This window comes from Balaenoptera ricei, chromosome 20 (genome assembly GCF_028023285.1).
Source record: "Balaenoptera ricei isolate mBalRic1 chromosome 20, mBalRic1.hap2, whole genome shotgun sequence".
Classification (NCBI taxonomy): domain Eukaryota; kingdom Metazoa; phylum Chordata; class Mammalia; order Artiodactyla; family Balaenopteridae; genus Balaenoptera; species Balaenoptera ricei.
The window spans coordinates 16,128,287-16,394,124 of NC_082658.1; the positions used below are offsets into that span (position 1 = coordinate 16,128,287).

Consider the following 265,838-nt stretch of genomic DNA (forward strand, 5'->3'; position numbering starts at 1 on the left):
CCAGTTACCTAACCTTTCAAGTTTCGCCAACCTCATCTGTGAAGGAGTTTGGACTAGAGGATAATAAGATAATAATAAGGCTATGATTCCATTTTTTGAGCTAATTTTTTTTTTTTGGCCACACCATGCGGCATGGGAGATCTTAGTTCCCCCGACCAGTTCCCGACCACGGGATCAAACCCGTTCCCCCTGCATTGGGAGCACGGAGTCTTAACCACTGGACCACTTGGGGAAGTCCCTGAGGTAATTATTTTTTAAAAAATAAAAGTAGTTACTGAAATACAGGAAAAGATGAGATTTTTAGTTTCACTTTGCCTAGTGCGTTTTCCTCTGCATGTCAAAGAACTTACACTGCCATAGGTCTGTTCACAGCCCCACTCCACATTTAACACTCATCCCAACAGGAATTGCTCATAGGAATTTAATGAATTTGCTTACCACAAAAATGAGCTGCTTCTGTTTATAAGCATCGTATAAATGAAAATATCAAATATCAACAGTAAGGAAAAAGAACAATGGGTGGATAATTTCAAAATAAGCTCTGTTGTTGTCAGATGGTTCTCACAATGTGATTTAACCTTGGGTTCATGAACCAACTTGTTTAAAGTGTGTTTACTGGGACTTCCCTGGCAGTTCAGTGGTTAAGACTGTTTCCAATGCAGGGGGCTCGGGTTCAATCCCTGGTCGGGGAACTAAGATCCCACATGCCCCGTGGCCAGAAATAAATTTATTAATTGTGTTTGCTCACAGGGCAACTTTGTGAGACTCAACTTGTCATAGACTGGCAAATGGTGACACTCCCCATGCAAAGGCCCAATTCCCATCAGCTTCAGAAGGCTCAAACATGGATTCATCTAGATGTGCACGTTGATCATCTGGTCCTTCCTGCCTTCAGTGTGTGACAAGTCCTCCAGGTTCATGTTCATAGTCACAGAGAGGACCAGGGCGCTGGTGTTCCCCAAGCTGTGCTCTGCACATCTCGATAGGTTAAATGCTTTAAAGGGAGTAGATGTACATTGGATCTCGGGAAACTCTAGGTTAAAGTTAAGTGGAATCCTTTATTTCAGTACTACTTAGAGCCTAAAAGGTAGGCATATGACAATCTCCAGTGGGGGGATCAGGGTATTCAGTGGTTTCCTATTTGATGTTTGGAACCACCACCCTGGTTTTTTGCTGGCTGGTTGGTGGTTTCAGGTACTCATGGGAGAGGTGTTTTGAGAAAGACACTGGGGAAAACTAAAGTAGTTCTAGCACTCTTTTGCCCTTTCACCTGTACCACACTAATGAATGTCCAGCATCTTCTTAAATGTTTCATAATGTCCACCATCTGGCATATATTACTGAGCAGGGGACCTTACGTGCACCTTTTCTAGAAGGGGCCTGCAGTGTGGTGGCTAAGAGGACAAATTTCCTAGTCAAGGGCCCTGGTTTTCATCTTGGCCCTGCCTCTTACCAGCTGTGTGGCCTTAGGCAAGATATTTAACTTCTCTAAGCCTCAGTTTCTTTATCCATCAAATGGTGTTAAAAACCTCACAGGACTGTTGGAGGATGAAATGAGATAATGTGTATGCCTGACTGAGTAATCCCTAAATAAATGGTCCCCAAACCACATTTCTACCAAGGATGTAGACATTTGTCATTAGATTGGTTAGCAGCACACAGTTTAACTTCGGAAACCAGGCTGCCAATGTACTGAGTTGTTTGTGGGGCTGTTTTCTTCATAACAGAAAAAGGACTTGATGTCCCTTTAAAGAAAGCATTACAAAAAAAAAAAACAGCATTACATTTTATTTGGGTGGGGGTAAGTAGAGAAAAATGTAAAAGTCATCTGGTCTGTTTATGTTCTTCCCCCATCCTGGAGAATTTAGGGTTTCTAATGGTGAGAAGAAATAACAAATTTTGTGAAGGCAATATTTCCACTATAAATTCTGGTAGGCAGGGCAATGTAGAACGTCAGGGCACTGGTGGTTGGAAAGAACTAGGTCCTAACCCCGTCTCTTCACCTGTCAGGTTCCTCATCTGAAAACTGTGGCCAGCACACCTAATCCCATGAGTGGCTTTAATTAAAGTTGAAATAGTGATAGGAAATGCCTTGTAACTGTGCCTGACATACAGTAGGCATTTGGTCAGTGTTATTACCTCCCTTCTCCCCATTCCTAACAAAGTGGAAAAGCATCTGGTTGCCATGAAAGTGCACTATAGATGAAAGAAATTCAGATCTCAGCCTGCCTAAGATTCTCTGCCAATCTCTCCCCTATCTCTATGTTTTTCATACCCTCCTTTTGCCCAGCTTGCTTCAGAAAGCCTTCCTGAGCAAGTCTCCTTGACACAGTTTACTTTCTTTATCGTCATGCGTTCTTCCCCACAGCCCAGTGATGCTGGAACAATATTCTTATTCTCCTGGAGAGTACCTCCCTTCTTTAATGTCCTCTTTCAACTCCCTCCCCAAATGTTACTTTTTAATACTTGTCTTCCCTGAATTGTGTGTTCCTTCTTCCCAGCAGCTGAAATGTAAAATAGACAAGTAGAGGAGCAAAGAGAATAAATGCCCCTGAAAAGTAACAAGCCCCCTCCCCTGAGCTTTTGAATCTTCCATTTTGGTCTTTCTCAGAAAACATCAAGATAGGGAACAACTGCAAACACACTGCATTTGTGGAAGCTGGCAAAGTGTATTTTATAAATCTTAGTTCTTCCATTGACCTTTCATATTAGGCTTAAGTAATCAACCTTCAGACACAGTGACACAGCTCATGAGGGAAAGGGGGCCCAAGCCCACAGAGAAGAAAGAAGGGGATCATTCGGCTAGTGGCCTTGGGCATGGTCAGCCCAGAAAGGCAAGTCAGAAGATGGACGTTGTATAGCCTCTAAGTTAAGAATGAGTTTTATTTTTAATGGCTGAAAGAAAATCAAAAGAAGAATAGCATTTTGTGACGTGAAAATTACATAAACTAATTTTGGTGTCCATTAATAAAGTTTCATTAGAACACAGCCACACTAATTCCTTTATATACAGTCTGTGGCTGATTTTGCGCTACAAATGGCAGAATTGAGTAGTTGTGACAGGCAGGCAAAGCCTAAAATGTTTACTATCTGGTCCTTTACAGAAAAAGTTAGTCAACCCCTGCTCTAGGCCAGGGCTTCGCAAGTTGGACCAAGCATACGTATCCCTTGGGCATCTTGCCAAAATGCATCTGGGATAGGGCCTGAGAGTCTGCATTTCTGACAGCCCCAGGTAATGCTGTTGCTGCGGGTCTGCAGCCCACACTGGATTTCAAGGCTCTGAAGGCTTGTCTGTTACATTAGTGAATGATCTATGTGAATGCTTTGTAAGTACAGTGAGCAAATCTTTAAAAATATGAAAAATTGGAGTGTAACCCATGATAATAACCTCAATAGAATCTTCCACATTTCATTCCACTGTTCTGGCATCATGTGACAGCCTGAATAGCCGTGGAAATGGATTTGCCAGCCACCTTGCTGAGGCCAAAGGGATGGCAGCCCCAGCCCTCTTGTGATGTGGTGCTTCCTTTTATTGGCCCTAAACGTACCAGTCCAAATACAGAAGGGCCTTCTGTGTCCTGGTATTGCAGAATTTGGAAAGGAGATCTGAGTTCACCTTATGCAAAATACTCGACTCTTCCAACTGCAGGCAAGTAGTCCTCTCCCAGCTCTTTCTTCAGTGAGCAGTGCTTCTCAGGGTGACAAACCCTTGCAGAAGCAGCTTGGATTCAAATCCCAGCCCTTCTACATACATGTTCTGAGACCCAAGGACACATGACTTCTGGAGCCTCAATTTCCTTATCCGTGCAGTGGAGATAATGTATGTAAAGCACCTGGCTTATTGCCGGATTCCTGCCAGGTGCTTCCAACCTGAAAGCATCATAAAACTTACATCCAAAACCTGCTCCTCCCCCTACCTAACTCATGTTAGAAAATGTCATTTCCATTCTTTCATTACTTATGTCAAAAACCCTGGAATCATCCTCTCTTACACCCTTATCCCCAGCACCTCCACTCCAGCCTCACTGGCCTCAGGGCCTTTGCACCTACTATCCCTCTACCTGGAACACTTTCACCAGACACTTAGCAGGTGTGGCCACATGTTACTGCATTGCACGGAATGTGTCCTATCTTGCGTATGTGTGATAATGATACGGAGCTGGCAAGTGGCTGCCTTTCCATGATAGAGTGAGAAGAACCTCCAGGCCGTTTCAAGAGACAACCATGCTAGGCTTTTGAGTAGAAATAAGTGAGGAGGGCAGTTTGAAAAGAAAGACCATTTCATCACAAGAAAAACAATTTTTGGGGCTTCCTTGGTGGCGCAGTGGTTAAGAATCTGCCTGCCAATGCAGGGGACATGGGTTCGAGCCCTGGTCTGGGAAGATCCCACATGCCGCGGAGCAACTAGGCCCGTGAGCCATAACTACTGAGCCTGCGCGTCTGGAGCCTGTGCCCCGCAACAAGAGAGGCCGCGATAGTGAGAGGCCCGCGCACCGCGATGAAGAGTGGCCCCCGCTCGCCGCAACTAGAGAAAGCCCTCGCACAGAGATGAAGACCCAGAGCAGCCAAAAATAAATAAATTAATTAATTTTTAAAAAACCCAAAAAAACAAACCTCACCGTCACACAGGATCTGGTTCTCAGGTCTTCGGGTCTCCCTGGCCCCAGAGTTAATCCAATTTGGGAAGAACCTCATCAAAATGCTGAGAATGGTACACAACCCTGTGTGCCAACTCGTTCACAACCCTGGATGCCAACTCGTTCATTTCAAAAGGGGAATGTTACTGCCAAGCGGCAACATTTGACCCACAGACGCTGATCCCAGGATAGCTGCTCGGAAGGCTCCTCGGTGAGCAAGGGCAAGGGGATGGCCTTAATGGCGCCACCGCGCACAGCTGTGTTCAGCTGCCGTTCCCAATTCCTCGAAATAGTGCCCTGTCTGCTAGAGGGACAGGACGCTGGGTCTGTCCCTCTCATGAAATTACACCAGAGCCCTGCTTTTTAGACTCCCCTCTCTTGGACTCTCCTCTTCTGAAACCACAATGTATATATAGGCTTACATTTTCTTGGAAATTTGGATAACCCATTTTTAGCCAAAGCTGCTGCTTTGTAGGTAGTTGATCTCCTCCATCCCCGTGGAGTCTTCCAAGTTTTGTTCTCTGGTTTTGCAGGTATCTTGGTGAGGCCTCATGTTTGAGACTCTGCTTTAATATTCATTAGCATAAGACTTTCAGAAAGTTACTTCAACTTCCTCCTCTATCAAACCGAGAACTAACACCTGTTCTCCTCCCAGGGTTGCTCTAAGGATTAAGTCAGTTAACACAATAAAGTCTTCTGAAATTTAGGGGGAAAAAAAAGTGTCATGTAAATGCAAAACAGAATTATTCTTTCAAGGCAAGTTTTCCCTAAAACAATAGTTTAAGCAACAGGGAAAGACGGTGACAGTACAGCTGGCCCTGCACACGATCTGCAGCCTACACTGCCCATTCACGCAGCAGCCCAGCAGCCCTTGTCAATGGGAGTGTGGTTCCATCAGGTCCAAGAACCACTGCCCTAATAAATACTACCTCAATGTGAAGCCATCCACAGACTCTGGCTATTGTGTTTCCCTGGTCTCCCTGTGCTTTGTCCAGATTTAGTTTTTAGTTGCAGAGTAAATGTGACGCTCTGAAAGGAATATAAGACACAGAGTCACAAGCCCTGCGTTCAAAACTCAGCTCTGTCGCGCATGCTGGGTGACACTCAGCCAAGTGTCCCCCCCTCCACCTGAACCCCCCGCCCCCCCGTAAAATGGGGCTGCTCACACGACCTGCCCCTTAGAGCTGATGTGAGGATGGGATGAGGTAACCGAGGTCCAGAAAGATTAGTGTGGTGTCTGGCATGCAGAGGACTCTCCAATGACGCTTGTTGAAAATAATTAAATGTCATTGATTTGTTTGACGAGAGAGAAAGCAGTTTATCACTAGTCTTCTCCTCAAAATGCTTGCTTTCTTCAGAGGTTTTAACTTTTGCCTGACAAACCAAGCTCTTTTGTCTGTTAAGAAGGTTTTTTATCTTCCTATTCTAACAAAATATTTGGAAGCCAAAATAGATACTGCATATGTGCGTGGGGGACAGACTTTCTTGGTCACTGTTTTAGCCACCCAGACAGTGGTGTTTTAGCTCCCACGTTTCTTCAATGGTAGCAGGGCAAGATTTTACTTTTGCTGTTTCAATCACCGGCATCGATGTTGCAATATCACATAGTAACAGGTTCCCCAATCTGATTACTGGCTTAGCATCTTATTGACCAGCTGGTCCGTTCCACTCCTGTATCAGAGCAGGAAATATCCTGATAGGTTCTTTTCTTCTCCCACAGATACAAGACTCACCTAAGTTACCAAGTCCTTCTTCCCTGGGGCGCCCCTTATACATACCTCCACACTGACAATTCAGGAGCGGGACAGAAGGACCTGTGGGATTGGAATGTGGGGAAGGGGCTGCACTGGGAGGCCTTTGGTGGGCACACTGCCCAGAGGCTGCATCCCACCTGGCACTGATTCAGCATTTGCATGCTCCCACCTGCCCCATTTGGCTAGAACACGTGAGAGCTGGTCCTGTGTCCTTGTGGGTCCAACATCTCCTGCCCTCCCCTCGCCATGCTCCCCATAGGATTGGACACCCCCAGGATGTAGGCCTGGGTTGGGTTCTCCAGCCCCTGGTGACTCATCTCCCCACTGGAAAAAGTATGAAAATTGTGCTTGTTACGTTAACAGATTCCTGAGAGCTGCCCCCGTTGTCCACTGAGGGAGTTTCCATCCTATAATTGGGAAAACAGAGGTGGTAGGTGTGAGGCAGAGAGCCTGAGCTGGGAGCAAAGCTGACCCAGGGTCCAGTCCAAGCTCTCCTCTCCTGGGCTCCGTGAACTTGAGCTGGTTACTTCATCTTCCCAACCTCACCTTCCACATCTGTAAAAGGGGGATACAATGCCCATCTTAGAGGGTGGAGTTAGGCCATTACAGCATCAAGCACAGCACTGAGCACAACAGCGAGTCAGTAACCGGGGGCTTCTTTATATATTTTTCACACTTAAAATTGACTGTTCAGTGTTTTCAGTAAGTCCCCAGACTAGAGCTGGGTCCCAGCACTGAGCTGACTGAAGCACGACTGCAGAGGCCCTAGCAGCGCCGGCCACAGAAGGGGGATTCAGGTGTCTCCACCCCCCTCCTTGGGGGCAGCAATTCCCCCATCGCCCACCCCACATAACGCCCAGACAGTAAATTATTTTAGGTTTTGCAGGCCATGTTGTCTCTGTTACGAGTCTCACCCCGCCAGCACGGCAGGAAGATAGCCACAGATGACACGTAATTGAATGACTGTGGCCGTGTTCCAGTTAAAGTTTATTTGCAAAAATAGGCAGTTTGCCAGCCCCTTCATGACTCTCAAATTTTGGCTCACACCAGAATCGCCTGGGGGGTGTCTTCCAACACACCTTGCTGGGCCTCACCCCCGGTGCTTCTGACTCTGTGGGTCTGGGCTGGGCCTGCATTTGCGTTTCTAACAACTTCTGGGTGACACTCCTGCTGCAGGCCTGGGAACCATTTTGAGAACCACCAAAGCTTTTCCCTCTCCCTTCTTTCTCTGTGCAGCTGAAACACTTTATTCCTACTGCAAAAGAGCATTTATTGTGTTTTACTATGGTTAGTGGTTTGTGTGTGGGTCTCTGGGATCCGTTCTTAATCATCTTCCTACCCCAGTGCCCGACAGTAGCCGCTGCTCATCATGAGCACTGAACTCAAGGGAGGTTACGGCCACGGGAGCCCTGGGTTCAGCTCTGCTCCTTGGTGGACATTTCTCTCTGGAGCTCTGTGCGATCCCCCGTCACGGAGAAGAGGAAAAGGGACTTTGCCCCCCTGCCTGTCCAGAAACAGATCAGGAGAGGAGACATTCCCTGCTCAGACTAGACCTTGAACCTGGACTGTTTTCCAAGGAAATGAAATGAGGGTTGGGGTTTGGTTTGTTTTAATTTTGTTATTTTTTGCTTTGTGATGTATGAGTGTGGGGGGTTGAATCCAGACATCTGACTGATGTGGAAAACCACTATTTCTGAGTTGCAGAGACTAAGAAGGCATTTAAAATGACCTGCAGTCAGGGTTTTTTCCTCAGATCAGGCAGAATCCAGTTTGGTCCTGATAAAAATAAATAATATTTGATGGGCTTCCCTGGTGGCGCAGTGGTTGAGAATCCGCCTGCCAATGCAGGGGACACGGGTTCGAGCCCTGGTCCGGGAAGATCCCACATGCCGCGGAGCAACTAAGCCCATGCGCCACAAATGCTGAGCCTGCGCTCTAGAGCCTGCGCACCACAACTACTGAGCCCGTGAGCCACAACTAAGGAAGCCCATGCGCCTAGAGCCCGTGCTCCGCAACAAGAGAATCCACTGCAATGAGAAGCCCGAGCACCACAACAAAGAGTAGCCCCCGCTCGCCGCAACTAGAGAAAGCCCGCGCACAGCAACAAAGACCCAACGCAGCCAAAAATAAATAAAAATAATAAATTTGTTTTTAAAAATAAAAATAAATAAATAATATTTGAGACCTTCCCTATCTTGAGTGGCATGAGCAACAACTCCTGGGTCCAACTCCCTCTTTTGGAACTTAGTGCCTTACTCGTGGTTTTTATCCTGAGGACGCTGCAAGTAGATAGACCCAGGTGTGGACCCACGTGTGCTTTCCCGCCTCTTCTTGCTGGTGGGCACGGAGGAGGCCCCGCAGGAGCTCGCCAGAGACAGGGAGCCACTTAATCCTGGGCTGGTGTAACAATGACTTTCCTCTTCCCAATTCCCAGGCCTCTCCGATGCAAGCTTACATGGGAATTCCTTTTGATCTGTGAAGTTTCAAGACCATCCACACCTAACCTTCCGTGCCTCACTCTCTCCTTTCCAAACTAACAAACAGGGAGAAAGGACTCCTTCCCCTCCCCATCCTGATGTGCTCTGTGAACACTGTCCAAGGTCCAGACATTTGCTGCTCATCTAGACTGTGGTGCGGAAAGCTATGAGCTACGAGCCAGTAACCTGGAGCACGTGAAGTTAGCACGGCAAGGGAGCAGGAGTGACCCGAGTGGCTTAGAACTCCTGATATTCCCTGTCCCTGCCACCTCATTACCCCTGCCTGCCAATCAGTTTTGCATCAATAAACTTTATGTTCCGGGCTTTGCCAGATGAATGAAAGGCGAACAGCTAAAGACTGATCTCTGACCTCAGCGCGTAAACAGCCTACAGATTGGACTTGACAGTTAATAAAGGAAAGGCCTAGCAATTCTCTGATGCCTTTTTGCCTTAATTAGATTGAGCATTCATAAGCTTTGGGGAAATCTTCAATTTGAAGAGGAAGACCCCACAAGACAGGAATTCACATCTCTACTCATTCATCCGTTCTATACTCACTGACACTGGTGCCACCCTATTACCTGTGCTCAGCGCTGTGCTAACGGCTCTCGAGCACAGGGGCTGTAAGAATTCCACAAGTCCGCACCATACTCTCCTGGAAGACAGCGTCCGGCTCGGCAGTCAAGCACATGCTTCGCTTCAGACAAATCTAAGCTTGAATCCTGATTCTGCCGGGTGACCTTTGGCAAGTTATTTAACCTGTCTGCCCTCAGTTTCCTCTTGGGGTTAATAATACCAACTGCCAAGGGTTGTCATCAGGACTAAGTGAGACCATCTGTGTGAGGCTTGCAGCACAGAGCCTGGTGCTTAGCAGGCACGCCAGACGTGCAAGTCCCAGCGCAGCGCTCGTGGCTCGCTGGGCCGGCTCTCAGGGCCTGAGAGGCTCCTCCCCTTGCCCTGGCCACTGGGGAGCCAGTGATGATACGCGTGGTCTCTGCCTTCAGCAGCCTGAGAGGCCTACTGTTGACAATGCTTTTAGTTTCTTCATCTATAAAATGGGGTAGTGGTGATAATCCTCCTTGGAGGATCAGGGAAGAGCCTAGCACAGAAGCCTGCAAATGCACTTTGCCGAAGGAAACGACTCTGGGAATATTAGATGCCGGTAGCAGCCTCTGGCTTGTCATCGGATGCCACGGCCCCTGCAGGCTGTCTTTAATAATAGATATTTTAAAATTCCTGAACCCGCTTCAAGCTATATTTGCTCACACACGGAGGTTTATTCAGTGTTAATCACATTAATGTGCTGTTTCATTTCACGCTGTGCAATGCCAGCTTCAGCGAGAGCCCAGAGACAGCAGAATTTACGCTCAAAGGGACCTCGTACTGCGTTTACCCAAGCGTCGTCAAGGCATCTCAGCACCCCAGCAACCTCCGGGCCACCCCCCTGCTCCCCCAGGGGTGTCCTCAAGCCTTAAGCAGTCTTCCTTTCAAGTGTCTCTCTGTATCTCTTGGTTTTTTACCCTCAATTAGAAACCTCTTAGGCAAGTGTCCAATTTTTACTAGGCATCTTTAATCCTTTAACAACCCAAACACGTGCTATTCAGTAAAAGCTCTCCATCAGGTATCATAAGGGACCCTGAGTGAACAGGAGTTTGCAGGGTCCTTTGAGAGCCCCTAGTTCAATCCCCTCATGTTACAGATGGAAAAACTGAGTAGCAGAGGGGTAAGGACTTAAATCTCTCCCCTGTTGGCTCTTCCCCTAAGCTGATGAGTAATCGCCATTCAGATCTTAAACACCAAACAAATTTGCCAGCTTTTCTTTGGCTCTGTGCCTCAATCTGCTTGAAATAACCACTTGCCCTCCTGACTCTTGTCAGCTGAGAGCCTCAGATCCTACTTCCTGAGGGGTTGCCCCCCCGCACTGACCCCAGGGCCTGGCGCAGCACCTCAGTGCGGTGTCCCCTCCAAGCTCGGGGCCACCCGCCGGCCAGCCTTCCTAAGGACTTTACCCGGCACCTCTCACCCCTTTCTTACAACATCAATTTCTCCCTTTGCACGGGAACATTCCTGTCAACATACACGCTTGCTCTCATTTTAAACATTTTTGTGTAAAACCCTCCCTTGACCTCACGATCCCCTCCAGGTACTATACCATTTCTCTCCCTGAAAACTTGGCTGTTTCCACTTCCTCTACAGCCGCCGTTAACTTCTTTTTTTTTAGAGTAAACGGTGTTTATTTTTTGTTGAATTTTTTCAATCAAATGGAATTGCTTAATTTTAAAAAACTTCTCTCTTTTCTCTTTAAATACTACAGACAATTTCATTTTACCTCAGCAGACACCTAGAAGCAAAACACTGGACCCACCAGAGAAAACAGGGCAATAAAAGCATCAGAAATTCAAGTCAACTATGGAAGACCTACTGTTAGCTGGCAGCTCTCAATTCTAAACAGAAGTGTCCCAGAACCTATCGGGTTTGACAAAAGTTTCCTAGAACTTGGGATTTGGGAAAGTTGGACTCCAACTGAATTCTATTCCAAAGAGGGAAATTAAGGTCGATGCATCCAGTGAACACCCAAAGAAACATTTAAAAAACGTGTTTGAAAAAAAAAAACGTGTTTGAGGGACTTCCCTGGCAGTCCAGTGGTTAAGACTCTGTGATTCCACTGCAGGGTACATGGGTTTGATCCCTGGTCGGGTAACTAAGATCCCACATGCTGTGCGGCCAAAAAAAATAAAATAAAATAAATTTTAACAAGTGTTTGACTAATAGTATGTGAGATTATTAAGTAATAACGTGTCCTCCTAGTTACTTTGTCCTGGAGTATATATAGGTTATTTGTAGCCACCACTGCTACAATATTTTCTGAAAGATGCCAAGCTGTATGCAAGATCTTTTTGCTAAAGTCCAGACTGTCGACACTGATCTCATCTTTTCTCTGCTTGCCCCTCACGCACACTGCTCAGTTTTAGGATAGCTTGGGGTTTGCTGTTTTCCCTCGAGGCCTCAAGAGTAACATCACACTTGCTATTTCGGTCAAACATCCTGAAGAAGTTGTTGTAGGAGCCCGTCATGATGACACTGTCTGACCCATTCCACACACACTCAAATTTATCAAAAATGCAGTCATTTTTGTAGAGGGAGCACAGCTTGCTGCGGAGGTAGCTGTGAACCAGGTAAGTCTCAGTGGGGCGGTTTTCCATGTTGAGATCCCAAACTTTGATGGTCAGATAGTCTCTGGTCATGATATACCTCCCACTGTGGCTGAACTTCACATCCGAAACCGGAGAGATAATTTCAGAGAATAACGACCTGTTGCTTGGATCTTCCGGCTCTTCAAAAACTGGTCATGGAGGGTCTCCGGGGAGGCAGGGGGTGTGGGGGGCAGCTGTGGCTCACTGTGCGGACAAGGACACTGGTGGCAGAGGTACTGGGGACCAGTCATCTGCGTGAGCTCTCTTGGAGGCCGCCACCCCCGTACCACCCAACAGCCTGCAGGCTACAGTGCTGGGACACCTCAAGCCAAACAACAAACAGGGTGGGAACACAGCCCTGCCAGTTCACTCTTTCTAATTTTTTCTCCTTTTTTTTAATTTTAATTTTTAAAATTTATTTATTTTATTTTTGGCTGCCTTGGGTCTTCGCTGCTGCACGCGGGCTTTCTCTAGCTGCGGCGAGCAGGGGCTACTCTTCGTTGCGGTGAGTGGCTTTCTCATTGCGGTGGCTTCTCTTGTTGAGGAGCACGGGCTCTAGGTGTGCAGGCTCAGTAGTTGTGGCGCACAGGCTTAGTTGCTCCGCGGCATGTTGGATCTTCCCGGAGCGGGGCTCGAACCCGTGTCCCCTGCACTGGCAGGCAGATTCTTAACCACTGCACCACCAGGGCTTCTGCAGTGGAAGTGTAGAGTCTTAACCATCCGACGGCCAGGGAAGGCCCTAGGAAAAATTTAAGCCTACAGGAAAGTTGAAAAAGTGTTAAAACAGCCCCCCACCTAGATTTTCCAGTTAGCATTTTGCCACATATGCTATATCTCTCTCTCTCTAATAGATAACGTGCCTATATATAAATATATATACCTATATATAACATAAATACTACATATATTATATGTAATATATACAGATATATGTGTATAGTTTGTTATTGTTGAACCACTGGAAAAGTTTCAGGCATCTTGCTCCCTCACCCCTAAATACTACAATACTACAACGTGTGTCTCCTAAGAACCAGACCTCTCTCACGTAACTGAAACTGCACAACTCAGATGGGACTCGAACCCACTGTCTTTTAATTGAGATCACACACCTGGTCTCAGGACTTAATGAAGCTCAGATTCTTTACGTCTCAGCGCAGAAGTAATTCAGCAAGAGGCAAAGTGATAGGTAAGAAGTGGATTTATTTAGAGAGATACACATTCCATAGACAGAATGCAGTCTGCCTCAAAAGGCGAGAGTGAACCCAAAATATGGGGTGGTTAGTTTAGCTTTTTTTTTTTTTTTTTGCAGTGTGGCTTGCGGGATCTTAGTTCCGCGACCCGGTATTGAACCCAGGCCAAGACAGTGAAAGCGTGGAGTCCTAACCACTGGACTGCCAGGGAATTCCCTGGGGTGGTTAGTTTTATGGGCTGGGTAATTACATAGGCTAATTATGCAATTACCCAGCCCATAAAAAGTGGGAGGATTATTCCAACTATTTGGCGGGGGAGGGCAGGGGTTTCCAAGAATTGGGCCACTGCCCACTTTTTGGCCTTTTATGGTTAGCCTCAGAACGATCATGGTGCCCATGAGTGTGCCATTTAGATGCTAATGTATTACAATGAGCGTATAATGAGGCTCAAGGTCTACTGGAAGTGGAATCTTCCACCATCTTGGGCCTAATCAGTTCTAACCAGTTTTTGTGGGATCTTCAACACCTATGTCATTCTTTTAAAGATTGTGCCCCGCCCTCTTCCCTCCTGTTTCTTTTTTTTGGCCGCGCCACATGACATGTGGAATCTTAGTTCCCCCACCAGGGAATGAAACCCCGCCCCCTGCACTGGAAGTGTGGAGTCTTAACCACTGGATCGCCAGGGAAGCCCCTTCCCCCTGTTTCATAACCACAGACCATTATCACACCCAAGAAATTAAATGCTGATACAATAATCTAATATAAAGTCCATTTTCATATTTCTTCATTTGCCCCCAAAAGGTCCTCCATAGCTACTTTTTAATCCAGCTTTCATTCAGGGAAGAGGCCCACCCCAATTTAACTTTCAGATCCACCACTCCACCCAGAGTGTTCAAAGTCAGGGTGACTTCTTTACCAAATCTAAAAAGCCCTCTCTGACCTTGGCAGGGGGGTAACCCAGGGCAGTCTCCAATGTGAGCTTCTGGGTCAAAACACATTCAGTTTCCTCCCTCCTTCCTTGCTCTGTCCCCTCTACCAGTCCTGTGAATGTTAGGGGACCTCAGACCTTTGTGCTGGGCCCCTCCTCTCCAGTTCCCAGGTGGTCTCATCTAGGCTGGTGGCTTTAACACCAGCTGCATGCTGATGCCACCCATATTTCCAGCATCCAAGCTCTGACATCCCCCAACTCCAGACTGATGTACCCCACTGCTTTCTTCTCAGCACCTCCCCTGAGACGGGCCATCAACACCTCAAACTTAACATGCCCAAACTGAGGTCTTAACGTCTTCCCTTCTTTCCCATCTCAATAACAGCATCCCCCTCACCTATCATCTGCCCTGATGCCACCCTTCCCTCACCAGCCCCCCAACCACTGGGTCTTGTCTGGACCCCTGCTCCCTGCATCTTCCCCGCCGCCTCTGACGTCTGGTCCACCCTCAGGGGTCTGCATAGCGCCGGAGCCTCCAAACTGCTCCTTACCATTGCCCCCCACCCCCTCCAGCACATTTTCCAGCATTGCTAATCTTTTAAAATTGTAATTCAGGTCGGACCAATCCCTCTTTTAAACCTCTCCAACAGCTTCTCCTTGTAATAAGAAAACTCCCAACTCAGCAGGGTTTCTGAGGCCCCTGGTGGTCTTAGTCCTGGCTTTGTCCAACCTCCTCCACCATTCTTTCTGGTGACCCTGCCCTGGCTTCCATTTAGTTCCTTAAATGCCCAGGCTTTACCCCCTTGGGTCTTTTGTTTCTACAGGCTCTCGCCTCTGGCTCCTACGCCCTTACCCTGGGTCTCAAGATCGGCCTGCCTGGCGTATAGCGGCCCCGGCTCTGAGCTCACGCTGCCCTCTTCAGGCAACCTCCTGGGGAGGGCTCTGATTGGCTTAGCTGGTGTCACATGAACACCCCTGTCCAATCATCTGTGGCCAAGAACAGGTCACGGGGAAGAAAACATGGCTGCCAGGAGTTGCACTGGTTCCCTTGGGGGTTGGAGGGTTGGGGCGGGGGAGCGGTTTTGGGGGAAGAAGGTGGGCAATGTCTCTAAGTCTCTGCTCAGCCTTCAGTGCTCTCGGCCTCTCAGCAGCGCTTAACCTATTGGGAACTACCCCTTTTATTTTTCCAATAAAATGTCTATTTTAGCCAAAAAGGGCAATATATACTTACTGATAAAAGAGTTAAAAAATACAGAAAATAGGGACTTCCCTGGTGGCACAGTGGTTAAGAATCCACCTGCCAATTCAGGGGACACGGGTTCGATCCCTGGTCCAGGAAGATCCCACATGCCACGGAGCAACTAAGCCCGTGTGCCACAACTACTGAAGCCTGTGTGCCTAGAGCCCATGCTCCACAATAAGAGAAGCCACCGCAATGAGAAGCCCGCACACCACAACGAAGAGAAGCCTCTGCTCGCCACAACTAGAGAAAGCCCATGTGCAGCAATGAAGACCCAACACAGCCAAAAATAAATAAATAAGTTAATTAATTAATTTTTAAAAATAAAAAAAAATAAATTAAAAAAAAAAAATACAGAAAATAACAAGGGGAAAAAAAAACAGGATTACACCAGCTGAGGACAACCACCGTTAGCCTCCATCGGCTCTGTTGTCGCCTCCCTGGTCAATCTCCAACCATGAACCTTGAATGGATCCTCACCTTCCACCGCTTCTGCTTTTTCATTGTATATCTGGATTCTTTCTCCCATTTTTTTTTTTTTCGGTTCTCACTGCAATATCACCCACTGCAATGGCTTCAACCAACCACCACATTTATGCTGGTGATTCCCTAACTGAAATCCTTTCCTACCAATTTCTTGGTTTCAGATTTGTATCTGGCTGCTGGATGGCCCCACAGGATGGCCGTGCGTGGCTCAAACTGGGAGGCTCTCCTTCCATACCCTGAAATCTCTTCCTTCTTCTCTGGATTGAAGCCCTAATTATGGCATTGATGAAGTAAAATTCATATTCTATGGCAAGACGAGAAAAATTTAAACAAAATTTTTCTTTGCCTATTTGGGCCTCCTCTCTCCCCTTTAGTGTGTAGTGCGCATCTGCATTAACCAGACCTTCTTAAGCAATAACCTTCCTTCTTAATCTTGTGAGGGGCCACAATGACCCATGACCCACTACTCACTTTGCATGTGTAGATCTGGATTGTGTCAACTATCAATAATACATCATTTGATGTAGGACCCTTTGTCTCAAAAACTTATATACTGTGCTTTGACCTCTAACTTATGGAACAGTCCTCAGAGTTTTCTGAAAGACTGTCTCCTGGGTTATAATCCTCAGGTTAGCGCCAATAAAATTTTCCATTTCTTTCTCAGAGAACTGTCCCATGTACCATCCTTCCAGAACAGCCATGATCCTGTCCATTTGCTGCTCTTCCCCCATAAATGGGTCTTTGTGAAATTCCATTTCTTTGGCTGGACACCATCATCCCATACCCATTCATTTGGTAAACTCTTCATCTTCCAAGACCCTGCCCAAGGGTTACCTGCTCTGTAACATCCTCCCAAGAAGTCCTGCTCTTCTGTGCTCCAGGAAAATGCCATTTGTGGAAATCATTTCTGTACGAATAAATGTAAAAAGCCTGGATTTTGTTCCTCGATGCCACGGATGCCACCATTCCAAATTCCTGACCCACTGAGACTTTGCTCAAACAGTTAGACTGCCCTACATGCATACAGAAATGCTAAAGACTTTACACAACAATTCTCTCCACAAATGTTTCCCTGAGACAGTGTGGGTTGGGCAGAGGGGGAAGGTAGAGTGAGGGGTTCAGCCACATCTACCTCCATCAACTCTGCCCCTCCATCTGGGAGGCTGATGCCACCTGAGGGGCCTAGTCACATTGTGACTTTCATGGGCCCTGGGGACTTTTGATTTCATGAGCCCTTTCCTCCATTCATTAAAAATTTTTTTTTTTATAAATGTACTGGTATAAAAACAAACATAACCTAGGCTGCCTTCATTATCATATATTCATTACCAACTATTCATTTTTTCCTTCTGGTTTTTTTTTTAATTTATTAAAATTTTTTTTTTTTTTTTTAATCTTTGGCTGCACCAGGCGGCTTGTGGGCTTGTGGGATCTTAGTTCCCCGACCAGGGATTGAACCTGGGCCCTTGGCAGTAAAAGTGCAAAGTCCTAACCACTGGAAAACCAGGGAATTCCCCTCTTCTGGTTTTAAAATAAATCAAATTAAAACGTTTTCAAGGGCCCCTAAAAGTACTGTGGGCCGAAGTCACTGCACTGTAAAGGAGATTGTGCCCTGTGCCTCATGAAGAAGCTGACTCTGGCTGAGGGCAACAACCTGAAACTCACTGGAAGCTCAAAGGTTTTATCTCCTCTTCACTGTTCTTTGAGACTTTAGAGAAGAAATGTAGATTAGTGCTTCTTGCTACAATCTTAACAAGACTCAGGAACACATGGTTATTCTCTCCAGGCAAAAGTTGCCAAGGGACATACCATCTATATAACTGCTAAATACACAACATATGATAAAGTGTGCCTTACGCAAACTAGCCTTATAAATACATAATAGCCCACAGAGGTTGGCTTTCAGTGCTGTCCCCTCAAGGAGTTAGGATGGAGTTATGGGGGCCGCTAGGGCTGCTGGATTATTATTGTTCATACCTGATCGACAGTTGAGGAAACTGAGAATTAGAGGAATCCGGTAACTGAGCCAAGATGATGCAGAGAACAAATGAATTAGTGACTCCAGGATTTCAATCCTGGTCTGTGCTCTTATGAGTTGCTTTGGACAGACAGACAGAGTTTGAGGTGCCTGAGGGCCTTCTAGGGGAGAGAGACATCAGGAGGTATTTAGATAAACTAGTTCAAGGCTCAAGTGAGATCCTTAGCTCGTGCCATAGATCTGGGAATTATCCAAGTGTTGGTGGCATTTAAAGATTCAAAGTGGATCAGCTTGTTCACTCTGTTGCAATCTCTGTACCATGAAACCACCCTGAGTGGGCCCCCTCCCTTGGGGAGCTGAGCAGCTTTGCTCTCTTGTGGGCTCTTACTCCCTACTCTTTCCCAGGTATGCCTGGCTCCTGAGACACATTTACCGGGCAACTTCTGTCCACAGGCCCTGGGCTAACAGCTTGGGCTTCCATCTCGGGCTTCCATCTCCAGCCCCATTATTTCCTGCTGGATTAGATGCCAGAACTTGACTTTCCTCACTTTGATGCCTGATCTCTCTGTGGAACCAGCACCTCTGTGCACTCACCTACACAGTAAGTATTTATTGAGCACCAACTATGTGCAGGACTCCATTGTAGGTACTGAGGATACAACTGTGAACAAAGTAGACAAAGTCTCTTGAACCCAAGGAGCTTATAGTCTAGAGGCAGGAGGCAGACAATAAACAAATAAGAATAGTTCCAGGTGTCAGGAATACGATAAAGCCTCATAATGTGGCGTGAGTGAGGGCACGGGAGGGCTCTGAGGAGTGGCGGTGACACTGGTCAAGGCTGTTGGTGGGAAAGGAGTCTCAGAGGGGGGATGTTGCAGCTGAGCCCTGAATGAGGAGATGGTAGCGGCTATGAGGAGATAGGGTGCGTACAGGGCCCTTCCAGCAGGAGCAGTGAACTGTGGGGGTCCAGGCTCAGCATGTCTGGAAGGCCCTCCTGATGGGGGGAGGGGCTTGGAAAGGCAGAAAGAGCCAAGGCAGGCAGGGGGTCCTGCCCTGGGTGAAAGGCCCAACCCAGGGCCACCAAGGACCAGCTGATGAGATGGGAAGAGAAGACCCCTTTTTCCTGGGGAAGGAGGAAGAGGGAGGAAGAAGCAGCAAGGAAGCAGCAGCAGCAGCAGGATTGAGGCCCTTGTTAAAAAATTGTTAAGAATTTCAAGATGGTGACAGCAGAGCACTGAACCTGGCGAGGGCCCTTCTGAGCACTGAGCATGGGTGCCACTCAACAGGACACGGTCCATGACACTGGCCCCAGCCCAGTGGAGACCCTTGGGAAGATGAGGCACGAATCCAGGTCCTCCTTTCACCCCAGGCTGAGCCTCACCTCGCAGGCAGGGCCACAGGGTAAAGGTGGTGGGTTAAAATTTTCTATTTTGATGAAAATGTTGCAAACTGTACAATGTTGCAAAACCAACATAATTTATGTAGCTGATTTCATGGACTTTTGATTACACTTCTGACAGCTGCAGTGTTCTTCTTTCCCTTGGGAGATTTGGGGCAGATGGGGCCCAGGAATCTCTCCTCCTCACAACAGGGTTAACCTCTGAGCAGGTGTGACATGTTCCCGGGCAGGCACAGTTGGTTGGAGCCAAGAATGTTTAAGCCCCTATATTATGTCAAATATCATTTATAACAAACCACCCCTCCTTAATCTTAGGCTAATTACCTTATGATTAACACTAGTCCTCTGACCTTGGTAAACCATTTATTCTCCCTGAACTTCAGATTTCCTCATCTGTAAAAAGGAGATAATTATACTTCACAGGGGTGCTGTGAGGATTAAACATATGAAAAGCCTTTTTAGAGTATCAAGGTCTAAACAAATGCCAGGTAGTGTTACCACAGATCTCCTCAGTGGTTGCCTCACCCGCGCAGACCGGGGATTCGGGACAGCCTCGGCTTGACAGAAGCCTCTCTTTGTGCCACTGACTCTGAGACTCTGGTGTATTCTTAGCAATCAACTTCTGATCTTCAGTTTCTCAAGCAGCTTCCTTTCCTGGGGAGATCCCCTTGGCTTGTCAGGTATGCCTCAGATCACAGATCAATAATCCTGGTTTATATAACAGACTCTCGTGAGCTGGGCTGCCTTCATAATTTTAATAGTCCCTAAATGAACCGAGAAGAATCCAGATTCTGGACCTGAGGGTCTGAAGGAGACAAGTAATCATTCTCGCTAATTTCTTAGTGCATTTGGGTAATACTCTTATTAATTAGTTTTTTAAATTAATCGGTAGTTGTGGCATGCGGGGCTCTCTAGTTGTGGCGCACGGGCTGTAGAGCACGCAGGCTTAGTTGCCCCGCGGCATGTGTGATCTTAGTTCCCCGACCAGGGATCGAACCTGAGTCCCCTGCATTGGAAGGTGGAGTTTTAACCACTGGACCACCAGCAAACTCCCAGTAATATGCTTATTAAAAGGTGCTAAAGGCAGATACTTTTATTACAAGAGTGAGCAACGGTCCCCTAAGCTTCTATTTGAGATGCAGTGTTGCCCATGCCGTGGGGTGGAGTCTACCAAGATCCTTAGGCCTTTGCAGTGGCCGTTCCTTCTGCCTTGAAGGCTCTGCCCCCACGCATCCCATGAAAAATGTCACCTCCTCCAGATCTTCTCTGCCCACTCCATCTCAGAGGGCCCTTTCCCCTGCTCCCTGTCACCTCTCTATCCTCCCTACCCTGCTCGATTCTTCCTGGCATATGCCCACCTGACTCATGTTTTATGGGTTTATTGTTGGAATCCCCCCATTTAAGTGTGAGCTCCGGGACAGCTGTGACTCTGCTCTGTTCACTGCGGTGTTTCCAGGCCTGGGGCTCAGAGCTTTTGACCAGCAATGGGATCCAGATAGAACTTGTATTATTCTCTTGTTTTCATTGTATTTCTTTTTAAAAAATACTTTTGTTCAGGACAAATGATACTTATTTTACATTTATCACAGTGATATAGTTTCCTTTAAAAATAAATTTAAGAATGTAAGTAATTTAAAAAGATCAAGTAAATAACGGTGGTGCCCAGATGTCACATAAAGGGTGCTCTGTGGATGCCTTTTGGGGACTCTGCTTGGTCTGTAAACCCATTCTGGCAACTGCTTACTCCTAAATGTGTGTGTGCACACACACACACAAACACACTCATATTACAGAGACATCAAGCCTTAGGGTTGATGGTCGCCTCCTACAAGTGGACCAAGGAGCAGGGAAGGTCCTTGGCCAGACTGGGGAGTGCTGGTGAGTACACACTTCCCAGGGCTCCTGAGGCCCCTCTACCTTTCTGCCTGGGCGTCCATGAGACCCTCTGTGTCCCCCTACCTTCTGTTTTCTCCCTTAAGCCAGCTTGAGCTGCTGATACTTGCAACCACAGTCCTGTACACTACGGTCTTCTGAAGTTAAATACAAACTGTGTGCCAATGCATGTCTGTTGTCGGGGGTGGGGGCATGGCAGGAAGAAGCTATTTAGTCATTCAGTCCTCATGCATCGTGCACGACTGTGGGCCAGGTGCTTGCTACTCAGCTAAGTGCTGAGAATACAAAGTTCCCCCAAGGAATTCATCATTTCCTGAGCTCCACTGAGTGTCAGCCTTAATCACCCAATAAATGTTCAGCAATGGGAAGCAAGGCTGAGCAGGGCGTGGGGGGCTCACTGGCAGCCCCGTATGTGAGGGCTTTCTCCAGTCCTGCTCCTCGCCGTGGAAGTGTTTAAAGTGTGGCTCCTTCTAAGGATAGTTTATTTATTTATTTTTTGCTGTGCCATGGGCTTAGTTCCCCAACTAGGGATTGAACCTGGGACCTCAGCAGTGAAAGCGTGGAGTCCTAACCACTGGACCACCAGGGAATTCCTGGATATTTTGTTTTTGTTTTTGTTTTTTTTTACAATGAATCAGTGGTTCTTCTTATTTATGGCTGTGTTGGATCTTCGTTTCTGTGCCAGGGCTTTCTCTAGTTGCGGCAAGTGGGGGCCACTCTTCATTGCGGTGCGCGGGCCTCTCACTATCGCGGCCTCTCCTGTTGCGGAGCACAGGCTCCAGACGCGCAGGCTTAGTAGTTGTGGCTCACGGGCCCAGTTACTCCGCGGCATGTGGGATCCTCCCAGACCAGGGCTCGAACCCATGTCCCCTGCATTGGCAGGCAGATTCTCAACCACTGTGCCACCAGGGAAGCCCTGGATATTTTAAGTTTTAATGGAGAAAGGAAGGTGGGGGATGAATGAATGCATGCAATTTGGGGCTTACCTCAGGGTGAAGATGCCAAGTTTGAGCCCTTGGTCAAGGTTACTGGCTGCTGTGTCTCAGGGCCCCCACTGGAGCATGGAATCTGACTGTGGCTGTCTGTCCTGTAACTTGGTCATGTAGTACATTCCACTGACTACAGTCAAGAGACAATCGATATCCAATCTTGCACCTAGAAATTCACTGGAGTAAAGTGAGGTGGCTGTGACACACCATTTTGGTGTTTTTACTTGCAAAATTCTTCACCAGCACTCCTCCCACCTCTCAACCCAGGCTCCCAAATCAACCTGCACACCGAATTAAGAAGCATATAAAAACGTGCAACGCATCGATGCAGCCCGGCGCTGAAAATAGCAGCTGCAGCCACAAACCAAAAAAAAGGCCTTTGTGAACAGAGTGAAAGAAGCTGCTTGTCCTCAGTTCATCTTTTAAGCCACGGATAGAACCCCCTACTATTACTAAAGTAACGTCTTTAATCAAAGATAGGAATCAATTAGAGGAAAGTAGGATGTCTTAGTACGTTAGATTTTCCTTTTCCTACTAAGTTTCCAAGGCCCTAATTTCCTAGTCAGAGCCCAAGAGAGTATGAACTCACATGAAGGCAGGTAGTGGACCCATTGCAAAGCATAGATTTGATGTCATTAGCAGAGGCCAGGTTCAAGATGAAGCACACAAAATCAGGAGATGAATCACTTCTGAGGCGTAAGAACCCATGGTCTCCAGGTGACAGTGTTACACCCTGACCCTGGGCACCACCTTCAGGAACACAGCTTCTCTCTAATAGCTCTGGTGCACCTGTCTCAAATTAAACTGTCCCTCATGTTTCAAACAATGCTGAATTTATCTCCTCAGCCAAATTAACACCACTTAGGAAGATCAGTTTCAGAAACACTTCGCTACTAGACTCAATCTAAACCACACAACTTCCTGAGCAGTTTCACATGTGGAGCTACCTTTCCAGCCAACACAGCATTTTTCTTGCTTTAAGAGTATTGAGTCAGACAGACGTAGAGAACGTATGGACACCAAGGGGGGAAAGTGGCTGGGGGGGTGGGGTGGGGGGTAGCGGCATGAATTGGGAGATTGGGATTGACATGTATACACTAATATGTGTAAAACAGATAACTAATAAGAACCTGCTGTATAAAAAAGTATATAAAATAAAATTCAAAACAAAAAAGAGTACCAAGTCAGACTGGAGTCAGACTTACAGTCCAGGCAGCCTGTATTTTTTTGAGTGGCACTAAGGTCATACTTTAATCTACCCTGACCATGTTTAATTGTCCTCTGCACCCCATTAGTGATTCCAAGGCTGAAAAATTATGCAAAGTCCCTTACAGAGTTCAAGTTAGCTTGAGAGTCAGAGAGCTTGGCAGATGGCAGAGAGGTATAGGGAGCGGGAGAGGGGGAGGAAAAGGCTCAACTTTTATATCTAAGCCCAAAGCACAAGGCAGGTGCTAGGATGATGGAATAAAAATTGTTCCTGTTGCTTTGAAATGCTTCAGCGATGCCAAAGGAAGGTTTTCTTGTTCTGTTTTTGAAAGCTACAAATCATTATTCATCAAATGAAGCCAATGATCAGGTGTACCAAATTAAGTGTCCCCAAACTATAATTTTTCTCGTGAGGAAAGCTGCCTTTACTGGAGTGAGCAGACCAAAAGATAGAAAAGCCTTTTTGTGACTAGTTGAAACTTATAGAAACCCCACCAATTTTTTCATCTCCTGGCACATGGGATATGCTAATTCTTTGGCTTTTGCTGACCCACCTTGTAAAACCTTCTCTAAGTGGTCCTTGTTCATCTTCAGTTTTTCAATTTCACTCTTAATTGAAGCAAATTTCTCAATCACAGCATCTGCCACCATCAGCATGTAGCGAGCGGTGCTGATGCCAGCACTGAGGCAGACCACCTCCTCCACTGGGAGTCCCGTTACTGCTGCATGGATGGAGACCTTGTTGGAGGTGCCGCCTCAGCTGGCCGGGTGTAGATGACCTCTGAGGTGAAGTCTATCACAGCCTTGCAGACTTCTGCAAGGAAGGTCTTTAGTGGATCATTTAACATAGCTGTTCTTCATTTCAAAAGACAAATGAAATACATTCCAGTGACTCAGTGTTTTCATTTTATTTTATTTTTTAAATTTATTTATTTTTGGCTGCACTGGGTCTTCATTGCTGCACACGGGCTTTCTCTAGTTGCGGCGAGCAGGGGCTACTATTCGTTGTGGTGCACAGGCTTCTCATTGCAGTGGCTTCTCTTGTTGAGGAGCACGGGCTCTAGGCACACGGGCTTCAATAGTTGTAGCACGTGGGCTCAGTAGTTGTGGCTCACGGGCTCTAGAGCGCAGGCTCAGTAGTTGTGGTGCATGGGCTTAGCTGCTCCACAACATGTGGGATCTTCCCGGACCAGGGCTTGAACCCGTGTCCCCTGCATTGGCAGGCGGATTCCTAACCACTGCGCCACCAGGGAAGCCCCCGTGTTTTCATATTAAATAAATTCATTACAATGGAAAAGATGGGAGCTCCTTTCCTCCTATCTTTTAAAACTCAACAGGTGAAACCAAGCAAGGTAGGTGTTAGTGCAGGTGCAGAGGGGTGGTGGCGGCTCTGTGGGGTGCTGAATCCAGGGCAGGAGGGTGTCTGGGTGAGGAGGGTGTCTAGGTGAGGTAATGATGGAAACAGTGGCTTGGAGAGGGTGTCAGAGCCCAAGAGGTGAGAGGGCATCCATGTGTGGTGACAAAAGAATGGTTATATATGACTGGATTATCCCAGTATGCTGAGGATTGTGGGCATTTGGGATTGTTGGAAAAGAGAACAAGTACAGAGAGAAAGAATAAAAACTAGAATAAATCCTGTGGTGTTGGACTGGAATCAAAGGTACTGGTTTGAACTGGTTTTCAATATATATTTAAGTACAGAAATATAGATGTAAGTATGTACACATACATATATCCCTGAACTCCATCCACTGAGGGGGCCTGGGAATAGGCACCACAATAGCAATGAGCACCCTTGGCTTGGTTTCTAAATACCTTGCTCTGTTAAAAGAAACTAGAACTCCTTGGGGGAAATAGCTGGTTCAGACTGGGGCAGAGAAAGTACAAGGTGAGCCTGGAACAACTTGTGCTTGAAGTGCTGGAATGGTATTTCATTTGTCCTTTGAAATGAAGAACAGATATATTAAATGATACACTAAAGACCTTCCCTCAGCATCTTTAATGCATTCATAACAGGAACAGTTTTTATTCCATCTTCCCAGCACCTACCTTGTGCTTTGCACGTAGGTATAAAACCCGAGTCTTGGGACTTCCCTGGTGGCGCAGTGGTTAAGAATCTGCCTGCCAATGCAGGGTAAATGGGTTCGAGCCCTGGTCCAGGAAGATCCCACACGCCGCAGAGCAACTAAGCCCATGCGCCATAACTACCGAGCCTGCGCTCTAGAGCCCGCGAGCCACAACTACTGAAGCCTGTGCACCTAGAGCCCATGCTCCGCAACAAAGAGAAACCACCGCAATGAGTAGCCCGCACGCAGCAACAAAGACCCAACGCAGCCAAAAAATAAATGAATAAAAATTAAAAAAAAAAAAAAAAAAAGCGGAGTCTTTTCCTGCTTCCTGCACATGTCAAAAGGTCACAGAAGCATTTGAAGGGGCTCCCACTGGCCAAATCTGGGACAATATGAGCATCAATATCATAATCAAAGTATCAAAATGATAGTAATATATAATAATCATTGAGTAAAACAGAAACCCATGAGTCCATAAGCAAATGAATAGAGAAAAGGAAGCCTTCCTTATGGTAGAATGCCAACCAATTAAGTGTAGGAGGAATGTGGGATTCAAAAACATTACTTGGCTGCCATCATAGTAGTAATTCAGCCAAGAAACAGCAATAGATGCTGAAACTAAGGGGTAGAGTTTAATGAGTAATGGGATATTTAGTCTCAAAGCACCACCCTACAAAATAGTTATTAGGAAGTTTTCAGTGGAGAAACCAAGCAGGCACCACCCCAATTAAGTGATCAAAGTTAACACCACCACCACCAGGGTTCATCAAAATCATGGACCACAATAGCATCACTTGATATTCCTGCCCAAAATACGTACTTGAACCAAATCATGAGGCATTAACAAACCCAATTTGAGGGCAGTCTGCAAAATAGCCTGTAATCTTCAAATGTCAAGGTCACGAAAACAAACCTCAAGGATTGTTCCAGACTGAAAGAGACTGAGAAATGACTACTACATGCAACAGAAGGCCTTTTTTTTTTTTTGATGATAAAGGATATTATTGGGACCATTGAGAAAACTTGGTTATCTGTGGATAGTAGGATTTCCATGTTAATTTCTACTTCCATGTTAATTATCCACTTCTGATGGATATATTTGGTGATATAGGATAACATCTTCAGTTACACGAATTACACAGTATAAAATATGCAGCAGTGTTGGGCTATCACCTTGCAACTTACTCTTAAAAATGATTCAAGGGGACTTCCCTGGTGGCACAGTGGTTAAGAATCTGCTTGCCAATGCAGGGGACACGGGTTCCAGCCCTGGTCCGGAAAGATCCCACATGCCGCGGAGCAACTGAGCCCGTGCACCACAAATGCTGAGCCTGTGCTCTAGAGCCCGCGAACCACAACTGCTGAGCCTGGGTGCTGCAACTACTGAAGCCCACGCACCTAGAGCCTGTGCTCCACAAGAGAAGCCACTACAGTGAGAAGCCCGCGCACCGCAATGAAGAGTAGCCCCCGCTTGCTGCAACTAGAGAAAGCCCGCACGCAGCAACGAACCAACACAGCCCCACAACACAGCCAAAAATAACTAAAATTAAATCTTTAAAAAAAAAAAAATGATTCAAGGGACTTCCCTGGCGGTCCAGTGGTTAAGACTCCGCGCTTCCACTGCAGGGTTCACGGGTTTGATTCCTGGTCAGGGAAGTAAGATCCCGCATGCCATGCAGTGTGGCCAAAAAAAAAAAAAAAAGATAAAAAGATTCAGAAAAAAGTTGACTATTCTCACAGTATTTCTGGTACTGTACTTCTCTATAAGTTTGGAATTATTAAAATAAATGCTTATGACATATTTTTATAAATAAAATAAACGATTATGAGAATATTAAAGTTTGAGTTAAAAACCCAAAATGTAGGAATGAAGAATTGAAAATTCTTAATTCGGTAAAATGAAGAACACATCATATAGTTTGTGGACCATCAACGGGGGCGATCACATTAAAAAAGTAACAGGGATGAAAGGATCACATTCAGAAGTGAAATGGCTAAAATGTCTCTCAGTCAAACATTTAAGGGCACACACAGAAAGACAATTTCCTAAAAGTGAAGATCCTTTTAATTTTTTTACATGCAGGTTACTTAGATGGGGAAACAGTACTTAAAATTCCATGGAAGTAACGTCAAGCGGAGACCATGACCAAATACTTAACAAGGACACCATATTTTGATGCTCTTTTTTTGAGTCAGGAAAATATCCAAAGACAGGTGATTCTTCCTAATTTGCGTCCCTGATGACCACTGAATGAGACCTTTAGTCATCTTTGTATCAGTTTCTTAGTCCAGGCATTTGAATCCTCAACTAATTTAATGCAACTCAGTCATTCACTTCACCATATATAATACTTACACATGGAAATAAATTCTTTGATTCCCATGAATAACATTTCAACTATTAAGTTACAAAATGGCAAGAAAGATTCTTTGAGATCTCCAAGTAAGAAAAAATCTTGAGAAAAGTATATATCACAGGGCTTCACAAATATGAAGCAAAAATGGTTAGAATCTTTTTTTGTTGTTGTTGTTTTTAAAACATCTTTATTGGAGTATAATTGCTTTACAATGGTGTGTTAGTTTCTGCTTTATAAAAAATGGTTAGCATCTTGATATAAAATAATTCTTCCTAGGTTCAAATCTGTTGGAACCCTTGCATGGTTTAATATCTACAAGACACCATTTGTGGACGTTCTTTTTAAAAAGCCCCAATGACCTCGCCTGTCAGGAGCAGGTGCCTCTCAGCTGGTGCTGGACAGAAGAGGCTTACGATATTTGCACTGAATCCACACTCGGTACATTGTCAGTTGTTTCCCTCGATTCACTTGCAACCGGCGATCCACCAGGTTCTGAACCTTTTCCAGTCCAGCAGTAGTGAAAAGTGTGTCCAGTTCATCTAGTTTGGAAAGAGATGTTTACATATTTTCCCCTGAAGAAAAAGCACTGTGCCTACCACTTCCCATGTTAAATGGCACTCTGTGAGATTGCTGTCCTTATTTATAGATTTTAAGTGGCTTGAGCAGTATTATTTAGTTACACATGCAGTAGCGGCTTGGTAGCAGCAAGTCCACATTTAGGTAGGGGAAGGCAAACCATGTGTGAAGGGCAGCCTGGAATCCACAGGGAGAACCCCTCTAAGAGTTAGCTGATGGGAAAGAATTTTCTAGGGTTCTATGTACACCTTACAATTATATGCAAAAATTGATATATATGGCATGTCAAAGCCATTTTTTTTTTTTTAGGAGAGAGGTTCCATCACTAACTAAAGGCTCAAAAAAGTATGTGACCTGAAAAACGGCCCAGGAATGAAGCATTCATAAGGCACTGGAGGAGGAGGAAACCAGCAGCAGGACAAGCAGCAGAGGAGAGCAGTTCTGAGTTATACCTGGAACCCAGGGGGCCATGAGTTCACTGTAACTCAGGTGCACCTAAGGTACCACCCAGCTTAGAGGCTGAAACGGCTACAGTGGAGTCCTGCAAAATGGGCAGGTTCCTGTTTTGGACAAAGTGATAGAGAGGAAGAGCAGCCAGCAGAAGAGCAAAGGAGGGACAGAAGGCTCCGACAAGCTGAGCCTACTTGGAGAACAGTGAGTGGTTCAAGGTGGCTGAAGGTAGGCTGAGAGGTGGGGAAGGGCAGAGAAGAGGCTGCAAAAGATAGAAGGGGCCAGATGATTTCACTTCTGAAAGCACACGGAGGAACATGTAATCTGGCCCTGTGGGGGCTGTCAGCATAAAGACGAGTGCTTTCATACCTTGTGTGAAGAAGTACACTCTGGTGCCATCGCCTCTCACATAGAAATTTTCAGACAGACACTGACCTGCAGAGTGATGTGGTAAAGACCAGAGAAACTTTAAAGCACTTCTTTCAATTTCATTGCCAATCAAATGTGCATCAAGATATCAATTTCTTGGGCCAAGAACGGATCCTTTTCTTGGTTACACTGGTACTTTGCAGGAATCTGCAATTTCTCTCCTACAAAGGAATGGTGCTTTGGAGAAGAGCAGCCCAAGCGGAATAATCAAACTTCAGTGTTAGCTAACACATGCAATTCTCAGCCCCCTGTTCTACAGTTCTGTTTCATGATGAAAATAGCTTGTTTCCCCCTCCCTCCCCGATTAAATAATAGCGCATACACTTTGTTTAAAAACAGAAACAACTTTCTAAACAGCCTTCTGCCCCTCTAAAAACATGTTTAAAAAAACCTCAAGGAATATAGCTAAGTTTAAGGAAATTTGAGACAGCCACTATTCCTGTTTTAGTGACTGTCTTTTTGCATGTCTCTCCACGTATCCACATGCACATTCATAAATATGATCACATATATACTGTTTTTAGCAAGGACACACACTTCCCCTCCTGCTGCTAAACCCCCTGACCTTGTCAATTTAACAACCTGACATGTAATCAATCCTTCTATACCTTTTGAATGTCAAAATAATCTTATTTTTCCCCAGTTACTGTTATCCATGGGATTAAGTTTAAAATACCCATGTGCACACTGCTTTTCTCACTTGGTAATATAGCATGGAAACCCCCCCAAGACCAGTGGTATGGGGTCTACCTCATGTGATATGCACAACATTCCCCTATCCAGAGGCAGTCACTTTGTTTCCAAGATTTTGCTTATTATACACATATTATGTGCTGGTTCTTGAATAAATCCCAAAAGGACTGTTGGATTGGATAGATAACACTAGAATGTTTAAAGAAAACCCGTAACCATTCCTATTTCTACCAATAATGGAACAGTGTATCTCTTTCTCTGAATCAGCCAGCAATAGGTATCTCATTGTTATTTTTATCTTCTTGAAGTTTTGGTTTCGGCCATTTGGATCTGCTCTTTAGTAAATCAACTCTAAAACATTTCTTGTCTGTTTTTTGGTGGGTCACTGATCTTTTCCCTTATCAGTTTGGCAACAGCCCTGCTTGAAGAGCACTGACATTGTCTTTATCTGTTCCTTTAACTCAAAATATTTGTCCTCAATCTGTCATTTGTCTTTTAACTTTTTAATGGCATCTTTTGCCATACCACAATTAAAACTATTTATGTAATCAAATGCCTTTTTCTAAAAAAGACCTCCCTAATACCTAGATTATACAAGTCTTCAAAAACATACCACCCTTATCATGTATTAAATGGCTTTATGTATGGAACTATATAATTCGAGAGTCTCTATTTTATTCCACTGATTTGTATGACTATTCTTATGGCAAAGCCATTGTTGTGATTATAGTGGGAAAATACCTTTTTTAAACCGAAGCTGAGCCATGTCATAGCGGCCATAATCTCGCAGAAGCATCATCCCTCCAGGCTTCAGAAGCCTGCTTAGCCTGTTGATAGCCTTTTGCATCCTGTGGGACAGCAGGGAATGAAGATCAGATCTCTTTAAGAATAGGGTTCCTCTCCCCTGTAGCATATCCCGAAAAGTCCTGAAATCTCCTCTGCTCTTGTTTCAGTTATAACCTGAGCACACGCCCAAACCTCTCATGTGCCTTCTGCTGCCTGCTCACAACTGTGCCTTCGATCCACTGCCTTCAGTATGAAGAGGTCTGACGAGGCCTGCTTCTTCAGCAGAGGTCCACCGCGGGGGAAGTTACGTGCTCTCTGCCTGATTCACTTCCCACTCCTCATGGGGAAGCCAATCCTACACCAGGTTCCCACGGATCTCTGAGAGGACCCCTGACCACCCGGTGTGGAGACTGCTAGTTGACCCATCTGCCTGCCCCACTAGGCCCAAGCTCTTTGAATGCAGCCTGCATCTTTCCATCTGTTAAATGAAGACTGAACCTCAAGAACTTACAATTTACATGGTGATACAGTCTGTATGCAAATGAGAACTCTGGGCAGAGTGCTTTACACTTCTGACTGCACTTTCCATATACAGAGTCTCAGTGCAGGTTTCAGCTTTAACCACTGCAAAAGTATAAATGCTTCAAACTTGCGAAAACCATTTGAAAGTCTATTTAAATATTGAATAATGAATTTTTAATTTTAATGTTTTGTTTCAGTCCATATCAGTTTTTAAAAGTGTACACCATGTAAGCTTTTGCAATTAATGTTTAAAACCATGCCAAGCTGTTTGGGCCATCCTCCACCTGCCTTTATTTCTCACTCACAATATCCCTGTCAGGTCAGATGACACAATGCTACCCTAGAGGAAATGTGGGCTAGAGAGAGTCAGTCACCCCCCACCCCCCACAACTGCCCCGAATGCTACTGCCTCCTTGAGACAGTATTTCATCTTTGTTGGGACAACTGGCTGCCTGTCTAGGAGACTTTAATGGTATCTTTTAGGGTAAACCAACTGACTTTCCTTTTATCTAATCGTGATTTTACGGAATTCTCCTGTACTATAGTTTTCCGAAGAACTTATACAGAGAACACCTGAGTTAAACTTCACTGTAAATTTTGTGCTGTTAATAAGCTTTTTTTATTGAAAGCATTTAAAAGGCCAATAATGGGATGTTCTCTAATAGCTGTGGCATCCACAGTTCTAAGACATCATGCTACGTGATCGTCAATAGGAAATTTCCACACACCCACTAAGACAGCCCCTTCACTCTCTGGGGATGTTAAACCATAATCATAAGAAGAACCGACCACCGCAGTCAACAAGCAGAGGTTTAGATGCTAAACCAGAAGTTGGACTCCAAGACAAATTTAGAAAAATATTTGAGAAGCTCCTATTGCTCCTAGGATGGAGGAGCTTCTTCCTGCCTATCAGAACATTCATAAAATCCTTCTTATTTAGGTTCCAACTCTGATATCCAGGTCCCTGACCAAAGCTTTGTTTTTGCTATGCTACTGGCTAAGGGATCTAAAACTTACTTGTCTGGAATGATTGCTGAGAGAACAAATATGAGGATGATGACATCAAGACTATCCCCAGGCACTGGGTAACTCTTATCTTCATCACACAGGTCGTGAACAAAGGCAAAACACCGAGAAGGATCATATGCTGAATTTGTCTGCAGACAGATGGAAGAGAGGACACAGGCTAGAAACTGTTCACATAGCCTCAAGAAAAGCTATCTTGCTTTAAACGTAATCACCGCCTCTTCCCACTGAGGAGATAGTTCTTGCCATTACGGCAAACATTCTTACTCTTAGGGTAAGAATCAGGAACAACTCTAGGACCCTGTGGAATCTAATTGGTATGTTTAAAATGGAACATTCCCAACTCCTCTAATTTTAGTCTTTATTCTGATGCGGAGTCAGATCTGAGGACTGGAAAATGACCAGGAAGGTAAGTGACCAAAAGGGCAAAGAGAAACCTCATAAGGAGGAAAACAAAACGTACTGAAAAAGCATGATTTAAACTCCTACTACAGCATATTACACAGATCATAGAATTCTCCAGGAAAATCTCTCTCTCTAGATGTGGAAGATTTAACCTACAATTTATTATCATTAAATTAACTAAGGATAAGCCTCAACATTCGTCTGGTATAGGTTTGCAAGAATAGTTCCAGAATTGGGAATTCCCTGGCGGTCCAGTTAGGGAATGCTTTCACTGTTAGGGGCCTGGGTTCGATCCCTGGTCAGGGAACTTAGATCCTGCAAGCCAAGCAGTGAAGCAAAAAAAAAAAAAAAAAAAAAATCTGGAATTATTACCAATTCCTGAGCTCCTACGCTAGGAGCATCATACATTATTGTAATACGCACATTTTTAGGGTAACTTCCCTATTGACATCTCTCTTCTCCAAAAATGTGATTTTGTTCCTCATTAGCCACAGCTAATTGAAACAGGGCAAGTAGACTGTCAGCTGGGTTGAGTCAATCAGACATTCTGGGGACTTTGGAATCAAGACACTGTCATTCAGGGGAGGTTCTGGGAACACCTAAAGAGGGGAGACTTGTAAGGGACTGGGAGGGGCAAGTACGTTGAGGCCAAGGCCACATGCAAAACCAGGAAAAACCTATTAGAGAAAGCTGGTCTGCAAAGAAAAAACAAAACAAAAGGCAAATGGGCAATGAGAGATAAGACACTGTGAACTTGAGGGAGGTGTTGTGATAGGAGGGGGTGGCAACATCTCACCAGCCAGCCAGTTTGCCTTTGGTACCTGACACCTTTTCAGGGCTGAGTTTTAGTCCTGGCTACACTTTACGCCCTTGAGTTCTATGACATTCCCTTTAGCTGAGTTTGTCTAGAAGTTTCTGTAACTTGTAACTCAAAGAATCCTGAATGAAATAATCATATCATTTTAATCCTTAAAACATGAGTTTGGGTAGGTCAAGAGACCCGCCCCAAGTTTCACAGCAGGCAAGCAACAGATTCTGTATTCACATTTGGCCCTTTCCTCTACTCCATGCTGTTTCAGTACATCTTTTACTTTCAGACCACAGTACAATAAGAAAATAGCTAGAGACCTTGATTTTTAGCAGACCCTTTCCCCCTTAAGTCAGTGAAAATTAGTGATAGGAGCACTGCACTTACCTGGATCAGCTCTACAGCTGTGGAAGAAAAATCACAACAGTAAACAAAGAGTCTTGGGTCACTGAAATGGGCAGAAAAAACAGCACAACAATTAGATTACAAACTGTACTATGTCTATTCTCTTTCCTATGTAGCCGAGTTAAAATATGAAGGCACCATATATTAACAACGTAACAGGTTTAATACCCACTAATTTCCCTGATGACAAAGATAACTTATAAATAAAATTAAGTCAAAACAATCCGTAAATGGATAATGTAGACATCTAATCTCCTATAACCCACAGTTCCCAACAACCACTATTACCACTTGGATGCAGTAAGACTTCTAAGAAACAACAACCCCTCACTTTTCTCTTCTTTGCTGTCATGTAGTTAAACTTTACAACAAACTTACTTGTTAGTCTGTAAAATTGGAAAGACTGTGTTTCCCACACCACAACCAACCTGTAGACAGAAATGAACTATTAATCACAGAACTTTCCAAAGAATTAATTCCCTAAAGCTAGATAAATAATCAACAATGGATAATCCTGCGTAATTGTATTAGGGAAGGTGTAGTGACCAGAGCTAAACAGTACCCATGACATTCCCTGCCCTTGACCTCAGGAACCCTTAAAGAGGTAGCCATAAAAGATGAGAGCATGGGCTTTCATTAGCGGGAGGGAGATGGTCTGGAAAAAAGGGCATGGGCTGCTTTTACTTTCTGAGTTTTGGCAAACAGTCCTGTAAACAAAACATTTTCTTACTGAGCTCCACTATACCATTATTGGAAAAATGTTTCTAGCAGACTGGGTTGAAAAATTCATGAAAGGAGGACCACGGCAACACCGTCCTAAATTCAGTGCTGGGTGTGGTAATAATAAAAACAGCACCATTTACTAAGGGCTTACTGTGTGCCAGACACTATTCTCAGTCATTTTACATACCTTATCTCAATTAACCCCCGTAACAACTATGAGGCAGAGAGAGGCAGAAGTCCCATTCTGCTGGGTAAGGGACGAGCACAAAGTCATGCCAGAGGACTCAGTCCCAAAACTAGTCAGCTTCCGGTGGAGTGTGTAGTCACTTCTGTGAATATTCGTTACAGTGCCCACCCTAGACACCTTTTCAGGTCTAGCCTAGCCTCTGCCACACATCCAAACTGAGAAGACAAGAACTCTCCCACAATTGAGAGTAGGCACCACCCCAATTAACCTCTCCATCCCACAACTATCTTAGAAGTAACAAAAGTTATCTTCTGACCTGGGACTCTTTACTAGATGGCAGGTACAGCAGGATGCTACAACTTTTGGATGCAATATAATGCTCCCAGATAGCAGGTGATCTGTCTTTGTTTGCCATGACCACCAGGTATCTGGTGTGCATCTAGGGCATTTCATTAGTTCAAAAATGGAGGTGTTTCCAGGCCAACATATGGGTCCAGTCTAGTCAAGTTCATCAGTCAGAAGTTACTTTGGTGGTCAGCCTCTCTACTGCCACCCTATGTGCATAAAAAAACAGCCTCACTAACGCCACTACCAGGACAATAAAGGGAGGTTACCTCCAGTATTCGGTAGGTGGCTGAGGATCCAGGAAACTCATCAGCACAGATTTCCAGGTGACGGAGTTTCTGAGTTACATTCTCTTCCACGGGAGGTGGCTGTGTTTTATGTCCAAGGCTGACTGAAGAACAACTGTGCTGTTCTTCTATTATTAAACCAGATCCATCCTCACTGCTTCTACATGCAGGTACTTCACTTGCCTTGTTCTCTGAGAGCAAATCCTTCAAGTCATTTTGGTTTTGGCTAGGTGCCAGCTCTGGGAATTCAGTAAAAAGCCAATGTCTATCCTTGAAAAACCCATTTTCGTGGATTTTGTAGAAGTCATTCCAATATTTGTTGGCATTGATCTCATAATCAACTGTAAATATTTAAGAAAGAATTTTAAGAACCATCTCTCAATATTTTATCTGTACATAGTGTAAATCACCATCCTGCTTCACCAAAATTTGTACTAAAAGTTATACTCAAGTAGAGCCACAGTCTCAGAGCTGGTGGTCATTTAGTCCTACCACCTATCACACTTGAATTTGCTGTGTATCTTGTCCTTCCAGGAAATTCAACTTCTGCCAGAGAACTTACTACCTATCAAATCTCCCCCCACATCCTTGGATGGCTCTTAACTACTAGAAAATCCTAATATTAAGCAAAAAAATCTGTCTAATCATTTCTGATCAAAAGGTCCTACTATTTCTCAGGGCCAAAGAGAACAACTCTTTTGTATTTGAGGGCAGTTATTTCCCCTTCTAAATCCTCTTTTACAAGCTAAATGTCCCAGGTTCTTCAGTTATTCCCCATGTGAAATCAATGGTTATGATACAGGTAGCTCTTTACATTATGTTCCTCTGTCAGTGATTCTTTAGTGTGGAGCCCAGAAATGAATTCTCTACTAATAGATACTAAAAATGGAAATAGAAAATGCTGACAAGAGGGGAAAATGTCTTCAGATGAGAAGAGATTTGATGATAGAGTACAGGAGAGACTAAGATATGGACTATTTAAAAGAAAGCTGCTGTTTAAGGTGACTGAAGCAGTCCTAGATTTCAGTTTTTCCTTTTTATTAATTTATTTTTTTGCGATAACATTGGTTTATAACTAGATTTCAGTTTTCTGCTCTTTGCCAATACAGGGCCTTGACTAGTGTAGTAGGAGAATAAAAACCCGAGAAACTGGATTTCAATTCCACCACTACTAACTGCTTACCTCTGGGCAAGGCACTTAATGTCCTGAGGTCCAAGATTCTTTAACTGTAAAAAGAGGATATTGGACTACATGATTCTCAAAATCCCTTTAAACCTTAACTTGCTTTGATCTAGTCTTTGTCAAATTATGTAGGGTGAATATTTTGCAACCGGAATCTTCTAACTGTTGTTCAGAACTCTTTCAGTGGGTACTACTCTCCCATTCCTAGTGCTACCTTCAATTGTCACTTAGGACACAGGCCCAACCAGTCCTAGTTTTAGTATCTAGGGATATGTTGCAGTGAAATCATCCACCTCTGCAGAAGGGGCCTCCTTTTCTTTGGCCAGACTTATTTCCACTCTGCTTCATCCATCTTTTCTTGGCAGAAGCCCTAAATCCTCATAGCCATCACACAAAGAAAAGGCACATAATTCACTACTCATTAGCCATCCCCCCAACAATATTTAGAATCTGACCACTTGAATCTAGCTTTAATGGCAACATTTCCTCAAGCGAAGTGTAATGATGTAGAAAGTATCGATACACCCTCTAAGACAATCATGTGACCACACGGTTGCCACATCCCAGCCATATTAACAGGGATCTAGTCAACATAACTAAAGACTTAAATCACTAGAAAATACTATCAAGATGGTTATCCTCTTCCAAACAAAAAACCAAAACCAAAACCAAAACCAAAACACGCTCTACGCCCTAACAAGATTTTAACGCGCAGCCCTTTCCCATCCTTGCCCATCCCCTCCCACTCCCGTTCTAACCTCGAGTTCTGTATCAGTCCACTAACAAAGACCCGGCGGCCTCGGTTCTCTGGCCTCTCCGGGAGAGCACGTCCAGCAGTACGCTGGCTGTCTATACCACTGTGGGCCCACCTGGGCGCACCTTGCTTCTCCTGGCACACCCGCTGGGTACTGTTCTCCTGGACTTTCCTCTCCGCCGCCGCGGCCTGCTCTTCCGACCACTCCACACTGTCCCTGAGAAAATCAAACGGGCAGCTTAGGGGCCTCAGGTTCCCGCTGCGGGTAGGTGAGTCGCTGGCCCCGGAGCGCCTCTCCCGTCGGAGGAGAGCGCCTCGAGCAGGGCAGCGGGACTCTGGCCGGCGGTCAAGGGTTTCTCGGAACGCTCCGCGGCGCCGGGACAGAGGGCGAACCGCAGGCCGGGCGAGGGGCAGGGTGGTTACCAGGCATTGTGGTGGAAGACGCGCGCCGGGTCGCTCAGAAACCGGTTCCCGAACTGCTGCCTCTTCCCGCAGACCCCAGCATCTGCACCTTCAGAATAGGAGGCGTCCATGACACCGGAGCCGGAAATCCCTACCTTTCTCTAACGCGAGAACTTCCTGCGAGGTCACGCCCCCTTCCGGAAGGCGAGAGGTCTGGGCGGGAAAAGACGGAGGCGGGGCAAGGCGGGGCGAGGCGGGGCGGGGCGGGAAAAGACGGAGGCGGGGCGGGAAAAGACGGAGGCGGGGCGGGGCGGCCCTGGAGGCGGGGCGGCCAAGCGGCGCTCGGGGTCTGTCGGGTGGCGCGGGGCTCCTTGGGGAAGGAGAGCTGGCGGGGTGTCGCCCCAGAGTCGTTTGTCCCTGAAGAGGCCGGCGAAAAAGTGGGAGACGTTCTACTTGAGCCTCTTTTCAATGCTGGGATCCTCTAACAGGGTCCCTAGTTTCCCTTAAGTTGTAAGGCTGGAAAAATTTAGAATCACTTTAAGAATTAAGGGTACCTAGTTCCACTGTAGAGCTAATGACCAAGATAATTGAGGAAGGTAGCAAGCAGGGTGACGAAATAGGGCAGTTTTCCAGCTTCTATAGTCATATTATCATAGTGTGAAAAAGGAAAAAAAAATGTGTATACATGTATATTAAAAAAGTATATATATAATAGTGTGGGACTATATATATTTTTTTCTGGGGGAGGATATGAAGTGAATTCTGAGAACACGAGGTTTATTCGTCAAATGAAATCGAATATCCAAGGACAAGTTTAAAAATATTTTATAACTACCTTTTTGGATTATCCGTATGAGAGCTTATTTGCACAATCAGAATTGTAATACATAAATTGTAATACATACATATATGTAGTTATATTAATGCATTTTCAGCCTTACATTTCTATTTTGATAATTACTACAAACTGATTCTTAAAAGAAGAAAGTGTGCTGTCAACATAAGGTAAGGTTAATTGAGAAGACTTCCAGGAGAAGAGTGATGACTACCATTTGTAAGAAGAGAAGGGAAGAGTTAGTTATTTAAGTAATGTAGTACTAGGTTTAGCATACTGGTAACCAGTGATAGTTTAACTCCACTGCTTAGTCTTTCCATAGGCAAAACCAAGGGGAGCAATGAAAGATTCTATACCTTTCCCACCAAAGAAATGGGAACAAGCTCTAAACGCTCTGTAATCACAAAGAAAAATACAGGAGTGAATCAAAAAGATAAGATAGTAAAGAACTTGTACTACTTTATTTGAAGACAAAATACTTTTGCCATTCTCAAGGTCTTCTGAAACATTTTGAACAAAAGCTCCTTTCCAAAAAACAAGTACAAGGATTTTTATCTTTTCTCAAGGCCTGCTGTTTGCAGATAAGGTGGTTGGTTTATATTTATTTTTGGCATCTTGTTCCCTCATCTACAGGCTTTTTTTCTCCCCACACCAAAAGCTGTTTGTGGTCCCAGTCAACAGTCCCACTGCATATCTTCTTGCAGATAGCTCACTCTCTGTCTTCACTTGAAGTTACTTGCTATATTAGTTCCAATAATTAGAGCCATTTAAAGTGTCAAGCAACTTGGGCCTTTTAATAAAATGTGATAGAGTATCCTAAACTTAACTTTTTTTTTCTTAATTTTTATTTATTTATTTATTTATTTATGGCTGTGTTGGGTCTTCGTTTCTGTGCGAGGGCTTTCTCTAGTTGTGGCAAGCAGGGGCCATTCTTCATCGCGGTGCGCGGGCCTCTCACTATCGCGGCCTCTCTTGTTGCGGAGCACAGGCTCCAGACGCGCAGGCTCAGTAATTGTGGCTCATGGGCCCAGCTGCTCTGCGGCATGTGGGATCTTCCCAGACCAGGGCTCGAACCCGTGTCCCCTGCATTGGCAGGCAGATTCTCAACCACTGCGCCACCAGAGAAGCCCCTAAACTTAACTTTTATACAATTATCTTTGGTTGACCTGTACAACTCATTTTTCTCCATCTTTTTATTTTTATTTTTAATATTTATTTATTTAGTCGCACCGGGTCTTAGTTGTGGCATGCAAGCTCTTAGTTTCGGCATGCATGTGGTACCTAGTTCCCTGACCAGGGATCGAACCGGGACCCCTGCATTGGGAGCATGGAGTCTTATTCACTGCGCCACCCGGGAAGTCCCTTTTCTCCATCTTTTGAAGCACCTAAAATAATATTTCGGAAGGAATTTGGAAGACATGTCTGTGAGTCCTCCGTGGTATCAACTGGACTGTAGTGTCAGCAAGCACTACCCTTTCAGAGGAGCTAAGGGTCCCTCTGCTGGTGAGTGTTGAGAACTCTTTCAGCTCAGTGGGTGGCATCGGTTCAAAGCATGGAAAGGTTAAGAGCTCTCAGTCTGGATTATTGCTTTGAGTGTTAACCCTAGACAGGGGTAGTTAATTGTTTCAGGCTTTCTTTCAATTCCAGTCAGTGGAAGTTCTGGGCTGTGTAAGCATGTGCTCTGGAACTGAAGGACTGGTGAAGGTATCCTAGTGTCCTAATTTGCTCTCCTTAACAGTTTCATAGAACCTGGACAGCCTTCGTAGCAGCCCTAGATATTGAATAAGCTGGTTTAACAACGTTAATTTTAAAGCAGCTTTTGTGGTTTTTTCCTTATTGCAAAATACATATATGTTTATTGTAGAACATTTAGAAGATATAGATAAGACAAAAAAAAATATCCCATCCCACCTTTAATTTAATCCATTAGACACTTTGGTTTATATCCTTCCAGTGTTTTTTTCTAATTTATTTATAGAAATAATTTTTAAGTTAAACAATTTCAGAACAAACTGCTTTGTGCCCTTCTTTTTTTACAGTTTCATTGAAGTATAATTTACATACAATTAAATTCATCCATTTAAAATGGACAGTTTGATGAGTTTTCATAAAAATCTGTATTTGTGCAACCACCATCATAGTTAAGTTTTAGAACAACCCCATAACGTTCTCTCATGCCTTTTAGCAGTTGTAGTCTGCCTTGTAATTGTGAATATTATTCTTTTGTTTGAAATATGCTTTTTTAAAAAAATTATTTAATTAATTTATTTTTTATTTTTGGCTGCATTGGGTCTTCGTTGCTGCGTATGGGCTTTCTCTAGTTGTGGCGAGCAGGGGCTACTCTTCATTGCAGTGCGAGGGCTTCTCATCAGAGTGTCTTGTTGCGGAACACGGGCTCTAGGAGCGCGGGCTTCAGTAGTTGCAGCACACGGGCTCAGTAGTTGTGGCTCGTGGGCTCTAGAGTGCAGGCTCAGTAGTTGTGGTGCATGGGCTTAGTTGCTCCGCGGCATGTGGGATTCTTCCTGGACCAGGGCTCGAACCTGTGTCCCCTGCATTGGCAGGCAGATTCTTAACCACTGCGCCACCAGGGAAGCCCTGAAATATGCTTTTACAACATAATTTTAATGACCCTCGTATTGTTTTGTATAGCTGTATCATAATGTATTGGGCAATTAGGCTACTTTAAGTTTCTTACTATTAAAAATTCACCATGAGAAAAATCCTTATAACTAAATCATTTTGTACATTCATAATTCTTTCTTTTTTTTTAAACATCTTTATTGGAGTATAATTGCTTTACAATGGTGTGTTAGTTTCTGCTTTATAACAAAGTGAATCAGTTATACATATACATATGTCCTCATATCTCTTCCCTCTTGTGTCTCCCTCCCTCCCACCCTCATGATTATTTCTTTAGGATTAATTTCTAGAAGTGGAAGTGCTGAGTGAATGGTTATAATTAGCTCCGTTACTAAGCTCTGGGAGGTCAGAGCATTTTGTCTGTTTGCTCACTGTTAGATATCCAGGTCTGAGAACAGGGTCCACCACACAGTTTGCAACTCAGGAAATAATTGGTGAATAAATGGCTAAGTACCTGTTGCTATACTGTATTCCATCAGAGAGAGGCCAAGTTATGCTGTCATCAACAGTGTGATAATTTAATAGAATGTATTACTGCACATTTAAAATACAGATCTGTCTCCAAGACAGATCTACTTAAAAATATTCTGTCCTGCTATCACATTGATCCAAGGAAATATTCCAGGAATTCTAATATTTTGGCATCCAAGTTAAATCTCTTAGGTTGCCTGTTATACTCACAGGCATACCAAAAAAAAAAAAAAACTCTTGTCAAACCATAAATTTTGTCATTTATTTAGAAAACGTAGTCACTTATCTATAATGTTATCTATTTTTGTCCCAATCATAACATTATAAAGACTGGCAAATATACTTCGTTTTGAATATTCAAGGTAACACAAAATTACTTCAAGGTTATTTCATTAAACAGTTTTGGGATCCTTCACTATCTTGTTTCTTCCTGGCATGTTATAATTTTACATTATAAGCCACTGTCTCCATCAATATGGAACATGTATTTTCCTTTTTCTAAAAGGAAAAAAAAAGTAATGGATGATATACACTTAAATATGATAAAATAATAAATTTTATATTATCTATATTTTTCCACAATAAAAAATTGCAACCCCTCAAACTTGTAATACAGTTATACATGATGTGCTCCTTTATTAAATGCATTAAAGAACAACAACAAGTATAATGGATGAGGCCACCTTTAAAAAAATTTTTTTTGGTAAATACCTAGGAGTGGGACGGCTGCTTTTCTTGTTTATAAAATTCCTATCTAGCTATCCTTCATTCTGGGAATTTTTCTCCAGGCATACATAGCACTGATCAAAAAGAACACTACTTTTGTTTAGCAATGGCCAGAAGTCTGGTCTGGAACCTTTTTTTTGAGTGATAAAACTTGAAAAGAATATTCTTTCCAACCAAAATCCATCTTTAATCACAACTACTACAAAACTGTTACTCCCTGGACCTTAACAGTAAAGAGGGAGTGAAATCAGCTATTCTTCAGGGTAATCCAAGAGATCAGTCTGAAAGTGTGTGGCTAAGGAGGCTTAGGAAAACCCAAATCTAATCAAGGTTCCTTGGGGGATTGCGAAATTATTCCCTGAAACTGAAGGGTCATTGTTATCTGCTGCCTCTGGCTTCTTTCACAAACGATAAAAAAACTAATGCCACTTAAGTCACATAAACTCAGATGCTTATTGCTGAGAGGGCTGTTAGGAGGTCAGAAGGGCAGGCCTGTGCTGAGGTAAGTGCCAGCTGTGCTTTTCTCCTTCCTGCTGAGGCCCAGGCAGTTTTGAACCAGGTAGGGGCAGCGCAGTGCAGCTGGTTGCTAGGGAAATAACCGCAAGGCATCTATCTACTAGCAAGAATTAGGAAAGGGAAACCATACTATGACTTAAACTTTTTTACTGGTCAGAGTTCAAAAGATGTCAACATTTCCAGCTGCTAAGAATGTATTAGACAAAAGCAAGAATAATTTTGATATCTATGAAAAAGTAGTTTGCAATGAGCTGTTTAGAAAATGTAGAATTTCATTGTCGAAACCCTTTGAAGCCTTTCCGTTTTCTTTTTCTTCCTGTGTCACACTCACTAATATCCGAAGAGGAAGAGAATGCAGAGTTGTGGAAGGAATTTCTATTCACATAGGCATCATATAACCTTAAGTCCTTTGGGGAAAGTAATTCTTGGCAGACATTCCAGGACCATGTATAAGTAGAAAAGGTGTCATAAAAGGACTCATTTTTACTGTCTATCCCAATCAAATCCCCTCGGATCTTCTGCCAGAGGTTTAGCATTTGTTTCCGGTGCTCAAGGGCAATTCCCAAGTTATAGGTATCTGTAGCTCTCTTTACCTGCAGTGAGAGAGCAGAAGTTTACAGTAGTTACCTTAAAATGTCTTTGGTTTGTGGACCACAATTCTAGATATCCCAAGAGTTATGTTCCCAGGTTACTTGAAAGTCACTGAATTTATATATTGGGTAGTGCCTCTTGAGGACATGTGAGTTAGGAGTTGATGGACAATGAAAATGTATTACTTGGGAATAATGAGATTTTAAGAAATTTTATAAGAATTTAAAAACACAGTAGACTAAAACAGGAGGAAATGTGGGATGGAGATAGGCTCTGGATATAATAGGAGTGCCAAGGATGGCACTCAGTCCAGCCGAGGGCAGTGAGGGAGAAGATGCTGAGCTGAGTAGGTCCTCAAGGATTTGATTAAATCGAGGGACTGGGTGGTGATGGGAAGGTGTTCCAGGGAGAGGGAACAGCATAAACAACGGCTCAAAGGCAATGCATCCTGGAGCTGGTAGGGGGAGTCCAGGCACTTTGGTATTGCTAAAGTGTCAAATTTGAGGAGAGGCAGGCCAGGTGTTGTTGCTGTAATCAGGCCCTGAGACTTGTTCTCAGTGAGGTTGGGGAGAGCCCTTTCATCAGTGAAAATCATGCTATAGTGAGACACTTATCTGTTGGAAGTGAGATAAATCCCTCAGTTGTATGGAGTGAAAAATATAGTTGAAAAACCCTGGCATCTCTGAGAGGGAAACATTCATTTCTCAAGCAGGACAGTGACAGGCTGGATCTTCTTTGGATTCATTCTTCACAGCCGCTGTGTGGGGAATGGGTGGTGCTCCGAGGAAGGGATAACCGTTGGAGGTTGTTGGCCAGGTAAAGCCTAATGAGGATGTCAGTTGAGGCAGTAGTAACAGGATGGAATAAAGGGGACAGATGTGAAAAATCTTTGGGAGAATGAGAGTAGCCAGATTTGGTGTTTGGTGGATGTGAGGAGTGAGGAAAAAGTATAAATTAAGGATGGCTCCTGGCCTTCTAGTTTCAGTGCCTGGGTAGACGGTAGTATCAACAACTGAGATATGGAATCCTCAAGAAAGAGCCAGTTTGATATAGAAGATGATGATTTCGGTTTTGGACATGTCCAGTTTGATATGTGGTGAGACAGCAGGGTAGAGATGTTCATCAGGCAATCAGTGAGATGAGGAAGAAGTACTGGAAACAAGTCTAGGCTAGTGACAGTTAAGAGTTATCAGGTATATAGGTGGCAGCTGAAACAAGGAGGGTAGATTGAGATAGCTCAAAGAATACTCACCCTAGCTGTTCCTTTGCTTAATGCAGAGATCCCCAATGTTCTGTTGCAACTGGGTTATAGGGATGCCAAATTATTGGTCTTCTCAAGTTTCCTAGCCCTTGAGGCAGCTAGCACCTCAGGGCTGGAGCCCTTTGGCTATAAGCGACCTCCATTTACGCCAGTGTGAATTTATGCCATGATGAGACAGAGTTGGGAGTCCACTCCTTTGCATTCTTGTGGCATGCTGTACTGACCTGCTGTAGTTCCATTTATCCCAATGTATTGTTACTGCTCCTTTCCTTCTCCGTGTCTCCCACCTTACTGCTAGCTCATTGAGGGTAGGAACTGTGTTTTTTATTCTGTGGTATCTCATAATCTCAGAACTTGTTAACACTGGATAAATATTTACTGAACAAATGAATGTATATAATAAGAAGAGCAGTAGGATGAGACTAGAAAACTAGGAACCATCAGGACTTAAGGAGGGACATCCCTGGTGGCCCAGTGGTTGACAATCCGCCTGCCAATGCAGGGGACACAGATTTGATCCGTGGTCCAGGAAGATCCCACATGCCGCAGAGCAACTAAGCCTGTGCGCCACAACTACTGAAGCCCGCGCGCCTAGAGCCCGTGCTCCGCAACAAGAGGAGCCACCACAATGAGAAGCCCATGCACCGCAACGAAGAGCAGCCCCCGCTCACTGCAACTACAGAAGGCCTGCGCGCAGCAACAAAGACCCAACACAGCCAAAAAAAAAAAGACTTAAGGAACCTAAATGTCCATCGACAGACGAATGGATAAAGAAGATGTGGTTTATATATATACAATGGGATACTAATCAACCATGAAAAAGAATGAAATAATGCCATTTGCAGCAACATGGATGGACCTAGAGATTATCATACTGAGTGAAGTAAGTCAGACAGAGAAAGACAAATATCATATGATATCACTTATATGTGGAATCTAAAAAAAGATACCAATGAACTTATTTACAAAATAGGAATAGACTCACAGATATAGAAAACAAACTATGGTTACCAAAGTTTGAAAGAGGAAAGGGGGGAGGGATAAATTAGGAATTTGGGATTAACAGATACATGCTACTATATATAAAATAAACAACAAGGACCTACTTTACAGCACAGGGAAATGGAAAAGAATCTGAAAAAGAATATATTTATATGTGTATGTATAGCTGAATCACTTTGCTGTACACCTTTAACACTGTAAATCAACTATACTTCAACTATAGTTAAAAAAAAAAAAGACCTAAGGGATGAACCTTCAGGAAAGAGAAGAGAGAGGAAAGGACACAGAGCTTCAAGGAGAATTAAAGATGCAGTATTGTAAATGTTAAGGAAGTAGCAAGTGTCTAGGAGAGCCTGATCATTAGTGTCAAATGCAGAAGGGAGGTGGCATAAAATAAATACACCCCAGTCTGTCTCTAGAGGACAAAAGTTGCTAAGAAGTCAGGGCACAAAAGTAGACAGGTGGCACACAGTTGTGGTTAATCCACAGTTGTGGATTCTGAAGCCAAGCTACCCATGCTTATAATTCTGGCCCTATTACTTCCTAGCTGTGTGCCTTTGGGCAAGTCACTTAACCTCTCTGTGCATATGTGTAAAATGACAAGGAGTAACAGTGCCTACCTCAAAGATTTGTTGTGATAAGTAAATGAATTAGTACCTGTAGAGCACTTGTAGAGTACTTATAGAGCACAGTGCCTGACACCTAGGAAGCATACTTAAACTACTATTATTACAATTATTCTTTTAGTTGCCATAATAAAGATGCATTCACTCATCACAATTCGCTGATTACACCACTCACTGTGACCGCTGGTTTACTACCTTAATTAGTTGCTATTTCTAGCATGAAACAAATGAATGTCCCAGAAATGATGCTGGGTATGACTCCATAGGTGATTAGCAGGATGAATTATAACAGTTAACATTTGAATGCATTTGATTATAGAGCAAGAAATATCATTACAATGGATGAAAATAAGAAATGATCTGGTCTTATTTTAAAGACATAGTTGTCAATGGTTTCTCTGAAGGTGTTCAACAAGTGAATACTCACGTGCTGTTTAATAGCAGCTGCATCAGCCACTGTCCAATTCTGCTTTCTCTTGAGTATTTGGTCAATGGCGAGGATGTCAGTTGGGTAGCCTGAGGTAGGGTCGATAGGCTTTGTATTTGCTGCCTTTATGAACATTTAAAAAGGAAGGTTAGTATTATATTTTAGTTGAATTATATAACAAAGACAAAAATACACGGAAGCATATTGTATTATGAAAGGGTGTGTATATGATTTACAAAGTTATTTCTACAGCACTTGTCAGTTGTTTTGGGGTACCTGGTATAGTGCCATGTGTAAATGGGCATCTAGCAAACTCTCTTTCTTAATAGTGAAGCTTACTCAAAAGAGGAGTATAGACCACAGGATGGTTTATGTTTGGGATGGATGTGGAGGGTAGAGAGGAGTCAACTCCATCCTCACCCAAACTTCCAAAGCACTAAAAATGAATGTGCCCTCCACAGAGCACAACCTATACTACTCCCAAACTTCTCACAGGGAACCAGCCATCTGTTTTTTCTCCTGTTCCTGGGCTACTGAACAATGTTGGTGGAAATCATGTAAATATGCAGATTGCTTTCTTTGAAAATGCGTGTGACCCAGTGTCATCCAGGCCCTCAGTACTGCTTGACATTACTTTTCTTCATTTGCTGTAAACTCTCTTACAGTCCTCATAGCGGCTGCTGGAAAACCAGACCTTCAAACTCCCTTAGCTGCGCTGCGACGGCTTGTGGGATCTTAGTTCCCCGACCAGGGGTGGAGCCCAGGCCCTCGGCAGTTGAAAGCGCAGCGTCCTAACTACTGGACCGCCAGAGAATTCCCCTAATATGAATTCTTTCAGCTCTTCTTTCCACCTTATGATTTCTCCATCCTTTAAACCATTTTTTTTCCTCCTTCCCTCTTATATCTGAGAGTTTTTCTTAATTTCCAAGGTCTCCTCCTGTACCTTATCCCTTCAATTTTCCTCTTTCCAGGGCTGGCTTCATGGATGTGTGATCTGTACAGTTACACAGGACCTTATACTTAGAAGGGCCCTAAGTTTGGTTTAATGTTTTTTGTTTTTTTCTGTTTTGTTTTGTTTTTTGGTTTAATGTTTTATCGTTGCTGTCTTTATTTTTTAAAAAAAAATACTTATTTATTTATTTGGCTGCACTGGGTCTTAGTTGTGGCATGCGGGATCTTTATTTGCAGCATGCAGACTCTTAGTTGCAGCATGTGGGATCTAGTTCCCTGACCAGGGATTGAACCTGGGCCCCCTGCATTGGGAGAGTGGAGTCTTAAGACACTGGACCACCAGGGAAGTCCCTGTTGCTGTCTTTAAATTCTTAATTATTTCTGGACAAGGGGCACTGCATTTTCATTTTGCACTGGGCCTAGCAAGTTATGTAGCCAGTCTTGCCCTTCTCCTACATCTTCAAACATCTTTAGTTTCTCTTCTCTTTGAGCAGTGGTTTTCAGCTTTGGCTGCATGTTGGAACTTTAAAAAATACTGAGGCCTGGGCCCCGTTCCCAGAGATCTGATTTAACTGGACAGGGTTGTGGCCTGGGCACCAGGATTTTAAAAGCTCTCCCTGGTGGTTCTGTTTTGCAGCCAAGATTGAGAACCGGAGTTCTAAGTGTTCTTCCTCCTGGCTACAAATTGTGCTCATCTCTTAGGTCCTGAAACAACTTTTTCTAGACTCTGATTCTACATCAAGCTATAGTTTCATGTTTCTGTTAAACTTAAATTTTTGTAAGAAGATTTGATCCCCCCAACCGCTCCTTTGCATTATCAGTTTCTGAAGATGCATAAAAATCTCCCACTGTACTTATGGATTTGCTTATTCATTTAGTATTTATTTTTACCATGTATAATGCCTTAAAAAGTCTAAAGCCAATCCTTATTATTCTGTTAATTATCACCTTATTTGTTAATTTGCTAGGTGTGTACAGATTCAGAATAGTTATATCTTCCTCATGATTTAAAATTTTTTTTCCAAAAAGAAAAGGGACTCCCCTGGTGGTCCAGTGGTTAAGGATCCGTGCTTCCACTGCAGGGGGCATGGGTTGGATCCCTGGTTGGGGAGATAAGATCCTGCATGCTGCATAGTGCAGCCAAAAAAAAAATAAAATAAAAAAGTTGAAAAATAATAAAAATTTAAAAATACGTATTTTTATTTTATTAAAAAAATTTTTAAATTGAAGTATAGTTGACTTACAATATTATATTAGTTTCAAGTGTACAAACAGTAATTCAATATTTTAATAGATTACACTCCATACAAAGTTATTATAAAATATTAACTATATTCCCTGTATTATACATTACATCCTTGTAAGTTATTTATTTTATATCTGGTAGGTTGTACCTCTTAATCCCCTTCACCTATTTTGCCCCTGTCCTCATCCTTCTCCCCTCTGGTAACCACTAGTTTGTTCTATGTGAATCTGTGTCTGTTTTATTTGTTTCTTTTATTGTTAAGATTCTCCTGATGATTTTTAAAAATCATTAAACAGCATCTTTATCTTTAGTTATATTTTCCTTAAATTTTCTTTTCCCCACACTAATGTATGGATAACAACTTATTTTGATTTGTATTTGCCTGATATATCTGCTTCTGTCCCTTTAAAGTTTCTGTGTAATAATTTAGGTGTGTCTCCCTTAAAGAATATATATCTTAAAATTAGTTTTTAAAAAATCAGAATCTTTTTTTTTTAACTTGAAAATGATCCTTTCTTCCTTCCTCCCTCCCTCCCTTCCTTCCTTCCCCTTTATTTTTTTAAACTGGTGTGTTTAATCTTTTACTGTGATTACTGATATATTTGGATTTTTCTGCCTATTTTGTTTTGCAGTTTTTATTTTCTCATGTTCTCTCTTTTCTTATTTTTTTCTTCCTCTACTGTTTTGGCAATTATTCATTTTAGTTTTTAGTGATTGTCTTCACATTTTTAATACTTAAAATTAATGTAACAAATTATAGATTTAATCAATATCATAAGCCTCTCCCCAAATAATAAAAGGAATTTAGAAAGCTTTAATTCTGGGCACTGCCCTCCTCATCTTCCATGTTACCATGGTGTACTATTTTAGTTCTTATTGTCTAATACTCTTCAAACCAGTACTTCTTTCTTATTTCAGTTTTTCTAGAGGGTAAAACATGCACATGGTTCAAAATTCTGAAAGTATGGTGAGTATACACTGCGATCTCCCTGGCACTTTTCTCTCCCAACCCCCTCGTTTCCCTTTCTACAGGCAACCAATGTCATAATTTCTTGTGTTTCCTTCCAGGCCATCTTACAAGAAAAAAATGTCCATATTTCATATTGACTTTTCTTCCTTTTACACAAATAGTTGTGTACTATTCATACTGCCTTGCATCTTGCTTTTTCCATTTGGAGATCTTTCACATCATTGCACAAAGAGTTTCTTAGTCATTAACATGGCTGCAGAACATTTCACTGTGTGTTTGGAGCCTAACTTAACTAGTCCCTATTAATGGTTATTTAGTCTCCCCCCCCCACCCCCCACCAATCTTTTGCTAGCAGAAATGACCCTGTAATGAATTACCCTCTTATGGGTGGCATTTGGAATATGTGCAAGGATATCTGTGTATCTTAGGTGGTGTCCCAGGAGTGGAATTGCCAGGTCATGAAGGTGACGGAATATGCCACCCCCAAATACGCCACTTTGGCATAAGGATTATTTTGAGCTAAAGGCACTTGAAGAACACCAGGTGTAAGAAGGGTACACTGAGTTCTCCTTTTTTTTCCCTAAATACAGGAGATAAACCCCCCATATGGAAGATGTCCTCCCTGTACCAGGAGGAAAGTAACATTCATATCATTAGGGACAAGGAGTCAAGGCAAAGAGAAACCTGTACAAGCAAATTTTGTTTTTTATTTTATTCTTTTTTTTATGATTTTTTATATTCTTATTTATTTTTTGGCCACACTGTGCAGCTTGTGGGATGTGGGATATTAGTCCCCCAACCAGGGATTGAACCCAGACCCTCAGCAGTGAGAGCATGGAGTCCTAACCACTGGACTGCCAGGGAATTTTTTATGATTTTAGAAAAGTATTTTATTCTTATGCAGTTATTCTTAACATACCTTATTAAACTAACCTTTATCTTCCTATTCACTTCTTCACCCACTTAACTACCCTAGCCCAAGCCTCTTTGTCTGGACACTTTTTCACAATTTACTACTCTGTCCATTTCAGTACATAAGTGTTCAATTCTAATTGCTTCTTTGGGTCTTCATTCCCCCAGGTACATGTAAAATTTAATAAAATGTGTTTGCTTTTCTCCATTTTAACTGTCTTATGTCAATTTAATTCTCAGGCCCTGCCAAAAACCTTAAGAGAGTAGAGGAGAAACTGTACCTCCCCTATAGTCAAAAGGAACGAGGTCTGTCATTTTGGTAAATATTACCAAATTTCCTCTGTAGAGGCTGAATCAATTTAAACTCGTATCTACAATTTAGGAGTGCCCCATATGTTTTTCAGCTTTTTGGTCTTGGGCAATCTAATATGGAAAGACAATATCTCAGGGTAGGTTTAATTTGGATCTTTTATGAAGAGTGAGATTGAATATCTTTTCATGTTTCTGAAAACTGTTCATATCCTTTGCTCATTTTTATATAGGTTAGTTTTTTCTAATCAATTTGAAGCTCTTTGATGTATTAGAGAAGTTAGCTCTTTGTGTTATGTGTTGCAAATGTGACTTTTTTGGCCATGTAGGGATTTTTGATCTTGAAGTACTTGAATTAATATCTTTTAAAAATTACTTTTGTGTCATTGTTAGGAAGGCCTTCCCAGAGTTTCAGTATTTTAAAGATTTCTTTTATTCTCTTCCTCTTTCCATTTTTTCCTTTTACCTATATATCTTTGATCCATTTGCAATTTGTGGAAGGTGTAAGTTATGCATCTCAATTTTTTTTCTCAGATGGCTACCTAGTACACTGTTTATTGAACAATCTATCTTTTCCATGGTGTATTGAAATGTCACTTTTTTTTCTTTGATTTGATTTGTTTATTTATTTTTGGCTGCGTTGGGTCTTCGTTGCTGCGCACGGGCTTTCTCTAGTTGCAGTGAGCAGGGGCTACTCTTCATTGCGGTGCGTGGGCTTCTCATTGCGGTAGCTTCTCTTGTTGTGGAGCATGGGCTCTAGGCGCACGGGCTTCAGTAGTTGTGGCACGCAGGCTCAGTAGTTGTGGCTCGTGGGCTATAGAGCGCAGGCTCAGTAGTTGTGGCGCACGGGCTTAGTTGCTCCGTGGCATGTGGGATCTTCCCCAACCAGGGCACGAACCTGTGTCCCCTGCATTGGCAGGCAGATTCTTAACCACTGTGCTACCAGGGGAGTCCCAGAAATGTCACATTTTTTTAAAATTAAAATTCTCTGTATATTTTTATCTATTTTTGGATTTTGTATTTTGTTCTTTGGATCTATTAATTTGACAATCGCTCCACTATTTTAATTATTGAGACTTTTAAATATGCCTTAATATTTAGTAAAGTTACTCCCTGTGTTCATTAAGTTTTTCTTCCAGATTACTCTGACTGTTCTTATTTTTTGTGTATGAACCAGATTATTTAGTTATAAAAATCCTTTGGGTAAATTAAAAAAATCACATTAAAGTTATAGATCAAGGGCTTCCCTGGTGGCGCAGTGGTTGAGAATCTGCCTGCTAATGCAGGGGACACGGGTTCGAGCCCTGGTCTGGGAGGATCCCACATGCCACGGAGCAGCTGGGCCCGTGAGCCACAACTACTGAGCCTGCGCGTCTGGAGCCTGTGCCCCGCAACGGGAGGGGCCGCGATAGTGAAAGGCCCGCGCACCGCGATGAAGAGCGGTCCCCGCACCGCGATGAAGAGTGGCCCCCACTTGCCTCAACTAGAGAAAGCCCTCGCACGAACCGAAGACCCAGCACAGCCAAAAATAAATAAATAAATAAATAAAAATAAAAGTAGCTATAAAAATTAAAAAAAAAAAAAAAAAAGCAGTCTGCCTTCCAGAAAGTACTAGTTTCTGATTTCTTAAAAAAAAAAAAAAAAAAAAAAAAAAAAAAAAGTTATAGATCAAGCAAGAAAGAACAACATCTTTATGATGTCAAACATTTTAAATTGAGAACATGGTCTGCCTTTCTGTTTGTTCACATTTTCTTCTGGGTCCGTTAGGAGCATCTTAACCATTTCTTTACATAGATATTTTATATTTCCTAAATAATCTCTAGGAGTTTTATCTCTTCTGTTACTATTTTAAATGAGGTCATTTTATCTTCTTATGTCTTCTAACTGGTTCTAACTGGTGGTTGTTTGTGTTGCGCCAGGAGACTCCTCCTTTCACTAAAAGGGCAGCCCTTTCAGATTCCGGTTTTGTAGAGGTTTCAGTCCTAGCTGCTCACCTACAGGGTCCATATCTCCTGACCCTGAACAGTCATCAAAACCCCAACCCCTTAGGGAGGGTGGGAGGGAGGGAGACGCAAGAGGGAAGAGATATGGGGACATATGTATATGTATAACTGATTCACTGTTATAAAGCAGAAACTAACACACCATTGTAAACCAGTTATACTCCAATAAAGATGTTAAAAAAAAAAAAGACAGGAAAAAAATTTTTTAAATAAATAAATAAATATTCATTCCCACTGGGGAAAAAAAACAAAACAAAACCCCAACCCCTAGCCATCAGGGCCTAGATCCATATGAAGGATCCAGATCCATGTGAAGCCCCATGAGGGCTTCACCTCTCACCTCTCCCTCAGCCACTCACAGGGTCATTTATGAACATACCATTCTAGCCTTAGGTTCTCTCTTCTTTCTGAAACAAAGGGATCCTTTTCTTTTGAATGCATTTTTATATGTCACTTTATTTCATTTGGTATTTTTATGTGGTCACATGAGTCTGTGTGATGGGTTGGGCATGGTGAGTGAGTAGATTGGTGGGGTAGTGTTCATGTTAGCTCGGTTACTTTCATTCTGAAACTTGAAAGTTCCATTTCTTGGTTTCTAATTGACATTTATTGTATATTAGGTTAGATGTTGTAATGGACTAGATTAGAATGATAATATTATGTATTTTCAGTAAGTTTAACTATTTGTTGAAATTAAATGAAATATTTATACCTGGGCTTTAAATTTAGGAACATGGCTATGGAATCTGGTTTGAAATATCATGACTGAAAATATTTGTCATTAAAAAGCACATTACTAGTTCTGTTAAGTTAGAACTTAAAAACCTAAGTATTTAACTGATATGACATAATCTAAGTCTCACCTGTGTTTTCCAGTCTTTTTTATGGAAAAAATAGTTCTCAAAGAAATTCAGAGGCTCCTTTCTCCTTAGCATTTTTAATTTCTGTATGTCTTTGAATGGCTTTCCCATCACCACCCCATCCACATTAGGAACCAGTGGAAAGATGGGTATTTTTGAATATGGGCTATCTGAAGGAGGACTGCATCCTAAGAAGATAAAAACTGGTATCACAAATAATGTAAGAAGAAATTCACATAAAAGACATACATGTGGTACCTATTTTGCTCTTTGTCTATTCATCTCCTCAGGGGCCATGCCTCCCCTTCTTCACTCTCCTGCTCCTACCACCCACGCATCCACAGACTTTCAGCTTCATCAGGTGTCTGGGGATTCAGGTACATTTGCTTTCAAATGATATCTGTGTGACAGAGACCAGACACTCAGAATAGGCTGTGGCCCTACTCTTAAAGCACTTGGCATCTAGTATTTATTTCTGACCAGTAATATACAAATAAATCCTTTACAACAGTGGGGAGAGGACAAATGGCTCTTACTCTTGAGCTCTTCAAGAAATTTAAATACATCCTTTTCTTTCATTATTGCAATCCGGGCAGCATTAGCAAAGGCGGCTGTGCTTGAGCTTGGAGGTATGCATATGTCTGGCTTAAATCTCCTTTTTCCATAACCCATAGCATAAGGGCTCCACACCATTTCCGAGGTGGTTTCCTGGAATTTTCTTTGGAAATAGCTAGGAAAAAAAAAAAGTAATTCACAGGTGGTTAAAAAATGCTACAGTCCTACTGAAAAAAAGTGCCATAGTCCTACTGAAAAAAAGTGCCTGAGTGTTGGACAGAAAGAAAAAAAAGTCAAGTTGCAAGTTATATATGCTGAACGCATTCATTTTAAATTTAATTTGTATATTCATTCAATATTATTTATTGAGGGCTTGTTTCTGTGACATTTATAGAACATTTACTGATATTTTCCACAGGCCATTTAATTACTTTATATATGCAGTCCCTGGGCTTTGCCTTCCTTCCTCTTCCCCAAGACTTCCCAGTCTTGTCTAGAAAAATACCTATCGATTATGATCCATGTTAGGTTGCTTCTATGTCTTGGCTATTGTAAATAGCGCTGCAATGAACACTGGGGTGCATGTATCTTTTTGAACCATGTTTTTCTCCGGATACATGCCCAGGAGTGGGATTGCTGGGTCTTATGGTAGCTCTGTTTTTAGTTTCTTTAGGAACCTCCATACTGTCCTCCATAGTGGCTGTATCAGTTTACATTCCCACCAGCAGTGTAGGAGGGTTCCTTTTTCCCCACACCCTCTCCAGCATTTATTGTTTGTAGACTTTTTGATGATGGCCATTCTGACCGGTGTGAGGTGATAATTTACTGTAGTTTTGATTTGCATTTCTCTAATAATTAGCGATGTTGAGCATCTTTTCATGTGCCTCTTGGCCATCTGTATGTCTTCTTTGGAGAAATGTCTATTTAGGTCTTCTGCCCATTTTTGATTGGGTTGTTTGTTTGTTTGTTTTGATATTGAGCCACAAACTAGGGTCCTTCCCTAGCCTTGAACCCATCCACTCACAATGTTCTCACTCGCCTCTGAATATAGAATAATAGTCGTTTCTCTCAGTGTAATTTACTTCCTACTAGGTTCTTTAAGGCTCACCTTTCCTTTCCTTCAGAGTATTCTCTTTAGACTCTATGGCTCTGGGTGTGGTCCTCAAATCAGCAGCAGCAGCAGCACTGGGAACTTGTTAGAAATACAAATTCTTGGGTCTCACACAAAACTCCTGAATCAGAAACCCTGGGGCTCAGCGATGTGTTTTGACAATCGCTCCAGGTGATAATGATGAGTGCCCAAGTTAGAAAACTGCTGGCGTGGTATAGAGTCTCTCCCTTCCCTGAGACTCTAATCTTTGTTTGATGATTATATACCAGGTTATATTTATAACTGTTTTCTTTCCTCCCTCCCTCCCTTCCTTTCCTCCTGTTTTAATCTTTCTTTAGTAACACAGGTTTTCCTTAAATATCTCTTGATCCTTGGATGTCTATTCATACTTAAGAGTGAGAGTAAACACTTTTTTTTGAATTTTTGAATTTTACTTTATTTTTTATACAGCAGGTTCTTATTAGTTATCTATTTTATACATATTAGTGTATGTATGTCAATTCCAATCTCCCAATTCATCCCACCACCCCCTCCCCCCCCCCGCCACTTTCCCCCCTTGGTGTCCATACGTTTGTTCTCTACATCTGTGTCTCTATTTCTGCAGTGCAAACCGGTTCATCTGTGCCATTTTTCTATATTCCACATATATGCATTAATATACGATATTTGTTTTTCTCTTTCTGTCTTCAATCTGTATGACAGTCTCTAGATCCATCCATGTCTCTACAAGTGACCCAATTTCGTTTCTTTTTATGGCTGAGTAATACTCCATTGTGTATATGTACCACATCTTCTTTATCCATTCATCTGTCTATGGGCATTTAGGTTGCTTCCATGACCTGGTGATGCAATGAACATTGGGGTGCATGTGTCTTTTTGAATTACGGTTTTCTCTGGGTATATGCCCAGTAGTGGGATTGCTGGGTCATATGGTAATTCTATTTTTAGTTTTTGTTTTTGTTTTTTAAAATTATTTATTTATTTTTGGCTGTGTTGGGTCTTCGTTTCTGTGCGAGGGCTTTCTCTAGTTGTGGCAAGCGGGGGCCACTCTTCATCGTGGTGCGCGGGCCTCTCTTGTTGCTGAGCACAGGCTCCAGACGCACAGGCTCAGTAGTTGTGGCTCACGGGCCTAGTTGCTCCGTGGCATGTGGGATCTTCCCAGACCAGGGCTCGAACCCATGTCCCCTGCATTGGCAGGCGGATTCTCAACCATTGTGCCACCAGGGAAGCCCCTATTTTTAGTTTTTTAAGGAACCTCCATACTGTTCTCCATAGTGGTTGTATCAATTTACATTCCCACCAATAGTGCAAGAGGGTTACTTTTTCTCCACACCCTCTCCAGAATTTTTTTTTAAACTTTCTTAACATCTTTATTGGAGTATAATTGCTCTGCAATGGTGTGTTAGTTTCTGCTCTATAACAAAGTTTCAGCATTTGTTGTTTGTAGATTTTCTGATGATGCCCATCCTAACTGGTGTGAGGTGATACCTCATTGTAGTTTTGATTTGCATTTCTCTAATGATTAGCGATGTTGAGCAGCTTTTCATGTGCTTCTTGGCCATCTGTATGTCTTCTTTGGAAAAATGTCTATTTAGCTCTTCTGCCCATGTTTTCATTGGGTTGTTTGTTTTTTTTAATATTGAGCTGCATGAACTGTTTATATATTTTGGAGATTAATCCTTTGTCCATTGATTCATTTGCAAATATTTTCTCCCATTCTGAGGGTTGTCTTTTCATCTTGTTTGTAGTTTCCTTTGCTGTTCAAAAGCTTTTAAGTTTCATTAGGTCCCATTTGTTCATTTTTGTTCTTATTTCCATTACTCTAGGAGTTGGGTCAAAAAAGATCTTGCTGTGATTTATGTAATACAGTGTTCTGAATATGTTTTCCTCCAAGAGTTTTATAGTGTCTGGTCTTACGCTTAGGTCTTTATTCCATTTTGAGTTTATTTTTGTGTATGGTGTTAGGGAGTGTTCTAATTTCATTCTTTTACATGTAGCTGTCCAGTTTTCCCAGCACCACTTATTGAAGAGACTGTCTTTTCTCCATTGCATATCCTTGCCTCCTTTGTCATAGATTCATTGACCATAGGTGTGTGGGTTTATCTCTGGGCTTTCTATCCTGTTCCATTGATCTATATTTCTGTTTTTGTGCCAGTACCATATCATCTTGATTACTGTAGCTTTGTAGTATAGTCTGAAGTCAGCCAGTCTGATTCCTCCAGCTCCATTTTTTTCCCTCAAGATTGCTTTGGCTATTCGGGGTCTTTTGTGTCTCCATACAAATTTTAAGAGTTTTATTCTAGTTCTGTAAAAAATGCCACTGGTAATTTGACAGGGATTGCATTGAATCTATAGACTGCTTTGGGTAGTATAGTCATTTTCATAATATTGATTCTTCCAATCCAAGAACATGGTATATCTCTCCATCTGTTTGTGTCATCTTTAATTTCTTTCATCAGTGTCTTATAGTTTTCTGAGTACAGGTCTTTTACCTCCTTAGGTAGGTTTATTGCTAGGTATTTTATTCTTTTTGTTGCAATGGTGAATAGGATTGTTTCCTTAATTTCTCTTTCTGATCTTTTGTTGTTAGCGTATAGGAATGCAAGAGATTTCTGTGCATTAATTTTGCATCCTGCAACTTTACCAAAATCATTGATTAGCTCTAGTAGTTTTCTGGTGGCATCTTTAGGATTCTCTATGTATTGTATCATGTCATCTGCAAACAGTGACAGTTTTACTTCTTCTTTCCCAATTTGTATTCCTTTTATTTCTTTTTCTTCTCTGATTGCCATGGCTAGGACTTCCAAAACTATGTTGAATAATAGTGGTGAGAGTGGACATCCTTGTCTTGTTCCTGATCTTAGAGGAAATGCTTTCAGTTTTTCACCATTGAGAATGATGTTTGCTGTGGGTTTGTCATATATGGCCTTTATGATGTTGAGGTAGGTTCCCTCTATGCCCACTTTCTGGAGAGTTTTTATCATAAATGGGTGTTGAAATTTGTCAAAAGATTTTTCTGCATCTATTGAGATGATCATATGATTTTTATTCTTCACTTTGTTAATATGGTGTATCACATTGATTGATTTGCGTATATTGAAGAATCCTTGCATCCCTGGGATAAATCCCACTTGATCGTGGTGTATGATCCTTTTAATGTGTTGCTGGATTCTGTTTTCTAGTATTTTGTTGAGGATTTTTGCATCTATATTCATCAGTGATATTGGTCTGTGATTTTCTTTTTTTGTAGTATCTCTGTCTGGTTTTGGTATCAGGGTGATGGTGGCCTTGTAGAATGAGTTTGGGAGTGTTCCTTCCTCTGCAGTGTTTTGGAAGAGTTTGAGAAGGATGGGTGTTAGCTCTTCTCTAAGTGTTTGATAGAATTCACCTCTGAAGCCATCTAGTCCTGGACTTTTGTTTGTTGGAAGATTTTTTTTTTAATTAATTAATTAATTATTTATTTGGCTGTGTTGGGTCTCTGTTGTTGCATACGGGCCTTCTCTAGTTGCAGCGAGTGGGGGCTACTCTTCGTTGCGATGCGTGGGCTTCTCATTGAGGTGGCTTCTCTCTTTGTGGAGCACAGGCTCTAGGTACGCGGGCTTCAGTAGTTGCAGCTTGTGGGCTCTAGAGCGCAGGCTCAGTAGTTGTGGTGCACGGGCTTAGTTGCTCCACGGCATGTGGGATCTTCCTGGACCAGGGATCGAACCTGTGTCCCCTGCATTGGCAGGAGGATCCTTAACCACTGTGCCACCAGGGAAGTCCCTTCTTTCCATTTATATTTTAAGCTCCTTAAATGCAAATGCCACCTGTTAAATACTTCTGCCTGATCTCCTCAGGAACCAGGTATATGATAAGTAACTACCATAACCATAATAACAATAAAAACACCAACATCTGCTAACATTTCCTGAGCACTTACTGGATATAAGCAGCAATACAAGGAGGTGGAAAAGAGCATGGTTTCTGGAACCAGACAGTTTGTGCTAAAATCTAGGCACCCCTACCCCTTTGGGCAGGTTACTTAACTGACCTGTGCTTTAGCTTTTTTAATCTGTAAAGTGGGGATGATAGGGCATATCAGTAGGTGAGGATTAATAATAAATAATGTGTGTATTCTATACTTATTCTAGTTACTTTCACATAATAATACTAGCTAACATTTATTGAGCTCCTATGATGTGCTGAGCACTTTACCTGCATTATCACATATCCTCACAATTTCCCTATAATTGTGTTATGGGTATTATTATTCTCATTTTATAGATGAGGAAACTGAGGCTGAATGGTTAAGGAATGTGCCAAATTTGTGTACCAACAGCAGGCATTTAATACATGTATTTGACTTGGAATGAAGTGTAGAATGTTGTGCACCCTCTGTTCCACATCTGACCTAGGTGTAGGATAGTGTAAAGAGATTACCTGTTGAGGAGCAGAAAGATATTTTACATTGTTGGTGGCATTCTGTATTTTTAAGTCTCTCTAAGTGGGATAGTAGAATGCTTTGAGAGAGTAAGAGTTGAAAAGACTGATAACAGAAACATTTAATTTTTGTAATACAATGATAGACATAGATTGAGGAAATGTATCTTTAGTGATATTTGCTGGAATAAACACATTTGGGTGTGAGAATGTTTCCTTATCCTCTATTCTCAAGTCTAATTCTGGCTCTGCTCCAGTCCAAAGACTACTTTGGGAAGTATGAAATTGCTGTACCTCATCCCAAAGGACCTTTTGACAGCCCCTGGTAGATCCAGTGTGAATGGGAGTATCTTGTATTCAAACTAGATTTCCAAGCTCACCCAAAATCATTCCTGGAAAAGTCTCGTTCCTCTGGGATTCTCTAGCCTAGGGTAGGAGAAGCTGAACTTTTTTGGCTGTCTTAGGCTTTCATGGGGCACTGAGATCGTCTGAATCAACCTTGCAATTTCAGAACTAGGCAGTGCAGTGAGGATGAACGAATACGGTCTCATGTTGTGGCACATGACTATTTATTTGCCTATACACCTTCTCCTTTGTTTTGGAGCAGATCCATGGAGTAGGATGTTAGGGAGAGGTGGCTGCCTTGTTAATATCCTCATAAATGCTGCCGAGAAGGTCGTTTTTGTTCTTTCTTTGCCACCTACCTTACTATTTCCATTATAGCCTTTCTGGGTAAGGCTGAAGTCTCTACAAGCTTTGATAGGATTTCAAACAATAGGATCCCTGGGTTGCCAGCTAAATCTAAACAGTTCTCCGTTTCTGGAACTGTGGAGGGAAAAAAAAATTCAAAATGCCTTCTGAAAAAAACTCTATCATAAAAAGGATTAAAGTGACAGTTGTATTACTGTATATACAATATTAATACCAAGTCAAGAACAGAGAATTATAGAAAAACATCCGAAGTCTGTTCTATTTGGTAAAAAGGTCATTTTGATTACTGAACAGACAAAATAATCATGGAATTTTAAATGAAATACTTTTAGTTCAGTGACTTCTAAGTAAATACAGTAATACATTTAACATAAACATGAATTATGTGTTAAGGACTATTGTTCTGTTCTTCTATGTAAAGGAATTGTTGATTAACATACTTCTGGTGTGCAGGCAAACCCTTGTTACTATAGTGATACTTGAAACAGTAACTTCTGTTTATACTAAAACAGTTCATAGCTTATGAAAGGATGTATTTTTCAAAACTGTATACAATATTTGGAATTTGGAATGCATTCATCCTAGAAGACAAGATATGAATAGGGTTAGATTTTCCAAGGCAGCTTGTTAAATTCATAAACAAACTGTTAGAGGACTAACAGCAATAATTTGAGTACCTCCACTTCATTATACCCTTGTGTGAGAACATGCTCTCGAACCTCCAGCAGACTGTCCAGCCCTCACACCGAGGAAAGAGGCTTCACCAGGGTGAGGAAGATATTTTTCAGGAAGAGTGAATTATCTATACCCAAATCTGCCTGAGAGAGAGAGAGCATTTTTCTTTTTCTAAAAAGATATTTTTTCTTCTGTAGGAGGAGTACCTCCCAAAGTAGCACAGGTACTGGTAAAGAATTAAAGTACTATAAAAGGTGACCAAAATTTTCTATACCACTGCCTGAGTGTTCTCATTGGAGTCCAAAAAGCAGTATCTTCTGCAGAAGGACTTGATGCATTTAAGTTAAAATTCTAAAACTGTATCAATTTCCCTAGCAAATTTTGTTTTAGAGAAGCAGTACAAAAGTAAATCACATCCCAGACTACACCTTCCTGATTGGAGACCTAAATGAATAATCTTTACAGTGCCATGAATTGCAACTAACCATCTGCTATCTATTAAGCAATATCTCTACTCACCCACAGCCTTAAGGAAGCGGTTGTTATCTGTTAGCACCTTTATAAAGTCTGAGAAATTCACCTTCCCATCTCCTGCAACAGAAATCTAAAGCTCAGAACAAGGATATATTTACCTTCCCACTTCACTCCCACCTCTATATTTCTATTATTAGAATATGCCAGAGTTTTACCCTGTTTCCTCTAAAATTAAAGGATAGCGAGTGCTATTAGAGTGTTTATGTTTCAATGAAAGAATAAAAATTTGGGTAGAGTTCGTGGAAACAAGTGACACTTTAATTAAATGGTGACTGACACACATGGGATGCTGCTGATTGAATGGGGCACTGGCAGGTGGGTGAGGAGAAGTGAGATGAGGTACTGTGCTGAATATATATTCCACACAACATACCAGCTTGGGCTACTAGTCACTAAATCAGTATATTCAAAGAACACATTACCTATATGCTTTAAAAATATCAATAAAAATGCTGTGGCATTTAAGAGTCAATATAGGTGGGCTCTAATGATGGAAGGAAGATTTGTACTAAAATGATTCAAACAGAAACAAAGGGCTTGGATTTCCTTGGCAATGTAGGCAGATAGGGTAGGGGGTCCCAGAGGAAGAAAACTAGGCATAACTTTCTTGACATAAGAGAAGCCATTTTAGGCCTAAGCCATTTTGTCATCTAAGCCTGGCCATAGTGCTTGTCCTTGCAGAAGAATACGCCTCATAGTTAATGATTTTAAAGGAACAAAGAATGTAAGAACAAACTGGTATTACCAGGCCAGGAAAATAACTTAACCATATTGGAAATAATATATCAGTTGTAAAGACTCCCAGTTCTGTTTTGAAGTTGAGATTAGCCTGAAGCACATTCTTGAGCTGTTTTGCAGGATCCAAACCGCCTTGAGCACTCAACCTTTACCAGAATACCTAGAGCCTAAGGAATGATGCTGCTGACCTTTGCTGACCCTCATAACCTCAATCAACTAGAGCCTGGATCTGTCGACCTTTGCCCCAATTCTATGCTTAATTCTCCTCTGCTCCAGCCCCTTCATGAATATGCATGTACCCTTGGCTTAAAACCTTCCCATTTTTGCTGTTTGGGGAGACACTGCTTTGGGAAAGATCCCCAGCGTTCTCCTTACTTGTTGCAAGTAATAAATCCTTCCTTCTGCTCTTTGGCTTGGTTGTGTCTTTTCGCTCAACACCCACCAAGAGGCGAAGCCAGTTTTTGGGTAACAGTAACAGGTTATTTTTGAAATTGTCAATGCCTTTGTATCTGTTATTTCAAGGCACCCTCCAAAATGTACATTAGGACAAGTAATCTGAATTTGATATTAAATATGACAGTCACTTTTCGTTTCCACACAGGCTTTTTCAAAGACTAGCCCATTTTGTAGCATTAATTTGATTTCATAACTTGTACACCGATAACTTTAAAGAGAAACACATATATGTGCTTTTGGCAAATGAATGAGGTTTACTTCTCATGTTTATGTAGTCTGAGAAAAAATATATATTTATAAAAATTTTTTATGAAAAAAATAATGACAAGTCAAAGTACTCACGATCAATATCAGCACATCTTAGTTCATTATAGACATCATGCTTGGTTAGATTCATTCCCAACTTAGCTAAAGTGCACATCATTCCATGTAAATCAATACAGCCAGTTTTATCCTTGTTAAAGAAGTTGTAGGCATCTTGGAAGGCTGGGGAAATGGAATTAGGTTAGGACAGTTATTTAAGAATAAATACATATTCTTATGGAACTAGAACAGATATTACCATTGATTGGAGGTCATGTTCTGAAAAACTATTTAGAGAAATTTGAGTATTTAGTAGACATTTCTTATAAAGGACAGTGTCCTTCCATGAGATTTGAACTAGAATAAACTAATTGGTGGAAAAGCAAATATGTAGGCAAAATGGCTCTTGAAGGATGTTCATACCCTAATTCCTGGAACCTGTGAATGTATTACTTTACATGACAAAGGGGATTTTGCAGATGTAATTAAGGTAGATTACCCTGGATTATCTGAATGAGTCCCTTATGAAGCAAGAGAGATGTGGCAGATGAAGTGAGAGATTCAAAGCAGGAGAAGGACTTGACTCATTGTTGCTGGTTTGAAGATGGAGAGGGCATGTGATGTGGAATGCAGGCAGCCTTAAAGGTCTGAGAGAGGCTCCCGGCTGACAGCCAGCAAGGAAGTGGGACCTCAGCCCTATACTACAAGGAACTGCATTCTGCCAAAAATTTGAACAAGCTCAGAAGCAGATTCTCCTCCAGAGCCTCCAGATAAAAGGCCAAGCTGGTCAACACCTTCATTTCAGCCTTGTAAGACCCAGAGACGAGGGACCAGGTGAGCCCACCTGACTTCTGACTATCCATCTGTGAGGTCTGAATGTTTTGTACAGACTCAAAGTTTTTTGTTTTGTTTTGTTTTAAATTTTATTATTTATTTATTTATTTATTTAATTTTTGGCTGTGTTGGGTCTTCGTTTCTGTGCGAGGGCTTTCTCTGGTTGAGGCAAGTGGGGGCCACTCTTCATCGCGGTGCGCGGGCCTCTCACTATCGCGGCCTTTCTTGTTGCAGAGCACAGGCTCCAGACGCACAGGCTCAGTAGTTGTGGCTCACGGGCCTAGTTGCTCTGCGGCATGTGGGATCCTCCCAGACCAGGGCTCAAACCCGTGTCCCCTGCATTGGCAGGCAGATTCTCAACCACTGCACCACCAGGGAAGCCCTCAAAGTTTTTTTAAAGAAATACTCAAGGCATTAACTGGAGCCAAAGTTAGACATGTATTTTCTAAAATTAGTAAATGAAGAGGTGAATCCAGAACAAGGTATTCTCCCAAATGGTACCAGTATAAAACATTTCGTATCACATTCAAATTTTAGCATCTCTGTGTATAAGAATGATTAATTCTATAGAAATAAGATACCTGCCTTATATTTGTGTGAAAAGTTAACATCCTTCTCCCTTGATATAAGGCTGTCTTCTCTAGGGCTGGAACTATCTCTGACGTGTTTCTTTTTTTCTCCCAGTATTTCTGGCTATGTAGTAGGCATTCATGCAGCTTAATCAACAAATTTTTATTGCACGCCTTGTATGTGCCAGGTGCTGCTGTAAGTGCCTAGGATACATTAGTGCACTAAACAGACAAAAATTCTGCCCTTATATAAATGTAATAAATAGGTAAGACAGAGAGCATGTTAGAAGGTTAGAAGGTGGTAAGTGCTATGGAAAAAGAGAAAAAGTAATACAGGGTTGGGGGGGGTTGGGATTTCTAGGAATTGAAGGATAGGTTGCTTGTATTAAAATGTAAGATTTGAGCAAAAACTTGAAAGGTGAGAGAGTGGATATCTGGAAGAAGAGAGGACTAGGCAGAGGGAAGAGCTAGAGCACAAAGGCCGTAAGGGGAATGGGCCCGGCATACTCCAGGAACAGCAAGGATGCTAGCGTGGCTGGAGCAGAGTGAGCAAGAGGAAAGGAGTAGGAGAGGTCAGAGAGGTAATATGTGCGTGGTTATGTTTTAAATTTTATTTTAAATTTTATTTCAGATTGGTTTTAGATGTAGTTGCAAAGATAGAACAGAGAGTTCCCTCACCCAGTTTCCCATAACATTAACATTTTACATTACTAAGGTACATTTGTCACATCAAAGAAGCCAACATTGGTGTAGTACTATTAACTAAACGGCAGACATTATTCGGATTTTACTGTATTCCCTACACCCTTTTTCTGTCCAAGATCCCATCCAGGACACCATATTACAATTAGTCATCATGTTTTTTTAACCTCTTCTGTATAACAGTTTATCTGACTTTCCTTTTTTTCTGATACCCTTACTAGTTTTTGTTTGTTTTTTGGGGGTTTTTTGGCTGCGTTGGGTCTTCGTTGCTGCGCGCGTGCTTTCTCTAGTTGCAGCGAACAGGGCCTACTCTTCCTTGAGGTGTGCGGGCTTCTCATTGTGGTGGCTTCTCTTGTTGCGGAGCACGGGCTCTAGGCGCGTGGGCTTCAGTAGTAGTGGTGCGCGGGCTCAGTAGTTATGGCTTGCGGGCTTAGTTGCTCCATGGCATGTGGGATCTTTCCAGACCAGGGATCTAACCTGTGTTCCCTGCATTGGCAGGAGGATGCTTAGCCACTGCGCCACCAGGGAAGTCCCGCCCTTGTCAGTTTTGAGGAGTGTTGTTCAGGTACTTTGTAGAAGTCCTTCAATTTGGGTTTTTCTGATGTTCTTCTCATGGTTAGCCTGAGATTATGGGTTTTGGGGAGGAAGACCACAGAACTGAAGTGGTGTTATCATCATTATATTAAGGCTATCAACATGACTTATCACTGGTGATGGCAACCTTGATTAACTGGCTGAGGTAGTGTTTGTCAGATTTTTCCACTGTGAACTTCCTTCCTTCCTTTTTCATATTCTACTCTTTGGAAGCAAGTTGCTAAGGGTAGTCCAGACTCAAGGGACAGAGGGCTCAGGGGAATGGGGAATTAAGCTCTACCTCCTGAAAGAGGTAATATCTACATACATTATTTGGAATTCTCTTGTAAGAGAGATTTGTCTCTTCTTCTTTTAAAAAATTCAATCATGGGACTTCCCTGGTGGCGCAGTGGTTAAGAATCCGCCTGCCAATGCAGGGCACACGGGTTCGAGCCCTGGTCCAGGAAGATCCCACATGCCATGGAGCAGCTAAGCCCGTGCTCCACAATTACTGAGCCTACGTGCCACAACTACTGAAGCCCGTGCGCCTAGAGCCCAAGCTCCACAACAAGAGAAGCCACCGCAATGAAAAGCCCGTGCACCGCAACAAATAGTAGCCCCTGCTTGATACAATTGGAGAAAGCCCGCATGCAGCAACGAAGACCCAACACAGCCAAAAAAAAAAAAAAAATTTAATCATTTATTTCTATCACTAGGGACTTATCGATATTTATTTTATACTTTGAGTTATAATCCAATACTATTCTATTTATTTTTGTTGTTCAAATTATTCCAGCTTTGGCTGTTGTGAGCTCTTTCAGGTTCATTTCTGTATGTCTTTGACATGCTCTTGTCCTTTTGTATTTTGAGCATCTCCTTACTTTCTGGCACTGCAAAATATTCCAGGTTCATTTTGTATATTCTCTGCCAAAGCCCTAGAATCAGCCATTTATCCAAGGAACTCTGATTCTTTGATAGGAGACTGACATTGGAAGTCAAGATCTGGGGGTGTCAGTGCTTTTAAGTCCTCTCAGCAAACAGAGCTAGGAAATATATGCACATATACTAACCCATGTATACACACATATCATATTATTTCTTGATCTACCATCTGCATCCATATTAAGTTAAACATGAGTTCACACTGATGTCTCACTCTAATCCAGTTCCACTGCTTCACTTTAGCCTTCTCCCCTTGTTTATCTGAAACTTCCTACTCCAACAGAGAGAAACCTGGCTCCCACCATCCACCATTGAGTCACTTATTTATTCAATCGTCGTATACATGTACAACAGTTTCAGAATTGTTAATCTATACCCCTATGAGAAACAACTTTACTAATTAGAGTATATTGTGTGTTGTTTATGTATAGCTCCTTTTGTGTTCAGTCTTACAGTTTCTAGTCAAAATGTCGTTTTCAGAGTTACATAGGTCAGCGCCTCCCTCTCCCCGACCTGACATATTTTAACAGGATCACTGTGGCTATTGTTAGAACAGACTTTTGTAAGGATTTGGGTAGAAGCAGGGAGACTAGCCTCAGGTAGGAGGCTATCGTGGGTGAGCAATAACAGTGCTTTAGACCAGGGTTGTAGCAGTAGAGGTCGTATAAATCTCGATATATTTTAAAGGTAGAGCCAATGAGATTTCCTGATGGATTTATTTTATTTATTTATTTTTTAAAATACACATTTCTTCATTTATCTATTTATTTATTTATTTTTATTTTTGGCTGCATTGGGTCTTTGTTGCTGCACGCAGGCTTTCTCTAGTTGCTGCGAGAGGGGGCTACTCTTCGTTGTGGTGGGCGGGCTTCTCATTCTGGTGGCTTCTCTTGCTGTGGAGCACGGGCTCTAGGCATGTGGGCTTCAGTAATTGTGGCACGCGGGCTCAGTAGTTGTGGCTTGCAGGCTCTAGAGCGCAGTCTCAGTAGTTGTGGCGCACGGGCTTAGTTGCTCCACAGCATGTGGGATCTTCCCTGACCACGGCTCGAACCTGTGTCCCCTGAGTTGGCAGGCGGATTGTTAACCACTGTGCCACCAGAGAAGTCCCTCCTGATGGATTTAGAGGTAGGGTGAGAACGAAGAGTCAAGGATGACTCCAGAGTTTTTCCAGAACAAGTGGAAGGATGAAATACCATTATCTGAGATGGGGAAAGCTATGGGTAGGTCAAATTTTAGAAGAGGCTGAGGGGAGGAGAGGATGGGGAGTTACTGGTTAATGGGTCTGGAGGTTCAGTTTGGGATGATGAAAAAGTTCTGGAGGTGGATGGTAGTGATGGTTAGAGGACAATGTGAACATATTTAATGCCACTGATCTGTGTGAACTCTTAAAAATGGTTAAAATTGTAATTTTTATGTTATGTATACTTTACTACAATAAAAAAAAAAGAGTAAGAGGAACATATTAGGAGTTCAGTTTTTTTTTTTTTGGCCACGCCATGTGGCTTGCAGAATCTTAGTTCCCTGAACCTGGGCCCCTGGCAGCAGCAGCGTGGAGTCCTAACCACTGGACTGCCAGGGAATTTCCCAGGAGTTCAGTTTTTGACATGTTGAGTTTGAGGTGTCTATTAGACATACAATTGGAGATGTCAGGTAGGCAGTTAGATATGAGTCTGGAGCTGGGGAGAGAGACCTGGCTGGACATATACATTTGGGAATTGTTGGCATATAGGTATTTAAAGCCTAAGACTAGATGAGATCACCACATGTGTGAGTGGGATGAAGAAGAGAAGAGGATCAAGGACTGAGCTCTGGGGTGGTCTAACATTAAGAGGAATCAGGAGAAAGGGAGAAACTAGCAAAAGAGACTGAGGAGTGACCAGTGAGGTAGGAAGAAAACAAGAATGTGTAAATATCTAGGAATGGGAAAAATAGTTTTGGAGACAATGAGTATAGACACCTCTTTCGGGGAATTTTTCTGCAAAGAGGAGCAAAGAAATTGTGTAGTAGCTGGAGGAGGAAATGAGGTCACAGTATATTTCTTAGGGGAAATAATAGTAAATTTGTATGATAATAGGAATGATATAATAGAGAGTGAAAAAAATTGGTGTTGAAGCGGGGGACACAGTTTCTTTGGTCATATCTTTGAATTTGAGAGAGGAGATGTGATCTAGTCCACAATGGAAGGATTACTTTAGATAAAAGTATAAAGTTCATTTGTGGAAGAGGGAGGAGGGCAGAGTTTGTGGGTACAGATGCTGGTGGGGGTAGATATGGAAGTGGGAGTCTGTGGAAGTTCTATTCTGATTGCAGAATCAGAATTCTCTGATTATAAAGGGGTAGGAAGCAAGGGTATCAACTGAGAGTGAGGATGGTAGCAGATGCTGGGGATTTGGAGGTGTTCAATAAATATTTGTAAAATGAACAAATTAACCTCTCATAGTGCTTAATCCTCATGACAACCATATTTTCTAGTTTCTGTATTTGATGCTTTGATATCTGGGGCCTTGCTGATCCTGGAGGGCCTGCCCCTCCCATAACTAGCCAGTTCCTAGAGATAGTAAAAGACTTGCCTGTGAGCATGTTCTTCATATACAAACCAACCAATCCAGAGACCATATCCCCAGTCACCAACTATCTTAGGCTCTTAAACTCTGGGCTACTGTTCCTCTGTCCTAATCACTGCAGGGCCAGGTATCAGACAACTAGGGACAGCCCTGAAACCCACAGCTCACTGAAATAATTTAACTAGCCAATCCTAAACCTGCTTATCCTGCCTTGTCTATTCCTTCCTGCAGAAACCAAACTAAGGCTCTTGCCCACTTCCCTCTGCCCTTTGCCTTTTGACTGACTCTGGTGCTTCCCTGTTTGCCTCTTCATGGTGTGCTGTGTCTCTTATTTTTAGGGATCTCTGAGAATAAAATACTTCTTCCAGGACAGTTGTTTCTATGTCTGTATGTATAACAATACCTGATTAAAACAAATAGTGGGTACCCTTAAAGCACTAATGTATATTAATGTACTTCAGAAACCTTGAAGTTTTATAAAGCCATAAATTGTTATTATCAAGGCATTTAGTTCAGTTTTACAGTGAAAAATGAAGTGCTGATCCTGACAATCTTTTGTGGTTCCCAAACCAGCTTTCCCAGCAATAAAGGTGTTTTTTTGATTCCTGTCTCTTGGAGGAATTTCTTAGTTGGTTCCAGACTTGGAGGGGTGAAGCATTAACCTTCTCAGAACCCAAACACAGCCATGCTTGATTTTTTTTTTTAGTTTTTCTAGTGTGTCATGTTTTCCCTTTTCTCTGGGCCTTTGCAGATTCCACTCTTTCTACCCAGAACACTCCCTTCTGTGCTCTTTGTCTGATTTACTCATTATTTAGCCTTCTCTGGGACTTCCCTCCTATCCTTACTGAGACTAAGTTAGGACACTTTCTTTTATGCTCCTTTATCTCTATACTTTCCCTATCATAACTTGTGTCATGTTGTAATTTAAATGGTTCAATCAACAAATTCATGGTTTAACTGTCTTCCCTGTAAGACTTCCTATTAGGGCAGGGAACATGTCTGACCTGTGTTTTGCCTAGTACACTGTTGGCTTTAAGTAAGTATTTGTTGTTTGGATGAATGAACTGTAGCGAGGGTAGCTCATTTTATCATTATAATTTTTTTCTATGAGAAATCCTGGGACTTTAGTTGTGTTGATACTGCTTTGTTACTTAATTTCTATTTGACCTTGTATTTTTTCTTCTCCACACCACAAGTTCTCCTTTGAATAAAAATATTTGGCCAGGACTGTCTAAATTCTTGAAGATGTCTATTTGAAAGTAATCCCCCAGGACTTCCCTGGTGGTCCAGTGGGTAAGACTCCACGCTCCCAATGCAGGGGGCCCAGGTTCGATCCCTGGTCGGAGAACTAGTTCCCGCATGCATGTGGCAACTAAGGGTCCTCATGCTGCAACTAAGAAGTCTGCATGCCACAACTAAAGATCCCACATGCTGCAACTAAAGATCCCGCCTGCCGCAATGAAGATCCCACGTGCCGCAACTAAGACTTGGCACAGCCAATAAATAAATAAATAAATATTAAAAAAACTAATCCACCTTCCTTCCCACAAATTAGACATTGTTATCATAAAATATAGATTTTTTTTGCTTTTAAATAACAGAGTTCTGTAGACAACCCTTGAAATCCCAGATCTCCCTTAGAGAAAAAAAATGATCAGATATATTAAGGGGCTTTTGTTTATGCTTTCATTTTGGGATGGGTCTCATTACCTCGCATTTGTGAAGGGCTCAACTTCCTTTCTTTGTGCTGTAATTGGCTTGGCAGTGGTCCTGGTAAATCTTTATCCCTGAGAAAAGAGATACTTATTGAAACCAGTAAATATTAGTTCCCTTCATCAGTTTCTGCTGACTGGAGTGACTGTAAGCATCAAAATACATCCAGAGTCACACCACCTAAGGGCCCTGTTACTGTCAATTGCCAATAGCTACAGGATGGACAGTGATGTTGGCCACAGAGGTCCACCTCTCCCCTATACTTGCCCATCAACCTTACCCCGTTAAAAAATCTGATTTCTCCTATGTTACAAAAGAGGAAACTGAGGCTCAGAGGGATTAAATAACTTTTCCTGAGTCACACAGCTAATAACTGGAAGCCCTGGGATTCAAATCCAGGTTTATTTGTTGCCAAAGTTGAAGATAATAAGCCTCACACTATTCCTATTGTTAGAAATATAAGTTGTTTCAAATTTTTAACTAGTTTAAATAATCTTATGGTGAATATACTTATAGTGAAATTTTGTATTCACATTTATTTTACAACTTTGCCAAATCGTATTTTTACCTGCATATGAGAGAGAGAGAGAGCGGTAGATCGATCTCTTTCTCTCTCTCTCCCTCTCTCTCTCTCTCTGTCTCGATGTCTCTATATCAACCATATCTATCTATCTCTCATCAAGAGAGAAAAGTTCTGGAAAGTTTGGAACCCTAGGTGACCTTTTATTTCCTCAGGAAAGTAAAATCTGGAAAAAGAGGAAAATATTAATACTTTGGGGATATTTTGTATATATCTGCAGCAATTTTTTAGTTTAGGAACATAAAAATGTATTATGCAAAACTGGGTTTACTTATAATATGGTAATTTAATAGTAAATTTATAATGATGTAATTTTATGGATTAATTTTATTTAAAATACATTTAGTTTTGATACTAGTAGAACTAAAAGTTTTAAGAAATGTCATCTCTTAGTTTTTGTGCTTTTACAAGGAGCAATTAAAAAAGTAAAACTATAAGAAATACTAAACATGGTAGTTAAATAAAAAAATTATAGTTTATGAATTTAGTATCCTCTACAGTGTCTACTAGATTCAGCCCATTTTTAAAGAGGACCTGGTAAAATAGGAGGTGAAATGCACCATTCTCAATTTTTCTGACACGGAATTTGATCTAATTAGTCTTATTTTTCTCAGCTTTTACTAACATTGATATCTTCTAGTGTTTGCTTTTCATTACCAACTTGATGCCTTTACTCAGATTGGTTATTTTATATTTGTTGTATTTTTAAATATAAACAGATTTCTTTTTCATGATATAAAAGATACAGTGGATGGAGAAATATGAAGTTCTCAAGAAGCAAGAAGAAAGTAGAAGCCCAGGCAATGTAAGTTCTTTATTAGCTACGTTTAAAAAATCATACTCCTGGCAGAATTTCAAATCTTATCTTGGATCAAACATGGGAATAGTTTTTTTATTTTACAGTGTTTCAAAGGTTCAGAGAACTTTAGATTTGGAATGAACCCAGTCTAGCCTCTCATCTCATGTAGGAATTCCCTCTACATGTGGTATTATCTAGTCTTTGCTTGACTACTTTCAGTGACAAGGAAGTCACTACTTCAAAAGATAGTTCGTGATGAAGGGTAAGGGAACAATGAGATCAAGGGATTTGGCTGCTATAAGGTTGTCTTACCCACAACCTGATAAAAAAGTCCGTAATATATTCCTGTAGAATGGCATAGTCAAGGACACTAGGAGAAATACTCTCAAAGTGGCAAAGAAAATGGATAATTGTGAGAGAAGAGAGAGGCTTTTCTTCTTATGATCTGATAAAATTTACATCAGGCTTTCATTTTCAGTCATTAGTGGCTACTATTTATTGGAATTTGTAGTTATCAGATTGAGAAAAAGCTATTGTTAATGTCACAGGCAAACCTCCCTTCCCAATTTTAGCTCAAGGTTAGTCATAGCTAATTTATCAGATTTCATTTTACTGGCCATTTTTGAGCTACATACTCTTTCTCTATATTCTGACGCTTAGGGGTTTATGATCCTCTAAGTTTATTCTCCTTTAAACTGGCACTTGAAATGTCTTAATGTGTAACTGACAACTCCTTTAGCCTTCTGACAACCTTCTTCATCTGGGGTATTCTGTCCCCTCACACAAAAATAGCCTCTCATTTGGGAGAATAGGAAGGAGAGCTCTTTGTTTCTCTAATCAAAAAGTATATATATATATCTTTCTTTTCATAAAAAAATCTTTATCTTCAATTCAGATGTTTTGTTTTATAATTAACTTTATCACACAATAGATATTTGAAGAACATTCTAACTTGTTTCATTATAGCCTTTATGAGTATTTAATATATTCATCACCTTAATAATTCTTTATCTTAATATATTGATCACCTTAATAAATTCATTACTTACCTCTTGCCATGGAAGTTGGGTACTTTTGTTGAAGGATTCAGTTTAAGTTTTGCTTTAATATCAGAAACTGCCATGTGGCCAGTAACTCTGTCTGGAATTCAGAAGATACAGTTAAGGATCAAATGACAGATTAATTTGTTTATATTCTTTTACAACTTTCCCAGCTCTGAGACCTGGAGTTTGAAGTGCAGGGCCTCATGGAATGGAAATATGTGCAAATGCAAGTTAGAGGTATGTGCAAAGTTAGAAGGCCATGTGGGCGGGTCCCTTTACTATCCCAAGATCTCTAAGCGAAACTTCTTGCCATTGCTCCTCCTGCAAATAGATCATTCTGATCCTATATAAAAATAAATGGTAAAGCATTCTGCAAATATGTAGAAAAAGTTATTTAAAGACAAAATTTATTTTTAAAAAGTGTTTTTCATCTCATAATTGACAGAGAATAAAATGTTATAGCATTTGCAAAATATTTACCTAATTGTTTATATCTTGGATAGCTGCCTGGTAGTAAGTAGATTTTCCCAGGGTTTCCTTCTGGGAGGTCCACCCCTGCCCTATCAGTTCTTATGAACCCACTGGTCTTTTTTAAAAATAAGAATAGGGGTGGGATATAATGCTGTTTTGCTACCTTAAATCTCCCTGAATGGACTATTAACCACTAAGGACTCCCTAGTCCTTCCTTTCTACTTCTACATAGTTTAAGAATCAGAACCTATGGACCAGAAGCTGGGTTGGTAGGGCTTCTCCCTTTTATTGTTGGTCTTATCTCTCTAATTATCTTTTTTAATATAAATTTATTTATTTATATATATTTATTTATTTTTGGCTGCATTGGGTCTTCGTTGCTGCACGCGGGCTTTCTCTAGTTGCGGCGAGCGGGGGCTACTCTTTGTTGCGGTGCGCGGGCTTCTCATGGTGGTGGCTTCTCTTTGTTGTGGAGCACAGGCTCTAAGCACATGGGCTTAAGCAGTTGTGGCGCACTGGCTCAGTAGTTATGGTGCGCGAGCTCAGTAGTTGTGGCTCGTGGGCTCTAGAGCGCAGGCTCAGTAGTTGTGGCGCATGGGCTCAGTAGTTATGGCACGTGGGCTCAGTAGTTATGGCACGTGGGCTCAGTAGTTGTGGCTCACGGGCTCTAGAGCACAGGCTCAGTAGTTGTGGCACACGGGCTTAGTTGCTCTGCAGCATGTGGGATCTTCCCGGCCTAGGGCTCGAACCCGTGTCTCCTGCACTGGCAGGTGGGTTCTTAACCACTGTGCCACGAGGGAAGTCCTCTAATTATCTTTTTAATATATAGAGTGTATTAAGTAGTTCACTGACAAGAAAACTGGGTTGCTGACTTAGGAACAGCAGACAATCATACACTATTAAACCATGAAGAAAAAGTCTCTGAATGTTTGGTTAGAGTTCAGTCAATTTTCCTAAGTCTTTACCTCAGACTCTGGAAAACTGTTGCTTCTAAACAACTCAATTACATGTGCTCAAAATCTGGAAACCTACCACAGAGCTGGGAACTCCGGAGAGGCTCAACAATGTAGGCAGTTGAAAGGTGCTGTGAAATCATCCTCATGGCTCAAAATAATCATTACTTTAAAAAAGTACCTTCAATCTCTCACTGAGATGATAGATTAAAAAAAAAAGGACTCCTTGTAGATTCCTACAAAATCTGGATATTTACCTACTTCTAAGTGGTGCTACTTTACAACTTCTGGGCTTCAGTCAGATCAAGAATCCAATAAAGGGTTTGTTCCATCACACAACTGTGACCTCATTCACTTCTCAGGCTCAGGTCCAGGTAAGAATGACCCACAAGCTCCTTCCAGCTTTAGAGTAACTGTGATTTCAATGTGGTTCATTCGGCACCCTCAGGGTATGTGTGGGTATGAGTTACAGAATCAGAATATTTTGACACTGATTGGATTTCGGGGAAGGGGAAGTTTTAAAAAAAATTCTGTATTAATATATTTTCATGTTAAACATTGGTGAATTGAAAGTTGTTGAAGTAAAAAATTTTACCCAGTTCCCTTGGTTGAATGCTGATTAGGAACCATTTCATTGTTTACATCCAGAAAGAGGGAAAAATCAAACTCTCACAGGTTTTAGTCTATAGTGTTATCGAAAAGAGTGATTTTAAAAGAGCAATTAAGGAAAGTATTATAATTGTTTTAATCAGAAATTTTCAAGATCTGACAGGTCTCACAGTATTTAAATCATCTAAGCACAGAAGTTAGGAGTGTCTCTAGTCTTCATGATGGCTAAGCACAGATACCTCTGGCAGCAAAGGCTTAGCTTGAGCCCCCCCAAGTTGTTTCAGGCTTCACTTGTTAGCTGCAATTCTAGAGATTTTCTATTCCTGCTCTGGGGTTTTTATTTATTATGTGCATAATTTGACTTTTCCCTAGTCTGTCCAAACTTGGTCTATTACCTTTCATTCTGGCTAGGGATATAGAGGAAAGAAAGGGAAGGTTTAATTTACAAATTAGACAAATATTTAATTAGGGCCTACTATGTTAGGGGCTACCAAGACTTAAAATGAAGTTAATGACCACCATTCTACCTTCTGTTTCTATGAATTTGACTACTCTAGGAACCTCATATAAGTAGAATCATACAGTATTTGTGACTTGAATATTTCACTTAGCATAGTATCCTCAAGGTTCATCCATGTTGTATCATGTATCAGAATTTCCTTCCTTTTTAAGGATGAATAATATTGCATTATATGTACCACATTTTACTTATTTATCTGTTGATGGACACTTGGGTTGCTTCCACCTTTTGGCTATCATAAATAATGTTGCTGTGACACACTGGTGTACAAATATCTCTTCAAGACCCTGCTTTCAATCTTTTGAATATACACCAGAAGTGGAATTGCTGGATCACATGGTAATTCTATTTTTAATGTTTTGAAGAAATATTGTTTTCCATAGTGGCCACCATTTTACATTCCAACCAACAGTGCATAAGAGTTCTAATTTCTCCACATCCTTACCAATACTTGTTGTTTTCTGTTTGATAGTAGCCACCCTGATGGGTATGAGGTGATATATCATTGTGGTTTTGATTTGCGTTTTCCTAATGATTAGTGATTTTGAGTGTCTTTTTATAAGCTTGTTGGTTATTGTAATATCTACTGTAGAAACATGTCTGTTCAAGCCTTTTGCCCACTTTCTATCATTTGTTGTTGTTGTTGTTATTGAGTTATGGGAGTTCTTTATATATTCTGGATATTAATCCCTTATTAGATATGTGATTTGCAAATGTTTTCTTTCTGTAAATTGCCTTTTCAGTCTGTTGATTGTGTTCTTTGTTGCCTATGCTTTTGGTGTCATTTCCAAGAAATCATTGCCAAACCCAATGTCATGAAGCTTTTCTCCTATGTTTTCTTCTAAGAGTTTTAGGTTTTGTGTGTAGGGAGAAGTAGAATTTTAACACGTAGCACGTAGCTCCTAGGGAAGAGTAGTCTAGAGTGAAAGAAGAGCAAAAGCACGTAGAGTAATCATGGGAGCTTAGGAGACAAGGAACTGTTCAAGACTTCATGAAGTGAGATAATGGGAGCAAAAAAGATTAGGTATTTGGGCTAGGGTTGGTTATTAGAACAGAGATTGCAAATTTGATCCCCATACAAGTTTTATTTGGCTTAAGTAACATTAAAATTTTTTTTGAATTTCATAAATGAAAACATGGGTAATTTAAAAGTTATCAGTTTATGACTTCTGAAAAGCCCAAAGATCAGAGAACACATGGCCCACATTCCTGCTTAGCAATAATTGGCAGGAGCAGAAAAACTGTCATCCCTTTAACTGGAACCCAAGGTTTCCTGATTGCCACAGTCCCCCTCATTTTTTCTAGTCTCTTATACCCAGCATGTCACTCACTTAATATGTTTTTTTTAAAAAATAAACTTATTTATTTATTTATTTATTGGCTGTGTTGGGTCTTCGTTGCTGCGCACGGGCTCTCTCTAGTTGCAGTGAGCGGGGGCTACTCTTTGTTGTGGTGAGTGGGCTTCTCATTGTCGTGGCTTCTCTGTTGCGGAGCACGGGCTCTAGGTGCGCAGGCTTTGGTAGTTGTGGCACGTGGGCTCAGTACTTGTGGCTTGCGGGCTCTAGAGCTCAGGCTCAGTAGTTCTGGCGCATGGGCTTAGCTGCTCCGTGGCATGTGGGATCTTCCCCGGCCAGGGCTCAAACCCATGTCCCCTGCATTGGCAGGCAGATTCTCAACCATTGCACCACCAGGGAAGCCCTTAACATGGTTTCTGTGGATACATGTACATCTTGATTGTTAAGCTAAGGGAGTCTAGGCTTTATTAGCATTGGGGAATTCTGAAGATATTTAAGTAGGGATGTTGCATAAATATAGCTGTTTTCTATAGGAATTAATTCAACCATATCAATCTAAGAATTGCCTAGGCTCATATTCCCTTCTGATTTTATGAAGAATAAAAAGGAAGTGACTATTAGATGAGGGAGAACATCTAGTATTAGGCTTCTTCCTATGTAGTACTGTTCACCAAAGGAGAAAGGAGCTTTATGGGAAAAGGTTGTGTCTCAATGTGATTTATAATTTGTGGACTCTGAAAACCTAACATTTCAGGGTAATGTCTAATTCATCCTGTATGGTTAAAGATATATGAGCCTTAAGGAGAAGAGAATCTCACCAGTTACTTCAGTTACCAGACCAACGGGAACTGGATTTTTCAGGGGGAAAAAAAAGTAGCTACCTCCCTCTTAGAGATGCTGCCCCTGTAGGCGAATCAGGCTTTACAGGCAGATGCCCTTCACTTCTCTCCCTGGCTCTTTTGCTTTCACTAAGTGTGTAAGTACCTTGAGGTCAGAAGCTTAATATTCTATTTTCCCAACATTGGCTCTGGCCATTGAACATAGGTAGTCAATGAATGACTAGGGAAAGGCAAGATGTTCCTTCCTTTTGGGGCAGAGATTTTGTGCTTCACCATTTCTCCCTCCTCTTAGGCTTTCCTCAACCTCCATCACCCAGAAATCATCAGGGTATGGCAGCATGAAGGAACTGACTATTATTTCCCACTTCAAGTCTGGTAACCTGGGTAGACAAAATTCTCTGGGTTGGCCTAACCCTGATGAGCCCCAGTTCCTCTCTTGCTCCCTCCTGACTAGTTTAGATTAATGATGGAGATATTTGCAGAAATTAGAAGGCTTACTCCTGGGACTTCCCTGGTGGTCCAGTGGGTAAGACTCCACGCTCCCAACGCAGGGGGCCTGGGTTCGATCCCTGGTCGGGGAATGAGATCCTGCATGCATGCTGCAACTAAGAGTCTGCATGCCACAACTAAGAGTCCACATGCTTCAATTAAGAAGTCCGCATGCCACAACGAAGATCCCATGTGCCGCAATAAGACCCGGTGCAGTCAAAAATAAATAAATAAATAATAAATAAATAAATTTTAAAAAAGAAGGCTTACTCTTCTTTACGCAATACCATTTAAGTTATTATGCATGCAAACCAACTAGTTATAAGTTTTAAATTTAGTGTACACCAACATGGATGGTTTTTGGAGCAGCAAATATGTAAATGTACAGCAAAAAACCCTTACTCCCATACCACCCAACCAAGTCAGGGAGAGCAAGGATGTGAGAGGGCTTACAAAATCACATATAGAAGCAATAAGAGGAAAAGATAGAGAAATATGTGGCAACCACTTGCTCATCCTTGTTGATTTTTTCTTGAGAGTCAATCCAGAATGTCAGAAAATTTTCCTAGCACCAACTTAATAGCAAGTTATAATAATAGATTGCTTAACCCATGTTCTGCAGATCACTAAATACTCGGATTTTTAATATCTCCTCTTTATATATATTTGAATCCATATGGATTTCATTTAGTTTCTTCACTAGTTCAACAAATATAATAGCATTTAACCAGTCTCTTATTCATTCATCTGTTCATCTCAGGAAATGATAATTCCATCTTTCCAGGCCTATGCTCCATCCTTTGTTGAAGCCAAAACGCTTGGAATATGCTTCAATCCTCTTCTTTTGTGTTCTACATCTAATCCAATTCATCCATTTCATAAGTACATTTTTAGTGCCTATTATGTTCTCAGCCCTGGGATATCTATCAGGAAATACTGTTGATTCCATCTTCAAAATATATAAGTAACTCAACCACTCTCACCACCTCCACCTCTACTTCCTGCTCTGGATTACTGCAAAGACCTCCAAACTGGTCTCCCTGCTTCTGCTCTTGCTGTATCCACCCCTGCCAAGTCTCTTCTACACAGGCACCAGGACAGTCCTTTAAAAACTTAAGTCAGATCATGTCCTATCTCTGTTCAAATCCTCATTTTCCTGTGTTACTCAGGAAAAAACCCCAATCTTTACAATAGCCTTCAGGGTTTATATGATCAGCTACTTCCCACACCTGCACCACCCCCTTCCCCCAAAAGGAACTTCTCATTGCACAGTCCTGGACTTGTACAGTGCATAGCTTATGTGGCTCAATGTGGTGGTCCCGTCCCCTACCTCTGTGACCTTACCTCTTCCTACATTGCCCTCGCTCACTCTGTTCAGCCACAGTGGCCTCTTTACTCTTTCTCAAATATTACGAGCATGCTCTTGTATAAGGGCTTTTGCACGTGCTCTTCCCTCTGCGTGGAGTGCTCTTGCTCCAGACTTCTGCTCCCTGGTCTCCTTAGCTTTTTGCTTAAATGCCCTTTATCAGTGAGTCTTTTCTTGATTAACTTCCTCCACTTACAGTATCCCCTATACCCATTTTCTTTGCTTTATTTTCTCTGTAATCTCTGTCATACTATTATTTGTTTATTGTGTATATCTCTTCACTAGAAAGTAAGCTCCATGAGAGTAGTGAGCTTTGTCCCAAGCATGTACAATAATACTTGGCACACGGTAGACTATGATTGTTAAGTGAATGGATACACGCATCCCTTCATTGCTTCAGCAGACACCTACTAACTGCAGGTACAGAGAATAAAAAGACTTACAAGATGTCTGGGTAGGGGATTAAGAGGTACAAACTACTGTGTATAAAATAATTAAGGATACATTATACAGTACACGGAATATAGCCAATACTTTATAATAACTATAAATGGAGTATAATCTATAACAAATTTGAATCACTGTGCTGTGCACTTGAAACTAATATAATATTGTAAATCAACTATACCTCAAAAAAAAAAAAAAAAAAAGATGGTATGCCTACCCTAAAGTAGCTGACAGGGAAGTGGGACAAGTTCACCCAAATTCAGGTTTCTATAATCTGTGAGTGAATAGTGGTGACAGAAATCATCAAAATTAATAGGGTAGAATACATAAGGAACTAAACTATCCTGGGGAGTAGGTATGTATTATAATTTAGCTACATCAGTACTCATCTATTCAGAACCAAATGGGATGAAGGGCTGAATTCACTTAATTTACTGGTGGGCATATCCTAGGTAGTTTAGAATTGGTGGACTGGTATGATACTTATCTGTAGGGCTGATGGTCCCAGGACATAAGCTGGGTTCCACAGCTTGGTGCACTGGATAGATGGAAGGTGCTTTGGGGTTAGGACTTAAGTTTGGGGCCAGCCTGTTGTTTATTATTTCCACTCACAGAGCTTGACAAGCAAACGGGCATGGATTCTGAGTCCTTGTGCTTTTCTTTTCTTTTTTTTTTAGCAGATATGTTTTTGGGTCAGTCCTGCAATTAAAAAAAATTAAAATCTAATTCACATAACATAAAATTTACACTTTTGAAAGTGTACAATTCAGTGGTTTTTAGTATATTTACAAAGTTGTATAACCATTACCACTATCTAATTCCAGAACAGTCCCATCACCCAAAAACAAACCCTGTACCCATTAGCTTCTACTCCCCATTCTCCCTTCCCACAGTGGCTATCTCCTGGCAACCACTAATCTATCTTTTGACTGTATGACTTTGCCTATTCTGGACATTTAATAAAAGTAGAATTTTGCAATTTGTAGCCTTTTGTGTCTGGCTTCTTTCTCTTAGCATGATGTCTTCAAAGTGCATCTATGTTGTGGCATGTATCAGTACTTCATTCCTTTTTATGGCTGAATAATATTCCATTGTATGGGTATACCATATTTTGTTTATCCATTCATCATTTGATGGACATTTGGATTGTCTTTGCTTTTTGACTATTATGAATCATGCTGCTATGAACATTTTTGTATAAGTTCTTATGTGGACATATGTTTTCATTTCTCTTTGGTATATCCCTAGGAGTGGAATTGCTTGGTCATATGGTAACTATGTTTCACATTTTGGGGACTACCAAACTCTTTCCCACAGCAGCTGCACCATTTTATATTCCCACCAGCACTGCATGAGGACTCCAATTTCTCCATATCCTTATCAACATTTGTTACTGTCTTTTTCAAATTATAATCATCCTAGTGGGTGTGAAGTAATATCTCATGGTTTTGATTTTCATTTCTCTAATGATTAATGGTGTTGAACATCTTTTTATGTGCTTACTAGTCATTTTTATATCTTCTTTTGAGAAATTTCTATTTAGATCTTTTGCCCATTATTAAAATTGGGTTACTTGTCTTTTTCTTGTTGAGTTAACAAGCTTTCTTTATATGTTTTAGATACTAGATCCTTAACAGATATATCATTTACAAATATTTTCTCCTATGCTGTGGGTTGTTTTTTCACTTTCTTGACAGTGAAGACCTTTCAGCCACAAAAGTTAGTCCTAGAATTTTAAAGCTGAAAGAGAACTGATAGATCATCCATCTAATTCACTTTTTTCATTTTATTGATAAGGACACTAAAGCCCAATGAGTTGAATTAATTTCTTTAGTGGCAGAGTTAGGAACAACTGCTTTGTATAACTGCACTGTAAATTGCACCAAATAGGTTACAATGTAGGGATGAAAACAATTCATCACAGTTGAAACCATTGGAAAACAATATGAAATACCTAATAATCACATGTGATGCAGCATGATGTGTACTATAAAGGCAAAAGGAACTCAGAAAAACAATCAGAGAGATAATGGTGTTCAAACACATGTCAACAAGTAGATAGAGGGTAGTAACTGATAAAACAATTAGGGAAAATAACTATGGGATTAAGAAACATAAGTCAAAGTATTAAATCCCATCATTACAATGCCTTCACATCAGGCTTCACTCACCTTTAGTATCATCTGTGATTTTCATCAACTTCTGTAGAAGCACCATTCCTTTTGATTAAAGACAAGATTCAGAATCAAAATTATATAAATTTCTTAAGTTATGAAAAGTAGAATAGGAGGATGTAATTTTATATTAATTTTTCCTTAGATGAGTGGGAAACTGAAGAAAATGTTAGTTATATCTGATATACATCTTAATTAAAATTGCTTCTTTTCATGCCTTACTGTCTCAAACTCCAAAAAACATTTTTTTGAAAAGCATTATAGAGTCAGCATTGAAGTCAAGAGTATTCATTTATCATCTTTTAGGATGTGAGGAAGTGAAGTAACTTTGGAAACCTGTTGACTCAAGAGCAGGATGCTCTGCTACCCATTTCATTTTCATTAGTGCGTTGGTTATGAACTGTTGACTAATTACATACCTTTTAATGATACAGGTATTTCTTTCTAGTGGATTCTCCTGTGAAATGTGTGGGTACAATATATGTCATAATATTAACTGTAGAATCTCCTCCCCTCAGTCCACTCCATCCCACAGCCAGAAAAACAACAGCCAAACAAATACCTTAAAAGTACTAACTCAACTCTTTTCTCAAAACATGGGGTAGTTTGGTTTTCTAAATGTGAGGAGATTAACTCTCAGAAAAAAAATTGCTCAGTTACCGAGGTTTGGTTTAGTTTGGTTAGATAAAGCCAATAATGTACTGTTTTAATACCAGGAAAGGTCAGTGGCAGGTTATGGAAACCTGGAAAATTCTGTGGTAACTTTAGGCTGTGAAGGTGGTACAGGGCAACATATCATGCAGAAAGCAGTACACATAAAGTATATATATTTTCTTTATGGGAGGGGAGATAGTAATATTAATATAAAACACATAATGTGTAGAATTAAGAAAAACTGATCAAACTCCTTTTATTTCTTCTCCCTCCTTCCTCCCCTACCCCATTCTCTCTCTCATTCTCTCATTCTTTTCTTCTTTATTGCTCGGCTCTTCTCCCTGCCTAGACATTAGTTTGCTAAAGGCATCCTATGCCATTTTTGGATATTGTATGGGGCACCACTCTGCCCAACTCTGGTTGGGAATGTGACTTGGAAGATATCTGTTCCTGACAAGAAGCAGAATTTATTTTTATACAGTATTTTTTTTTTCTAAATATGTAGTAGAGTTTCTCTACATTCCTAATGAGTGTGATTTTTAAAATTCTCAGATAGAACCCCACAACCCAAGCACAGCTGAAGGTCAGAGTGGAATTTTGAATGTTCACCATCAAATGACATAAATATTAGCAGGTCTTGAAGTTGTTCATATAAATGTGTCATTTTCATGTTTGTGCCTAGGTAACTGAAATCTACCTTTATTCCTTAGAAAAACAGAAATGGTGAAATAGGAATTGGGGAAAAAGATTTTTGTGTGAAAAATGTTACTGTCTAAAAAGTGACTGTCTAGTCATCTGAAATTTGAGTGTGAAAACTTAAATCACAGTAGTACATGTTTGAATGCACACAAAAGTCAATATAGTATTCAGAAATAAAATCTGTTCCCTTAATACCTATATCTACACAGAAAATTTAATAAGTGGAAATTGAGTATTATTTGGTGAGTTTGTGGAATAGACACTACTATTTGTAATTTCTAAAATTATAAAATATACTTTTAAATGTCTAAATTTTCTTTAATGCACTGTAGATTTCACAGAATAAAATATATTTTGGTGTCAGCAAGTGGAACGGGGCTTTTACAGTGATGAAAGCAAGAGGGTGAGCAGGGTGGGCATGTGAAATGTGTATGTTTGATAGAGACTTAGAAGGAAAAGAAACAAACAAAAAAGCAACACCACTAGGAAAACCAGGGAAGCAGGAGTGAAAGAAAAATAATCTATTAATAGAGACATGGAAAAGTTAAGAAAAATAGGGAAAAAGAAGAAATGGAAGAGGAGAAAGAAGAGTGATGGAAAGGTAAGCAGGCAAGACTGTGAAGTTGTGCTTTCTCAGCTTTGTAAATGGTTTTTTAACAATTGATTCTGATTTGGGTGACTCACTTAGGACTCACATAACTGTTTCTTCTGAGTGGCCCGGATTGGGAGGGTTATCTTAAGAATGACCTCAATACAGCTGCTTGGGTTAGTGAATGTTTAATTATGTGAAAGCAGGAAACTAGAACCTCTAATAGTCAGTCAATCAATAAGCATTTATTGAGCATATACTATGTATTCAAAAACTAAGCCTTGCTGAAAAGCAGGAACTTTGTTTGTCTCTTTTTCATCTTTGAACTTTCTTTTTTTACACTGCTTGAGTACTCAGTAAACGCTTATTAATGAACTCAGATCTTATACATGACCACGAAGGATTACTTCCAGTATCCCTAAATTCAGCAGCATGGTTTTAAATGCTGGGGTTAAAGCCTACCAAAGAGACATTTCTGAAAGTTTTCTGGCACCGGCAACAGAAGCAGCAGTAGATGAGATAGAATGGACCTATTCAACGAGATCTTTTTCCTTTTACAAATAATAAAATAAAACAGCACTCACTTGGAAAGGTTAAGTGTGGGTACCCAGAATTTAAATTTATTTTCTCTTACCAAGATTCATTTTGTAGATACTTGCACAAAGTACCTTAAGTTATTTTTAAATTCTTGTTTTTGAAACACAATCAGGCTTTCAGAGACACATCAATTTTTTTTTTTATCATACTCACTGAAAAACACTGGTGCAGAGAGCAAATTAAAATTACTTAAGAATGAAGTACAGACTGAGGTTGTATGTGTGCTGAGGGAAAGAGGGCAGAAGACAAGTTTTACTTGCCTCTACTGATCAATTTCACATTATAATTTTCAAACCTTCCATTCATTCTTTTCTATGTAAGTACAGAACATAGTATTCTGGCCCTGGGAAAATTATTTTAGACATAAATGTGATAAGAGGCCTGCAAACAAAAAGTACTGAGATTATGTATTAAATTTTAGAAGCATCCAAAAAAGAAATTTTAGGTCATTAGACATACTTATCAACAGGTAAGATTTTAATATTAATAAGAAAATGGGAAAGTACATTGCAAGTGGGACTTTAAAGCTAAATGCACAAAAATTGTGTATGCATAAGGAAAAAAATTGGGGGTGATGAAATTACAGATTATCACTGGTGATAGAAGTAAGGATTATTCAAATTTTTTTCGTTCTTTCATTTTGTGAATATAGAAATTTTCTGTAATGAATATGTATTACTTTTATAACCAAGAAAACACATATAAAATATGTTTTTAAAAAGAATTTTAAAATAAAATATAAAAATAAGTGCATAGCATCAGATTATCAATTTTATATTATATAAAAAATTTCTACTCACGTTTAAACTTCTTCAGGCCCTCCATTATTGGATGCACTTTAACCTTCCCATGTTCTATAAAACATTTTGAATCAGATACAGAAGAAGTCATATAAAAACTCATAAAAGCAGATAAAAGTTATGAAATTATTAAAATAACATGGCAGGCTGGAACTTCTTCCATGAGTTAGAAGAACTAGAGATAATATACTGGTTTGCTTTGGAATTGGATTAATTTTTCTCTCAGGTGAGTATGATGGAAAAAAGTATAAATCAATGACAGAACTATCTCAGCTTCTTTAATGCAGTTTTTCTCTTCTGTGTTTCAAGGTATTACACTTCAAAGGTGATACATGGGAAAGGGATATTACACAAAGCACCAGGGCTTGAGTCTGGCAGCATCTTTTCCAAACTCAGATAGATGACATTTTAAAAAAAGATATGAAGAGACTTTGTTGGTAAATGCTCAGAGTTGGAATAGGGAGAGAAGGACTTGCTGTTTTTTTGTTCTGACAGGTTTTTCTTGAGAATCAACCCATTTGAGATGGCATGTTTGTCACCACTGTGTATAGAGTATGCTTCTCTGACTGGAATGATCTTCTCACACTTGTTCAACTTCGGGTCTTCTCCAGGAAACCCCAGTCTTGACTAAACGCTCCTTTAGCACCTTCTGCATACATTTATCACATTATATTGAAATTATTTTATGTGCCTATCTCTTCTGTTGGACCATAAGCTCTTTGAGGACAAGGGCTGTGACTCATTCACCTTGGTACTTTGCACAGAGCCTAGCACATGGGATCCCTTCCTTTAACGACTTAACAATCGTTGGGAGATAGTATAAGTTTGACCTAAGGAAGAGCACTAAGGGGGATCAGTCTGAGTACTGGAGAACACTGATGGGGAGGTGGAGGCGAACAGGACCAGAAAAAATAGGAAGAGAGTGGTTGATACCTGAGAAGTTAATGTGAATGCATGAGAAACCCAGAGATTTAAATACTGTATCTAGGACAGAATAGCACTTGCAGGAGAAAAGACTAAAGAGTAGCCTAGAAGAAGAGCAGCTGTGAGACAAGTGGGACTGAATGTTTCTTCCATGATGCCACCCAGTAAGAGAAGGGGCAGAAAGGAACCCTGGGTGGCACCTTCAAGAATTCTGATAAAGAAGTAATTTTTTGGGTCTATAAAATGTCACACACTCTTGTTTCAAGACTAACAGCATACATCTCTTTCTCCCTTCCTCTCTCCAAAACTCTGAATATATTTCTAATGTTTCCTCCTCAGCAATGAAATGGGAGGCTGGAACTTGAAGAACAGAAACAAAAATGAAAATTCCCCTAAAGTAGGAATAGTGGCAGAATCTATGAGAATAAGGACATCTATTATTTAATTTTAAGCAGTTTCAGTAAAATAAGCTACCAACCCAGCCTTGAGTTGAGAAATGATGGAATTAGGCAGCGTCCAGGGGAGTAACAGAATAAAAAAAGACAACAGCATAGTAGAGGAATGCAAAGCAGAGAATTCAAAGTAGAAAGTCAGAACCATTGGTGAGTAGGAGAAATATATGTCTCCCCTAACCTACCCAAGAGTCCCTAGATATTGGAGAGTTGCTGGATTTCGTCTATACATGATAGTATGACAAATCAGTTCAGTGTTGGGAAATTTGTTTGCCATGTGGAAAAAAAATCCAAGTGGGATCCCTGTCTTACCATATGCAGAGGTGGTATACAGATGAATTAAAGACCTAAATGTGAAAGGTAAAATTATATAGTTAGTAGAAGTAGTAAAGAACAAGAAAATGAAGTGTTGGCAAATCTGGTGTTCATTACTGGGGCAGTGGATAGGTAAATTATGGTCATTGTATTGAAGGGATATTATGCAGCAGCCAGAATTAGACTGATTTATAGAAACATGGGTAAGTCTAAAAAATATAGTGTTGATTCACATCCACTAGGATGGCTAGAATTAAAAAGTCAGATAATAACAAGTGTTGATGTGGGAGTGGAGGAATCAGAACCTTTATACATTGCTGGTGGGAATGCAAAATGATGCAGCCACTTCGGAAAACAGTCTGGCAGTTCCTCAAATGGTTAAATGTAGAGTTACCTTATGACCCAGCAATCTCACTCCTAGGTATATACCCAAGAGAAATGAAATATGTCCACATGAAAAGTTGCACACAAATGTTTATAGCAGCATTATTCATAACAGGCAAAAGGTGGAAACAATCCTAATATCCATCAACTGATGAGTGGATAAATGAAATGAGATATATCCATACAATAGAATATTATTTGGCCATTAAAAGGAATGAAGTACTGATACATGCTACAACATGGACGAATTTTGAAAACATGTTAAGTGAAAGAAGCCAGTCACAAAAGACCACATATTTTATGATTCCATTTATATGAAGTGTCCAGAAAAGGCAAATCTATAGACATAGAATGTAGATTAATGATTGCTTAGGGGTGGGAGGATAGGGAGTGAAAGCTAAAGTGTACAGTGCTTCTTTTTCAGGTGATGAAGATGTTTGAGAATGACTGTGGTGATAATTGCACATATCTGTGAATATTAAAAACCATTGAATTGTACACTTTTAGTGAATGAGTTGTCTGGTATGTGAACTATATCTCAATAAAGCTATTAAAAATAATGTTGAGTGAAAAGAAATAGGGGTTTTATAGCACAATACCATTTAAGTAAATTAAATACCACACACACTGAATTTTTAAAGGGACATGTGTATATCTAAATAAACATGAGGAAGGTAGGTTGGAAGGACAAATATTAGATATAATAGAGAATGGACTTATGATGGGGGAAAGGAAATAGGAGTGGAAATAGGAGGTAAAGAGGAAAAATACAGTAAGTCCTCTAAATATGAACCTTCAAGTTGCGAACGTGCATTCACATGCCCAGTCACATAAGTTAGTTTACGTGCCTGGTGTACATTGTCATGTGTGTGCATCCTCAACAAGTGGTTGTGCTTTTGTGTACTTTACTGTACAGTAGTGTATAGAGTACAGTAGTACAGTATCTTTATTACAAGCCTAGGATGTCTGGAAGCAAGTGTAAAAGCAGTGGTGATGTGACTGGTACTGTACTGTACTTTTCAAGGTACTGTACTGTAAGAATAAAAATGTTTTCTTTAGTTTTTGTGTTTGTTTTTTATGTATTATTTGTGTGAAAAGTATTATAAACCTATTACAGTACAGTACTATATAGCCGATTGTGTTAGTTGGGTACCTAGGCTAACTTTATTGGACTTATGAACAAATTGGACTTACAAATGCGCTCTTGGAATGGAACTTGTTCGTATGTAGGGGACTTACTGTAATAAAATAAAACACAAAGGGTCCTTGCATGGACCAATGGTGATAGTGTGCCATACTGATGAGTTTGATTAACTCAACTGTGTGCATCTGATATTTAAGAAAAAGTTCACCCTTCCCCTGCAAAAGAAGTTTAACGTGCTGGTGAGATATGAAGGGAGAAGTATCTAGCAGGCAGCTAGAAACACAGTAGTGACAACAAATAATCCAGAGAGCAAAGGTTCTCAAACATTTTTGTCTCAGGACCTCTTTATATTCTTAAAAAATTTTGAGGACCTCCAAGAGTTGCAACTATGGATAATTACCCTATTAGATAATAAAACTGAGGAATAAAAAAATAATAATTCATTTTAAAATAGTAATAATAAATCCAGTATATGGTAACATACTTTTTAATGAAAAACATGTATCAATTGAAAATGAAAAATATAAATAAATTTCCCAAAAAGTTTAGTGGGAAAGGTAGTGCTATTGACTGAATATTTGTGTCCCCCCATCCCCCCAATAAAATCCTATTCCCAATGTGATGGTATTAGGAGGTGGGCCTTTGGGAGGTACTAGGATTAGATGAGATCTTGAGGATGGAGCCCTCGTAAGTGGGATTAGCGCCTTATGAGTCAGAAGAGAGCTTGCTGCCTGCTGCTCTCTGCCATGTGATGATATGAGAAGTTGGCAATCTGCAACCCAGAAGAGGACTTTCACCAGAACTCAACCATGCTAGCACCCTGATCTCTGACTTCTAGTCTCCAGAACTGTGAGAAATAAATTTCTGTCATTTACAAGCCACCCAGTTTACAGTATTTTTGTAATAATAGCCCAAGCTAAGACAGCATTGTTTTACATTTTTTAAAAAATTTTATTTATTTATTTTTGGTTGTGTTGGGTCTTCGTTTCTGTGTGAGGGCTTTCTCTAGTTGCGGCAAGCGGGCGCCACTCCTCATCGCGGTGCGCGGGCCTCTCACTATCGCGGCCTCTCTTGTTGCGGAGCACAGGCTCCAGACGCACAGGCTCAGTAGTTGTGGCTCACGGGCCCAGCTGCTCCGTGGCATGTGGGATCTTCCCAGACCAAGGCTCGAACCCATGTCCCCTGCATTGGTAGGCAGACTCTCAACCACTGCGCCACCAGGGAAGCTCTGTTTTACATTTTTGTAAATCTCTTTAATGTTTGGCTTAACAGAAGACAGCTGGGATTCTCAGTCTGTTTCTGCATTTGATTTACTGTGATATGGTCACAGAGTTATGTAGTTGGAAAAGAAATATTTTAATAGCTTTTTCAGATATATCATGGGTGGGGGGTATGTCATGTAGCTTATGAAAAATGCTACTGTACACTTGTGAGTGAATGAAAGTGATAAAGGCAAATAATGTCTTTGTGTTAAATGTCTTTGTGTTAAAATAGTGTTATTTTAAAAATAGTTTTGCAAATATTTTCAACGGACAAGGGATTAATCTCCAAAATATACAAACAGCTCATGCAGCTCAATATCAAAAAAACAAAGAACCCAATCAAAAATGGGTGGAAGACCTAAATAGACATTTCTCCAAAGAAGACATACAGTTGGCCAAGAAGCACATGAAAAGATGCTCAACATCACTAATTACTAGAGAAATGCAAATCGAAACTACAATGAGGTATCACCTCACGTTGGTCAGAATTGCCATCATCAAAAAATCTACAAACAATAAATGTTGGAGAGGGTGTGGAGAAAAGGGAACCCTCTTGCACTGTTGGTGGGAATGTAAATTGATACAGCCACTATGGAGAACAGTAGGGAGGTTCCTTAAAAAACTAAAAATAGAATTACCAAATGACCCAGCAATCCCACTACTGGGAGTATATCCTGAGAAAACCATAATTCAAAAAGACACATGCACCCCAATGTTCATTGCAGCATTCTTTACAATAGCCAGGTCATGGAAGCAACATAAATGCCCATTGACAGATGAATGGATAAAGAAGATGTGGTACATATACACAATGGAATATTACTTAGCCATGAAAAGGAACGAATTGGGTTATTTGTAGAGATGTGGATGGACCTAGAGACTGTCATACAGAGTGAAGTAAGCCAGAAAGAGAAAAACAAATATCATATATTGACTCACATATGTGGAATCTAGAAAAATAGTACAGATGAACCTGCTTGCAAGGTAGAAATAGAGACATAGACATACAGAACAAATGCATGGACACCAAGGGGGGGAAAGGAGGGGTGGGATAAATTGGGAGATTGGGATTGACATATATACACCAATATGTATAAAATACATAACTAATGAGAACCTGCTGTATAGCTCTGGGAACTCTACTCAGTGCTCTTGGTGACCTAAATGGGAAAGAAATCCAAAAAAGAGGGGATATATGTATACATACAGCTGATTCACTTCGCTCTACAGTAGAAACTAATGCAACATTGTAAAACAACTATACCCCAGTAAAAAAAATAGTTTTGATCTCACAGACCTCCTGCAAGAGAGGGGTGTTCCTGGACCATGATTTGAGAACTGCTACCCTAGAGAGTTGATAGCTCAAGCAGTGATCAGGAAGTAATATGATTAAGGGAGGGAAGGAATTAAAACTGAGAAGACTGAGAAGTAAACCCTGGATTGTTTCTACATTAGGAAATTAGAATAAGTGGAGCTGGCAAAGGAAATTATTGGTGATTTCTGATTCTGAGAGCTATTTCAGTAGAGTTGGGGAGTACGTGAGTGGGAAAGCCAATTGCAAGGATTCAAAGAGAGAATGTAAAGTGAGGAAGCTGAAGCAGCACCTAAAGACCAATTAAAAAGTGGGCTGAAAGAAATGAGGGATGAATGATCATAATTATAAGACAGAAGAACCAAGTCAATGTTAGTTTTTAAAAGGAATGGGGGAGTATATGCTACTTTATAGGCAGAGTAGAGAGAAATAGGTGAAATTGAATGTGTTGAATTATGAAATAACTTTTATACAAATATTGAATCATTATGTTGTACACCTGAAACTAATACAATATATCAATTATCCCTCAATAAAAAATATTTTTTGAAGAAGTGGGAGATGATCAGGTCAAGAGGAATGGATTTGGAAGGGTGAAAAGAACCTCTTCTACTGAAGAGAGGAGAGGGACATAGTATATCTTCCTGAATAAGAAGAAATGATTAACTGGAGAAAACAGAAAATGGAGATGTTTGCAATGAATAGGTTCAAATTTGTTAAAACCATGATTTGAGAACATAATGGTTGTGTTTTATTTCCTACTTTCTGTTGGGTTTAGCAGAGAAAGTCAAGTATGTATTCCCTTCTTCATCCCTTAGTATAGTTCCTGGACATATTCAGTGATCAGTAAATATTTGTTGTTTGAATAAATCAATATACAATCTTTCCTTTCAAGGCCAGAGCTGTACAGAAGCGTTCTAGAAACATCATTATAATAAGAAATGCTAATCCTCAAATGCTCCTAGATCATCTTTTTTTGTATCAGAACAACAAAGAGAGTAATAGAAATAAAAAGACGAGTCTAAAGTAGTTACATAACACAAGAGCCAGCAGATAAGTCATGTAACTGGACTCAATAAGCGATAATAAAAATCTCAATAAGCAAACAAATCAATCAATCAATCCCTAACTCCTTCTGCTTCCCCTGTGTGTCTCTCCCTAATGCTCATTTTTATTTGCTAATTTTAATTACTCTAATATTTTTCCTTCTTATTTTGGGGATGGAATCATGCCCTCAGGCACATAATATATTGGTTGTACTTGTGACTTAAGAAATGAAAGGCCAGGCACAATCTTAATATATCATTTCTTCATCTTTTAGGTCTTAGATAGGCAAAGTGTGGACCTTGGACCAGCAGCATTGCCACCATCTGGAAACTTGTTAGAAATGCAGAATTTCTTAGGCTGTACTCCAGACCTGAATCATAATCTGCATTTTAACAAGATGCCCAGGTGATTCATACGCACATTCAAGTTTGAGAAGCATTGTTCTAGGTGACACAAAAAAGATATGGATCATTTCTGAGAAGCTTATATACAAGATAACAAAGGTAACTTCTAGGAAGACAACAGAATTTAAAAAAAAACTCACCATTGAATGTCAAATGAGGCATTAGTTTCTTCATTTCTTCTTCTGTGAGCTCAACCCCCTCATTTGCTAGAAAGTTGTCTAAGTCCTGGATATCAATCACCTCTCCTTAGAAAAGGCGAGAAATAAATTGCAGAAATATTATATAACTGTCTACAAAGGATGAAAAACTATTTGTGCTTATATATAACATTACCCATGTATACCCAGAATTAACAGAAGGATCAGAAAAAAATCCTCTGTTTCAAATTCTGGTTCAGAAAAGCAGAAAATGGCTACAAAAAAAAATAATTCACTGGTGGGTTATTGCAAATAGCAAATTAAGCTACATATAGGTATTTGGCTTTATTTTTCTCTCTTCCTCCTACCCCACTGGAAAATTCAGTTTTTTCTATAGACCAGTTTTTGAAATTTTATTTTTATTTATTTAAAAAAAATGTTTGCCTAGTTTGCTTCTCTGAGCACTATGCATTCCAAGAATTTCATTCATCTCAACACAGTCAGAAGTAATTTTTCCTCATTCATTGTAAAAATAATATAACAACATTTAAGATTATTACAAAGTGGGAAAAATATAATTCTACCACCCTACCACAAAAACCATTTTTAGGTTTTCATATTCCAGTTTTCCATTATGAAAGCTGTACTTTCATAATGTAGAAATCTAATATACATACAATTTTGTATTCTGCTTTTCCAACCTAATATAATTACTTCATAAACTTGTTTCCAAGTTGCTACATAATTTTTACAGTTAACATTTCAACAGATGATATCCCATAAGCCTGACTTACCATGATTTATGTGGTATTCCCATACTGTTAGATATTTAGGCTGTTTCAAATTTCCCTGAAGGTCTTTAGGAAGAGATTTTTTTCTTTTATTCAATTAAATTATTTCCAGAGGATAAATTTCTAGGATTGGGGTTAATGGGGAAAATGAATAGTTCTGTGGCTCTTGAGATCTGTAACTATGTTGAAGAATTCTTTTGGGGAAAACGTCAGAGAATATTATGGGTATTGATATATAAGTACAGATTAATTACTGTTTACCCAATTTCAGTAGCATCCACAACAATGGAACATATATGAAAGAATTTAAACATTTATAAGGGGATATATTTTTCTCCACCAATTGCAAAATATTAAGACGCTATTTATAACATCTTTTCATCATAGCTTGCAACTCACCCTTGATATAACTGATAGCATCCATCAAATCATTCAGACCAATTGTATTATCACCTGTAAGGAAAGGGAAATAAACCTCAGAATCAGATAAGCAAATATTACTGAGACTCACAAAATTTAGGACGCATAAGGTTCTGAAATTATGAAGACCATAGAATTCATTAATTTTTTTCTAATTTTTCTTAGAATTTTATGATCTTATCCTTAGAGATAACAGTATTATCTTAGAAACAAAGCTTTCAATCTGTAATGAATCATTCCTGTATCTTCCTTTTTTCTTTGCTTTTATAGACTACTAGAATAAGATTAAATTAAGAAGTGATTGGTTACAGGTAAGTGTAGGGAGACAGGACAAATAAACCTGACCCTGAGTATTTTTATTTAGTAATTAATCAGCAAATACTTAGGAGTACCTTCTATGTGCCCGGCACTTCGCTAGGCTTTGGGGATACAAAAGTAAATATGCTGGCAGAGTTCTTGCTATTAAGGAGTGTACAATCTGGTAGAGGGAAACAGACAACGAGCATGTAAACAAATGAGCAAAAAGGTACTGTTGTTTTGAGGTATTGTTAAGATGCTATCAAAGATGAAATAGGGCAATATAATAAAGAGTAATAGTGGGTGGGATTTCTTCAGACAGGGAGCTGAGGGAAGGCCTCTCTGAAGTGGCTCTATTTGGGTTGAGGTCTGAATGATGACGAGAGCCATGTAAAGAACTGAGAGAAGAACATTCCAAGTAGAAAAATAGCATGTGTGATAGGCCTAAAATGGGAATGAATTTGACGTGACTGAGAGATAGAGAAAAGGCCAGTGTGAAAGGGGCCAAATTATGCAGGGCCTTGTAGGCCACGATGATAAAGTTTGGATATTATTCTGGTTGCAGTGGAATGTCACTGGAGGTCTTGAAGAAGGGAGTAACTTGACTTGATTTCAGCTTTCAAAAGATCACTCTGGCTGGTGATCTCATCTACGCAGGATGGGGAAATTGGAGGAATGAGGACTAGATAGTAGACTGTTTCAGTGGCCCAGGAAAGAGATGATGGTGGCTAGGGCTATGGGTACAGCAGTGGAGATAGTGATAATGGATGGATTCGGGACCTATTTTTCAAGTAGAGCCTAGATTTGAATGTGGGATATGAGGGAAAGAAGAAATGAAATCTAGTCTCTTCTCCCCACCCTCCCCCTCAAAACCCCCAACAGGGTAGAGGGGATGCCATTACTGAGATGGGGAGGGCTTGAGACATTTTAGAGAATTAAATCAATAATTCCATTAAATTTGTGATGCCTTTTGGACATTCAAGTGGAGATACCAAATAACTAGTTCAATATACCATTCTTGACTTAGGGAGGTTGCCCTGGAGATACAAATTTGCTTTTACCAACTCAAAGACAGAACCTGGCCCAATGAAACTGGATGCAATCTCATAAAAAGAGGATGTAGATTTAAGAAAAAAGACAGCTAAGGGTCTAGCCCTGGGGCGCTTCATTATTCAGAGATCTTGATGGGAGGAAGAGTCAGAAAAGGAAACTGAGAAGAAGCTGTGAGGGAAAAAAGAAGAAAATCAGATGGCTATGGAGCTTCAAAAGTCTGAAGAAAAATATGTTTCAATACACAACATTGTAAAGCAGCTATACTCCAATAAAAATTTATAAAAAAGTTTCAATAAAGAGGGGATAGTCACTATGTCAAATGCTGCTGAGATATCAAGTAAAATAAGAACAGAGAATTGATCATGAAGTTTGGCAAGAGATAGACCACTGATGATTGAGAGCTGGTTCAGTTCCATGGCAGGGAAGCAAGCACTGAAGAGTGAATGGGAGGTTAGGAAGTAGAGACAATGAGTAATGACAACTTTTTGAGAGGTTCTTCTGTGAAGAGGAACTGATCGAGTAGTAGCTGGCAGGGGACAAGGGGAATAGAAGACATATAGCTGCTTGTCAATGGAATATATACAGAGATACAGAAGAAAGGGAGAAATCGAAGATGCAGGAGAGAAAGAGGAAAATTAAGAGGAAAGAGAAAGAGTTAAATCTTTGAAAAGGCAAGTGGAAATGAGATTCAGGGCACAAGTGGAAGGGCTGGCCCACAATGGGAGCAGAGATTCCTTTATGACAAGATGAGAGGCAGGGTATATGGGCATAAGTATTGGTAGGTTCATAGAAATTAAGGAGGAAAAGGAGGTTAGTCTTATCTAATTGCATCTTTTTTTTTTTCTATGAAATCTGAGATGAGGAAGTGTTGGAAATTTGAAGAGAGAAGGTGTGAAATTGTCTCTGAGAGTGAGAAACTGAATTTATTTGGAAAAGGTAGTAGGCACTTTGGCCGCATTAAGGGCTGCCCAGAGAAAACCATAATTCAAAAAGACACAGGCACCCCAATGTTCATTGCAGCACTATTTACAATAGCCAGGTCATGGAAGCAACCTAAATGCCCATCGACAGACGAATGGATAAAGTAGTTGTGGTACATATATACAGTGGAATATTACTCAGCCATAAAAAGGAACGAAATTGAGTCATTTGTTGAGACGTGGATGGATCTAGAGACTGTCATACAGAGTGAAGTAAGTCAGAAAGAGAAAAACAAATATTGTATATTAACACATGTATGTGGAGCCTAGAAAAATGGTACAGATGAACTGGTTTGCAGGGCAGAAGTTGAGACACAGATGTAGAGAACAAACGTATGGACACCAAGGGGGGAAAACCACGGTGGGGAGGGGATGGTGGTGTGCTGAATTGGGCGATTGGGATTGACATGTATACACTTATGTGTATAAAACTGATGACTAATAAGAACCTGCTGTATAAAAATATAAAGTAAAATTCAAAAATTAAAAAAATAAATAAAAATAAAAAGAAGTGTTGGCAAGGATTAAAGAAATTATGCATTGCTAGTGGGAATGTAAAATAGTGCAGCTACACTGGAAAACACTTGGTCAGTTCCTCAAAAAGTTAAACATAAAGTTGCCATATGATCCAGCAATCCATTCCTAGATATATACCCAAGAAAAATGAAAATATATGTCCACACAAAAACTTGTACTCAAAAAACTATTCATAACAGCAAATAGTCATAACAGTATTATTCATAACAGCTAAAAAATGGAAATAACTCAAATATCTATGAACTGATAAATGTCTAAACAAAATGTGGCATATCCATATAATAGAATAATATTCCATCACAAAAAAAGGAATGAAGTACTGATTCATGCTATAATACAGATGAACCTTGAAAATAATATGCTAAATCAAAGAAGTCAGGCACAAAAGGCCACATATTGTATGATTCCATTATATAAAATGTTCAAAAAAGGCAAATCCACACAAGCAGAAAGTAGATTAGTGGGTGTCACTGGCTGGGAAGAGGTGGGAATGGGGAATAACTGCTAAAGGGTATGGGGTTTCATTTTGAGGTGATTAGAATGTCCTGGAGTTAGAGTGGTGATGGCTGGACAGCTTGTGAATATACTAAAAACCACTGAATTGTACACTTTAAGAGAATAAATTTTATGGTATGTGAACTATATCTCAATAAAATATGTACATTGATAAAAAGTGTCATAGATTATAAAGGCATTCCAATTTAAAAATATTAAATGTGGAAAAAAAGACATTTATTTCACCAAAGCATTTAGAGATACGTCATTGATAGGAATATCTGCATCTATGAAGAGTCGGGGGTTAGGAAAAGATGCTGGTGTTGAAATGGTCTCCCTAGTTTCAAGGAGGATAAGAGGAACCTCAGTGACAGAGACCAAGCAATAGTATTCAATTAGCAGGGGCAAAATGATGTGCTTATACAACAGAGATAGTATGGTAATAAGAATGATACAGGGATTAATACTGTAGGATTTAGGGGAATGGATTCCTTGAAGTTAAGACTTCTATAAATGAAATAGATGCGCAGTCCAGTTGGGTATACCTGAAAACTCCAGAGGCCTGACTTGAAATGGTACAACAAAAAGCAGTGGTCTCTCACCCAGTTTTCAGATCTGATATAATTCACATTAAGAACCACTTGAATGAAGGAAAACTTAACTCCTCTTGAGGAAGGACTCTGTAGTAATAGCAAAGACATTTACTATGAATCTTCTTAAACCCTGTCTTATTTTTTTCCCTTTGTTATAACTTTTCCCCATTTTCCTCACTTATTTTTTATATTCTTGTATTATTTATATTTCATAAGCTGCTTGAAATCCTTTTTGAAACTATAGAGACTAAAAATTAAAAACTTAACATTCATTTAGTGATTTTTAAATGTCATTTCATTATTTTTATTTTACACTTACTTTTCTTTGAACTAGAAGTATTCACTTACCTATAGACTCTTTGAAATGTGGACTTTTAAAACTTTCCTTTAAGAAATCTTTTAAATCTACCACATTATCTGGAAGGTCAAAATCAAGCATACTGGCATTAAAAACCTGATTCCGAATTGGCACATGAAATAAAGGCTCTGATTTACAATGGTTAGCTAAAATTCCATTCTAGCTCATTTTCTGTCTCAAAAGATTGAAACTATTTCAATAGAACTTTTCATACTTTTAGGAACCACACCATTGAACAGTTAATGATATTAATAGCTAACATTTTTTGAGTTCTTACTTAAAAGTAAGAACTTATATAACTTTTGAGTTCCTTACGTATATTAGGCATCCTTTATGGTGCTTTACACATATTAATTCTGCAATCTTCACAATAATTCTATGACAAAGGTACCCTTAATATGCCTATTTTTAAAAGATAAAAGCAAAGAGAAATTAAATGACCTGCCCAGATCACAAAGCTAAGAAGTGCTAGCGGTTATATTTGAACTGAGGCACTCTAAGGCCAGAAGTGACAAGGTTAACTATTAGGATATACACACACACACACACACTCACACACACGAAGTAAGATGCAATAATATAATCGCTGCAGAAAATCTAAGGCTATAACTACATTAAGGAGACTTCAATTTATAACAAAATGTCAGACTGGGTAGCACAGAAATCACCCCACTACAAATCACCAGCGATGTCGTGTGAAAGACAGTATTCTATGAATCCATGACCAAGTCATATGAAAAGGAAATAATAAAATGTTAAGTGGGCACTGAGATCCAGAATGGAAACCAGTGAATACTAGGCCTACAGCTATCTTGGGAATACATATCAGACCCAGAAATGGCTAGGTGCTTGATTTAAAGGCTCATGCAGAATCATAAAAGAGGACTTGGATCCATGCTAAATGGAGAGTTTGGATTTAGATACCAAATAAACCTGGGATGCTTAAAGGATTTCAATCCAGTGAAAAGGAGATTAAAACATCACATTCACTGGCCTAGGTAAACAACAGGGAGACTTAAATCTTTATAATTAAGAGAGGCAGTAGGAAAAACGTCTCCTGGGACAAACCGAAAGCCCAGCCTGCATCTAATGTGGGTTTGGAATCTAAATTTATACCACGTTCATGACATGAGGAAAGAGCAGGTCGAAATGTAAAAACTGATCCAGGTCAATACTAATATGGAGTATCTGGAAGAAGCAATAACCAAACTGTGCTGGGGAGGCATTCTCAAGCCTAGGACTCAAGGGATTCCCATAGAAAAAATAAACTGGATAAGATGAGCCCAAAACAAAAGGTCACCTAAAATGAATGAAACTCAGCAGCTTCTAGAAGTATTCCCACATGATTCGACTTCTTAAGAGTATGTATAGGAAAGGAGATCAAATACATATTATATGAAGTCAAAGACGGAAAACAAAGGTAAATTTGCGCCTGCTGGGAAACAATGACCAAAACTAAATAACTGTTCTTTTAAAAATGTAGTGAGCCTTTGGGTATTACCTTTGGTTAAAAAACAAAATGGGACAAGTACTATAAATGGACAAATGAAGGTAGATCTCCTCTGGAGAAAGATTACATAACAAAATGAAGCTGCTGGTGCCATGTCTTTGTTTTATTTCATAATATATGGTATTTTCCCACCCATGCTTATAACTAATGGATGATAATTATCTAAATCAGCATATATAGTATCTAAATAAGCATATAGTATCAATAGATGAGAACAGTTAGATATGGTCAACAGATATTTAAATTAGTAGACTATTTTGGCTCTAATTTGTATCAATCTAAGTCTCTACTACAACTCCCTTTAGTGTCTTAACCTTATGTATATACTCTAAGACTGATTCCCATTAATAGAAAAAAATGAAAAACTCTCAAGCCAAAAGAAAAATGCTCACTGCTGGTGTCACAACATTTAACAGCTTCACTGAAGTCCTCCTCAGTTAAATTAACATTCAGACTTTTCAGGGCACACTGCAAGTTAGGTATACCAATCTTGCCATTATCAACATGTGACAAGATGTGAGCAGCTTCTTTAATCTCTACAAAGATAAGTACATACAAGATATTATATTTTTAATGCAAAATAAATTTCCTGAAGTCCACACTATAGGTAAACTCTCAAATTATTTATTTTAACCAAAATCTCTGCAGGAAAAATACTAATATTTTCTATTTATAACAGATAACCCATTTATTTCAAGTAGCATTTGAAACCAAAAAATTTAATGGCAAAGAGAATACGGTGGGTTATCTGAATCCATTCACCCATTAAATACTGAATAAGCTGTAAGCCTTTCTTATAATTAGTTATGTCCTCTACATGTAGGTCTAAAGATTTCTATCAACTGATAAGGCAAACAAAGGCTAAAATTTGAGATTTGAAGTTTTTTTTTTAAACTTAACAATTATATTTATTTATTTATTTATTTTAAAGATTTGAAGTTCTTGATCCCCAGGGCCACTGTTAGTCCATCTCATATTTCTAAGGATGTGTTGAGATGCTTTAGCAGTTCACTTGGTCATTCTACCCACTTTGGTCAGAGAAACTCAACTTTTATGTTTTATACATTGGGGTACTCCACAAGATTTCATTTGGAACAAAAGGATTCTACTGCTTTAACAGCACCAAATATAAACAAAAAAAACAAAAACAAAAATAACAAATTTCAAAACTTTGCAAACCACCACATTAAAATAAGAACTAAGTCACTTTGTGCAGAAGGCTTAATGCTAAAAGAAGAAATAGTATGACAGATGGGGTGCCCATACAGTTTTTAGTATCACGTATATATTTGGATTTGGATGGTAAAATAATCTACATTTTACACACTGTATTTTTGCTTCACAAGTATACAATAATGAATAGGATACAATATATGGGGTTTTATTATCACAAAAAGTAATTTTATTGATAGCTGAGTTATTTTTATAACTCATAAAATATTTTATTGGTCTGATTAAAATAAATGCTATATAATACTTTCTCTGATACATGTTGCCTACAACTTCCACTCACTGTATCAAAAGAACCTGAAGCTTTGCCACAGAGGAAAAGAGAGGGGGTAAAAATCCCTATTACCAGGTAATTAATACCCTTCTGTTTTCATCAACCCTTCTCACCTCAAATATCCCAATAAGGAAAACAATCAACATACTTAAAGTCCAAAATTACCAGCCTCAATTAAACAGGAGCTTAGCAGAGAAAAGGGGGTAACAACTCTCACAGAGAAAGACAGTTCTTTGACAAAGACCCTGGACAGCACGCTCATGTTACTAGGCTAGTCCTGCATAAACATTCCATACAAAAGAGTATAAAAGTACATTTGTAACTTCAAGGTACTAAGAATACGAGAGAGTAGAAATGATCACATGTAGCTGTGGACTCTTTCTTTCCTACATGCAGAATATCAGCAGTAAATAATGGAGTATTTATTTTTAAAATTTTAATCTATGGTCTTTGTTTTACAGTACTTTTGTGAACTTTATTTTTTTGTTTCGTTTGAATCATTTTTTACTTGCTAACTAAGTAGAGGTGGTAGCCACCAGCAGGTGTGTTTTCCTAGCAAATTAAATAAAAGCTTATTTCAACAAAATAGTTGACTATCCCAAGTAGTGTTAATATAAAACTGGAATATAAAACATTTCCTAACAACCCCCTCTGCGTTCTGTTGTTCACGGGGATATACTGTTTTCCAGTAACATGTTACACAACTTGAAAGTAGTCATGTAACCAAGCAGGACCCTGTGGGGCCTTCCACCTTCCCAGGACAGAACCCCCCACCCCCACCCCTCCCACTGTCCTCCACCTGCCTCTTTTTTTTTTTTTTTAAATTAATTAATTAATTAATTTATGGATGTGTTGGGTCTTCGTTTCTGTGCGAGGGCTTTCTCTAGTTGCGGCAAGTGGGGGCCACTCTTCATCGCGGTGTGCGGGCCTCTCACTGTTGCAGCCTCTTGTTGTGGAGCACAGGCTCCAGACATGCAGGCTCAGTAGTTGTGGCTCACGGGCCCAGTTGCTCCGCGGCATGTGGGATCTTCCCAGACCAGGGCTCGAACCCGTGTCCCCTGCATTGGCAGGCAGATTCTCAACCACTGCGCCACCAGGGAAGCCCCCACCTGCCTCTTATATGTAGAAAAGCTTTACTCTCCCAGGCTTCCCCGGAGTCTCAAAAGGCTGGCTCAAGAGTTAATGACTATGAGGAGGACCTTCAAGATGGCGGAGGAGTAAGATGTGGAGATCACCTTCCTCCCCACAAATACATCAAAAATACATCTACATGTGGAACACCTCCTACAGAACACCTACTGAATGCTGGCAGAAGACCTCAAACTTCCTAAAAGGCAAGAAACTCCCCATGTACCTGGGTAGGGTAAAAGAAAAAAGAAAAAACAGAGACAAAAGACTAGGGACAGGACCTGCACCTCTGGGAGGGAGCTGTGAAGGAGGAAAAGTTTCCACACACTAGGAAGCCCCTTCACTGGCAGAGACAAGGGGTGGGCGGGGTGGGGGGAAGCTTCGGAGCCACAGAGGAGAGCACAGCAACAGGGGTGCAGAGGGCAAAGCAGAGAGATTCCCGCACAGAGGATCGGTGCCGACCAGCACTCACCAGGCTGAGAGGCTTGTCTGCTCACCTGCCGGGGCGGGTGGGGGCTGGGAGCTGAGGCTCGGGCTTTGGAGGTCAGATCCCAGGGAGAGGACCCAGGGAGAGGAGGGGTTGGTTGTGTGAACACAGCCTGAAGGGGGCTAATGCACCACAGCTAAATGAGAGGGAGTTGGGAAAAAGTCTGGAACTGCTTAAGAGTCAAGAGACCATTGTTTTGGGGTGTGCAAGGTAAGGGGATTCCTTCCCTGTCTGCCCACAGAAGGCAGAGCACCACCTAAACAAGCTCCAGAGACGGGCATGAGCTGCAGCTATCAGTGCGGGCACGAGAAATGGGCAGGAAATGCTAATGCTGCTGCTGCAGCCACCAAGAATCCTGTGTGCGAGCCCAGGTCACTATCCACACCTCCCCTCCCGGGAGCCTGTGCAGCCCGCCACTGCCAGGGTCCCGTGATCCAGGGACAACTTCTCCAGCAGAACACACCGCATGCCTCAAGCTATTGCAACATCATGCTGGCCTCTGCTGCCGCAGGCTACCGCCCCCGCATTCTGTACCCCTCCCTCCCCCCAGCCTGAGTGAGCCAGAGCCCCCTAACAGCCACTCCTTCAACCCCCTCCTGTCTGGGAGAAGAACAGATGCGAGAGGGCGACCCACATGCAGAGGCAGGGCCAAATCCAAAGCTGAACCCCAGGAGCTGTGCAAACAAAGAAGAGAAAGAGAAATTTCTCCGTGCAGCCTCAGAAGCAGTGGATTAAATCTCCACAATCAACTTGATGTACCCTGCATCTGTGGAATACCTGAATAGATAAAGAATCATCCCAAAATAGAGGAAGTGGACTTTGGGAGCAACTGTAGACTTGGAGTTTGCTGTATGCAACTAACCAGTTTCTGATTTTTATGTTTATCTTAGTTTAGTTGTTAGCACTTACTAGCATTGGTGGATTTGCTTATGGGTTTGGTTGCTCTTTTCTTTTTTTTTCCTTTTTTTATTACTTGTTAAAATTTTCTTATTTTAATATTTAAAAAAAATTTTTATTTTAATAATGTTTTATTTTATTTTATTTTTCTTTCTTTCTTTTTTTTCTTCCTTTTCTTCTGAGCTGTGTGGCTGAGAGGGTCTTGGTGCTCCAGCTGGCTGTCAGGCCTGAGCCTCTGAGGTGAGAGAGCCGAATTCAGGACATTGGACCACCAGAGACCAACTGGCCCCACGTAATATCAATCGGCGAGAGCTCTCCCAGAGATCTCCGTCTCAACACTAAGACCCAGCTCTACTCAACAACCAGCAAGCTCCAGTGCGGGACACCCCATGCCAAACAACTAGCAAGACAGGAACACAAACCCACCCAATAGGAGAGAGGCTGCCTAAAATCATAATAAGCTCAAGGACACCCCAAAACACACCACCAGACGTGGTTCTGCTCAACAAAAAGACAAGATCCAGACTCATCCAGCAGAACACAGTCACCAGTCCCCTCCACCAGGAAGCCTACACAACCTACTGAACCAACATTACCCACTGGGGGCAGACACCAAAAACAAGGGGAACTATGACCCTGCAGCCTGCAAAAAGCAGACCCCAAACACAGTAAGTTAAGCAAAATGAGAAGACAGAGAAATACACAGCAGATGAAGGAGCAAGGTAAAAACCCACCAGACCAAACAAATGAAGAGGAAATAGGCAGTCTACTTGAAAAAGAATTCAGAGAAATGGTAGTAAAGATGATCCAAAACCTTGGAAATAGAATGGAGAAAATACAAGAAAAGTTTAATAAGGAACTAGAAGAACTAAAGAGCAAACAAACATTGATGAACAACACAATAAATGAAATTAAAAATTCTCTAGAAGAAATCAATAGCAGAACAACTGAGGCAGAAGAACGGATAAGTGACCTGGAAGATAAAATAGTGGAAATAACTACTACAGAGCAGAATAAAGAAAAAAGAATGAAAAGAATTGAGGACAGCCTCAGAGACCTCTGGGACAACATTAAACACACCAACATTCAAATTATAGGGGTCTCAAAAGAAGAAGAGAAAAAGAAAGGGACTGAGAAAATATTTGAAGCGATGATAGTTGAAAACTTCCCTAATATGGGAAAGGAAATAGTGAATCAAGTCCAGGAAGCGCGGAGAGTCCCATACAGGATAAATCCAAGGAGAAACAAGCCAAGACACATATTAATCAAACTATCAAAAATTAAACACAAAGAAAAAATATTAAAAGCAGGAAGGGAAAAGCAACAAATAACATACAAGGGAATCCCCATAAGGTTAACAGCTGATCTTTCAGCAAAAACTCTGCAAGCCAGAAGGGAGTGGCAGGACATATTTAAAGTGATGAAAGGGAAAAACCTACAACCAAGATTACTCTACCCACCAAGGATCTCATTCAGATTTGAGGGAGAAATTAAAATCTTTACAGACAAGCAAAAGCTAAGAGAATTCAGCACCACCAAACTAGCTTTACAACAAATGCTAAAGGAACTTCTCTACACAGCAAACACAAGAGAAGGAAAAGACCTACAATAACAAACCCAAAACAATTAAGAAAATGGTAACAGGAACATACATATCGATAATTACCTTAAATGGAAACGGATTAAATGCTCCAACCAAAAGACATAGACTGGCTGAATGGATACAAAAACAAGACCCATATATATGCTGTCTACAAGAGACCCACTTCAGACCTAAGGACACATGCAGACTGAAAGTGAGGGGATGGAAAAAGATATTCCATGCAAATGGAAATCAAAAGAAAGCTGGAGTAGCAATTCTTATATCAGATAAAATAGACTTTAAAATAAAGACTATGACAGGAGACAAAGAAGGACACTACATAATGATCACAGGATCAATCCAAGAAGAAGATATAACAATTGTAAATATTTATGCACCCAACATAGGAGCACCTCAATACATAAGGCAAATGCTAACAGCCATAAAAGGGGAAATCGACAGTAACACAATAGCAGTAGGGGACTTTAACACCCCACTTTCACCAGTGGACAGATCAACCAAAATGAAAATAAATAAGGAAACACAAGCTTTAAATGACACATTAAACAAGAGGGACTTAATTGATATTTATCGTACATTCCATCCAAAAACAACAGAATACACTTTCTTCTCAAGTGCTCCTGGAACATTCTCCAGGATAGATTTGTGATTTGGGTCACAAATCAAGCCTTGGTAGATTTAAGAAAATTGAAATAGTATCAAGTATCTTTTCCGACCACAACGCTATGAGCCTAGATATTAATTACAGGAAAAAAACTGCAAAAAATACAAACACATGGAGGCTAAACAATACACTACTAAATAACCAAGAGATCACTGAAGAAATCAAAGAGGAAATCAAAAAATACCTAGAAACAAATGACAATTAAAACACGATGGCCAGGGGCTTCCCTGGTGGCGCAGTGGTTGAGAGTCTGCCTGCCAATGCAGGGGACATGGGTTCGAGCCCTGGTCTGGGAAGATCCCACATGCCGCGGAGCAACTAGGCCCGTGAGCCACAATTACTGAGCTTGTGCGTTTGGAGCCTGTGCTCCGCAACAAGAGAGGCCGCGATAATGAGAGGCCCGCGCACCGCAATTTAGAGTGGCCCCCACTTGCCACAACTAGAGAAAGCCCTCGCACAGAAACGAAGACCCAACACAGCCATAAATAAATAAATAAATAAACCCAAAGTTTAAAAAACAACAACAACAACAACAAAAAAAACACGATGGCCCGAAACCTATGGGATGCAGCAAAAGCAGTTCTAAGAGGGAAGTTTAGAGCAATACAATCCTACCTCAAGAAACAAGAAACATCTCAAATAAACAACCTAACTTACATCTAAAGCAATTAGAGAAAGAAGAACAAAAAAACCCCAAAGTTAGTAGAAGGAAAGAAATCATAAGCTTAGATCAGAAAGAAATGAAAAAGAAATGCAGTAAATGATAGCAAAGATCAATAAAACTAAAAGCTGGTTCTTTGAGAAGATAAACAAAATTGATAAACCCTTAGCCAGACTCATCACGAAAAAAGGGGAGAAGACTCAAATCAACAGAACTAGAAATGAAAAAGGAGAAGTAACAACTGCCACTGCAGAACTACAAACGATCATGAGAGATTACTACAAGCAACTACATGCCAATAAAATGGACAACCTGGAAGAAATAGACAAATTCTTAGAAAAGCACAACCTTCCGAGACTGAACCAGGAATAAATAGAAAATAGAAACAGACCAATCACAAGCACTGAAATTGAAACTGTGGTTAAAAATCTTCTAACAAACAAAAGTCCAGGACCAGATGTCTTCACAGGCGAATTCTATCAAACATTTAGAGAGGAGCTAACACCCATCCTTCTCAAACTCTTCCAAAACATAACACAGGGAGGAACACTCCCAAACTCATTCTATGAGGCCACCATCACCCCGATACCAAAACCAGACAAAGATGTCACAAAAAAAGAAAAATACAGGCTAATATCACTGATGAACATAGATGCAAAAATCCTCAAGAAAATACTAGCAAACAGAATCCAACAGCACATTAAAAGGATCATACGTCGTGATCAAGTGGGGTTTATCCCAAGAATGCAAGGATTCTTCAACATATGCAAATCGATCAATGTGATACACCATATTAACAAATTGAAGGAGAAAAACCATATGATCATCTCAACAGATGCAGAAAAAGCTTTTGACAAAATTCAACACCCATTTATGATAAAAACTCTCCAGAAAGTAGGCACAGAGGGAGCTTACCTCAACATAATACAGGCCATATATGACAAACCCACAGCCAACATCATTCTCAATGGTGAAAAACTGAAACCATTTCCTCTAAGATCAGGAACAAGACAAGGCTGCCCACTCTCACCACTATTATTCAACATAGTTTTGGAAGTTAGAGCCACAGCAATCAGAGAAGAAAAAGAAATAAAAGGAATCCAAATTGGAAAAGAAGAAGTAAAACTGACTCAAAATAACTCAAAATTGAGTTATTTGTAGTGAGGTGAATGGACCTAGAATCTGTCATACAGAGTGAAGTAAGTCACAAAGAGAAAAATAAATATCATATGCTAACACATATATATGGACTCTAAAAAAAAAGTGGTTCTGAAGAACCTAGGGGCCAGACAGGAATAAAGAGGCAGATGTAGAGAATGGACTTAAGGACACCGGGATGGGGAAGGGTAAGCTGGGACGAAGTGAGAGAGTGGCATGGACATATATACACTACCAAATGTAAAATAGATAGCTAGTGGGAAGCAGCTGCATAGCACAGGGAGATCAGCACAGTGCCTTTTGACCACCTAGAGGGGTGCGATAGGGAGGGTGGGAGGGAGATGCAAGAGGGAAGGGATATGGGGATATAAGTATACGTATAGCTGATTCACTTTGTTACACAGCAGAAACTAACACAACAATGTAAAGCAATTATACTCCAATAAAGATGTTAAAAAAAAAAAGTTAATGATTATGAAATGTGAAGATGTAAAAACAAAGAATAGCTATCTGTTGGGCCAGGAAACTGGTAATAATTTAGACTACAAACCAGCCACACAGCAGAGTCACTGAGCTCCCAGTTCCCTGAAGATATCGATAAAGGCCTAACACATATTCCTCAGTTGTTTTTACAGGAAGCAGACCCCCCTCAGATGAAAACTGCTAACTGCAAGCACATAGAACCCAAACCAATTAAAGCCAGAGGACTGGTGTTGCCTGAAACTTTACCTTGATACCAACCAATCCGAGATTGTGCACAAGCTGTTCACACACCCTGCAGCCCCCTCCCCCACACTGATTTTAAAACCTTTGTCTCCTAACCAACAACTTGGAGTTGGTCCTAGGACATTGGTCCACCATCTTCCCAGGTTGCTGGCCTCCCGAATAAAACAACTTTTCCTTTTCCACCAACACTTGTCTCTTGAGTATTGGCCTTTCAATCAGCAAGGAGCCAAACTTGCTGGCCTCATCCGGTTACAGTCAATACATATTTGATCAATGTAGAGTAATAATACATTAGATATTAATATTTTTCTATAGAACAGTCAAACAATCTGAACTTTCTTTATATTTCCTAAATGTATATATTGGCATATCAGTCAAATACAAGATACAAGGACAAATAAAGATTGATAGAAGATAAAACCATACATCTTTTAATTTTAGTATTTGGAATACTCATCATTAACTGTTGCTAACTTCAGTGCAGCTAGGAATTCGTCTTTTTTTAAATTACTTTTCAAACTAGACAGAGCATTCCACAGGTCAGGAGCACTCATCTTCTCTTTGCTAAGATTGTGGAGGTTTTCAATAGTATCAGGCAATACTAAAGGGTACATAAAACACAAGTTTTACAACATACTTGTTCAGGAAGTTAATACAGTAAAGTATTATCTGGAATAGTTAGGAATTGACATTTTTATGGTTAAGAAGAGTAACAAATACAGTATAAATTAATTGCCAATTTTCAAATATTAAAGCAGAATAAAATAACACAAAATTAAGTATATCTTTGAAGATTCTAAAATATTTCACGAACTTATAGTGTCTGCACCTCTAAATAATCATTATAAAGAATAACTTCCATTGAACTATAGATTTACAAAAGGCTGAATTCACAAACATGTCCAACTGATAAAACCATGAATTAAATAGCTTTTGCTCTATATCTCCCCAAAAAATTCTTTCCTGAATAACTACTTCCTCTTTAATATACCACCGCAGACCATGGAAGGAAATTTTGTTTGATTAAAATTCCAATAGAAAACCTTTGGAAAGCTTTAACAGGGGAGTGGAGTTATCATATTACAAAAGTATAAAAGATCACTCTGTTGCTATGTAGACAATGAACTTTCTGAAGATCAAGCAGTTAGGAAGCTATTGTAGTAGGTCACAAAAAAAAATGATAGTGGTTTCAACAAGGGTGAAAGTGATAGAGATAAGGAGAAGTGAACAAATACAGGATACATTTTGAGCATGAAGCTGAGAGTATTTAATGATGAACTGAATAACAGTCTAAGGGGGCGGGGGCCATGAAGAACTTATAGGTTTGAGACCTGAGCAACTGGGTGGAGAGTGGTATCAACAGCTGACATAGGAAAGACCAGGGAAAGAATAAGAATTCTTTTTCATACACATTAAGTTTGAGATAAATAGGGTGTCAAAAGGATACAGATATTATTTTAAAGCAATAAGATCACTCAGGAAAAGCCTTAGAGAATGGGACTCAGAATGGAATCTGGGATCACACTAATATTTAAAAGTCATCCAGAAAAGAAGCAGCCAGCAAACAAGACCAAAAAGGAAGGGGTATATATACAATGGGATATTATTTAGCCACGAGAAGAAGGAAATTCTGCCATTTGTGAACTTGAGGGTATTACTTTAAGTGAGATAAGTCAGACAGAGAAAGACAAATACTCTAAGATCTCACTTATATGTGGAATCTAAAAAAGCAGAACTCATAGAAACAGAGAATAGAATGGTGGTTACCAGGGGTTGGGGAGTGGGGGAACTGGGGAGATGTTGGTGAAAGGATACTAACTTGCAATTAGAAGATTAATGAGCCCTGGGGATCTAATGCACAGCATTGTGATTTTAGTTAATACTGTATTATACACTTGAAAGTTGCTAAGAGACTAAATCTTAAATGTTCTCACCACAAAAAAGAAATAATATTTATGTGATGTGATGGAGGTGTTAGTTAAACACCACGGTGGTAATCATACTGCAATGTATAAGTGTATCAAATCAACAGATTGCACACCTTAAACTTACACAATGTCAATTATACCTCATTTTTTTTTAAAAAAGGAAGAGCCAATAAGATGAGAGGGACATTAGGAGACTACAGTGTCACAGAAGACAGGAGAAGAGAAATTTTTAAGAAGAAACATATTAAAACCTGCTAGAGGTAAACAAGATAAAGACAGAAAATTGACCATTGGATTTAGCAAGATGAGATTTAACTTTTCGTAAAAAGCTAGTATGAAGTGGCAAGGTCAAAAACCCGAATGAGTGCTTTTAAAGAGAGAACTGGCAATATGGTAGACTGAGAATTGCCAGATTCCCCTTCAACCTCAAACATAAAACATATTCTAATGCTAAATTAAGAATATCAATGATATTCTTAATTGATATAATATCAATTATATTTGCTGGTGCTTACGCAAGCAACACATCAGGAACAGTCCAGTTCTTTGAGGGTGGCCACTCTACCACAGCTCACCCCCAATACACCCTGAGAGTCCACACAGGCCCCGCCTGCCCTGTGGTGTGGCTCCACAACAGGGTGGGGGCAGTGGAGGCTGGGGGCAGTGATCGGATGTGAAGGACAAAGTAGACTTGCACCCAATACTGCATCTGAGTGGAGTGACGGAAACAATTGCTGGCCTCTGCACAGGTAGCATATTGGAGATACCTCAGACCTCTGTCTGTGACCGATACAAGCCGAGAACCTGCATGGACCCCACTTGCTTCAGCTCTCCTCCCCTTTCAGGCAAGGGTCCCGGAGCAGAAAGAAGGGAAAGCACACACTTAAAGAGAACAGAGCCACGCCTGGCCCAACCCTCAGGGCTTCTGCTTCAGCAACTTGGGATCAAACCCCGCCCTGATAGGGCAGTGATGGCCACTGAGCAGAGAAGTCCTACCTCACACCTCACTCCATCTCTAGCCCCTGCATCTCTAGCCCCACCCCTACCAGGCGATAGCTGCCAGCACACTCTGAGAAAAGATGCGACCTGTGTCCATGCCAAATCCAGCTCTCCCACCAAAGGTATTGTGCACACCCTGTCTGTATAGGGATGCCCCCACATAAGAAAACCCCTTCAAGACCACAGTAGGTAACTGTTTTACCTAAACAGAGGCAGAGAAAGTTAAGCAAAATGAAAAGGCAGAGGAATTGCTCTCAATTGAAAGAGCCAAAGAAAACCCCTGAAAAAAATTAATAATGAAACAAATAAACAATTAACCAGATAAAGAATTCAAAGCATTGGTAATAAAAATGTTAACTGAATTAGGGAAAAGAATAGATGAACAGTGAAAAATTTAACAAGGAACTAGAAAATATAAAAAAGACTTAATCAGAAATGAAGAATTCAATAGTTGAAATAAAAAAAAATACTAGAAGGAATGACTGGCAGACTAAAGTGATACAGAAGAATACCATCTGGAAAAAAATGTAATAGCAACTATAAGTACAATAAACAGTTGAGAGATAAACATGAAGATGCAAAATATGACATCAAAAACACAAAATGTGGGGGAGGTGAGTAAAATCTGTAGACCTTTTAGAATGTGTTTGAACTTAAATGACTACCAGTTTAAAACAACCCAATCAAAAAATGGGCAGAAGCCCTGAATAGAGGTTTTTCCAAAGAAGACATACAGATGGCTAAAAGGCACGTGAAAAGAAGCTCAACATCACTAATTATTAAAGAAATGCAAATCAAAACCACAGTGAGATATCACCTCACACCTGTCAGAATGGTTATCATCAAAAAGTCCACAAATAACAAATATCAGCAAGGATATAGAGAAACGGGAACCCTTGTACACTGTTGGTGGGGATGTAATTTGTTGCAGTCACTGAGGAAAACAGCATGGAGGTTCCTCAAAAAGCTAAAATAGAACTACCATATGTCCAGCAATTTCACTCCTGGGTATATATTTGGAAAAACAGAAAACACTAATTTCAAAAGATATATGCACCCCAATGTTCACAGCAGCACTATTTACAATAGCCAAGAATATGGAAGCAACCTAAGTGTCCATCAACAAATAAATGGATAAAGAGGAAATGGTATGTGTGTGTATACACACACACACAACACACACACACACACACACACACACACACACACACACACAAAATGGAATATTACTCAGCCATAAAAAAGAACAAAATTTGCAACAATTTGGATGGATCTAGAGAATATGATGCTTAGTGAAATGTCAGACAGAGAAGGACAAATACTGTATGAAATCACTTTTGTGTGGAATCTGAAAAATAAAACAAATGAATGTATACAGCAGAACAAAACCAAACTCACAGTTATAGAAAACAAACTAGTGGTTATCAGTGGGGAGAGGCAAGAGGGAAGAGGGGGATGGGACAAGACAGCTGTATGGGATTAAGAGATACAAACTACTATGTATAAAATAGATAAGCAACAAAGATATATTGTATAGCACAAGGAATTATAGCCATTATCTTGTAAACTACAAAAAATAAAATTAAGTAAATGAATAAAAACCAAGATAAAAGAATAAAAACTAAAATTCTATGACAGCCACATGGAATGATCAAGTGGCTTACATAAAATCTGAATGAGTACACAATGTAAAAATATATGTCCAGTCATTGGATGTGCTTGAAATGGTTTTATTAAAATTATTTTCTATTGGCATTTACTTTAATTTAAAAAGTACTTGAAGAAAAAGAGTGAGAAAGGAAATATAACTACAGATATGAATAAGATATTATACAACCCTGTGCTAATAAAATTTTTTATCTCCATGAAACTGAAATTCCTAGGAAAAGTGCCTGACAATGCAAATAATCCTTTCATCCAATTAATCAATTGTGTTTCCTTGTATAGGAGACAAATTAAATTGATATATAAGGTAAAAATAGCTGTTACTTTAAGTGCACTATTACCTAATATGTGGCACAAAACACAATCCTACTTTTAGCCCCAATCTTCAAAGTACTAACTTCACTGCAATATACATATATGACCTTACATTTTTTTATAGTGAGCTTCTTAGTGACAAAGACTGTCTTCTTCATCTTAGCACTCTCACAGCTTAACATATAATCTGGTACATAGTAATGGCTCAATAAATGTTATTGAATAAAGTGGAAGATGAAAAAAAATATGAACAGCTGAAACCAGAAATTCTGCATTATAGCACTCAGCTATGGTCACTAGATGGCATCACTTTCCCAAAGTAAGAAAACATTTTAAACCTTCCCAAAATATGAATTTCATATATGTGGTTCTAGCTCTTTATAATAAAGTATGAGGTTGAACAGTAAGATTATGATAGCTTTCAATTCATTTGCTTGTGGAAGTTCTAAATTTAGGAATCAGTAATGGAGAAGATTAAGATCAAACATAGCAGGAAGCCAGGCATTTATTTGTCTGATGATCTTTAGGACGGCTAGCTCTTTTAATACATTATACTCTTCTAAAATCTGTCAAACCATTTAGTCCACAAAAAGCACAAGATACGATGTTCTAACATAATTTTTCAGAGAAGCGTTCCGTGTTGCTCATCATAGTATCAACGAATTCTTTAAAATTCACTTTTTTTGTTTCTGAAGGGAAAAGAACACATTTTCTTCAGTACCTTCAAGTATTAAATTATTATGATAAATACTGAATTATATAAAATAAGTTATATATTCAGGGAGATAACATAATTATATCCAACAGCTAATACTAACCACTAAGATATATGGGTATAAGGGGGAAAAGCAATTCAATTTACAGGCAAAAGCTAAACCCTGAAAATACCAAGAAAATTTATCAAAATCCTTCTAGTCACAAGTGTACAACATTTTTAACTTTAAACTTATATTGTCTTGGTCTTGCAACAACTCAGTAAAATATGTAGGTAAAGAATTAGTATGTTATTTTACATGTTTAAAAGAAAACACTTATACGTGATATGATTTTTTTTCTACGTTCACAGTAGGAAATGCAAGATCAGGAATTAGAAGCGAGCTCTCTTGACTCTCTGTTTCTTCTACATCAGGCTAACATTCACATTGATATCTTTACTCTAGTATACTATTGAAACCATTAAACATCTTAATAGTCATTTTATACCTAGACAATGGCTTTCCTTGATTATGTATAACTCTTCATAATATCCCAATGTTAGAATGGATAAAATATTTCTAAGAATTTTCTAAGGCCAGATATAAAGGTTTTATATAAATATAATGAGCTTTTGATAACCCTAGTCCTTTGCTTACCCCACTGAGAAAAAAAATTCTAATGCACTGTAAAAAATACAGCACAGTATACTTCCTATTCCCAATATTAAATATTTTTGAGCGTTCACTTCAAAGAGCACCAAATCACTTTGTATTCTTAGCCAAATTTTTGGAGACAAAAAAAATGAGACCTTGAAAAATTCTGGGGGAATTATAGAGTTAGTTAAGATTTACATTCCCTAACAGGAACATATAACTTTCTAAATATTTGCAACATATATTCGTTATGAAGCGTGATTATAAATCAAACCACTGGGAAGCCACCACCCAGCTGAAGAAGATTATTAATACCATTGCCTCTGTGCTTTTCCCATTCCATTATCCTGCTTCCCCCACAAAGAGAATATTACTGAATTTTTAAAATTTACCAATCTTTTGCTCTTTTACATATAATTTGTAACTGGATAAATAAATTATTTTTAATTTTGTTTTCAAGCTTTTGTTACACTATAGCAATCTGAGACTTGCTTTTGTCATTCAATATTTTATATCTAACAATCATCCATATGCTATATTGCTATGTTCATTTTCACTAATGTGTACACCATTAGTATTCCATTATACAGCAAAGGTATATACCACAATTTATACATTCTGTCACTGATCATGTTGTTTCTTTTTTTGTTGTTACTATTAAGATCAGTGTTGCCATGAACATTCTTGAATATGTCTCCTTGTAAATCAGTGCAAGAGATTTCCTTGAATTTATAGTTAAAAGTGGATTTTTCTAAGCTACAGGGATATGAAAACCTTACAAAATACTACATAATGTTTTTCAAAGTTGTTTTATCACTTTCACCATATTTACCAACACTTAGATTAACAGACATCTTAATTTTTACCAATTTAGTGGGTATAAAAAGTTATCTCACTGTGACCTAAATTTTGCATTTCCCTGATTACTAATGATGTTGAGAAGCTTTTCATATGATTATTAGCAATTTGTGTTTCTTCACCTGGAAATGACTGTTCTTGAAATTTAGCCATTTTTCTATTGGGTTGTTAATTTATAGGGGTTCCCTATATATTCTCTACAACAATCCTTTGTTGTTATAAGTGTTGCAAATAATCTTTACTCAGTTTGTGGCTTGTTCTCCTTGTATTATGTTTTAGTAAAGAGAAGTTCTTAATTTTAATGTAACCAAATTTATCAATCTTTTCTCTTCTGCTTAGTGATTTTGTATTTTTTAAAAAAATCCCTCCTAACTCTAACAGAAAATTTTTCTTCTTTTTTTCCTAAAACTTTTACTGTTCACATCTGGAAATTATTACTGAATATGGTATATAGATAAGGATCCAATTCCATTTTTTTCCATTTGAATAATTATTCCAGCACCATTTATTAAGTGGCATTCTTTTCCCTGCTGTGATCTAACATCTCATTATATATGTTGCCATATATGTATGTAGATAGATTTGGAAGTTCCTTATCTTGTCCTATTGGTCAATTTCTCTATCCCTGTGCCATTCTCACACTGTTTAAATTACTATAGCTTTATAACGAGACTTGATATCCAAGAAAGCTGGTCTCCTTCAACACCACACACACACACACACACACACACACACACACACACACACACACCCCTACTTTTTATTATGAAAAATTGTAAATATATACAAAATAGAAAGTATATGGTGGACTTCCCTGGTGGTGCAGTGGTTAAGAATCCACCTGCCAATGCAGGGGACACGGGTTCGAGCCCTGGTCTGGGAAGATCCCACATGCCACGGAGCAACTAAGCCCATGTGCCACAACTACTGAGCCTGTGCTCTAGAGCCTGCGTACCACAACTACCGAGGCCATGTGCCACAACTACTGAAGCCCACGCGCCTCAAGCCTGTGCGCCACAAGAAGAGAAGCCACCACAATGAGAAGCCCATGCACTGCAACAAAGAGTAGACCCCGCTCACCACAACTAGAGAAAGCCTGCGTGCAGCAATGGAGACCCAACACAGCCAAAAAAATAAATAAATAAAATAAATAAATTTAAAAAAAAAGTATATGGCAATGCACACTCATGAACTCTCCCTAGTTGCAAATATTATCAACTTATGGCCATTATTATTTCATCTATAACCTCACCCACCCCTCTACCTCACTCTCACCCTTTCTCTTTAGGAAAGTTGCTGCTATGTTCTACAGGCACCTAAAAAAATTGGTACCTTTATTATGAATTGTCAGCTTTGACATAATAAACAGTCCTTCTTTGTCCCACTTAATACCTTTTGTCCTAACTTCTGTCAATCAGAAAGCAAAATCACAAACCCTACTTTCTTTTTGTTTGCATTTTTGCCTAGGAAAAAAAGGTTTGAAAAGACTATTAAGACTGCTTATTTCTGGACAATGAGATTTTGAGTGTCTTGCTGTACTTTTGAGTATTTTTGTACTTTTCAGTATTGGCTTAATTTTAATGGACTCTTTTTCTAACAAAAATTATAAAGTCATCATTCTGAGGAAAAGAATAGCAAACTGATCCTCTTTTCACATGCATCAACCCAGTTTTCCTGAAAATATATCACTTACCACCAGCTTCAGTCAACTCTGTGATCTTCTGAAATTCTGGCTTAGAAAGGTAAACTCCAAAATTTTGAAGACAAGTATTCAGAGCCCCATAATCAATATTTTCATCTTTAATTTTATCAATAGCTTTGATGACATCAGTCAATGCTGAAAATAAAGCAGTATGCTAATAAGCATTAAGTATAAGTCAAAAGCAAAACACCAATAGTAAGATGAATTTTAGTTCTAACACACTAACAAAATATTAAAAACTTCAGAAATATTATATGTGAGAAGCATTACCAGAATCTTTAATAATATGAAAATTAAGGGCTTCCCTGGTGGCGCAGTGGATAAGAATCTGCCTGCCAATGCAGGGGACACAGGTTCAATCCCTGGTCCGGGAAGATCCCACATGCTGTGGAGCAACGAAGCCCATGCGCCACAACTACTGAGCCTGCCTGTAGTGTCTGCAAGCCACAACTACTGAACCCCGTGTGCCTAGAGCCCGTGCTCTGCAATAAGAGAAGCCACCGCAGTGAGAAGCCCGTGCACCACAACGAAGAGTAGCTCCTGCTCACCACAACTAGAGAAAGCCCACATGCAGCAACAAAGACCCAACACAGCCAAAAATAAATAAATAAAATAAAAATTTTTTAAAAATTAAAAAAAAGGAAATTAATAAGTTATAAAATCAGAGTATGAAATATATTATTCCACTCTCCCATAGCCTTTGTATCTAAGGAAGTGCCAATTTAATTGCACTGACAATACCACAACTAAAAATACATAGGATCAAAAATATTATATAATTTCCCCCATTTAATTCTCTAACAATTTAAAATTCCCTAGCAGTCTGTTTCTTAGTAGCAGAAACAGAAGTAGAAAACCTTCAATCTCAAATGATAAATTGGAATAAGCTTTTGTAACAATACATGGCTCAGTCATCAGTAAATTTATCTTAGTTTATCTTCTGTAAATATAAATCATTACTTGAAAACAGCTATGCTACATGTCTTTTTACAATACTTTAGAATGCATGCTTCACAAATTTGGGCAGTATTCCCTCCATTAAATTTAAACTGATAAATTTTTACTGCAATGAAAACTTTCTTAAAAGAAATTACTTATAAATATATGGATTAAGGAAGTTGACAGATGTGCGTGTGTGAACTCTGGAACAAATTAAACTCAAATAAGTTTTCTCTAGTAGATTAGAATAGGTAAAGTGAGGAGTTGGGCAGTGGAGAGCATTAAAGTCACCATCAGTAGTTAATCTTCTTCAAGCAATCACTGGAAGTCATTATGGATTGCAAAGCAAAGAAAGAATGATCAAAATGATTTCTGAACTAGATGATCCTTAAAACGATTCTTAAAAAGATGATTCTTATGTGTAAATACATGGAATAAGACACCATGTTCTTATCTTGTGAAAGTTTCAGGTGAAAGTAATTCTCATTTAAAAGTTAACAACAGAGGAGTGACATCAGCAAGACAGTTGAGTAGGAAGCCCTGGACTCCCCTTCTCCCCTCACACACACTGATTCAGCAAAAATTCATGGATAAATTCCTTTTGTGAGAAATGAGAAACTAACTGAAAGGCTCTAACATCCCAGGAGAATGCAAAACCAGATTCATTGAAGCTGGTAGGGAGATGTGGGACACCCTTTTGCTGGAGACCCTGTCCCCATTGCAGCACCATATGATCTGAAAGAGACCCCTTAGCTCCCAGCTTCACTCAGGGGAAGATAGAAATTGGTTCACATGTCCAGCAGTCCAACTTTTCCAAAAGGCCTCCCCAGAAGACTGGCTTCTATCTTGCCAATCTTGGGGCTCTGATAGGTCTAGTATAGACTAGATAGAACAGAAGTGGTGACATAAGCCGGTCAATGCCAATGATCCTTGCTCAGCACAGAGTGAGTAGATATAAAATGCCAATTCTGGGCTTCCCTGGTGGCGCAGTGGTTGAGAGTCTGCCTGCCGATGCAGGGGATACGGGTTTGGGCCCTGGTCTGGGAGGATCCCACATGATGCGGAGCAACTAGGCCCGTGAGCCACAACTACTGAGCCTGCGCGTCTGGAGCCGTTCTCTGCAACGAAAGGCTGCGAGAGTGAGAGTCCCGCGCACCGCGATGAAGAGTGGCCCCAGCTCGCCGCAACTGGAGAAAGCCCTCGCACAGAAACGAAGACCCAACACAGCCATAAATAAATAAATAAATAAATAAATAAATAAATAAATAAATAAATTTATTAAAAAAAAAATGCCAATTCTCAGCTGCCCCCTGGATAGCAAAAGAATTGATTCATGCATCCAGCACCCCAACTTCTTCAGGGCCTCCCAAAGGACCAGCATCTGTCTCACCAGTCCTAGAGCCTGGGGAAGGAAAGAGTTGGTAGAGGTCCCAAGAATATTGGCTAGGCTAATTGGTAGGGGTATTCTCCTGTATAAGGCCAGTCTATGAAGACTAAGAGAGGTGCTTGCTTTGTGTAATGCACAGATTCCAACAAAGAGAATCTCATAACTCTAATAAAAAAGATAGATAACTCTCATAAAGATGCTCATCAAAATCAAGAGAACAATGCAAGAACAAAGTGAGAATTTCAACACAGAGATAGAAAATATTCAAAAGTGCCAAACAGAAATCATAGAGGTGAAGAACACAATAACTGAAAATTTCACTAGAGGTGCTAAACAGCAGACTGGATCAAGCAGAAGAATGGAGCAGTGAACTAAAAGACAGGTCACTGGAAAGAATTCAGTCAAAAGAACAAAAAGAAAAAAGAATGAAAAACAGTGAAGAAAGCTTAAGGGATGTATGGAACACCATTAAATGGACCAATATACACATTATGGGAATTCCAGAAGGAGAGAGTGATAAAAGGACAAAAAATCTATTTAAAGATATAATGGCAGGAAACTTCTCAAATATGAATGTAAAGTGCTGTACATTTGAGATTTTGGTTCAATTTGTCATGGGGCTCTGTTGCTTCAACTCAAACAATGCTTTTTTGATATGGGTGCATCTAAAGTGTTATACACTTAAGAAAAAAGGCCAGCTTCACTGTAAAACTCTCTTGGCTAAGCATAACACTTAAAGAGTAGTATATTCCTTCTTCCGCAAAGTATTAACATAACCTGGACAGGAATCTCCCTACCACTAGCAGGAGAAGAAGGCTTAGTTAGATCCAGTCACATCTATTCTTTCAGTATCAGCAGTTCCAGCTAACAGAAAGTGGTTTAGACTTTCTTCATGAAGATTGTGACAATCGGCTCCTTACTCTAGGCAAATGTAGCCCAATTCAAAGCATATGGAATATTTACAACTGAAAATTACGAAAACTGAAATAATAAGCTCAGTGGGTCAACAGCTGAATGGAGGAGAGAGAAGAAAGAATTAATGAACTGAAAGACAGCAATAGGAATCACCCAATGAACAACAGAAAGAAAACAGACTGAAAAAAAAAAAGAATAGAGTCTCCGGGACCTGTAGCAGTATAAAGAAAGATCCAACATGGTGTAATCAGAGCCTCAGAAGAAGGAGAGAGAGAGAACATGGTTAAAAAGGTACTCAAAGAAACAATGGTTAAACAATTCCCAAATTTTTAGCAACAGATATTAACCTACAGATCCAAGAAAATAAGTGAAACTCAAACAGGATAAAGCCAAAGAAATCCATGTCAAGACACATTATAATTAAACTTTTGAAAACTAAATGCAGAGAAAAAAATCTTGAAAGCAGTCAAAGAAAAATGAAACCTTACCTATAGGGGGGAAAAAAAAACAATTTGAATGACAAGATTTCCCTCAGAAACCTTGGACATCAGAAAGAAGTGGCACCATATTTTTCAAGTGCTGAAAGAAAAGAACTGGCAACCCAAATCCCATACTTAGAAAAAATATTCTTCAGGAATGAAGGGGAAATCAAGATGTTCTCAAATGGAAGAAAACGAAGAGAATCTGTTGACAGTAAACCTATGAATGGCTAAAAGGAAGTCCTTTAAACAGAAAGGAAAGGATAAAACAAAGAACTGTGGAATATCAGGAAGGAAGAAAGAAAACAGTAAGCCAAAATATGGGTAAATATAGTAGGCTTTCCTTCTCCTCTTGAGTTTTTAAATTACATTTGATGGTTGAAGCAAAAATTATAATACTGTCTGATATGTTTTTAAATATATGTAAAGGAAATATTTAAGACAATTACATCATACATAGGGGAGGGTAAGCGGACATAAAAGTGGATAAGATTTCTATACTTCATTTGAACTGGTAAAATGATGACACCAGTAGACTGTGATAAGTTATGTATATATAATATAATACCTGGAGCAACCACCAAAATGCTATAAAAAGAGATACACTCTAAAATGCTAGATAAATCAAAATGGAATTCTAAAAATGGGCAAAAGATTTGAATACATATTTCACCAAAGACACCTGAATGGCTAGCAAGCATATACAAAAATACTCAACGTTATTAGTCATTAGGGGAATGCAAAATTAAAAGCACAGTGAGATACCACTACAAACTTACTGGTTATAATTTTAAAAAAACAAATGTTGACAAGGATGTGAAGAAACTAGAATCTTCATACATTGCTGCTGAGAATGAAAATGATATAGCCACTTGGGAAAACAGTTTGGCAATCTGTTAAAAACCTAAACATAAATTTACCATACAGACTAACAATTTTTCTCCTAGGAATTTACCCAAGAGAAATAAAAGTGTATGCCCACAGAAAGACATGTATGCAAATATTAATTTCAGCATTATTCATAACAGTCAGAAGCTGAGAAAAATAAAATGTTCATGAACTGGTCAACCATCAACAAAACAAAGTATATCCATAAACTGTAATATGGGTTTATTTATCAATAAAAAGGAATGAACTATTGATACATACTACAACATGAATTAACCTTAAAAACATTATGCAGGGCTTCCCTGGTGGTGCATTGGTTGGGAATCCGCCTGTCAATGCAGGGGACACGGGTTCGAGCCCTGATCCGGGAAGATCCCACATACTGCGGAGCAGCTAAGCCCATGAGCCACAACTACCGAGCCTGCGCTCTAGAGCCCGCAAGCCACAACTACTGAGGCCTGCGCGCCTAGAGCCCATGCTCCGCAACAAGAGAAGCCACCGCAATGAGAAGCCCATGCACCACAATGAAGAGTAGCCCCTGCTCGTTGCAACTAGAGAAAGCCTGCCCGCAGCAACAAAGACCCAACGCAGCCAAAAATAAATTAAAAAAAAACCCAAACATTATGCAAAGTGAAGGACCTCAAGTATAAAAGACATGTTATATGATTTCATTTATATTAAATGTCAAAAAAAGGCAAATTCATAGAGACAGAAAGCAGATTAGTGGTTGTCTACAGATGGGGTGGAGATTAATTGCAAATGGGCATGAGAGAATTTTTAGGAGTGACAGAAATGTTACAAACTGGATTGTGTCTACTTCTGGGTACATATCTAAAAGAATTCAAAGCAGGAGCTTAAAAAGATATTTGCATGCCCATTTTCATAGCTGCACTATTCACAATAACCAAGAGGAGGAAGCAACACAAGTGTCCACTGATGGATGAATGAATAAGGAAAATGTGGTATACACATACAATGGAATATTATTTAGCATGAAAAAGGAAGAAAATTCTGACAGCTCTTGGGGGCATTATGATAAGTGAAATAAGCCAGTCACAAAAAGACAAATACTGTATGATTCTACTAAGGTATCTCAAGTGGACGACTTCACAGAAACAGAAAGTAGAATGATGCTTGCCAGAACTGGAGGGGCAAGGATGGGTAATTTTTATTTAACCGGTACAGAGTTTCAGTTTTGCAAGATAAAAAGTTGTAGAGATTGGTTGCACAACAATGTGAATGCACTTAACACTAACATTACTGAACTGTACACTTAGAAATGGTTAAGATGGTAAATTACATGATATGTGTTAGTTCCCACAATTTGAAATAAAATTTTAAAATAGTATAATGGGGAAAAAAGAGGAAGAGACAGCTGTGACCAAGACACTACTTCACAAAATAGCAATGAAAGAATGACTGAGTTGGTGAATGAATGATTGCATGGTGAAGCATTCAAGAAATCGATTTACTAATAGTATCTTCAAGAAATCCAGAGACTTAAACATTTACATTCATCAGAAATGACAAATGCAAATGCAGTTTTTAACATGAGATTCTTCATCTAGGTATAAAAGAAAGTTTCTTCCTTTGGATTAATTTTTTCTTATAAGAGAAATCTTTTGGGAAGCGAGAGAAAGCTCATCTTTTTTAAAGTATGTGAATAAACAGAAGGAAATAAACAGCAAGCCTTCATAAAACTTTCATTTCTTTTTAATATCACAGAAAAAATATTTAATTATTTGTATAAAAAATAAAAACACTGCAAGTAAGAAAAACTAGATTGTGGTGTGACTCTATAATATAAATCAGTGCATGGGTGATTTTATGTATGTAGATTTTACCTCAATAGAACTGTTTTATAAAATGTTCTAAAACAAAGATAAACCAAACAAGTATTTCATTCAAACAAGTTCCTTATAAAAATTAAAAATGAAATCACCCATCAATTGCTAATAATGGAGCTAATTACCTATTTGACTTCCTCATTATCATTACTATTACTGTACATTTATATAGCACTCTCCAGTTCATAAAATCCACATAACAACTCTGTGAACTAAGCAATTTAGCTGTTATTACCCTGATATACCAAGTTTTTAAAGAAACTGGCAAATGGCTTGCTAAAGGATTTTGGAACTATTAAGTATCTATACAAAAAGCAAACTCAGTTCAGTTGAACCTAATTCTCCTCAACCTAACTGCTCTTTCCCCCAGATGATTTTAAAATAAATTTCCTACCTACCATCATATCCAGGAAGATTTTGCTCTTTGGAGAGAGCATGCACAACATCATCTAACTTCACCATTCCATTTTCTGTAAAAGAAAAGTTTAGATTATACATTCTATTATACTTCTGTATAAAAGGTAAATACACATTTTAGTACAACTATGAAAAAATGCTTATCCTTTACTTAATCATCATCCTATTTCTTCTTCTTATCTTGTCTCCCTAGATGAGTCTTTCTAAATTAGGTCAGTTCATTTCCTTTCAGCAATTACTGACAGTATATTAGTGCCAAGAACTATGCTAGGCACCAAGGATACAAAAATAAGTAGGACACAGTCCCTGCTTTTTCAGTGTTTATTATAAAGTGCAAAGGACTGGGTTAGGTACTCAGTTCTTGATAGATATAGGAAAAAGGAAAGGTGCCCATAGAGGTAGACCATGAGAAAGTTAAGAAGTCTATTTCACATCATCATGAAAACCCAGTCAAATCAATATGCCGTCCACTAAGACACTTTGACAATGCTAACCAGCCCTGACAAACCCAAGTATCCCCATCCTTACCCTTAGTATCCATCTGGTCCAAATAACTACCTATTTTTACATACAAACCCTCCACAGTGATCATACTAATCCTGATAAGCAGAAGAAAGGGCTGAATAATTTTAGTGGCATCTACTTTTTAGATTTTTTAAAATTTATTTTGTATTGACATTACAAACATTATATGTCTCATGTGTACAACATTATATGTCTTTAACATTAACATTTATATGTCTCATGTGTACATTATATGTCTTTAACATTATATGTCTCATGTGTACAACATTATATTTCTACTTCTGTATACACTACAGTGTGCTCACTACCAAAAATTAAGTTTCCATCTATCATCATACAATTGATCCCCTTTACCCATTTTGTTCTACTGCCAACTCTTACCCCCTGGTAACCATTACTCTGATCTCTATTTCTTAGATTTTTTTTAAAATCAAATATTCTTTCTTATTTGCCTTAACTAAGGAATTTTGCTCAGGTTCTAATAATTCACTTCTAATGTTATTTCTGTCAGTCTTTTCCCAAACTGTTGCCTCTGCCCTCTCCTTAACTGAACTTTTGCTGTGGACAATTCTTACTTAATGATAAAACAACTTCTCTAATACAAGAGTCTTTCTTAGGGACTTCCCTGGTGCACAGTGGTTAGGAATCCGCCTGCCAAGGCAGGGGACATGGGTTCGAGCCCTGGTCCGGGAAGATCCCACATGCCGTGGAGCAACTAAGCCCGTGCACCACAACTACTGAGCCTACGTGCTACAACTACTGAAGCCCGCGCACCTAGAGCTCGTGCTCCACAAGGGAAGCCACAGCAATGAGAAGCCCGTGCACTGCAACGAAGAGTAGCCCCTGCTCGCCACAACTAGAGAAAGCACTCACACAGCAACGAAGACCCAGTGCAGCCATAAATAAATAAATAAATTTATTAAAAAGAAAAAAAGAGAATCTTTCTTAGAAACTTAAACTCTGCCCTGAACTTAGGTTGGTGAGTGGGATATGCTATTTAATTTATAGATGCTAACTGCCTGCCTTGGTTAAAAGCCCTAAATTCCCTTAGCCCTAAATTCTTAGGTACAGTACTCATTCTACATTTTAGAATCTCCAATTATTTCTCCTTGGACCCCTATGCTATTGACTTAGAGATTTTTGAACCTCTTGGGTATTGTAGTCTTGCTACCTGAACCTCTATTCTACAGCTAGATAAGCTTTCCCCAGTACCTGTCTCACACTAGAAGGCATAGCTAGGAATAGTAATGAAGAACCTTACAGAAACAGTTCTGAGATATGAAAGATCTAGCCCCTCCAAACCAATCCATTAGGTCAAACTTCCCAGGAATTGTTTTTTACTAATCCCAATTTTTAAAAAAAATTTATTGGAACATAGTTGATTTATAATGTCGTGTTAGTTTCTGCTGTACAGCAAAGTGAATCAGTTACCCATATACATATATCCACTCTTTTTTAGATTCTTTTCCCATATAGGTCATTACAGAGTATAGAGTAGAGTTTCCTGTGCTATACAGTAGGTCCTTATTAGTTATCTATTTTATATATAACTACTTACAATTTTTATATTTGTTCTTTCTGAATCTTCTTTAGAATGGCCCATTCCATTCCATTCCTAGTTGAGAGAATTTACTCCAACATTTAATACTCACATAAAAGTATCTAATATTTTCAAAACATTTGGTATTATCAGTCTCTCACCATTTCTAGTAGTGTCTGTCACAATCTTCTTGAACTCTTTATCTGATAAAGTAATTCCTACTGAATGCAAAATGGACTGAGGTTCTTCTGTATCAATGTAATTTTCTCAGAGTTTATTGATAGCTTCACAGACATTTCCTAAGTATACAAAATGTGGGGGACTATTCAGCAACATAATTTATGTGTCTTAAGCAATAATTGGCAGCTAAAATCTTTATCTAGTAATCAGAAATCAAGTTTTATTTACTTAATATCACCTTACAGAAGGACTGCTTTTCTGTCCATATTTCTGTTGTATCTTACATTACACTTAATCTTTCTCTTATAGCTCAAACACAAAACTGTCTTGAAATTCTATAAACGTTTATAAACTACTTGTTTGGAAGAACAGCCTGTTCTAGTGGCCCAGCCAATGCAGCTTGGTTCTGATTAAAATATAATGAATGAGTCCAAGAGATCAAAACATCAATGTGCTTTGTTTAAATTCCAAGATTTCAAACAAAAATTGAGAGTTCTTTCCCTTCCTATCACTTTACCCTACCATGTTTTCAGTTCACAACCTTCAAAATTATAAAATCCTAGCAGACACACATGGCCATCATGAGCCTCCTAATATTATGTACTGAGATGGACAAAATATCTCCTGTGTTGTATTCTGGCCAAAATGCATACCCTGAACTTATTCATGAAGAAATATAAGGAAACCCAAAACAAGGGACATTATACAAAACAACAAGTCAATATTCTTCCAAAGTGTCAAGGTCATGAAAGACTGAAAAACCATCCCAGACTGAAGGAGACTAAGGACACATGACAGCTAAATGTAATATGTGGTCCTGGATGAGATCCTGGATAAGAAAAAGGACATTAATGGAAAAACTGACAAATTTTGAATAAGGCCCTTAGATTAGTAAATACTGTTGTATGAGTGTTAATTTCCTGGTTTAGATCATTGTACTGTGGTTATATAAGATCTTAACACTTGGGAACACTAGATGAAGAGTATGCAGAAATGTTTTTATTGTATTTTTGTATAATTCTTATGAATTTAAAATTATTTCATAATGAAAATTTAAAAATGTTTTTTGAACGTAAATCAAGTGACAGTCACATTTCATAGCTGCTCAATCACCATCAATTTATTTGGAGAAGTTATACGAGATAAGCTATTTCATACTTCTCTATATACAGAACATTAAGTGTGGCAGTGGTAGGTGACATCATTTTATTTTAGTGACACCAGCAAGGTAGATAACCACTTTTTTCCACAGCCCTATTCTACCCATTGGCTAAATGCCTATTACTCCATTATTCCTTTAACCAGGGCTTTAATTCTTATTGAAGTACAAAAATCTCAGAAATAGAAATGAGGCACAGAGTAAAAGCAGAGCATTGGTAAAGGAATCGGAATAAACATCTTTATGCCTCCTTAATAGATCACACTCTTTTTTCAACTGAGTTATTTAAAGTATGCATTAGTGTATAAGAAGCACTAATTATTCACAAAGCATTCACTTTAACAATTACATTCAGTACTAAATACAATTTTTTTAAAGGCCAGTAAGTTTCTTTAAAGAAAATAAATACAACTTAAGTAACTTCAGCTGAGGCCTACAGGAAAGAGTGTTTAACTGGGTTCCCTACACAGTACTTCTATGATATAAGCAGCACAGAGGGGAAAATATATACTGGTTGGGAAGCCACTGCTCATCTTTGAGGAATACAATAAAGCCTTGGGGATCTGAGATGTAGAGTATTAATTATTTTCTCTTGATATTCCCACATCCATAAGAGATAATATCTGAAGTACTATGGATATCATAAATTTAAATTATGGAACTCTGAGCAAAAATTTCACATAGACTTCATACATACTTGGTTAAATAAATGACCAAAAAAGAGCATTTCCAAATGAAAACAGGCCCTCTACTTTCTAGGGAACTTGAGTGACTCCAATTAATCACTGAATAAGCTTCTCAGCCAAAGCTAGGCCCCCACAAAAGGGAGCATCTGGAAAGGAACTACCATCAAAACTACAATATTGTATCCATTGGTCTACATAGCAGAAGTGGTGGTTACCCAGAGTACTAACAATTGAAATGCCTGCAACTATCTAATAACTGCTTAATTCAGCTCATTTCTGTAATGATTCAAAGATCTAGATGTTGACTTACATATATGATACTGACCCAGAGCATTAATTGCAGTTTTTTCCTTAGATAAAACATGTTTTAGAAGGCTGGCGCGCCTTCTCACAGCTGGCTTCTGAAGTTTTGGGATACTAAAAATATCACTTTTATCCAGGGACTTTTTGAGGCTTGTAACACTCTTCAAGTTTTGTGGTTTAGACTTTGAGTCATGAATTTCAACCTTCTCTGAACTTCTCTTGAAGTTTATGCCATCCTTTGAATATGGTTCCTGGAATTCTACATCACTGCTGTCAACCTCATCCTGGAATTTTCTTATTTGCAAAATATTTTTTGATTTTTTAAATTCAAGGTCATCATTCCCCTTCATAATTGTATGATTTTGGAGGCTCTTTGTATTTAACTTTTGGGATAATGACAATTCAGATAGTCTGGAAGATAAAATGCTTTTCTTCGTATATTGTGGATAGCATCCTGATACATATGATAACTTTCTTGAAGTAGCTTCATCCAAGGCTGTTCCTTTTATAATTGCTAAGCAAGAGAAACATATTCCATTATTTCATTTACCTGTACAATTTGTAATGCTTTTTAAAAAATAATACCTAAGTCCTCATGAAAGCTGTTCAAGAAATTATCAGTTGCTTAAATACATAAGACGAAGTTAATAACTTGAAAAAACTAACAGAGCTGATGACCAAAAGATTAACTATTAACTAGGTTAAATATAATCTTCTGGTTTAATATAGTTAAATACTTCCATCCAAAGCTATTCATAGTAACCCTGAATCTAAAATGATAGCTTACTGAAGTGCATGGTTCTCATTCCCTACTCTTTCCCAATTCAGAAAGATAATAGACTAATAAGCCAATTCAGATACAAACTCCTTAGTTATGAGGATGCAGATCTATGAGGAAGTTGTAAAGGGAAATTTTTTATTTATAAAGTTACAATACTTCATAAGTAAAATGATACTCTGCTAAAGTAAGAGAGTAAAATAATTACTCTCCTAAAGATTCCTAGTACTTGTGGGGGGAAAATATATATAAAATAACATTTTTAGAAACTTATTAAAACAACATCCCAATTGGGGATTCATTTACAAAATTCATCTCATGGCTCAGAATAGTACCTTACATTTGAATAACACATTTTAAAGTATTTCAAATGTTATAATGCTTGATCCTTCAAAACAACTCCATGAGATTGTCAAGCTCCTATAAAATTCTTGAAGAAAACAAGAGACTTCCAACAGAGTAGCAATACAATCTTGACTATGAAGGCATTTAATTTAGATAAAAAGAAAAGTTTCTTAGCTTAGTCTATATTACAATGAACAATTGAAGGAAAATATTTGGATTTTAAAGGTCTGGAAATTTTTAAAAATTAATTTATTTTTTAAATTGACATATAACACTGTGTTAGTTTTATGTATTAGAAGTCTAGAAATCCTTAAAGATGATGACATTGATCTCTAAGTGCTATCTATCAAAGAGAAAGGGGGTTAAAAAAAAAATCTTTGACATTTCTGTTTTGGGCCAAAACACTGTAATAGGAACTAACTTTACGCTCTAACCTTAAGCAACTAAAACACTGGACAAAATATGTGAAAAAGAACAGTTTTCAGACATTGGACAATAGGCAGCACAGGACAGTAGTCCTTTAAAGAAGGGTAACAAATGAGCTGAACCCTACCACTGCACCAGCTTACTGTCTAGACAGAGTTTCCATGCGACAGCACAGGAAAGTAAAACTTGAACAGAGCCCGCTGGTATGAATGAGTAGAGATAAGAGATAAGAGATCAGAAAGGCCAAAGAGGCTAGAATATGAGAGCAGAGAGAACAGCTGAGCTCTGGAGATCAGCAGAGGGGTCCACTTGAACTTTGGGTGAGTATTGATCTGCACATACATGAGAGGATATGACCCAAGAACAAGGAAAGAATTAACAGAAACTTGTAAGTAGAACAATTCCTGTATCTCACTGAGAATTGAGAATAATTTGTGATCTCACCTGCCAGAGCAGAAAGATCTCATAATATATGGGAATCTAGTAGACTCATCTGAAGAATGCTGCCTTAGTAGTAGAGCTAAATTAGCATTAAAAACTGCTCTGATTTGCAGTTCTGTAATAATTAGCGATGTTGAGCAGCTTTTCATGTGCCTTTTGCCCATCTCTATGTCTTCTTTGGGAAAATGTCTATTTAGGTCTTATGCCCATTTTTTAATTGGGCTGTTTGTTTTTTTAATATTGAGCTTCATGAGCTGTTTATATATTTTGGAGATTAATCCATTGTCCATTGATTCATTTGCACATATTTTCTCCCATTCTGAGGGTTGTCTTTTCGTCTATAGTTTCCTTTTCTGTGCAAAACTTTTAAGTTTCATTAGGGCCCATTTGTTTGTTTTTGTTTTTATTTCCATTATTCTAGAAGGTGGGTCAAAAAGATCTTGCTGTGATTTATGTCAAAGAGTGTTTTTCCTATGTTTTCCTCTAAGAGTTTTATAGTTTCTGGTCTTACATCTAGGTCTTTAATCCATTTTGAGTTTATTTTTGTGTATGGTGTTAGGGAGTGTTCTAATTTCATTCTTTTACATGTAGCTGTCCAGTTTTCCCAGCACCACTTATTGAAGAGACTGTCTTTTCTCCATTGTATATCCTTGCCTCCTTTGTCATAGATTAGTTGACCATAGGTGCATGGGTTTATCTCTGGGCTATCTATCCTGTTCCATTGATCTATGTTTCTGTTTTTATGCCAGTAACATATTGTCTTGATTACTGTAGCTTTGCACTATAGTCTGAAGTCAGGGAGTCTGATTCCTCCAGCTCCGTTTTTTTCCCTCAAGATTGCTTTGGCTGTTCGGGGTCTTTTGTGTCTCCATACAAAGTTTAAGATTTTTTTGTTCTAGTTCTGTAAAAAACGCCATTGGTAATTTGACAGGGATTGCACTGAATCTGTAGATTGCTTTGTGTAGTGTAGTCAGTTTCAAAGTATTGATTCTTCCAGTCCAAGAAAATGGTATATCTCTCCATCTGTTTGTGTCATCTTTGATTTCTTTCATCAGTGTCTTATAGTTTTCTGAGTACACATCTTTTACCTCCTTAGGTAGGTTTATTCCTAGGTATTTTATTCTTTTTGTTGCAATGGTGAATGGGATTGTTTCCTTAATTTCTCTTTCTAATCTTTCAGTGTTAGTGTATAGGAATGCAAGAGATTTCTGGGCATTGATTTTGTATCCTGCAACTTTACCAAATTCATTGATTAGCTCTAGTAGTTTTCTGGTGGTATCTTTAGGATTATCTATGTATATGGTATCATGTCATCTGCAAACAGTGACAGTTTTACTTCTTCCTTTCCAATTTGGATTCCTTTTATTTCTTTTTCTTCTCTGATTGCTGTGGCAAGGACTTCCAAAACTATGTTGAATAATAGTGGCGAGAGTGGACATCCTTGTCTTGTTCCTGATCTTAGAGGAAATGCTTTCAGTTTTTCACCATTGAGAACGATGTTTGCTGTGGGTTTGTCATATATGGCCTTTATTATGTTGAGGTTGGTTCCCTCTATGCCCATTTTCTGGAGAGTTTTTATCATAAATGGTTGTTGAATTTTGTCAAAAGCTTTTTCTGCATCTATTGAGATGTTCATATGGTTTTTATTCTTCAATTTGTTAATATGGTGTATCACATTGATTGATTTGCATATACTGAAGAATCCTTGCATCTCTGGGATAAATCCCACTTGATCATTTAAACATTTCCGAAAATGGAAAGTTTAAAACTTAAAAATATAATAATCAAAGTAAAAAACAAAACAAAACAAAACTCACCAGATAGGCTTAATAACATAATGGAGATGTCAGAGGAATAGTTCATGGAACTGAAGATGTATAAATAGAAATTATTCAGTCTGAACAGTAGAGGTAAATAAGAATGAAAACAAAATGAACGAAGTGTCAAGGACCTGTGGGACAATATCAAAGAGGGCTAACATTTGTGTCACTGGAGTCTCAAAAAGACAGGAGAGAGTGTAGTGCAGAACAAATGTTTGAAGTTATAATGGCAAAAGTTTCCAAATTTGGCAAAAGACAGATTCAAGAAGCTCAGTGAACCCTATAGGATAAACTCAAAAAATACACTCCCAAACACATCATAATCAAATGGCTAAAAACTAAAGAAAGAAGAAAGTACCTTGAAAGCAGTCAGATAAAAACAATGTATTTTATTATTTGGATAACATCAGATTTCTCTTCAGAAACTGTGGAAGTCAAAAGTAAAAGGAACAACATTTTAAAGTGCTGAAAGAATCCATACTTGTGCTTCTCTTCATAATCAAATGAATCTTTTGTGCTTTACTAAAGATTCAAATGGGGGGTGGGGAAAGCATGACTGTTGCCTCAATTTTTTTTTTTTTAATTAATTATTTATTTATTTATTTTGGCTGTGTTGGGTCTTCATTTCTGTGCGAGGGCTTTCTCTAGTTGTGGCAAGTGGGGGCCACTCTTCATCGCGGTGCACAGGCCTCTCACTATCATGGCCTCTCTTGTTGCAGAGCACAGGCTCCAGATGCGCAGGCTCAGCAATTGTGGCTCACGGGCCTAGTTGCTCCGCGGCATGTGGGATCTTCCCAGACCAGGGCTCGAACCCGTGTCCCCTGCATTGGCAGGCAGATTCTCAACCACTGCGCCACCAGGGAAGCCCTGCCTCAATTTTTTGAAGCCTTGTGGGAATAAACAAGGCTGACATTCCTGTGATAAAAATAGACCTAGCGACGAACCTTCCTGCTAGCCCAGTTTGTGAGACCTGGTGCTTCCGACGCAGAAGTTCTGGGTTTTATCCCTTGCCTAGGAGTATGATCCCACGTGTATCTAGCAACTGGGAGTTCACATGTCACAATTAAGGAGCTCTCCTGCTGCAACTAAGGAGCCCACGTGCCGCAACCAAGACCCGGTGTAACCAAATAAATATTTAAAAAATAATAATAATAAAATAAACAAATAAATAAAGTACTGAAAGAAAAATAACTGGCAACCCAGACTCCTATATCCAATAAAAATATCCTTCAGAAATTATAGAGAATAAAGATATTCTCAGATGAAGAAAAATTAAGCTAATTCATTTCTAGTAGATCTGCTCTTTAAAAAAAATGATTAAAAGCAGTTCTCCATAGAGAATGATACTGGAATTTTTTGTCAGGCAATTTCAACATCTTTTTCATCTTGGTCTTGCATCTGTTGATTGTCTTTTCCCATGCAAATTGAGGTTTTCTTTGCTCTTCACATGTGATAGGCGGTCAAAAATGAAAGAAGAGAAATATATAATGGTAAAGATTTGGTTAAATATAAGACTATGCTTCTCCTCTTTAGATTTTAAAATATGTTTGATCATTGAAAGCAAAACTTAGAAATATTATCTAATGGTGTTTTCAATGTACATAGTCATAATACATAAGAAAATCAGAACATAAAATCAGAAGGTAAAAGACCTATACAATGGTAAAATTTCTATATTCCACTTGAAGTGGTAAAATATTTATTTTGGTATACTTTAAGGTTAAATATGTATATTGTAATCCTTAGAACAACCACTGAAAATGCAGAGATATGGTGAAAATACACATAGGTAAGTTTTTAAAGAATTTTTTTCTAAGTTCCCAAAAAAGAAGGCAGAAAATGGTTGAAAAAGAGAGGAAAAAATAGAAAAGAAATAATAATATAGTTACCTATAACTGAACATATAACTAATCATATTTAGTATAAATGGCTTAAACACTCCAATTAAAAAACAGGGATTATAAGAATGAATATAAAATCATCACCCAACTCTATGTGGTTTACAAAATACTTCAAATATGATGATATAAGAAGGTTAAAAGAAAAGGATGGAAAATATATACCATGTAAACACTAATCAAAAGAAAACTGAAGTGGTTATATTAATATTAGAAAAAGTAAACTGCAGAGCAAAGAAAATTACCAGTAATTACATATACATTACATAATGATAAAAGAGCCAATTTGCCAAGAAGATATAAATATCCTAAATATGAATGCAACTAACAGAGCTTCAAAATGCATGAACCAAAACCTGACAAAACTTAAAGGAGAAATAGACAAATCCACAATTATATTTCAAGGCAATGCTCCTTCCTCAGTAATAGAACTAGTACAAAATCAGCAAAGATCCAGAAAAAATTAATAACATAAACGATTAGAATCATGCATGGGAGTGGGTATGTGATTATCAGTAATATCTAAGCAGGAAAAAAAAAAAACTTCTATACCAGAGACAAAATTAGAATTCAAAATAAACTTTGAAACTTTCAGATAATGATGGCAGCCTTCAAAAATCCCATTAAAACTAAAGGAATTCTTAAAACATCATAAATCCATAATAACAAGAAGAACAGGAAAAGAACCAACTGCAATAAAATTTTGGAAGCTGGGAAGCTAATGAACTTAGCAGATCTGAAAAGGCTGAATCCTAAGCCAGAAGGAAAAAGCCAAGAAACAAGCCAATTGATAACACAAAACCTCCAAATGCTCATAAATTAGTGGCATTTAGTTACCTCTAAAAGTGAAGGTAAGGGTAAAACTGAAAATAAACGATTGGTTAAAAGTCTGTTTAAGTGGTAATCAGATACCTAGATTCCCTTCACACAGCCATATATTTTCACATGGCCAGATATTGATCTTCTCCCACTCCAGCAGAAGACTAACAATTCACCAGAGAGGGTTAAACGCAAAGGTCTCTGGATTAGGGCATTCAAAACACAACAGAAGGTAAGAGTATTATTTGGAAAATGAAGAGGGAGGGTTACAGGACAATTACCACTGAATAAAGAGAACTCCAGTTCTTTTGTCTCATTACATACCTGAAACTCTGGCAAGCAAGCTTAGTTTCTTCTTTGAATACACTGACCATCTTGAAAGGGGAAAAACCCTAAAGATGGTGATATCAAGGGTCTTCTAGGCAAACAAGCCACCAGATCACCCTACAGCAGGGTATCTCGACCTCAGCAGTACTGGCATTTGGGGACAGATAATTCTCTGAGGGGGGCTGTCCCGTGCATTGTAGGATATCTAGAAGTGTGGGCAAAGAATGTCACCTGCCATATCAGTAAACAAAGAATGTTGAGGCCATCAAGCCATCAGCCACTGCAGCCACCCACATGGTGCACCTTGAGGGGATTCAGGATGGAGAAAAACAGGATACTGGCCCTAGATTGTTAAGGTGCATATCAAAGGAATAATTTCATTAAGCTCAAACTCTTGCATCTTCCCATACATAGAAAACCACTAAATTCATTAACTTGAGATGTCTGGGTTTTCTTTAATCAGCAGTAATCTTTTGATATTCGATTACTTGGGTTTTTTGCAAAAATTCCTATATATCCCTTACCTCTTTGGAACAGTCCCTCAGAGTTATCTGAGAAGCTATATCCTGGGCTTAAGTCTCAGTAAAGCCCCAAATAAAACACAGTTCTCTACTTTTAGGTTGTGTATTTTTTTTCAGTCAACAGAAGCATCCCCAGCCTCTAATCACTTAATGCTAGTAACACTAGTTGTAATGAACAAAAAACATCTCCAGATGTTGCCAAATGTTCCTAGGGGAGAGAGGAGAGAAGGGAAAAAAATCCCCAAATCACCTCTGGTTAAGAACCACTACTCTACAGTGTTCAGTCCATAGTCAACTAGTTCCATTCTCAGTTTCAGAACTTCCAAACAGCTTTTTAGTTCATTATTCTCAAACACAGGCAGACAACCAAAGATCACCAGACATTTGGAGGATGCCTCTAAAAGGAAAACCACATAAGACAAAAATAACTTGGAGGAAACAGTATGAATGTAAAAGAAAATTTTAAAAATATCATCTTTAGCGCAATAGAAGATATTATGTCCATGGAACAACAGGAATGTCCATAAATCAAGAAGAGGATGTTATAATAAAATACATTCAGAGGGGGGAAAAAAGTTCTTGGAAATTTAAAAAGTACAAATGAAAACCTAAATACAAGGGCTGGAAGATAAAGTTAAGTAAATCTCCCAAAAAGGCAAGAGAAAAAGGTAAAAAAAAAAAAAAAAAAAAAAGGAGAATCCATTCAGGATGTCAAGTATTCAAGTAATAAGCGTTCCAGAGAGAAGAGAAAAATAGAGAAAAGGAAGTCATCAACAAATTGTTTAAATTTCCCAGAATCACAGTATACCATACCCAGCACAATTGTTGCAAAGAAACCTATTTCAAGGCATATCATCATGAAATTTCAGAACACTAGAGGTAAAGAAATCCTATAAGATTGCAAAGAAAAAAAATTAGTTGCATAAAAAGGTCGGTAATCAAAAGAATTTTGGACTTCAACAACAACATTGAAAACTGGAAAATAGAAAAATTCTGAGGAAAATTATTTCCATTCTATACCCAAACTGTCAAATATGAGTACAGAATCTGATACAGGTGAGAAAAGTGAAAAATTTCCAGAATGTTAATGAAGAGAAATCCCAAGATGACAGGTGCACACAAGACGTAGAGGGCAACAAATCCATATGAAAGAATATCAGAATACTCTAAGGTATATTTCTTCAAGAAGATAAAGCTGATAGAATACCTGGTGTATCCAAAATTATGGAGAGGATATTTAGACATCTGGCAGAGTTTAGGGTTGAATCAGCAATATACTTTTTTAACAAAACAAGCAAATAAATTTTAAAAAGATAATTTTAATACAAAGAGAGAAAAAATTGCACAGAAAAAAGAAAGTAACCACAAGATATTTACTATATGGCTCACCTGTGAATAGTGTTTATATAAACATATTAATACAAATACTGAATTAAAAACTAATCAAACTACCATATAACTATGGGAGGAGGGATAGGTAGAGGAAGAGTAGGTGGATGTGGTGTGGACAGGGAAGATAAAACAGAGCTAAATTCTTATTTTTCATAGTAGTAAGTTTACTCTGTCTACCTAAGATTTTAGAGATCAACAGGTAGCAATATAAACATTTACAGTCATGACGATAAATATCAAGTAATTGGCTAAAACATATGAAACGTTTGCCTCTGGAGAAGCTGAGAGGAGGATCAAGCAAGAGGCTGCTTTTTTTTTTTTTAAACATCTTTATTGGAGTATAATTGTTTTACAATGGTGTGTTAGTTTCTGCTGTATAACAAAGTGAATCAGCTATATGTATACATATATCCCCATATCCCCTCCCTCTTACGTCTCCCTCCCACACTCCCTATCCCACCCCTCAAGGTGGTCACAAAGCACCGAGCTGATCTCCCTCTGCTATGCAGCTGCTTCCCACTAGCTATCTATTTTACATTTGGTAGTGTATATGTCAATGACACTCTCTCACTTCGTCCCAGCTTACCACTTCCACCTCCCCGTGTCCTTAAGTCCATTCTCTATGTCTGCGTCTTTATTCCTGCCCTGCCCCTAGGTTCTTCAGAGCCATTTTTTTTTTTGATTCCATATAAATGTGTTAGCATACTGTATTTGTTTTTCTCTTTCTGACTTACTTCACTCTGTATGACAGACTCTAGGTCCATCTACCTCACTATAAATAACTCAATTTTGTTTCTTTTTATGGCTGAGTAATATTCCATTCTATATATATGTCATATCTTCTTTATCCATTCATCTGTCGATGGACACTTAGATTGCTTCCATGTCCTGGCTATTGTAAATAGAGCTGCAATGAACATTTTGGTACATGACTCTTTTTGAATTATGGTTTTCTCAGGGTATATGCCCAGTAGTGGGATTGCTGGATCGTATGGTAGTTCTATTTGTAGTTTTATAAGGAAACTCCATACTGTTCTCCATAGTGGCTGTATCAATTTACATTCCCACCAACAGTGCAAGAGAGTTCCCTTTCCTCCACACCCTCTCCAGCATTTATTGTTTCTAGATTTTTTTTGATGATGGCCATTCTGACCGGTGTGAGATGATATCTCATTGTAGTTTTGATTTGCATTCTCTAATGATTAATGATGTTGAGCATTCTTTCATGTGTCTGTAGGCCATCTGTATATCTTCTTTGGAGAAATGTCTATTTAGGTCTTCTGCCCATTTTTGGATTGGGTTGTTCGTTTTTTTGTTATTGAGCTGCATGAGCTGCTTGTAAATCTTGGAGATTAATCCTTTGTCAGTTGCTTCATTTGCAAATATTTTCTCCCATTCTGATGGTTGTCTTTTGGTCTTGTTTATGGTTTCCTTTTCTGTGCAAAAGCTTTTAAGTTTCATTCGGTCCCATTTGTTTATTTGTGTTCTTATTTCCATTTCTCTGGGAGCTGGGTCAAAAAGAATCTTGCTGTGATGTATGTCATAGAGTGTTCTGCCTATGTTTTCCTCTAAGAGTTTTATAGTGTCTGGTCTTACACTTAGGTCTTTAATCCATTTTGAGTTTATTTTTGTGTATGGTGCTAGGGAGTGTTCTAATTTCATTCTTTTACATGTAGCTGTCCAGTTTTCCCAGCACCACTTATTGAAGAGGCTGTCTTTTCTCCATTGTATATTCTTGCCTCCTTTATCAAAAATAAGGTGACCATATATGCATGGGTTTATCTCTGGGCTTTCTATCTTGTTCCATTGATCTATATTTCGTTTTTGTGCCAGTACCATACTGTCTTGATTACTGTAGCTTTGTAGTATAGTCTGAAGTCAGGAAGCCTGATTCCTCCAGCTCCGTTTTTCTCTTTCAAGATTGCTTTGGCTATTTGGGGTCTTTTCTGTTTCCATACAAATTGTAAAATTTTTGGTTCTAGTTTTGTGAAAAATGCCATTGGTAGTTTGATAGGGAAGGCATTGAATCTGTAGATTGCTTTGGGTAGTATAGTCATTTTCACAATGTTGATCTTCCAATCCAAGAACATGGTATATCTCTCCATCTGTTTGTATCATCTTTAATTTCTTTCATCAGAGTCTTATAGTTTTCTGCACACAGGTCTTTTGTCTCCTTAGGTAGGTTTATTCCTAGGTATTTTATTCTTTTTGTCGCAATGGTAAATCGGAGTGTTACCTTAATTTCTCTTTCAGATTTTTCATCATTAGTGTATAGGAAAACAAGAGATTTCTGTGCATTAATTTTGTTTCCTGCTACTTTACCAAATTCAATGATTAGCTCTAGTAGTTTTCTGGTAGCATCTTTAGGATTCTCCATGTATAGTATCATGTCATCTGCAAACAGTGACAGTTCTACTTCTTCTTTTCTGATTTGGATTCCTTTTATTTCTTTTTCTTCTCTGATTGCTGTGGCTAACACTTCCAAAACTATGTTGAATAACAGTGGTGAGAGTGGGAAACCTTGTCTTGTTCCTGATCTTAGAGGAAATGGTTTCAGTTTTTCACCATTGAGAACGATGTTGGCTGTGGGTTTGTCATATATGGCCTTTATTATGTTGAGGTAGGGTCCCTCTATGCCTACTTTATGGAGAGGTTTTATCATAAATGGGTGTTGAATTTTGTCGAAAGCTTTTTCTGCATCTATTGAGATGATCATATGGTTTTTCTCCTTCAATTTGTTAATATGGTGTATCACATTGATTGATTTGCATATACTGAACAATCCTTGCATTCCTGGGGTAAACCCCACTTGATCATGGTGTTGGATTCTGTTTGCTAGTATTTTGTTGAGGATTTCTGCATCTATGTTCACCAGTGATATTGGCCTGTATTTTTCTTTTTTTGTGACATCTTTGTCTGGTTTTGGTATCAGGCTGATGTTGGCCTCGTAGAATGAGTTTGGGAGTGTTCCTCCCTCTGCTATATTGGAAGAGTTTGAGAAGGTTAGGTGTTAGCTCTTCTCTAAATGTTTGGTAGAATTCGCCTGTGAAGCCATCTGGTCCTGGGCTTTTTTTTGTTGGAAGATTCTTAGTCACAGTTTCAATTTCAGTGCTTGTGATTGGTCTGTTTATATTTTCTATTTCTTCCTGGTTCAGTCTCGGAAGGTTGTGCATTTCGAAGAATTTGTCCATTTCTTCCAGGTTGTCCATTTTATTGGCATAGAGTTGCTTGTAGTAATCTCTCATGATCCTTTGTATTTCTGCAGTGGCAGTTGTTACTTCTCCTTTTTCATTTCAAATTCTGTTGATTTGAGTCTTTCTCCTTTTTTTTTTTTGATGAGTCTGGCTAATGGTTTATCAATTTTGTTTATCTTCTCAAAGAACCAGCTTTTAGTTTTATTGATTTTTGCTATTGCTTCCTTCATTTCTTTTTCATTTACTTCTGATATGATTTTTATGATTTCTTTCCTTCTACTAGCTTTGGGGTTTTTCTGTTCTTCTTTCTCTAATTGCTTTAGGTGTAAGGTTAGGTTGTTTATTTGAGATGCTTCTTGTTTCTTGAGGTAGGATTGTATTGCTCTAAACTTCCCTCTTAGAACTGCTTTTGCTGCATCCCATAGGTTTTGGGTCGTCATGTTTTCATCTTCATTTGTTTCTAGGTATTTTTTGATTTCCTCTTTGATTTCTTCAGTGATCTCTTGGTTATTTAGTGTGCATTGTTTAGCCTCCATGTGTTTGTATTTTTTTACAGATTTTTCCTTTAACTGATATCTAGATTCATAGCTTTGTGGTCAGAAAAGATATTTGATACAATTTCAATTTTCTTAAATTTACCAAGGCTTGATTTGTGACCCAAGATATGATCTCTCCTGGAGAATGTTCCATGAGCACTTGAGAAGAAAGTGTATCCTGTTGTTTTGGACGGAATGTCCTATAAATATCAATTAAGTCCATCTTGTTTAATGTGTCATTTAAAGCTTGTGTTTTCTTATTTATTTTCATTTTGGATGATCTGTCCATTGGTGAAAGTGGGGTGTTAAAGTCCCTTACTACTATTGTGTTATGGTTAATTTCCCCTTTTATGGCTGTAGCATTTGCCTTATGTACTGAGATGCTCCTATGTTGGGTGCATAAATATTTACAATTGTTATATCTTCTTCTTGGATTGATCCTTTGATCATTATGTAGTGTCCTTCTTTGTCTCTTGTAATAGTCTTTACTTTAAAGTCTATTTTGTCTGATATGAGAATTGCTACTCCAGCTTTCTTTTGATTTCCATTTGCATGGAATATCTCTTTCCATTCCCTCACTTTCAGTCTGTATGTGTCCCTAGGTCTGAAGTGGATCTCTTGTAGACAGCATATATATGGGTCTTGTTTTTGTATCCATTCAGCCAGTCTATGTCTTTTGGTTGAAGCATTTAATCCATTTACATTTAAGGTAATTATTGATATGTTTGTTCCTATTACCATTTTCTTAATTGTTTTGGGTTTGTTATTGTAGGTCCTTTCCTTCCCTTGTGTTTCCTGCCTAGAGAAGTTCCTTTAGCATTTGTTGTAAAGCTGGTTTGGTGGTGCTGAATTCTCTTAGCTTTTGCTTGTCTGTAAAGGTTTTAATTTCTCTGGCAAATCTGAATGAGATCCTTGTCAGGTAGAGTAATCTTGGTTGTAGGTTTTTCCCTTTCATCACTTTAAATATGTCCTGCCACTCCCTTCTGGCTTGCAGAGTTTCTGCTGAAAGATCAGCTGTTAACCTTATGGGGATTCTCTTGTATGTTATTTGTTGCTTTTCCCTTACTGCTTTTAATATTTTTTCTTTGTATTTAATTTTTGATAATTTGATTAGTATGTGTCTTGACGTGTTTCTCCTTGGATTTTCCTGCATGGGACTCTCTGCACTTCCTGGACTTGATTGACTATTTCCCTTCCCATATTAAGGAAGTTTTCCACTATAATCTCTTCAAATATTTTCTCAGTCCCTTTCTTTTTCTCTTCGTCTTCTGGGACCCCTATAATTCGAATGTTGGTGTGTTTAATGTTGTCCCAGAGGTCTCTGAGACTGTCCTCAATTCTTTTCATTCTTTTTTCTTTATTCTGCTCTGTAGTAGTTATTTCCACTATTTTATCTTCCAGGTCACTTATCCGTTCTTCTGCCTCAGTTATTCTGCTATTGATTCCTTCTAGAGAATTTTAAATTTCATTTATTTTGCTGTTCATCATTGTTTGTTTGCTCTTTAGTTCTCCTAGGTCCTTGTTAAACATTTTCTTGTATTTTCTCCATTCTATTTCCAAGATTTTGGATCATCTTTACTATCATTACTCTGAATTCTTTTTCAGGTAGATTGATTATTTCTTCTTCATTTGTTTGGTCTGGTGGGTTTTTACTTTGCTCCTTCATCTGCTATGTGTTTCTCTGTCTTCTCATTTTGCTTTACTGTGTTTGGGGTCTCCTTTTCGTAGGCTGCAGGTTCATAGTTCCCGTTGTTTTTGGTGTCTGCCCCCAGTGGGTAAGGTTGGTTCAGTAGGTTATGTAGGCTTCCTGGTGGAGGGGACTGGTGCCTGTGTTCTGCTGGATGAGGCTGGATCTTGTCTTTTTGGTGGGCAGAACCACATCCGGTGGTGTGTTTTGGGGTGTCTGTGAACTTATTAAGATTTTAGGCAGCCTCTCTGCTAATGGGTGGGGTTGTGTTCCTGTCTTGCTAGTTGTTTGGCATGGGGTGTCCAGACTGGAGCTTGCTGGTTGTTGAGTGAAGCTGGGTCTTAGTGTTGAGATGGAGATCTCTGGGAGAGCTCTCGCTGATTGATATTATGTGGGGTCAGGACATCTCTGGTGGTCCAATGTCCTCAACTCAGCTCTCCCACCTCAGAGGCTCAGGTCTGACGCCTGGCCAGAGCACCAAAACCCTGTCAGCCACACGGCTTTACTATGTGGGATGCACTCTGAAAGTTTCTATCCTGTTTTCTTTTAATGCTTGGTGATGACCCTCTAAATCAATTTCACGACTCCACAGTTTGAAAAACACCAATCTCGAGGCTGCTTTTTTTGTAGCAAGCTTTATAGAACTATATAATTCTTAAAATTATGTACATAGATAATCTTGACTGAATGATATTTGGACAAATGAGAGAAAGAGTAAGGAGTGACATGATGTGCAATAGGAAAAGATCAAAAACAATGCACTTAATGAAGAAAAACTAAACTTAATAATGAGTGATAGAGAAAAACATACTAAAATTTTTTTAAAAGCCAAGGTCAGGATGTCAGAATGACCTGCAAATGCAAATTAAATATTATCTTTTTATAGTATTACTATTTTGTTTTAAAGTTGACTATGTTGCAAAATATTAAGGGAAAGATAAAAGTAGCAAAATTATGAGACAGTCATATTATATAATCAATATTAATTAGGTATATTAAGGGTATTATATTAAATTTTATCTCTCTGATTTAAGAGAGTAAAGGGTTCAGAGAAGGCTTTCAAAACCCATATGATAAAACCCATAAATTATTACTTATTAAAGACAGTTTATTTATAAACAAAACTTGCTATGGCAATAAGAGATCACTTACAAACATCCTCATACTGTTGCTGTAATTCAGCCAAAGTAAATATAATATCCCCAATATCCACCATTTGGTTACCTATAATAGAAAAAATAAGTTTAGATACTGTATTTCCTTTTGAACACAAATACAACTGCCATCCTGTTCTAAAATTAAAACACCACATAAATATGTGGAAGTAGGAATAGAGGGACAGCTATTATGGGCTTTGAACAATATCTGGAATTGTGAAGTAATACTTCAGTACACACTGAAACATAAGACTTCATGAATATGAGAAGATGAAGAAATCTTGCTCCCCATGACTGGGGGAGGTGGAATAACAGGTAAGAATTATTAATTCTTTCAACATGTTTCAGCAGCTAATATGTGCCATATGCACTGTGCTACATACTGAGGATATAATATTGAGCAAAAGTAGACATGATATCTGCTCTCCTGCTGCTTAGTCTTTTTTTTAAAATTTATTTTAATTTATTTTATTTATTTATTTTTGGCTGTGTTGGGTCCTCGTTTCTGTGCAAGGGCTTTCTCCAGTTGCGGCGAGTGGGGGCCACTCTTCATCGCGGTGCGCGGGCCTCTCACTGTCGTGGCCTCTCCCGTTGTGGAGCACAGGCTCCAGATGCACAGGCTCAGTAGTTGTGGCTCACGGGCTTAGTTGCTCCGCAGCATGTGGGATCTTCCCAGACCAGGGCTCAAACCCGTGTCCCCTGCATTGGCAGGCACATTCTTAACAACTGCGCCACCAGGGAAGCCCTGCTTAGTCTTAATTGAGATACAAACCTTAATCAAACCGTTAAAAATACAAATTGCTACTGTGATTAATGCTGTGAAAGTGTACAATATGAGAATATGACCTAGTCAGAGAGGTCAGGGAAACATCCCTAAAGAACAGAGTTTAGTTTAGATTTAAAGTATAAGTAGGAATAACTAGGAAGAGAGGAATGTTCCAGGAAAAGAAAAGAACATGTGTAATGGCTATGGCAGGAGGAGAATGGTATGTAGTTGAAACTCTAAGAAGGCACAGAGAGTAAGGGAGAATGTGGTCTGAGATAAAGCAGAAGATCTGAAGATAAAAGTTGAAGATCTGAAGATAAAGCTGAAGTAAAGGCCAGACTTTGCAAGGCCTTGTACATCAAAGAGTTCTTTATCCCAAGAGGTATTATTAGATTTTATGCACTGAGGGTAATGCGATCAGATGTTTGTTTTGAAAAGATCATTCTGGCTACAGTGTGAAGGGGGATAAGACTGTACATGGGTAGACTTGTTAGAATATGGGTAGACTTCCAATTGTCCTAAGTAAAGATTATGGTAATTTAGGTTAAGGTAGTAATGCTGGAAAACAGAAAGACTGAAGAGATATCTAGGAGTTTAAAATAATAGTAGTTCATAATGATTTCACGAGGAGAACAGAGATAATGCCCCTGTCAAGGATGATTCTTAGGTTTCTGCTTCACATTTCTTGAGCCTGTTCTAGGTGCCAAACAATGATAAATTTTTATATCTAAGTCCTACAATAATCCTATTAAATTATTATTATTTGTCTAATCTACCTCCCCAAATAAAGTGGGAGACCTGGAAGCCCAGACCAGAATTCCATAAGCCAAAAAGCAAGGCACTACAGCAGTTTCATATATGATTTCTGTTGCTCCTGGTACAGCATGTCCTAAAGGCTATTTAATAACATGGCTTGAGGTTAGTCTTTAAAATCCCTATTTATAGACATCTTCATGCTCCAGTACATATCTCTCCACTTATGTTTATCACCCCGAGCCCACCATAAAAATTACCTAGTAAAACTGCATGCAGCCTGGTTATATCTCCAGACCACACTTCAGCAACCAAAGACTCACTATAAAGCCACCACTACCAAATGACAAAAACCAGTAGAAGCCCACTGGAAAGGATACCATGTCTGATTATTTTCCTGCCATATTTACACAAACTTCCCTCAGTCTAAAATCTTTCACCCTCCACCACCATCTGCAACGAACTAACTCCTACTGATCCTTCAAGATTTAGCTCAGACATCACCTCCTCTAATAATCTTTCCCTAGTGCTTCGAGTATGCATTAGCAGCCTATATAAACTCTATAACAGTACTTGTTACATAATATTATAATTTTCAGTTTACTTGACTCTTTCTGCACCAGAATGTGAGCTCCTTCAGAACAATAAATATGTTTTATTCATCTGTGTATCACCTACCATAGTCACAGGCACAGTAGATATTAAATGACTATCTGACTCATTAAATAAATGGATAAATCAAGCAATCACTTAGGACATCCCTGGTCACATGTAAACATCAATACAAAACATCTGCTAAATATATTATACTGTTTAAAGAGAGTATAACTGAATAGCATAGGAAGATTTTGTAATCAAAGCTACAAAATGAAGCTGAAAATTCAAGAAATTTAGGTCTCCTAAGTTGCATAGCCCATGCTCTTGACACTATAGAAACTACCTCTCCACAGAGACAAGAAATGACTATTGGAAAAGAGAGATAAGGTTGAAAAGAAAAAATTCCATTTTTCTCTTATAATTTTACCAAACATACTAAAATATAACACATTTGAGAAATTTCTCACTTAATTTTTCTAGATTATCTTTTACCATAGACACCAGTAAGCAGTGTCAATGGCATAAGGCAAGAATCAAGAAGGAAAAGAAGAAGAAGCAAAGGATGAATCGGAAAAATTGGTAGCCAAGAAAGATACGTGTACATATCAATTCAAATAACTCACTGTCAATACTAGCATGCTTTATCACTTCCTGAAAAGTTTCAGGGATTACAAGGATAGCCATGTTATCCAAAACGTCACCCACTTCAGAAGTTGAAACTCGACCACCTTTTATCCTACAGAAAATCTTCAAGGCTTTCTGAAATGCTGCAAAATTACAACAAACAAGGAATTTATTGTACCATGAGAATCAATAGCTTTTCTTGGAGGAGCTGATTTTGACCAGGGAAAAATAAATTTAGGGTTTTCTAAAAATTTCCCTGCAAGTAGGCATTTGCCCAATTCTGGCCATATTCCTAGTATAAAATCTAGCTTTTGCTATTATACTACTAAAATAACATTAATAATAATAGCTGGTTTTTATTGAATGCTGTTTATGCGCCAGGCACTGTGCTAAAAGTTATGGGCTATATAATTCCATTATCACAATTGGCCTACAAAATAAAAATGATCATTATCCCTACATTACAGATAAGAAAACTAAGGCTTAGAAGGTCCGTTTTTAAATTGTTTTTAATTGAAGTGTATTTGATTTACAATGTTGTGGCAATCTCTGCTGTACAGCAAAGTGACTCAGTTATACACATAGAGACATCCTTTTTATTTATATTCTTTTCCATTATGGTTTATCCCAGGAGATTGGATATAGTTCCCTGTGCTATACAGTAGGACCTTGCTGTTTATCCATTCTAAATGTAACAGTTTGCAACTACCAACCCCAAACTCACAGTCCAACCCTCTCCCTCCCCTGCTCCACCTTGGCAACCACAAGTCTGATCTCTATGTCTGTGCATCTGTTTTTGTTTTGTAGATAGGTTCATTTGTGCCATATTTTAGTCCACATATAAGTGGTATCATATGGTATTGGTCTTTCTCTTTCTGACTTACTTCACTTAGTATGATCATCTCTAGTTGCATCCATGTTGCTGCAAATGGCATTATTTTGTTCTTTTTTATGGCTAAGTAGTATTCCATTGTATATATGTACCACATCTTCTTTATCCATTCATCTGTCGATGGACATTTGTTTCCATGTTTTGGCTATTGTGAATAGTGCTGCTATGAACAAAGGAGTGCATGTATCTTTTTGAATTAGTTTTATCTGGGTATATGCCCAGGAGTGGGATTGCTGGATCATATGGTAATTCTATTTTTAGTTTTCTGGGAACCTCCATACTGTTTTCCATAGTGGCTGCACCAACTTACATTCCCACCAACAGTATAGGAGGGTTCCCTTTTCTCCACACCCTCTCCGGCATTTGTTATTTATAGATTTTTTAACGATGGCCATTCTGGTTGGTGTGAGGTGGTATCTCATTGTAGTTTTTATTTGCATTTCTCTAATAAGTAGTGATGTTGAGCATCTTTTCATGTGCCTACTGGCCAACTGTATGTCTTCTTTGGAGAAATGTCTATTAAGGTCTTCTGCCCATTCCTTGACTGGGTTGTTTGCCCTCTTGTTGTTAAGTTGTATGAGCTGTCTGTATATTTTGGAGACTAAGCCCCTGTCAGTCACATTACTTGCAAATGTTTTCTCCCATTCCATAGGTTGTCTTTTGGGTTTTTTCTTTTTTAATCATTTCCTTTACTGTGCAAAAGCCTGTAAGTTTGATTATATCCCATTTGTTCATTTTGTTTTTATTTCTATTGCCATGTGAGACTGACCGAAGAAAACATTGGTATGATTTATGTCAGAGAATGTTTTACCTATGTTCTCTTCTAGTTTTATGGTGTCATGTCTTATGTTTAAGTCTTTAAGCCATTTTGAGTTTATTTTTGTGCATGGTGTGAGGGTGTGTTCTAACTTCATTGATTTACATGCAGCTGTCCAACTTTCCCAGCACCACTTGCTGAAGAGACTATCTTTTTCCCATTTTATATTCTTGCCTCCTTTGTCAAAGATTAATTGACCGTAGGTGTGTGGATTTATTTCTGGGCTCTCTATTCTGTTCCATTGACCCAGGTGTCTGTTTTTGTAACAATACCACACTGTTTTGATTACTGTAGCTTTGGAGTATTGTCTGAAGTCTGGGAGAGTTATGCCTCCTGCTTTTTTTCCCCCCCTCAGGATTGCTTTGGCAATTCTGGGTCTTTTGTAGTAACATATACATTTTTGGATTATTTGTTCTAGTTCTGTGAAAAAGGTCATGGGTAATTTGATAGGGATAGCATTAAATCTGTAGATTGCTTTGGGTAGCACTGCCATTTTAACAATGTTAATTCTTCCAACCCAAGAGCATGGGATAGCTTTCCATTTCTTTGAATCCTCTTTAATTTCCTTTATTAATGTTTTATGGTTCTCAGCATATAAGTCTTTCACCTCCTTGGTCAGGTTATTCATAGGTTTTTTTTTTTTTGGTGCAATTTTAAAAGGTACTGTTTTTTTACATTCCCTTTCTGACATTTCATTGTTAGCGTAAAGAAATGCAACTGATTTCTGAATGTTAATCTTGTATCCTACTACTTTGCTGAATTCGTTTATTAGATCTAGTAGTTTTTGTGTGGAGTCAATAGGGTTTTCTATATATAGTATCATGTTATTTGCATATGGTGACAATTTTACCTCTTCCCTTCCAATTTGGATGCCTTTTATTTCTTTTTCTTGCCTGACTGCTGTGGCTAGGACTTCTAATACTATGTTGAATAGAACTGGTGAGAGTGGGCATTCTTGTCTTGTTCCAGATTTTAGGAGGAAGGGTTTCAGCTTTTCACCACTGAGTATTATATTGGCTGTAGGTTTGTCATAAATAGCTTTTATTATGTTGAGGTATGTTCCCTGGATACCCATTTTGGTAAGAGTTTTTATCATGAGTGGATGTTGAATTCTGTCAAATGCTTTTTCTGCATCTACTGAGATGATCATGTGATTTTTGACTTTTATTTTGTTAATGTGTTTTATTACCTTGATTGATTTGCATACATTGAACCAGCCTCAGGAACTTGGGATGAATCCCACTTGGTTGTGGTATGATCTTTTTTATGTGTTGTTGTTTTTGTTTTCCTAATATTTTATTGAGAATTTTTGCATCTGTATTCATCAAATATATTGGCCTGTACTTTTCTTTTTTGGTGGTATCTTTGGTTTTGGTATCAGGGTGATTGTGGTTTCATAGAATGTCTTTGGGAGTGTTCCCTCCTCTTCAATCTTTTGGAAGAGTTTGAGAAGAATCATATAATTTCTTCTTTGTATGTTTGGTAGAACTCGCCTGTGAAGCCATCTGATCCTGGACTTTTGTTTGTAAGGAGTTTTTTTAAAATCACAGATTCTATTTCACTTCCAGTGATCGGTCTGTTCAAGTTATCTATTAGAAAGTCCCTTTTGATTACACAGCTAGCAAATAGAAAAGCCAGAATTCTAATCTATTCCAGAATGTTTGCTCTTAATCATTATACTATGCTCACCTCTTAGTTAAAACTTTTAGCTATAACAATTTCTTACCACTTGTATAATCTACAATAGCAGGGAAGCTTAATCCAAAATTGGGGGCAGTTATTAATTACTTTAAAATGTAATTTAGGAAAGATACTGTAAAAGAAAGAAGAATGGTGTAGATACAAAATTTCTCTTCAGATTTTTAATATACTACAAAGAATCTGGCGATGATTTAACCACTATTAAAAGGTTTCCTATTTATCCATATAAACTTCATGTTTATGCTAACAGTCCTTTATATCATAAGTGAACTGGGAAGAACATGGTTAAAAGAAAACATTCATAATAATGAAGATAATTCCCCCCCAAAAGAAGTCTTCCTTAAAACCTAAAGATATCTGTGTCCAAATGCTACATTTAAGTGTTCCTCAGACCACTGTATCCCTAATTTACTTTGATAAGGAAACACAATTCAAATAATTAATTTCAGAGTGCAAATCACTTGGTAGTCAGGCTAGATTTTCCTGGAATTCAGGATATAGTAAACATAATGATCCACAAGTCCTTAGATAAGCACAACCAAGGGGAAAAACTGGGCACTATTTATTCATTCAACTAGTAGTTATTAATCAAGTGAGCAAAAGTTGCAGAGGAAAGACCTCTGAGAATCCTTTCCTCTACAAAACAATGAGAACACTGGCAAAAATCGTCAAAATCAACTTTCTTCAAAACTCTGGAAATCAACCAAAGGCTTACAAGGAATGTTTTTTCAAGAAAAATGGCTTAAGAACACTAAGCTTTGTGGCCTCTTAACTTGCCATATTCCCACCTCCCCATCAGGAGCTTCCAGGAGCCCTGAAAAACCAAGAGCCTAAAATCACAAAGAAAACCAGCAGCCTGAAATCCAGTGGAGCAGAATGAGGTTGGAACTTCTTCAAAGCCCCATTCCCTGAGAACTGTTATTATTAGACCTGTCTGGTGGTTCCCTGGAAGACCCTACTTGCAAAGCTGTTCTTATATAACATGACTCAAAGCTTGCCCAGTGCAAACAGCCTTTTCCTGGGGGGAATTCATTAAAAACAATCAGAGACAATTGTTTAACATTACAACTGCCAGAAGTGGTAGATAACAGAGCAAACAGTAGGCTAACAAAAAGATTAAAAGGAAAATCTGGGAAATGAAATTTTCATAGTGGGCTTTGAAAATCTCCAACATATTCTTGGGAATCTAGATAGCCACACACAAGGGCAAGGATGTAAAGATGCTCAGGAAATACTTGAGAAGGTCCTATACCCTCACCACTGTCTTACCTTAAGGATACACATAAGAAGGAAGTGAAGACTAAGGCAGAGTTGAAAAAACTATCTGGCTAGGTGTTGAAGTCATGTCCCAATGCACACACTGTTTCTCCTCTGCTTAATAATTTATAACTCATTTTGCCTTACAAAGGTATGATAAAGACACATGCACACATATAAATATAAAATATAACATCAAATAAATATATATAATATAAAAATATAAGAAAAGTTACAATCACTGTGGAATTGTTGACAATAGTAAGACAATTAAAATGAATTAAATATTCAACAATATGGGATTAAATAAATTATAGTATATCTACATTTTTCAGATACCATGTAGCTATTAAAAAGTAAAAGGCTGGGGACTTCCCTGGTGGTGCAGTGGTTAAGAATCCACCTGCAAATGCAGGGGACATGGGTTCGATCCCTGGTCCAGGAAGATCCCACATGCCGTGGAGCAACTAAGCCCGTGCACCACAGCTACTGAGCCTGCGCTCTAGAGCCCGCAAGCCACAACTACTGAGACTGCATGCCGCAACTACTGAAACCCGTGCACCTAGAGCCCGTGCTCCGCGACAAGAGAAGCCACCACAATGAGAAGCCCACGCACCGCAACGAAGAGTAGCCCTCACTCACTGCAACTAGAGAAAGCCCACGCACAGCAACGAAGACCCAAGAGAGCCAAAAATTAATTAATTAATTAATTAATTAAAAAAAAAAAAAAGTAAAAGGCTGACCTGTATCTACTGACATAGAACTTTCCAAGACGTATTACTTAGTTTAAAAAAAATACTAAAAAATAATGTATATAGTATGATCCTTTTCTCTTAAAGTATAAGATATTTCTATTTTTTCCATTTTTGGAGGGTCTCTTGATTCCTAACTGTATGCTTGGTCTTTTTACTAGCTTCTGTGAGATATAGGTCCTCTGCCTAAAAATCGATAACTTATTTCATCTTATGAAACATATATATATTCACAATTGCATATAAAAATGATTCTAAGGTCAACATTAAACTATAAAAATCTAGGAGGAATTAAAGAGTGTCTTCCACATCTTTATACACTTAAATATTGCTTGGATATTTTATAAAAATAACATATTCAAGAATTATGTGTATTGCTTTAAAAGGAAAAATAAAGAAACCTGGGACTTCCTGATTGGTCTCAGAACACATGGCCATGAACAGAAATAAGGTCAAAATAGGAAACCAGGAGTTGAAAAACCAAGGAATGGAAGAGAGAAAATAAGCTGGTTCAACAAGTAGGCAGTACTTAGGAGTCCAAGCAAACATATAAATCTATAGTCAGGAAAAAGCTGTAAGTCAAAAACCAAGTAGATAAAGGAGAATCCCAGTGTCACAGGAGTTAATCAAAATGCCAAGTAGGAAGTAAGGAGTTAAAAAAGGAAAAGCAAACCAAGCATCACATCTATATTGTTCATTGCTGCATATGGTAGGCATTTAATAACATTTATTACATTAATGAATAAGTAAACATTAAAGAGTTTTTCTTGCCTCTTGTTTGCTTATTCAGGAATATTGACTATCACATTCATATATCCTTGATTCTAAGAAAATATAGTCTGGTTGACAATAAATATACATAATCCCAAGGACTGAACATAGGAACTTGATCTTGCCTAATGGAAAAACCAACGAACTGCTAAAATTAGATCATGAACACTAGAGATCTCGGATTTTTGGAAGCACTATTTCTATCTTTAACATGAATAGTCCCTCCAACCACTTTCTTTACAATTTATATGTAGTGTAAACTAAAAGTTACTAGGAGACCCTTCAGCATCTGAAATTTTTAGGGAGAAATTCAAGCAGACTCTAGACAGTGAAAAAAGTACTGTTAAGGGTAGAGAAGAAAACAGATGTGAGTTTTCAACAGAGGAAAAAAAAACATGAACAAAGGCATGGAAGTAAGAATGAAATTGGCATATATGGAGATTTATGATTCACTGGAGCATGGGGTTCTTGCCTGGGAAAGATTTATGGAGAAAGGAGGAGCAGCAAGCAAAATTATGAAGAAGTGAGGACATCAAGCATAAGAGTTTGGACTAAGAAGAGCAGCTAAATTTTTGAGATAATGACATGACAAAAACTTTGTTTTAAGAAAATTGGTCTATCAATTGTGTAAAGGAAAAACTGGAGATTGAGGATAGAAAATTAGGACAGGACTTCCTTGGTGGCGCAGTGGTTAAGAATCCGCCTGCCAATGCAGGGGACATGGGTTCAAGCCCTGGTCTGGGAAGATCCCACATGCTGCGGAGCAACTAAGCCCGTGTGCCACAACTACTGAGCCTGCACTCTAGAGACTGTGAACCACAAATACTGAGCCTGCGTGTCACAACTACTGAAGCCCGCGCACCTACAGCCCATGCTCCACAACAAGAGAAGCCATTGCAAGAAGCCTGCACACCACAACGAAGAGTAGCCCCTGCTTACTACGACTAGAGCAAGCTTGCATGCAGCAATGAAGACCCAACACAGCCATAAATAAATAAATAAATAAATAAATAAATAAATAAATTCATTTAAAAAGAAACAAAAGAAAATTAGGATAACATGGCAGTGATCCAGGTTTTTTAGTGCTTTTTATAGAATAACTCATGTCTAATTTTTCTCAACCTAGACTACTGGGGCAAAAAGGAGTTAAGAGATTCTGAAAAAGAGTAAATTCATATAACCACCCCACCCTAAAATCAGTTACTATCAAAATCATTCTCTTCTATAATTTTGAAGGAACATCTTTTTACCTGGATCCTGAGAGACCAAATAACAAACTTCATTCACAGCCTTAAGGTAATCTGAAAAATCCATCATTCCATTAACTATAAGAATGATTGAGAAACAGAAAGAAAAAAACTGCATTAGCAAACTTATCAGCAAACTCACTAAGAATATAAAAGGGCAAACTAAAAATGTAACTAGAATTAACTGATATTAGAATACTATAGTCTATACTACAAAAGCAGTCAAGGTTAACATTAAATATAGAATGTAAAAAGAAAACTTACCAGAAAATATTTACATATCATAATTATGTAGTAAATAGTGCTGCAGCAATAATAAGAATGATATATAGACTAGAACTGGAGATATTATACTTCTGTTTGCTCAAGGCTCTAATTTTTATATTTGTAATTAGGTGCAAAAAATACATGCAACATGCCAATTTTATATACACAGTGGTTTTATCTTAAAAGGATAGGACTGATTTCATCATGTTCTAGAAAACTCCTCTATACCTGTGGTTTGGGGGTAGATTATGGATCTTGTTGAGATTCTAATGAAAGCTTTGCCTAACACCATTCCACCTTTCTCTCTCTGTGCCTTTCCCTCTCTCTCTCTCATCACACACACACACACACACACACACACACAATGCATTAAAACAAATGTACACAATATTGCACAATATTAAAGTAATCCTTACCCCCAAAAAAGTCTCATTTTTCATGCAAAAAGTAATGGCTATTTCTTAAAAGAATAATATCTGAATTGTACAAATGAAAATTTCAGTAAGAATTTTTGTCTGGCTTGAATGAGAAGTTGAAATTATGTAGTGGGTTTTTGAATGATATTGCACAGGTCATCTCTGATAGCAACTAGAGCTGAAAATCCAGACTTACAAATTGTGCCAAACCACAGAATCAGGGTTCTTAAATCTCATTTTCTAGACAAGCATAGATCTGTGTTAAGGAACTTCTGAATTTTTCAAAATTCTTCAAGTTAAATATCTATGAAGTTATTTTCCTCTGTCTTTAAGTAAATGAGGCCAACTTTGAAAGGATTTACATCAATGTTATCTATGTCCAGAAGAAAATTATTATAAATCCACATTTCAATTTAATGTCATCTGAGCAAAGTAACCTTTAGAACACTTCAGTGCTTCCAGTGGTCTGCAGGGTTCTACCTGCAGAGAAGTTGACAAGGCTTGGTTGTTCTCATTTCCAAACAACAGAAGCACTTTCTCCAATTTTGGAAAATTCATTAAGTTGTCTGCCTCAAAAATTCTTTTTCAGTGTAACAACTTGAAAGCGGTTTCTCCTTTCCTTCAAAAACAATAAAATGTCTGCACAAATTTCAGTCAACTACTTTGACTTGTTTTCTGACTTCTATGTGACACTAGGTTAAGCAAAACTTTAGATAAAACATCAAGAGTACAATCCACGAATAAAAAAAAATTGTAGACTAGATTTCATCAAAAGTATGAACTTATGGCTCACTTTGGCAGCACATATACTAAAAATTGGAACGTTACAGAGAAGATTAGCATGGCCCCTGCGCAAGGATGACACGCAAATTTGTGAAACATTCCATATTAAAAAAAAAAGTATGGACTTATGCTCTTCAAAAAACATTTTAAAAGAATGAAAAGACAAGCCATACACTAGAAGAAAATATGTGCTAATCACATGTCCAATAAAGGACTTGTATTCAGAATATATAAAGAACTTTCAAAATGTAATAATAAGGACACAAAAAAATTTTTAATGGGAAGGAGATAAGCAGATAGCAAATAAGCACATGAAAATGTTTAGCATCATTTGATCATTCAGGAAATGCAAATTAAAATCACAGTGTGAGATAATACCATACATCTGTTAGAATGACTACAATTTTTAAAGGCTGACCAATTTCAGGATTGGCAAGAATGAGGAGCAACTGGAACTCTCATATATTGCTTATGGCAATGTAAAATGTTTCAACAGCTAGTGGGAACCTGCTGTAAAGCACAGGAAGCTCAGCTCAGTGCTCTGTGATGAGCTAGATGGGTGGGATGGGGGAGGGGGTGGGAGGGAGGTCCAAGAGGGAGGGGATATATGTATACATATAGCTGATTCACTTCATTGTACAGCAGAAACTAACACAGCATTGTAAAGCAATTATACTACAATAAAAAAAAAATAAATAAATAATGGTTCAACCACTTTGCAAACACAGTTTAATAGTTTCTTATATATGACCCAATTATCTACCACTGGGTATTTACCCAAGACAAATGAAAGCATATGACCACACAGAGACATACAAATGAATCTTATGCCAGCTTTATCTGTAATAGCCAAAAACTGGAAACTATCCAAATGTCCATCAATTAGTGAATGGATAAACAAATTATGGCACAGTCATATAATGGAATACTATTCAGCAATAAAAAGAAATTAACTTTTGATATACACAAAAGCATGGGTGAATCTCAATATAATTAGCTGAGTGAAAGAAAGCAGACCAAAAAAAAAAAAAAAGAGTACTTACTGCATGATCCCATTTATATAAAATTCTATACAATTCAAACTAATCTATGTGACAGAGTAGATTAGTGTTTGCTTGGGAGTGGTGAGGGGCATTGTGGAGAGGGAGTAGGACTTACAAAGGGGTATGAGAGGTATTGAGGCTTCACAAGTTTATACATATGTCAAAATTTATCAAATTGTACACTTTAAATCTGTGCAGCTTATTGTTATGTCAATTTTACCTCAATAATGTTATAAAATATGCAAATAATTTTAAAATCCATTGGTACAGCCATTATAGAAAACGGTATAGAGGTTCCTCAAAAAATTAAAAATAGAATTATGGTATCATCCAGCAATTCCACTTCTGGGTATATATCCAAAGGAAATAAAAGCATGATTTTAAAGAGATATCTGCACTATCATGTTCATTGCAGAATTATTCACAACAGCCAAGATATGGAAAGAACCTAAGTGCCTGTTGATGGATAAATTAATAAAGAAAATGTGATAAAATACACACACACACACACACACACACAAACATACATATACAATGGAATATTATTCAGTCATTAAAAAAAGGGAAATTCTGCCATTTGCAACAACATGGATGAATCTGGAGGACAATACACTAAGTGAAATAAGCCGGACACAGAAAGAAATATACTGTATGATCTCACTTATATGTAGAATGTAAAAAACTTAAACTGATAAAATCAGAGAGTAGAATGATGGTTGCCAGGGTCTAGGGGTTGGTGGAAATGGGGAGACATTGGTCAAAGCATACAGACTTTAGATATCAGATGAACAAGTTCTAGGAATCTAATGTACAACATGGTGATTATAATTAATAATAATGTGCTGTATACTTGAAATTTGCTAAGAAAGTGAATCTTAAGTGTTCTCACCACAAAAAAGAAGGGGGGAAGATATGAGGTGATGTATGTGTTATTTAGCTTGATTGTGGTAATCAGTTCACAATGCATACATATATCAGATCATGTTGTAACCTTAAATATATAGTTTCTATTTGTCAATTATATCTCAATAAAGCTAGAAAAAAGAGCATTTAACATAAACCATTTTCCTATGGATATGTGCATATTCTTTGACCCAGCTTTTTCATTTCTAAAACACTATCCTATAGAAATATTTACACAAATGTGCAAAAATTGATGTGCAAGGATGTTCTTTGTAGCACTATTTGTAATAGCAAAAATTTTAAAGGTAACTTCACCGGTAATCAATATGAGACCAATTTAAAATATATATATTACATATGTGTATATATATCAATATATTATATATATAAAACCAAAGGACATGAAGGATACCCAACAAATTATCAACAGTGTTTACCACTAGGGATTACAGAGAAAGACTGGGGTGAATAAATAATTTTCATTTTGTAATTTATGAACTTCTATAACCTTAAAATACTAAATTTTAAGAAAAAGCTTCTTTATAGGACATGTTCTATGTTCAGTTATTAAACTTTTTCTTGTATTTACATTTATTATCAAGACATTCAATGTACAATAATTGTACATTATTCTCAATGTAACAATTAATGAATAAAAGTTTAAACTAACATATGTCATCTAAAATTGGTTGTATGAAGCTACAGTAATCAAGACAGTATGGTACTGGCACAAAAACAGAAATATAGATCAATGGAACAGGAGAGAAAGCCCAGAGATAAACCCAGGCACATATGGTCACCTTATCTTTGACAAAGGAGGCAAGAATATACAATGGAGAAAAGACAGTCTCTTCAATAAGTGGTGCTGGGAAAACTGGACAGCTACATGTAAAAGAATGAAATTAGAACACTCCCTAGCACCATACACAAAAATAAACTCAAAATGGATGAAAGACCTAAATGTAAGACCAGACACTATAAAACTCTTAGAGGAAAACATAGGCAGAACACTCTATGACATAAATCACTGCAAGATCCTTTTTGACCCACCTCCTAGAGTAATGGAAATAAAACCAAAAATAAACAAATAAGACCTAATGAAACTTAAAAGCTTTTGCACAGCAAAGGAAACCATAAACAAGACGAAAAAGACAACCCTCAGAATGGGAGAAAATATTTGCAAACGAAGCAACTGACAAAGCATTAATCTCCAAAATATACAAGCAGCTCATGCAGCTCAATATCAAAAAAACAAACAACCCAATCCAAAAATGGGCAGAAGACCTAAATAGACATTTCTCCAAAGAAGACATACAGATTGCCAACAAACACATGAAAAGATGCTCAACATCACTAATCATTAGAGAAATGCAAATCAAAACCACAATGAGGTATCACCTCACACCGGTCAGAATGGTCATTATCAAAAAATCTACAAACAATAAATGCTGGAGAGGGTGTGGAGAAAAGGGAACCCTCTTGCACTGTTGGTGGGTAAGTAAATGGATACAGCTACTATGGAGAACAGTAAGGAGGTTCCTTAAAAAACTAAAAATAGAACTACCATATGATCCAGCAATCCCACTACTGGGCATATACCCTGAGAAAACCATAATTCAAAAAGATACATGTACCACAATGTTCATTGCAGCACTATTTACCATAGCCAGGACATGGAAGCAAACTAAATGTCCATTGACAGATGAATGGATGAAGATGTGGCACATATATACAATGGAATATTACTCAGCCATAAAAAGGAACAAAATTAAGTTATTTGTAATGAGGTGGATGGACCTAGAGTCTGTCATACCGAGGGAAGTAAGTCAGAAAGAGAAAAACAAATACCGTATGCTAAGGCACATATATGGAAACTAAAAAAATGGTACTGATGAACCTAGTGGCAGGACAGGAATAAAGACGCAGACGTAGAGAATGGACTTGAGGACACAGAGGGGGAAGGGGAAGCTGGGACGAAGTGAGAGAGTAGCATTGACATATATACACTATCAAATGTAAAATGGATGGCTAGTGGGAAGCAGCTGCATAGCACAGGGACATCAGCTTGATGCTATGTGACAACCTAGAGGGGTTGGGTAGGGAGGGTGGGAGGGAGGCTCAAGAGGGAGGGGATATGGGGATATATATATATACATATAGCTGATTTACTTTGTTGTACAGCAGAAACTAATACAACATTGTAAAGCAATTATACTCCAATAGATATTTTTTAAAAAAAAATAAATAAAATTGGTTGTATGGCTTTGGAGTAGACTCTTCTCCTTTCTATCCCTCACTTTCCTCAACAGTAAATCCAAGTGATTAGAAGAAACAATATCTAAAGTCTTGAGTATATAAAATTCTAAAGATTTATTGTTTTGAATTTCAAATAACGGTATAAAAGCCTTAAAAAGTTCCCATTTTTTGACCCAGCAATTTCAACGTTAGTTATCTATCTTTGTCTGATGAGAGAAAAAGAGAGAACACTGTTTATAATAGCAAAAATATTAGAAGTAACCTATATTTACACAGGTTATTTGTTACATGTTATTTTTTAAACAATGTTTTTTAATTTGTTTTTTAATCAGTTCCATAGAATAACTCATAGCCATTTAAAAAGGCAGTGTGTATCTATATTTATTTACACAAAGAGTTGACTACCATATAATATTAATAGAAAAAGGTAACAAAACTATCCATGTGAATCCATATATGCTTTTTTTAAATTATGTGTTCATGCATGTGTATACACCACAGTTATAAACGCATATACACATATACACACACTTACATGTATATGTTTGGAAAAATCCTAGAAAAAAATATATGTATATATTATATATGTATATATAAATACCAAAGTTTGGCTCTGGGTAGTGGGATTACACATGATTTTGACTTTCTCCTTTATATTTTTCTGTGCTTTCAGAGAATAAAGTTATTTCCACTTTGGAGAATTACTTTGATATAAATCTCCAAAATATCATTTGTCAAGAAAATTAATCTGTAGATAAATAAACATGTCAGGAAAAAACAGAGTTTCTTCTTAAGCTTTCTAAAAGTTAGGATTATATTTATTAATTTATTTTTAACCCTCAGAAATCTGTCATATCATAGATGCTCAAAAATGTTGGGGTGACTTAGATAAAGGGACAGATGGATGGATGCATGCACACTAGTGCTACTTGTCAATTACTACTAGATTGTTCAGTAATATTTTATTGGTGGTCCATTTTGACTTCTAGAATTTTCCACCTACAAGTTTTCTTTTTTTAAAAAATAAATTTATTTATTTATTTATTTATTTTTGGCTGTGTTGGGTCTTTGTTGCTGTGCATGGGCTTTCTGTAGTTGCGGTGAGCGGGGGCTACTCTTTGTTGCGGTGTGCGGGCTTCTCATTGTCGTGGCTTCTCTTGTGGAGCACGGGCTCTAGGCATGCAGGCTTCAGTAGTTGTGGCACGTGGGCTCAGCAGTTGTGGCTCATGGGCTCTAGAGCACAGGCTCAGTAGTTGTGGTGCACGGGCTTAGTTGCTCCACACATGTGGGATCTCCCCAGGCCAGGGCTCGAACCCGTGTCCCTTGCATTGGCAGGCAAATTCTTAACCACTGCGCCACCAGGGAAGCCCCAAGTTTTCTTTTTAATTTTAAGTTTATCGGAGTACAGTTGATTTACAATGTTGTTAGTTTCAGGTATACAGAAAAGTGATTCAGTTATACATATACACATATTCATTCTTTTTAGATTCTTTTCTTTTATAGGTTGTCACAGAATATTGAGTAGAGCTCCCTGTGCTATACAGTATGTCCTTGTTGGTTATCTATCTATCTTACATACAGTAATGTGTGTATGTTCATCCCAAGTTCCTGATTTATCCCTCTCCCACCACCACGTTTCCCCTTTTATAACCATAAGTTTGTTTTCAATATCTGTAAGTCTGTTTCTGTTCTGTAAATAAGTTCATTTGTATCATTTTTAAATTAGATTCCACATGAGTGATATCACATGGTATTTGTCTTTGTCTGATTTACTTCACTTAGTATAATAATCTCTAGGTTCATCCATGTTGCCTCAAATGGCATTATTTCATTCTCTTTTATGGCTGAGTAGTATTCCATTGTATATATGTACCACATCTTCTTTATCCATTCATCTGTCGATGGACATTTAGGTTGCTTACATGTCTTGGCTATTGTAAATAGTGTTGCAGTGAACATTGGGGTGCATGTTTCTTTTCGGATTATGGTTTTCTCTGGTTATATGCCCAGGAGTGGAATTGCTGGATCATATGGTAGTTCTATTTTTAGTTTTTTAAAGAACCTCCATACTGTTCTCCATAGTGGTTGTACCAATTTACATTCCCACCAACAGTATAGGAAGGTTCCCTTTCCTCCACACTCTCTCCAGCATTTATTGTTTGTGGACTTTTTAAAAAATATATTTATTTATTTACTTATTTAGGCTTCGCTGGGTCTTAGTTGCGGCACGTGGGATCTTCACTGAGGCGTGCAGACTTCCCGGTTGCGGCATGTGAACTCTTAGTTGCGGCACGTGGGATCTTCACTGAGGCATGCTGACTTCCCGGTTGCGGCATGCGAACTCTTAGTTGTGGCATGCACGCGGGATCTAGTTCCCTAACCAGGTATCGAACCTGGGCCCCCTGCATTGGTAGCGCAGAGTCTTACCCACTGGACCACCAGGGAAGTCCCTATTGTTTGTGGACTTTTTGATGTTGACCATTCTGACTGGTGTGAGGTGATACTTCATTATAGTTTTGATTTACATTTCTCTGATAATTAGTGATGTTGAGCATCTTTTCATATGCTTTTAGGCCATCCTACAAGGTTTTTAAAATAATGATAAATCCACATCTTATATTTATTCAATTTCTGACCCCTCCTTCAACTTATTAATATCATTTTTTAATAGATCTTTATTGGAGTATAATTGCTTCACAATACTGCATTAGTTTCTGTTGTACACCAAAGTGAATCAGCCATATGCATACATATGTCCCCATATCCCCTCCCTCTTGAGCCTCCCTCCCACCCTCCCTATCCCACCCCTCTAGGTCATTGCAAAGCACGGAGCTGATCTCCCTGTGCTATGCTGCTGCTTCCCACTAGCTAACTTCCCACTAGCTAACTATTTTACACTCGGTAGTGTAGATATGTCGATGCTACTCTCACTTCGCCCCAGCTTCTCCCTCCCACCCCGTGTCCTCAAGTCCATTCTCTATGTCTACATTTTTACTCCTAGAGTCTGTCATACAGAGTGAAGTAAGTCAGAAAGAGAAAAACATATCATTTTTATTCTAAATTTGTCTCCCCTTTTTAACAGGCTTGGAATGGTCTGTAAATCTAATGTGTTCTCTATTATTTATTTACCTCTATTATTTACCTCTTTGATTAAAGTAACAAACACTGCAAAAAATATATATTTTTCTAGGTACTTAAAATATCATTATTAGGGTTTTTATTTACATTTCCTTGGACACTAGTGATGTTGAACATATTTCTATATAATTATTGGCTATATGTGTTATATTTTATGTGAAACACTAGTCCATTTGTCTTGCCCACTTTTCTATTCCATTATTTGTTATTGATTTGTATGAATTCTTTACACATTCTGAAAACTAATCCTTTGTCAATTGTGTGAATTGCAAATATCTCCAAGTTTGTAACATGTCTTTACTTTTAGGTGTCTTTAGATAAATAAACACTCTTAATTTTAATATAAATACATCAAATACATTAATTTCAAATTTTTTTTTGCCTTAAGAAAGTTTCCCTATCCCATACCATTTCATACTAAGGCAATCAGCAAAAATTAAAACTCTAAAAATACCAAATGTTGATGACAGCATGTCATAATCCAATCTGGTAATCAATCAATCCAGTTACATGTACCTGAGGCCCAATTTTTTAATATCATTATTGTAAACACGCAAAGATGTTTTTATAGCATTTTAAAGCTTAGCTTTTCTATCATTTGTAATTAATCTGACCAACATATAACTTATGTCCATGATTGTAGACCCTTAAACTAATACTGAAAACATAAAAACTTACCATCAATATCAATAGTCTTCAGTGCCTTTCTCATTTCTGAGTCACTTATAGAGATATTCAAGATGCGATGGATCATTGGCAGATCATTCACATAAATCTTACCACCTCGAATTTTACTGAAAATTTTACAGGTTTTCTGAAGTGCTGAACACACATAACAAAACAGTTAATTAATTCAAGGGAATAATTACCCTTATTCCCCCCACTCCCTCCCAAGGGGCGGGGGGAACAATCACTAAAAGAAGAAAGAGGAGCAAATATTAGTGCTCCAATTCTTTGCTTTAACATCAGTCTTGTTACTTATTTAGGTATGTCTGGAGCCAGTGACCTCTAAGGCTACGAGTTTCTAAAGAACTCTCAGAAACTATCAGAAAACTCATGCAAGGCTCACATACGCAAAGGCTTCCACAACTTTTTGCTCCCTTATCACTTGTGTGTATCTCAATCAAAGCTCTTGGTATTCTGATTGTTTGCACGTCAATAACCCTCACTAAACTGTCAGCTCATAGAGGGCAAGATTTTTCATTCTTCAAGTTCCAGCATCTAGTTCAGAATAGATTCTTAAAAAATGTCTGTTGAACTAAATTGAGTTCAAGTCACCTTGTTTTCAGAAAAACAGGCAATAGATGACAGTGATAAATACCAGAGAAAGACTAAAAAATTGATAATAATGACTTTAATAATAGGAGTTTTACTAGAGTATTGGAGGTGGAAACCATATTTCAGTGAAGTAGGAAGTAAATAAATAGAGTAATTAATGAAAACAGCTCTTTCAAGAAGCTTCACTGAAAGAGTATAAAGCTGAGCATAGTCCCTGAGGAAGCAGAAGAAATTCAAATTGAAGAAAAGAGAAGTGACAGGATTGGTCTTGTGAAAGGGATCGTTTCCAATGAGACAACAGGAAAGGATGTGGATGTTGTTTATAGGCAGGGAGCTCAGGAAGATTCTGCCAAACAGCCTTTATTAACTCTATGAAAAAGCAATGTCGTCTCTTAAGAGTTGAAGGACTAGGTGATAGGACTGAGGATTTGAGGAGAGTAAAGAAGGTTTGAAATAGGCACAAGAAGAAACAGGAGAGGGATCTGATCTAAACATAAAGGGAATGCCAACTGGTGCTAACAGCAGCTGAGGTTGGAAATCATATACTCACAGGGCACCAAATGAGGAGGTCAATGAAATAAAATTGTAAATAAAAAGAATTGCAAGTATAAGAGATTGTGAACAAGAGAACAAGACATTAAAGTCTGAGATTTCAACATTATGACAAGGTTCAAATTGCAGACATCAGGGTTGGTGAGAGAAACAGAGGTAAAATTACTGGTTTTAAAAAGGGTACGTCTAGAGTATTATACGAGTCATCCACTTGGACACTAAAGATGCCTGATATGTGGCCCTGCCTGTCCAGAAAGCCTGACCGGAATACCTGGGAAGCTGCTTGGGGCCAGCTCTAATGCTCCGTCTAGGCAAGGGAGCAAATTCACAGCACCATTCAATGCTGAGTGTAGCTCCTGATTCTGCCTGACCAGAAAGCCTGGCCAAAACACCTGAGAAGCTATGTAGCCTAGCAATCCTTGAACGGAGCGTCTGGCAGGCAGAGCTGATCATCCTCAGAGCAAAGTCAGTGCCCCACTCGGCCAGGGAACTTCGGGCACAGGTCAGCTTGAGTCACAACCACAAACAGAAAGTCTTTCCAGCCTTGGAGCTGGTTCTCCTGCTCTATCCAGGGAAAGGAAGCAATTCATAGCCCCATCCACTGCTGAGTGTAGCTTCTGGCCCTGCCTGACCAGGAAGCCTGGCCTGAGCACCTGGGAAATGGCTTGGCCCAGCAGTACTTGAGCAGATAGCCCAGCCAGTGGGTCTGCCTGTTTGCAGAAACGAGCTAGCAACTCCATCTGGCCAAGGTGCACAGATCTGCCTGATTAGCTACCCAAACAAGAGTATTGTCAGCCTTGGGGCCTTTTCTACTGAATATAGCCTCCAATCCTACCAACTAGGAAACCTAACCAGAGCTCCTGGGAATCTCAGTAGCCCATCCTGCAGCCCCTATTACTGTGGCACTTGAGCAGAAAACCCAACCAGCATCTCTGCATCTGCAGAGCCAAGATGGTGGCCCTGTCTGTCCAGGGAGCTTAGTGCAGAGGTCTGTCTGATTTGATTCCCAAACAAATACCCTTGCCAGCCCTGGGGCCTATTCTGCAGCTCCAACCAGGCAGGGAAGGCAATTTATAGCTCCGCCTAAAATTGAATAAAGCCTCCAGTGCAATCTGACCAAGAAACCTAAGCAGAACTCCGGAGAATCTGTATACCCCATCTTGCAACTCCAATTACAATGGCACTTGAACGGAGAATCCAGCCAGTGGCCCTACCTCTCTGCAGAGTTAGGATGGTGGATCATCAGGCCAGGAAACTTGGTGTATAGTTCTGCCTAATTTGATACCCAAACAAACCTTGCAGGTCTTAGGGCCTATACGGTGCCCTGCCTAGGCAGGGAAACTAATTCATAGTCCCACCCACTGCTGAACACAGCCTTCAGCCTGCCCAACGAGGGGACTTAACCAGAGCACACAGGGAGCTGCACAGTCCATCCTACAGCCCTCCTTACAGTGGCATTTCAACAGATAGCACAGCCCAGGGCTTTCCCTGTCTGCAGAGCAAAACTGGGGCATCTGGCCAGGAAATTCAGTGCACAGTCTAGCCTGATTTGAATCCCCAAACAATAAGCAGTGCATGCCTTGGGACCAGTTCTACTGCCCTTCAAAGCTGGGAAGTTAATTCATAGCCCCACCTACTGCTGAGTATAGTACCCAGTCCAGACTGTCTAGGAAGACTGACCAGAGAACCCAGGCAACCACAGAACCTATTCTACAGCCTCACTTAGGGAACAAAGCCAGCAGTCCTAGCCAACTGTTCTCAACCAGTGACACCCCCTCCCCAATCTTAAGAGTATGGGCAGTGGCCTAGCCCCCAAATAGACTCTGATAGCAAGAACCACCTTCCCATGGACATTACCAGTTAACACATACAGAAACTAAGCTGACTAGTGAAAAACTCTCTCTGCCAAAGCAAACCAATAATGTCTGGAAAAGGAGGTCACTTACTCAAATGCACAGAGGCCAACATAAAGAATCGAGGATAATGAAAAATGAGGTAAACATGACACCACCAACAGAAACTAATAGTTTCAATAACTGACCCTAAAGAAATGGAGATCTATTAACTGTCAGCCAAAGAATTCAGAAGAATCCTCTTAAAGAAATTTAATGAACTGCAAGAACACACAAACAACTAAACAAAATTAGAAAAACAATACATGAACAAAACAAGAAGTTCAACAAAGATATAGAAAACACCAAAAACAAACAAACAAACAACCAAAAACCAGAAATCCTAGAACTGAAAAATACAATGGCTGAACTGGAAAATTCAATAGAGAGCTTTGAAAGCAGACTCAACCATGCAGAAGAAAGAATCAGTGACCTAGAAGAAAGGACATTTAAAATTAGCCAGGCAGGGCTTCCCTGGTGGCACAGTGGTTGAGAATCCACCTGCCAATGCAGGGGACACAGTTTCAATCCCTGGTCTGGGAAGATCCCACATGCCACAGAGCAACTAAGCCTGTGCGCCACAACTACTGAGCCTGTGCTCTAGAGCCCATGAGCCACAACTACTGAGCCCGCGTGCTGCAACTACTGAAGCCCATGCGCCTAGAGCCCGTGCTCCGCAGCGAGAGAAGCCACCGCACAATGAGAAGCCCGCACACCACAACAAAGAGTAGCCCCCACTCTCCACAACTAGAGAAAACCTGCGCACAGCAACAAAGACCCAACACGGCCAAAAATAAATAAATAAAATAAACAAATTTATTAAAAAAATAAAAAATAAAATTAGCCAGGCAGAGAAGTTTTAAAAAAGAGAGGAAAAAAGAGTAAAGAAAACCTATGGAAGTTATAGGAAATAATCAAAAGAAACAATATCTGCATTACAGGAATTCCAGAAAGAGAAGAGAAAGAGAAAGGAACAGAAAGTATATTTAAAGCGATAATGGCTGAAAACATCCCAAACCTGGGAGAGAAATGGACATTCAGATCCACAAGCCCGAAAGGATCCCGAAATAGGTTGAACCCAAATAAGGCCACAGCAAGACACTTTATAATTGTCAAAAATCAAAAACAAAGAAAGAATTTTGAAAGCAGCAAGAGAAAAGAGACAAGAGAATCCCATAAAACCATAGGCAGATTATTCAACAGAAACTTTTCAGACCAGGAGAGAATGTGACAATATATTCAAAATATTGACAGAAATAAAAACTGTCAAGCAAGAATTCTATACCCAGGAAACCTGTACTTCAGAGAGGCATAAGAATTGGAAAGAAAGAATTTAAACTTTCTTTGAGAACATAGGCAAAACATTCTCTGACATAAATCATAGCAATGTTTTCTTAGGTCAGTCTCTCAAGGCAATAGAAATAAAAGCAAAAGTAAACAAATGGGACCTAAACAACCTTACAAGCTTTTGCACAGCAAAGGAAACCATAAACAAAACAAAAAGACAACCTATGGACTGGGAGAAAATATTTGCAAATGATGCAACCAACAAGGGCTTAATTTCCAAAATATACAAACAGCTCATACAGCTCAATAACAAAAAAACAAACAACCCAATCAAAAAATGGGAAGAAGACATAAATAGACATTTCCCCAAAGACGTACAGATGGCCAATGAGCACATGAAAAGCTGCTCAACATCACTAATTATTAGAGAAACGCAAATCAAGACTACAATGAGGTGTCACCTCACAGCGGGCAGAATGGCCATCATTAAAAAGTCTAAAAATAACAAATGCTGGAGAAGATGTGGAGAAAGGGAACCTTCCTACACTGTTGGTAGGAATGTAAATTGGTGCAGTCACTATGGAAAACAGAATAGCAGTTCCTTCAAAAACTAAAAATAGAGTTACCATATGATCCAGCAATCCCACTCCTGGGCATACATCCAGGAAAACTCTAATTCAAAAAGATACATGCACCCCAATGTTCATAGCAGCACTATTTACAATAGCCAAGACATGGAAGCAACCTAAATGTCCATCAAAAGATGAATGGATAAAGAAGATGTGGTATATACATACATACACACACACACACACACACACACACACACACACAATGGAATACTACTCAGCCATAAAAAAAGAATTAAATAATGCTATTTGCAGCAACATGGATGGACCTAGAGATTATCATACTAAGTGAAGTAAGCAGAGAAAGACAAATATCATATGATATCACTTATATGTGTAATCCAAAATATGATACAAATGAACTTATCTACATAACAGAAACAGACTCACAGAAGTAGAAAACAAACTTATGGTTACCAAAGGGGAAAGGAGCAGGGGAAGGGGTTTGGCATTAGCAGGTAAAAACTACTATATATAAAATAGACAAACAACAAGGTCCTAATGTATATAGCACAGGGAACTATATTTAATATCCTGTAATAAACCATAATGGAAAAGAATATAAAAAAGAATATATTGTATATATAACTGAATCATTTTGCTATACACCAGAAACTAACACAACATTGTAAATCAACTATACTTCAATAAAAAAAAAAATGGTCTCTTTGCAGATGATATGATTTTAAAACTCTAAAGACTCCATCAAAAAACTGTTAGATCTAATCAATGAATTCTGTAAAGTATCAGGATACAAAATTAACATACAAAAGTCAGTAGCATTTCTATACAATACAACAAATTACCTGAAAAAGAAATAAAGAAAGCACTCCCACTTACAATAGCATCAAACTGATAATGTACTTAGGAATAAATTTAACCAAGGAGTTGAAAGACCTCTATACTGAAAACTACAAAACATGGATTAAAAAAAAAATCAAAGAAGATACAAAGTATCCCATGTCCATAGATTAGAATAACTAATATTGTTAAAAGGTCCACACTACCCAAAGCCATCTATAGATTCAGTGCAATCCTTATCAAGATTCTAATGACATTTTTCACAGAAATAGAAAAAAATTTTTAATCCATATGTAACCATGAAAGACTCCAAATAGCCAAAGAAATCCTAAGAAAGAACAACAAAGCTGGAGGCATGGCATTTCTTGTTTTCAAACTATATTACAAAGATATAGTAATCAGAACAGTATGGTACTGGCAATAACAACACATACAGACCAGTGGAAAAGAATTGAGAGACCAGAAATAAACACATGTATATAGTCAACAAATATTTGGAAAGGAAGCCAAGAATAATCATGGAAAAACGAGTCTCTTCAATAAATGTTGATGGGAAAATTGGATATTCACATGTAATAGAATGAAATGAGACCCCTATCTTACACCACTCACAAAAACTAACTCGAATACAGTAGTCTGTGGCTATTGAGTTCTGTCTTTTAATTGGTGCATTTAGACCTTTGATGATCAAAATGATTATTGATATAGTTGAATTAATATCTATCTTATTTGTTGATGTTTTCTATTTGTTGCCCTTGTTCTTTGTTCTTATTTGTCTTTCACTCTTTTTCTGCCTTTCCAAGGATATGGTAATGCTCATACCCATTTTGACTAATAAATGAGCTACTAATACCAATACAATAAAACAAACAAACAAAACTAACTCGAAATGGATTAAAGGCTTAAATGTAAGACCAGAAACCATAAAACTTGTAGAAGAAAACATAGGAAAAAAGATCCTTGATGTGGGTCTTGGCAATGATTTTTTTCTCTATTACACCTAAAACATAAGCAACAAACATCAAACTAAAATGTTTCTGCAGAGCAAACGAAACAATCAACAAAAAGAAAAGATAAACTATGGAATGAGAAAAAATTTGCAAATCATTAACCTGATAAGGGATTAATATCCAAAATATATAAAGAACTCATACAACTCAATAGCAAAAAAATAATAATAAAATAAAATAACCCAGTTTAAAAAATGGGCAAAGGACCTGAATAGACATTTTTCCAAAGAAGACATATGAATGATCAACAGGTACATGAAAAGCTGCTCAGTATCACTCATCACTAGGGAAATGCAAATTGAAACCACAATGAGGTATCACCTCACACCTGTTAGAATGGCTATCATCAAGAAGACAAGAGATAACAAGTGTTGTCAAGAATGTGGAGAAAAGGGAACCCTTGTACACTGTTGGTGGGAATGTAAATTGGTGCAGTCACTATTGAAAACAGTAATGGAAAGGCCCCTCAAAAAAATTAAAAGCAGAACTACCATATAATCCAACAATTCCACTTCCAGGTATAAATCTGAAGGAAATGAAAACACTACGTCAACGAGATATCTGCACCCCCATGTTCATAGAAGTTTTATTTACAATAGCCAAGACATGGAAATAACTTAAGTGTCCATCTAAGGATGAACAGGTAAAGAAAAAGTATATTGTATAATTGTATAATTATATACAATATAATATTATTCAGTCATTAAAAAAGGAGAAAATCACGTCATTCATGACAACATGTGTGGACCTTGAGGGCATTATGCTGGCGAAATAAGTCAGGTGGAGAAAGAAAATACTGTATGATCTCACTTACACATGGAATCTAAAAAAAACAAACATAACTCATAGAAAAAGAGGTCAGATTTGTGGCTACCAGAGTTGGGGAGCGGGGAGTGGGTGAATTAGATGAGGTGGTCAAACGGTACAAACTTCCAGTTGTAAAATAAATAAGTACTGTGGAGGTACAATATGATGACTATAGTTAACACTGTTATATGGTATATTTTAAAGTTGTTTAGAGAGCCGATCCTAAGAGTTCTCATCATAAGGAAAAAATTTTTTTGTATCTCTATTAGATGATGGATGTTAACTAAACATTGTGTTAATCACTTCACAATATATGTAAGTCAAGTCATTACACTGTACACCTTAAACTTACGCAGTGCTGTATGTCAATTATATCTCAATAAAACTGGGGGATTGGGGGAGATGCTTAATACAATAACCAGAGTTAAAGTAGAGAGCAAAATGGATAAAGAAGATGTGGCACATATATACAATGGAATATTACTCAGCCATAAAAAGAAATGAAATGGAGGTATTTGTAGTGAGGTGGATGGAGTTAGAGTCTGTCATACAGAGTGAAGTAAGTCAGAAAGAGAATAACAAATACAGTATGCTAACATATATATATGGAATCTAAGGAGAAAAAAAAAAGGTCATGAAGAACCTAGTGGCAAGACGGGAATAAAGACACAGACCTACTAGAGAATGGACTTGAGGATATGGGGAGGGGGAGGGGTAAGATGTGACAGGGTGAGAAAGTGGCATAGACATATATACACTACCAAATGTAAAATAGATAGCTAGTGGGAAGCAGCCGCATAGCACAGGGAGATCAGCTCGGTGCTTTGTGACCACCTAGAGGGGTGGGATAGGGAGGGTGGGAGGGAGGGAGATGCAAGAGGGAAGAGATATGGGAACATATGTATATGTATAACTGATTCACTTTGTTATAAAGCAGAAACTAACACACCATTGTAAAGCAATTATACTCCAATAAAGATGTTTAAAAAAAAAAAAAAGTAGAGAGCAAAAATATGCCAAATGACTCCACAAATATAAAGGAGGAAAAACAATATATACGTATACACACACACACACACACACACACACACACACACAAAGGAGAGGCCCAAGATATGGGAGCGCTCAGTGTCAAGAAGTGAAGGGTACTATGAGCCTTAATGTTAAGGTACCAAGGACTAGATTCCAATAAAATCAGTGTTTATTAATTTATTCATCATATGTAATATCCAAACTTTTTCTGCAAAAAAATTGAACTAGAATAAGCATATATATTTTGTCTATCTTACTAATGCAACCAAAGATATTTATGAATTAAATTACTTATGCTTGCTCACAGCATGCAGCATTTGCCATATCATGTAATATTAGCTGATAACTCATCGGGAATAAAGAAAGAGACACTAACTACTGAAACAATTTTTTAAAAGCATACAATCAAGAAATTTATTCAAGAAATTCTGGAACCTATTATTACCACTTAATTCTTGTGAGTATAACTGTCCTTCAGGTACTTCATCATATAATGTCTGGTAAAGGTTAGAAAGCTTTCCATCTTTGCTGTCAAAGAAATAGCCACATTAGAAAGCAGGAAAACAAAAATAAAAACAGAAAACCCACAAAACATTTATGTCACTTTGCCATATATAATATTTTGTCATTAAAATTTAGCCTGAGATTCTCCAGTTCCTTATACTTCATAAGAACCTTTCTTAAAGAACTGTCCAAGTGATAATCAAGTACATACTCTTCACCCTAGAATTCCCACCTTGTTTCTTTTAGGCATCTCTCTATGGAGCAGATTTACCTTAGGCAGTAAGTAGTGCCCATGACCCACTATCCTTTGGCTGTGGTCCAATTTTTCCTACTCCTAATTCAACTTACAGCAAATTTTACAGAAAGTTACTATAATAAGATAAACAAGAATATCTTTAAATAGCCAAAGAATCTCAGATCCCATAACCTGTTAATAAAAACATCTTAAAAAGATGATTCATCTGATTCCATAACATGAAAATAACTGAAACCATAGAATGTTAATGTTGGAAGAAATTTTAAGAGTCCACCTAGTATAAGATTCTTGTACAGATGTGGAAACTGAGGCCCAGAAGTATAAAGTAAATTGTACAAGAGCCTAAGCCAGCATGTGAAGTCAATTAGGACTCAACTCTAAGTCTTTCAATTCCACATGCAATGCTCTTAGCTCCACACCATCCTTCCTAAAAGCAGAGTCTCTTAGTTAGCACAAACTACGTGGCATACTTTCTGTAGAAGGGATAGATGAATCTTGAAGAAAAATCTCAAATCTGAATCCAACATTTAAAGAAGAGAATACAATGGTTTAAACACCGAATAACTGAGGAAGATGTACCAAGGGGTGATAAAGTCTTGTGAACGCTGTACTGACTTGACAACTCGCATAAAGAGCTTTCTTTTCTAGTCATCTTGTCCTTCACAGACGAAGAAGCAATCTAGAACCAAATGCAAGAATGTTCGTGCCTCAGATCACATTGGTAAACCAGCATTCTTGGACAATAAACCCCTTAAAAGATAATTAATCATACCAAGGCTCCGCACTTAGCTATGCTTCTAAGGTAAAATTGCTTTTTATAATTAAATTACAGTTTAAATCTACTAAAATTTTAAATAAACAACACCATAGTCTTTTGCAAAGCTACATTTTTCTTAAGTATGCAACTTATCATCTAATTAATATTCTGTCAATTTATAGTAATGTACCTTACAAAGGATGGCAAACCTATGGTATAGTGAAGACAAGACTATCAAACTCTAGGCCACATATACAGCTTTTGACTATATGAGTAAAATAATGTGGATAATCAACACAGTTATTTAAATAATACAGGTAATTTTGCCTTAAATTATTTTTATGGTTAAGAAAATTATCACAAACATTGATGAAAATTAACACTGCACATATAAACATGATTCAAAAGTGGCAAGCAGCTAGGTAGACAGAGAAGTGTCACTTTAGAAAATGAGAACTGAATTATAGGTGTCTTCAATTTTACATGGCTCTATGGAATCTAGAGCCTTGACTTTTAAAGACCATGCAGGACGTAAAGAGGATTCTCAAGCCATACAAGATTGACAGGAATTGGTACTGAGATCCCACACAGAGCCAAAAATCTTCAAAAGGCAATGTTCTCAGCAAGAGTAGGCTAGAAAAAATTGTATCCCCCAACAGAAGGAGTACATAGAGTAATATCTGTCTTCGTCTCAGCTCCAGGTTGGAAAAAAAGAGAGAGAAAAGAGAGTACTCCTCTTGATTATTTATAGCCTTAGCTCTACCCACACATGAGTTTAATTCAAATCTATACTAAATGTATGGGCCCAAAAATTGAAACCAAAAATTCATTTAAAGTGATCCCATATTTATAACACCTCTGAAGTGCATGGCAGAAGCAAATTCAAATTCTCTTGGAAGAGGACTCTCTAAACCCAGACTCATCATAAGATTACTACAGATTTAGATCAATAATACATGAAAGAATGAATAAAAAGTATAAGGCACCCAAGGACATCAGTTAATATGAGTTAATGAGTGAGAATCAGACAAAACAACAAGCAGAAGATTTAGATTCCCCTAAGGACTTCATATATTAGATTTATCAGGTATCAATCATGAAATAACAATGGGACATGAGCAAATAACATGACATAAGGCAGATTTTAAGATCTAAATAAAACTTCAAGAAGTAAAATATATAAACACTGAAATAAAATTTCAATAGATAGGTTAAACTGCAGATTATATTCAGCTGGAGAAAGAAAAAGTAAACTAGAAAGTAGATGGGAGAAATTACCCAGAACAAAATAGAGAGAAAAAGATGAAAAATACGAAGCAATGTTAAAGAACATCGAAAACAGAATGATAAGGTCTAACATACATCTAACAGAAGATCCAGAAGGACAGAATGAAGAGATTGAGAGAGGGGAAATACTCTAAAAGATAATGGATTAGAATTCCATGACATAGAAAGACATGTATTCTCAGATTCAGGAAGCACACAAATATCAAAACAAAGGAATATATACTTAAGTATATATATAGTGAATGTAGTAGGTTGCATCACTCCACCAAAAGAGACGTCCATATCCTAATCCCTGGAACCTATGAACGTGACCTTATTTGGAGAAATGGTCTTTGCAGATGTAATCAAGTTAAAGATCTCAAGATGAGATATGCAATGATGTGCTTATAAGAGAAAAGTAGAGGGAATCTTGAAGTATAGATACAGGGGAGAAGGCCATATGAAGAGCAAGATGGAGGCCAAGATTGAAGTTACCCTGCCAAAAGCCAAGGATTGCCTAGAGTCATTGTTACAACAGCAGAAATTTAACAGAGAGCATAATAATAAAAATACTGGTCTAATGGAGAAAGAAGGGGAAAAATTCATATTCTTCTGAAAGGGTTCCATGTTCTATTTTTTTAAAATGAGGAGGAGGGCTTCCCTGGTTGCACAGTGGTTAAGAATCCGCCTGCCAATGCAGGGGACACAGGTTCGAGCTCTGGTCCGGGAAGATCCCACATGCCGTGGAGCAACTAAGCCCGTGCGCCACAACTACTGAGCCTGCACTCTGGAGCCCATGAGGCACAACTACTGAGCCCACGTGCCACAACTACTGAAGCCTGCGCGCCTAGAGCCCGTGCTCCACAACAAGAGAAGCCATCGATCGCAATGAGAAGCCTGAACACCACAACAAAGAGTAGCCCCCGCTCACTGCAACTAGAGAAAGCCTGTGCACAGCACAGCAATGAAGATCCAAACGCAGCCAAAAATAAATAAATAAATGTATAACAAAAAATAAATAAATAAAAGGAGGAGAAGGAAGAGGGGACGGCACAGGAAGAGTAGGGGAAAGGGGAAGAAGAAGAATAAATATTTAAGATTGTGACATTTCAATACTTGGACGAAAATGGAATGGAATGTTTGAGGGCTAAAGACAACACTTGAAAGCAAAAATATTCCCAGATCTTTATTTACCTCAGTTCTTTTAGTATGCAATTGTACTTGTAAACTCTTCTTTCTCCTGCCTTTTTTTTTCTCTTGAAAAATCAGAGGATTTTTCTTCTCCAAATAGGAACATTGATGTTTCATACCTAAATTGTACAGAAAATTGGAATAATTCCTGAATTGGTTTTTTCTTGATTCTTCTTCTTTTCGTCTTTTATTTATGGAAATTTTCAAACATAGACAAAAGTAGACAGAATAATGTGATGATCTCCCCATGTTTCTGTAATGACCCATCACCCAGCTTCAATAATGGACAATCTTATTTCATCTATATTCTTATCCCTGCTCTCATTCCTTATTACTTTAAGGCAAGTTCCAGTATCATATTATTTCATGTGTAAGGATTTTAACATGCATTTCTACAAGGTGTTTTTCTTTTAAAAATCATATTTAAAATGCAGTTATAACACCAAAAAAACAGTAATTTCTTAATATCATCAAACACACAACCTATGTTCAAATTTCCAATTCTCTCATAAATGTCAAAATTTTTTAACACTTTACATCAGGATTCAATAAGGTCCCCACATTACAGTTGGTTGATATGTCTTTTAGATCTCTTTTCACCTATAGGTTCTTCCTCCATGTTTTTTTATTATTATTATCATTATCATCATCACCACTATCATCATTATTGCCAGTTGTCCTATAGATTTTTCACAGTCTAGATTTTGCTGATTGTGTCACCAAGGTTGTAGGAGTCTAAAGACTTGATCAGATTAACATTCTACTTTTGGGGTGTGGGGGAGGGGTGGTTCAAAACCAGGTAGGTGGTGGCGTTTTCCCATGAGGAGGCATATAATGTGCAAGTGGCTCTCTATTTGCGATATTAGCAGCTACTAATACATAATAACTAGATCCAGTAAATCATAAGGATCTGCAAAATGGTTGTATTCTAAATCTATCATTCCTTCTTCACTCAGAATATTTCCATAAAGAGAAAATTCCTCTCGTGTACCATTTGCTTACCCTTTGATATAGTTCATATAGAAAAGCAGGATAATTGCCTTATTCTTTCCCTTATTCTTTCCCTTTTCATAACAATGACTTGGCTCACTTGTAACCTTCAACAGTGACAAAATAGTTTTTATATCATTTTGAACACATTGATTTAAATATATTAAATTCATTTTTATTCCCTGCAATGATTATCCTTATTGATGCTCTAATTTTCTCATGTGGCGTAGGAAGGGGTGGAAGCCTCTTCAAGTGGGCTCTTGATGCATCTCTGGTAGCAGTCTGAAGACAAGATGCTCCAGGCTCATCTGTACACTTCCTTTCCCAGACCTTCAATCAGCCATTTCTCCAAGGAAATGGTTCCTTTTAATAAGAAATGGTACTTTAAGACTAAAGTCTGGCCTAGACTCTGAACTGTTTTTTAACAATTATCCTGCTTTCTTATTTCTCGGTTTTCTCTTTTTATGCTTCTTTTCCCTCCTCTTCTTATTGGACTGTCAAGAACTTTTCTAACACAAACATTCCATAAACTATACAACAATGAGATCAGTACAATAAGCCTGAAATAAATTTGAAAAAGAAGATCTCTTGGAGATTTCATACTTTGTTTCAAGTAATCTAGTGTAGACCTAAATTTCAAGGACAACCCTAAAATTATTTTGTGCTCTGAGATCCTGTAGACTAGGAATGATTCTGAGATAAACTAGATCCCAAACTTGTCTGCACACTGGAATCACCTGAGAGCTTCAAAAAATGCTGATGCCTGTGTCCCATCCTCCCAAATTGTGATTTAATTATTTTGGGGACTGAGCTGATATTTGGAATTTTTTAAAGATAGCCAGGTGATTCTAACACACAAATTGAGGATCACTATGGCAATACCCCATAGACTTGATTCTACCCAGAACTCACTGGGCTGTAACTTAGTACTTTAGAAGTAACACCTTATTCTTCCTTGTATGTAAAACTAAAAGCTCTTTAGCAGAAATGGTTCCTTCCTCTTAGAATAACCTGCTATGCAAGGGCTGCTTAGGTGATACATTAAAAAAAAAAAAAAAAAAAAAAAGACTAGATTGAGTCTATAACATCTCTAGATAAACTTAACCCTAAGCAAAATTGTGAAATAAGGGAATTTTTTATCATGCACCTCACTCCCCTTTTTTAGTAGGTACCTTGCCCTTTTGACATTATATCCCTTTAAATCCAACCCCCAAATTCCTACCCTGAGAGCCCTATTACCTTGCTCTCATCCTCTCTGAAGCTGCCCTACAGTCAGTCCCCTCTACAGTCCTCCCCTCACAAAGGCAATGACTTTATTTTTATTATGTCACAGAGCATAAAATACATTTTCTATTGAGATGCGGTACACATATACAAAGAGACAGAGAGAGAGAGGCAGAGAGAACTGAAACTATTTCATAAAATAATACTTATCCTTATTATATGAAAAGCACTATAATGTCTTCAATTCTATTCTAATTTCTTTTTTTAAAACAAAATACTAGTAGCTAGTTCAGTTGTGGGGTAGTTTAGTTATGTTTAGCTGTCCTGAAATTTTATGTTCAGATGCAGTTTTTACATACTCTTTTTTCCCCTTCATTTACTGAATGATGGCTAGAGAAGAGAAATAATCTTTTATCTTTCCTCAGTGATATTAACTTCATTACATTCACTTTAAAAAATAAATCACATACCTACTACTCTACACATCTTATTTCTAAAATTTTGTTATATATATATTACTTAAGACTGATTAGCATTTGCCCCTGTCGACTGCATACACATCCAGTGTTTTTGTTTTCTTTTCAAATCTTTCAGACTGGGAAAAAATGTACTATTTGTGAGCAGATGATTTAATTTCAATGAATGCCTTTTTATTTCTCTCAAAAAAAAAAAAAAACAACCAGTAGCTACCTCTTAAGTTGATTTCATGACACATGAATGAATCACAACCTACAGTGTACCGCTACTTTATATCCCCTAACCCCCTCCATATATCCTCACTGAAATTGATCTTCATATTTCTAGAATAATTTTGACTTCTACCTCATTACATCATTTTTTAATCTTTTATCATTTTTAAAAGTATAATAGTGTTCTTTTAATTATGAGATGCCTCAAATATTTTATGGAATAGGGATGATTTGATATAAATAACGAATAACTAAAAACATTTGTTTTGTATTCTATTCCTTTGGTGCATTGTGTCTCCCCAGGTGTTAACTATTTTAAAGAAACATTCCTACTACCTCCCATTTCTTCCTAGGTAACAAGCTTTATTGTGGTGGCCTAGAAATAATTGCCTTGCCTTTTGTCATATAACTCAAAGGAATAGTGGGAACCCCCACATGACTCTCAGCAGATTTGTCAGCAGAAACCTTGCAGGCCAGGAGGGAGTGGGGTGATACATTCAAAGTGCTGAAAGGAAAAAAACCAAGAACCAAGAATACTCTACCCCGCAAAGTTGTGTTCAGAATTGAAGGAGAGATAAAGAGTTTTCTAGACAAACAAAAGCTGAAGGAGTTCATCACCACTAGACTGACCTTATAAGAAATGTTAAAGGGAATTCTTCAAGCTAATATGAAAGTATGCTAATTAGTAAGATGAAAACATATTAAAATATACACCTCACTGGTAAAGGTAAATATATAGTTAAATTCAGAATACTCTAATATTGTAATGGTGGTAGGTAAATCACACAGAACTCTAGTATAAAGGTTAAAAGACAAAAGTATTAATAACTATAACAACAACAATTTGTTAATGGATATACAATATAAAAAGATGTAAACTGTGACATCAAAAACAAAATGGGGTGGGGGGTGTTGAGAGATACCTCAAATAAGTAAAATTAGAAATGAAAGAGGAGACATTACAACTGATAACAGACAAATACTAACGATCATAAGAAACTACTATGAACAACTATATACCAACAAATTAGATAACCTAGAAGAAATGGATAAATTCCTAAAAACATATAGCCTACCAAGACTGAATCATGAAGAAGTACAAAATCTGAACAGACCAATTATTAGTAAGGAGACTGAATCAGTAATCAAAAAACCTTTCAACAAAGTGCAGAATCAGATAGCTTCACTGGCACATTCTACTAAAGATTTAAAGAAGAATTAATGCCAATCCTTCTCAAACTCTTTCCAAAAACTGAAGAAAAGGGGACACTTCCAAACTCATTCTTACAAGGACAGCATTACCCATAACAAAGCCAGACAAGGACACTACAAGAAGAGAATATCAGGCTAATATTCCTGGTGAACACAGATGCAAAAACTCTCAATGAAATATTAGCAAACCAAATTCAGCTGTACATTAAAAGGATCATATACCACGATCAAGTGGGATTTATTCCCAGGATGCAAGGATGGCTGAACACAGGCAAATCAATAAATGTGATACACAACTATGTAGGGAAAAACCCAGTCTTCCTCCTGTTTCTCCTTTACTCTCACACAACCACACTCACATCTGACACCAGCAACTCTCTGCAACACCAGCTGGGTATCCTACAATTTAACTCAATTCTGACACTATCTACCTGGAGATACTTTCAGATTCCACAGGGTAAAGGCTCAGTTCCGCAAGACTGCCCTACCCCACCTCAGATGTCAACTGCAAGCCCAGTTTGTCACCTGTGCTTCTGACCAATTGGCTATAAATCAGAGGTTCCCACAAGCCCCTACTTGGGTTTGATTATTTTGCTAGAGTGACTCCAGAACTCAGAATAGTTACTTATGCTTACCAGTTTATTAAAGGATGTGAAAAATGATACAGATGAACAGCCAGATGAAGAGATATATAAGGTGAGGTCTCGGAGGATCCTAGGTGCAGGAAATTATGTCCCCATGGAGTTAGGGTGCATTACCCTTCTGGTATGTGGATGTGTTCACCAACCTGAAAGATCTCTGAACCCCACAATATTGGGATTTTTTATAGAGGCTTCCTTATGTAGGCATGATCAATTATTAACTCCATTTCCAGCCCCTCTGCCCTCTCTGGAGAGCTTCTAGGTTGTTTGAACATGTCCATATACTGGGAGGGTGATGCACCCCAACTCCATAAGGACAGAAGCTCCTGCACCTGAGACCCTCACAGACCTCTCTCAATGTATCTCTTCATCTAGCTGTTCATCTATATCTTCTATCATGTTTTTTAATAAACTGGTAACTGTAAGTAAGTGTTTTCCTGAGCTCTGTGAGCCATTCTAGAAATTAATTGAACCTCAGTAGGGGTCATAGGAACCTCTGATTTGTAGCCAAGTCAGACAGAAGTAACCTGAGGACTGACCACTTGAGATTGGAAGATGAAGTGGGGGGGACAGTCTCATGGGTATGAACCCTTAACCTGTAGGATCTGGCACTATCTCCAGGTAGATAGTGTCAGAACTGAGTTAAATTGTAGCTGGTGTCACAGAATTGCTTGGTGTGGGGAAAACCCACACATCTGGTGTCAGAAGTATGAGAGTGGTAGTAGTGTGAGAGTAAAGGAGATAAACAGGAGGAGAACTTAGGTTTTACTTAACACAATAATTAAATGAATTAAATAATTAAATAAGTAAATAATTAAATTTCAATTAATAAAGTGAAGAATAACAATTATATGATCATCTCAATGGACGCAGAAAAGGAATTTGACAAAATTCAGCATTTACTCATGATAAAAACTCTCAACAAAGTGGGTATAGAAGGAATGTACCTCAACATAATAAAGGCCATATATGACAAGCCCAGAGCTAACATCGTACTAATGAAAAGTTGAAAGCTTTTGCTCTAAGATCAGAAACAAGACAAGAGTGCCCACTCTCACTACTTTTATTCAGCATATTACTGGAAGTCCTAGCCAGAGCAATTAGGCAAGAAAAAAAAAAGACATTCAAATCAGAAAAGAAAGTTAAATTGTCTGTTTCCAGATGGCATGATCTTATATACAGAAAACCTTAAAGACTCCACCAAAAAAACTGTTATAACTAATAAACAAATTCAGTAGTTGCAGAATACAAAATCAATATACAAAAATCAGTTGCATTTTTATTCACTAACAATGAACTATCAGAAGGAGAAATTAAGAAAACAGCCCCATTTACAATATCATCAAAAGGAATAAAATACTCAGGAATAAATTTAGCCAAGGAGGTGAAAGATATGTACACTGAAAACTATAAAACATTGATGAAAGATATTGAAGAAGACACAAATAAATGGCAAGATATTCTGTGTTCACGGTTTGGAAGTATTAATATTCTTAAAATGTCCATACTACCTAAAGTGAACTCTGGATTCGATGCAATCCCCATCCAAATTCCAATGGCATTTTTCACAAAAATAAAACAAACAATCCTAAAATTTGTATGGAACCACAAAAGACCTCAAAGAGCTGAAACAATCTTCATAAAGAAACCAAAGAACTCCTAGAAGAAAACAAATGTCTTTGACATCAGTCTTAGCAATGATTTTTTTAATTGACACCAAAAGCAAAGGCAAAAGAAACAAAAATAAACAAGTGGGACTATATCAAACCAAAAAGTTTCTCCTCAGCAAAGAAAACTATCAGCAAAATGAAAAGCTAACCTAGGGAATAAGACAAAATATTTGCAAACCTTATGTCTGATGAGTTAATGTTCAAAATACACAAGCAACTCATACAACCCAACAGCAAATAAAGAAATAACCCAATTAAAAATGGGTAAAGGACCTGAATAGACATTTCTCCAAAGGAGACATACCAATGGCCAACAAGTACATGAAAAGGTGCTCAACATCACTCATGATCAGGGAAATGCAAATCAAAATCACTGTGAGATACCATCTCACACCTGTTAGAACTGCTATCATCAGGAAGACAGGAGAGAGGGAGCTTCCAGATGGCTGAAGAGTAAGACGTGGAGATCACCTTCCTCCCCACAAATACATCAGAAATACATCTACATGTGGAACAACTCCTACAGAACACCTACTGAACGCTCCCAAAAGGCAAGAAACTCCCCACATACCTGCGTAGGGCAAAAGAAAAAAGAAAAAACAGAGGCAAAAGAATAGGGACGGGACCTGCACCAGTGGGAGGGAGCTGTGAAGGAGGAAAGGTTTCCACACACTAGGAGGGCCCTTTGCGGGCGGAGACTGCGGGTGGCGGAGCGGGGAAGGTTCGGAGCCATGGAGGAGAGTGCAGCAACAGGGGTGCGGAGGGCAAAGCGGAGAGATTCCTGCACAGAGGACTGGTGCTGACCAGCACTCACCAGCCCGAGAGGCTTGTCTGCTCACCCGCCGGGGTGGGCGGGGGCTGGGAGCTGAGGCTCGGGCTTCGGAGGTCAGACCCCAGGGAGAGAACTGGGGTTGGCTGTGTGAACACAGCCTGAAGGGGACTAGTGCACCACAGCTAGCCAGGAGGGAGTCCGGGAAAAAGTCTGGAGCTGCTGAAGAGGCAAGAGACTTTTTCTTGCCTCTTTGACTCCTGGTGCACGAAGAGAGGGGATTAAGAGCACTGCTTAAAGGAGCTCCAGAGACGGGCACGAGCCGCGGCTATCAGCGCAGACCCCAGAGACAGGCATGAGACGCTAAGACTGCCGCTGCAGCCACCAAGAAGCCTGTGTGCAAGCACAGGTCACTGTCCACACCTCCCCTCCCAGGAGCCTGTGCAGCTCGCCACTGCCAGGGTCCCGTGATCCAGGGACAACTTCCCCGGGAGAACACATGGCGCACCTCAGGCTGTTGCAACGTCACGCCGGCCTCTGCCACCACAGGATTGCCCCGCATTCCATACCCCGCCCTCCCCCTGGCCTGAGTGAGCCAGAGCCCCCGAATCAGCTGCTCCTTTAACCCCGTCCTGTCTGGGCAAAGAACAGACGCCCTCAGGCGACGTACATGCAGAGGCAGGGCCATATCCAAAGCTTAAACCCAGGAGCTGTGCGAACAAAGAAGAGAAAGGGAAATTTCTCCCAGCAGCCTCAGGAGCAGCGGATTAAATCTCCACAATCAACTTGATGTACCCTGCATCTGTGAAATACCTGAATAGACAACGAATCATCCCAAATTGAGGAGGTGGACTTTGGGAGCAACGATATATGTATTTTTTTCCCTTTTTCTCTTTTTGTGAGTGTGTATGTGTATGCTTCTGTGTGTGATTTTGTGTATAGATTTGCTTTTACCATTTGTCCTAGGGTTCTGTCTGTCTGGTTTTTTTTTGTTTCTGTTTTTTTTTTTTAGTATAGTTTTTAGCACTTGTTGTCATTGGTGGATTTGTTTTTTGGTTTGGTTGCTCTCTTCTTTCTTTTTTTTTTATTACTTAAAAAAAATTTTTTTTAATAATTATTTTTTATTTTTATTTTAATAACTTTTTAATTTTTTTTATTTTACTTTATTTTCTTCTTTCTTTCTTTTTTTTTCTCCCTTCTATTCTGAGCCATGTGGATGACAGGCTCTTGGTGCTCCAGCCAGGCATCAGGGCTGTGCCTCTGAGGTGGGAGAGCCAAGTTCAGGACATTGGTCCACAAGAGACCTCCCAGCTCCACATATTTTCAAACAGCGAAAACCTCCCAGAGATCTCCATCTCAACGCCAAGACCCAGCTCCACTCAATGATGAGCAAGCTACAGGGCTGGACACCGTATGCCAAACAACTGGCAAGACAGGAACACAACCCCACCCATTAGCAGAGAGGCTGCCTAAAATCATAATAAGGCCACAGACACTGCAAAACACACCACCAGACATGGATCTGCCCACCAGAAAGACAAGATCCAGCCTCATCCACCAGAACACAGGCACTAGTCCCCTCCACCAGCAAACCTACAAAACCCACTGAACCAACCTTAGCCACTGGGGGCAGACACCAAAAACACCAGGAACTACAAACCTGCAGCCTGTGAAAAGGAGACCCCAAACACAGTAAGTTAAGCAAAATGAGAAGACAGAGAAACACACAGCAGATGAAGGAGCAAGGTAAAAACTCACCAGACATAACAAATGAAGAGGAAATAGGCAGTCTACCTGAAAATGAATTCAGAATAATGATACTAAAGATGATCCAAAATCTTGGAAATAGAATGGAGAAAATAAAAGAAACGTTTAACAAGAACCTAGAAGAACTTAAGAGCAAATAAACACTGATGAACAACACAATAAATGAAATTAAAAATTCTCTAGAAGGGATGAATAGCAGAATAACTGAGGCAGAAGAACGGATAAGTGACCTGGAAGATAAAATAGTGGAAATAACTACTGCAGAGCAGAATAAAGAAAAAAGAATGAAAAGAATTGAGGACAGCCTCAGAGACCTCTGGGACAACATTAAACACACCAACATTCGAATTATAGGGGTCCCAGAAGACGAAGAGAAAAAGAAAGGGACTGAGAAAATATTTAAAGAGATTATAGTTGAAAACTTCCCTAATATGGGAAAGGAAATAATCAAGTCCAGGAAGCACAGAGAGCCCCATACAGGATAAATCCAAGGAGAAACACGCCAAGACACATATTAATCAAAGTATCAAAAATTAAATACAAAGAAAAAATATTAAAAGCAGCGAGGGAAAAAAACCAAATAACACACAAGGGAATCCCCACAAGGTTAACAGCTGATCTTTCAGCAGAAACTCTGCAAGCCAGAAGGGAGTGGCAGGACATATTTAAAGTGATGAAGGGGAAAAACCTACAACCAAGATTACTCTACCCACCAAGGATCTCACTGAGATTTGATGGAGAAATTAAAACCTTTACAGACAAGCAAAAGCTAAGAGAATTCAACACCACCAAACCAGCTTTACAACAAATGCTAAAGGAACTTCTTTAAGCAGGAAACACAAGAGAAGGAAAAGACCTACAATAACAAACCCAAAACAATTAAGAATATGGTAATAGGAACATACATATCGATAATTACCTTAAATATAAATGGATTAAATGCTCCAACCAAAAGACATAGACTGGCTGAATGGATACAAAAATAAGACCCGTATATATGCTGTATATATACAAGAGACCCACCTCAGACCTAGGGACACATACAGACTGAAAGTGAGGGGATGGAGAAAGATATTCCATGCAAATGGAAATCAAAAGAAAGCTGGAGTAGCAATTCTAACATCAGGCAAAATAGACTTTAAAACAAAGACTACTACAAGAGACAAAGAAGGACACTACATAATGATCAAAGGATCAATCCAAGAAGAAGATATAACAATTGTAAATATTTATGTACGCAACATAGGAGCACCTCAATACATAAGGCAAATGCTAACCGCCATAAAAGGGGAAATCGACAGTAACACAACAATAGTAGAGGACTTTAACACCACAATTTCACCAATGGACAGATCATCCGAAATGAAAATAAATAAGGAAACACAAGCTTTAAATGACACATTAAACAAGATGGACTTAATTGATATTTATAGGACATTCCATCCAAAACAACAGAATACACTTTCTTCTCAAGTGCTCACGGAACATTCTCCAGGATAGATCATAGTTTGGGTCAAAAATCAAACCTTGGTAAATTTAAGAAAATTGAAATTGTATCAAATATCTTTTCCGACCACAAAGCTATGAATCTAGATATCAGTTAAAGGAAAAATCTGTAAAAAAAATACAAACACATGGAGGCTAAACAATACACTACTTAATAATAACCAAGAGATCACTGAAGAAATCAAAGAGGAAATCAAAAAATACCTAGAAACAAATGACTATGAAAACACGACGACCCAAAACCTATGGGAGGCAGCAAAAGCAGTTCTAAGAGGGAAGTTTACAGCAATACAATCCTACCTTAAGAAACAAGAAGCATCTCAAATAAACAACCTCACCTTACACCTAAAGCAATTAGAGAAAGAAGAACCAAAAAACCCCAAAGTTAGCAGAAGGAAAAAAATCATAAAGGTCAGATCAGAAAGAAATGAAGGAAATGATAGCAAAGGTCAATAAAACTAAAAGCTGAGAAGATAAACAAAATTGATAAACCATTAGCCAGACTCATCAAGAAAAAAAGGGAGATGACTTTTAGCAATGAAAAAGGAGAAGTAACAACTGCCACTGCAGAAATACAAAGGATCATGAGAGATTACTACAAGCAACTATATGCCAATAAAATGGACAACCTGTAAGAAATAGAAAAATTCTTAGAAAAGCACAACCTTCCAAGACTGAACCAGGAAGAAATAGAAAATAGAAACAGACCAATCACAAGCACTGAAATTGAAACTGTGATTAAAAATCTTCTAACGGGGGCTTCCCTGGTGGCGCAGTGGTTGAGAGTCTGCCCGCCAATGCAGGGGACACGGGTTCGAGCCCTGGTCTGGGAAGATCCCACATGCCGCGGAGCAATTAGGCCCGTGAGCCACGGTTACTGAGCCTGCGCATCTGGAGCCTGTGCTCCACAACAAGAGAGGCCGTGATAGAGGCCCGCACACCGCGATGAGGAGTGGCCCCCACTTGCTGCAACTAGAGGAAGCCCTCGCACAGAAACAAAGACCCAACACAGCCATAAATAAATAAATAAATAAATAATTAAAAAAAAAAATCTTCTAACAAACAAAAGCCTAGGACCAGATGGCTTCAAAGGCGAATTCTATCAAACATTTAGAGAAGAGCTAACACCCATCCTTCTCAAACTCTTCCAAAATATAACACAGGGAGGAACACTCCCAAACTCATTCTATGAGGCCACCATCACCCTGATACCAAAACCAGACAAAGATGTCACAAAAAAAGAAAAATACAGGCCAATATCACTGATGAACATAGATGCAAAAATCCTCAAGAAAATACTAGCAAACAGAATCCAACAGCACATTAAAAGGATCACACACCATGATCAAGTGGGGTTTATCCCAGGAATGCAAGGATTCTTCAATATACACAAATCAATCAATGCGATACACCATATTAACAAATTGAAGGAGAAAAAACATATGATCATCTCAACAGATGCAGAGAAAGCTTTTGACAAAATTCAACACACATTTATGATAAAAACTTTCCAGAAAGTAGGCATAGAGGGAACTTACTTCAACATAATAAAGGCCATATATGACAAACCCACAGCCAACATCGTCCTCAATGGTGAACAACTGAAACCATTTCCACTAAGATCAGGAACAAGACAAGGTTGCCCACTCTCACCACTATTATTCAACAGTTTTGGAAGTTTTAGCCACAGCAATCAGAGAAGAAAAAGAAATAAAGGGAATCCAAATCAGAAAAGAAGAAGTAAAGCTGTCACTGTTTGCAGATGACATGATACTATACATAGAGAATCCTAAAGATGTTACCAGAAAACTACTAGAGCTAATCAATGAATTTGGTAAAGTAGCAGGATACAAAATTAATGTACAGAAATCTCTTGCATTCCTATACACTAATGATGAAAAACCTGAAAGGGAAATTAAGAAAACATTCCCATTTACCATTGCAAAAAATAAAATAAAATATCTAGGAATAAACCTACCTAAGGAGACAAAAGACCTGTATGCAGAAAATTATAAGACACTGATGAAAGAAATTGAAGATGATACAAACAGATGGAGAGATATACCATGTTCTTGGATTGGAAGAATCAATATTGTGAAAATGACTATACTACCCAAAGCAATCTACAGATTCAATGCAATCCCTATGAAACTACCACTGGCATTTTTCACAGAACTAGAACAAAAAATTTCACAATTTGTATGGAAACACAAAAGACCCTGAAGAGCCAAGGCAACCTTGAGAAAGAAAAACAGAGCTTGAGGAATCAGGCTCCCTGACTTCACACTACAGTACAAAGCTACAGTCATCAAGACAGTATGGTACTGGCACAAAAACAGAAATATAGATCAATGGAACAGGATAGAAAGCCCAGAGATAAACCCACGCACATATGGTCACCTTATCTTTGATAAAGGGGGCAAGAATATACAGTGGAGAAAAGACAGCCTCTTCAATAAGTGGTGCTGGGAAAACTGGACAGCTACATGTGAAAGAATGAAATTAGAACACTCCCTAACACCATACACAAAAATAAACTCAAAATGGATGAAAGACCTAAATGTAAGGCCAGACACTATCAAACTCTCAGGTGAAAACATAGGCAGAGCACTCTATGACATAAATCACAGCAAGCTCCTTTTTGACCCACCTCCTAGAGAAATGGAAATAAAAACAAAAATAAACAAATGGGACCTAATGAAACTTCAAAGCTTTTGCACAGCAAAGGAAACCATAAACAAGACGAAAAGACAACCCTCAGAATGGGAGAAAATATTTGCAAACGAAGCAACTGACAAAGGATTAATCTCCAAAATTTACAAGCAGCTCATGCAGCTCCATAACAAAAAAACAAACAACCCAATCCAAAAATGGGCAGAAGACCCAAATAGACATTTCTCCAAAGAAGATATACAGATTGCCAACAAACACATGAAAGAATGCTCAACATCATTAATCATTAGAAAATGCAAATCAAAACTACAATGAGATATCATCTCACACCGGTCAGAATGGCCATCATCAAAAAATCTACAAACAGTAAATTCTGGAGAGGGTGTGGAGAAAAGGGAACCCTCTTGCACTGTTGGTGGGAATGTAAATTGATACAGCCACTATGGAGAACAGTGTGGAGGTTCCTTAGAAAACCAAAAACAGAACTACCATATGACCCAGCAATCCCACTACTGGGCATATACCCTGAGAAAAACATAATTCAAAAAGAAACATGTACCACAATGTTCATTGCAGCTCTATTTACAATAGCCAGGACATGGAAGCAATCTAAGTGTCCATCAACAGATGAATGGATAAAGAAGATGTGGCACATATATACAATGGAATATTACTCAGCCATAAAAAGAAACGAAACTGAGTTATTTGTAGTGAGGTGGATGGACCTAGAGTTTGTCATACAGAGCGAAGTAAGTCAGAAAGAGAAAAACAAATACCATATATTAACACATATATATGGAATCTAAAAAAAAAAAAAAAATGGTCATGAAGAACCTAGGGGCAAGATGGAAATAAAGACGCAGACCTACTAGAGAATGGACTTGAGGACACGGGGAGGGGGAAGGGTAAGCTGGGACAAAGTGAGAGAGTGGCATGGACATATATACACTACCAAATGTAAAATAGATAGCTAGTGGGAAACAGCCACATAGCACAGGGAGATCAGCTCGGTGCTTTGTGACCACCTAGAGGGATGGGATAGGGAGGGTGGGAGGGAGGGAGATGCAACAGGGAAGAGATATGGGTATATATGTATATGTATAACTGATTCACTTTGTTATAAAGCAGAAACTAACACACCATTGTAAAGCAATTATACTCCAATAAAGATGTTAAAAAAAAAAAAAAGAAGACAGGAGATAACAAGTGTTGGCAAGAATGTGGAGAAACGAGAACGCTTATACACTGTTGGTGGGAATATAAGTTGGTACAGTCACCATGGAAAACAGTATGGAGAGGTTCCTCAAAACAATTAAAAACAGAACTACCATATGATCCAGGAATCCACTTCTGGGTATATATCCAAGGAAATGAAAACAGGATCTCAAAGAGGTATCTGCACTCCCATGTTCATTGCAGCATTATTCAAAATAGCCAAGATATGGAAACTATATAAGTGTCTGTCAACAGATGAATAGTTAAAGAAGATGTGGTAAATATATACAATGGAATACAATATATTTAGCCATGAGAAAGAAGGGAACAACATGGATGGACCTTGATGGCATTATGCAAAGTGAAATAAGTCAAACAGAGAAAGACAAATACTATAGGATATCACTTACACATGATTTTTTTAAAAAAGCCAAGCCACAAGGTGACTATAGTTAATAATCCTGTACTGTATAACTGAAATTTGCTGAGAGTAGAACTTGTGTTCTCACCAAATGAATAATAATGATGATGATGATGATGTAAATATGTGGGGTGATGAATATGTTACTTAACTTGATGGTGGTAATCATTTCTCAATGAATACATACATCAAATCACCACATTGTACATTTTAATAAATTACAATATTATTCATCAAAAAAAAAAAAAGGACAGACATATGGATAATGACTTTCTTATAACTGGAAACCTATGATAACTTACAGGCTTCCACATGGCTGTGAGAGAAGTGAGAAAAATATGAGAATGGTTATCTAGGAATTAAAACCATGCCCCTAAAAGAATGGCCACCAATATGCATGATCCACCATACTTAGTACATTATGAGAACACATGAGTTACATTTTTGGTTCTCTTAAACTGGCAAAAGCATAATTCAATTAAGTAACCTCACAGTTTAACTTACTTTTTAGTGTGTTCTGGGCTCAAACCCGTAACTTCAGGTGAAATTCTCTTCTCTGTTGTTTTAGAAAACTTGATGTATTTCTTGCTGTCAATATTTCTTGATGGCAAATCAGTTGCAAAAGAATTATAGTCATCATCTGATAAATCAGTATTTTCTTCTCCCTGGGGAGCAATCAAAAGCCACAGTCAGCCATGTTCTCTTTGCACACATAAATTAAATATGACATACTGGGTCAAATCATTCATTTTAGATCAATATTCTCTCTAAAATGGTGCTATCGAAAAGAATTTTGTTGAAAAGAGTTAGTTAATGCATTAGTCTGGATTAGGTATATATTCTAAATGACTCCAACTTTCCTTAGTGCATTATGCAGCTACAAATGCACAGCATTCATGAATATATCTAACACTTATTAAATCTAGTTCTCAAGGCATCATTAAACTTAACTTCATTAATTAAAAATTTCTGCTTTGTGAAAGACACTGTCAAGCAGATGAGAGGACAACTCATAGACTGGGAGAAAATATTTGCAAAAGACATATCTGATAAGGGACTGTATGCAATGTATCTTTATTTTGTATATTCAAAACTATACAAGGAACTCTTAAAACTCAACAATAAGAAAAAGAACAACCCAATTAAAAAATGGGCAAAAGATCTTAACAGACACCTCACCAAAGAAGATATACGAATGGCAAACAAGCACATGAAAAGATGTTCAACATCATGTCATTAGGGAATTACAAATTAAAATATCAAGATACCACCACACGTCTATTAGAATAGCCAAATCCAAAACACAGACAACACCAAATGCTGGCAAGAATGTGAAGCAAGAGGAACTCTCATTCATTGCTGGTGGGAATGCAAAATGGTATAGCTGTTTTGTAAGACAATTTCACAGCCTCTTACAAAACTAAACATACTCTTAGCATACAATCCAGCAATTGCACTTCTCCATGTTTACCCAAAGGAGTTGAAAAAGTATATCCACACAAAAACCTGAACACGGACGTTTATAGCTTTATTCATGATTGCCAAAACTTGTAAAAAACCAAGATGTTCTTCAGTAGATCAGGGGATAAACTGTGATACATTCAGACCGTGGAAGACTATTCAGTGCTAAAAAGAAATGAGCTATCAAGCCATGAAAAGACATGGAGGAAACTTAAATGTATACTGCTAAGTGAAAGCAGACATTCTGTGAAAGCTACATACTGTATGATTCCAACTATATGACATTCTGGAAAAGGCAAAACTATTGAAATAATAAAAAGATCAGTGGTTACTAGTGGTAGGTGGGGGCTGAGAAGAGCACAGAGGATTTCAGGGCAGTGAAACTATTCTATATAACATTTTAATAGTGGCTACATGTCATCACACATTTGTCCAAACCCATAGAATGTACAACATCAAGAGTCAACTCTAATACAAACTATGGACTTTGGGTGATAATGATGTGTCAATACAGGTTCATCAGTTATAACAAATGGACCACAGTGATGAAGGGTATTGATAGTGGAGGAGGCTGTGGGGCACAGGGTATATAGTAACCTGTACTATCCACTCAATTTTGCTGTGAATCTAAAACACATCCACTCAATTTTGCTGTGAATCTAAAACTGCTCTTAAAAAATAAAGTCTATTAAAAAAAAAAAGCTATATTCCTTCTAAATAGAAACCCCCCCAAAAAACAAACAAACAAACAACTAGAGCCCAAGAGCAATTAACATGTTTAGAAAAAGAGGAATGAAGTTGGAAATATTCTCTTTCTTGAAATACGGCAGTTTGCAGTTTGGACTGCGTCTAGTTGATCAAAGGTACATTAGTTTTTAATCCCTGAACAGATTACACAGGCAATTTATAATGCAGATTACCATGGGAGTTTAGAGAGACCTCTATTTCTGCATTAGATAGAAATTAAGAGAACTATTTCAGTGACTTTTAGAATTTGCACACATTTATCTTACAACAGAGACACACCTTTAAAAACTTGTTTCTAAAAGGCAATCTGATTTGCTGTCCTGATGAGATGTTTATTACAAATGATGAAAGAATTAGCAGAGAGGTTAAGAAAAATGACCCAAAATCGAAACCATTCAAAGAAGAAGAAGGGGATCTAAAAAGACAGAGGGGCACAAAAACCTGTTATCAAAGGCCTGATAAACAGAAACAAATAGTGAATAGAAACTTTAACAACACAGAAAAGGAAGAAAAGAATTTCTAAAACTCTACGGATAAAGGTGAACCATCTGTAAAATACAAACTATATAGTTTAAGGGAATAAATTGGTATGATATATTAATATTGTTAACTTTTTTAATATTTAAGAATTCATCTTCAAAATCAGTTTATAAGGGTACAATCAATAAAGTATTACATATAAAAAGATGGAACAGGTTAATATATACATATATATTACATGTCTCAGTACTTGGCAAGAAGCCCCTGAAATTGTTTTTTGGAATTACAGTATAGGTACATGTCTCATATGGTGGCACCAGATCCGCTAAAAGAATAAATTTAAAGATTAAGACTCTCATGGAATATTGCTCAGCCATAAAAAGAAACGAAATTGAGTTATTTGTAGTGAGGTGGATGGACCTAGAGTCTGTCATACAGAGTGAAGTAAGTCAGAAAGAGAAAAATAAATACAGTATGCTAACACATATACATGGAATCTAAAAAAAAAAAAAAAAAAAAAAATGGTTCTGAAGAACCTAGGGGCAGGACAGGAATAAAGACGCAGATGTAGAGAATGGACTTGAGGACACGGGGAGGGGGAAGGGTAAGTTGGGACAAAGTGAGAGAGTGGTATGGACTTATATATACTACCAAATGTAAAATAGATAGCTAGTGGGAAGCAGCCACATAGCACAGGGAGATCAGCTCGGTGCTTTGTGACCACCTAGAGGGGTGGGATAGGGAGGGTGGGAGGGAGGGAGATGCAAGAGGGAAGAGATATGGGGATATATGTATATGCATAACTGATTCACTTTGTTATAAAGCAGAAACTAACACACCATTGTAAAGCAATTATGCTCCAATAAAGATGTTAAAAAATAAAATAAAATAAAATAATTTAGAAAGTCCATATTCAGATATGAAAAAAAAAAAAAAAGATTAAGACTCTCAACTGACAATGTTAAATTCTACCTGAGTCTTGTGCTCCTGAAAAACAGTGAAAGAAGAATTCCCTCATTCTTTTGTGTTCTGGATAATGGCTGACTGCAAAGAACCACCCTTCCTCAAATGATTTAGATAAGACTTACCACATACCCCTCTTGTTTACCTATGACAAGGCCAAACACCTTCAAATTTTCCTTTCTTTGCCTCATAAATGGTTAGCTGAACTGTTTTATCCTCACCAATTAATCAGGACAAAATGCGTATTAACTAGGCTTTGGTTAAGCTTCTCTCCTTCTCCAAGCCCCTGAACTTTGGCCCACCCTCAGCCTGAGCCAGTTAGCATGCAACCCCTCCAGAAAATAGGCTGGCCTCTCAGTAAAATATTCTCTGATCTATTTATCCGATCATGCCACTCTAACATCCCATTTCCCCATACCCAGCTCTTCCTAGCCTTGTTTACTCCTCTCTATAAAAGAAAACCCTTTTAATCACTTTGCTGTACACCTGAAACTAACACAACATTGTTAATCAACTATACTCCAATATAAAATAAAAATTTAAAAATAATAATAAAGTAAAATTTTAAAAAAAACAAAAAGGAAAGAAAAGAAAACCCTTTTTCCCTAAACCTTGGATATGCTTGCAGATCTTACGGTCACAGTGTTCTCCCTATTGCAATAGTCCCCCCCTCCTCCTATTTCTATAGTTTCTTTCCTCCCTTACAATAATCCTTTTGAAAAAAGTCTCTCCATACTAAGTCCAGATTTGTTTTTATTGACACAATACTGGCCAATACATAAGAATATCCCCTGAATCACAGATAAGAGGGCTAGAGAAACTTGGTATCTTTTAAATTACCTTTTGATTAGACTGCCATATTAATTACATTGTCTACAACCTCTCATGTAGGTTTAAATCCTTTGGTCTCCTGAAAAATTGTCCCTGTCCCTTTCCCCAAAAATACTCTCATCACACATCACAGATCTCTCGATACTACATGGATTGCTGGGATGAGAGTTCAACATATATCCACTAAAAGAGTTCAAAGGTCACCTCAGTTATTAAGCAAGATCATATGACTATGTTGCTATGAATCTGCTTACTGATTATGGGTGTGAGGTAATGTAAACTAATTTTTAAGAAAGAAAAGGAAGGAAACTTTAGAAACTGTTTTGAAAAATACCTGGCAAAATAAATGTACTTTAGTTTCCATCTTTCTGTTTAGAGGTAAATTCTGCCCTTGAGGACTCAAAGAACTTGATGAACAAGTGTGAATGAACAGTAGCACAAAATGATTTCCTGCCAAAAAGAGAAAAATAAAAAATCATATCCCTGTTTAGGAGACATAAGTAATTATATTTAACTACCTTAAGTTATTCTTTCAATGTAACACTCACTTATAGCACAATACCTAACAGACATTTCCCAACTCACATATATATACAAAAGCTAGAAAAGGCAGTTAATAGATCATAAATCACAGGAGATCATCCAGTCCTTTAACTTTACCTTTGTGGTATAAGGAGGAGAATAGAAACCCAAATTCAAATGTCATGAAAAGCAGAAAGCTGTTATAGGTACTTATTCAAATAAGCCCAGTTAAGCAGAACTACTAACATAGCCAGTAATTGCTAATGCTATTAAATACTTATTGTGAGACATTATGATAAACACTTTGACCTGCATTATTTCATTTATTCCTGAAAACTACCTTTCAAGGAATTATCATTCTATTTTACAGATGAGGAAAATAAAAACTTAGATCAAATTGCCCAAGATTCCACAGCCAACGAACAGTGGAGTCAGATTTTGAATTCAGGCATCCTAACTCAAGAGCCTGTGGTCTTCAGCACCACACAACATTGCCTCTCAAAACAATACTATTGCAAACAAAAAATGTTTTAGCCAGTTCTACACTATGTAAACGTGATAACCAACTTTAGAAATTTAGAATTTCCCAAATTTTTCACAATATCTTTTACTTATATCTGAGTCACATTTGATGAGTGGTTTATTACATTGCTAGCGACATTACATTGTTAGTTGCAATTATTAGTATCTTTTTCATATTGTGAAGTTTAACTGCAAGTATTAATATTCTGTCTAATAGAGAGACAGTACTTTAAAATAATTTATTTCTGTAAATGTTATTGTAATTACTGTTGAATGTGGTATGCCCAACATTCCTGGAATTCAAAACATGTTAAAAATAAAATGAAACCACATTAAAAATACCTATCTCAGAAGACATTAGAAGGCTGTACAGGTTTCCCCAGCAACCCACTCTATATAACCTCTTCGAAAGCTTCTCTAACCAGTTCAATCTTCACCTCTAAACTTCTTGGCATAGCACTTACTGTCTTCATTTTTCTTATTGTCTTCATTATTCAACTGGCATTAATCATTTGCCTTGTATTTTTATTTAATTATCACATGTATAGCTCTTACACCAATTTCTAAGGAATGGGCTGGTATCTCATCATTCTTTGAATTATTTCTCACAGAACAAAGCACAGTGCTATAGACATACTGTAAAAGAAGGAAAGAAAGAAGAGAGGGAAGGAGAGAGGCAGAGAAGGAGGGAGGGAGGGGGAGGGAAGAGGGAGGAAGGGAGGAAGGAATTCTGTCCCTACTGAGCTTACTCACCAAGAGTTCTTAGGTCATCAAAGTACTTAATTAAGCAGAGTAAGCACGATTTAAATAAACTTTGAAAGGGAGACCTGTTTCATAATTATTGATCAGATTATCAAAAAGTTGGCAGGGCTCAATCTGCTGGATAAATCAGATACCACATAAGTCTCTGCAAGCTAAGAGAAAAAATAGCACAGGAAGTCTCTTTCCCATAACTCTGACAACAGAATTGTTTCTTAACTCTTTTAATCCTACGACATATATGCGAACTTGCAAGGGCAAACCAAGGAAAGTAAAAAGAGTCGTATCCCTTTTCTCCAATCCATTCATCCCTCCATCCATGAATTCAACACATATATATTGCAACATGGAGGACACCAACTACCCTAACAGGAGCCACTTGGGTGTTATGATACAGAAATAATGTCCTTGGAGTGAGTTTAAGAGAGAATGGGGGACAGAAATTGGAGACAGCCAGAAGAGATGACTCAAGGAGTTATTCTATAAAGGGAAAGAGAAATGAGGTAGTAGCTGAGGGGTCAGAGCAGTTCTGAGGTTTTAAGATGGGGAAAGATAAAGAAATGTTCATATGCTGATAGATATAATGTAGTGGAAGAGCAAAAATTGATCATATAGGAGGGGAGAGCTACTGGAACAATATTCTCAAGTAGGAGAAAGGAAATGGGATTTAGGGCAGAAGGGGAGGGTCTGGCCTTAGCTAAGCACATATTCACAGTAGTAAGAGACATGGCGGAGTAACTGGGCATAATTACATGTAGAGTAGGTGAGTAGGTGTGATCGTGGGAGCTAGTGGAAATCATCTCTGATTGCTTTAGTCTTCTTAGTGAAACAGGAAGCAAAGTAATCAACAGAGAATGAGGATGTGAGAGGAGGAGCTGGAGGTTTGAGGAGAGAAGCATTGTAATAAAATAGTCACCTAGGAGAGTGGAAGAAGTAATAGTCCAATCAACTCACACCTGTTGGAATGGCTATCATCAAAAAGTCTACAAATAACAAATGTTGGCGAGGATGTAGAGAAAAGGGAACCCAAGTACACTGTTGGTAGGATTGTAAATCGGTGCACCCGCTATGGAAAACAATATGGAGGTTCCTAAAAAAAACTAAAAATAGAACATGATCCAGCAATTCCACTCCTGGGTATGTATCCTAAGAAAATGAAAACACTAATTCAAAAAGATACATGCACCCCAATGTTCATAGCAGCACTACTTACAATAGCCAAGACATGGAAGCAACCTAAGTGTCCATCAAAAGATGAATGGATAGGGCTTCCCTGGTGGCGCAGTGGTTAAGAATCCGCCTGCCAATGCAGGGGACATGGGTTCGATCCCTGGTCTGGGAAGAGCCCATATGCTGCAGAGCAACTAAGCCCATATGCCACAACTACTGAGCCTGTGCTTTAGAGCCCGTGAGCCACAACTACTGAAGCCAGTGAGCCACAACTACTGAAGCCCATGTGCCTAGAGCCCATGCTCCGCAACAAGAGAAGCCACCACAAAGAGAAGCCCGTGCGCAGCACAAAGACCCAATGCAGCCAAAAATAAATAAATAAATAAATCTATTAAAAAAAAGACGAATGGATAAAGATGATGTGATATGATATGTGTGTGTGTGTGTGATATGGAATATTACTGAGCCATAAAAAAGAATGATATTCTGACATTTGCAACAACATGGATGAACCTAGAGGGTATTAGGCTTAGTGAAATAGGTCAGACAGAGAAACACAAATACTTTATATTATCACCTATATGTGGATCTAAAAAGAAAACAAATGAATGTATGTAACAAAACAGAAACAGAGAACAAACTCCTGGTTACCAGTAGGGAGAGGGAAGTGGGGAGGGCTAAAATAGTGTTATGGGATTAAGAGACACAAACAACTATGTATAAAATAAATAAGCAACAAGGATATATTGTACAGTACAGGGAAATATAGCCATTATTTTGTAGTAACTTTAAATGGAGTATAACCTATAAAAATATTGAATTGTTATGTTGTACACCTGAAACTAATATAATACTGTCATATAATCAACTATACTTCAATAAATAAAATAATAAAATAAAAAAATTTAAGGAACGGGTAAAACTAATAAATGGTAATATAAATTTAAAAAAAAAAGAATTAATAGCCCAGGGGAATCTGATATGATTGCTGGACAGCTTGAAGGGTCCCTTTAGGTAAGTGATCATGAATTTAAAGTGAAGAGTAATCATGGTTGTGTGTTTTCCTCCAACCATGTTCATTGCAAAAATGCTGAAACTCAGTAGGCAGAGATCTAGATTAAATCTAGGGTTATGATTTAGCCAAGAAAGTAAAATGAACTGAAAAGGTGGTAAGGGAACTGGGGGGAAATGAAAGGGAGTGGTTTTAATTACTGACCATGAAACAAACTGAGTAGGTGGGTGGGAAGTAAGGACAAGAGAGAATGGGTGACATTTAAAAAAAATTTTTTTAAAATAAAAGTAGGAATGTGATGGCTGGAGAGTGCAGCGTATTGAGATAACAGAGTTGCAGTTATTGGTAATATAAGACAGAAGCTATGAAGGGAGCAAGTGACTGAGGAAAGGTGAAATTATTGTAGGAGAGGAGGGCAAGAACTGAGAGACCAGATATTCAAAGGATCATCTATGTGAATACTAAAATCACAAGAATTATGACAGAAGTATTGCTAGAGTGGTAGAAGGCCTGGAGCTGAAATTTGACTGCAACAAGGAGTAGTAGTGTATGGTATAATCTGATGTGAGGTGCAAAACTGAAAGTTTTGAGAATGGGAGGAAGAAAAGTCTAGAAACAGCTATGAGAAGCACGAAGGGCATCTATTCCAGCAAAGGTCCCAGTGGTACTAGAAGAGTAAGAGACAAAACAGCCACCAGCAGCCATATCCTGTATTCTGCCCACCACACTCCCACACACACACCATCCCTTCTCATTTTCCTTTACTTCTTGGTAGTCATCATCTGACTCATCAAAAACTACCAAAAAGAAGTGAGAAAATTCAAAACCCTCTGATACATCAAAGGTATTTTTTTAATATCATGATTGATTCATTCCCTATGTAGATCAAGCTGTTGTATTTGTTACTAAATGGTTTTCCAGTCCTTGGCAAAGTATAGAATTTTCAAAATTTTGTAACTTAAAAGATATATGTTAGGGACTTCCCTGGTGGTTCAGTGGCAAAGAATCTGCCTTACAATGCAGGGGACGGGGGTTCGATTCCTGGTCAGGGAACTAAGATCCCACATGCCACGGGTAAACTAAGCCCGCGTGTCACAACTACTGAGCTCACGTACCTCAATTAGAGAGCCTGCATGCCGCAAACTACAGAGCCCACGCGACCTGGAGCCCACGCGCCACAACTAGAGAGAGAAAACCCACAGGCCACAACTAGAGAGAAGCCCGCGTGCGGCAACTAGAGAGAAGCTCATGCATCACGACGAAGAGCCCGCATGCCCCAACGAAGATCGCGAGTGCCGCAACTAAGACCCGACGCAACCAAAAATAAATAAATAATAATAAATCTTAAAAAAAAAAAGATATATGTCAAGGGCTGGGGGGTGGGGGGGCGGGGACTCCTTGTTTGATGTTACATGACATCACAGAATCCATAACAGAAATAGAATGATCTTAGAAATCTTTCCAGTCTAACCCCTTAATTATTAATTACACATGAGGAAATTGATGCACAAAGAGATTGTGATTTGCGCACACAAAGTACACAAGAAAATACATAGCAGCAAAATTCAGGTCTCTGACTCCTGAATTCAGGGATAGTTCAGTAAAACTCCATTGCTTCCTAGTAAACCGAGAGGCAGAGCTGAGGCAGAAAACAAAGAGCTTCTGACTCCAAAAGCCCAAAATAAGACTTAATTTTGTTTAGGGCCTTAAGGTTTACATTGTGCTTCCACAGTTGTACCTTCTCCCTTGGTGAATTATCATCACCTCCACAGAATAACTGACTGCTTCTCAGAGTGACATCCCCTCACAAAGTACCTTCCACTCTTTCCTTTCACACCGCTTCCCTCACGAGCTGCCTCACTCACTCACTCTTCTCCACTTTTGTTGACGGCACACGTCCATTAAATGCAGCTGTATAACCACGTCACTGCATCTACTGATTACCCACAATCGCCACCTTTGTTTAACAAATATTAAGTGAACATCCACTTCATGCAAAACCCCGCGCTGTGAAGGATTCCAAGGGGCCCTGCTCTTGTGAAGCTTACGACTTCTTTGGGAACAAAAGCAAGTAGACAAGTAGACAAGAAAACCACCCGCGAAGGTGGCAACAAGTGCTCTAACGGAGGTCTAACTGTATGCGAAGGAGCAGGGAAGTCTCCCCGCCACAGTGACCGCCACCCTCCGAGAACCACCACCATTTCTGAGGGACCGCTGGCTCCGGCCCAGTCATCCCTCACTCTGCCCCTTGACTGTCCGCCTCGTCACCTCACTGCCCTTTCTGGAACCTTCTTCACTCATCTCCGGAACTGTTCTACTTTGTACCTCACACCGCGTGGCCGTACTCTCTCCCTCAGCCTCGGAGGCTGTTCCTCCCCATCGCCTTAGCAGGTCTCCCCTACCCACCTCTGTCCCCTGAAGGTACCACCGTCGGCCCCCTACGGCTCCCCAATCTGTCCCTCGCTCCCTCAGGTGTCTGCGGGTCCTCACGCAGGTGCTTCAGCCCCTCGACCCCTCGTTCGGCGCGACGCTCTCGCTCCACCTCCTTCCCAGGCTCTGGCGCAACGAGGCCCCGCCCCCGGGTCACCTGACCGCCCTGATGCTCCGCCCACTGAGCAGCCGGCGCTGGGCGATCGCGGGGCCCAGGCTTCCTCGGATGCCGCCGCCACGGCCGCCTTGCAGGGGCTTCGGGGTTCCGGGCAGCGGCTGAGGTCGCCGCCGCCTCCGCCCGGACTAGACAGCGCTGCGGCCGCACCCGTCTGCCCCACCTCATAAGGGCCTGTGACCTCACCCGGCCGGGGGTCGACGGCCTGGACACGAGTGGCGGGGCTCATCTCCGAGCTTTCCTTCTTGCACCCTGGACCTCGATTTCTCCCTGCATCCTACGCGCTCTCTGCTCTTCTGGTAGCTGTGTTCATTCTCTGGTCCGCTGTCCTTCCCCATCTGATCCCATTTCAATGTTATCTTCTATCCATCGTTTGAACACCTCCCGCCCTCCCTTTCTCCTAAAACATTCCATCCTGCTTCGCTACTATTACTTAGTAATGGACAGTGGCTCCAAGCCGTTTGTCCCACAACCTTACTGAGATTTGTTCTAGGCTGCCCTTCAGAGGACTAACTCTACTTTTGGAACAGATACTTTGTTTTTTTGCTGAAAATCAACTTTTCTTTTCATGCATCATGCAGATGAAATGATATTGGTGAAAGAAAATACACAAAGCAATTGTTCATGGCTTTCTGCAGGAGTCCCTAAAACGTCGTATGAATCCAATTCGATGAAATTAATCGTCTTTAAGGCTTGTTAAACTAAAGTTGTAAATGCTCGGTCAAGCAGAGTGTTTTGAAAATAGCCCACGATTTAAAGTATCTTTTCTTTACAAACATATAGGTAAAATTGTTCACATTGATCGATCCAACCTGAGCTCTCCATTATTTACATGTGGTGAACAGCATGTGCTTTAGAGACAGATGAATCCAAATTCAAATCCTGTTTATTCATTGCACCTGGTGGGGCAAATTACCCATGCTATCTAAGCCTCAATTTTCCCTGGATTGTGATAATTCAAAACTGTATGTATAGTACTCAATATGTTACCATAGTTAATTCCTTCAGGGATACTGCTATGATCATTTGTACCTTAAACCCTGCTCTGTAGACATTCTTTAGTACGTTCAAAATGTATACAGTTTATCTCCCTAAATAGTCTATATGTAATCTGAGTGCTGAGACCATGTCTTTTATTTCTGTAAACACCCCACTCTCCATTCCCTACTTCCCCACGCCCCCCACCTTGTTTACAGTCACCTCTATTAATGACTCATCCCATTTTCCACCAATTCATAAAGCATCAATTTCAAATGTGTAAGGACTCTAATGGCTGCAGTCTGTATGCTGATCAACAGACTATGAATGCTTTAAAAATCTTGAACACTTGTAGTTTTTTTAGCACTGAATCTATTCATGAGCTAGTTAGGTACTGTATTAGTCATAGACCGCCCCCCCCCCACCAAATAGCACCAAGTATATATTAGTTAGGATTAGATTCTTTTGCCGGTAACAGAAAATTCCTAAATAATAGTTGACTAAGCGAGACAGAATTTTGTTTCTCTCTCACATTCAAGAGGTTCAGAGATAGTCACTCCAGGGCTAATGTGTACCATAGTTGCAGGTACATAGGCTTCTTCTATTGTATTGTTCCAATGGTTTCTGTTCCAGGGGTGATTTAATGGAGCTACCTCAGGGTATCTTTCAATCAAACTAAAGACTCTAAAAATTTTAAGGTTATGCTTCTCAGATCTTCTCATTTAAACAATAGGGCTTCTAAAAAGCTGAAGGCTTTTTTCCTTCGGCAGGAGCTCAAGGTAGAGAAAGATTTATCTCAAAGATATTTATGGATATGGCTTTTATCTCATGGACTGAACCCCAGTAAGATTCACAGGAAATTCACAATTTTAAAAGAGAATTGTACTGTCAGAAACACTGCCAGCTTGGCCTTAAAGAGACAGAGTACAGAAAGAAAAGAGGCCTTTGGACCCTCATGTTCTATGAGCAGGGAGCAGGCTGAGAAAACTATTTAGGTGCAAACACGGGCTACCTTTCATGAAAAAAGGATGACTTAGAGGGTGTAACAAAGAGCCTACAGGGTAGAACCTAGAGCCGTGGAGAATTATTCTGAGGCCTTGAAGGTGGAACTGCAAACCTGTACCTGAGTGAATTTGAGAATTGCAATGGACCAGGAACTTCTGTGCACCTCCTGTTTTCTGTCTGTTGGAACAGGAGTGTCTGTAGTAGTTATCCCATCTATCCCACCATTTTACATTGGTTGTTGTAGGAAGGAAGCATATAGCTTTTTTCTTTAGTTCACAGGACTTCAGGTTGAGAGGTACTCAAGTAGCTGTATATGAGGAATTCACCCAAGAAGCCTATATACCCCTGGATATATTTAGAGGATAAGACTCTGGACTTTGAGCTGATGCTTGTTAGTTTGCGACCTTGGGAGCTTCCCGGGGTGAAATCTGAAACCAGCCCCCCACATGAAGGGCAGGGAGAGACCAAAGAAAGAAAGAGGCAGACCACTCCACATTGGTAGGTGGCAGGTTTAATAAGCAAGGGAACTTACATACGAGGCTTGTCTTGGGAGGCTGCAAGACAAGTAGATCTCTGCACCCACCCACCAGAACCCTGAAAGTTTATATAGAGGCTCTGGGAAGTAGGAAGGGGCAGTATAGGGGTAGAGGATTAAGAAGTACAAACTATTATGTATAAAGTAAAAGTACAGCACAGGGAATATAGCCAATATTTTAAAATAACTATAAATGGAGTATAACCTTTAAAAATTGTGAATCACTCTATTGTAACTTATATAATATTGTACATCAACTATACTTCAATAAAAAATTTTTTTTAATTTTAAGTTTATATAGAGGCTTTAACTAGGTTCAGTCATATATAACATCCAGACAGTCTCAACAACACCTTACTGTCTCAAGGCTACGTCCTTGAGAAAGTTCCCACTGTGGAAACAGTACAGTAGGCAAAATGTATATGCCAAGGACAGGCGAGGAAGTAAGGAAGCTCCAGTTGGCCAGGTTCAGCTTGTGGGTCATCCAGCAGTCTCATCTTCTTGATTACCTCCTCCAACAATGCTGTAATAGGGTAAGACTTGGGGGGCTTGGAAGGGGTGAGTTTATTTTGCATGTGGGAGGACTATAAATTTGTGACCATGGGACTTCCCTGCTGGTCCAGTGCGTAAGACTCCGTGCTCCCAATGCAGGGGGCCCGGGTTTGATCCCTGGTCGGGGAACTAGATCCCGCATGCATGCCACAACTAAGAGACCACATGCCGCAACTGAGTCCACATGCCGCAACTAAGAAGTCCGCATGAACAACTAAGAAGTCTGCATGCTGCTGCAGCAAAGAGCCCGAATGCTGCAGCTAAGACCCGGCACAGCCTAAATAAATAAATAAATAAATAAATAAATAAATATTTTTAAAAAATAATAACTTGTGACCAGAGGGTGGACCGTGATGATTTTAAAATATGTCCACAAATACTTTGATGCTTGTATTAGTTTTCCATTGCTACTGTAGCAAATTACCACAAACATCATGGTTTGTGGTAAAAAGCAGCAATTTTTTACCTTACATTTATGGAGGTCAGAAGTCCTAAATGGGTCGTACAGGGCTAAAATCAAAGGCTGCATTCCTTCTGGAGGCTCTAGAGGAAAATCCATTCTTACCTTTGCCAGCATCTAAAGGCTGTGTTCATTCCTTGACACATGGCCATATCACTCTGACCTGCTTCCATCATTACATTTACTACTCTCATTCTGATCCTCTTGCCTTCCTCTTATAAGGACTCTTGTGATTAAATTAATCCTACCCAGATAATCCATGATAATTTCCCTATCTCAAGATACTTAATTACATCAGCAAAGTTCTTTATTCCATGTAAGGTAGCATATTCACTGGTTCTGGGGATTAAGATATGGATATTTTTGGCCGGGGGTGGGAGTGGTCACAGGCAATGATTTTGTCTACCACAAAGTTCTTCTTTTCAAGAAGTGGCATCTAGTTCCCTCCCCTTGAATGTGGGCTAGATTTAGTGAGCTATTTATAGTAAAGAGTATGGCAGAGTGATGATGTGACACTTAAAAAAACTAAGTAATAAAAGACATTGCAGCTTTCTCCTTGCTCTCTCTTGGATTACTCACTTGTGGAAAAGCCAGATGACATGCCACGTGAACACTCAAGCGGTCCTATGGAAATGTCCTATTGTCAATAGCCAGCATGGAACTGATGCCTCCTGCCAACAGCCATGTGAATAAACCATCCTGGGAGAGGATCCTCCAGCTCCTTTGAGCCTTCCGTTGACTGCAGCTCTGGCCAACAGCTTGACTACAACCTCTCGAGAGACTCTGAGACAGAACCACCCAGCTAAGCCATTCCTGAATTCCTGAACACAGAAACTGCAAGATAGTGTTTGTTGTTTTAAGCTGCTAAAATTGTGTGGTAATTTGTCATACACCAGTAATCCCCTAGGTCACATCTTGATCCATGATGTCTGCTTACAGTCTAGCCATCATCTCTACATTCCAGCCTGCAGGAAGAAGGAAGGGGAGAAGAAAGTCATGCTCCCTCCCTTAAGTGGCACTTACTGGAAGTTGTGTGCACCTCTTTCATTAACATCTGTCAACAGATGGCCATCACACACCTAGCTTCAAGAGAGGCTAGGAAACAGTATTTATTCTGAGCAGCCATGTGGCCAGCTAAAAATTAGGAGTTCTAATACTATGTGAGGTGGTGAAAACAGATACTGGAGCACAATTAGCCATCTCTGTCACAGTGGGTGATTATTATTATTATTTTTTAAATTTTATTTATTTATTTTTGGCTGTGTTGGGTCTTCGTTTCTGTGCGAGGGCTTTCTCTACTTGCGGCAAGCGGGGGCCACTCTTCATCGCGGTGCACGGGCCTCTCACTATCGCGGCCTCTCTTGTTGCGGAGCACAGGCTCCAGACGCGCAGGCTCAGTAGTTGTGGCTCACGGGCCTAGTTGCTCCGCGGCATGTGGGATCTTCCCAGACCAGGGCTCGAACCCGTGTCCGCTGCATTGGCAGGCAGATTCTCAACTACTGCGCCACCAGGGAAGCCCACAGTGGGTGATTATAAGGCTAAGGAAAAGTAAAGTCTGGCATCCATCCATCAACATTTTTCCTTTTTCTGAACAAAATATTTCCATCGGCCATCACATGATATTTATACAGGCATCACTCTGACCTCTCCAAAGAATCATGCCTATTGTGCTTGAGTCACAAAAAAACTAATATATTAGGTAAAACACAATGTATTGTGAAACTTTTTCCTTTCAAAGATATTTTCAGGGACACTGTTAAAGAATAATTTACAATGGAGGTTTTGCCTAAAGTCTCTTAAATTTCCTAAATTTTGCTTTCTAGATACTTACATTCCGTGTGCATTCTTTGGTATACTGTCAGAAAATACACAGCTAATGAAAAATATTTCCTCTATGCAAGAGGTTGGAGAGACATCACTATGACATTAGCAGCTGCAAGGAACATGGTCACGTTCCTGATCTATACTTTTCCTTTCACACACAATCCATTCTTGGATACCCACAGTAAGTGGATTTTAAAAATTTTATTTAACAGTATGGTTAACCCCGATCAAAAGGTTTAAAACTGCCTCCTTGTGTGCTTTAATCAAACTAAAACAAATTAGGAAAATGTATTTCCAGAATATATTATATTACAAAACCAAATAGAAATTATTTTTCAACAAGTATTAAATAGCTTATCTGCAAAGCATATATTATTGTTTCCTTACATCATTGTGAAAAATGAGGGCATTGTAATTCCAAGAGAATCCACTTATAATTGGTCCCAGTGGTCATTAGATGTCTATTATAATAGAATTCAAACTACAGAGGTCAAGAGTTAAAGGATTACACATATACTTGACATATTGCTTTCCATTTCTTTTTCACATAAAGTCCTCCATTTTCATCCATTTAGTCATCAGTTACCATGACGTAAATAAAACACTGAATCTTACAAAATTTCACCATATAAGGACTCAGTCTAGGTTCACATAATCTTTTTACGATGTCATGTACTGTATTGTGTTTTTAAAAATGTACATTATGTAAGGAATGTAAGACTCAAAGGCAAAGATAATAGATGTTCTATAAAGTACTTCAATGCCACACTGTCAGTGCTTAATAAGTTTTAAATAGCAAAAAGTGAAGTTACAAATTCAGGCAAAGATAATAAATGTTCTATAAAGTACTTCAATGCCACACTGTCAGTGCTTAATAAATTTTAAATAGCAAAAAGTGAAGTTACAAATTCTAAAGTCTTATTCTGGCATCCTATTGGATGATACTGTTAATAATTAAGATTTTGATCCTATCTCCTGTGAATTAACGCAGTAAGAGTATTTTCTTGCTTCAGCTTGGTACACACAAAAGGTTTTCTTCTATGCCGGCCAAGTATCCTGTTAGCGGTTTTTTTCCCCTGTGATTCTGATGTATTACTTCTTTTAGTTTTTCATGGGAATTTGTGGCTGTGAGTGAACCCAACAAGCCTGTGATTACTTAACTTGGAAAATGGATTGACAGTAGACTTTCATTTTGTGTGGGTAGATATTTGGTTTTCTTAATCTATCAGCCAAGGTATGCTCTTAATCTTTTAGTAACTGAGCTGACTTATTGTAAACTTCTTTCTAAGCCAGAAAGAATAGGTATGTGATTCCTTAAATCAGTGGTTCTCAAACCTGAGCATGCAAAAAAATCACCAGGGGGACTTAGATCATCTGGTCCTAGGGCCAACACTTTGAAACCCACTGCCTTAAATAAAAGTTGGGCATTTAAATGGTCCTGTAAGTAATTTGCCATTAAGCCTTTATTTTACTAATTTATGCTTCCTGCAAACAAAACCTAGACTAAATTGACAGCCTGGTCTGTTGAGATTATACAAGTTCCTAAAAAATCTCCAATTAAAAAAAAAAAAACAACTCTGACTCTCATAACAGTAAAAATGTACTCATTTTGTTACTAAAGTCTAAAGAAAAGCTCTAGGTTCCAAAACTAACTTCAGTTCCCAGAATCGTCATCATTCTGTTACATTTGGAAGCACGCTTGTTCTAAAATAATCATTTGTAAGGCAGTGACACTTACTCTTATTCACCCAAAGGAAACAGAAATAACAACACAGGAAGCACTGGGCAGCCTTAAGCCAATTCTTTTTGGAAAGCACATTTAATTCACCGTTGCACAACTCAAACAGAGGAGGTGGTTAGTAAGTCAGGAAGTCACGTAGGTAATTTCAACCAGGAATATTTAACAAAGAGAAGTATCTTGAAATCATGGATGGTCTAGGAATATCTGAGAGGTAAAGAACTGACTTCTTATGTGACAACTTGTCAGGAATGTTCAAAATTTCCCATTATTGTCCACAGACCCTGAGATTGAATGTAAAATATCTCCAAAAGAGCTAGGCACAAATAACTTCTTCGGGCTGTTTTGTCTGAGGCTAAAATACTATTTTGATGTTGACCCTACACAATGCCAAAACTGACTGCTGTTTGCTATCTCAGGAACACAGCTACAGCTTCTCCCCTCATACAAACAGTACTGATCTTCAAAGACTATGAGCCTCATTCCAGAAGCTCAGACAAGATTCTTACTGTTTGTTTCATCCTTTGAATACATGTTCCTCCTCCTTTGATACAGTTTCTTCATATAAACCATTTTATCTAAAGAAAGTGACCAACTGTTACTCCAGTGGAGTCTTTTCTCAGTAGCCAAAGGTTATAGTTAGATTCTAAACTTCTTGGATTCATGATCATCCCTCCCCATTTATCCCTCTACAACATAACCATCCTCAACAGGAAGGTGTAATCCATGAGTGAGGCAGGGCTCGGTCATCTGTCCTGTTCCTAATCCCAAGGCTTATTCTCAATGTTAACACATGGATACAGAAGACACATTTCAGCTAGTTCTTATGGAGTCCTCTTCCCCAATTCGTGGATGAAACCATGTGCAAAGTGAACAAAGAAATAATAACTAAGTGGAGCTTAAGTGCTACATCAGAAGACATAACTACCAACAAAAGTTGGAAAAGGGGTTCTGTGAGACGATAGAATGAAGCTTTTTCATTGAGAAAGGTGATATGCGATGACATCTGCTCTTGCCAGAGCCAGGTCTCCCAACTGAAAAAACAAACAGTATCAACATCCCACAGAATCCTGACTGCATGTTTGATGCCACAGTAAGTCCCAGCATCACAGACTGTTGATACTGAAAGATACCTCCTAGACTGGCTGGTCCAAACCCATCATTTTTCAAACTAGAAAACTGAGCCCCAGGGAAAAGAAAGTAACTTACTTTAATTAAGGTTAAAGTTCCTTAGCTGCAACACTGAGGCCAGGACTTAGATTTTCTGACCATCAGACCACTGTTTTTAGGCCCTTCCCTTTTTCTTGGGGAGTGGTGGTGGTGGTTAACGCTGAACGAATGTAAACACCAATGGAGTTTTTCTGCTTTTGCTAGAAAAAAAGAACAGCCCCTTTACCTCCTCCTGCTTGGGAAAGGTCCAGCATGTCCATGTGTCCATCCCCACAGGCTTCAGGGATGAGAGAGCCCTTACAGACCCAGCAACTGGGCAGCAACTTGCTATGAATGATGCCAAGTGGGAGTGTCTGCATCCAGCCCAAGTCTGTGAGGCTTTTCACCCTTTTCTTCTTCATCATCAAATCACAAATATAATGCAAGTGTGTTTATATCTATGCTCCTTTAGATTAAACAAGCCTCATCATGGTTTCAGGTGCCCCAATGAGAAAAATAAAACAAAATTGCACTTGTGGCCTCTCAGATTAAAGACTGAGTTAAAATGAGGTTGCCCGGCCCATAGGAGAATGGGCCACACATGCTGATACGACTGGCCCATCATTCCACCCTGGCACTTATGCCCAGCAGACTCAAAGACCCATGGGAATGACTCCTTCACAAGACACCCAAGAGGTAGATAAATGCAATCAGCCCCATGGGTGGATGTAGCACACAGAAGCACAGGGTTGGGTGTGTGGAGGTGCCTTGGACACGAGACAGAAGGCCTGAAGGGTGAGGCCAGACCTCTGGCTCTAACCATAGCACTCTCCCTGGAAGGAAAAGCTTCTGGTCATGAGAGAAATTCCCAGTATGTAGCAAATGTCTATAGTAGTGAGAGGGTGGAATAGGAGGTAAAGAGGTGTTGCTGGTCTAAGGGTGACACACTTTTTCTACACGAATCACTAGGGTAGAGCTGTCAATGAGGCAAATCTGAAGGGTTATGATTATGAACTGGGGAACTCGGGCACCTTAACCCCAGGCCATGCATGACCCGTGGGTGACCCTGCCATCCTCACTCCCAACAGACTGAAGAATAGGTAGCAAGGACTTCCTTTAGGAGAGAACCATGCTGGATTGAGGTGATGGCCAAGACAGGCAGCTCTGATGGTTCAGCTCTCCCCGGATTTCTCCTTCTGCCTGAGGGAAGGGAGAGGAGCTAGGGACATGGATGACACAGCAAGGCTGCAAAGCCTGGAAGTTCCTACCAGAGCTGCTGAGAGTCAGGCCCAGGAACCATGAACACAGGGTAAACCAAGGTCCCTTCCTCTGAAATGAGAGGCCTTGGCCCTGCCCTCCTCTTTAAGAGAATGGCCTGAGAAGGAAAGCTGGCTTCCCACTGAGGTAATGAAGAATACCTGCTCAGGTACGTAGGTCACCCTCAGGTTAAGCAGGAAGACTCCCTGAAGGAGGCGTTCTGAGGACAAAGGCTGAGGAGCTCTGCTTATCTGGGACACATCACAAGTTTTAAGTTACACACTCTCCCACACGCAGCACACTCACACGCACACACACACAGAGACCCACATTCTTCCAACCCACCCCACTCCAAGCCCCCAATTCCGCCCCACAGGTATTGCCCCTGTAAACACGACAGCAGAGACACCCACAATCCTGGGACAGTCTGATAGTGATCTGAGGTTGACTGCTTGTCATTAAGTGCCCCGATAGGTGATGTTGGTGAAGGTGGACGTGGCCTCTTTATACAGTGGGTTGTTGGCCTGCGGAGAGAACAGAAAAATGTCTTACAGTGAATTCCTCAATTCTTCCCTACCCTCAGGGTTTACATGTCATCTGAGATGTTTACCCAAGACACTCTTCTCTGGGATACACTATCGATGGACAGCTTGACGCTCATAGTACTCACACATTTGCTCTTAAGGAGGGAATGGATAGGAAGTAAGAGGAGAGAGAAAGTGGAATGCTATCCTGCCACCATGCCTAAGGGGTTAAATTCAGCCCATCACTTTTGGTGAAACCAAAACACTTCAAGATAGCTTTTAGCCAGTATTTCCTATTTCCTCCCTCCCTATGAACTCTCTCTTTTGCCCTTCTCCCCTTTTTTCTTTGTTGTGACTGTGTGGGCAGAGAAGAGAAATGTAGCAGGCGGTGGTTGGAACATATAGGACCACATTTGCTCAAATAATTCTTAATCTGTTTTCATCTCATCCCTCAAGCACTACCCACAAACTGTCATGTTTTCAGGAAAAAGGTCCTCACAATAATTTGGTTTCCCAAATTATTTTCTAACAAAAAGTGACAAATCCCATTAGGTCTAGTAGTCCTTAGTGGTAGCCTCAAGAAACAGAGCACATTCTCATGTGCCTCAGAGAGTCAGGATTTCTACATCATCCGAACAGAAACATCGCAGTTTCTTGGGACCCTTGAGTACGATGGCCTGAGGTCACCATCCAATGGGAACAAACTTTCAGCCTAACCTCAGATATTCAGGGAGTCGGTCATTTGGAAGGTCTGGAAAAAAGTTAAAATGTGGAACATGAGCCAAAGGAGAACAGAGTAAACTTAAGTATATAGAAGGTTCTCAATAAATGCTTGTTTGATTGGATTCAATTAGGATAAACTTCAGGGAGCATACTTTTAAAAGGCTGACCCCAAATAATTCCTATCATAACCTAACTCCCTCCCACAATCAGGGAAGCTGCTTAACTTCTCTATACTCAGTTTCTTTGTCTATAAAATGGGAATAATAATGTCACCTACCACACAGGGCTGTTACAGAGATGAAATAAATTAATACATAAAAAGCAATTAGAACAGTTCCTGGTACATGGTAAATCCTCAGTAAATGTTAGTTATTATTATCTGTCTCTGTTTGTGTTTAATGCTTTCATCAGTATATAATGTATTACTATATGTCCTCAGTGTAGGATTCTCAAGTTTGTTCTGTCTCCCTCACTCAGAGAATAAGTTTCCTTTTCATCACTTCGCAGTGTCCAGAGCAGAGCTGAGCCCTATCTGTGCTCAGTTGGTACTCACTGATGCGGCAGAGAGAGAATCAGGTGGTTTCCAAGAAGCATAAGGACAACAGGACAGTTAGACCATCTCTCAGTTTCCAGAACAGAGGTTAACTGGGAAACTATGGTGCTGGCTGAAGCTGGCCCCCCTAAATAAGCATCTGCTGCTTCCTCTTGAGACTCTTGAACCAGCGACTCAAGAAAATGCCCAGCTCAGCCCAGCCTCTTACTGTGTCCCATTTGGCTCTGGCTCTCTCTTCCTCAAATTTAGCAAACTCCTTCCGGTCATGGATGGTGATGAGGAGCTTCCAGATGAGCAGAGTAGCAAGGCCGATGAGCAGAATGGCCCCCATCACTGAAAGCAGGACCACCAGGATGTCAGGACCCTTGGGACACTCTGTCAGGAGAGAGCACAGAGCAGGGTGGTTGGCAATGGAACAGGAATCATTCGAATTGGCTATAAATAAGATCTTCTTGACAAAGTAATAAAGTATTGGGTTGGCCAAAAAGTTCGTTCGGGTTCTTCTGGTGGATCTTATGAAAAACCCGACCGAACTTTTTGGCCAACTCACACTAGAAAGTTACCTGAAGGGAACAGGACTTATAAAATAAGCCAATTAATTTTTTAAAGGAGGGGGGTGCAAGCTTTAGAGCAGCAATAATCTGTCCTGATTGTTTTAAATCAGAGGTTGTTAGTTGGTCACCCACAGGCAGAATCTAGCCTACTCTGTGTGAGTTCACACAATTGGTTTTTTTTAATTTTTTAAAATAAATTTATTTATTTTTGGCTGCGTGGGGTCTTTGTTGCTGTGCGCGGGCTTTCTCCAGTTGCGCAAGCGGGGGCTACTCTTCGTTGCGGCGCGCGGACTTCTCATTGCAGTGGCTTCTCTTGTTGTGGAGCACAGGCTCTAGGCGCGCGGGCTCAGTAGTTGTGGCGCGCGGACTTAGTTGCCCCGCGGCATGTGGGATCTTCCCAGACCAGGTCTCGAACCCGTGTCCCCTGCATTGGCAGGCAGATTCTTAACCACTGCACCACCAGGGAAGACCCACACAATCGTTTATTAAAAATTTGATTTTGTGGGCAACATTGAATAATCAGGAGATTCTCCCCTTAGAATTTCAGATTCTTCTTCTTCTCTTTAAAAAAAAAAGTCAAAAGACCTAGAAACACTGAACCTATATTTTTATAGGGTTGTAAATGGCTAGGGCTGAGGAGCAGCTGCCCCTTTGAGATGGGACATGTTTTTTAGTTTGCCAGACTCCTCACTACTCTCTCTTTTCTCCACTAAACAGAGGCAAAATGTGACTTGTCATTGAGTCTGTGCCACTGTGGGCTCTGGAGCCAGACTGCCTGGGTGTGAATCCTGGCTTTCCACTTACTCTGCTATGTGACCTTTGATAAATTATTTAACCTTTCTGGGTGTCTGTTTCCCATTTCTCCATCTCTAACAGTAATAGCCCTGACTTCAAAAATTTATTATGAGGAATAATTAAGTTAAATATATTGAAAGAACTCAGAAGAGTGCCTGGCAGAGTCAGTGCTCAATAAATATCAGCTACCATTATTACTGGTGTCCCTGTTTTCCCTAATTTACTTACCCAGCTCCTGTAGGCATTTGAGTTAGTTGCCCTAGTTGAGATATTTAACAGCCCCGAGGGCTGGGAACCAATGACCATTTTAGCATACTTTGAGACTAGGAGGTCTGCCAGCCAAGACAATATTTTGGGTTTCTTCCCCAAATATTTAGTCATCCAAAATCCTAACCCTATTGAGAACCAACTTCCTGTTCAATCCCAGTCAACAACCAACGAAAACAGAGGCACGTCACCCCTCTGAGGGCCAAGACGAGCTTGCTCTGAACAGCTCTGCTTCCCATCAACCACAGACGTCTGATGAGTGACCTTGCTCCGGTAACTTCCCAGGTGTTATGTAATTAGGTGTTTGTATATGTGAGTATTGATGGGCCTGGACAGGAGTCACACCTACTTTCCACAGTGTCTCCCACCTTCTTCTCTAAACATATACACCATGCTCACCACACACTACCCAAAAACAGCCACCACCAGAATCCAAGCTGGCTATTTCTCATCCCACCAAATTACAACCTGTCTATAATTAAAGAAATGTCTGGAGAGAGGCTGTGAGGTTCCAGTGTCTGAGGTCCTAGGAGTGAAGGGCCCCTGTTCTTCTGGGAAAAGCAGTTACGAATTCTCTGGAAGACTGAGGTAGGGCTGACCCTCAGACCTCGAAGTGGAATCTCTTCAATGTTACATGTCAGTACAGGCAGGACAGGTAGAATGCCAGATCTTCAGGGGAAAAATTAAATCTCTTAACCGTCTGTCCTGAAGGGGGTGGATGGCAGGCTTCCTGGAAGCAGACACAAGATCAGGTGGTCTCTGGAGGGTCCTCCCAGCCACAATGATGATGACCCACGGCGGGTGATGACCCAAGGTCAGGGAAGACAGGGTAGGGTTAGCAGACTTGACAAACAAAAGTACAGGAAGTCCAGTTAAATTTGAATTTCAGATAAATAACAAATAACTTTTTAAGTATGTACCACATATTGCATGGGACATATTGTATTTTATCAGGCAACACTATCTGGAAGTGATGAGGGCTCAGCTCAGGGGAGCTCATACCCTGAGGGCTGAACACCACTTGGCCAATGCCAAACTCTGGTGGTGCCCTCTTCACTGCCCTGCAGTGGCTCAGCCCTTCAGAAAGGACATCTGCAAGGGCATGAGTCAGGGAAGAGAATGAGAATAATCTCCTTCTACACTCAGGGCCCCAGACGCTGCCTTCTTCTAAAAGCCAGAGACCCTGAAAATGACTGGAGGTTGGGGTGAGAGGAGAGGCAGAACTTGGAATTCCAGGACGGCAAGGTAGGAAACGTAGGTCTAGGGTCCCATCTCCTAATGTGGAGGAAGGGGTCTACTGGCAGTAAGCCTAAAAAGTTACCCTCCGCTCTGTTAACTAGTTACGTGTTACCATCCCAGTTGTCATCTTCGTTCCCCACAACTCCAGGCAGTAGATTCCAGTCTCAGAATACCAGGTCAAATGATTTTGGTAAGTGATACAGCAGGAGCACCAGCCGGATTGTTATAACAAAGAGATGAAGTAATGTTAAACCCCAAAGCAAGAACACACTGTCCTTCTGTAATGAGAAGGGACAATGGTACAGATCAGGAGGTTGTGGAAAAATCCATTTAATGTGTTAACACAGGTGGATGGGAAAGTGTGAGGAAGTCATGGCCAAACTAACCTACATCTGCTCCCCCAGAGAGATATACCCAGACTCTTCCCTCTCCACTTCCCCACGCCAGCCTTCCCTGAGTCACAAAATAAAACTAAGGTGATGCCCTTTCCTTACCTTCCTTCTCCCTTATAAAGGATGAGAGTTCTGGAAAGGCTGATGAACAATACCACAAATGGGGACCCCATGCTTTCCTCTACCCACGGGGACAGCAACACCCTGGGTGACATAGATGCAGCCCTCTTCCCACCTTCAACCCCTCCCTTCTTTAAGCAGCTAAAATTCTCCCAACAGACATTAAGATGTATATAAGTCTGTCTGTCTCCTAGGAATAATCAGTCCTATTAATTCATTCAAAAACTGTGTATTAAGTATCTTCTCTGTAAATGACTGAGCCAAGTATGGGGATATAACAGTAGATAAGACCGACACCATTCCCGTGTTCATGGAACTTATGATCAGCTGAGGGAGACAGGTGATTAAAGAAGCAATTTGATAGTGTGATGAAGGCCCATCTAAAGGGAAGCACAGCTGCTGTGAGAATCAAACAGGTCACCAAATCTAGTCATCGGAATGGAGGCTGGAGGAGGTCTGAGATGGCTCATCAGGGGACGTGATATATCTAAAGCAGAGGCATTCAAACACTGGGGAATTTATCACAATTACCAGGAGCATTAACAAAGAACACAGAGGCATAGGCTTGTGGAAGTAAGACAGGGCTCAGGACTCTGGATTTTTTAACAAGGGAACATACAAAAGTTTGAGAACCACTGCCCTAAAGCAGGGGCCAGCAAACGACAGCCAGTAAGCCAAATGCAGCTGGCCACCTATTTTTGTAAACGCAGCCAGACCCCTTCATTTGCATATAGTCTATGGCTGCTTTCCTGCTACTGTGTCAGAGTTGAGTAGTCACAGCAGAGACCATCTGGCCCACAAAGCCTAAAATATTTAATATCTGGCCCTTTACAGAAAAAGTTTGCTAGCCACTGGTCTAAAGAATGATTTGAAGAAATTCCTACGGCTGTAAAGAATGTCCAGTGACCAATTGATTTACCCTCTGCCTTCAGAAATTGTTTCTTCACTCCCGAAAGTTCTTGCCCACCCCTCCCATCCCCAACGGCCGTCATACTGTAGCCTTTATCCCTCTGCAGTGTCATTACCGATTTACATGCCTCTCTCCCCCGTGGTCTGTGAGTACCACATCCGCCTTATTTACTGTTATATCCCCAGCACCTAGCCCACTGCCTGATATATAATAAGTACTCAAAAATATTGTCAAATGATTCATCACTTAGTCCGTTGTTTAAGGGAATGAAAGGAGATGAAGGAAATAAGGGGAAGCAAGCAAATCTACCATGCTGGATGGTGACAAACCTGTGGTGGGTCTGTGTATGACGGGATGAGCTCTCCTGCTTCCAGAGGGTCTTGAGAACAAGAGGTAACTTTTCAGCGTTCAAGGCAGCCTTGGGCTGGTGCCTCAAACCCTTAACCACATCTTGTGGTGAAGCTGGCAAGGGCAGCTTGCCCTCAAACCTCAGGCCTTCCTCTGAAGCGGCAAGCAGGTTGCTCTTGGCAACCATTTAACTTTTAGAAGAGCAGATGCCTTGTGCTGGAAAGTGCTAGAATTGAAATTCCCTACTTCTTAACATTATCACCTCAAAAAACACCATGCTATATATACTCTGTTCCTTGATGAGCTCCATACCTCCCTTCTTCCTCTCCTTACCCACCTTCTTATTTTTCTATCTCCTAAATTAGCAAGTCATTTCTTGCTAATATTTGTATTTATATACCCCCACACCCAGATAACAGGCCCTGACTTATCACTTGTAAGGTCAGGTTTAATCTGGCTGCTCTGTTTAAGAGGAGTGATGGGTGGAAATAACTGTCTGATATTGGTCTCCCTCTCCCTGTGGGGCAGGGTCGGGACCCTCAGGGTTCACTCACCGGGCTCTTCTACCACATACAGGATGGACTTCCCACTGGAGTCTTCATAGTACTGGAATCTGACGACACAGTCCTCTTCATTCTTGTAGGTACAATTCACAGCATCCTTTCCAGTGTCCTCTGGGGGAGGTGGAAAGATGGGAGAATGAAAAACAAGTCAATTCCGGAAAGATGGAGCCACCTCCAAAGCCAGTCATGGGACGTCTGGGAAAGCACGTGACAGGAAACCGTATGCCTGACATTAGGCAAGATGCCTAGATTTGACAGGGCTGTGGTGCCTGGCAATTGCCTCTAGATGACCCTCGCTGATGTACTTTGTCCCTCACAGGCCCTTTTCGGTTCTTATTCTTTCCTCTGGAAGGGACATGACATAAAAGTATTAAATAAGCTGATTCAAAACCTGGCTCTATCACCTACCAGCTATGTGATCTTGGCTAAGTTACTTGACCTCATCGAATCTCTCTCTTCTTCTAATCGAAGAAAAGATACCCTCACTCACAGGGATGGTTGAGAATCAAACAGCATGAAGTAAACTACCTAACACACAGTGGGCTTTCCCTTCCCCCTCTTTCCTTTCTCTGCTTGCTCAATGAGTCTCAATAGTTTGTTTACTCAGCCCTTGTATTTCTTCTATTTCTGCTTCCAATCCAGTGTTCCTCTCCAGAGACATCTCCTCTTCTCTGACTCCCATCATGTTTTGTTGGCTTCATCCCTTCTAATTCTAAAACCTGTTATTCTGACTGTGAAACTATGGCTTACCCTCCACCAGCTGCACTATGCCCTACAAGATTAAGCAAATGTACCAAGGTCACACAGCAAATAAGTGATGGAGTAGGACTAGGACATGAGTCTCAAAGCACATCCTACGGACTTTAACTCAATATGCCTTCAGTAAACCAGTAGTATTATAGGACAGTGGAAAGAGTAAGGGTTTCAGGATTTAGTTCTGATCTTCACTCACCACTAATTTGCTTGGGCAAGTTACTTAACTTTCTTGAGATTCAATTTCCTTATCCTCAAAATGAAGGTAACAATAGTACTAAGTTCGACTTTACTAGGTTGTTGGGAGAAGAATAAGATAATGTGCATGAAAAGATACTTTTATAATTTGTATGAGTTATAAAATTCCATACAAAGAAGCATTTATTTTTATGGTTATCATGGTGGGGGGCTGGGGTACTTACCGAATAACTTGGAATACCCATCTGGTCTAGATGATAAAAATATCTCCTATCTCAGCAGCCTGTTCCATCTAAGCTAATCATAGGAAGCCTGGTCTCCTCCAGAGGAAAAACTGTCTCTTCAAACTCAATCCCCAAATCACTACCCTCACTCCAGCCCCACTTTTGATATTAGCCAAAGGGTCCAGAGATCTAACTCTTTCCCATAACACCCCACCCAGAAGCTGGCTGGCTAGCTGTGTATTACTGTGGCTCTCACGGAAAATGTGTTTCTTGCCTTCATGGGAGATCACCATCTCCAGAGAGATTGCCATCTCCTGGCACCACCCAATGCCTAGCTGGCCCAGATAACCACGTCAGGTATGTGACAGCAGCAAAGATCATCTCCTTTTAAGTCAAGATGAAATACAAACCAGAATAATTGCAGGCAAGAGTTTTGCTCTCCATCATGTTTCTATCTGTCTTACTCCAGGAGGGGCTCTGGAGAGCCAAAAGGGCTTCAGGCTAATGATTTTGGCTACAAATCCATAAGGGCGAAGGTTTCCCTCTAAACCAGCAAAGCTGTATGCCTGGGCATTGCTTAACACTCTTAGTTAGATAAACTTAGTAAATGATTACTAGCCTACTAAGCTAAGATTATCATGGGCAACCACTTCCTCACTCTGTGCCTCAGTTTCTTCATCTGTAAAATGGGGTACGTTATCTTCCTTTCCTTGGGGTGGTAAAGTTAGGGTTGCCTGATTTATACATACTTTAAAGGTTATTTGCAGGATTTTGCTGAGCCCGTGGGCTCTGGGAAGCAGAAGGGGAAGGGACTGCTGAACAGATTAGTAAAGATGCAGGAGGACTCTCAAGAAAGCCAGCTTTTAAGTGCCTACTGTACATCAGGCCTTCACAACATGCCTTTGAGGTAGGAATTACTCTTCCCTTTTACAGATGAGACTTGGATAGGTTATGGGATTAAATCGGAAAAATTTAGAACGTGGGTGTGTGCAACTGTATGACATGCTGAACTTACTAAGCTCCTTCACAGGCTCAATCTCATCACGACAGTAACGGCTGCAGGTATTCTCCTCGTATAGGGCTCCTCGGTTAAACTTCTTACACTCCACACACTCTCTAAAGGAGAGAGGATATAGGGATGAAGGCAGGGAAGGAACAAACCTAAATGTGTTTCAGCCTGGCTCTGCCTGCCATACACCAGGAAAACTGTTCCACCCCAGAAAACAAACACAAACAAAAACATCTGTAAGACAATCCTGGGGTCCCAGATAGTCACGTCTGGAGTTCGGGGTGGGAGTGCCCTCCTCACCTATAGGTAAGGCCAGGTAGGCAGAGGCCCCCGGTAACTTCATTAAACTTCTTTATGTCCCATCCAAGACTGTGACAGGAGGGCGAACCCTATGCCACTTCTGGGAGCCTTAAAGTCAGAAATGGTCTCATAATTTGGGGGCCCGGTGCAAAATGAAAATGTCAGGTTCCTCATTCAAAACTTAGTAGGAATTTCAAAACAGTGACAGCAGAACATTAAATGAAGTGTAGAGCCCTTCCAAGCACGGGGTTCTGTACAAATGTGCAGGTTGCACGCCCATGAATCCAGCTCTGCTTAAAATAGTAAGAGAAACAGCAGTGCCACAGGCCTGGGCTAGCAGGGACTTCCTCTGACGCCCAGATGAGGGACATTTGCAGCGGTGAACTTCTCCTGTTTCACACAGTGTCCTCCGTAACCCCAGCCCCGCATCCCGCACAGAATCAGAACATCAGCACTGGAACATTCCCCAGGAGTCACCTGCTTTAGCCTTCCTCCCAACTCAGGGACTCAGGATCCAGCCTAAAAGAGAGGTTTCTCCAACAGCAGTCCAGACGGTACTACTCTGTCCCCTTCACGCTTGGCTCTACCTCCAGTTTTCCCCCAAGTTTTCAATGGAAAGAGGAAAGCTAGTCATTTGCTGTGACAGTCTCCTCTCCCTAAAGCTTTGGTGAGTCAGAGAGAACCTGCATAGTCTGGGGGACCCCCAGACACTCAACTGTCTCCAACTCACTCCTCTGCCCACTCACTTCTTAAAGGTGCAGGCATCAGGGCAGGTGGGACACTTCTCACAGGTGTCCCCGTAGGAGCCCGGCTGGATGCAGACGCAGCTGCCGCATTCACACTTGCCCCGCCCGCTGCACAGCAGCCCATTGCTGGACATGCAGGTGTCCGTGCGTGTGGTACAGTTGCAGTAGTAGCCGGTCCAGTCGGAGTCACACAGGCAGTCCCCACAGCTGCACTGGCCATGGCCTGAAAACACACAGCCCAAGGGGGCAGACCAGCCAGTGAGGCCCCACCCCAGGACAGCATCGTGGCTTTACCCCTCCTCACATTGCCACACTTTCACCCCCACACTGAGCCGTTAATCATCTTCTACACTGTCCTCATAGCCTCATGCTTCTCTGCATGCTGTTCCCTCTGTCTAGATGCCCTTTCATCCTGTGACCACTACCAAACTCCTACTCACCCTTCAAAGCCCAACCCAAATGTTCCTTTCCCTCCATAACTTTTCCTGACCTCCCCAGGCCAAATCAACTGTCTGCCCATGTGCTCTCCCAGCACTTATAAATACCTCTATTTCAACCCTGATGTTCAACCCATTTGCTTGCTTATCTGTTTCTCTTTCTGGATTGTGAGCTCCCTGATGGGGGAGCACATATCATATTCATTTTTCCAACAATAGTGATTAGCATAACATCTGGTACAGAGTAGGCATGCCATTAATGTTTATTTATCCATCCATTCAACAAATATTTACTGAGCTCATACCACAACCTGAGCACTGGAGACTCAGCAGTGAACAAGACAGGCAAGGTACCTACTATCATGGAGCTTACATCCTAGTTAAATTCCTGGAAATTCACACAAACCTCCACCAACATGTGCTCTGGGTTGTATTATCATAGTATTGCAAAGAGCCATCAGCCCTAGTAGGAAAGACCTATTCACTTTCCTACATGAGTATAGGAACGGGACAGAGAGACTAGGGTGGGGGGTTGGACTGCTTAAATGTAGGCATTAACTCTCAACACTATATTCCCCTAATATTCATTTACCAAGGCTTTAAAACTTGGCTCCTAAACCCTGCAGAAAGGTGACTCATTCTGCAGGATTCTGAATCAGGAAGAAGTGGGTGAATAATAGAAATCTGATTGTTAATCACAGGAAAGGCAGGGAGCAAGGGAGAAGTAACCTGAATTGGTCTGAAAACCATGTCATTGTGTGAGCAGATGGGCCCCAAGATGGTGGAGGAGAGGGTGGTACACAGCCAAGCTCAAATAGCAACTAGCTGGCAGCCCTGTCCCCGGTGACCCCAGTGGGTCTGACAAATGTCTCTTGGCCACTATGGGTCCCTCTGGATGGGTATCACCCGCTAAAGGATGAGTGATACCAGCATAATCCTCTAGGAACCACACTGGCATTCAAGACTCAGACACACCGGGCTTCCCTGGTGGCGCAGTGGTTGAGAGTCTGCCTGCCAGTGCAGGGGACATGGGTTCGAGCCCTGGTCTGGGAAGATCCCACATGCCGCGGAGCAACTAGGCCCGTGAGCCACAATTACTGAGCCTGCGCGTCTGGAGCCTGTGCTCCGCAACAAGAGAGGCCGCGATAGTGAGAGGCCCGCGCACCGCGATGAAGAGTGGCCCCCGCTTGCCACAACTAGAGAAAGCCCTCGCACAGAAACTAAGACCCAACACAGCCAAAAATAATAATAATAATAATAATAATAATAAATAAATAATAATAAATTAAAAGACTCAGACACACCTTCACTGTGTGTGTGTCTGCTTCCCAAGAAGGAAGGGAAATACAACCTCATCTGCACCAGCTGCCAAGGACATCTAGAGAGTAGAGCTACCGGGCTGGCAGAAGGGTGGAGAAAGAAGAAAGACTGCATTCTGAGGTTGGGTTCCCTAGTAGTATAGCTTGTGGTGAGGATTCTCGTTCCAGTGACTTACTGGGGAAGCAGAAGGGAAGGAGGGAAGCAGGACAGGGCAGGAGGCAAAAGCTGGCAGGAATGCGGTCTCATCCGGAGACTCCCCTCAGCCTGATCCCACGGTGGGCTCAGGAGCATGAACGGCACCACAATAACCTTGAGGCAAAGGGACTGGCTTTGTGTAACCCCATCGTCCATCAGTCACTAGCCAAGCTCTGAGAGCAATCCAGCTCCTGTCAGCTGAATATAATTCTCCAGACAAGGGGCAGCTGTGAGGTATTAAATCAGTAGCCCTACCAGCAGCTGGGGGATGGGTGGGCCAGCCAGCAGAGTGGGACCCCACAGTGTCCACTACACCCAGCTTTTGGCCACACCTCCCGGATAGGGAAAAGACATCACAGGGCCTGGCAGCACTCAGAGGCCTCAGTCTCCTCTGAAACACTCGTCCCATAGTGTTTCCTTTGTGAGGCTAAACAAAGCGATATTTGAGAAGACGTCTGCAGGCCAGCCAGGGAGTGAGGTTGGGAGTGGAAGTGGCAGACCAGTGCCAGCAGGCTGACTCCAAAAGGCCCCGGCAGGGTCAACCCTTAAAAGGAAGCCACAGTGTGGTAATGTCACAGGACTGGCACCCCTCCAGAAAAAGGGGTTCACAGGAAAGTCAGGGGAGGAGGGTGGGAAATGAAGAGAAAGTGTAAGAAAGAGGAGGGAGGTAGGGAAGAAGGCAGCAGGGGAGGGGTGGGGGAGGCAGGAGGAAAGGGAGGAGCAGGTGTTCCAGGTCAGAAGGAATGAAGTCACTCTCCCCGTATAGCTTGACCTTCTGGGCTGACGCCTCACTCCACCGCCCTCCTTTATCAGCCAGCCCTTCCTCTGACTTCCCACCTCCTCCGTGAAGCCGCCCAGGCCTCCCCTGTCCACAGTGAGTCTCTCTCCGGAGGACTCCTATAACACCCACGTCCAGGATCTGGGAGGTTCTGCCTCGTGCTGTGAATTCTCCTTAGGTAAGTTAATGGAGAGCAAAACTGTCTTATTCATGCCTCTTTGTCCCACAACACTGCGGCACACAGCACAGAACCTGGCTCACGTGGGCGCCTGATCAATCTATGTTCATGGATGTGGCAGGTGGAAGAGTCCCTTGAGGACGAGGATGCACGCCCTGACGTTTGAGGGGTGCTGATACCGTGCGACCACGAAGGCCATGCCTCCGGTGGGGAGGAGAGGACAGGGACGGCCAGGGGCTGGAACAATGGCCGAGGCACAGTGTTCCTGCCTCCTGAGCCCCTGCTTGAGCAAAGGACAGACCAGGCCAGCAGCTCTGGGCAGGGACAATGGCGAGCTGGGCCATGAGCCTGGCCAGGTCAGGAATCATGCATGACGCCCGTTCACCCCTATGGACCGAGTGACTGGCCCAGAGCAGGTGCTCAAGGAGCAGGTGTTCCTGAGTATCTGTCAATGGAGAATGTGATGATGGCGCCACAGGGTCCAGACCTGAGGCCAGTGGGCACCCAACGTCCTGGCAGGAAGGGAGAGGGAGGCCTCTGAGAAGCTGCAGCGGCTGTCTGGGGTTCCCTCGTGTAATTGGCAGGAGCACACTGAGGACGGCTGTTCTGGCACTGCTGGGGGGCAGGAACCAGCGCTGCTGACCCTGGCAGCTTTGTTTTGTGGCTTCAGTGTGGCCGGCAGCCAAAGGAAACACACTCTGGCCGGGGTCCCTCCCACATGCCTCAATCAGACCAGGAACAATCAGGCCACGGAGGAGCAGTGGACCTCCCTCCATCCCTGGTGCCCCCGTAGGCTATGTGTAGCCTCTCCTAGGGTAACCCTCTTCCCCTCAACCCCAAACTTCTCCTCATGGGTCTCCCATGTCAAACTTAACCATTCCCTTTGGAAACTAGAATATGATGTAAATACTATTAAATATTAGAAGGAACTGAAATTTCTGCCTCACACCCTAATTCAGATTGATCTGTGTGTATGTGTGTGTGTGTGTGTGTGTGTGTCTGTGCGTATCTGATCTCTCTTTCCCATAATCTCTCTGATATCATTTTTCTCCAATCTCTCTCTCAAATTTTGTTGGCATGATTAAAGGAAACAACTGTATAGCACAGGGAGCTCTACCTAACGCACTGTGGTAACCTAAATGGGAGGGAGTCCAAAAGGGAGGGGATATCTGTGTGTGTGTGGCTGATTCATTTTGTTGTGCAGCGGAGGCTAACACTACATTGTAAAGCAACCATACTCCAATAAAAATTAATTTTAAAAAATGAGTAAAGGAAACAATGTTGCAGATAATAAATAGGAGCCATTTTTGTATTACTTGGGCATGCTTTAGTATGACACACATTTACTTTCTTCATCAAGCTTTTTGAAAGGCTGATGTTAAAGTGAACATCTGGGTAAATTAGCTCAGCTGGTTAGAACCCCAATGCAAGTGAAGCCAATCTGGGTCATGGATTTGATCACCCCAGAAGCCAATTATAATCTCTCTTTGATTGACCACACAATACACCCACAAACTGGTCCCAACCAATTTACAAATATCTCCAATCTATCTCTCACAAGAGGGATTAAGCCACAGTGACTACAACCCAGCAGAAATGTATCCCCAGTGCCCAGGAACAACTCAGACTGCCTAACTGCCTCTGGGAGTGTTGTCAGTGTGCCTGCAGATAAAGACTACATTAACGTTAGCTGGACTTCTTCCAGCTGGGGAAGTACCCCAGGAGTGGGCTTTGGGGCAAGGTGAAACCAGCTTCAGATTACCAGTGGGCCTCAAATTTTACTGAATTTTGTAATGAGAAGGACAAAACTCAGTACCCTGCAGGGAGAAGGACTCAAATTCATAATCCCCAATCTGCAGGCTGGGACTCTCTATGGCAGTGCTATCCAGTAAACATCTGTGCTGTCCAACAGGGCAGCTGCTAGCCACATGTGGCTCCTGAGCGACAGAGAAATGAAATTTTTTATTTTTTATTGAATTTGATTTAGATTTAAATGTACTTAAACTTTACTCTTGATTAATTTAAGTGTAAATAACCACCATATTGGACAACAGCGATCTAGAGTACAAAAAGTAATAGTATATCAATAGTGATAACAAAATAGTACCGACATTTAATAAGAGCTCACTATTTTCCAATCATTGTCCTAAGTATACTGGCACATTAAATGTGCTCCAGGGCTTCCCTGGTGGCGCAGTGGTTGAGAATCTGCCTGCCAATGCAGGGGACACGGGTTCGAGCCCTGGTCTGGGAAGATCCCACATGCCGCGGAGCAACTAGGCCCGTGAGCCACAATTACTGAGGCTGCGCGTCTGGAGCCTGTGCTCTGCAGCAAGAGAGGCCGTGATGATGAGAGGCCCGCGCACCGCGATGAAGAGTAGCCCCCGCTTGCCGCAACTAGAGAAAGCCCTCGGCAAAAACGAAGACCCAACACAGCTAAAAATAAAATAAATAAATAAATAAAAATTTAAAAAAAAATGTGCTCCAATATCTTGCATATACACTACTATTTTCCACGTCTTTTGTGATGAAAAAATAAATTCACGTAAAATAATTGTCTGAAAATAAATAAATAAATAAATGTTACTAACTTCACTACATATTCTGACATCATGTAGTTTCCAAACCTATATATACTAAAAATTTAATTACCATCAGTCAGTGATTTTTTTTAAACTTAAAAAGGGGTTGGTCCATATCCTCGAAAAGATTAGGAACCAGTGACAAAATACTAGCAGAAGGGCAGATGAAGGAAAAGAAAAAAAACTATCTTCACTTTCAAGTCTCCCCACGTCTTCCCACTCTCTTCTAGGAGAGAAGTCCCCGGAAGCAGATGCTCATTTTTCTTCCTTGGGCCCCTCGAGCAAGGGCAGAGGGAGCTGAGAGGATTAAAGAGAAACTCATTTCTGTTTCCTGCCATTGGAGTGGCACACCATCTACTCGCTCTGCCCCCGGGCCTTCCTGTGCCCACCTCAAGCCCTGGCCTGCATCCATTTCCAGAGGCTGCAGATGTGTGAGTGTGTGTGGGTACCAGGAAGGGAGGGGTGTGCAGTTCTACTCACCTGAGCACATCTCCCCCTTGTAGCGGACACAGGAGAAGTCATCACACTCGCAGTACTTGCCCGTGATCTTGCCAAAGTCACTGCTGTGGCAGACGCACTGGCCACAGAGACACTCGCCCCGCTGGCTGCAGATGGGCTGGCCCTCCCGGGGGCTACACTCGTCCTGCTGGGAGGGACGGTAGTCCTCTTCTGAGCACTCACACTGGGACCCCAGCCAGCCAGGCCCGCAGCGGCACACCCCACACTCAAAGGTCCCGTTGCCGTTGTTGCAGTGGTGGCTGTGAGGCTCAGCCTGGGCCTGGCAGGCACAGTCACAGTCGAAGGTGACCTGGACGGTGAGGCTGTCTTTGAAGCCCACAGGCTTGATGGTGAAGGACTTCTCCTTCTCCTGGGGGCAGCCACGCACCTTGGCCTCAATGCTGAAGCTCACCTGGATGGAAAGTAAGATCGCATTCAGACCCAGGTGGACCCTGTTGACACTCCAGCCCTGGGGGGAAAGAAGCTGTTCCCTGCCCTGCCCAGGAATACCCAAACTGGGTGTCCTGTCCCCCAGCAAGCTGGAGTTCCTCAGCCTTCCCACCACCACGGTCTGCAAAGCCAAAGCAAGAGCCTGGGGATAGTTGTGCAGTTGGGACATATCTGGCTGGGTGTAGACATGGTTTACAATCACGAGATAGCTTTTTTCTAAAATTCCATCCGTGAAAATAAACCAGCTCAAGCAGAAAAGAACCTTTGATCTTACAAACGCTCTGCCGTGGCCAAATAAGCTAGCGGGACTGATTACATAATATCATCAAGATATACAAAGCACTATTTCACACCACACAGTGGCCAACCACAGCCTCAGAGTCTACTGTGCAATTTCCACAAAACATTTCATCGCTTATGCAATCAAACATGTTTCAGGCCAATATTTTTTACATAGGGTATGTGCACATGTGCCTAGAAGATAGAGAGATGGATGGATGGAAACAGATATATAGACATAGATGATGTAGATATAGATGATATAGCTATAGATATCCCCTCTTTTTTCCCACCCCTTTCACCAACCCCTCTCCCCTAAGGCAGAAGCAGAGAAGAACCAGCCACTAAGGAAGGAAAACTATAGACGGACTGGAGAGGCAAAATGAACATTTGCATTCTGACGTTCCAGGAAGGTGGGTATTTTGTGTGTGTATGTGTTTATTTTTTTTTCCTTTTAATTTTTATTGGGGTATAATTGATTTAAAATGTTGTGTTAGTTTCGAGGGTGGCTATTTTTGCCTATTCTGTTTGCTGCCAAATCTTTAGCAGCTGGAACAATGCCTGGCACAAAGTCGGTGGTCAATAAATATTTATAGATGACACTGCCGTTTTACCTTGTGAAGCAAAGAAAGGCATTACCTTAGGGGAGGCTGGAGACCAGTTAGGGGCTGAAGGTAAGAAATATTTTCATTTGCAATCAACTGTGCATAAACAGAGGTAACCTAAATGCAAGTTTTTAAAAATCCTGATAGTGAAGTTACTTAACAGATAGAGAAGGTTTAGGCAACAGAAGCCTCAGAGGAAAAGCCTGGCAGCTCTAACCATTACATCTAACTTGTAAGGACGTTCAGAAAGAAGGTACAGGGAAGGAAGGGGTGGGTGCCCACAGACGCTCTGGGGCACAGGCTAAGGTCAGAGCTGCAGCTTCAGTCCCCGCCCAGCCCACCTCACCGTGTCTCCAATCTTGAGTCCGACACAAGACTTAAGGCCTGGGATGACCTCGTTGTTGAGACAGGTGGCGTTGAAGGATAAGGACAACTCCTCAGGGAGGTCACGCACTTCCAGCTCTACTTTAGAGCGGATTTTCTGAGCAGAAAAGGGCAAGAGAAGATAAGAAAATGGGCTGAGAGGAAATGAGTAGGAGCCAATTACATCCCAAGCAAAACCTCCCAGATGGTCCTGGACTCACCTGCAGTGCCAGATGCTGAGGTCCACCTGCAAGCTGCCAGAGCATCCCTAGGAGCCTGTTTCCTGCTATATTTCCAGCCCAAGACCTGCTCTCTCTCTTTCTCCACTTGCTTCTAGGTGAGTCTGGGTAAAATCTAAACCAGCTACGCCCTCCTGCAGGCCTCATGGACGTGCAAGAAGGGAGTGCTAATACTGGTCACCTTGGCTAGTAGCACTTTCTACCTGATTTTTCATCAACCTCACATTCGCCGTGGTTCAGCTCCCTCTTTTCTCTATTCTTGGAGCCCAGATCTCTGTCACTCTGCACCCGCCCCCCCTCAATTTCAGGGCCCTGCTCTTCCTCATCACCATCCCCATCCTCTCTTTCTCTTCCACCTTCTCTAAGCTCTTCCCCCATTGTTCCTAAGCCTCCTTGGCATTCCTTTCTGAGCCATTTCTATCTCAGAAGGCTCCGTTCCTCCCAGGGCTGGCTATCACTTCCTGGCCTCTGGAAGAATAAGAGGAAGGCAGTGAAAGCTGCATGGTGGACTTGCAGCCAGGACTCCCAAGTCTGAGCCCTCCTGGGTAATGCCAAGTGAAGTGGACTCTTAGCAGGCCCATTCCCAGTGTAAGACACTTACCCCGTAAGCATCAACAATGAGCTGGAGGACATTGCTGGAATCAGTAGACAGAACCCCCACTGTGGTTCCTGGGATGAGCTCACTATAGTTCTAGAAAGGAAGACAAAGATGTCCGGGGATGACTGATGAAGCTGGTGGTCTCCAAAAGCCCTCCCCAAATCAGACTGAGGGTCTTGAAATGAAACTTGAGGGAAGGATGGGGTATTTTACTTGTCACTGCCAGGAATACATCTAGCACTTTTTCAGCACTGAGCAAAATTATAGAGAACCTCTCACACCCCTCTCCCCACTGAATTACTCCCCTCCACTACTGCAAGCATCAACACACCCATCCTGCTAGGTTCAAGGTTGGAGGAGAGAGACCGTCGAGAGGAATCATTAGCTCCTGGGTCTTTCCCAGTTAGGGACCATGGCCAAAGCTGGTGTGGGCTGGTTCCCTGAGACAAGGCCACCCATCACAGGCCCCACTCCCACTCCAGGAAGCCCCAAAGGCATAGTCACCTGGTAGAGATTGACTACATTTTCAGTCACTGCAAAGATCAAATTGATGTTTTTCTGGGACAGCTTCTCGGTCATCAGCCCCAGAGAGGGATAATCCTATGAAAAGAGAGGATGTGGAGGTTAGTTAAGAAGTCTATTCACATACATCCATGGATTCTAAGCCTTAGGACTTGGGTGATTTGGGGCATGGCCCTGACAGTAGTGGGATTTAAACCTTTTCACCCCATGACAATGTGAGGCAAACACAAACCCAGTTGTGAACTCTAAGGATAGATAAAGAGGTACAGGCTGGTAGTGTCAAAACTAAGCACCTCTGTCTTCCTACTCAAATTCAATGCATTCGTACCAAGGAGCAGCTTCCATGGGTCAGGTACTGCCAGACCTCATTGTTTTGAAGCTTCCTCTCATTTTGCAGCTACTGACAAATGCCTTGGGTTGTTGCTTGCAATCCCTCACCATGTGGTCTCAACCTTCCTTTCCAATCATTCACCTCTCTTCCCCTTCTACTTACCACTGAGCTGGCCCACTGTCTTTCTCCCACCTCGAGTGGCCTTCTTTTTGGTAATCCTCCTCCTTCCTTAGGACCCAGCTCAGGTCCCACCTTCTCCAGGAGGCCTTCCCTGATCATCCCAGTTCATGATGAGCTTTTCTCTTTTGAATACCTAAAATCCTCATCAACTATTCTATCCAGTTAGCAGTAATCATGCATCTTCTGTTATTGGTACCACACCTCCTTGACTAAACCAAAATCTCCCTAAGGGTGGGACCTTATATAGTCTTGTTATCTCCCTTGGCCCCTGGTAAGGCCCTGCATAGACTAGGTGTCAATCGTTACAGACTCGCCCATTGCCTGGTAGTGCTCAACCTGTATATGGCTGACACCAAAGAATTCAAGCCAAAATGGGGGTGATGGTAAATTATGAACATGTCCCTGGAATCCTAGACCTTTCAGGGAGCTCATGAGATCATGCAACTCAGGTTCCTTTTCACAGATGTACCTTTAAGCCACCTAGATGAGGTAGTTGCTATATTGTCTTTAAGGAATGAAAAGTTCACACCTCCCTCTAGATACTCAGAGTATCAGCATTCTGCAGGGCTCTACGTTTTCTTTATGGTTTACTGCAATTTCTCCTGTTTCAATGTAAACTCCTCTCCTCTTATTTAACCTTCTACGGTTAAATAAAAACAACTTATACAGAAAACAACTTATAAGAAGTCTTCTCATACAGAGCAGTGATTACCAGAGGGGAAGGGGTGAGGGAGAGGGAGAAATGGGTAAAGGGGATCAACTGTATGGTGACAGATGGAAACTAAATTTTTGGTGGTGAGCATGCTGTAGCGTACACCAAAGTAGAAATATTATGTTGTACCCATGAGACTTATATAATGTTATAAACCAATGTTACCTCAATAAAAAATAAATTAAAAAAAAAGTCTTCTCATGTATCAGCTAAACCATCCTTTAGCCTTCTTTTATTCCAGCTAAATGACTCTGAGCCCTTTATCGTTTCCTCACAGGACTGGCTTTCTATGATTTTGATGATCTTTGTCTCTTTTTCCTCTGTCTTCTTCCAATAACCACAAGAGAGCATGATATTCCAAGAAGGGGCTAATCCATGCACAGTCGACAGGATGGCCTGCTTTCCAGCTGGACCTGCAAAAGTCCTCTGGGTCCATTCTGGATGCCATGATGATGCTGCTGGTGCTGGAGGCAGAGGTAACACCGACCACAGTCAGGACCATCGCTAATGGCTGTACAGGTGGTACCCTGGATGAGGGTGTCCAGTAGGTGGGAAAGGTGAGGGCGAGCTGAAAAGAGCCCTGAGCCTTGCCCAGAGGAAGGGCTGCCATTTTCATATTCACACAAAGACTCTGCCTGGGTTAGGGCAGTCCTGGCCATAGTGAATAGGAACCATAGGTGGTACCGAGAATCTCACCATGGTAGTGGAGGCAGCATAATGGTTGTCACTGCCCACATGACACTGCCCATCATTGGGCTGGACAATGCCTGCCAGCCTTCCATCCAGCGCTATATGGGTCTTGGCATCAGTGGTAAACACCAGCAAGTGGGAGGCATCATTCCTCCAGCCAATCTTCTCCTGTTAAAAAAAAAAAAAAAAAAGGCAAAAGAGACAGCGACTTTAGCCATGTCACTGGTACAAAACAAAGACCCAAGGAGCTCCCCATCTGAAGGGCTAGACAAGTTGTCTTGGAGAAGGGCCTCAGTCCTAGTCCTTGGAACATAAGCTGGAGTTTTCCAACTCAGGGGTTTCTGTTCTCTTAGGAAAACAGTCTCAGGGCTCATTAGTTCAAGCAGCTGAAAGACACCTACTTCAACTCCAAATAGAACTTCTTCAATGATAATCACATGGCCCATCTAGAAACCCATCTGCATCTGCAGAGCTGGGTTGGGCTAGAAGAAATCCCATCTGGACATTTGCCCACTTTGCTGAGGTTAGGTGAACCCAGCCTTGACTCTGATACACTTCCAGAGAAGATCCTCTCCCCAGAAAACATCTGGGACCACTGAGGTTCAAAAAAGTATCAGCTCTGGCCAGGGAGCGGATACAAGCAGAGGTTGCTTATCAGGAGCAACTTATTGCTCATATTGTACAAAGCTTGCTTAGTTCCTATCTCGTATTTCACATAGAAATCCCCACAGTTGAGCCACTTCCTGCCCCATTTTGATCTGCACCACCCACACCTGGCACTCCATGCCCTCCAAACTCACATCACAGACGGTAGCCTGCATGATGGCATCAAAGCCACCCTCTGGGGCATCTCGGTTTCGTGACACACTCTGCTTCTTCACCTCCTCATTGAAACGGGTCACCTGGTCAGTTAGCGTCAGCACATGTTTGTAGCCAAACATAGGCAAACAGGTGGTCTTCATACTGGGGAGGGAAGGAATAATTTAAGCAGACATCTGATGGAAAAGGCTGCATGGGGAGTGGGAGGGAAAAGAGGGGGACAGATATGGACAGTGGAATGCCCAGGCGAGTTCTATACAACTACTATTACCCAGACAGTTTAGACTCCAAACCCTGCAAATTACCTAGGCATCACATTGACCTAATCTTCAGCTAGATCAGAGGATAAGGGAGTGAACTGTGGAACCAGACTGCCTGGGTTCAAATTCCAGCTCCTTGACTTACTAGTCATGGAACCCTAGGCAAGCTTCTCTATACCTAACCTATAAAGAAATGGGAACATGATAACACATATCTCATAAGAGTTGTTGTGAGGCTTAAATGAGTTAATAGATGTAAAGCTTTTAGATCAGAGTGAGGCTCTAGTTGTTGTTGCTATCACTTTATACTTAGCACTTCTCTAAAGTAACATTAACACAACAACAAAGCAAAAGTTCATCAATAACTTAATGTCCCTGAACTATCAATAAATTGATAGATCTGTGCCAAACAGGAGCATTTCTGTCCCCAGCCCAGTGGTTTATTTGTTTAATTGATGGCTGACACAATTTCTGGGGAACCTTACAATCCAGACAGAAGGTTAAAAAGGCACATCATATAACTCTCGAATCTAAAATGTAAATTCATACCTTGTCAGGCTCGGTAACCATCATTTTAAATTATAATCCATGGATTTGCACAGTCTCTAACAAATAAATAAGCCATTCAGTTGTAAGTCAAACTCTCAACAGAGGGACACATCAATTTATGCTATTAGAGGGTCCAACAAATGTCATTTCCACTCTTTCCTATTCCTCTAGGACTTAATTCCTTGCATTTTAACCCTGCAGGACTCATATTCTGGATAACGAGGACAATGATGATGACAGCAATGGAATCAATCATTCTGAAATCATAACTCCTCTATCTACTTATACTATTTATTCGTGGCCTAGACCAAGAAGCTGATGGATTTCCTTTCTAGGTCTCCAAACAGCCTTGGGCTCTATTAATACAACACTCCAGATCAATGGGTTGGCCCACTTGCCAGACAGGGAGACCACGGTAGAGAAGAGATATGATTTGGCCAGAAGGCAGCCAACAAAGCTACCCTAGACTAGAAAGAGGAAGCAGGACTTGGATTTGTCTGGGGCAATGGGGAGAGATGCTGCCCTGGCTTCTAGAAGAGAGACTTACTCATAGCAGGGGTTTTTGAGGGCTTCTGGTGGGGAGATGTACATGTATGGTGAAACGGGCTTGTCCACAAAGGCCCCGAAGCCAATCCGCAGGTTACTGGTGAGCTTACGCATCTGGGAGGCCAGCTTGGTCCCCAGGTTCTGGATGCTCCACAGATCGTCCTTCATGGAATAAGACAGGTCCATTAAGTAGTAGATGTCCACAGGGTAATCCTCCACCTGCCGAACTTGGACGGAGAAGTTCTTCGAATCATCTGCAAGGCAGAAGGACGTTAATTCTTCTCCTCTTTTCCCTCTAAGACTTAAGTAGATTTGGACACAGCTGGGATGAAGTAACTTTTTTTTTTTTTTTTTTTGGCCGCGCCACTCGTCTTGCGGGATCTTAGTTCCCCGACCAGGGATTGAACCCGGGACCCGGCAGTGAAACCGCCAAGTCTTAACCACTGGACCTCCAGGGAATTCCCTGAAGTAACTTTTTGATCAAAACAAACTTGAAAGCCCTGGTCCCTTTTCCTCTCTCCTTGCAATTCTATTCCTCTTTCAACCTCTTGATCCTCCCATTTTTAACCTCTTCTTTTCCATTCTAAAAGTCTCCACCCTCTCTAAATCCTCATCTGTCTAATCCTCTGGGTCCCAAGGGTCTACCACCCTGAATCACAGAAGTGTTGGCAGTTATTACACTTCAGACTCTGTAAAAGGCAGGAACTATGTCCCACCCTTTTCTGAACCCCATAGTAACCAATACACGCCTTGCACGTAGAAGGTACTTTCTTAAATTCTTGACTTAATTGAAAAGTCAAAATGAGTGCTTCAGAAAAGCCTGTCTCTGGACTTCCCTGGTGGTGCAGTGGTTAAAAATCCGCCTGTCACTGCAGGGGACACGGACAGATTCAATCCCTGGTCCGGGCCGATCCCACATGCCGCGGAGCAACTAAGCCCGTGAGCCACAACTACTGAGCCTGCGCTCTAGAGCTGGTAAGCCACAACTACTGAGCCCATGTGCCACAACTACTGAAGCCCGCATGTCGAGAGCCCATGCTCTGCAACAAGAAAAGCCACCGCAATGAGAAACCCGCGCACTGCAACGAAGAGTAGACCCCGCTCGCCGCAACTAGAGAAAGCCCGCACGCAGCACAAAGACCCAACGGAGCCAAAAATAAATTTTTTTTAAAAAGCCTGTCTCTTAGCCTAATCCTTCCTCCCTCTGAAGGTCTCCTGCCTCTATTTTCTCTGCCCCCATGCATGTCCTGCCCCAATCTTACATGGAAAAGGAGCTTACAGTTGCTTTCTCATCTTATACTCACTTGAGCCTCAATAGAAAGCTATATGCTGGGTAAAACAGGCATTGGGGGAAAGAAGAAACAAACATTTTTTGTGTACCTACTAAGTTAGAAGGGTTGAGTAACTTGCCCAAGGTCAAATAGCTAATATATGGAAGAGTCAAGATTCAAACTCAGATCTTCTGACTTCAAGTCCCCAAACCTTCCACTTTCTTCCATTCTCCTGCCCACACTTCCCTCCACATCCTTCTCTTCCCACCCCAATTCCACTGTGAGCTACTTCTGCAGGATCCCTACCTGGCCGTAGCCGGAGCGCAATCCTCTGGGGACTGACTTGAGTGATCTGGGAGCTGTCTCCAGAGCCCTTGTCACTGAGGGACCTGGCCTCCAGGATTCTGGCCTCGCTGATGGGGAACTCGATGGACTCCAGGGCGCAGTCATCCTTCAGCAGATTCTCCTTCAGGTTACAGCGGGGCGAGCCCGGAGGCAGAGCCTGTAAGACGAGAGGAAGTCCTGTGATCAGAGCTACGGTGGTTCTCTGCTTCCTGCAGGCTCTGCCACATCCCAGCAGCCTAAAGCTCACCCAGCGCTTTGGAGCTAAACCAACATAAATGAACTCGTGTGGTCCTTCCTAACATAGCCCCTAGGCCTGTTGTACAGAAGGGGGAGACTGAGGCATCAGAAAGGTTGGGTGAGTGCCTGTTCATGGATTGGTAGGTAGGAAGAGGGGCAGTACAATAAGATGCCTGTTGGACCAGTGTTCTTCAAACTGTAAAATGCAACCCACCTGTGGGTCTCAAAAATCAATGTAGTAGGTCTCAACCACCAATTTATTAAAATGCAACATGATAGAATAGAAAGTATCAAAGTATATAAGTGGTAAAAGTAAATATTGTTTTGGGAAAGGTTTATTTATTTATTTTTTAAGCTTTTAAGTTTAAATCTTTGTTAAGCTTCTTTTTTTTAATATTTAGTTTTTATTTATTTTATTCATTTATTTTGGCTGCGCCAGGTCTTAGTTGCGGCACAAGGGATCTTCATTGCGGCAGGTGGGCTTCTTAGTTGCAACATGCGGGATCTAGTTCCCCCACCATGGATCAAACCCCGGGCCCCCTGCGTCGGGAGCGTGGAGTCTTACCCACTGGACCACCAGGGAAGTCCCGGGAAAGGTTTATATGTTGGGGAGTAGGGTATAATATGTATAATAAATAATGATACACAATGTATGTCTTTCTGTCGGTCAGGGTCAAAACAGTTTGGAAGGCACTGTGTTAAAACAATGGCTGGGGTGTGAGATCCAGGAGGGCAGGGACTGTGTGTGTCTCATCTCCCCTCTATTCCCAGCACACAACGTGAGACTGACGACTAAGTGATGGGGGGAGGATATGGGGAAGCAGCAGAGACTAGGGGCTAAGAGCACAGATTGGCTGAGACTATATCTCAGCATTGCCTCTTACTAGCTGGTTACTAGGGCGAGTCACCTAAACTCTCCAGGCTTCGTTTCCTCATCTATAACATGAAAATAATAATAGCCCCACCTTCACAGGAATGTTCTGCAGGACCATATAAGACAGTGCATGTAAAACACATAGCACGGTGCCTGCCATAGGGTAAGTGCTCAATAAATCTTAGCTGTTATTGTAAGATGTTCTATAAATAGTTCCTGGATAAATTAATTATGAATAAACTTCACAAGCTTAGGCAAATCCCATGATGTCAAGCCACTAACCAGAGCCTGTCCTATCACTTTCAGCTTCCTCCCTCACCCTGGCCAAATGGCAGACTGAGTGCCCTTCCAAACACCCCCATGTGTATCCCACAGCCCTCTGGGGCTCGGTGTGTGTTTCCACCTGAGTATTGAACGGGGGGCATGCTGCATTGGAATGAACACTAGAAATCAGGAAATGGGTTCAATCCTAGGTCTGCCACTAACTAGCCTGTGACCTCAGATAAGTCATTTCACTCCACTGAGCCTCAGTTTCCTCACCTGTTCACCCCTGTTAAAGAGGTTAGATGACATGGTGTTTTCAGTCCCTTCCTGCTCTGACATTCAGCAAACTTAGCCAGCACCGCGTGGGCGCAAGCCCATAAGGGCTTCTTGCCAGGCTGGGGGAACTGCCTGGAAAGCTAGAAAACCCCTCCTTGGACCTATTTCGAAATATCTAGGCCTTCAACCCCACAATCCCCCGCATCCCTACCCACCCCCTCTCACAACCACTTCCAGAAGTCAGCTGAATAACCCATACCGATATCGCAGAACAACTAGTGTTAACATTTATGGAGTACTCACTGCATGTCAGGCACCATAGGAAGCACTTTACATGGATCATTGCAATCCTCCTGATTACAGTTCTGTAATGCTGGAATTATTATTATTTTACAAATTACAAACCTGAGGCTTGGAGGTTTCACAAATGAGGAACCCAATCTTACAAGTAAGAAATTGAAGGTTTGGAGAAATTAAGTATTTTGCCCAAAGCTACAGAGCTAAGAAGTGGCAGAAGTGAGACGTTGACTGGATTGTCTGACTGTAATTATCCTCATAAAACGGTAAGTTGTATTACATTCTGTGTAGAGTGGGAATCAAGGCAGAGAAGCAGGAATGTAGAAGAAACAGCCCCGGGAAGAGCCACACCTGAGAATGCACCAGCTAGGGAACAGGATGCAAGATGGGGATACGGGAGGTGTGGGAAGGATAGATAACATTCTGCCTCCTCAGCCCCTCAGGTGACTGGAAGCCATGTTTCCAGGAGAGGCATTGGGCCACAAGGAGACATCCATACTCAAAAAATCAGGACTCTGTAGCTTAAACCCCTCTGGATGCTCGAAGTCCCTCTCCCACTCCTGCCCAGCCCTCCTCTGATAGGCGGAAAGGCTTCCCCATGTGGATGGGACCATGAACAACACCAACAGTACTACAGACTAAATGTGTGTCCCCCCAGAATTCATATATTAAACCCTAATCTCCAAGGTGGTGGTATTAGGAGGTGGGGTCTTGGGAGGTGACAGGTCATGAGGTGGAGCCCTCATGAATGGGATTGTGCCCTTATTTTAAAAGAAGGCCCCAGACACCTCCCTGGCCCCTTCCACCATGGGAGGACACGGTGAGGAAATGGCCATCTATGACACTGAATTTGCTGCTACCTTGATCTTGGACTTACTAGCCTCCAGAACTGTAAGAAATAAATGTTTGTTGTTTAGCCACCCTGTCTGTGGTATTTTTGCTACAGCAGCCTGAACGGGCTAAGACAAATGGCATGAGGACCACCCTAGCCCAGGCAAGATGTGGAAAGAGCTTCCAGAAGCCAGCAGCTTCCTTCTTCCTCTTCACAGGTCTGAGGTAGAGAAACGGCATCAGCAATGGGAAATGGTACATGAGACTTAATCTTCCTGGTTCAGAAGATCCCAACAGGACATCAGAACTCCTCAGAGAGATGAAAATCCCCTCCCCTCACCCAGCCAGGCCCCTCTGCCAGGGACAGAATGGCAGAAGAGAGAACTCACGAACACTTAACGTTTTTGTGCCCCAATTCTTGCTGCTTCTGTCCATCTCTCCCAACCCTTCTCTCTCAGGAAGCAGTCTCCTTCTTGCTCAAAAAACTCCCTACTGTATCTCTGATTCCAGGGTCCCACAAAACCCCGGAGAGAAAACCTTCCAAAAAAGGCAATGATTGGATGGATCGAGATGCCCTGAGTTGCTGATCCTTTCCAGGACTAAGACAGATGCTGAAGGAGAGAGAGGGAAGGGGGAGACCAGGAAACAAGGAGAACAGCAAGGCCATCATGTATCTTCAGGCTGCATCGGTGAAGGGAGAGAATATCTTGGAGGGGGTTTCCTGACCCCCGTTTCCTAACGTGGCGGTGTTTATTAGAAGAAAGTTTGAAGTGCCTAGCCTTGCTGACAGAGCTTATGGTTTGTTACGAATTTCCGAAGAAATCTAAACACTAAGAAACAAAAACTATCTCCTTCCCTCCCTCTCTGGTCGCTGACATCAGGGGTCAGGAATATAACAGGCCTGCTCCTCAGCCACTCTCTCCCTGAGAGCCTGCTGTCCCAGAAGGAAACCAAGGCACTGACCTCAACACATCTGGGCCACGTTCCTTTCTTAATAACCCAAGCTGAGAAGGTAAAAGGAATGTGTCCAGGTTACTCAGAGAGAAAGCTGGAAAGAGGTGGGGGAGGAGTGTTCAAGTTCCCAGTGAAACCAGATGTTACACAAAAAGGGCAAAGATAACCAAGACTCAGGGGAAGAGCCAGAGCACAGCAGCGGGAGGTCCCAACCCACGTGCGGTGTGAGCTGAATTCCCGCCCTCTCCTGGCGGGAATTCAGCGCCTAGTCCCATTCTCCATTAATCCCATTTTAGAAACTGGGAAAGTACAGCATGAATAACTGTCATTATTCTACTTACTTCACAGGGTTGGTCAGGGGATAAAAATAACACTGTGAATGGGAAATGCTTTCAAAATATAAAAATCTCAACGAAAGTCAAAAATACTCAAATCCTTTTGATCTGATATAAACAAATAAATTCAAATAGGTGACTCTTTTCTACTATTACCATTCTGACTACTGCTATTATTGCATACTCTTTCTTGGAGGACAAGGAACAATAGGTCGTGGTACATTTTTTTTCCCCCAAGTGCTAACAAATGCCTCCAATCCAAAAAAATTAAGATTGCTCTCTTGATTGACATCTGGTAAGGACAAGAAATCACTTGAACATACAGAAAGAGAGGTGTGGAGGGGACAGAAAGGAGAGGAAAAGGAAAGCATTTTAGTTTATGGTTATTGATACTCACACCCCACTGTTTACAGAGGGAGGAGCACTTTTAATATTATACCTTTTTTTTATGATAACAAATTGGGGCAAAACACTCAAGATGAGAGTTTGCCCTCCAGATTAAGAAAAAAAATAGGAAGAAAGAAAAAGCAGCAGAGAAGTGAGAATGAAATTATATTAGTGACTAAAAAGGAATTAAACAGCGGCCTAAACCTCCCCCCACCAAAAAGGCAGAGAAGAAAATGAGAAGTAAGTCCTATTAGAGTCTTCTTCTTTGTGGGATCCAAACCCATTCTTCTTGTTTTATCCATGGATGTCAGGCTGAGTGTGAGCAGGTCTACCTTCTGATGTGCACTCAGGACTATAGAAGAATTCCTAGTATTTCTCTCCACATTAGGGTTGCCAAATTTGGTAAATATTTAGGATATACTTATACTAAAAGTATTTGTTGTTTGATTCAAATTTAACTGGGGTGTCCTGTATTTTATCTGGCAACCTTAACTCCAGCTTCACCCATCATGACCCCAATGATCAGCCCCTTCAATTAACAATATTTGCCAAACTTGCTATTGTAACAACCCATTCTGATGCAATAGGTTCAGGGTCCATCCTGGAAACCTTTGTATTTAACAAGCACCCTAGGTGATTCTTACCAGAAGGCAAATTTGGAAGGTTCTAGATCCCAACATGATGCCACCAACGCCAAGACCACAAGTTGAACCTCTCTGTGAAGCCAGCCTCTCTGCTAGATTCACAGTCCAGAGACAGCACACCACCCCAACCCGTAACAGTATCCAGTCCCCCAAGAACACACCCTATGCAGATGAGCCCAAAACTCTGCGCTCATCCGCATTGGCTATGTTTTCCTATTACCCAGCCAAGGGCTTGCTATCCACACCCAGAGCTGCTGTCCTCCAGGACCAGGGAAAGCTGAGCCCAACCAGTTGTTTTTCCAAGCACTGCCAACTCTGCCTGTAACAGCCAAGGTAGGAGAGGCAGGAGAAGAGGGCTCTCCAGGGTTGATTATTCAACAAATCACATGCAAAATGGCCCAGATGGTTCACTTTTGGTTTTTAAGATCAACAGCCAAGACACTTTCAGCAGTTAAACTTGGTCAGTGCAGGGGAAGCCCTCAGGAAAAAAACAGCAGTCCTGTTCAAGTTTCAGTCCGGGATTCCCACCTCCCATTTCTCCCTGGTTGACAAATGATAACCCACACTGGTCTCCTCTGCTACCCCTCCTCCCCGCTTAGAGAGATAATTGTAGTCATTCACTAAGCCCTTGGCCCTCCCGCTTCCCCAGGGTGCTGAGAACTCAGCAAAGGCCAGGAGGATGCTTCACTAACTTCCTGTGTCCCCCTCCCCCTCCCTAGGTCCTGTCCACTGATTCAATCCAGAGCAATAAATCTGACTTTATCACTCAAAAAAACCAAAAACAAACAAAAAAACCACTTTCCTTTTTAAGTTCCATCCTCCTAGAAAATATCTCATTGGACCATCTATCTCCTCTCATTAGTTTTCTTTGGTCCTGGATACACCCATCTTCTCTCTGACTCCATCCCTCATCCCTAGGCTAGTCCTACATTATATTTTGATCCTACCTGGTACCTTTCCCACCCTCCTTCTTCCCTCCTCCCACCTTGGTATGCCCCATGGGAAAAAATTCACCATGGCCATCAATAAATATTCTACATATATCTCCAAATTCTGGTCACATGACCTAAGGGCTTTGTCTGGTCAGGCCTCAGCATGGCCTCAGCAGGCCAGCTACCTGGCTTGTTCCTATGCAGATCAAGACAGGTGACAGACATTCCAAGAATCCCAGACTCCTCTGAACCACAGTTTCTCCATTTTGTCTTGCTTTGGGTTGAAGGCGGGGGGGCATCTTTTGAGTGATACTAGGGCTTCTGCCCTGGCCACCCCTCTGCCCCAACCAGCTACAGGCCATCCAATCCAATGAGGCTCCCTCCCCATCCAGCTCTCCCTTCTTCGAGGATTCAGCTGCAGAATTCCAACTTCCTCGTAAAAGAAGCTTAATAATATCATGATGGTGACCAAGGGAAGGAGCATACGGCAAATGAGAAGGGAGGAGGCCACATCACACTTGAGCAGCCAGTTCAGCCCAGAGGGGTGGAGAACCTGCGGGGGTGGAGGGGAAGGGCTCACTCAACCCAGCCCCACCCCCAACTCCCAGCCCCAGGGAATATTTCATTTGCTAAATGAAGTCAATGTGGCCCAGATGTTGGGCAGCTGCCTCTGGAAGCAGTTCTCGTGCTGAACTGCTCAGAGGCCAAAGCAGTGTGCTGGGCTGGCCTCTGTCATTCTGGCTGTCCTCTCGTTGAGGGATAAACACAGCCTCTTGGCTCCCACTCCCCCCTCTCCCACCCCGCACCAGCCTTCCAGGGAGGTTGCCTTTTTAGGAAACTCAGCAGATTGGGAAGAGAAGCAGAGAGAATGAGTTAGAGCAGTCACAGAGCTGCGGAGGGCAGGGACAGAGAGGGCGCCTCAGGTAGCTGACACGCAGCCAGGCCAGGAGTTCAGGTAACCACCTGCCGGGGACCAGGCCCATGGCTCAGCCCCAGACTCCGTAAGCACTGGACCTTCTCCAGCCACACTCACCCCCCAGCTCTTGTCAGCTCCAAACTCCCATCCCAGCCACAAACACAGCCATTCCCTCAGACACACTCATTCCCTAGGGCCCCAGACACAACAAATCCTCTGCCTAGACACAGCTAACCCTTTCCTGTCACCCTCCCAGCCTCACCAAATTGGCCCAGCTCTTTCTTTCATTGATACTTTCCCAAGAGAAGGAAGGAAGGAGAGGAAGAGGAGAAAGAAAGGGGAAAATGTAAAGCCATGGGGGTCCAGTCATCAGACAGGAAAAGGGAAGAGAAAAGATCCTCTGTCTAAACAGCCCCCCACACAAGTGCAAGATCCCTCTCTTATTTGCCTTTTAAAACTTCTGGAATATTCATAAGCCAGCATCCCCTCTGTATCTATAACCCTCTCGTGCCTCCCTTTTTGAGACCCGAGGCCCTGCTTCTCGGGGTGTTGCACCCCAACAAAAATCAAGCAAAGTGTGGTAAAGGATGGCAATGGCTACAGAGAGGCCAGCAGGCCTAACCACTCTGCCTAAGGCCGGGGCCACGCGATACACTCTGGATGGCATTCCCAGCAACAGCCCCTGACAGCTCCCTTCGATGCCCATCAATGGGAAGGCTTCTCCCTAGTTTTGCTCAGAAGGGACAAGGGGCTTGTATACTTAGGAGGAAGGAGATATCCCCATGGGTCTGTCTCTACACAAAAGCAGCTAAGTCTAGGGAAGAAATAAAGTCAGATATCTGCTCCTTACCTCGTCTGAGCACCAGGCACACATGGGACTCACAGCCAGACATTGCTGGCAGGAGCTCACGCCTCGTGTGGCACAGATGTTGGGCCCTGCAACAGAGAGACAGAGGCATTAGTATCTCATTTGACATGACCAAGTACCTGGTCTGCCCCCATCCTTTCCCAGCTTTCCCAAATGCCCAGGTTTACAGCTCTCAGATGCACACAAAATACACCTTAACCATCCCATAGACATTTACCAAACACAGGCTGTTTGGTAAGGGAGAAGGAGAATGAGGAAGGTCGGGAGAAACTCGTCACAGCCCTCAACTGATGAGGTCACTGTGACGGCAAGTGATGGAGCAAGTGTCAGATCATAAATGATGGAAAGGCTTTAATTAACAACTGATTTGACACCTACATTGTACAAATGAAAATCTCAGGCCCAGAGCCATGGCAACGTACCCTCTCTCCAATTATTCTAGTGACTTAGTCACAGCCGCTACACAGGGAATTCAGAGCCCGGATGCACTAACATTAACACACAGTCTAAATATGGGGGTGGGGGGTGACCGCCAGGGCAGTTTCCTACTGGCCTGCCAGGGGAAAGCAAATCTTCTGAAATCTTCTCAAGCTTCCCAATACATATATCTTGGGATCCAAGTATATAGAATGCTTTAGGGAAAACCGCAGAAATATTAGAAAAAGTTGACTGATATAAGCTGGAAGAACATGGAATTTTGGAGCTGGAAGACCTGTATTTGAATTCTGAATGCGCTTCTTACTAGGTGTCATGACCTTGGTCAAGTTAGTTTATCTCCATGAAGTGATAATATCTGTCTCACAGGATTTGTGCAAAGAAGTCAGTGAGATAAAGGAGAAGCACTGGGTACACTACAAAATGCCACTCAAGTGTGAACAGTCTTCATACTGTCAAAGGACAGAGAAAAAGCTGCAGGGAGGAGCAGAGACAACCAGAGGCATGAAAAGAGCCCTGAGAAGCCCAACCAGGAAGCAAAGCCCAGACATTTGCCTGGACAGAAGCCCCCATCCTCCCTCCTTCCCCCAGCTTAGCCTTCCTGGCCTCAGTCAGGTAAACCTCCAGTGCCCTAGGAAGGCCTTTTGCAGTACAGTCAGCCCTCCATATCCGTGGGTTCTGCATCTGCAGATTCAAACAACCACGGGTTGGAAATATTCAGGAAAAAAAATTCCAGAAAGTTCCAAAAAGCAAAAGTTGAATTTGCCACGTGCCAGCAACTATTTACATAGCATTTACATTGGATTTACAACTATTTACATAGCATTCACATTGTATTGTAAGTAATCTAGAGATGATTTATAGAATACAAGAGGATGTGCAAAGGTTATATGCAAACACTAAACTATTTCTATAAGGGACTTGAGCATCCTTGGATTTTGGTGGTCAGGGAAGCCTGGAATCAATCTCCCACAGATCCCGAGGGACGACTGTGCAAAGAGCAGAATGAGGGAGACCCATTCCTACTATGACCCAATTATCCTGACAATTACTTTATCCAATTTTCTAAAGTGGTCCCTTGCCCCCAGTTCGTAAGACCAGCAAATATATTTGGGGGAAATCAACCCTCATCACTGGGATGTTTTCCCAGTGTCCCTGAAACTTCTTACGGAGCTGTCTCAGTCTCTTTTATAACAGCTTGGCTGAACTCCCTTTCAACATCTGGGGCAAAAAAACAAAAAACAAAAAAACAACCACCCAGCAAATGCGTGTGTACACACGTACACAAAATATTGTTAAGAAAAATTATCTAAAATGTGGAAATAGGCAAAGGGAGTACCGGGTGTCCTTTCAAGGTAATGCAAAGGGTTGACTAGTAGACCCACCATGCTTAGGGATTATCTGATTTTCCAGGGATGTGTACCTTTGTTTGACTTCTATCTTATGATTCTGTAAGAATAGAGGTTGACCTGTAGAAAACCAACAACAGTGGAGAACAACGTATATGATTCTTATCCAACAGCAACATAAATGATTTCTGTCCGGTAGAAAAGGTAACCCCCAAAGGTTAAGGTTTATTGCCTTGTAGAACATTAACCAATTTTGAATCTGTTAGGTAACTGATTTCAGCATTCCTTTGACTGACCGACTATAACTCCCTTACGTGAATTCTCTTTTGAACTAGTCAACATCTTACTGGTTCCCTGATTAAGTTGGATGAAATCTTTGACACATGTTCATTTTATAGTTGTATGAGAATCATACTTTTAACTCTTTGAAAATTGCACTTTAACAGTATCCATCTCAGGGCAGAGTGACCTAACAGAAAAGGTACACACACAGTCAGTAGACTGTGGTCCTAACTGAGTCACCCACTAATAATATAGCCTTGGATGATTCATTTAATTCCTCTCAGCCTCCGTTTCTTCACTCCAATATTCCCAACTTATAATTATTTGTGTATCTGCCTTAACAGCACTGCCACTCAATAGATTTTAAGCCTCTTGAGGCCTGTCCTGCCCAGCCCAGCCTCAGTCCTTGCTCAAAGGAGATGCTCAATAAATATATATTAGAGCAAATTGAGAGGTATTGGACTAGATCAACTTTGTTTTGTTTTTTAAGCAACTGAGCTCATTTCTCCAAATTATGCATAGAATTCCAATATAAAACACGCAAATGTGTTGAAACTGTTCCTTGGGCAATTTAAATTTTCATTGTTCTCCACAAAACACTAGATTATACGTGGAATTCTTGAAGCACCTTCTGGAAGCCCCACATTTCTTCAGAGCCCTGAGTCTGTCTAACTTCAAAGGCCTTTCCCAGGACTTCCCTGGTGGCGCAGTGGTCAAGAATCCGCCTGCCAATGAAGGGGACATGGGTTCGATCCCTGGTCCGGGAAGATCCCACATGCCGCGGAGCAACTAAGCCCGTGAGCCACAACTACTGAAGCCCGCGCGCCTAGAGCCCGTGTTCTGCAACAAGAGAATCCACCGCATTGAGAAGCCCGCGCACTGCCACGAAGAATAGCCCCTGCTCGCCGCAATTAGAGAAAGCCCGGGCGCAGCAACAAAGACCCAATGCAGCCAAAAATAAATAAATAAATTTATTTTAAAAAAGGCCTTTCCCAACCCTAAAATTCTGCAAGTGATATGCTACTGTAAGTCCCTGAGTAACCTCTGGGGCTCCAGCCTCTGACTGACTCCAACCTAGGCGCGTGATACAAGGACTGCGAGGTGGAAATTACGGCAGTGGTTCCAGACCTGGCCCTAAGGCACCAAGGCCACCTCTGAGTTGGGGTGGCCCTCAGCCATGTACTGTCTTTAATGGAAGAAAAGTAGCCAATCTTCCCAGAGCTGCCAGATTCAGAATGCCTGACTGTTCAGAAGCAGCGATGCATCCAGAAGGCCTCTGCCTACATGGGCTGCCTGGCCATCTGGTATCTCACAACTGCTCTTTTCTCAGCCAGACGGGAACTCATCCCCCCCTTTACTGCCTTATTGGAAGAGTTCTGAGAGAAGCATAGCCTGCACTATTTTAGGCATCCCTTCTTGAAGTTTCCATGAGAATCTACATCCAGGGGAGTAATTCTGGACCTAAGTGACATGGATTTTCGGTAGGGAGAGGAGAAGCACGAGATCGCGGGAAGAGTCAGAAGAGAGAAGAGGGCCGTGGGAGGTGTGGGCGCTGTCTAATTATTTTCTGAAAACTTTTCCCAGTCTATCCATTTAGCCATCCATTCATTCTCAAATTAGCATTTCCCCAAGAGTCCCTGACTCATAGCCACAAAAGAAAGCCTTACCAGATGTGAAATAAACAACAGCAGGCCCCCCCGCCCCCCCCGCAGTGAACGGGCAGTCCCTGACCCCAGAAGATGATATGAGCTGCTGGGACTTGTTCTTTAGGAAGTCATGGCTGGAGAGTCACGGTTACCCAGCTCCCCTTACCTCTCCTTTTTAATGAATCACAGGTTGATTTCATGAGCACCAATGATTCCCCCCACCCACCCGCTTCCTGGGATGCCCCCCACCAAGACCTGCGACCAAGGGCAGGTTCCCCGGAATGCAGTGGCTGAAAGCGACTGACTCATCAGAAATCTCTGCTCCTGGGCCATGCTGATGCAATGAGCCGTTGCTCCGAGGCCACCCCTCCCCCCAAACATGTGGAAGGAGTGTGGGCCTCTGTTTCCAGTCATTCATAAGGCCTATGTTCCTGCTCAGCCTCGGAAGCCCAGACTCGGCTCTGCTGGAGAATCAAGGATCTTCATCAGAACTTTGCCACTGAAACAAATTAACAACCCCTACCACCCATTTTCTTGGACAGCTTAGCCAGAGCGAGGCAACAGGAGGACTGGCCCTGGTCCTCCCAGTGTAGTTATAAAGCAACCAATCCCTGTCACACTCTGAGCACAACAGCTGGCAAGACAGAAAGTTCTCAATAAAGGCTGCTGCTGCTATGGTTGCTATTGTTTTTATTGTTGCTGTTTTTATCCTGAGGCCCAAGCGGTTGAAGGCAGGGGATCAAAAATATAATCTAGGAGGGATGGCCAAGAAGAGAAGGCCGATTAGAAAACATAGACAAGACCAGAAAAGAACTTTGCCTGGAAAGTAGAAGTAGAAGGCTGTGGTTTGACACATCAGCCCAATTCACAGAACCAGAAGAGAGACAAAGGGTGGGGAAAATGGAGAAAAAAAAGGGAACAAGGAAGGGAGTTGGAACCAGTGGAAGTCATGATGCGTCAATGAGAGCTATTTTGAGGATATGCTGTCCAATTAGACAGGATGTCAGAACACAGGAACGGGCCACCCTAGTGAGGCCAGGGGACTCCAGGAGAGGGCTCAGTCAGAGGGAAAGGTGTTCAGTGGGGAGGGAGGAGTATGCATACCGCAAACACCATGCACATCTCTCTTACTATCTGCAGGGAGGAGTTCTGGCCTGGGTCTCCAGCCCCGCCACTGACCTTTGACTAGTGACTTCTCAAATAGGTCCATGGGGACACTGGGTGACTCAGGCAGTGCCTGATCTTCCATTGCAGTCACCTGGCTGGGTGAGTCATCCAAGAACAAAACATAGGCTAACTGTGCTATGGATGCAACAAGTGGTTTCTCTAGAACAAGCTGTTAAGAAAGTTTATTTTATTTTTGTTCTTTCATTTACATGCAGCAGCAGCTCAGTAATCCAAGGAAGGGGAAGAAGACAGGAAGGTGGGATTCAAGGTAACACATACCTCTGTGCTCTGAGCAGAAAGCTTCAGTAACCATCGCCCAAAGCAGTAGGGAGTCCAAGCTACCGTACAGGAGGCATGCTGATTTCAGGGATTTTCAAATGTTTTAAAAAAGAAGTGCATCAGAGCCAATTAAATATGGTACTTAATTAACATCAGAAGCCGTTTGTGTACAATTTGCCTCGACCAATATTAAAATGTGTTACGGGTTGAACTGTGTCCCCCAGAAAGAGATGCTGAAGTCCTAACCCCCAGTACCTACAACTATGACCTTATTTGGAAATAGGGTCTTTGCAGATGTAATCAAGATGGGGTCATTAGGGTGGGTGCTAATCCAATATGATTGATGTCCTCATAAGAGGAAAACACCACGTGAAGACAGACAGCGAGAACGCTGCCGTATAAAGACAGAGGCAGAGATTGGAGTGATGCAGCTGGAACACAAGGAACGCCAAGAGTTGCCAGCTACCAGCAGAAGCTAGAAGATATGAGGAAGGAGTCCATCCAGCGTCTCAGAGGGAGCACGGCCCGTTGACACCCTGATTTCAGATTTCTAGCTTCCAGAGAGAATAAATTTCTGTTGTTTTAAGCCACCCAGTTACAGCAGCCCTGAGAAGCTAATAATACAAAATGAATTTGCATTTCCATAGCATATATGACATGATTTTGAGGAACATTGCTCTGAAATACTCTGCATGATTGAAAAAAGCCAGCCTAACCATTTTGTAATGGTTAACCCACCTATGGATAACAGAAAAGTGTTTACTTTTCTTTTATACTTTTCTACTAACGTATATCAATGGTGTTGGCATTCATTCATCCACTCACTTACTCAACAAATATTCACTGAGTACCTACCTGTGTCTGGCACTCTGCTAAGCACTGGAGACACACTGATGAACTAAACAACCCCCTTACTCTTGTGGAGCAGAGAGTTTAGTGAAAATCAAACATGCTCAACAGAAAGCCAAAACATACACAACGAACAAGTACCATTTCAAACAGTGGCAAAGGCATTAAGAATATAAAGCAGGACAAAGCATCGGTAAGGGGAGGGTGTCTCCTTTAAAGAAAGGCCTCTCTGAGTGACATTTCAAAATGATATGAAGGAGTGAGTCATGGGAAGATCTAGGGGACGAGTATTCCGGAAAGAATCCACAACAGCTAGATGGTCCTCAGCCTCTTAAAGAAACAGCAGGAAGAGAGAGGGAAGAGGAGGGAGATAGAGAGAGGCGGTTGGAAACGCAGTCAGAGACCATAATACTGGGAAGCAGTAGCCATGGTAGGGAGTGTGGCTGTCATTCTCCGTGTGGTGGGAAGCCGCTGGTGGGCTATAAGCAGAGGTGAGCAGAAGTAGATCATCCTGGCCGCGAAAGGAGGGCAGACAGTAGGGGAACAAGACCAGAAAGAGACCAGTTAGGAAGCGTTACAACCATCCAGGCAGCAGAGGGCAGGGGGTTGGATTTGGATGGTAGTGGTATCCGTGGCATGGTTAGACCCTAGATGTTCTCTGAGGGCTTGCTGACCCACTGGCATGAGGGACGTGACCGAAAGGCAGGAAGGATTTCGCCCTGAGCAAGTGGATCCCCTTGGACAAAGCTCAAATGTACTGACCACGGGCCATGCCCTTTCACTGACCTTTCTTCAGCCAGTAGGCCCTGCCCTTGTAAGTGAAGCCAGATCATGTCTTGTTATCATCTCCAGCTGGGATAATTAAGTCGCCATGTTTTATGCTGAACACTGCAGAAAAAGGACAGAGTCCTGTCTTCTGTGTAGTTATTATCTAAAATTAACACCCAGCCCCTGGAAAACACCCTGAGGGCAGGGGGAGTAAAACGATGAACACTATTATTGTGTAACGGTGGATGTGGTGGGGGAAGCATGGTGGTGGGACAGCAGACAGGAGACCTCAGGTCTAAAACCACTTTTACCGCTCCACTGGCTGTGTGACCTCAGGCACGTCCTTTCATCTCTCTGGTGCTCTCTCTAAGGTCCAGTAACTCTTTGAGTCTCTGTCACATCCCTATTCGAGAACTCATAATTGTTCCCTCCTATTTAACAGGTGTAACCCAGCCACATCAGTCAAGCGCTGGAGACCTTCCTTTCCCCCATGCTCCCAAATATGGGCGGAATACTTACCTCAGCAGTTGTTAGGATTAAATGAGATAACATAGATGAAAGAACCACGGATGGCATAGCGGATGCTCAGTAAATGCTGGTTTCCTTCCTCCTTACCTTCATGCAAATCACTTCCTGCACTAGGATGCCCGTCCCCCCCACACCCCTACCCGCCTCAGGGTCAGATGAGAGAGGGTCCTTGGTCTCTACAGGATACATACAGTGAAGAATCACTGGCCAGGAGACAGGAGCCCCCAGGGCTAGACCCCACCAATGCCACTAAACTAGTTGTGTTATCTTGGGCAAGTCACTTCACCTCTCAGGACCTCCCTTTTTGCTTCTCTGTAAAACAAACGGTATTAGATTAGATGATTTTCAAGCTGCCGCCAGCCCTGGAAGTATATATTCCAAGCAGAAAGCATCAACAAGCTGACTAATACTCTAGGAAGCCTAACATCCCAGGGCCCAAGACCCCTCAAATATTGCACACATGTCCATTTCTTCCTAATGGCCTAACTAATAATTTGATTCAAATGTTGCATCTCAAGTTCTGGAAAATTTTATCAGCACAGGCCCCACCTCCCATCTGACTCATTCAGTATAGAAAAGAGGCAAGCCCACACCAAGCTCTGTTTGAGGCCCAGCCCAGCAGCACGCTTTTGGTGACCTCCTTGGCATTCAACTGTCCAATTCTGCTACTTTTCTCCTGCAGCTCATATCTTGTGGGTATAAACAGCAGGCGGTGGTGCTGTCACCAGCCCTTGCTTCCAGCCTGTCTTGGTAGGAAGGCAAATTGGTCCCACCATTTTGGAGGACAATTTGGAAAACCTATTAAAATTTAAATTTAAAATATTCATGTCCTTTGACCCAGCAGCTTTAGTTTAAGAAATTCAGTCTGCAGAAACACTTGAACAAAGGTGCATAATAATGAACAAGGATGTCCCCTGCCACTTTATCTGTAGTAGTAGATAATTGGGGGTGATCCCAATGTCTACCAACAGGGAATTGGTTAAGAAAATTCAGGTATATCCATATAGCAATATGCCTTCTGGCTAGAATTACAGCTCTTGGCATAAATAGTAATGGAAGGCCATGCACTGATATAAAAAGATGCCCACGGTATATTAAGTGACAATGATCCTATTGTGGATGATTCTGCTTGAGAAACAACAATAATGATAAATCATTATATACGGTGACAAATACATAGGAAAAAAATTCTGGAGTAACTGTCAACAGTGGTTATCTTTAAGTACAAGACTACAAGGGACTTGTACTTTCTACATTATTCTATTTCTGTACTGCTTGACTTTTTTTTTTTTTTCCAGCCGTGCCATGCAGCTTGTGGGATCTTAGTTCCCTGACCAGGGATTGAACCTTGGCCACTGCAGTGAAAGCGCTGAGTCCTAACCACTGGATGGCCAGGGAATGTCCTTGATTTTTTTTTTTCCCCACAAAAAGCTGAATTCGTTTTATAAGCTAAAAAAACAAATTAAAGCTAATTTTAAATGTCTTCTCTTCTGCCTCAGTCTCTACATTTGCATTCATTTAAATGTAAGCTCCCCAGGGCATGCCAGGCTCTCTACAAGCAAGCACCTTCAGCACCAAAACCCGGTAACCTCTTGGAATCCCAAAGCTCAAGGGGAACTCCAGAAGAAACTTGGTCCAGCCCACTCCCACAGCCTTCAGGACTCTCCCAGGAGAGTGTGGTCTATTCTCAATTTGTAGGAGTCCCAGAATGGAGGCACCACACTCCCCTCCTCTTCCACCTCCCCAAGGAGTTGGTCAAACCTGCCCCTTGCAGGTGGCTCCAGCCCAGGTTGAACCTGGAGGAGTTTAGCACGTGCAGTGGCTAAAGCAGGGGTTTGGAATCATCAGTGGTTCTCACAGACCTGGGTTCCCTCTATCCAAGAATCCCATCAGCAAACAGATTTAGGGTTGACGACAGGGACTTTCAAAGTGGCTACTGAATGTGCCTTTTGCCAAACTTCTGGAGCTTTCTTCCAGGGCAAAGTTTTTCAATCTTGTTTTTAACTGCAGACCTCCCTTCCCCCCCCCCCCGCCAAAGAAATCCTTACATGGACTTCCACATTATTAATCAGCTAAAGGAAAAACTTCTCCAATTGGTGGTGGCGAAGGGCAAGAGCAAACCGACGTCTCTCCCTCTGACACATTCACCCGTTTGCAGCCCTTGAGACCCCAAGAGCCTGAGGCCCAGAGGTAAGATGACTTGTTCAAAATCACCCAGCAAATTGACAGAAAAGCCTGCAGAGCCATGAATCGCATATTGGTTTCTCAATTCCAGACCCACAGTTCTTTTCACCCTGAGGGGTTTTTCTCTATATGAACAAAAAAAGTGGGTTTTGTAAGTTGAAAAAATGTAACACAAGTTTAGGTAAAAGAATAGACATACACATGAGAATTATTACATATATACATACCCATGAGAATTATTACATATGCATATTACATATGCAAGTTTAGGTAAAGGAATACACATACCCATGAGAATTATTACATACATTATTACATATGCAAGAATTATTACATATGCAAGATTTTACAAAAAATATGAATAGAACACACCATCTAATTAACAGTAAACATTAGGGGGGAACAGAATTAGAGGGGAACCAGCCATTTACTCTCCAATATGTGGCTTTCATATAATGAGCATATATCACCTCATTCACCCCGTGAATGTTTAAATAGCTTTACTAACTGAACTAAGAAATGCTGGCAGAGAGGAAGAGAAGTCTTTTTGTGGGAACATGAAAGAAAACCAGAAAGGAAGACCTAGGGTGGGTTGTTTTTTTCAGAGATGCTACCCCAAATTTTAAAAGGTAGAATAGCCCCAGTTTACTTAGCTTCTAGCTCCAAAGATTGTGACATACCATATTTGACCACATTTGCTTTTAGGACCAAGGATAATAAAAGTGCTGGTTGCAAATGCATCTATCCAATTTCAAAATTTAGAAATTGAAAGCTGGATCTGGGTTTAACAGATATAGCCCCCTGCTTTCAGGGTAACTGTCTCAGAACCTGAGGAAGACAGAGTAGCCTGGGATAACCTCTTAGCATTCTGATATACGCAACAACATGAATGAGTCTCAAACACATTATGCTAAGTGAAAAAAGCCAGACTTGAAAGGCTACACACTGTATGATTTCATTGATATGACATTCTGTAAAAGGAAGAATTGTAGGGACAGGAAACAGATCTGCCAGGAAATAAAGGTGGGGAAAGGAAATTGTTGACAAGGAGCTCAAGACAACTCTTTAGGGTTGACGGAAATATTCTGTATCTTGATTATGCTGATGGTTACTTGACTGTGAGCATTTGTCAAAATTCATAGAACTGTACACCTAAAAAGGATGAATTTTACAGTACATAAATTATACATAAACTAACTATAAAGAAAAGAGTGTTCCTGGTGATACTGTGTGCATGCAGAGAAAGGCAGATTTTATAAATTTTTGCTGCAGAGTCTCCCATTTAAATAAACACCAGCAGTTCACACAGGGAGAACAGGCAGTGTCATTTCCCTGCTTCCACCTGCATTTCCACTTGTGACCTGAGCTCCATCAGCCACAATGATTGTCCCACTCAGAAAGGGCCAGGGGTCAGGAGAAGAGAGAAGAGACGATGGGGTGAAGCAGCAGGCCAGCTCTGTGGGCAGCAGAGGGGGCTGGGTCAAGCCAAATGGTTGATCCCTGAAGCCGCTCAGTCATTCCCCCAGTTAATTATCTGTCTGCTGATTCATGAGCTGTGGTTCCTGCGGGCATGTTTCCTGGCTATCCCTGCCAACAAGGGCAGAAGGAGTCTTAGGGCTGGGAGGGGATGATAACCAGAGATCCTGAGTGGGGAGTTGTAGAGGGGGAATTTCTACTAGGAAATTCCAGAGTCATATCCAGACTCCCCCCCCTCACTGTTGCCTCCTTGCCCCAATTATGCTGTGCCCAGGAGACCTCGGCCACTCACACTCACAATTTTGAAGGAGGTAAAGAAGAATGCTGCCCTTCTGTGTATGTTCTCCCAGGAGGTGGGGAAAAAAGCAGACACTTCACAGAGGATCCCCTGAGTTTCCAGTACCCTCAGAGCAGAGATCTAAATGGTGCAAAAGTATAGAGGTCCAAATGCCCAAAGGACTCATGGTCTTGACTGTATTCTAATATCCTCCAGAATGCCCAGATGGAGCACTTGAGGATCGTCTATGAATGAATACAGATATTCAAATATTGGGTATCTTAAGGTGGGGCACATCTCCTCTAGATGCCTTTTCATAGCTTTCCATAGGTATGTATTTTCCCACCTATGTGTCAGCCACTGGGCATAGAGTGTCGAACAAAATAGACATGTCCTTCTTCTCAAAACCTGTGAATGTATTTTACTTTCCTCTTTTCCCAGGGACAGGACTTAAGGTTTTCTCATGGATAAAGCAAATGTATGGGCCTCTCTTCCTCTGGGACTCTTCTGTGAATTCTTATTGCGACGGAGTGGCTGAGATATGCCAAGCCACAAATGCAGAATGGGTTGAAATAAGGAGGAGTCCCCTGTCACACAGGCATGGGAAAAGGGATCCCATGGGTCTCATTTGGGAACCTGGATTGTATTCATGCACGAAGCAGTAGCAGCCTTACCTCCAATACATTGTAGTTACCAAGGATAGGAAGAATAATGACATTCATAGCAAGGACAGGAAGAATAATGCCATTTATTGAAAACATTTTTTGTGCCTTTATCTCATTTAATTGGCACAATCACAGGAGTATTATTTCCTCCACTTTACAGATGAGGAAACTGAGGACCCAAGAGACTAAGTCACTTGCCCAAAGTAAGACAGATAATAAGAGGCAAAATCAAGAATTAAACCCACATCTGATTGGCTTTAAATCATAGCTGTCCCTTGCCCCAGCCAACAAGGCTTCCTCCTATGTCTCTCCAGGCTCCGAGGGTTGCTGCAGAGGGTTTCAGCTGGAGAGTTTCCAGGATATAAATCAGGAGGAGAAATCAGCACCTCAGCTCAGAACTAATCAATTTAGATGGTGATAGCAAACAAAACTTGTTACTCAGTAGGTCTCAGATTAGAATAAAGAACCATATTTGGGGGCTTCCCTGGTGCTGCAGTGGTTGAGAATCCGCCTGCTAATGCAGAGGACGTGGGTTCGAGCCCTGGTCCGGGAAGATCCCACATGCCGAGGAGCAACTAAGCCCGTGCACTACAACTACTGAGCCTGCGCTCTAGAGCCCGCGAGCCACAACTACTGAAGCCCGCGTGCTGCAACTACTGAAGCCTGCGCGCCTAGAGCCCGTGTTTTGCAACAAGAGAAGCCACCGCAGTAAGAAGCCCGCGCACCTCAACAAAGAGTAGCCCCTGCTCGCTGCAACTACAGAAAGTCCGCGTGCAGCAACGAAGACCCAATGCAGCCAAAAATAAATAAATAAAATTAATAAATTTATATAAAAAAAAAAGAACCATATTTGGGGAAGCCACAAGACCCAAGAGTTCTTGAGTGAAGCTAAAAAGATCACCTTTGCACATAAATTCCAAAACTCAAGTCTACGCTCAGACAACCTCTCTATTCCCCATACGAGACTCTCCCACTCTGGGGAGGCCTCTCTGTGCCACCCCCACCCAGTTCTATCTCTGTCCCTTCAACACTGTGTATCCCAATATAGCTCTCCGACTCTCATCCTGCATCTGCTTCCCAGGGATCTGATGTTACCTGCAAGCCAGCCCCCAACACTGAGATGGGGGATTTAACTACAGTTGAAACTGCTTTTACTGAGGGCTTATTACTCTGGAGGTCTTCTCTAGAGCCCATGCTCTTAAATATGACTCTACCCTGCCTCTCAGAGGGAGTCTGAGGCTAGCTCAGTACAACCCATCACACTTCTGGAATCACCCCAATCACAACAATGAACCTATGAACAGATCCCCAAGAGGATATTTCATGCAAACTTAGGTATGTCAGTGCAGTGGAAATCTCTACAGATTATTGAAAAAAACCGGATCGACAAAAGGTATACTCAGGGGTGGAGAGAGAGACACCAAAATAACAAATACACTCTTCATTTTCACTAATTGATCCAAGCACCATGCTAGGCTCTATCTTGTGTTACCTTACTTACTTCTAAAACTGTAAGAAAATATAATGATTAGATTCAGAAATCATTCTGAAATTCAGGAAGCTGTAGATGTGTAAAAAAAAAAAAAGGGGGGCTTCCCTGGTGGCGCAGTGGTTGGGAGTCTGCCTGCCAGTGCAGGGGGCGCGGGTTCGAGCCCTGGTCTGGGGGGATCCCACGTGCCGCGGAGCGGCTGGGCCCATGGGCCGCAATTGCTGGGCCTGCGCATCTGGAGCCTGTGCTCCGCGGGGGGGGGGGGCCGCGGCCGTGAGGGGCCCGCGCGCCGCGATGGAGAGTGGCCCCCGCTTGCCGCGGCTGGGGAGGGCCCTCGCACAGAGATGAGGACCTAACACAGCCATAAATAAATTAAAAAAAAAAAAAAGCAAAAATGTTTTAAGTTCATAGAAGCAGGCATCTCCGTAGGAGACAGCTGAATTGCCTCTGGATTTCTCCATTCAGACAGCATCTGAACCAAGGCTCTAACCTCTCCCAGGGCTGAATGCTGGAGATTCATAATTCCATGCCATGGTCATCAGGCTGCTCACTGCAGGCTAAAGACATCAGCTGACCTGTTTGAGCATCTGTCACATGGGAAGCTTCAGCAGTACTAACTTAAACAGCCCCCTATATATTATCTCTAACTCCTTCATCAAGTTATGGGTCATAAATTGTGGTGATGATTTCATGAATGTATACTTATCTCCAAATTCAAGTCATATACATTAAATATACACAGCGTTTTGTACATCAATCATATCTCAATAAAGTGTTTTTTTTAAATGATGCTGTTGCCCTGTCCTGCACAATCTCTTATACATGCACGAGTCTTGAAGGAAGTCATCAAGTATTTCTGAATAGCTATCTTCGAAATGGCCTTAGCAATAAATCTTACTTTTTAAAAAATAGCTTCTGCAGGAACTAAATTGCCTTACAATGAGTACTACTCTTTTCACTAAAAGTAGGTATATGCACACTTGTGCGTCCTCTGCAGGGAAACACAGCCGACCAGGAGCCAGAGTTTTCCTTGGGAAGGTCACACAGGCTTCGGAAAGATCACGGGCAGCAACCCTTGGGCTGTGCTCTGCTCTGCCCCTCCCAGCACCAAGGAGGCCGAATGCCAACTGCCTTGGCAGCTGATAATGTGTGAAGCAGCAGGAGAGACAAAGCCAGGGAGCCAAGCCAGCTCCAGGGACCCCTGGCGTAGCAGCTCGCATACAGTGGAGAGTTTTCGGATGCTGGGTTTGTCCCGGAAGCAGAGGCACCGCTGCCACCCGGGGACACTGTAGGAGGCAGAGCCCTCATCCTCCTCCGAATCGTTCCCGCGGGGAGCCACCAAGCAAAACCCAAACAGAAACTTGGGAGAAAGTGTACACAAAGAGAAAGGGGAATGTCGAGTAAGTGGCAAACCCGGGGGCGCACACACTCTCATCCGAGAAGCTACAACCGCATCCCTCTGCCAATGCGCGGGAACAGCCCCGGGAAGCCCCAGCTCGCCTTGGCTTCCAGAGCCAGTCCGCCTTCGGAGGGCCGGGACGACCTGCGATGCGCGCAGCCGGGGCATGAACTCGGGGCTCAGAGATGCGCCCACCTCACCGCGCACGTTGAGACCGCCCGGAGCGGGCGCCTAACCTGGCTAAGGGCTTCGGTGTCCCGGAGCACCCGCCCCTAGGTAGCCTCTCGCCTTTCCCACAGCGGGGCCCGGAAGGTGCCCAGCTCCGGGCTCCGACAGCCCCAGGCTGGTCCCGCGCACTCGGAGCGCAGCCGCGCAGGACCCGCCCGCCCGGTTTCCCCGCTCGAAGTCTGCACACTTGGCTGCGGAAAGACGCGCGGCGCGGCTCACGGGAAAGCTGCGTCCCCGCCGCGCGGGAGCCTCACTCACCTCCGACGCCGACGCCCGCCAGCGCCCCCAGCACCAGCACAGCGGCCCACAGCGGCCGCGCTCGCATCTCGTCCGCTGGCCGCCGCGCTCCGCCTCGGCCGCGTCCTCCAGCCCCACAGCTCGCAGCGGCGCCCGCGGCCGCTTTTCCCGTGGCCGAAGGGGAGGGGACGCAGGGGGTGGGACGCAACGGGGCGGGCCGTGGACTTGCGCTTCCTCCCCTCTGGCACTTTTCTGGACCCTCCACCGCATGGGGGGAAGTGAGAAACCGCCGCGCGTTTCTCGCCACTTCGGCCAGCCGGTACGCAAGGCAAGACTGGGACCGGAGAGGGGGTCGAGGTCGCGTCTTCCGCAGACATCCTAGTCCCAGGGTGCGCGCTGGGCACTTGGAATACTTAGAAAAGCCAGCAGCCTGTGGCACTTCTCCCTGGAGACACCCACGCGGCTTTCTCTTTCCCCTGAATTCCTTGGGCACTTGCCCTCTGTACCTTGAGTTTTGGTCATTCACACATTCACTTAATTGACAAACCTGTTGAATGCCTACTCTGTGCCAGGCACCGGTTTAGTCCTTTATTATTCACTAATTTTTATCTTCGGTTGGTTCGGTTTTCAGGTAAACTGTAAACCTCTTGAGGACAGGACCACATCTCAAGCTGTGTAAGCACTTGATGTCCAGAAAGGGCCTTTCTCTACAAATACTTGCTTGCACAGGATAAGTATCTGATAAACGTTTCAAGACACAGTCAATATACTACCTCCACTCAAACTCACAGGCTTTGGAGCTTTATGTTACTCTCTTCAAAGGCCTCCTGCCTCCGCCGAATCCTACCTATTGCTCTCTGGGTCCTCCCCAAACTAGAAACTTCAGGAGGCTCAAAGGGGCAAAATGCTAGGGCTATGAGCAGGAGGCCACCAGTGGCAGGGGCTGGTTCAGGCTGCCTCAATGGGAAACTCTACGATGATTTAAAACAAGGCCTGAGGGCTTCCCTGGTGGCGCAGCGGTTAAGAATCCGCCTGCCAGTGCAGGGAACACGGGTTCGAGCCCTGGTCCCACATGCCGCAGAGCAACTAAGTCCATGCGCCACAACTACTGAGCCCATGTGCCACAACTACTGAAGCCCGTGCGCCTAGAGCCTGTGTTCCACAACAAGAGAAGCCACCGCAATGAGAAGCCCGTGCACCGCAACGAAGACCCAACACAGCCCAAAATAAATAAATGAATAAATAAATTTATAAAAAAAAAAAATAAGGCCTGAGGGATCAGGCAGGATTTGGACATCTCTCCAGCTCTTGGGCTCCCCTAAAGGCTTTCAGGCTGCCCCCGGGCTTCCCTAAGCCCTCTCCTGAGACACACGAGATACCTGAGAACTGGCCCTGCCTCAGATGTCCAGCCTCATCTCCCATCCTAGCCCAAGAAGATACTTAGCATTCCCGAACACTCCATGCCTCTCTGTCTGACTGATCTTACTTCCTTTTTCCACCTGGAAAATTCCACTTCTCTTTCAAAAAAACTCAGATGTCACTTCTTCCATGTAACCTTATCTGATATCCCCCTTCCTTCTGCCCCACCCTCAGCAGAGATGGGCATTCCCTCCTCAGACCTCCCAAACACTAGGATACACCAAAAGAATAGCACACAGCAGCAGAAGTGTCACTAGCAATTTGCAAGGAGGCAGCGGAGGAGCCAGCCCACAATGGGTAGATGGGCTTCCTGACCTGAGCACAATATGCCTCTTCTAGCTGCTGGAAGGCCTCTAGGTCACTAGCCATTTCAACAGTGTTGCCATTGCCCTGGTGCAAAATCCACATCACACAGCCTGGTTACATCTCTGCCTCAATATTTACTTATGTGTTTAATTCCCATATATATATATATAACCAGTGTCCCATTCACCTAGGTGTCTCCTCAGCCTAGCTCTGCTGGTGCCAACCACTTGGGGTGGGCACTGGCCCAGCAAACTTGTCATCCAAATTTCCAACCCCTTCAGCCTGAAGAACTCTCTTTAGCAGATCTTGTAATTAAGGTTCACTGGCAACAGATGTGCTCAACTTTCATTTGTTTCATTCTCATTTTCAGTGATATTTCTTATATAGAGATTTCTAGGTTAACAAGGTTTTTTTTTTTCTTTCAGTACTTTAAAGATGTTGCCCCACTGTTATCTGGCCTCCACTGTTTCTGATAAGAAGTCAGCCATCATTTATTGTATTTTATTTAATTATTTATTTATTTTTGGCCGCGACACGCAGCTTTTGGTATCTTAGTTCCCTGACCAGGGATCGAACCCTGGCCCTCGGCAGTAAAAGCACAGGGTCCTAACCATTGGACTGCCAGGGAATTCCCATCATTTACATTCTTGTTCCCTTGTCTTTTCCCTCTGGCTTTTTTTTTTTAATCATTTACACTTACAGAAAAGTTTAAAAATATTAGAGAGAGTTCCCTTTTATTCTTCACTGTTTCCCCTACTATTAACATTTTGGATTACCATATTGTAATTATTGAACACAGGAAGTTAACATCGATATGATACTATTAACTAATCTAGACACAATATTTGAATTTTGCCAGTATTCCACTAATGTCCTTTTTTTGGTGTAAGATCCAATCCAGGATCCCATATTGTATTATCATGTCTCCTTAGTCTCCTTCAATCTATGACATTTTCTCAGTCTTCCTTTTCTTCTCATCACCTTGACACTTTTGTGTCAATTATTAGGCAAGTTATGGTATAGTATGAGCCTCAGTTTGGGTTTGTCTGATGTTTTCTCATGACTGTATTGAGGCGTTCTAAACAAGAATATCACAAAAAGTATGTGCCTTGTCATTACATTATACCAAGGGGTACATGAGGACAATACAACTTATTACTTACAGTGTTAACTTTGGTCACACGGTTAAGGTGGTGTCTGCCAGGTTTCTTCACTATAAAATAACTATTTTGCTCTTGCTCTCTGTAATTAGTAAATACTTTATGAGAATATAATACTGCAATTCTATGCAAATATCCTGTTTCTCTTCATACTTTCACCCACTAATTTTAGCATCCATCAGCGGTTCTTGATTGCAATTAGCTAGTGTGATGTTTGGTTAATAGTGATTTTCCACTTCCATTTTTCCTTCTACAGCTATTAATTGGTATTCCATAGTAAGGAAGACCTGCCCCCTTCTTCCTCATTTTTAAAATTCAGTTACTTATTTATATCAGTATGAATTCTTGGATATTTATTTTATTCTATGAGTTATAATCCAATACTATGATTTATTTTGTTGCTCAAACTGTCTCAGTTTGATTCTAGCTGCTTTTAATTTACTCTTTATCTTTGGTTTTTTAGCAGCTTGACTGTAAGATGAATAGGTGGTTTTCTTCATATTTATCCTGCTTGAGGTTGGTGAGACTCTTGGATATATAAGTGGTTTATTTTTCACCAAATATAGGAACTCCTTAGCCATTATTTCTTCCAATACTTCTTCTGCCCATTCTCTCTCTCCTTACCTTCTGAAACTCCAATTACCCATATTTTAGATGTTATCTAAAATAAATTGTCCCACAGGCCACTGAGGCTCCAGGTTTTTTAAATCATTTATTTTGTTTGTTTTTCAGTTAAATAGTAATCTCTCTTTAAGTTTCCAAACCCTTTCTTTGGCAGTCTCTAATATGCTGTTAAGCCTAGCCATGAAAATTTTCAGACATTGTGTTTTAAGTTCTAGAATTTCCCTGTGCTTGTCTTTCATAGTTTCAGTTTCTCTGCAGAGATTCCCCATATCTTCAATAATTATGTCTATATTTTCCTTTAAGCCCTTAAACATGTTTACAACCACTATACTAAAATTTCAGTCTGCTAATTCTGACTCATCTCAGGAAATGTATCTCTTTATTGCTTTTTTTTTAAATGGTGGGTCCCAATTTCCTGCTTCTTCATATGTATAGTAATATTAGATTATATACTAAACATTGTGAATTATTCATTTCAGAGTGTATATTGTCTTACCTAGGAGATTATTGAGTTTTGTTCTATTAGGCAATTAAATTACTGGCAGGTTATCTTGACAGGTCGGTTTTATTCTTTTTCAGGGCTGGTCATTTTAAATTTTATCCTTAGTCTTAGGGTGTGTTTTTTTTTTTTTTTTTTTTACTGTAGAACATGGTCCTTACTCCTAAGGTGTGGACTTTCTGTATCACCTAAGTACCCAAGTTGTTTAGTGAGATCTTTTCATTCTGACTGAGCTAAAACTCCAACATCTCTAAGCCACGTGCAACCTCTAGTGTTCTCGTCAGCTCTCAGCTGCTCTCTGCTAAGCCTTACAGAGTCTCATCATGTGCATGTGCAGATGCAGTCTCATCCCTTATCCAAAGACCATGGAGCTCACCCATGCAGACTTCTGGGGGCACCTCTCTGTTCAACTCCCTCCTCTCTAAAAGCCTTTCCCACAAATCACAGCTTCCTCAGCAGCCCTGAACCGTAATCTATGCACTTCACCTCAGTGAGACCATCATGCACTTATTAGGCTCCACCTTCTTGCACTGCAAGATCCCCCAGGCAGAAAGCTCGGCAGATGTAGGGCTCATCTCATGTGTCTCCCTTCCCTCAAGGATTATAATTCTGCTTTGCCATATGCAATGTCTAAAGCAGTTTCTCAAATATTTTATCTAAATGTACTGTTGTTTACTGTGGAAGGGCAAGTCCCATACCAGTCACTTTGTCACAGTCAGAAGCAGAAGTTCTGTGATTATTTACTTATCCAACTCCACCTCTTCCACCGTCACCTCTCTGTGGTAGACAGTGAGATCCTTGAGTGCTTATTATCTTTATATTCCCCAGTAGGCGCTCAGTAAAAAAAAGAATTTCTTCCTATTTTTACCTTCTTAGTAGCCCTTGATAGTTAATTTTAATAAAATATTAATTGAACAACGATGTTGGGGGATCTGAGTGTCTATTCTGTGATTTGCCCAAGTACCATTCTCCCCAGGTGACAGGACTATGGAGGGGTATCCAAAGCATGACAGATAGATCTTCTCCAAGATCCATTTAAGATGCAAGAGGGAATTCCCTTGTGGTCCAGTGGTTAGGACTTGGTGCTT

The 265,838-nt window shown here is 40.5% G+C and overlaps 4 protein-coding genes and 3 non-coding genes across 11 annotated transcripts; 1 reads left to right on the forward strand and 6 right to left on the reverse strand.

The window, feature by feature from the left end:
• Positions 1 to 17,343: 17,343 nt before the first annotated feature.
• Positions 17,344 to 17,416, reverse strand: TRNAK-UUU (transfer RNA lysine (anticodon UUU)). The gene has a single exon. It is a non-coding gene; the product is annotated as a tRNA-Lys (tRNA).
• Positions 17,417 to 27,925: 10,509 nt separating this feature from the next.
• Positions 27,926 to 37,928, reverse strand: METTL2A (methyltransferase 2A, tRNA N3-cytidine). Of its 5 annotated transcripts, none has more exons than XM_059906578.1 (9): positions 37,800 to 37,889; positions 37,492 to 37,593; positions 35,422 to 35,780; positions 34,276 to 34,325; positions 33,880 to 33,940; positions 32,271 to 32,410; positions 30,687 to 30,793; positions 29,193 to 29,258; positions 27,926 to 28,336 (listed from the first exon to the last, which is right to left on the reverse strand). In XM_059906578.1, exons 1-9 carry the CDS (start codon positions 37,804 to 37,806, stop codon positions 28,182 to 28,184), a joined length of 1,047 nt encoding a protein of 348 aa, XP_059762561.1. In that variant the 5' UTR covers positions 37,807 to 37,889; the 3' UTR covers positions 27,926 to 28,181. The 5 variants fall into 5 exon arrangements, 4 of the variants coding, with proteins under 4 accessions (XP_059762561.1, XP_059762560.1, XP_059762562.1 ...); XM_059906576.1 differs by having other exon boundaries at positions 27,927 to 28,336; positions 37,502 to 37,593; positions 37,800 to 37,928; XR_009499359.1 differs by lacking the exon at positions 29,193 to 29,258 and adding an exon at positions 29,259 to 29,413 and having other exon boundaries at positions 28,250 to 28,336; positions 37,502 to 37,593; positions 37,800 to 37,928.
• Positions 37,929 to 43,238: 5,310 nt separating this feature from the next.
• EFCAB3 (EF-hand calcium binding domain 3) lies at positions 43,239 to 95,064 on the reverse strand. The gene is made up of 11 exons (XM_059908395.1): positions 95,019 to 95,064; positions 93,832 to 93,936; positions 73,952 to 74,042; positions 71,521 to 71,597; positions 63,666 to 63,809; positions 62,115 to 62,186; positions 60,914 to 61,034; positions 54,661 to 54,854; positions 54,128 to 54,312; positions 46,874 to 46,996; positions 43,239 to 43,559 (listed from the first exon to the last, which is right to left on the reverse strand). The coding sequence occupies exons 1-11, from the start codon at positions 95,041 to 95,043 to the stop codon at positions 43,239 to 43,241; spliced, it is 1,458 nt and encodes a 485-aa protein (XP_059764378.1). The 5' UTR covers positions 95,044 to 95,064.
• Positions 95,065 to 95,908: 844 nt separating this feature from the next.
• EFCAB13 (EF-hand calcium binding domain 13) lies at positions 95,909 to 196,980 on the reverse strand. The gene is given in 19 exon segments (XM_059908443.1): positions 95,909 to 95,985; positions 99,343 to 99,411; positions 101,255 to 101,398; positions 102,532 to 102,551; positions 110,144 to 110,291; positions 115,212 to 115,286; positions 118,498 to 118,641; positions 125,360 to 125,431; positions 127,605 to 127,742; positions 129,794 to 130,285; positions 145,108 to 145,179; positions 147,852 to 147,995; positions 164,774 to 164,917; positions 173,829 to 173,911; positions 174,701 to 174,801; positions 177,322 to 177,424; positions 177,426 to 177,476; positions 192,639 to 192,799; positions 196,951 to 196,980. Coding segments are annotated over 19 exon segments (2,268 nt in total).
• On the forward strand, positions 156,760 to 156,865 carry LOC132356310 (U6 spliceosomal RNA). Its single transcript, XR_009499827.1, has one exon. It is a non-coding gene; the product is annotated as a U6 spliceosomal RNA (small nuclear RNA).
• Positions 163,330 to 163,402, reverse strand: TRNAG-ACC (transfer RNA glycine (anticodon ACC)). Its single transcript has one exon. It is a non-coding gene; the product is annotated as a tRNA-Gly (tRNA).
• Positions 196,981 to 213,075: 16,095 nt separating the features above from the next.
• On the reverse strand, positions 213,076 to 260,862 carry ITGB3 (integrin subunit beta 3). Its single transcript, XM_059906398.1, has 15 exons — positions 260,764 to 260,862; positions 245,467 to 245,552; positions 237,631 to 237,826; positions 236,055 to 236,307; positions 234,680 to 234,842; positions 233,886 to 234,047; positions 231,949 to 232,044; positions 231,448 to 231,537; positions 230,586 to 230,725; positions 228,893 to 229,317; positions 222,923 to 223,145; positions 221,883 to 221,983; positions 219,684 to 219,803; positions 214,713 to 214,879; positions 213,076 to 213,228 (listed from the first exon to the last, which is right to left on the reverse strand). Exons 1-15 carry the CDS (start codon positions 260,828 to 260,830, stop codon positions 213,163 to 213,165), a joined length of 2,355 nt encoding a protein of 784 aa, XP_059762381.1. The 5' UTR covers positions 260,831 to 260,862; the 3' UTR covers positions 213,076 to 213,162.
• Between the last annotated feature and the right edge of the window lie 4,976 nt (positions 260,863 to 265,838).

Coding starts and splice junctions, on each gene's coding strand:
- METTL2A (XM_059906576.1), bottom strand. CDS start 37,909: ATGGACGCCTCCTATTCTGAAGGTGCAGATGCTGGGGTCTGCGGGAAG. Junction 33,941..34,275: donor CCAATTTTACAGACTAACAA/GTAAGTTTGTTG, acceptor TGCCCATTTCAG/TGACCCAAGACTCTTTGTTT. Junction 32,411..33,879: donor CAGCTGTAGAGCTGATCCAG/GTAAGTGCAGTG, acceptor ATCTGTCTGCAG/ACAAATTCAGCATATGATCC.
- ITGB3 (XM_059906398.1), bottom strand. CDS start 260,830: ATGCGAGCGCGGCCGCTGTGGGCCGCTGTGCTGGTGCTGGGGGCGCTG. Junction 214,880..219,683: donor GTATGTGGTAGAAGAGCCCG/GTGAGTGAACCC, acceptor CTCTCCTGACAG/AGTGTCCCAAGGGTCCTGAC. Junction 213,229..214,712: donor CCAGAGCCAAATGGGACACA/GTAAGAGGCTGG, acceptor TTCTCTCCGCAG/GCCAACAACCCACTGTATAA.
- EFCAB3 (XM_059908395.1), bottom strand. CDS start 95,043: ATGGATGCTATCAGTTATATCAAGG. Junction 93,937..95,018: donor TGCTATCAGTTATATCAAGG/GTGAGTTGCAAG, acceptor GCCTTTTCTAAG/GAGAGGTGATTGATATCCAG. Junction 71,598..73,951: donor CCCAACTTCCATGGCAAGAG/GTAAGTAATGAA, acceptor CTCTTTTCTCAG/GGATAAAGATTTACCAGGAC.